General features: G+C 42.1%; 8 protein-coding genes across 23 annotated transcripts; 6 read left to right on the top strand and 2 right to left on the bottom strand.

The window, feature by feature from the left end:
• The first annotated feature begins 53,508 nt into the window (after window positions 1-53,508).
• On the top strand, window positions 53,509-105,364 carry SLC9A3 (solute carrier family 9 member A3). Of its 3 annotated transcripts, XM_057424262.1 has the most exons (17): window positions 53,509-54,591; window positions 78,850-79,152; window positions 84,023-84,183; window positions 85,106-85,184; window positions 85,966-86,143; window positions 87,019-87,239; window positions 88,328-88,530; window positions 89,336-89,425; window positions 91,352-91,422; window positions 93,662-93,791; window positions 96,093-96,208; window positions 96,855-96,984; window positions 97,492-97,668; window positions 98,239-98,314; window positions 99,535-99,645; window positions 100,967-101,210; window positions 103,793-103,933. In XM_057424262.1, exons 1-17 carry the CDS (start codon window positions 54,396-54,398, stop codon window positions 103,794-103,796), a joined length of 2,490 nt encoding a protein of 829 aa, XP_057280245.1. In that variant the 5' UTR covers window positions 53,509-54,395; the 3' UTR covers window positions 103,797-103,933. The 3 variants fall into 3 exon arrangements, with proteins under 3 accessions (XP_057280245.1, XP_057280243.1, XP_057280244.1); XM_057424260.1 differs by lacking the exon at window positions 100,967-101,210 and having other exon boundaries at window positions 103,793-105,364; XM_057424261.1 differs by lacking the exon at window positions 103,793-103,933 and having other exon boundaries at window positions 100,967-101,351.
• Window positions 105,365-119,029: 13,665 nt separating this feature from the next.
• On the top strand, window positions 119,030-122,004 carry LRRC14B (leucine rich repeat containing 14B). Its single transcript, XM_057424265.1, has 2 exons — window positions 119,030-119,934; window positions 121,362-122,004. Exons 1-2 carry the CDS (start codon window positions 119,030-119,032, stop codon window positions 122,002-122,004), a joined length of 1,548 nt encoding a protein of 515 aa, XP_057280248.1.
• A 9,667-nt stretch (window positions 122,005-131,671) lies between these two features.
• SMARCD3 (SWI/SNF related, matrix associated, actin dependent regulator of chromatin, subfamily d, member 3) lies at window positions 131,672-216,837 on the bottom strand. Of its 13 annotated transcripts, none has more exons than XM_057424272.1 (14): window positions 216,769-216,810; window positions 214,603-214,728; window positions 212,641-212,834; window positions 174,208-174,425; window positions 155,529-155,651; window positions 143,738-143,860; window positions 141,827-141,922; window positions 141,209-141,310; window positions 139,050-139,211; window positions 138,360-138,457; window positions 136,867-137,002; window positions 134,550-134,672; window positions 132,078-132,179; window positions 131,672-131,980 (listed from the first exon to the last, which is right to left on the bottom strand). In XM_057424272.1, the coding sequence occupies exons 3-14, from the start codon at window positions 212,738-212,740 to the stop codon at window positions 131,927-131,929; spliced, it is 1,437 nt and encodes a 478-aa protein (XP_057280255.1). In that variant the 5' UTR covers window positions 212,741-212,834; window positions 214,603-214,728; window positions 216,769-216,810; the 3' UTR covers window positions 131,672-131,926. The 13 variants fall into 13 exon arrangements, with proteins under 13 accessions (XP_057280255.1, XP_057280254.1, XP_057280256.1 ...); XM_057424271.1 differs by lacking the exon at window positions 216,769-216,810 and adding an exon at window positions 215,916-216,055; XM_057424273.1 differs by lacking the exon at window positions 216,769-216,810 and adding an exon at window positions 214,912-215,019.
• Window positions 216,838-225,146: 8,309 nt separating this feature from the next.
• CHPF2 (chondroitin polymerizing factor 2) lies at window positions 225,147-229,954 on the bottom strand. Its single transcript, XM_057424263.1, has 4 exons — window positions 229,475-229,954; window positions 227,517-228,081; window positions 226,879-227,061; window positions 225,147-226,593 (listed from the first exon to the last, which is right to left on the bottom strand). The coding sequence occupies exons 1-4, from the start codon at window positions 229,747-229,749 to the stop codon at window positions 225,331-225,333; spliced, it is 2,286 nt and encodes a 761-aa protein (XP_057280246.1). The 5' UTR covers window positions 229,750-229,954; the 3' UTR covers window positions 225,147-225,330.
• A 241-nt stretch (window positions 229,955-230,195) lies between these two features.
• On the top strand, window positions 230,196-240,946 carry ABCF2 (ATP binding cassette subfamily F member 2). The gene is made up of 15 exons (XM_057424264.1): window positions 230,196-230,335; window positions 230,602-230,770; window positions 232,863-233,075; window positions 233,981-234,163; window positions 234,489-234,660; window positions 234,808-234,903; window positions 235,521-235,623; window positions 235,708-235,803; window positions 235,909-236,028; window positions 236,671-236,760; window positions 236,997-237,107; window positions 237,355-237,417; window positions 237,857-237,985; window positions 238,813-239,016; window positions 240,337-240,946. Exons 2-15 carry the CDS (start codon window positions 230,617-230,619, stop codon window positions 240,472-240,474), a joined length of 1,872 nt encoding a protein of 623 aa, XP_057280247.1. The 5' UTR covers window positions 230,196-230,335; window positions 230,602-230,616; the 3' UTR covers window positions 240,475-240,946.
• A 3,858-nt stretch (window positions 240,947-244,804) lies between these two features.
• On the top strand, window positions 244,805-245,898 carry LOC130607296 (late histone H2B.L4). Its single transcript, XM_057424285.1, has 2 exons — window positions 244,805-244,935; window positions 245,627-245,898. The coding sequence occupies exons 1-2, from the start codon at window positions 244,819-244,821 to the stop codon at window positions 245,861-245,863; spliced, it is 354 nt and encodes a 117-aa protein (XP_057280268.1). The 5' UTR covers window positions 244,805-244,818; the 3' UTR covers window positions 245,864-245,898.
• Window positions 245,899-257,197: 11,299 nt separating this feature from the next.
• Window positions 257,198-265,876, top strand: ASB10 (ankyrin repeat and SOCS box containing 10). 2 transcript variants are annotated; one of them, XM_057424281.1, is made up of 5 exons: window positions 257,198-257,684; window positions 261,876-262,143; window positions 262,707-263,211; window positions 264,537-264,650; window positions 265,473-265,875. In XM_057424281.1, the coding sequence occupies exons 1-5, from the start codon at window positions 257,375-257,377 to the stop codon at window positions 265,656-265,658; spliced, it is 1,383 nt and encodes a 460-aa protein (XP_057280264.1). In that variant the 5' UTR covers window positions 257,198-257,374; the 3' UTR covers window positions 265,659-265,875. The 2 variants fall into 2 exon arrangements, with proteins under 2 accessions (XP_057280264.1, XP_057280265.1); XM_057424282.1 differs by lacking the exon at window positions 257,198-257,684 and adding an exon at window positions 260,050-260,611 and having other exon boundaries at window positions 265,473-265,876.
• A 9,878-nt stretch (window positions 265,877-275,754) lies between these two features.
• GBX1 (gastrulation brain homeobox 1) lies at window positions 275,755-282,672 on the top strand. The gene is given in 3 exon segments (XM_057424283.1): window positions 275,755-275,838; window positions 275,840-276,521; window positions 282,033-282,672. Coding segments are annotated over 3 exon segments (1,287 nt in total). The 3' UTR covers window positions 282,554-282,672.
• The last annotated feature ends 5,686 nt before the right edge of the window (window positions 282,673-288,358 follow it).

Raw genomic sequence — 288,358 nt, 5'->3', positions numbered from 1 at the left:
CTGAAAAGCAATCTAAGAAAAGAGAATCTTCATTAAAGGTCCATTTTAACATTTGAGATCTATAATACACAATAATCAGATCTTACAGATCTTTGTTCTAATGCTTACCTGTCCATCAGTTCTATTGTTTGTTCTTCACATACAGTTTCCATAGAGGCAACAAATAATTTCTGCTTAAGCATCGATATTCCAAGCATTAGATTGTTCATTATGTTTTTGCGTAGCTATGAAGTTTTTGTTTCTCAGCAGGTCAGTTTGCTTTATTGCACATTTTTCTATTGCTGAGCAATTCAGATGCTGAGAGTATGTTAGAATTCTGAGTTTGCATGTGCTGCTCTGAAGAAGTGTATAATTCATCTATTTTAATGAGTCTGGAAAAGAAAAAAAGACACTGTCATGTTAACAGAATATCCTATTATATATATTTTATATATTTTATATATGTATTTTATATATTTTATAAGAATAAAGTCTATATTGTTGGGTTTGGGATTTTTTATTATGAAAATCCACTTAGTTTTTGAAATTAGGTCTGGAGATGATAAAAATACTTTCAGACCAGTTCTCGGGTTATTTTTTTTATTTTGAAAAAAGCTTAATACTTCCAGTAAAATTTTGCTCGCTTTGGAGTACTTTATATATTCTTCACAATTGCAAACAGTTCCATCACTTTGTGTACAAGTTACTAAATGTAAGTGATTTTTGCTTAAGGAGAAATAATGCATGTATGAACTCATGGAATAATTTAGATTTACAGAAGTGAAAAGATACTAGCTAAATACAGTTGTATTCACACTTGTGCTGATTTCAGCTGGGAGAGGGTTGCATTTCTTCCTACTATGTGGAACAGTGCCGTGATTTGGCTTTAGTCTGAGAATAGTGCTGATAACACACCGATGTTTTAGTTGTTGCTAAGTAGCGCTTACCCAGATCAAGGATTCTTCAGTCTCTCACGATCTGCCAGTAACGAGGGGCACAAGAAGCTGGGATAGAGCAGAGACAGGACACCTGACCAGAGCTAGCCAAAAGGGTATTCCATATCACAGCAGATCATGCCCAGTGTAGAAATGGGGGTGCTTTACACAGAAGGGACCAATCCCTGCTCTGGTCAGACTGAGTATTGGTGGGCAGGTGGTGAGTAATTGTATCGTGCATCATTTGTGTTTTCTGAGGTTGTTGCTACTTATTGTAATCAGTATTGTTACAGCTAGTATTATTTCTATTATCATTATATTTTACTTAATTATTAAACTGCTCTTATCTCAACCTGCAGGATATATATACTTCTGATTCTTGTTCCCACCCCACATGGGGGTTTAAACCACAATACTCCTTTTTTGGCACCCAGCTTGGGACCCAGAGGGTTGAGATAACAATGGATCTGACCAAAGCGTGTTAAAACAAATTTGTTGTAAGCATTCATTGTGTTGTAATAGTCATTGGTTACAATGTTGCCTCATTCATTCTCAGAGTTCAAGCATGTGTACTCCCTGGTAATATTGTTCTTGTCCTACGTGCTCTCTGTGGTGATGTTTATCCGTGGGGCTTGGGCTAAGTTTATAATTTTGTTGTACTTTGTAGTGCTGGGCAGTGATAGGACTGAGAATCGTTCATCATGAGGCTATCTGGTATGTACACTCAGTATTGTCGTCACCTTTGTCCTTCGGGAGCCATCTGTTGGGAGCTATTAACAATTACACTTTTGGCCTTTTCTCCTTGGAGTGCCAACCGGTCATGGAAACATTTTCCTATAGCTTCCTTTTGGTTTTGTTCTGTCCTTCCTTTCCCCCTTCCTCTCTTCCAGTATCCTCCTTCTCCTCCAGGATAATTACAGTAGCATCTGCGAATTTTAAATATTTGAATATCCTTTGAATACCCATTAAACCATCCTGGTTCTTTTGCTGGGAGTGAGCATGCTGTTAAACATGGTTCAGACCTTGCTTAGGGTTAATCAGCTACCTGTGGCTCCTCCAGCCCCCAGTGATGAGCACTGTGGCTCGAAGAAGAAGGGGGACTCAAACTCTTGTGGCAGTCGCTGTAGCTACTCAAACTCTGGTGACAGGGATTTCAGACATTTCAGCCTCCACAACAAGCACTTTATGACTAACTGATGACCAACCCCAGGAGTCTGAAGACAGTATCTCCCCCTCCATCATTTCAGCTCTGGCAAAACTGTGCCAGGAGTTCCAGCAATTTAGAGAGGATATATGCTGCTCCCCACATGTACAGGCTCACATCTCAGCTATTAACAGTAAGCACATGTCATTGTGAGGGAGAATGTAGAAGGCCACAGGGTGTGGTTTTATCTGCAGGATCATGGAGAGGACTTGAGGAAGTGGGATGGAGACCTACCTTAATTCTAGAGGGATGGGTACATGAATTCCAAGGATCCCCCCTCCTGGGAATCCTCCCAGGAAAACTGCTGCTCCAAACTCTGGTGGGCAGTTCCCCAGATATTGTGGAAGAGCTGATTTTACTCCAATTCCTATGAACAGGAATTCTAATCCCTTTTTATAAGAAGTAAGTGAAGAATCTTATGATCACTATTACAGGGGCCCTGCCTCCAGTCACGTAGAGGAGAAGGACAACTGAGTTTAATGGACTGTAAGGATCAGATGGCCTGGCATATCAGTCTCACCAGATTAAAAGGCTCTAGTAGCCACTGGTGCATAGTGCATCTGATGCCATCAAGTTATCAAGGGGCTTAGCAAGGGGGAGAAAGAATATTAAGACTTAGTTTTGACTGTGTAAAATATCCTCACTGCCAAGTCTTACTGGGTTCTTTTCACATGGTTTCATGCAAACTATATTCAAGACTTCTGAATGTTCTGTTCTTCCTGACTTTTTAAATTGGTGAAAGCTAAACCTAAACTAGATTGCCACCAATGATTATTGATACCATACGTTAAAGGAAGAACTCTTAATGATGTTCATATAAAATAAGAACTCTTTATGAGCTGCTAAAACCAACTGGAAGTTAAACAGAAAGGTATGAATTAAGACGTATTGTTACTAGAGAAAGTAACTGGAGTGTGAGTTATCTGCTCAGAAACAAGAGAATACTGTGTTCCATGGACCTGTGAGAAGCTGCATCTTTGACGGGATTGTTGAAGAGTCCACTAGATGGTGCACAAGGCACAGAGGAAAAAAGAATCCGCCAAATAGACAAAAAGATTTTTCTTCTAAAGGAGAGCAGGGAGCGTGTGAACTACCAAATATCTAATGTATGCCATTGAGCTGAAACCCAAAGGTCACATCCATTTCTCCTATCACACAGGAGGAAAAAAGCACAGGGGCTTGTTCTGTGACATTTCCCCCGCAAGATGCATGTCCATTATGTCTCTGAGGATTGTGGAGTAGAAGAGATTTAGCAATCTTAACTGAACTGTGAATCAATATCTAGCAGTCTACATGACCACTTATACCTACAGATTTGTTATATGTTCTTTTATTCATGCATTCAACACAGTATTGGCTCAATATCCTTTTTCATGCAGCCCATGTGCATCTCTTCCCAACACTACCTCCAGTTATTAGCCAAATTACCCAATGTTCACCAAATCCATTACCTCCCTATGCTGCTGAAGTACTCTCCATGCACAAAACCTGCTAAGCAAGAGGCACTTTTTGGCCAGTCTATGTGCAGCTCGGGGCCAGCCACAAGTGTATGTAATGGCTAAAGACTGCAATCTATTCTTCAGTAAAGACACCAATTAGAAAGCTCAAAAAATCATTCTACGAGAACACTGAATTTGATTTCCATTTAATTACAGAGCTTAGATATCTCCTAAAGATACTGGCAATCACAGAATAATAAATGAAGCAGAAGACTACTATAAAGAGCCATAAACACATACTTCCTATATAGAAGATAGAAGAATAATCTGTACCATGGTAATCAACACCTTAAACAAAGTAAGCAAAAGAATTAAAGTGCTAAAATTAATACCTGTATGGATTGTAAAGTTAGCCTGGACAGAAATTTTATTATAAGTTTCATCTTCATGTTGAAGTTTTAGGTTTGGAATTTTTTTAGACAAATCCTTAGTCTTATGTTTCTGAAAACAGAAATTTGCTACTTCTTTTTCAGGTCCTTGTTTACTGTTGAGAAGTTTAGCTGGTGAAACGTTAGACAAATATTTATACTGTAGCAAAGGGAAAAAAACAAAGACAGGTTTGCTATCAAATAACTACAGGTAATTTAATATATGGATATAAACTAGAATAAGCAAGAGACAAGAATGCTAAATCACACAGACAATAAGCATTTTCCAAGCACAGCAAAATAAAATGTGGTATATTTTTGAACAGGACTGAAATACAGCTTTTCAGACTTGAGACACTGACCAAGTATTCCACGCTTATTAATTGTTTGGGATTATAAGAAAACTAGGTGATAACAGTGATAAATTTCTAATTTTATACTACTCTTTTTCCATTTTTCCATAGACTGTCAACACAGTGTGCTGCATTATTTTCTTACAGCATGTAGTGTTAGCACTACTGTTGTTAAAAATGCTTTTTGTTGATTCAGAGCATAAGGATACTAAACTCATGGCAAAACACGAATATAATTTTTAGCAGTTTCTACTATACTGAAATATCATACTCTAGGGCATAAGGATGCAAAATTCCAAACAAGTTCCAAATATAGGTGATTAAATAAAATGCTAATGTCTCATGCCATCTGTGGGTTTTATTTGTTAAGCACCAAGAGTTAATTCTAAGATACTACATAAATCATTCTAATCAATGGAAGTTAAAAACTTGCATTACTTAAGGAATCAAGATCCTAGTATTTACACTTGCATAGGAAAGTGTTATGAAAGGTAACCTTTTCCTAGCATTAGCTGAAATTCCTATTGCAAACACAGAGATATATCTAACAAACTGTTCAGAAACATGCTGGTTAAAATTATTCTTCTTTCTTTCCCCCCCCCCCCCCCCCCCCCATTTTTTTTTCTTCCCCCAAAGGAGAATTATTGAATTCTGAAGATGACAGCATTTTTGCAGTATTTCATCTTAGATGCCATAACTATCAGGTTGTGTTTAGTAAGCTAGACTGTATATCCTTTTGCTGATAAAGTGGTACGAAAATGCTAGGAAATTCTACAAGAAAGTTTTTTCAAGACCACAGGTCTTTTTGCTGTTTTCTTTGATATTTATCATGGACTAATAACAACCTCTAAGTGCTCTTGCAACCTCTTCTTTCAAACTTTAGCTTTGAACTGTAATTCTCCAAAGCCAGTATACAAACTTACTCATCTCTGCTCAAAGAAGCACAGACAGCAACACAGTCTCCATGCAAGTCTATCACCTCTTGCAATGAAATCCCAATCTCTCTCCTTACAGAGATATGATGACTCCAAGTATCAGGAAAAAACCCATGAGGATTGCTAAAAATTCAGGACCCAACCATCTTGAACTTACAGTTTTGCCCAGAGAAGCTGTGGCTGCCCCATCCCTGGCAGTGTTCAAGGCCAGGTTGGATGGGGCTTGGAGCAACCTGGTCTAGTGGAAGGTGTCCCTGCCCATGGCAGGGGGTTGGAACTAGATGATCTTTGAAGTCCGTACCAACCCAAACCATTCTATGTTTCTATGATTAACTGGCAAGGCAGATATATAAGAAGACCATGTTATAAGAAGACTGTGCTATGCCAACTGTGAAGCACTGTCTGCACTGGTCTCTTTTCTATGCAATTCTACTCCACTTATTAGCAACGGAAATGTCAGTCCTACTGTCTAAAATATTAAAGAAAAAGCTGGTGGTAGAAACACTGTGATCCCAAATAGTATGAAGCTGCTGACCTTCAAGCAATACAAAAAAGCCCTGAACATGTTTGACAAGTAAAAGAAAGGTTTGCCTGGAAATAAGTGTTTGAAAGAAGTGCCTAGTTTAGATTTTTAGTTCTGGCAAAGCAGGTAGTGTCAGGCTGCTCTGTTCGAATGTGTCCTAAGTTACAAGCTAAACTTACAAAAGTCATGAGATAGATGTCATCAGTTCAGCTGATCTCAGCTTTGTAAATACCCTTGTAGCTACCATTAGCAGTGGGAAAAAAACTTTATGACTCCACATCAAAAATAAGACGAAAGCATTAAGGAAACAGATAAGAAAGGTATAGACAAGGCCAAACTAATAACACAAGGCAAGATTATTCCAACAATAGCACAATGTACCTCAGCTGTAACCTGAAATGCTCCCAGTTCTGAGCAAATAGCAGGCTGACAACATTAAAAATGTGAATATTGAAGCAAGAAGTTCAGACATTTAAGATAATTTCATCCAAAAGAAAGGTCATTTCCATAAGTCTATACTTATACAGGTGCAGGGGGTTTTTATGAAATCTCTAGTTCCAAAAAGCTAATGGCAATACAAACTTACTTATACCATGTTGCTACCATACTTGAGAGGTGGGTCCAGTCTCAGACTTCTTGTTCTTTAACATTTATGCTATCAGTTTTGTAAATACTAATGAAATAACATTTGAAAATTTAAAAACATAAAAATAAATTGACTGTAAGTACCAAACATGCATGTCTTTCTTAAAATTATCTCTCAAACAACTGTATAATCAGCAGCTGCCTTCATCACTTGAAAGTCAAATCATAAAAACAACAAACTTAACACACATGTTAACCCAAATGCAGAACTTTAACATATTATTATTGTTGTTGCTGTTGTTATCATCATCATCATTATTACTATTTAAGAACTTTAAGATTTAAGGTGTCGCTGCCCATGACAGGTGGATCAGAACTAGGTCCGTTCCAATCCAAAACATTCTGTGATTCTATGATCTGCATGAATCTCAGTGTCACCAAAGCCAGAGAAATTATACTATCTTCCCCTTATCCACAGCTTTATTTACTGAGCTTTTGGGGTTTTCTTGAAGATTTCACAAAACATATATATCTAAGATTACCTAATTGTATTGCTTTGTGTTATTAGTTTGGCCTTGTTTACACCTTTTTTGTATCTTTCCTTATACATCGCTTTTATTTTTGACATGTAGTCATACAATTACGTTTCCCCTTCCTGAGTGCAAAGATCACAACAGAGCTAAATTGAAAAACTCACGGTAAGTTAACAATTGCATTATGCCTGTGTTTATATCAGCGTACATATAAAAAAAGGTACAGTTGTAAAAATAAATTTCACATAAATATATAAAGACAAAATACTAAAACTGTTATATTTGTAATTGCTATAATCTAGTCCTGTATCTTGATATTGCAAAACAGTATTACCAAAGCTGACATTCAAAACATGATATCAAATTGTCATTATTGCCAGAGGAGTGCCTAAATGTACAATACACAGTTACATAAATACAAAGAAACAACACAACAGAAATTTAAATGCAACTGAACTACACTCAAACCAAGTATTTCAAAAGAGCAAAACCAGTCTCAGTACATCAGAAATCCTTTCTTCCCTTTGCTAATCAGTGCTTACAAACAAAATGTAACCAAAATGCTTACAAACCCATGCCAGGTTTAGAAACAAGCTAGAAGGAACATAGGATGCTGGTGTTGAAAATGAATGTTTTAATGAGCTCACCAATGAAAAATAAATATCAAGAGACTACCTGAAAATATGTGATGCCAACAGAAAAGGTATCCTCCCCCAAAAGTAACACAAGAAACTGACAAGGCTTATTAGATGCATCTAAGTTCCTGCCTATGCTGTTGAGCGTACTACAAGACACATATTTTTAAATGAGACATGTAATGTCCCAGAAACGTTCTAGCCACTGAAGCATGAGTCTGTGTGTATACCAGCTCACCACACTGAGAGGCAGCAGTACCATAGTTATGTGTAATTATCTTTCAAAAATACTTGAGGTGAATTCAGTTGGTGACTGAAGTCTTGCAGATTTTCTAAGTGTTTCCAGACTTCACTGTGAATTTTTCTGACCTCACTTAACTATGCTATTCACTTTTGAATGAATCTCTAACTACTGGGACAGCATTTCAACTGTTTCATGTAATGCATTTGTACCTTTTAACATCATCTATTTAATTCAGTTGCTCAGAAAGACTTAATTTAAATGTATGCTGTCTAGTAAAATGCAGCAAAGATGCATTTCATTCACTAACAGTGCCTGGATGATCATGTAATGTTTCAAAAATTGATTACATTGTTAAGATTTTCACGAGTGTTTGAGTCAGCAGCACCACTAAATCTTTATGATTATTGAATTAAAAGACAGTTTATCAATCTAATGTGCTGTGTCAATACTGAGGTAGGTAAGAAATGTTAATGGAAAAAATAAGTGCACCCAAGATAGCATCGTACAACACAAAATCCGTACAAACATAGCAACTGTACACAAAATCTTGACAAATCTTGTAAATCAAACCATTCTATGTAGGAAAAGGGATTATTTTAATTTTTTTTAACTCAGATGTTAGGAAAAGGTTACTTCCTGACTGTCATTTTATCCGTTATATTACATCAATTGCTGAAACTCATCTCCCATTGATAGCACATGTTAGAGCTATAACAGAAGCATTAGAAACAAACTTGCAGATTTTATGTTAATGATTCTTTCCACCTAGGAATATAAAGGTGAAACTTTGGCAACAGTTAGGCATGTAGAAAACTTTGGCTGGCATTGTACAATGAGAATTTTTTGGCAATAGAATCAGCGGCTGAAAGTGATAAGTGTCAGTAGCATTGGAACTTCATCTGGAAACTGGAAAGCTTCTGAAAACTTCACTTGAGCATGATTATTCTTTAACTTAGTCTTACATCTGGAACAGTGTGATTTTATTAATACTAAGATAAACGTGCAAACTGTCTGCTATGAAACTCTTGAAATTGGGCAGGAGGGAAAAGTTGAACAAATAGCATTTACATGAAAAAAAGTACAGAAATTATTCTAAACAGTCACAGAAAACATAGGAAGGCCTCACAGTTAACATCCACTTAAAAATATACACTTGCTATAGTGTTTAGTCAGTCAGTAGTACAGTTCTACTAATAACTTCTAATAGTAGCTATCTTCACTTTCTGTGACCTTTGATATCAATGACAAAGCAATAAACGACAATGTGGATGGCAGATCAAAGTTCACAAAGCAATAATATAGCCATTTGTTTCATAGCTCCACAAAAAAGTAAAATCAGCACAGCTCCCCAGAGGAAACAGAATCTAGTTTTCTTCCCTTGTAGTACAAGATAAGCCTATTATCAAGACATTTCAAAGGAACAAATGCAAACAAAAAGGAAATAAGCTATCTTATCAAAACATTTGTGTATACAGTTAATCTGCAAATGAGTTGTGCACATACCTGTGAATTTAATCAAGTCATATCCTTATAGGATGGTAACATATAAGCTAAAGTGAAAAATATAGTATTGTTTCGTATTCTCCGAGTTTTACCTTGATCCCTACTTCAAAACAACTTTATTCTGAACTTATTTTGTATCTATCTCCAAGACACAGTTCAGACTGATAGAATTAATGGAGTCTGATGTTTTACAGAAGCCAGTTTGGTCTCCCAAAAATATGAATGGGATTTATGCCAAAGCTGAACACACTTATAATCTAGCCCTGAAAGTCTACATCCTTGCAATTTCAAGGTCATCTATTGATGGATTTTTTTGAACAATCTTGTTTTATTTAAAAGCGGTAGCAAGTACTTAAAATAATCAGATTAAGAGAGTTTGTTGCTTGCTTTCTTCAGCCTTCATTGTTTACATTTCCACTATTTAAGTAGAGGATAAAAAAGTAAGTGTTACAACTGCATTACAGAGGTTACATCATGACACGTATAAAAACTATAAAACACGTGAACAGAGTTTCTACACAAGATTTTTTAGCAAACTCTCAACCCCAAGCCCTTAAAATTGCCTGTCATAAAAGCAAAGAAATGCATTTATGCAGTAAAAATGTATTGTTTACTTTCTTACATAAATCTCTAAGGCCTGGAAGCATGAATACTATAAAAAGGCAATAGTCAGATTTTTTTTAAATACTAATTCAAATGCAGATCCAAACCTTAGAGTGCAGTAAGCTATGAAGTCTAAACACTTCTGATTGCTAGATATGAAATGCGGTTGTAAGTAAAGACTGAGTTTTTCTAAAGAAATCAGGCGCTGAATACTCACTTAATACACAGAAAACAAACCGAGTTAACATTTGGACATCACTTCAAAAAACCAGGAAGATAAAAACTGAAAGTTTCTGCTGCGTGGCATGAATCAGTAGCATCATCTTGGTAAAATGAATGCTAATATTGCCTATGTTCTGATGTACACACCGAGTTAAACCTCCTCTTACAAAACTTATAAACAAAATCTCAAATTATATAACACCTGTTAGGCTGTATTGAAAGACAGAGCCAACATGCTCAATCTTCCTTTCATACAAGGTTTAGATCTTCACATAAAACGGCTTAGGGGTAGCAGGAGGGTGTTGCTTCTTTAGGGGGTGAAGAGAGGTGTGAGAAGAGAAACAGCCATGACTGGGTATCTGTTGTCCATACAAAGATACTTGGTGAATAAAGCCTGCCTTTACATACTTACCAAACCAAGAATATTTTACTTTAGGTGAACATACAGTTGAAAGAAAAGCAAGAATGAATTATGAAATCAGTCTTCCTCTAGTATTGGCACTCGTCAGTCTGGGACTGTGGCAGCATGAGATGACCTCATCTAACAGCTCACAGTCTCTGTGACAGGGAGCTAACAATACTTTTCCTTTATTTTTCATTCCCCATGCTTGTAATGAGAAGCTGTCAATGATCATACTTTTCACCTTGCACAAACTCTTGTGTTCTCTGGATTCCTCTGTGAGCTCATGCAACATGTCAACTTGCCAGGAAACAGATCTACCAGGAAAAAGAAGACTGTCTTCTCTGCTAGGTTAATGGACTGAACTGAGTCACAGAGTTATCTCATGAGTGCCAGAGAGAAGGCAAGGGAATGGCCAGGAGCCATGGATGACGAAAGAAGGACCTGAAGTCTTAGAGGGACCAGAGAAGGAACGTACAGGAACAAAACCTCTTCCTTGCTATGGCAGCAAGCTATCCATTTCAGAAAAAAAAAAAAAAAAATAAAATTTGTGTTACCATTGCATAAAACTACTTAAATTAGAATGAAAATCAGCAAACTTTTTTTTAATTACAGAAAGATATCTAAGGGTAAAGGGTGAGAAACAGTTTTTGAAACAGCATGTGAAACCTAAGTGTTTGCTATTTCTTCTTTACCACTTCCAGTCACTCTTTCAAGTTCACACCACTTTCTGCATTAAATCTCTGCATTATACCAGGTGTTACACTGTTAGAATAAGCCAGACTCTAAAGCTGATCCAATTGAAAGTTAACCAACTGGGGTATATGTTGGTGTTGCAATATCTTTTTTATTATTATTTTTTCTTTCTTTTTTTTTTTTTTTTTTTCCAGCACTCAGACCTACAGAAGTCTCTTAATGCTTATGGTAAGGTCAGGAAGCAGTAAATACATTTATTTCAGCAACAACTGTTCAGCATCGATTCACAGACTTAACTACCATCTCACGTGAGTCAGGAAAACTTCAGAAGTAGTAATCACGGAATATATTGGTGACATTTTTCAATAAAAATACATAACTGAACTCCTAAACACAAGCAACTATTTAAGATCCCCATGGTAATCACCTGGGATTCCCATGATGCTGCTGAGAGTGCTGCGATTCGCTGTGTTTGAGTTTTTTGTGAAATCATAGTTGCTATCAAAGTTCCTCCAAGTGTTGTCAGTTTAACATGCAGAGGCATGTTCTTCTGCATACTCACCCACTAGAGCAATATAATCTTTGTGAAAGACAAACTTTAAAGTTTGAAATACTTATCCAAGCTCTACATCTACTTCATTCAAACAACCGCCAAATGTTTGCTTCCTATGGCTGCTCATTTTAAAATAAACTAAATCCAGACATGCTTTCTAAAGCATACTTTGAATAGCTACAAGAAAACATGCTTCACCTGCAGATGATCAAGTGCAGAAATAAAGTTACTACCTCAGCATGAAACCTACCATTTTTTGCCTATCTCTTAGGACACATCTCAGTGATCAGCATCTTCATTACCAATTTAATGGTATGTTGGAACTGGAATAGGCACTGAGACTCCCTCAGTTCACAAATGCTGATTTTCAGTTTTATTGGAAAAGAAACTGCCCCCTCATACTTCGCCTTTATTTTTCACAGAAAACAGAGGTGAACAAAGCATACATGTAACTATTGCAATGTTGCTCCTGATAGCTAACACTTTCTTAGCTTTGTCTTCCATATGCTTTCAAAATGCAGTGTGCGTAGGTTACATCTTTCTTAAGCTAGCTGTGAAAAAACAACCAACCAAACATACAAAGTCCTTACCTCCAAACTTACTAATGTATTGTGAAAGAGAGCTAGGAATTTCAGATAAGTAAATTTTCTCAGAGAATTTCAAAAAGTCATTTTCTCTTGATGTTTTCCAGAAATGAACAAGGAATGGACATCACCTACATCAGGCCGAAAGGGCAGGAAGGATGGGGGCATGGGTGGGAGCACACATGTAACACCTCAGCATATTTAAAAGAAAGGCAGGTAAAATTTTCCACACATTTTAGTACTTGATATGGTTAATGCAAAACACAGGATGAAGCTATTCTGAAGTATGCAGAACTAGGACAACATTTTTTAATACTAAACAAAAACAGGAAACACATGGATATCTTTTTGCTACTTACAGGGTTTTTTGTTGTTTGGGTTTGGTTTTGTTTGGGGTTTTTTTTTGGATTTTTTTTTTTTGTGATAAAACTAGTAATAATAACTATTGGGTAACCATTGCAAAAGGATGTTTGAAAGAAGCCAGCACCAGCTCAAAATCCTGCATGCGTGCTCTCCAGGAGAAAACAGCCTCTATATTTCCAGCTTTTCCTTGAAAACAAGTATTTATAACAGATGCATATTATGCAGATTAAATCACTATCATCTTGTGTACAGGGAGAACACACTTCAACTACACAGATCTGCATATCACCTTCCTTAGGAAAGAAGCTATGGAATAATAAAAACTCAGTTTCTAAATATACAAGGATTTTGACCACAAACAACCTTTTAGAACTGATGTATGAACCTGCAATAATAAACTGTTTGGGTGGTTGTTTTTTTTTTAAAAAAAAAGGTAATCTATGATAGAGAAAACAGGTTGTACATTCTCTGGTAGCATTAAGCCTATATCTGCTGAACTCTGTCATATTATTTCTGTAGGAACAATTAATGTACTTTATGCAGTGCAGGAGACATCCAGGGGAAGCTCAATCCAGGACACAAGAAACAAGGTATGTATTTCTAAATTTGGGACTCCTACTCTCTCTCCCTGTATCTGCCACTCCCTCTACTTCTCCCGTGATTTAGCTCAACATGTAATATCCTTTTTTATGAAGAATTTATAGCCTTAATGGGCTTGATTTCCATATCTAGGAATGATGTGCCCAAGTACGCTGGGGTCTTTGAGCATTGCATCCTTCTAAAAAAAAGCTTTAGGCTTTCAGGCACTGAATTATAATAAAACAAACAAACAAACAAAAATTTACTTTGCATTTCATGTTACTCAAAGTTCAAAAAACAATTATATAGAACATTTAAACAGTGAGCTAAGTCAGTAGCACATCTAAATGATGTTAACTGTTACCAGGACTAGTACTGAACAGAAGCCAAATTTCTGTTTCCTTCACATCCAAATTAAGAATGTTGGTAATTTCAAACAGCTTAAAGAAAAACAAATTGTCATGAATGAGAAAACTACATTTTTCAGATAATACACTGTCAATATCAGCTACAGCTTTTTATCCAAGAAGCGGAAAAACACTCTCCTGTCAATCATATAAGAATAAAAAGCTTAAAAACTCAGAAACCTGGGCAGACTTGTGCAGATCTACTTAACAATTTGTCTGAACCTGTCTAGATGATTCCTTGTTTAGGTCATTACATCAGATGCCCAAACCCTGCATTTTAGTTTGAGTTTACCATTACATAGTTATGCAATAGTTGGGTTAACATAGTATGGGTTAACAAGTTCTTTATCTGAAAGCACTAGGCAAGATGAACAGATATTCCTTTGTCCTTTTTTCTTTTAATCGCTGTGAATCCAAAATAGAGGAAAAGGGTTACGAATGTTAGCTCAGTCAAAACAGAAAAGATAACAGCTGTTGGTGCTTCGTTATTACCTGAGAACAGATGAAAAAGGGATGGGAAATAATGGAAATTCTTATGCAGGAATTCCAGGCCTTCTGACTTACTTAAGGGAGAAGATAAGACAATGTGAGGGTTGTTTTTTTAGGTTGTTAACCTTAGCCTAAGGTTAAGAAACCTGCAAGTCCTGCTTCTCCCACATCCACTTTACTTCCAGCCATGTCTTCCAGTTGCTTTATTCTGCATCGACTCTGGCAGTGATTTAATCAACTTTGATGGAATAATGGACATCAAAACTAGAATTACGCAATAGCTTTTTTTGGGTTAGCAAGCTGGATATGGTATACTGCATGAGCTGATAAATGCCGAAGATGGTGCAAAGTAGGAAGATACAGCATTAGAAGTGGGGAAAAGAGAAAGAAGAGCAGTGAGCAAAGATGAAAACAAAGGCAAGACATATATCAACTATCTATTAATTAATCTTAAATATATTAAGAAATCACATATTTAAGAGGCTCTCATTTGCAGAAGCTCTATGTAATACACGTATATCTGAACAATGAGCTACACATACTGATTTTGTGGAGATTTACATCCCTTGAGCATACAAATTAACTACTACTTAAAGTACAAGATGACAAGAGACTCACCCAATTAGCAAACTATAGCTATTGTAGTGTACATATCAGTTGAAAAATCAGACAGCATGTTCTTGTGGTGTGGTTGTTTTTTTTTCTCTGGACCAGCAGAACAGTATCTGCATTTTCTTCTGCTTGAGAGTTTTTTATAACTTTTTGCTAATTGTTCTTATAGGCAAAACACAGAGCAATGCTTATGAGTAAGTATGAGGAAAGAACTGTTATCTATGGTGAAAAAATTCCCCCCAAACCTGAGTTAAATACCCTTCTGACATAAGCGACTGCGAAGTATTTTTTTAATATATGAATTGTTGATCAGTGGAAAAGTGACACCAGTTAAAGTTCTTTATTACAGTAATGCTTGTCCCTCAAATTTGCAGGGAGCAAGAAACAAGGAAGTACTAAGGTAGTACAAAGTTATTTGTAACTTTCTCCCCTGTGAATGAGGATACAGGAAGTTTTCACAAAGTAGCTTCAGAAAATGCTGAGTCAGGGGTTAAAATCAGCAGTAGCGTAACACACCATGCCCACAGATTCAGTCAAGCAACAGTGATAAGGGTCTAAGCTTCATCCACAAGAGGCACAGGGGCCGCCAGCGCACGCAGGCCTCAGCGAGTGTATCCTCCTCCCAGCCAGCGGACAGAACCGTCAGCAAGGGAGGGAGAACCATCACCTCTAACAGCCTTCCCTCTCCTCGCCCCCTCCCGCAGGGCAGCAAGGCAGTTACCAAGATACGGCAAGTGGACCCCCCCCTCTTCCTCTTCTTCCTCCTCTTCTTCTCCTTCCTCCTCCTTCTCCTTCTTTCTCCTCTTTCTTCTCCCTCCTTCTTCTTTCTTCTCCCTCCTTCTCCTTCTTTCTCCTCCCCATCTTTCTTCTTGTTATTTGACATTCATGTCTTGTTTAATACTCATGTCTTGTCCTTTTTGTGGTTTTGAACAGGTGAGTAAGAAGTGTTCAGTGTTCTAAATAGTCAATGTTGTTACTAATCAAAATGGAAGCAATGGCTTTTGCTGCATGAAGAAAAACAAGAGGAAAACGCTTGGGTTCCACCCCCCACCCCCACCCCCCCCCCCCCCCCCCGCAGATTCGTACAGATCAATGACTTTAAAGCATTTCACTAATAAATACATACGTGATAAGAAGTATGGTGGCCAGACAGGAACTATCAGAATCTATCAACAACAATCACATTCTTGTGCAGTTTTCCAGCATTCGTGCTTGTGATGATAACACCTAGTAAACTACTGTAATTAATGTAAAACGTGTTTGAATTATGAGGAAGCATGAAAAATGAGTAAATCAGTTACATTAATATTCACTACTAATCTGCTTTTTACAATCTCTTCTTCAAGTAGTGGCAGCTAATATATCATCCATTTTGTATACTGGATCTGTTGGAGTTGGCTTGCCTTTAATCTCATTACAGGTACCTGGATGACGTACCATTTTATTTGTAATAATTCTTTTTATGTTGGATCATTATTATTTGTGTATTTCCAGCTTATCTCTATGATAAATTTCCCATATTTTCACATGTTTTTCATTCACAGTTAGAAGATTGACCTTTCCTTTGTTCAGAAACTCACCATTACACTTTCTTTGACACACTTAGTGACTGTCACTTCTGCTTTTCTGGGTTTTTTTAAGCTGTTGCTCCAGATTTCTCGTTCCTTGAAGCCAAATAAGGAAGCCCCTCTAATGACCTCAGTAGATTTCAGGATAAGTTTTCATTTATGAATCTCGTAAATTTAATATGAAAGTGGACCAACTTCCTAACCTTAGAGAGTTACCTAAGACGTTTATATGACAGAGAACTGCAACATTCTCATCATGTACTTGCAACAAGTAATTCTGGAAACCCTGAAAGTAACTAATTTCCAGAAGGAGGTAGTGGCTCAAGGGTAAGTCCATGCTGGAGAAGGTACACCTTAAAGTATCTGTGGCTATGGACAAGTTCATACTGCAATAGAAGAAGCCTTTACTCCAATCTTTTTGCTGAGAGAATTGAAGATTATGTTCACTGAATTAATTACTAAAGCAAACAAAAATAAAATTCAACTTATCTTCTAGAACCTCTCTAATAGACATAAAATCAAAGTTGAGTTGTATTATTTTGATACAGTCTGGGAAAGTCAGTATAGAAACTGACTTTCAAATATTTCAATTTGATTTTTTATGTACTACTTCTTACTCTTTAGAGAAAGTGCTCATAAGCAAAGTAGTTAAGCACAGATGTGGTATACTGCTGTGTATATACGTATATGCAAAAACCAGAATATGTTTTAAAACCTGTTCATGTAATATTGCATAACTTTCTGGGCTATTAAATTATTTTGTAGAGCAATTATTTTTTCCTTGAATTTACCTATTAATATTTATCATGTAATATTTCTGCCCTAAAATGATTACTTGTGAAAGAATATGCCCATTTTCAACCTTGTGAAAACATAAGAAATTACACTCCAGCTTCTTTATACTTACTAAAAAAAAGGGGGGGGAAATAATCTGCTTTTTACTATAACGTCCCTTGAACTGGCACTCATAGCAAATATAAACTGGCATTAAATGTGTAATTTGAACACTAAGAGGCATGCTGTGTTTAGTGTCCTTTGTTTTATAAATGAAATTACATGAAATAATTTCATACGATTGCATTTTACGTTATGGTGTTTCTGGGTTTTATTAGGATAATGAAGAAAGATCAGGAAGGATTGGAACTTGGGAGGAAATCTGAAAATACCCTTAAATGTTTTAGCAGGGAGTGATGGTTACTCAGTGGATGATGCTCTTTTCTTTCAGTTGGTATTCCATCAGTGCCACAACAGGACACTTATTTGTTTTTTTCTCAAACAAAACCAAAGCCCTGGTTAAACCTGATCAGAAAATGGAAAGTGCATTCTGGGAAAAAAAAAAACAAACACCTAGATTCTTATGTGTAAGGTTGACAACTGAAAACTTTCCACTCACAGCCAAAAAGAAATGGATTTATGAGTGCCATGAATCTAGTAAAAAAAGTACTTTATTTCCCTCGGATATTGTGCACTTGAGATACTGCAATATTTCAGTGTATAAGTTTACCTTATGACTGTATTTTTCCAGTTTCTGATGATAACCTTATTGATTTATAGAGAATAATGTTAAGAACCATGTGTTTGCAGTATACTCTAATTTTCATACAGGTCCTTTAATAGACATATTTGGATTAAAATTTTGAAGTAAAATCATATCCAACTTGGAAGTGTTATATGTCTGTACAGTACAGAATTAAAATCTGAAAATAAATGGAATTTAAAAACTAAGCCACTTTATACAGGTGTTTAGGTTGTAGAAGTTGATGTTTAGCGATGTAAGAAAATTTATAGTGCAAGAGATAGGTATTTTAGGGGAGGATAAGAGCACACATATTCAGTTACCATAATTTAGCTGGTGAGTGGTCACTGGCAATGATCTAGTACCTCAGCAGCTTAAAGTCACTAGTCCGTACCCTCAGCCTCTGCACTGGCAGGAAGAACAGTTTCTAAAGTTGTCTGCTGTAAATTTCTTTTTCATTGTCCCTGGGAACAAGTTTCAATTAGAACAGAACATGACAGAAAACAGAACTGTACTGTGTTAAAAGATACCTGCAATAGGTGCTGTTGCTATAAAGAGCAGTCACACGTCAAGTGGAAGAGTTGAGATGACAGGCAGCACCGTAGAAATAAGTACTGCTGTGTAGAGTGCATATGTGAAATTAGAACAGAATGATAGAATCATAGAATAATTAGTGTTGGGAAGGACCTTAAGATCATCTAGTTCCAATCCCCCTGCCATGGGCAGGGACACCTCACCCTAAACCATGTCACCCAAGGCTCTGTCCAACCTGGCCTTAAACACTGCCAGGGATGGAGCATTCATGACTTCCTTGGGCAACCCATTCCAGTGCCTCACCACCCTAACAAGAAAGAACTTCTTTATATCCAGTCTAAACTTCCCCTGTTTAAGTTTGAACCCGTTACCCCTTGTCCTATCACTACAGTCCCTAATGAAGAGTCCCTCCCCAGCATCCCTATAGGCCCCCTTCAGATACTGGAAGGCTGCTATGAGGTCTCCACGCAGCCTTCTCTTCTCCAGGCTGAACAGCCCCAACTTTCTCAGCCTATCTTCATACAAGGAGGTGCTCCAGCCCCCTGATCATCCTCGTGGCCCTCCTCTGGACTTCTTCCAACAGTTCCATGTCCTTTTTATGTTGAGGACACCAGAACTGCACACAACACTCCAGGTGAGGTCTCACAAGAGCAGAGTAGAGGGGCAGGATCCCCTCCTTCTACCTGCTGGTCATGCTCCTTTTGATGCAGCCCAGGATACGGTTGGCTTTCTGGGCTGCGAGCACACACTGAAGCCAACTCATGTTCATTTTCTCATCAACCAACACCCCCAAGTCCTTCTCCACAGGGCTGCTCTCAATCTCTTCTCTACCCAACCTGCAGCTGTGCCTGGGATTGCTCCGACCCAGGTGCAGGACCTTGCACTTGGCATGGTTAAACTTCATGAGGTTGGCATCAGCCCACCTCACAAGCGTGTCAAGGTCCCTCTGGATGGCATTCCTTCCCTCCAGTGTATCAACCGAACCACACAGCTTGGTGTCATCGGCAGACTTGCTGAGGGCACACTCAATCCCACTGTCCATGTCAGCGACAAAGATGTTGAACAAGACAGGTCCCAACACCGATCCCTGAGGGACACCACTCGTTACTGGTCTCCAGCTGGACATTGAGCCATTGACCACAACTCTTTGCATGCGGTCATCCAGCCAGTTCTTTATCCACCGAGTGTTCCATCCATCAGATTGGTGTCTCTCCAATTTAGAGACAAGGATGTCGTGTGGGACAGTGTCGAACGCTTTGCACAAGTCCAGGTAGATGACATCAACTGCTCTACCCCTGTCCATCAGTTCTGTAGCCCCATCATAGAAGGCCACCAAATTGGTCAGGCAGGATTACCCCTTAGTGAAGCCATGCTGGCTGTCACCAAGCACCTTGTTGTTGTTCATGTGCCTTACCATGACATCCAGGAGAATCTGCTCCAAGATGTTGCCAGGCACAGAGGTGAGACTGACTGGTCTGTAATTCCCCAGGTCATCCATTTTCCCCTTCTTGGAAATGGGGGTTATATTTCCCATTTTCCAGTTGGCGGGCACTTCACCTGACTGCCATGATTTTTCAAATATGATGGACAGGGGCTTAGCAACTTCATTCGCCAGTGCCTTCAGGACCCACAGATGAATTTCATCAGGCCCCATGGACGTGTGCACATTCAGGTTCTTAAGATGGCCTCAAACCAGTTCCTCTCCTACAGTGGGCCTAGGGTCTTCATTCTCACAATCCCTGCATCTGCCTTCCAAGACTTGGGAGGTGTGGTCAGAGCATTTGTCAGTGAAGACTGAGTCAAAGAAGTCGTTAAGACCCCCAGCCTTCTCCAAATCCAGTGTAGCCAGTTCTCCTGATAGCTTCCAGAGAAGACCCACGTTGTTCCTCCTCTGTCTTTTATTTGCAGTGTAATTATAGACTCCTTTCCTGTTATCTTTCACATCCCTAGCCAAGTTCAATTCTAGCTGGGCCTTAGCTTTCCTAACTTGGGTCCTACCTTCCTGGACAACATCCCTCTATTCTTCCCAGGCCACCTGTCCTTGCTTCCTCTTTTTATAAGCCTCTTTTTTCCTTCAGATTTTCCTCAGCAGCTCCTTATCCATCCAAGGAGGTCCCCTGGCCCTCCTGCTGCACTTCCTTCTAGTTGGGATGCAACACTCCTGAGCTTGTAAATTGGTTACAATTACTTGCTATCTTAGAAGCGAGATTAATGACAGTTCTGAAATGGAGCTGAAACAAATTTGTTTGGTTTATACTTCCTTACCCATTGTCTACCTATATCTAAGCTAGCGTCCCTTGATAATATTCTTATAACAGTTTTTATATGTGATAAAATATTCAGCACTGATTTCCACAAAGGGAGCTGTATTTCAGATCCCTTGCAAGCAGTATGATGTAATTTCTCTACTTCAACAGCTTTTTCCAATAGATGGCAGTAGCTGCTTATCGGTTGATAAAAACCATTCATAGTGCTTTATATAAACATAAAGCAGCAAAATACAAATATGTTCATACATAGGTGCTTAACACGCAACTGACCCATAATTATTTATGTTACAAGTGTGTCACCTGTTTTCTGTATTTGAACATGAAAACCTTTCTGAATATTTTCCTGTTGAATCTGTTGGTTTGCTCAGAATTACGTGATATCATAAAACTAATCAAAATATTACAGGGCTGCTGAAGGTTAAGGACAAATGTATCTCAGAGCATGCTTAGCTCTGAGACCATTAGGGTTTGTCTACATTTGAAATCTGTTGTGAAACATGTCATGTTGCAAGATTGTCAAAACCTGCCACTCATTTTCTACTATGTTTGCTCCTCCTAGGCTTTGTGTTCATCCCTGTTTCCTCTACAGTCTGGAAGGCATGGTAAAGAGATGGTTACTGTGCTGTTTAAACACTGATCTGAAAACTTTTACATCATCATGCTAATTCATAAGGAGCCCACAAACCTTAGCTCTTGGTGCTTCATCTGCCATATGTGATGTTGGTTGGGGTCATCTACTAAGAAGCTAGGAGTGAAAATATCTTTTTTCACCAGAACAACATGCATTACTTTAACTGATCTGCAGTTATATAAACATCCAGATGAAGGAATACATGGGTGCCTTTCCTACTACCTTGCTTGCACCCTGATTCCCATTCAGCTTTCCTGCACATTTCCCTGTTTCTGTAATTACATGAAACAAAACCAGCATCCCACTCTGTGTCCCTAATCATGATGCTTAAACTCTTCACTTCTGCCTAGTCAACTCTTAATTCCCTGAAAAGGGTGATATCCAGGTGACTGTTTTCAAGAAAGACGTTTTAAAGAAAGGATGGTGAGGATGAAAAGGTACACGTAACTCTCAGCTTTTCACTAATATACTGTCATTTGGTGGCTTTACAATATTCAAAGGAAATATTCACAAACTGCCAGTTTGTCAGTGGTCATTCATTTCTCCAAGTTGGCCAGGCAACCACTTTTTACTGTGATGCTTCATATCACACCTGGGGAGTAGCAATGCACATGAGGAAGATAACCTTTTCTACTTATAGAAGAGCCTTATAGCTCTAATGCCATGGAAAATAAATGGTGGGGAGAGGAAAGGATAGCAAATGTTGCTGCAAAGGCAGTTTTCTTGAAACACATAGCAAGGTAGTCCTTTGAATGTATATACTGCTATGAAAGCCTAAGTCAAGATTTTTGTAAGACCAGTATTAATATTTCAGTATTGCAATGTGTTGAATAAAAAAGAGTTAACTTTTTCTTCTCACTGTTTTTGGGTCATGGATCCCCCTTTTATATCATCATCATAACATATTGAAAGACTATGAAATAATATAGATCTTTAACCTCATTACAAGAACTCTGCTGCAAACTATGCACGAATGTGCAACAAAAAAATAACACTGAATGTGATAACACTTATCAAATCTGGTTACACTGGGATATCAGTTCACTGGGCCAAGAAGACATATAGCATTCCTAAGACATGTCCTATACGAAAAAAATATGTACTGATGAAAAGCTGAACTTAGTGTATGAGTACAATACATGCCTCATTTTTTGAATTTGTATCATTCCACTGAGTTCTCCTTTCTAACTTACTAAGCTTGTTTTTCTTCTGCACTCTTGTGTAAGATTCTCTCCTGGGCTTCTGCAAAACACATCAAGAAGCAATCAAAAAGAACATGTTTTCTTCCTCTGGAATCTCTTTTTTTCCTTCAGTCTTTTAGATATGTCTCTGTATTATGTCTTGTTCTTTTCTATACATCTCATTACTGCAGCTGAACTTCCCATACAAAGACCAAACATTGACATACTATGGAGAACATTTTTGTCTGTTTAAGAACCTTGGCATATAATCAAAAAAACCACAAACATATTTACAATCAATAGCCTTCTTTAATTTAGAGAATACTGGCTATGTAAAATCGGTTATAACAATCAATATAGATAAAAGATACATCTTAGGTTGTTATACTATTCTTGGATAGAGCCACATGTCTCTATTATGCTACCCCTAATGTTTGAGCTACTTATGTGCCAGTGTGGTAAAATAAACACTGTCACATGTGTTTCTGTCTTGAGGTTGTTCTCATGTATGGGAGATGACAGCACCTGCAGCTACAGGACAGACTAAACAGCAAGTTCTAAGAAAGTGGGTTTGAGATGAGACAGTTCTGCTGCTATGTCATGCGTGTCTTTTAGCCCACTAGTGAGTAGTATTTGACTGAGCCCAAAAACACTGTCTTCCTTGGCAGGTGATCCCGATTCGCAAGTTACTCTCTGTGTACATTGGCAACAAGTACCTGTGTTTACTACAATTTTCTCCAGACTGCCTGACTTCACTTTGAAAAAGAAATAAGTTTCTGAAACCAAGATGGTAATAAGCCTAACAGAAGAGAAACTTTTCTAGCAGTCTACAAAGTTTTCAGTTTTCCTCTAATATTTTTTCACATGAGGAAAAGACATGCATGTACCAGAGTGCTATAAGGCATAACCAACAAATAATTCCACCGAAAGAACAAAAGTTTATTTTACTGAAAAGAGCAAATGTTGACACAGTTGAGTGATTCACTTAGTTTGTGAAATCAAAAAGCAGCCAAGGACTTCTGCTTCATCACTAAACTAGTAATTTTAAGTCTGACATATTTACAATGCTGTAACACAGATTAGAACTATATTAAATTTTAAAGAGTCTCTCTACATCTCTGTGAGGATGTGAAATGTACAATTTTGGATTTTGTTTAATTGTAAGCAAGATAATAATTCAAAAAGCTATACAAGCTTAACAAGGCTGATCAAACCCATATCAGTTTTTGCGGGTTTTTTTTCATGAGAACTTCTGAAGTTTTGACCTTTATTTTTCCATCCTTCAACAAGAGGCAAAACCTTTTGCATATTTCACTGCATAAAATGTCTGCTTTTGAATCAGAACTGCTTGATTTTGTACTCTCTATGCAGAAGAGATCCATCAGACAAGACATCTCGCCTAGAATAATCTTGGGATCCTAATGAAAACATTTTGCCTGCAATGGGACTTGATGAAATGGAAATTTGTCAGTTGGCTGCATCTGGAAGGCATGAGATTTGGGGAAGGAGGAACTGGTAAATTAGGTATAAACCATTCTTTCATAAATAAGGTTCCTCCCTACTATGCTCTTATCAAAAAATCATGTATATCAGGAAGTTCCGATTCCTAAATAATAATAGGACTCCTGAAATATACAAATTAGTTCAATTTTAACATATGTGTTTAACTAGCTTAAAAAGTAATCCATTTTAAAACTTTCTCATGAGCTACATTTCACCATTGCCAAGGCTGCACAGACTAGCTTCTGCTGACCTACAATCTTTCCTGAGGGCTTCAATGCAAGCTGTATGAATTGTTACAGAGTACAGCCTTGAGACTATATGTCTCAAGTATCTGTTAATTAAAATATTAAATTGGTTATGTTCTTACATTCTAGTATCAGGAATATAATTTGCTGGTGACCAATAAGACCATTGGTAACACATTCAGTGATTCAGACGGTAGGTAAAACCAAGACTGTCCCTGCTGCAGTTTAATACTTACAGAAAGAAAATACATAAATACGAGCAGCAGGAAACTGCTGTTGTGCAAACACTGTTATATCCTCTGCAGTAAATTAAGAGATAGGAAATAGTTATGATTTTACTCACATGAAAGACATACAGGCACAGACATCCCCTTCTATGAGAGTTTAAACGTCCCTAGAATTCTTGCATTTTTGGCTCTATTTGATTCAGTTACAAGCTTTGAATACCCCACCTAACTTGTGGGAAATCCTTTCTCTGTGTTTACAGACACAGTGGATTTTTGTGTGTGTTTACTTCTTGCAAACTGAGAACAATGGTAGCTTGTTTTTAATGCTTTTTATCTTTTGGAATTGTTAGAGGTCCCACAGTTCTGCTGTCACTAGGTCACTCAACAGATAGTTTAGCTTTTCCCAGTTGCATGTACTGTAACAGTCTAACTCTGCTTTGATACTTAAAGTCAGGCATCAAAGGCATTTAATTTTTAAAGCTGGCTCAGTGTTTTTTTAGAAAAGGTAAAAATCAATTTTCTTTCTTAGACACAGCTTTTCATCTGGTGCAACTGTACCAAAACACCTTAGCTAGCTTTCCCAAGGTGCACAGTAGTAGCAGAGGGATCTGGTTTCAGTCCTTGCACCTGGTCACACAGTGTCCTGTCAGGTGTCCTGCATTAAGTTAAATGCAGGGATGTGCTTCTGCATTGGCAGCGCATAACTGCACAACCACAGACACACCCCTACTGCAGCCATCCCTCCTTAGGGCCTGTAGTTTGATAAGCAATGACTGGGACAGGAAGCAGGGCTGGTCCAGTCTCAGCTCAGTAGTCAGTGATTTTAGGCAATCCTATTTATCTCACTGTATCTTGATTTTCAAATTATAATAATTAAGACCTCTTTCCGGAACACATTAAAAAATTCCGCGTAAGAGCTGAATAAGAGTATTGTTCAGCTTATTTTGTCAAAACCCAGGGTCTAAGTATCTCCATTTAATCTGGCAATCACAGATGCTCTTTATCCCAGGGACTGCGCTAAATAAAATATAGGCATAGGTATAGACAGAAACATATCACTCAGACATCTAAATTGTTTATAGATCACTTTTTTTTAATCATGATTTTTAATTGGGCTGTAAATTCCAATGTATTCTAATGCGAATTCGGCTAGAAGCTGATGATGTGATGTGTACAGATGATGAATGAGGAAATGTTTCTATTCAGAAGAGCTTAACATTAATAAAAAGATGCTTACAAGTTGTGATATAACCTTGCAAGAAATAATTTGTTCGATTTTTGATTTTTAAAATATTATTGCCAGTAGTCATATGTATAGTGCTAGAACCTCTTTTGTGAAACAGACCTTTAAATTCTTTTTCATTCAGGTGTTGCTCACTAGTACTGTGCAATTTGCCTAGGAAAATGAAAGGTCATCTTAAAGACTTTCTAAACTGTTAGTTCTTCACTAGAAGGTAACTCATGTACCTTCTAGCAAAATCCAAACAAATAGCCTGACGACTAATGTGTAAGGGTGACCCACCTGTTGCTTGTAGTTCAGTTTAAATATGAGAGAAAAGCATCCTTCTGAGAGATATGTTATTTAAAGTACAATACAATATAATGAGTGTAAAAGACATTATTTTTACCACATTAAAAAAAAAAACAACAAACAACTCTGTCAGTGCTGCTAGCAGGTTTCCTAAAAGCTCACGTGTAACCTACTTTGGTTATGTCTTTGGTTGTGTGATAGTAGCTGGGGAACCTTTTCCCTTTGTTGATGGGTTTCCCATTAGACCTGATATTACAGAGGTTTAAGAATGTCTTAACTGATTTTGAATCTGGTCTCTTATTTCTGTCAGGTCATTTTTCCTTGTTTACAGCATATCAGAAGTGTGCTCAGTAGACCCAAATTCTAGGTCTTGTGTGGTTTTGCACGTACGTACTCTGCTGGCATTTCCGTTGTCTGTTCAATTCCTCATTACCAATTCTGCAGCAATGCCAAACAGTAGTGAAGAGATGTAATCCTGTACCAACCTACTTATTTCCACATGGAAATATACTGTTATCTGGTGGTTGAATCCTACAGGTCACTTTACACATCTGAACATAATGATATTGGTGGCCAAACTGGAATTCTATAGAGTTGAAAGTCCATGTTGTCGGACTGTGTTGAGTTAGCTTACTGCTCTGTGCATAAATCTTTGAATGTTCATAGTGTAAATATATCCTAATATGCAGTATGTTTAATATGCAGCAAAAAGTATATCCCTATTTTCAGCTTTCTGTGAGCTTTACATGCTGCACTTGATGCTTTTACATCATGCAGAAGGAGGCTCTCTGTGCGACAGGGATCATCAAGATTTCTCTCCAGTCGTACTCAGTTAAATATCCTTTACCAGATATTTATCGAAGGTTCTAAGTTTCTTTCAGTGAGCAATGAGACCCTTTTTCAGGTTTTCCTCAAACTTCAGTCAATTTTACTGGTAGGGAGGCTGCTTTAAAGTCCCTGTTCCTCCTTTTGTTTCTCTGTTCATCAGTTTCTTGACTAGAGTCTGTATTTCTCATATTTCCATTGGCATGTTCATGTATTTCACCAAAATCAAGTAATGTGCTGGGTTAGCAGACTGTGAGAATCCTTCTGAAATGTTATGCCCATCCACTTAACTGCTCTATCCCAGTTATGAGTAAATTGATGCTGACTGAATAACTGGATATTCCCACACATATGTGCAAGCTGACCTCCCTCACACCCAGTGAGCCCCTGATGTCTTCAAGACTGCTTTAAGGGTTATACTGCTTAAAACAGCAAGCAGACATGAACTTGCAACATGAAGCTTTCCATGCAAGCTTAACAAAAGGTTCATTACTTCAGATAGACTCGCCCAGATAATGGTACAATACAGTGGAATCTTACTTTGACCGTAATGCATATCCTTCTATCCAAAGCCTGAAACTTTGGCTATATCTCCACCGCAGACTGCAGTTTTACATAGCAAAGCTGGAGCTAGTTCTCATTAAGCTGTTGTGTCTACAGAGGGCAGCTCAGTGCCATACAGATAATAGCCATGACTCGGATAAGCTCAGACGTCTCCAATAACATACCCTACTTCCCAGTAAGAGTAATTACACAGCAAAAGAGCTCTACCCTGAAGTGACCTCAATGCTGACCTCTTAGCTTCTTAGCTCTGAATTAGCGTAAGTATCTTGATAACACTGTGCCCTGTGCTGCAATACAGATATTGCACACTACAATGCTAAAATATTGTATCATCTTGGTTTGTTGGGTTTATGTGGCAGAAGGATATGGGATAAAAAAGTAAAACTTCAAATTTCAGACTCGAATTTCAATTTTTCCTGGAATGTATCTAAAAAAACATGCTGCCTCGTTTCACTGCTGATAAATTAGTAGTTATTCTTTTTTCTCATAAACAACATTGAGTCAACTATCACAAGCCCACCTTAATTTTATTAAGGGTGCAATCTGCTATCTCCTCAGCGTTCAGCACAGGTCTGCTCTCTGCTCTTTGCCCTGAAAACAGAATGGTAGTTGTCCTCTAGTCAGGCTAGATATAGCACTTTAGAGATACCAAGGGTTGACCTTGACCTCAAGCCCTTACAGATACTTAAGCTTTAATGAGTCACCTGATGGAAGGTAACACTGGTGGTTTAGCCCATTTGCTTCTTTCTGAAAAGTTTATTATCAGTGCTTGAGGACACACACTTACTGAATATCTTCCTAATTGTTATATTTCACATGTGTTTATTTAAAAGGCCAGTGGAGACAATGAGTGCTTTGATGGTTATGTTTAACTGTGTTTCTGTAAATTGAATATTTATTTTGACAGTGATCCCCCATTAACAATAAAACCTCCTTCCCTTTGATCCTCTTCACCTAAGCTTTTTATATAATGGCCACAAATAATTGCAATTTTTTTCCCCATTTTTTTAGGAGAAAGCACCAATACAGTCCTGGACTACCTGAAGTAAATTACAAAATAAACTGCCAAAGATTGATTTGCCTGCTATAGGTATTTGTTGAAAAAAAAAAAAAAGACAAAAACCAACAGGTAAAGTTTATGCTATTTCAATTCTACGCAAGACTTTTCACTGCAAAAATTATTTAGCCAGGACGTGTGATAGTAAAATCAGTAACAATGCAGTGCCTTACTCCAGTAATAATCTTTTCCTACAATAGTAAATTCAATAATAATAAGCTTTCACCGATACTGTACGTGTGTATAAAGTGGTGTCACACTGCAGCTGACACTTCTGTTTCCCTGCTTTTAGCTGTGTAGTTCCATCTCCCCAGATTTTGGCAATACTATTTGATCACATCATAAATTGACTCAATTCACTAGCCTAGCAAACACATGTGTGTTTAGCTTGAGTAAGCTCATACTGCAGTTAGGCAAGTGCCAGAGCTAAAGAAGTTGAAGACTGTGTTTGGTTAGAAAACTTTTAACTTGCATCTTGAGAATTTATAAAATATAGTCATTTGCAGAATGGCTTACAGTCATTAAGCAGAACAGGCACAGTTTGAATGTAGCTTTTCTGGAGGAAAGTTATACGTATCTGTTGAAGTATTTTGGTTATAATCCTGTATTACCATCTACATCTAATATATGCAACATTGTAAGTATCACATTCACACAAACACCAATTGCTGGTGAAAAAGTATGAGTTTAATGACTCATTAGGCTATTTATTGCTAAACTGTGATTCTAAAGAAACTTGAAGTAAGTGCAAAAATAGTTAGATAAATTTAAGATGACAAATTCTTTGCTCTCAAGAAATTTCAGTTCAGAATTCAGTCAAGCTAGTACAGAATATGCTTGATTATGTGAAAGAGTAAGTACAGTTTGTCAGAAAAGAGGTAGAGCATCTGCTGAAGTTCCATTTCTAAATATTATCTCCAGAACTTTATTTTTTAAATGTTGCTGTTCACAAATCTGCAGGTCTGAAGTACAAAAGGAGGTAGCCAGTCTAAAATGAAAAATGGTATTTATAATTTTATAAATCTTTTTTCTCTCCATGTTCTAACCTCTTTGTAAGTCAAAACCTTTTTTATAGTGTAAGATAAGTATATATCTATATGTATACTTTCCAAAAGCACTAAATTCTGTTAATTCAAACACTCAATGTTGAATTTTACTTATTATTCAAAAGCACATACTTCAGGTATTGAAATTTAAAAAAAAAAAAAAAGAAAACCAAAAAACCCCAAAACAAACTACCCAACAAGAAAGAAAATCCACCAATTACAAAAACTCTAAAACCCAAACCCAAGTAGGGTGATTATTGTCTGACAATATGTTTTTCCTTGTACACTTCTGTAAGAGAGAAACATTAAAGCACTACAATAATAAGTTGGATTTTGAAGTCTGCTCATCTCAAGATGGCCAATTAGTAAGGGAAATGCCATCTTTATGGAGTTTAAACAGTGATCTGATGATTTGCCTAATGGAAGAATCTTGTTTTTAAGGTTACCAGACTGATCAGAGCGCTGAAGACAGCTGAGAGAGTTGGGGCTGTTCAGCCTGGAGGAGAGAAGGCTCTCAGGAGACCTCATAGCAGCCTCCCAGTACCTAAAGAGGGCTGCAAGAAGGCTCAAGAGGGACTTTTACAAGGGCATGTGTTGATGGGACAAGGGGGAATGGCTTTGAACTGAAAGAAGGCAGATTTTAGAATAGACGTAAGGGCAAAGTTCTTCCCTGTGAGGGTGATTAGGCACTGGTACAGGTTGCCCAGAGAAGCTGTGGCTGCCCCATCACTGGCAACATTTAAGGCCAGATTGGATGGGGCTTTGAGCAATCCGGTCTAGTGGAAGGTGTCCCTGCCCGTGGCAGGGGGTTGGAACTGGATGATCTTTAAGGTTCCTTCCAACCCAAACCATTCTATCATTCTGTTTTGCACATGAACAACAATGGTAATGTATTATGGAAGTTTCGGCACCGGGAGACACGGGAATAGCTCCTTCTAACGTGTGTCTCTCCCAGGCATCAACCAGGCCGTGATTATATTTTAAACATACATATGCATTAGATTACATACATTACATCATAGTTCTCAGACAATGCCTCCTGTATGCATACAAAAATGTGGTAGTGGGCTTTCAGACCCCTGGTGGTTATTTCTTCATCACTTTGGTAATTTTGCTTTCTCTACAGTTGCTAACAAAGCCTAACATCTTGAGGTTACTTATTTACAAGCCTATTCTTCAATCAACCCCGTTCTTCAATCCATCCTGTTCTTCATTCAACCCCACTCTTCAATCCCCCCTTTTTCTTGTCCTATTGCAAATTCTTTTGCAACTGAGTTATTTCATTTTTATTTAAAGTTTCCCAAAGTAGTTCCCTGTTTCTATTTGATGCTTAATTTTGTTTCTCTTCCATTCGTCATAGTTCATCATGGTTTGTTTGCAACACCAAAAGGAGCATTGGACCGTTATGCATGTAATTACAACCATTCCAATTATTACAAATACAGTAAAAAAACCCCCACTGTCTCAACCAGGAGAGATTGGGTACCTGTGATGTTAATTTTTCCCAAATTTCCTCAAATCCCCATGAGGTGTTTTCCTGAGCCACCTCATGAAATATTTTAACTTGTTTCCACATTTCCTTTAGATCAGTAGTAACTCTTCCACTTTGATCTATATAGGAACAATCTATTCCAATTTGTCTTAAAGGGGATAGGGAGGCCAATTAAAGGAATGCCCAGTCTCTCTCCTGATTTAGGTAGCTGAGTACAGATCCAACAATCACTCTTGTTTAAGACATAAGTAACATTTTGTATCAATCTCAGATATAGATTTTGATTCCATGCTTCTACACCTATTATTATACAAGTCTAAATTATGATCAATGTAGTCTCATATGTGTGGGTCCTGAAGACTCAACATGCCATACTTTTTCCCTCTTCTGATGTGTTTCTGGCTCTTGAATAATGTATCCAAGCAGGTTGTTCCTTTATCTTCACTGCTGTAAAGGTGGTCAATAATATCTGGTACGGTCCTCTCCACTTCTCCTCCAGAGGTTCTCCTGAAAAATTCTTAACGTAAACCCAGTCTCCGGATCTAAAAGGGTGAATTGGATAATCCAGTCCTCTTACTCTTGTTCCTAATATTCTCTTATTTATTTCTTCTAAGTGTTTTCCCAGATTGACGAGAAACTCTAGGAGATAACCTTCTCCCACCTCCAGAAGACTTTCTCCTTTAAACTGGGACTGATAGGGTCTTCCATATAAAATCTTACATGGGATAGTCTCTTCTTTCGACCGAGGTTTAGTTCAAATTCTTAATAGAGCCAGTGGTAAGGCTTGGTATCAATATCTTGACATATTTTACTAATCTGTTGTTTGATCAGATGGTTCATCTTTTCTACTTGCCCACTGGCCTGAGGCCTGTACGGAACATGTAGTTGCCAACCCATTTGTAATTTTTGCTAATTTCTTGTAACTATTTTGCACTAAAGGGTGAGCCTCGGTCGGAAGAAATTGCCTCTGGTACTCCGAAACAAGGTATTACACTGTTTAATAATGTTCCAGTTACTTGTCTTGCATTATTTATTCTACAAGGGAATGCTTCTGGCCACCCGGAAAAAGTATTCGTTAACACCAACAAATATTGGTCTCAGACAAATTCAGAAAAATGTGTCAGTGCTGTCCCAGGTAACTTCCTCCCCAGATTTCTATTTTTAATTTTAGGATTGTTCTTGAGACAGAGCTGACATTGTCACTAATTGAACTATGTTACATAGATTCCTTCCTTCAATTTGTTCATCTAAGTATTTATACAAAGAGTTGCTACCCCAATGAGTTTTATTCTGTTCCTCCTGAACTAGCTTCCAGAGTTGGTTATAGGGGATTACAATTCGCCCATCAGGTATCTGAACCCAATCTTCTTTGTTTTCCTCTCCTTTGAGATCTCCAATCAATTTTCTATCCTCCTTTGAATATCTAGGTTTAGATTTCCCAATTGTTAGTTTGCCGTCAGGGATTAAGGGAATGAGTTTAGATTGTTCAGCTTCTCGTCTGGCTTCAAAATCGGCCAAATTTCACCTTGTTGATGCCCTCGACAATACATAATAGCTACTTCCTCAGGTAGCTGAACAGCTTTCAGTAGCCATAGAATTTCTGCCAGATGGAACTGTGTGCATGGACCACACCAAATGCATATTTAGAATCAGTCCAAATATTTATCCTTTCGTCTTTAGCCAATTCCAGGGCTCTCATTCAGCATGTTCCAGAGGTTTCGTTCAAATCTGGTCAGCTTGAATATACAGTCTCTATAGTGGGCAAGCAGTCGTGTGTCAATAGTTCTGTCGGTTGTTCCTGCAAAAGGATGCTGGATTCACAACATTAGTTACCATGATTTCTGTATCATCGTGTTCCACAAAGGTGGCCCGGTATTTTAAAAAACATGAAGGAGATAACCAGTGGGCTTCTTTCTGTTCCAGGACTGCTGATACAACATGGGACACTAGCACAGTAACCTTTTGTCCCAAGGTAAATATGCGGGTCTCTTCAATCTTCATGACGACTGCTGCCACAGCCCTTAGGTATCTGGGCCATCCTTTGCTCGCTTCATCCAGCTGTTTTGAAAAAATACACCACTGCCCTCTTACAGGGTCCTAGTTTCTGAGCAGGGACCCCCAGAGCTATTCCTGTTCTTCATAGGAATATAGCCAAAGGATTTAGTCACATCCAGAAGTCAGAGCTGCAGCTCTCATTAGCTCTGTTTTTAAATTTCTAAAGCCCTTCTCTGCTGAATCAGTCCATTCCAAAGAGAGAGGGGTCTCTTGTAACACTTCATATAGGGGTCTTAACCAGAACACCATAATCATGCATCCAAAGTCTGCATCATCCAGTCATTCCCAGGAACGTCTGGAGCTCCTTGATGGTCGACAGTCATGGAGTTTGACAAATGGCTTCTTTTCTAGCAGCTCCAAGTTCTCTCTGTCCTGTTATTTCATATCCTAGGTAGGAACCCCGGGTTTGGATTAGTTGGGCCTTTTGTCTGGTTACCAAATAACCATTCACCCCAGAAAATTCAATAATCTCACCATTCACCAGACACATTCTTCCTTTCTTTCTGTGGCAATTAATAGGTCATCCACGTATTGTAACAGAGTCCCAGTCTGAGTGGGTGGTTTCCATGATTCTAGTTCCAGTGCTAACTGATTTTGAAAAATTGTTGGACTGTTTTAAAACCCTTGAGGTAATACTGTCCAAGTTAATCGGGTTTTCCTTACTGTGTCAGGATTTTCCCATTCAAAAGCAAATAAATTCTGGTTTTCTTTGGCCAACGGTAAGCAAAAGAGTCTTAAATCCAAGATGGCAAACAATTTCTGATTCAATTTAGTCTATAAGGTATACGGATTAGCTATTACTGGATGAATATCCTCTAAAAATTTGTTGATTCCTGAGATCTTGAACCAATCTGCAACTTTTCTTTATTGGCAAGATAGGAGTGTTATATTCCAATTCCTATTCAATTAATAATTTATATTTTAAAATTTATCAAATTTTTTTTTTAATTCCCTTTCCCGCAATTTTAGGGGATATTGTTTTATTCTAATTGGGCAGGCCCCTCCCTTTTTATTTCTATTTTAACAGGCAAAGCATTAAAATTTTGCCTTACCTGGAACTTCCATGCTCCCAGATATACCTGGATTAAGGATTTCTTCTATGTCAGGGAGGTCCTCCTGTTCGCTTTTTCTGTTGAATTAAAGATAAACTCAAAACTGCAATTAATTGATCGTTTTTAACTCTTAATTCCATTTTGATTTCTTTAAATGTTGCTTCTTGCCCTAATAAAGATTTCAAAGACTTTAGCATGCATAAAAATTTTATGCGTTCCTATTTGTTTTCCCATTTTGTACTTTAAGGGTTTCAGAAAGAATGCCTCTTGTTGCCTTTTTTGGTTTCGGGTTTTGTTTTTTTTTTTTAACGCCGAGTTTTCCTTGGTGGGCAGTAGCTCCCCCATCTGTAACAAATTCTTTCTCCTTATCAGTAACAGGGCAGATGCCAAGAGTGCTCCTCTCAGAGGTACCTGTGATACATAATCTCCCAACCTATCTTCCTGATTACTCTGGTTTTGGGGATTTTTGTTGTGGTTTTTTTTTCTTGTTTTGTTTTGTTTTTTGTTGATTTTTTTTTTTTTTACTTTAAACATCATTCCCCCAATATCATAGGCTGAACAACATCTCTCCAGCTTAGCTTTCTGTTTTTCCCTGTCCCTTTCCAGAGCCAAAATTAGGGATCTGGCAGAGCTGTATTAATTTCACATTCTGTCTGCCACTCTGGGTGGTTTCTTAAAGTGAAAAATGTATCTGCATACATCACTTCATCCCGTTGTCCCTGCCACCTCAAAACAACATTAATTGTGACAATGTATTATAATTCAGAGTTCCATTTTTGGCCATTTCTCCTGATCCCCCAGAGTATACAATGGCCAGCATTGGTTACAATATTTCACCAAAGTTTTCTTATTTACTGAGCCCCCAGGAAACCCTCCCAGTTCTTTCCAGTGTGCCAAAATGCACCCTAAAGGACTCTTTTTCAAGATCTTTCCACTCTGCTGATTTCCCATTATTAGTCTCGCATTCACACACACACACAGGATCCCACAGACACACTCCACACAGTTGAGACAGAGACGAAAATTGTATCAAACAAACAACAATTAGTAACACAGTTATCCTGTCACCAATACCAAAATCACAAGACCAAAATCGTCACTGTAACAAGCCACAGAATAGACACTCCACAGTTACAACACTTGAAAGAGAGACAACAATTAATAACGCAGTTATAACAGTCTGTCACCAATACCAGAATCACAAGACCAAAATCATAACTATAACAAGCCACAACATAAGTCAAATACCAGTAAAATCCAAAACCTTTTCCACAAGACACCCACTGCGTCTTGCAGGACCCAAACAACAAGAAGCCCCCTGCTTCTTGTGGGTGTATACCAAACAGAAGCTAGCAGCTCGGTATACGCCTTTACCCACGAGATTACCTATCTCTATTTACAGAAGGCTTCCAAACCATGCGTACGCTTATCAAACCAATTTACCAAACTGAGACACCCCCTGCATCTTACGGACAATTTAAAAGAAAAGAATACCTTTTATGAGATGGTCCTTGTCTGCTCTAGCAGTGATACGAATGAGCCAAGGGGACGGAGCCCTGTCCTCAGTGGGTCCTGCAGCCGAGCAGAGAGGGTCCCACCTAGGGTGACAAATTGATTCGGAGAAAACTCCAGGAACTCGCCAACAAAGTTTTAAGTTGACAAGCAGGTATTCTTTATTGCAGTGCTGGGAGACACGGGGGATAGCTCCTCCAAACATGTGTCTCCCAGGCATCAACCAGGCTGTGATTATATTGTCCTTAAACATACATGCTCATTAGATGACATACATTACATCATACTTCTTAGACAATGCCTCCTGTATGCATACAAAAATGATGTAGTGGGCTTTCGGACCCCTGGTGGTTATTTCTTCATCACTTCGTTTTAGGATCATTGTCATATCAGTAACCCCCAGGGGGTTCTGGCAAAGCTTATCTTAGTAATTTTGTTTTCTCTATAGTTGCTAACAAAGCCTAAGGTTCTTGAGGTTACTTATTTACAACCCTGTTCTTCAATCAACCCCATTCTTCAATCCACCCTGTTCTTCAATCAACCCCACTCTTCAGTATTCAAAAATTTCAGAAACCAGTTATGCTTTAAACATGCTCCTTAGATATAATCGGTGCTGGGGCAAATCCTAGAAGCAATGAGGATTTTGGATCACATTTTATTTGAACCAAATTTTCCTCAGGAATACATTCTGCAAGTCCATGAAGGAACTGAGATCAGAATTAGTATAGAAAGCAATTCAGGAGAATAAGTCTTAAACTAGTGGCAAATGTTGAGTGCCAACAAAACTTGCTGTAATAGGAGCAAGCCAGATAAGCTAGCTCTTTAGTTTAGTTTGACCCTGTCAATCAGCAAAAATGTGATAGAGAGGGAGCTTAAAGTCAGATTTTTCTTCAAGGAAATAGGAAATAATTGTTTACCTGTAAGGCTTATGGCCCTAAAACTTTATTCAGTTTGATTCTGGAGGACAGTACAGAAATCATAGTTCTGCTTTCACTCTTTCAAATGAATTTAATCCTTTACTTTGAAGATAGCAGTGCATGTGGACCATTCCAAATTAAAAAATACAGTGAAGGCAAAGTACTTCAAGTTTGATAGAAAAAGAAAGTGAACCCCATATACTGTCTTCTTGGTAAAACTGAAACAATTTTTTCTTCATTGAGTTCTTTGCTCAGGAGAACTTTTACTTCTTGGTTACTTTCAAAAGTGGAAACCAAGCAAGGAAGGGAACAAACAAAAAATGTAGGGAAAACAAATTTATAGGTGCTTTGTCTGAGAAAAATGGGGGGGGGGGGGGGGTAACTAAGTTAAAACAAGACTTCTGCTGGAACCTGCAACCTTTTATACTATTTCTCTGTTATTTTTCAATAATTACATTTTCCTAGGATTTTGCAAACCATTTAAACTATTTTGATATAAAATTAAAATGAAGTCCAGCATATGAAGTCTTACTTTTAAGGTTATTTGTATTAAATAATTGCAATGAGCTGAATAAATGAATATGTATGCTTTTCTTCCCCCCAACCCTATTTGCTCACTCTTTTCCATCACTAAATACTACCTTTGATTTGTTTGCCCACAACTACGTAAAAAAATAATTAGGAAGCAGCAATAAATCTAATTCATATACAAAATATGAACTAAGCATCAAAAGGAAAGTGCCAGATCTTGTGGAGGCCAGAATTTCTACATAAATTCAGTCAGAGATTCAGTTCTCCAATTACTTATCTGGACTAGGCACTTACAGGAGGAACTGTGGAAGAAAGATCCTCTTACATACACTTTCTTCACTTTCTCTGTGCAGGCTACCTATCACGTCAACATCCACAACCATCTGAGGCCATGGAGGCAGACAGAAACATGGAGGAGAAACACTCTAAGCCTTACATCAGACATGCCCCAAGATGATGGCCAACACTGCTGATTGAGTAGTAAATTATTACCCCCTTGAAGCAATGAGGAAATGATGTATAGGTTTTGCCCCTGAGGTGTGTCTCTGCAACACAGTGCCTCCCACTCCCATATTGAAGGTTAAATGCCAACCTTTGCTTAGGGCTGTGCCCAAAGGCATATTCTACCTTTCAGAAGCAGATTCAGGCTTTTATTTCTGACCTTAACTGTACACAGTCAGACAAGATAGTGACTGGGGAAGAGTGGACACCCTGTTCTCTGTTGTATTTGTGCTAGGCAAAGTCTGACCAGTATTCAGACATAAAATAAGGTTTTTGTTATTGTACTCAGTTGTGAGTGAAATGTTGAGGCTTCTGGGGCTCTGCATATTTTTGTTGCTGCTTTTGATTTCCTAGAGGTGAGCTGGGCTTTGAATCTCAATGAGGTAGATAAGCAATGCAAAATGGTAGTGTGTGAAATGAGCTGCTGAAAACTTCCCCTTTGTATGACTTATTCTCTAAGGGATTGTATATTCATTAAAGCATTCATGATTTGGACAATGGTCTTTCCATCCAGCTCTACTTCCTGCAGGTACACAGTTGTGGAGGCTAAATATATTTTTGCATCTAATCTTTTCCAATATTTTCTCATATCTAGACTTTTTCAATATTGAGTTTGAACTTGGCTGCTTATGTGCATGTAGTATATGCATGTAGTACTATATCTCAGGGCCGTTATAAAGTGCTGTTACTTACTGTATCTGTATGTGGAGAATGTTTCTAGGACTGTTTGATTAACTCTGTATGTGGCCAAATAAAGCTCTAAAATAATGTGATTGCATTCTACCAGTACTACTTGTTTTTTAGGGCATTCAGTAAATATTACTTGCTTGACATAATTTTCTACAATACTTCTGTGCTGCATTTCTATACTATCTGAATTTTACGGTGCAAAATATGTTTGCCTTTAACTAGGAAGCATGTATAGGCTTCTCACTTGCTTCAGCACTCATTTAATCGTGAAAATCCTGTATTTCAAGGCTACTGCATGGCTTAGGGCAGTTATTTGGAAGTCCTGCATCTTATTATCTGCAGTATCACTAGCAATTTGCTGGATGTCCTGAGCTGGTGTTCACTGAGAGGCATCAGTGTGAAGGCCAACACCTGATGGAATACCCTGTATTTTCAGTTTGCATATCTCCAGCAGGCTACGTTGTTAAACTCTGGGACACTGTAAATCTTTTTCTTAAGGAAGTAGGGTGGAGAGGATTTCAGATAACATCATAGGTTCTTGTATTAATAATTAAGAAACTTACGGGATACAATTAGATGTGATTTACACTGAAATGAACAGCCCAGATCTTCCTGAAAATGGTTATTAAGTTATTAATGGTTATTAGTGCTCTTTAATTCCTGTTGCAGCAGACTATGTATGGACCCCTCTTTCTTCAGTGGTAGTAATTCCTTTATCTACTTTTATGGTTCAAAATTCTGGCTTAATTATGCCCTAAGATGAGTAGGAGGGTATCAGAGTTTCAGAAGCAACAAAGCTTGCCTCAGGAAAAGCAAAAACATACTAGAACCTTTGCCTCAGGAAATGTAAGCTAATTTTAAATTGAAAAGCCACTAGAATGAAATGTACTAACGTGACTAACGTGTCTGGACTCAGTATTGTTTATTCTGTGAGACACCTTTTTGTTTAATCAATGAGTAATACAACAAATGATAATAATAATTGTATAATGTTATTTTCATTGCAATTTTCAGTTTAAAAAATTTTAATGGTCATGTAAAATTCTTCCTTTTGTTGCCTTGATCCTTTCATTATTGATGTCCTCTTCAGGAAAACAGGAATGTTCTTGTCTAAAAATGCTGTACTCATGTTATTTTTTTCTGTTCAAAAATGTCTACCTGACAAAATCAAGTTGTTTGACTGCTGTGATACTCAAGCTTGCAATTTGAAATATTCAGGGAGTGGCAGCTAAAAGAAGTTTGAACAACCAAGTCTGTTAGCGACAACTCCTCATGGCTATGACTGAACCAGCTGAGAAATCCAAAATAAAAGTAAACTCTTCATAAAATTCAAAAAGTGTGCTAATGAAGCAGTTGAATTATATTGTTTCATGAACAGCTGCTTTTAATGGATGCCTGAGCCACCCTGTATGTGCACAACAGCTGTAGAAGATTTAGTCAGCGGAGCCTAATTGCCTAATACAAACAAAAGCAATTCAATTCCAGTTTCTGACACAGATGCAAATTCGTTTTCATTGTATATCATGGGGGAAGTAGAAGTTTCGCACTGTCGCTCCAGAACTTCAGGAGGATGTAAAATAGAGGAGAAAGACAGAATAGCAGTGGTATGATAGTTGATAAGAAATCAAAGGTTGGAAAATTCAGAAAAAAAGCCATTTTCCTATAGCATGCAAGTGCGTGAAGATCCATTATCTTGAAACTAACAGAATTACAGTAAGCTGAAATTAATGTAAGAATCAAAGCTGTATGTACTGACTTTTCAAGCATTTTCTCTGCAGTTGAATACTAGTAGTAGTATACTAATTTTCCCACTAGTAGAATACCAGTGTATCTTAATGAATCTCGCCTTCATCTTAAAAAACAGGTATGATTTATTGTGTCCTAAGAGGGTTTGTTGTGATGGCACGGTTCATCAAATTTTCAGAGATACGCACTTCCACTTTTACATGCATTAGAAAGTAAAAATCCAACAAAAGAGAGAATTTTAGTTATGTCCCCCGTCAAAGTCTAATAATGTTATATGCTCCTTCAGCTGTAGGACTGTAATAACGGGACAACATCACAAATCTTACAGTAAAAGGGAAAGAACGGCAAAAAAAAAATAAAGAAAAGCTTTCTTCCTGTTGGACCCACCTCTGCTGTTAGCTTTAGCCTCTAACATTACAGAATCTACCATCACTGACCTGCTGTGAGACAAAAGTCATTCCAGATATAAGAATCGGTATAGATCTGAGAAAGAAGAGCACTGGTTTCCAGTAAGATGAAATTATGAAGAGGCGTCAAGACTTGAAGTATGTGACAGAACCATGTCCTATGCCCAGTTTACTACACACACTTCTTCTATTTCAGGGCATTTCCTTGCTGTTCTACATAAAAAATAACTCCTTCAGAGTCTCACTGTGCTCTTCTTTTGCTGTGCTCACCATGTCCCTCTTTTTCATCTCAGATGCTTCCACTCACACTGTTTATACTGTGGCTTCCCTTATTACCTAAAAAGTCTCTTGTATCTTCTCTCATTATCAGAAGTTCTGTAAATGAACATCCTATGGTTACAGCTTGACAAAGAAAACTGGGGCCATTCATTCTAAGAACTTACCCTAAAACTTGGGGAGTGAGAAAGTATGAAAATTATATTTAGTTAGTCACATATATCCTGGTTAACAAAAAACCTGAAAACCCAGCAGGACTTTAGAATGGCTCACCAGCTCTTATTATACATACTGTGTAATTATTTCATTGTTAAATAATGACATTATGATCATTTCTGCATCCATATGTCGGAGAGGTGGACCGTTCATAGGTGATGCCCTATGGTTGTTCAGTGTTCGAGGAGATGCAAACAAATAAGCTTATCCCCACTACTATCCTTAGTAGAGAGGACCATGCAGTGTTCTCTTTTCCATAGCAGCAGAAAAGCATTCTTGCATAGCATGCATTTGCTGGGATCTGTCAGGGAAATTTCACAGACATTTCTCACTTCCTGGTACATCCTCGTCACACTACAGTCAGTAAAAACCTTTCAGCAAAACAAAAATTTGACAGAAAACATTGATTTCTTGATCCAGAACATTGTTTCTTTGCCACTGAAAGTCCTGGGAGTCTAATCTCCCTCTCCACACAGGGGATCCTGAAGTATTAGCCTAGGTTCCAGGAGCTTGTGGATTCTGGGCAGCCTTGGTCTACCCCAGGACTGGAGTTGATTCTCACTCAGGTTGCTGCAGTTGCTCTGAGAAATGTCATTCCTGTCAATTTTGATTAATAATTTCTTAGAAGAATACTGACAGCTACACGAACTTTAAATTCCCCAAGCAGCTGCAGGGCACTCGGGGCACTTTTCCTTAGAATTTCAGGTTCTGAAAATACAACTGACTAAATAAAATGTCAGACCTCTTCAGACCAAATGTTAACAAGAGTAAGCAAACCCTGCTTTTCACCAAATTTGACAACTCCTTGTACTTCACACTTCCTTCAGCACAGACTACATTTCGGTAGACGTAGTCTAGACACCAATATTTTGAAATAAAGTCAGTCTCTGATACTCTAAACCTTTGCTCACTTCTTTCTTCATATGTTACCGTACCAGAATAACGAGTTGTACTTGAACAGAGATGTATTGTAAATTGGAAGAATTACTGGATGTGTGATAGGGGATTAACAGTCTGAATTAATACAGTGTAAGTTTGTTTTCCAAATATTCCTGTTCCTATTGGTCAGTGTTATTTCATTTATTGTCCTGTGTATTACAATTAATAATGGGAAAACACTGTTTCCTACTATACCCCTAGGAACAATGCTGCAACACTTCAATATTTAATGAATTATGGTTGATATATATGAATGCAGTACAGAGCAATCAGCATTAGACGAATTGGTCCCATTCCCCCAGTGTTTACAAACAAACTAGTGAAAAACGAAATGGAACCTGGGTCCCATTCAGGTATTACTTTGTATCGGAACCACCTTTAAATAGACCAGTACTGAAAAGCCAACACTCACACTCATGACAATTAAAAAAAAAAAAAAAAGAAAACAGTTGTGTTTTCAAATTCTTTTGGGGGGCAAATTATTTCATCATTAATAATAAATAAGCTCAGTAAAAACAATGATTCTTTCACATATTATGAGCATTCCTATCTTTGTTATTTATTTGTTGAACACATGAATTATATTTAAAGCAAATTCAATTATAACCATAATTCCAAGAGGACTTAACTGCTTACTAGAAAATGTTTTATTTGAAAAAAATTGGTGAGTATATAAAATATATAAAATATTAAAAAGTCTGACCTACTGATTTTGAACATTTCAGAACTGAATTATTTGTTTTGAACAGTAATTTTCATTTTACATTTGTATGCTAAAAGGTGAGGCTAAGTAACTTGGAAAATAAATTTTTAAGGGTTTTGGTTTTTGTTTTTTGTTTTTTTCCCAGATTGAACAATTGATTTATGGAAATTACTGTGGTTTTCTTTTTAAAAATTTCATATGATCTTTTATTTTATTTCACCCAAAGTAATGCTTTGTTTTTTTCATTTTTTTTCTTCAATTCTGGGGATGTAGCCACTGAATAAAAATAAATAATTTCACTGCTTAGTGATGTATACCCTATGCTAATAATGTATTTTTTTTTCTCAAATGAGAATGTTTTTACTGTAACCTCTAGCTCATATTTATAAAACAAGGTAATTTTTCTTAAAAGCTCTCTTTTTTGGCTAAGAATTTGAAGTTATTTCCTTAACTATGCTGACTCAATAGATTTCATGTAGCACCCTTGGCAATTTCAAAGAATTCTTGTAACTTACACTCATTCCTACATGTATGAATTAAAAATTTTGGATATTTCCCTTTTCAGTTGTCTTGTGTGGGGTTTTGGTTGGGGGTTTTTTGTTTTTGTTTTCTTTGGTTTGGTTTTGTGGTTTTTTTGTTTGTTTACTTGTTTATTTAGCTATTGGAGCTAAATAACTGAAAGCAAAAGCAAACCTTAATAAATGGGTTAAAATAATTCTTTTTTTCCCCATTTTCAGTTTCTTGTATGTCAGTATTACATTTGTTCTGTAGTTCTTACAGAATCTTCCCATATAAAGCTATACTTCATATTAAAGGAACGGAAGCGCAGAAAAGCCCTCTCTGTAGTGTATTCAATGCCAACCAAAAAAAAAAAAAAAAGCAAAAAAAAAAAAGCCCTAATTCATGATCCCAGGCAAAATATTACCTAATTCCCCAAGCAAAAATACTGATGCCTGCATTCCCAGAATCCCAGGTGCAGGATAACTATTTGCTTTTTTGCCATGAGCTATCAATCTGCTTTAAAAACGTATTCTCTATAGAAAGTATTTTAATGGTCATGTTGGAATGTACATATATTTTTAATACAAAATCGAGTACAATACAGCAAGTTTTCTGGCGGAAAAGGCGTAACAGTAAAGTCAAGGTTTGTAGTAGTTTTTTATTTTGAATGGAATCTTGGGGTTTCTGCTAAAATGCTTCAAGTATGCCAGAAAACAATTTGACTTTGAAATGATAACATGCAGAAGGAAAAAAACACAGCAACAACAAAAAAAAAAAACCAAAACTTCCTACAAGGAAATAGATCTTTTTGCTAAGTGTAATATCTTCAGTAGGGTATTCAGTATATTCGATTTCCTAAAGCAATACACTTCACAAAGACCCTCAAGAGGGAGAAGAATGACCAAGATTATATTAAGCTTTGTGCTTGATATATGGGAAGTTACTCCTAGCTGTGAGGAAGAACAACATGTAGAAGTGGCTTTGTTGTTGTTTCATTTGTTACATTGCCAAGATTAGAGTTTACTGAGGATTATAGTTCAGTTTGCAAGCTAAAGTAATGTCTTATTTGATCTAAAATAAGATCATACTCTGATCAGTTCAAAAGAAAATACAAGTCATTTTTATATAACTGAAATTGCAAAGAGATTTTAGCCTTTGCAAAGAGTGCTTCTGAAAGCAAGTTTCTGCTGGCACTGTTTTTTTAGCAGCAATTGACTGAAAAAATTTTGAATCATTCTCCTTAAGCAAAGTAAGTTTGTATACTATTCCTTGTTTCAAGATGCTTGAATTTTGACCGTACTTAAACTTAAATTGTAATAACTTCCAAATTAACGCACCTAAAATATGTGTATAGTTAAATATACTAGTCATGAAACTGCGAGGAACTTCAGAGGAACTGACTTAGCAATGATGAAAGTAAGTGCTGATAAAAGCAAAGTATTTGACTGGAGAGGGGGAGATATGAAATGACGCTCATAAAATTCTAAGTAAATCCTATCATCTTCAGGACAGGTTGTTTGTAAATAATTTTTGTTAACTCTAAACCAATCAACCAACAAATGAAACAACTCTGGCAAGTATATAGAAGTAATAAGAATGTTAAAAATAAAAAAATAATATATACATAAAAAAATAAAATAAAAAGAGATGCCATATGGAAAAGAAGGAGAAAATGACACAAGTTGAAATTACAGTTTTATTTAGAATTTTTATTCACTGTCTGCAACTTCAATCCATATTCTTCTCACTTAATTGCAAATATCACTGAGGTGGCTAAATTATGAAAGTAGGCCCCCTTGACTCTACAAAACATAAACAGGCACCTGCAGAAGGTAATTAATTTTTATTTTTAAATGTTCTGAGTTTCCTATGGACAGCTTGTATCTTTCCATTGAATATGAATGCTGAAGTGAATATGGTCCTAAGTTTAGTGAGGTACATAACGTAAAGTTATATTAACCTGTATCCAAATCTGAAATACCAAAGCAGTAACTCAGAATGAGCCAACTCCATGAGGAAGCTGGAAAGCATGGGGAAAAAACCTTGTACCTAAAGAACAAGTGAAAATAATTCTATGATTAAAGAGAAAAGTGAGTAAGAGGGTATATGGTAGCTGTACAAGGTAAAATAACACAGGAAATAAGGCGGAACCTTTTGTTCTTTGTATTACATAACAGGAACAAGGAACTATTCTGTGTAATTGTAGAATAATAAATTCAAAACTCATTAACAGAAAAAAAACAACCCACTAAATCCATAATTACAGTCCTAGAAATTAGAGGTGAGAACAAAACAGAGCTTTCTCAATGCTTACAGATGCCACATTATTTTGAGCAAATATTAATATCACTGAACTCTCTGTACTGTAAATCTAAATCCTGTCCTTTTACATTTTAAGAATTCTCCAGGCTTAAATGCTTACTTAATTTAAGAAAACATCTTTGCTCATATAGAGCCTAATCATTCCAAATATGTGCAACTTAACCCCTGCTGATTATTTCAGAATTTCTTTTTTAAACTGTATTGTTCACACACTACTGCATTCTATTTCAGAAACTTTCTGACCTTTCAGAAACTTTCCTTATAATGAGAAACTGACACTGTCTATCTTCTTTTTCCTTTGTTAGATAATTTTCTGCATCATGAATTTTTACATTAAATGTTACTGATGAGCACCACCGCTAGAGCTAAATACGATATGGTCATAAGAATATAAGAAAGGCCACCTTGATTCAATCACCTAGTTCCATGACAGAGGTAAATACCTGATGTCTAGTAAGGAGTTCTAGAACAGGGTAAGTATGCCCCTGGTATTTTTTTTTCTGGGAAAGAAACTGTGTATTTATTTCTGTAACTTTATTTGCATTTTGGTTTTCAATTCCTATTACAGTTTTGAGCAGCCTGCAGGTTTTGAAGGTGCCCTAGAAGTAGCTAACTGGGATTGATGACTTCTTTCTCCTTAGATTATAGTCTATAGAATAACCATTTCAGTACTTACTTCCGCTGAAATACTTTTGGGTCTCTTCTTTCTTCTCTCTCACAGCCTAAGAACCATTATAAATATACTCTCATTGATATAACTGAAAAGAAAATACAATTTTATGAATAATATATTAATAACATCAGCTAAATTATTATACACCTATTTACGTATAAAGAACAAATTTAATCTGACATAATTTATTATGAGAGAAAGAATTATCCAGCAGCTCCCAAAGATGTGATGCACCCTTGTGTGATCATGTTGAATAGTTAGCTAATAGCAGTCAAAACTTAGAAAGGTTTTCCAAATTACTTGTTTGTTGTCTGGATTCTTATGATCATATAGCAGACAAAATTAATAACCCTTCTCTGCAACTGGGGACCTTATTTTTCAATATTTCCAAAAGTATGACTTTGTAAGAAGCAGGAGTTTAAAGTAATTACTCTGACAAAATTTGTATCCACTGCATAATTTTATTTGTACAGTTTCATGACAGAAATGTTCTAATCAGTTTCTTTCTTGTTTTCACTTTAAAGTTATCATGAAGTTACTTTTTTTAATATACTATTTGCCTCTAAAGAAAGTTCCTGAAAATTCAGTAATAACAACTCTGAGAAATTTGTCAAAACCAATTGACGCAGTTAATTCTTAGATACAATAGTGCCAAATTATTTTGCACGTTTAGAAAATATCACTCTTCCTGTTTACACAGTCATTTACCAGTCTCACCTTATGGCTGCAGTTTTGTGCAATGTGGAAGTTCATGCCATGTATATGCTGCACCTCGTGGCCTTTGAAACTTCAAAGATATGAAGCAAACTAGTTCAGATTCCCTCAATTCACAGTAGAGAGCCCTTCTATTTCAAAGAATCTCTGTCACTTTTTACACTAGCAACAAAGGACCATCTTTCCCAATTCCACTAGATTTCCATTCCCATTTTACTATTGTCCAATGGACTACGAAATATGTATTGCATTCCTTTTAAATCGACATTTGAAATACCACATGCTTCTTATACTGATTATGACATCTAGCACAGTTAGTGAAAAGATCTAATAATCTAATAGGTATTTTTTAAACCAGTTTTCAATTTCTCAAGAATTGAAGTTTCAACAATCATTTTTAGGATCATAGAATCATAGAATAGTCACAATTGGAAAGGGCCTTAAGATCATCTATTTCCAACCCCCCTGCCATGAGTAGGGACACCTCACACTAAACCAGGTCATCCAAGGCTCTGTCCAACCTGGCCTAAAATTAAATCAAGACCATCTTAGTTTCTTCTAAGTCATGATTAGGGCATTCACCTGAAATATACGAGATCCAAGATTATGTCTTTGCACTGAATTAGGCAGATTACTGATACCATCATCAGCTCTGAAGTTTTTCCTTCCTCTGTGGCTTTGACCAGGAATATCATTTTGATCATGTGAAAACTTCCTAAAAAAAGATTCACAAAAATGTGTATGTTTTGGTTAAATGTGTTTTTCTTCTGTTTGTTTGAGTTTGGTTTGTTGGTTTTTTTTAATAAACTGGAATTATCCAATAAAACTCTACACTCCTCTAATGCATCATTCTTAAATACGTGCAGGTTTTAAAGTATGCATCAACAAAAAATAAGTATTGATTGTTATTTATGTCTTTTTTGCTTATCAAATTGCCATAATCAAGACATTAAGCCATAAATTGTGTTGGCAGATTTTGTTTGTATCATAATTAATTTAATTATTTGACTCTTTGTTTTGCCCGATATAAGTTCAAAGCAGTTCCTAATTAGTACATGATTACTGTTGCACATCAACCAAGGTTCACTGTTTTCTTTATCATAATTTAAATTAAAAAAGGGGGGAAAAAAAAGAAAGAATGGCAAAATTTTGCTCTCACAAAATCACAGCTGCCTTCTAAAAATATTTCAAAGGAAAGCTTCTTTATGTGCAATGACAGAGGAGAGGCTTGGATTGGGAGTTTTGACGTTAGGAGGCACCCTGAATGTGGGAGCTGCTGCTCTAAACAAGCGTAAGATCGAAGAAGCAGCCGGAAGCCTACTCCCCAAAGGTTACTGGGTGCACTCAAGGCTTAGCAGACTGAAGGGTTCCTCCCTCTGCTGGAATAAGCTTGGGATTGCAACAGGTAAGTAAATGCATTCGCATTGCTGAGCTCCCACATACTGGTTAAACCATCCACGTCCACCCCATGGCCTACCAATAGAAACAAGTGTTTAATCCATTCACGACAGTGGTTGTTGCCATCTATGCAGACTTCAGCATGTAATTTATGAAGAGCAGGGAGAACAGGAGACACTCTTGTTCACATTGTTTTCAGCTGTTCGTTTAGCTTTCCCTCTCAGGCTAAGGTACAGAAAGTTGAAATACATGGAAAAAAATGAGAGCAGTGCACTTATGTTTCCTTTTTTTTTTTTTTTTTATGTACTTGATCTCTGAAATTTGTAGTTATGGTTTCTGACACAGTCTTCCCCAAACCTTTATAACATAGAACAAAATGTCAATTAAACTAATAGTGACTTGTGTCTTGAGTCACACTATTTGTGTTGTTCAGGCTGGTGTGAATAGCTGGGCAAAGGATATGTGGTTAAAAATGAAATACCTGAATTTGAAGGGGTAGAGAGTCATGTGAGCTCAAGTACTGGAAGGAACCATCATACACAAATAGCATTTTCAGTGTTCCTTGTGTCTCAGTATTTGTGATTTATTGTGAGTATTGACAGAAGACACATATGAAAAAGAAGGAAGGTAGAGACCAGGAGAACAGAGAAATAGGATAAAAGTGGAATGCCAAAAGCATGGAAATGTGAACACTACACCCAGAGGGAAAGTCATGGAAGATGTAGGCTATCACAGATTAAAATCTCAGAGGTCATCTTTGTCTAGTAGCAAGCCCAGAGGAGTCCTAATACAGAGTAGAAGACTTTTGATTAAAATTGGAACTTAAAGAAGGAGGACTTTTCATACATATGGCATTTTACAAAAGTTCATTGTTTTCGGAACAGAATATGATAAAATGTACTAGGTATCTGGTGCTATCTAAGAACTTTCTCTGTCCCATTCCCTTTTTACTGCTCATTACATTGAGAGTTCACTGATATAATCCCATATGGAGGGGGTCATCCTCAACTGACATATTAGGTGGGGCTAATGTTTGTCACTTGTACCCTCCCACTCCTACAAGATTAGTTGCTAATCTAATATAAATGGGGGGTGTCATTTAAAATGATAGTAGAAAAAACAACAAAACAGAAAAATCTCACAACATGAAATGTCTGCGATTTTCAAAAAGATGTGAGACCAAAAATTAAAAAACCTCTCTACTTATTCTCCTTATATTCAGATACGTATTGAAATGAATAATGAAAAATACAGCTAATTTCCTCTGCCACCTACTTCCCAGCCAAATCCATTTTCACCTGCCTCTCTGATTCATTTGTCCTCACCCTGGTCTTCATTTTGTTCACTTAAACTGGTAGTAATGCGTGTGAGCTGAATAATAGAGTCATAGAATCAACTAGGTTGGAAAAGACCTTTAAGATCATTAAGTCCAACCATTACCCCAGGACTGCCAAGACCACCACTAAACCGTGTCACTGAGGGCTTCACCTACAGCTTTTCTGAACACTTGCAGGGAGCAGGACTCCACAACTTCCCTGGGCAGCCTGTTCCGATGCCTGATCCCACTCTCTGTGAAGAATTTTTTTCCTAATAGCCAATCTAAATCTCCCCTAGTGCAACTTGAGGCCATTACTTCTTGTCCTATTGCTTGTTATTTGGAAGAACAGACCGACCCTCACCTCACTACAACCTCCTTTCAGTAGCTGTAGAGAGCAATAAGGTCCTCCCTGAGCCTTTTCTTCTCCAAACTAAACAAGCCTAGTTCCCTCACCCATTCCTCATAAGACTCATTCCTCAGACCCTTCACCAGCTTTATTGCCCTTTTCTGGACCCGCTCCAGAACCTTAATGTCTTTGAAGTGAGGTGTCTTTATAATGTCTTGTAGTGAGGGTCCCAGAACTGAACACAGTATTCACGATGTGGCCTCACCAGCAACGAGTACAGGGGGATGATCACTCCCCTGGCCCTGCTGACCACACTACTTCTGTTGAAGGCCAGGATGCTGTTTGCCTTCTTGGCTGACTGAGCAAAAGCACGCTCATGTTCAGGCATCAATCAGCACCCCCAGGTCCTTTTCTGCCAAGCAACTTTCTAGCCACTCTTCCCCAAGCCTGGAGCTTTGCATGGGGTTGTTGTGGCCCAAATGCAGGACCTGGCACTTTGCCTTGTTTAACCTGAATTAATTAATTACATCAATTTAATACATTGCTTCTCAACAATTTCAGAGGTTCATATTCATCAAGCTGTAATATAATGCTCTGCTACATTACTCAGTCCATCAATATTTGCCCTACTCCTTGCATCATAAACTTTAAAAACTGCACTGATTTCACTTGTAGAAACATTGGCAAAATGTCAGCTGTTGAATCAACTCAATTAGCTATAAATTCATACGTTTCTGCATCCATCTGCATATCAAACACATTAATTTTCACCAAATCAAACAGTTATATTGGTACAATGCCTTTCACAACAATTATTGTTCTATGTAACTGTGCATAGAGTTGGAATTATGGCATGAAAATAAATGCTGAAACTATAATACTTTCAAAATCTTACCTTAACCTGCTTATGCACTTAATAGACATGAATATAAAAAGAGTGCATTTCCCGAGGACAGACAGGAATGACAATAAGTGATTCATGATGGTTTATGTTACATCAGGAGTTTTTTCACAGTACATTTGCCATTTCTTCACTACTTGGATTTATTTATTTTCTTTATGAAAGTTCTGAACTCCACAGGAATGCCCTTCTTACTTTCACCTCAGCTTGAACAGATTTCTTGTAAATGCCAATATTGAAAGTTAATTGTATTTCTACCTCTAAGTTAGTACAACTGAAGTACTGTGTGTGCTTTCCAGAGAACACTAATATAATTTTGAAGAGTTCATTTTATCTCTTAGGGTTTTTTTTAAACTGAAATTGTCTTTTATCTGAGATTTTAAAAAATTCCCAAGAAGTAATCTTTACAGGAAACAGATCATGTGAAGGGTGTGTTAGATACTACTAATTCTCTTCTCTAAACAACTATTTACACAACATTTCCAGAAATTACAATGCTTGATTTTTTTCCAGTTAAAAAAAAAAACAAAAAAAAAACAACCAACAAACAAAAAAACAAACCCATACAAAACGTAAACACTCAGGACACAAAGCATCTTCCTTGTGTGATCTTTATGAAGAGTCGGGAAATATCAGCTGTTGTGTGATATGGTATCTTTATTGCAAACTTAGAACTCAAGATAATGCTTCTGCTACTGATACAGAATGAGGTCATAGGAAACTACATAAGGAATTCCACAAAGAACCTTGAAGAAAATGGAATCTATTAATAAATATATAAACTCAAATTTATTACTGTACAACAAAATGATCTGTACATAAGTTCTCACATATTCAGCGGCCTGCTGGTTTAGCATGTATTCATGTACCTACAGGAGATTTTTGAGTTCCAGTTCCTTCCTCTGTCCTCTCTGTGTCATGCTAACACTAAAGAATTGCACAAGAATTCCCTGATATGTACTGTCATTTGATATCCAGCCTACTTTAAAAAATTCATCAGCAGTCAGAAGATAGGACAAATGTCACAGATACAGCTTGAACCATTAACTTGTTACTGTTAAACAAAAACACAGTGCTGGCATTTTAGCAACGTTGTAAGCATTTTTTTGAGAAGATTTTTTGACAAGCAAGATTATGTACTTTTGTATCAGTTTGCACCAAGGTCTTAAAAAATCCTTACAAATTCTAAAATTCTCACATTCCTTTAAGATAGGTTGCTAGTCATTATGCTTTCAACTGAGGAGCATATTTACATTATCTTTTCTGTGCTAAGATGGTACTTCCAACATTTTTTGTTTGCTAATATGGGTTTATCTCCACCACCAAATTCAGAACTGTCATGTAACTTGGTTGCTGATGTCACCATTGTCATGAGTAGAACACTACCTAAAGGTAATCAGAGGCATGATCTTGGTTGCAGATCCTTCAAGTGAAGCGTAAGCCATTGCTTATCTGAGAAAAGATCCACTGGAGAAGGCTTTCTCATTTTTCTAGCACAGCTGCATGCATTCTTGATCTAGGATATGTTTGTCTTAACAGCATGGTTCCCTTCAACACTATCAGTAGTAAGGTTTATTTCTAACCCAGTCATCATTCTGTGGAATTAGATTTGAGAAGAAACACATATATAACATGGGACACTGTAGCACCCTTTTATCAGCTGCACCTGAAATATTTAATTGTGATGTGATGGTACATGGAATAAGTTGTGAAAAAAGGTTGTGATAAGTTGTGATAAAACTAGTACTGACTGTCTCTATTAAAGCTAATTGTTCTCCTAATATCAGCAAACGGAACATTAGCAGCTAGAAGCTACTACTATCCAAAGAGCTCAGCAACAGGTTACAGAGATGATCAGCAGGTACTTACTTCCAAAAAAAAGATAAAAAGAATATAGATAGGATTTCGGTTCTTTCACTGAAATATTCTTCAAGTTTTTGTCCACAACATTTACCATATGAAATGGTACCAAAGAAAATATTTTACTATCATGCTTCCTAAAGTTTTGCAAATTCCATCTTCAAATTAGCTCCTAGTTTAAAAATTCCTGCATAATTTCTTTGCCCTTGAGTAATGAGGAAGTACGGGAAGGGAAAAAAAAATTAAAAACCTGTTTGATTGTCCAGCACAAGGCCTGAACTTGCTTTGAGGTGATGATAACTGAATCTTTAGTTCATTAACTTAAGAGAACTTTGCTCCTTGAGTTCCTTAGCTAAATAAGATTATTACGTGATAATGACAGACACCCTTTGTAACAACGATATTTCTTGTAAATTCATTGTTTTTATTAACCAGTTAATTGATTTATAGAGTGTCTGTGCAGGTCACTTAAACTTTGAAAAAGTATTGAGCTGTTCTCCCAGGTGATTGAAATAGTCAAAATCATTTCATAATTTTCCAGATGTTTTAAGGGAGAGCTTTAAAGATTTTGAACTTTTGATAGAGCTATCATGTGAGTTATATAAAAAGGTGGGATTTTTCCCCAGAAAGTCACAGAAACAGTGGACTGCACATGTGGCCAGCTGGATTGCTTCAGAGCACACAACAGAAGATAGAAGTTGCTGCTAACTGTGGTGTGTGTAAAGGTGCACTGAGGTCGGTTTACTGGGAACATGCTGCCTGCCTTTTTACAGCACCGTGATTAGCATGGGTCCACTTGCCTACAGTACACGACATAGACCATCCAGTATAACAGGTAAATGTTATTAGCACGAAAGAAGGCTTCAGGAGGAAAGTAAGAATCTTCCAAAAGCTTTCACGCTGTAAACAGTAAAAAGAAGCCCGGTAGTGTTTTTATATAGCACATCTTAACAAACAGCTGCAAGAAAATCTAAGTGGAAAGCTAAACCTTGCCTCATGGTGTCATTTCCCTGAGCACCGTGGGAAGAGGTGCTCTCTGGTGGACAGAAGAAAAAGCTGGCTTGCGAAATCTGCTATTTCTTCGGTGTACTAGATCCTAAAGTGATTTGAAGCTGAAAAGCAGAAAAGAGTGCATTTTCTTCGTGCTAACCGGCTAGGACAGTGGATCTGAGAGAAGAAGGCTGACCCACTGGGCTGCGCGTTCACAGCGCTCAAACGGAGACTTGTGGATCTGCTCATCTGGCTCCAATCTAAGCACGTACCGCCGGGTCCACCCTGGCCGTGCCCGCTGGGGCACCTCTGCTTTGGCTCTCGAGCACCGAAAGCTCAAAGCCACTTCTTTCCAACCCCCATGTGCCCGCAGCCGAGCCGACACGGTAGATACAGCCCACAGCCTGCTGTCAGCCCCTCAGCGGAACGGAGCTCCCCTGCTGATCCCGAGCGGTGCTCAGTCAGGACATCGCTGTCTTCGCGCTGCAGGCTCCGCGGGAGCGGCAGGAAAGCTCCGCCTCCGGCCGCTCGGGAACAGCCTGATAAAGGCAGGTGCGGGCAAGCAGCAGGACCCTAGCTAGAAGCATCTGCCTATGCAGAGAGACCCTGACCCGTCCTTGGCCACCCCATGCAAAGCAGCACCTGAGCCAGCCGGTGCGGCCGTGCCGACGGTGGCGGGATAGGACCCTCTCTGCCTTCCTGCACCCGTGTCCCGCGGTCCACAGTCTTCGGTCGCGTCTCTGCGAAGGAGCAAGGACCTCGCCCCCAAGGACCTCCGAAGAGGCGGGATTTCTCAGGGAAGGGGAAGCAGGATTTTGTTGTGTGGCTTGGAGATGAGGCAGCTATCTGGAGTGGGGTTCCTCCTGGGGCTGATGGCTCTCCCAGTGGCGCTGGGACAGAAAAGCTCGGGAAGCCTTATAAATAGCAACCAGTCTCAAAGCTTTGCCATCGTCTCTTTCAAATGGGATCACGTCAAGGACCCTTATGTCATTACACTCTGGATACTCGTGGCCAGCCTGGCCAAAATCGGTGAGTAGAGTTATATATTAGTGCATGATCTTTCCCTTTCCCTTCCTCCTTTCCTTTCTCCCTCCCAACGTAAATGAAGAAAGCTTATTATAAGTCCACTGACCCATTTTCAGGGGGTTCACTGTACTCTGTCCTGATTTCATAATATTGCCCTATACAGTGCTCAGCAGTGTGATCATCTTCTGTCCCAGTGGGTTACTTAGTTCGTTTTCAGTGCCCAGGACTGTGGTTGTGGCTTCCACACCTGACTCCTTGAAACCTTGCATTACTGTTGCTCCTGGGGAAAACTTCATACAGCAATGAAACAGAAATTATTGCTTATACAATGCTTATTCCAATTTATGATATACTAATGTCTTGATTATGACTGGTTGCTATATTAGCTAGCACTATCAAAAATGGACCCTGTGAACTACACATATGAACTTAGTCTTCTCCACTTGCAGCGCATTGCTGAATTACTGTAAGAGTGTGGCTTACAGAGAAAGGTGATGGGTATTATTAGACCTTCTGACGCAGCTGAAAAAATACAAGCTTTAGAGCACACAGAATTTTCTTCAGGAAATTGGAATCAGTGAAAAACAGGGACTTAGTCCAACTTCAGTGTAATGTAAATGCATTTATATGAATGCTCTAACTGTTATGTTCTGATCTGTGTAGCTTTTCTAAAATCAATTATTAATAATGCTGCTGAGCTATAAGAGTCACTGTTTAATTGGAATGTATTTATTATCTTGATGCTATAGTTTTCAGTCCATTTACATTTGGATCTAAAAACAGACCTCCAGTTTTGCTGACACTCAAACTGTCATTTTCAATTTTTAATAAATCACCTCTAAAATCAGTCTCAACTCAGAAGGTATGATCAGCTAAAAATCCTAATAATACTTTTCTGTACTTGTACCATTAATACTCATTTGGGATACCAGAATCACATTCCATGGATTTTTCCTGTCACAGAGAGAATGGAAGATCTAAAAAAGTGTGCTTAGGTATGTTCTGTCTAGAGGATAAACACAGAAAAGCTTAGGTGAAAAATGCTATCTCTAAATAAAATATTTTTTTTAAAAAGGAGGAAGTTATGTAGAAGTGATACTCTCAAGCATATTTCAGTGATACCTGCATCTTGGGTTTCACTTGCTTAACCATAGATATATAAATAAATATCTGTATCAATGTTGGACTACATCTTCAAATAGTTTGTATTCAGATGGTTGCTGCATTACCTCGATTACATAAAAACATAGTTTTGTCTCAATTGACTTCTGTTGGAGGGTTATATCAAGTAGAAAGCTGGGGAAACCACATGCAGGAAAGAACAGTGACAACACTGAGTCTCTACAAAATTGTGCTAACTAAATTAATATACAGGTGGCTTATTTGAATCTACTTCTTGAAATACTCTTCTAAATAAGTATTTGCCCTTTGTGTTATTAAGGCTTTGCTATTTTGTACATGTGCCACAGTTGTATAGAGTAACATTATTGCTGCACAATCATATCAGTGCTGTCTTAGAAACCCTGTGAAGCTATCAGGACAGTTAGATTGTCGTATACTTAAGTTTAAATGGCCTGGATTAAGATTAGCTTGGATTAAGATGAGCCAATCTACTGTGAAGTCCTCATCATAAACTCTTGATAAAACACTTATTGCCCTTGGAGTTTAGGAGCTGAATGTTGCTGGTTCTGCACTTCTTTCACAGCTGCACAGAGCGTGTCACTTACTAGTAGATAGTATCTATCAACTCCATCATTTTTCTTCCCCAAAGCTGTCAAGCTTTGTTCTTCTCTCTCTTCACATTTGTAATTGCAGTCTTATACTACTCTGGACATTGTCTCTGAAGAAGCAACGGACAACTGCTGTATTCCACTTAGAAACAATGAATGCTCCTGCTTTCCCCACTGGTCAGAAATAAAATACAGAAAAGCAGAAATATATACTCACTGTTTATCAGCTTATTAATGAAGAAAGCATGAAGGTGTTCATATAAATCAATGAGAGGGGGAAGGTGGGGGGGGGAACCCAGTTTGTCAGCTTCTATCTGCCTTGGTATGTCTGTGGTTCTGGAAAGTAGACCAGAAATCTATCAGATTTTGAATGGCAAAAATCCTGTGCCAGTTCAAGGATATTTTATACAGTAAAAAATCAGTCAGAAAAGAACTGAGGAAGAAAATCTAGAACATCTGTCATTATATCTCTTGCTTTACTACCTAAAGGAGGCCAAAGGTAGAGTCAAAATGCTGGTGTGTCTTTTGCTGGGGAGACAGTGTTCCTATCCATGAAAACTTGCTTCTCCATGGCTACAGACTGGGAGAGATATTTTACTGGTGGATGATAGGGTAATGCGTCAGCAAAGGGTGTTCTAGGAATTGCAATTGGTAGCTGGGGATGAAAGGTGTGTGAGAATATTTTGTCTTCTTCTGCATTAGAATAACTTTAGGGTTTTGTGGGGGTTTTGTTCAGGTTGGTTGGTTGGTTTGGTTTTGTTATTTGTTTCTTGTTTGGTTTGGCATCGTTTTGTCTGTTTTTTGTTGTTGTTGCTGTTGTGGGTTTTTTTTAAAGTTTCAGTTTATGATGTATATGGCTTGTAGAAACATGCATATAATAGAAGATTCTCGTGGATTTTTTGGGACTTAATATTCATGTGTAAATTCAGAATGTAAAGTGGTGATGACAAGGCATTCAGCAATATGAACTATTGTATGTAAAATCTCAGAAGCATCGCAAATACATGAAGAAGTGCCTAATGTTTTGGGGTTTGTGGGAGCAAAGCTGCTTTTTTATTTTTGTGTGTGTGAAGAATACTTGCATCTCTTGAGCAAGTCTAAGTATTGCTGCAAATCAAACTGGACGAGTCTTTGTACAGTTTGCTTTCATACACTATATGAAATAAGTTAACATGTCTGTGTCTACTATGAAACTTCCAATGCATGTTAGTATACTGTTTTACATACTATAATGGATTTGACCTTCTTCGTTTGAGATGTCCCAACTCTTCATTCTAAGGTACACAGTGTTCCACTTTGGCTAATGATCTTTATTTCCTCTATTGATAGGCTCTGTTATCACTTCAAGTGAGTATCCTTATAGGATAAGGCCAATAAACTACTTACATGTGTAAAGCTAAGCCAGAAAAACATCTTATCTAAATGAAGAAGGTACATGAGGTACAGCTGAGAACCCTCCCAGTGGGGTTCAGGAGACTACTTTCTGGCACCTCAGTTCTCCAGATGAAGAGAGCAATATCAATGAAAAAAAAAACCTCAAACAAATACACACGTGTATATATAGTTACAGACTAGGGCACTGATAAAAAATGTAACATTTTTAAACAACACACTTGCAGAATAAAGTTCTGATTGAAGATTAAAGGCACATGCACATTCTCCAGCCCTGCACATGCTTTCTATGTTCATTTTATCATGTGTTCTTCTCCTTTCTATGTCTTTAAGAGATCACATCTTGAAAATAACTTTTGAATAAACAGACATGTAGAAGACACAAACAGTAGCAGGGAAGCCTGATACAGGAAAAAAAAACAAACCAAACAACAAACCAAAACCAAAGAAGCAGGAGGGAGATCAGAAAACAACTTCGGAAACAAGTAGAAGGAAAGGAATAATCAGCTCAGGAACTAAAAATGGGCAAGAGAAGAAATAGTTTAAACTCTGAATATTGTATACTTTTTTTTTCCTGAGGATATTTCCTGAGACCATGTCAATTTAAAAAAAAAAAAAAAAAAACAAAAACCAAGTACATTTTTTAGCTAGGCTGTATGCACTGCATGCTTCTATACTTGTTCATAATTCTAGGAGTCATAGAGAGATTGTATTTCTATTTTCATTGGAGGTTATGTTGCAAAACTGGTAAAATTCCTACTTGTGGTTTAAATCCTTTTGTGGATTTCTTCCTTCTTCAGATGGACAGTTAATTTTTGTCCCAAAATAAAATTAAAAAACAAAACAAAACAAAAAAAAACCTAAAAACCTTCAAAGCAGTCTTTCTGCTTTTAACCCCCTGAAATTGCTCAGTGTGGAACAGATAAGCAACTGTAAGAAAGAGTGGCAGAGTGACTAGGAACAGGAATGAGGAATAGTACATAACCTTTTCATTATCTGCTATTCAAACTTCATGCCAGCCGTATTCGTTGGTATAGTTTATGCTGAGTCCAAGAATGCCGCAAAAGCTTTTTTTCTTTTCTATTTTTTTCTTTACATCTAAAGGCTTTTATATTAGAAATTTGAAAGTGGGAGTGAAATTTGAATCCAGGACAGCTGGTAAATCTCTCTTTTCTCTTCAGAAATGTCACAATACTTTGCAGGAGGGGGAAGAAGTGATTCAATAACAAGGAAGAAACATTTAGGAGAAGGATGGCCTAGTGATATCTCAAAGATACTGTGTCAGATGGTCTTCCATCAGCTCCTGAGACCCCAGGAGGACAAGAGAATTGGGGTGTAAAACACTCTATCTCTAAGTTTACAGAGATATGGGTTCTTGCAAATGCTCTACTTTGTGCCTGTTCAGGCCCCTTCGTACTGTCTTAGAGCACTCTGAGAAAAGAGTTCTTCAGAGAAATCTGTTAACACAATTGCTGTTGAGAATTTTAAGCATTCTAGGGATGGGCTAGGGAAGGAACTGTGAAATGCAGGTCTAGCAACCCATCCAATTTGGACTCCTGGGGCAATATTTTCTTTGAAGAAATCAATACCCCACCCTCCAAAGCAAACTGTCAAAACAAAAGCCTATTTGAATCCCAAGTTTCTCCTCCTGGCATTTTAGCACTAGTCATGTCAGTTACTTAGAGAAAGTGATTTACTGTATTGTTTTAATAAAAAGGGGGCAAAAAGTGAGAATAGATCTTCAGTAAATAACAACTTTAAGCAGAAATGTTGAAGGATGCTTAGCAGAAGTTTATTGGAAGTATTTAACTGAAAATGGAGTCAGAGACTCAAATGGTGAGGACACCACCAGGCCCTGCAAAGCTTAAACTACCAGCTTTGCCATGATTGTAGTGCTTGTTAAAAGCTGCTTTAATTAGCAGGTGATAATATGAAAAAGAACTTTGCATTGTGACTAGGAAGTCTGGACTTGGTTATCTTCCCCAAATCCTCCTAAACAAGATAACAAGGAAAAAAAATTATTTTTGTTGTGAACTTAGTAGAAGCTGGAACAGGTTGACATAGTTACAGTAGAGGCATGTGCATTTCCTTCATGAATGTAGTGTTTTATTATCTATCTTAAAAAATATATTAGGAATGCTATAAATCTGTTCTGGCAACCATGTTGTATAACTGGGGTGTCTTCATTTTAGTAAGACCCTGTATTTCCTCTTGCAAAGTGCTGTTTATAATACCTGTGAGCTAGGAATGTTTAGTACTGTAAAAATCTCTGCCTTCCTAGGAATTACCTTTTGCATGCAACATTGTAGGGAGCTGAAAAGAACTTGTCCAACATAGAATAATAGCTTTGCTTTTACAGTCCTAGGAACAACTGTATAACCCATATCTTTCTTAAATGGATGCGTATTTCCACATTTCATTGCCATTTTACTCTTGCAACCTTACTTATTCTTTTCCTGTCCTTCCTGCCCCCTTGAAACACACATTTATCTTCTTCCCCCTCCCCCTCCAGGTCTTGCAAGTCTCAAGTGTTAATTATTTAGAGTAGGGAAGAAGATATCAGGACAGTATAATTTGACAAGATTCAGATTACATCCCCTGACGAATAGCAAATGTACAATGGCAACTTGTGTGAATTACATAAGAAAACAATGGCATGTTGAGAATGGCCCTGAATTGAATACAGTTCAGGCATGCATACCTAAGAAAGGATCTCTGCCATCAATTACTTTCAGGCACCTGTGTGCAAAGTGCTTGGTGTTCCCTGTAGAACAATGGAATCCTTTTAATACTGAAGTCTTAGGACTGTTGAAACCATTGATTTACTGTCTTCAGAGCTAAAGCCACTTATTACTAAGAGTGATCTACAAACCCTCCAAGTGACTGTAAATATCCTGTGGTAATGCAGCAGACCACAGGTCTACAAGTAGTAAGTGCAAGCAGCAAATCCTTTCAGGTGTACACAGGCTCTCCAAGCGAAAGGCTTTGTGAGGTCCTCTTTGTTTTTGTGAAGCTTTGTGTGTTAGAGATGTTTAGCAGGGACACTGGTACGAGAAATTACTTTGACCTGGCAGTAAGAAAGTTGCTCTTCCAGTTGTTTTGACTCATACCTCCAGAAGTTTATCAAAAGTCAGTGAGTTTCACCACCATTTTGCTTAAACAAATGTTTTGAATTCAAATACAAAACTTCTTTTCCCCATACTTACCATGTTCTAATTGTTCTGAAGTAATGGGGTAATGGATTACTGAGGTTTACTGTACCTTCTGTATGGCTCGTTCTATTCCAAGATGATGTGTTGAGTCTGAAGGCATAGAAGAGTATTTCTAATCTTTTTGCTTTTTTCAGGGAATTCTCTCTGATTTTTCTCATCTTTCTGCATTAGTTTACTGCAGAAAAACTATGTCCTGAACAATTAGGGGCTCTAATTATTCTTCAACTTGTTAATAAGTGGCACCCATTTAAAATTATCGACCATTAAAACAGTCTCTGCAGTAAACTGCAGAGCGTGGCCTGTTGACTGTGTTCTAATATTTTGATTTCTTTTGTAAAACAGCTTACAGAGTATTTACCCCTATGGCAGGAGTTACTTGATACCCAATTGGCTGTTAAGCACTGTAAAGTCATAGATACTGAAACTACTGGCTGACAAGGAAGAGCCAACCGAGATGGAATACAAGACCTAAAGTGGAAACACTTTTAATTAAGGGACAAATATTTAATGTTTATTCATGGGAGAAGAAAATTGAAAGATATTCTGAAAGGCCTTTGCAAAAGCAGGGTTTTGAAGTAGATATGGACAGTTTTCTCCTTCCTCAGTAACTGAAAGTAGAAGTCTGAACTCATTAATGCGTGCCTAGATGAGTTTTGCTTTTATCTTTTGAAAGAAAAAATGCTTCAGCCTCTTGTCAATCCCAAATATTGAAATAGCAGTAGTTACACACCAAGAAGGAAAATTAGTAGATTGTATACCAGTTTTCAAAAACATTTAGTTATTATTATTTATTTGCTTCAACTGCAGTTCCTTGTAAGTGGAAAGTAGAAGCCTTATGGATCCATTCACTTCCAAAAGTTGGGCTTTGAGGAAAATATTAAACATTCAAAAACCTTTCTAGGTCTTCAGACAGTAAGTTTTCATAATGAAAATCTCCCAGGTGAAAAAGATTGCAAACTGATGGAGGGAGTTGTCTAAATACAAGACTGATTTTCTGTTAACTATTTTGCCATAGTTAAAACTTTATTTCTCATTTATTAAAATGAATATTTTTACATTGGTTCAGTGGTATAATAGTATTCCAGGAACTAGATGACAGTGATTGTTTACTACTGTAAGTATCAGTAGTAATAGTTGTACTGGAGGTACGTTGTTATGCGATTATATAATAAAACTAAATATAGTTGTAGTATGAAGTTCTTACAATGCCCCCACTCCAGAGAAATAGCAGTACTGATGTCTATCGGGATGTAGATTTTTCAGGCCTTGACAGCTTAGACATATATTTAACAAATTCATTTGATAAATGTTATTTAGTGGTTTAAGTGCAGTGCTCATGCCGCAGTGAATAAACAGTGTTTGAATGCTTGCTGTTCTGTTCTAATGCATAGTATAGAGCTTGAACTGCTATGGGATTTGGGTTGAATTCAGTTGCTAGATTTTTCACTGAAATAACTCTGGTCCTTGGCTATTCCACCCTACTTAATTCTGGTGATGTCTTTGGGATGGAAGTGAACTGGGAAAAGTAATCTTTCAGATTGGATCAGTCAGTGGTAAGTGGCTGTGTTTAAGGCTTAAGTCAGTGATACAGTGTTCCTGTGATATAACTGTCTCTGAAGCTGATGACTAGGGGGAAAGAACACAGGAGCACATGCATAGTGTCCTGTAACACAGGCATCAGTTTGGAATTTTGCTGGACATGAGACCTCCTATAGAGTTCACAGAATGGTTGAGATTGGAAGGGACCTCTGAAGATCATCAGGTGCTAAACCAGAGCAATCTACAGCTGGTTGCCCAGGATCATGTCCAGACAGCTTTTGAATATCTCCAAGGATGGAGACTCCACAATCCTTCGAGGCAACTTGTGCCAATGCTCTGCACCTTCACAGTGAAAAAGTGTTTCTTGATGTTCACAGAATCCCAAGGGTTGGAAGGGACCTCAAAAGACTATCTACTCCAACCGCCCTGCAAGAGCAGGGTAACCTAGAGTACATCACACAGGAACTTGTCCAGGTGGGCCTTGAATATCTCCAACGTAGGAGACTCCACAATCCCCCTGGGCAACCTGTTCCAGTGCTCTGTCACTCTCACAGTAAAGCAATTTTTCCTGATGTTCACATGGAACCTCCTGTGCTCCAGTTTACACCCATTGCCCCTTGTCCTATCACTGGACATCACTGAAAAAACCTAGCTCCATCATCCTGACACTCACCCTTTACATATTTGTAAACATTGATGAGGTCACCCCTCAGTCTCCTCTTCTCCAAGCTAAAGAGACCCAGCTCCCTCAGCCTCTCCTCATAAGGGAGATGTTCCACTCCCTTAATCATCTTTGTGGCTCTGCACTGGACTCTTTCAAGCAATTCCCTGTCCTTCTTGAACTGAGGGGCCCAGAACTGGACACAATATTCCAGATGTGGTCTCACCAAGGCAGAGTAGATAGGGAGGAGAACCTCTCTTGGCCTACTAACCACACCCTTTCTAATGCACCCTAGGATGCCATTGGCCTTCTTGGCCACAAGGGCACATTGCTGGCTCATGGTCAACCTCCTATCCACCAGGACCCCCAGGTCCCTTTCCCCTTCACTACTGTCCAGCAGGTCAGCCCCCAGCCTGTACTGGTACATGGGGTTGTTCTTCCCCAGATGCAAGACTCTACACTTGCCCTTGTTGAATTTCATCAAGTTCCTCTCCGCCCAACTCTCCAGCCTGCCCAGGTCTCGCTGAATGGCAGCACAGCCCTCTGGTGTGTCAGCCACTCCTCCCAGTTTAGTATCATCAGTGAACTTGCTGAGGGTACACTCAGTTCCCTCATCCTGGTCGTTGATGAAAATATTAAACAGCACCAGTCCCAGCACCGACCCCTGAGGGACTCCACTAGTCACAGACCGCCAGATAGATTCTGCCCCACTCACCACAACTCTGCTTTCTTCCTTTCAACCGGTTCTTGATCCACCTCACTACCTGATCATCAAGCCCACACTTCCTTAGCTTATCTATGAGGATGCTGTGGGAGACAGTATCAAATGCCTTACTGAAATCAAGAAAAAACACATCTACCACTCTACCATCATCCAGCCACCTACTTACTTCCTCATAGAAGGCTATAAGGTTGGTCAAACATGACTTCCTCTTGGTAAAACCATGTTGGCTGCTCTGAATGACCCTCTCATCCTCGATATGTCTAGAGATGGTGTCAAGAATAAGTTGTTCCATCACCTTTCCAGGAATGGAGGTAAGGCTGACCAGTCTATAATTACCCAGGTCCTCCTTCTTGCCCTTCTTATAGACTGGCATGACATTTGTCATCCTCCAATCCTCGGACACCTCTCCCGTTTCCCACAGCTTACCAAAGATGATGGAGAGCAGCCCAGCAATGATCTCTGCCAGAACTTCCTGTGTTTCAGTTTGTGGCCACTGCCTCTTGTCCTGTTACTGTTGTGCATTACAGAAAAGAACCTGGCTCTGTCACCTTTGCATATTCCCATCAGGTGTTTACATAAGTGGATGAAATCCTCTTCCCCCCCGAGCCTTCTCTTCTGCAGGTTAAACAGCCTCAGCTCTTTCAGCCTTTTCTTGTATGTGAGATGCTCCAATCCCCCAATTATTTTCCTGGACCTTTGTTGGACTCTGTCCGGTATGTCCATGTCTCTCTGGTATTGAGGAGCCCAGAACTCAATGCAGACCTTGCCAGTGCTGAATAGAGGGGAAGGAGCACCTACCTTAGCCTGCTTGGCAATACTTTGCCTATTGCAGCTCAGGATACCAGTAGCCACCTTTGCTACAAGGGCACATCACTGGCTACGTATACTGGGTGGTTACTGGGACCCCTAAGACCTTTTCTGCCAACCACCTTTCCTGCTGGGTGCCCCCCACCCCCAGCATATCCCTGGTGCATGGGGTTATTCCTTGCTAAACTCCCTGATGTTCCTGTCAGCCCATTTCCCCAACCTTTTGGGGTTCCTCTGGTTAGCAGCACAACCCTCTGGCCTATCAGCCACTCATCCCAACTTTGCACTATCAGCAAACTTGCTGAGGGTACGCTCTGCCCCATCATTCAGATAATCAGTGAAGATGCTGAACAGGCCTAGACCCAGTACTGACCTCTGGGGTAGACCACTAGTTACAAGTTTCCAATTTGATTTTGCATCACTGATCACTACCCTCAGGGACCAGCCATTCAGAGTTTTCAATCCACCTCATTGCCTACTCATCCACCCCTACAGAAACAGCCTTGTGGACTATGAAGTTCTTATGGGAAACATTGTCAAAGGCCTTACTGAAGGCTCGGCACTAGCCATTTTTCTGTCCTCATCTACCAGGCCTGTCATTTAACAGTGCAAGTTAACCAGGTGGGTCAAGCATGACTTCTCTTTGTGGAGCCATGCTGACTACTCCAGAAGAATTTCTTGTCCTTGATGTGCCTGGAAATTTTTTCCAGAATTAGTTGTTCTATCAATTAGACAGGCAGATCCTGGTGTTTGGATTAGCAGTGTTCATATGTGGGTGGACCTTTACCCAGGTCCATCCACCTGGTCAAAGAGAGCAACGTTTCTCCATACAGTTTTGATGGAATCAGTATACTTTGATTAGCTGGAGCAAAATTGCATACTAAGGTAGAGGGGAGAGGGGAATATATGGCGGCCATATGAATCCTAGAATGGTTTGGGTTGGAAGAGACCTTAAAATTCATCTAGTTCCAACCCCTGCCATGAGCAGGGACACCTTCCCACCTTCCACTGGACCAGGTTGCTCCAAGCCCCATCCAGATCTGCCTTGAACTCTTCCAGGGATGGATCATTCACAGCTTCTCTGGGCAACTTATGCCAGTGCATCACCACCCTCATACTGAAGATTTTTTCTTAATATCTAATCTCTTTCAGTTTAAAGCCATTCCCCCTTGTTCTATCACTACATGCCCTTGTAAGAAGTTCCTCTTGTACCTTGGGTTCCCTATTTCTAATTGTTTTTCTCTCAAGAACACGGCCTACTGTGATCTTAAAAAAAGAATCCCCAAACAAAACAAAAAGATAAAAACCCAAACCAACCAAGCAAAAACCCCCACTGAGTTATCATTACAGTTCTTTACTACAGGAAGCACCAAGAAATTTCTTAGACCATGATAGTTATGGCCGTGGTGGTATCCTATTGCTTCCTTATATGATTCTCATTTGTCTCCTATTTTAATTTAACTTCACAAAGATCATACAAGCTGGGTAGTACAACATTTTGACTATTGAACTGGTATTTTGTCAAGGTACATAATTGAAGTGTAAATGAAGATATTTTGAGCTCAGTTATCTGTTTAGATTAGTTGGCGTGGAAGATCATTAGTGGAGGAAAGTGCATTCTCTTTCTGAGGAGAAATATTGCATAAATACTGTGATTATTTTCATGTTTCTTTAACATTTCCTACCATAGACGTCATGTGGAAAAGAAATTATATTTTTATAGACAGTCAATGAATTAGAGTGCGCAATCTTTCTAGTGTAACAAGCTGAGTCAGTCTACATTAAAAAAAAATAAATTTCTTGTAGATCAATGCACAGATCAATAACAAAAAAAGTAGGATAGAAAGTACTGTCAGAAAGGGCAGTATAGAAGCTACAGATGAGACTGCATAAAATGATGTCATTAGATTGTGAAGGAAAAACAAAAAGAGCACAAAATATTTACATATTTTTCGTTGTGTCTGAATAAAATTATTAAATCCTTAATTTGTTGGCTTTTTATCATAAAGAAGATGAACATTTGACTAGCGTATGAGGATTTCTGTTAACATACCTTCTATTCATTGAAAGCATTTTGTCATAAAATACTGTCTGACAGGTTCTATCACTGCATCCGTTATTCAGAATCTCTTATAATGAATTAGCAAGATAAGATTTTTTAGACTTTTCTCTATAAAACTTCAAGAGGATAGCTTTTTTTCTTGGGGAATCTGTCCTCAGGAAGACTCATCCAGTGGTTCTACGTTTTGTTCTGTGGAGTACAGTGTATCCTAGAGGATGCTAACTTTTAGAGGTGTAAAAAGAACAGGCACAGAAAGGCTTAGTTTTATTTCCACTAAGGCGGCATTTCCTAGACAAGGTCAGTAATCAGCATCACTTTGTTCTCTTCGATGTTATGCTAAGTATTTCTTCAAAACAGAGAGCCACCTTTTTATCTGCTCCAAACAATCCTATACGTCTTCATTTTATCTGTACGGGATTATACCTAACAGTTTTTTTAAAAAAAGGGATAGTGCAGCTATCCACAGTTACAGAGTTTTCTGGTTTAGTACTTGCCTTCTTTTTATTTTTTTTATTTCTGTGCTCCACAATACCATGCCACAAAGTCTTAATGATTCAAGATAAGAACAAAAGATAGGTTGTAAAACAGGGAAGGTGATAGTTCAATCAGGCCAGTTATGTAAGTTGCTGTGTAGCACCCCTAACAGAGCCTGAAACGTGTTTCCTGTAGTGCTGAAAACTTACACTGCTACACAGTAAGTGTCTGGAAATAGAAGACTGGTTTATAGTTACTTTCTTCTTAGTAGTATTTAGAAAAAATGTGTGCACTCTTTCAAAATTTTTATTAGAAATAAAAAACAGAGCAAGTTGGGAAAATACACATTTTTCTTTCTTATTTCACAGTGTGATAGATATGACATTGAAGTCGGTGAAAGAGAAATGCTTTGTAATTCGCTTTCACCCTCTTCGCCTCTCAAGTTAATTCAATTTTCAGATATTCTCTGATCCGAGGATGAGGTTATTACACTTCACATGAGTCTATAAAAAGGGTTGTCACAGTTCTCACAGACTTAAAGGGAGCAGCAATTCCTTAGTACATAATATAGTCATTTTATTTCCAGTCTGATGTTCCCTAACATTTCAGTAAATGGAAGTACATCTTGTTTTCCTGTCTTGAATACTGGTCCTGAAGAAAATGGTAGTAACTGAAAAGCTAAAGCTTTTTGTTTGAGACAAAATTATTCTTTTTGAGCACTCAATAAAGCATCTTAATTCTTCAGCCTTTCCTAAGGTATAGAACATAATTTTCAAGCCATGTTCACTTGCATAATGCTGTTTGGTGTTTGAAAGTATGAGGATGTGAAAACAGCAGCAGGAAGTATGAAGTTTCCTTCTGTTTATTGTGATTTAGAAGTAAAGATTAAAACCAGTCCAAAATAAATCTGCCACTGTAGGTGGAAACTCAGCTTGTGTATAAATACTGAAGCTCTTATGTCAGGAAAGACCTACGCAAAAGTAAGGATGACTGGTCTATAGCTGTATTTCCTCTTACTGCCTGGTATAGTGTGTGATCTTTATCACACGATGGAGGATCCCAATGTGTTAGTAGTCAGTAAAATCTTGTCTGTATTGCCCTCATCTGATAAAGGCTTTATGATTAAAGTCAAGCGAAATAGTACTACAGTCAACAGAAGTGTTTGTGCTGTTGTGCCTAAAATACAATATCTGTACCTGGAGTTGAAAGAAGCCTGGTAAGGAGTCCATACTTTGGGAACAGTTTATCAGTTACAAATATGATGGAAGTAAAGATAAATAATCAAGCAGATTCAGATGCTGACAAACAAAACAGAAAAATAAATCCTGTATTTTATTTTAATATCCTAAGTATATTACTTAGATGGTAGTGAATGTGGCAGGAAGTGGAAAATCCATAATCTCTTTTTAAACTTCCTATCAGGAGTAACAGTATATTTCGGTAGAGGAGTTCAAGAGATTAATGGGAAAAAAAATAGTATTAGCAGAAAACTATTAAGTTTGGCTGTTCACAACACTTTGTTTTCAAACAACAGTGGGATTAATTTACCTGTATTTTTTACTTTATAGTTGGTATAAAGGAGTGTCAGTTCAGCTACGTCTTTCTGTGTGGTTGATGCTCTTCCATACCAGCAGTCTTTTTCCAGAACCTATCCTGGCATTTACATGTATTTGAAAACGTTACATTAATTCTTTCAGAACTAAAGCCAACACTGGACAGCCTTTACTGGACACGAGCAGGCAGTGTGTGCTCACAGCCCAGAAAGCCAACTGTATCCTGGGCTGCATCAAAAGCTTGACCGGCAGGTTGAGGGAGGTGATCGTGCCCCCATATCCTCCTCTCATGAGACCCCACTTGGAGTACTGCATTCAGATATGGGGCCCCCAACATAAGAAAGGCTGAGAGAGTTGGGGTTGTTCAGCCTGGAGAAGAGAGGGCTCTGGGAAGACCTTATTGTGGTCTTTCAATAATTAAAGGGGAATTAAAGAAAGATGGTGGCAGACTTTTTAGTAGGACCTGTTGTGATAGGAAAATGGTAATAGTTTTAAACTAAAGGAAGGTAGATTTAGGCTAGATATAAGGAAGACATTTTTTACAATGAGAGTAGGAAGGCACTGGCACAATTTGCCCAGAGAGGTGGTAGATGTCTTATCTCTGGAAATATTCAATGTCAGGTTGGACAGGGCTCTGTGCAGCCTGATCTGGTTGAATGTCCCTAGTTGCGGTGGGTGGACTAGATGACCAAAATAAGGCTCTGGCAAAATTTTGAAGCCTGGGAGGTGGAACAGTAGCATTCCCTTTCAGTAGCAGCTAGCCAGGTATGTTTTCTCAGCTTCTCTCAAATTAAGCTTGTTTTCAGTTTTAAGCAAGAGCTACTTGACTTTTGTGATTTTACTTTTTTTTGTCTGTGGGCATCACTGCTATATTTGTGTGCCTTAATACTAATTTAATTTACTGCTGCCATCAGAATATTTCCACTGTAATACCATGCTACGCCAAGTGTACTAATTAAAATCTTGCCAGGGTGGAATATAGGGAGCAGGAAGCAAGGCAGTCTACCAAGGAAAGTGCTTTCCTACCCCATGACTTGGAGCAGCCTTCATAGCTATTCCCCCTAACCCTTAGGCATTAGTTATGTCCTTCATGCCCTTCCTAACAGGCAGCAATCCTTACCATGCCCTGCAAGAAGCAGTACCAGGGAAGAACAGGAAGTCCTTATGGAATTTTTCAGAGTTTCAACCTACTGTTGGGATCATAAAATTATTTCTTACGCATCTTCTTTTTCTTCTTTGTATAGTGAACCTGAAACAAGGAGAAGAACTGTTTCTTGTTTGTGTTCAGGCTTTGGTAATTCTTTACACAATTTGTCATGACACCAGAACAACTGTTCCCATATATTACCGGTAACCCATTTCTTTGCAGTGTTTTGTCCATATGAGCAGTAGCCAAAATATTCCCAAAGGGAGACCTTTATTTTAATTCATTTATCATATTAAAATAAAGGTCAAAAGGAAAAAAAATCTAAAATTCATAGTGTAAAATGAGTTAACTCAGCTTTTTTTGTCATTTCTTTGTTTAACTCGGTTCTCCCCATGTTTAAAAATATATTAAATAAAAAAGCTTTCACTATTTGTCAATAAATTTCAGTGAATTTTTTAAGATAACTTAAAAGCTGGAGCAGATTCAATGTGTACCACTAGTAGTAAGTAAATCCTTGTGTTCATGCTCTAAAATGCCTTTTTATTTAATTTGTAAAATCAGCTGGACTTTTAGACCTCCATTTTAGTCAAAACTACCTTACTGATCAGAAAATTACAGCTAGTTCTGCTTATAGTTATTGCCAATCCTTTAACATTTAATTGGAAGAGGTTGTGACAGAAATATTGTATTTTTATTCTTTTGTATACAGAGTAGCTCTAGAATGTAAGACCCTTCAACTGTAATTCTTTATATTTCCATTCAGTATGTAATACCATGCACTGACAGCTTCTAAACACAGAAAACTCATAGTAACCCTTAATTCAGGAATTATGGAATATTAACTTGAGCAAGAAAACTGTCTTTCAAACTTAACTCTAACACATTTGCGTAGGAAATTAAGCAGTTTTATGAGACTTTTGCTGTCCTGTTTTATATCCTCTGCTATACTTCAAGGTGTTTCTAATGTGTACTTTGCTCTCATTTTGAAATATTATTTTTGACTGTTCCCGTTTTTCTTTCAGTGCCATTCAGTTCCATAAGGGCCAAATGCTACCACACTTACACTGCAGTGGGACTGCTCCTTCAAACAAGAGCTGTTTGGCATAATTATGATAAAACCTGATTGCTTATACTTCATTATGCTCTAAGTGCTTATAGAAGTAATAGTTGCTTACTCACACACTTCTTTGAATTTGGCTTGGGGCTATCTTTTTATGTTATAACCTATCAACTGGAAACCTTGACCTGTATGTTGGTTGCATTTTTAATTACTAACATATTTTGTTAATTGTTCACCTACAAAGAACAGCAACCTAAAATCTCCTGTTTAATGAGCTCATTACAATGCTGTACACTTCTTAAATGGTGGTCATTACATATGTGACAAATAAAGAAAACTTTCTTGAGCTGGAGAAAACCAAACTCAAACCAGTTCATCTAAACAAGTTACATATGAAGGACTTTGGGCTTTGCTTAGGAAAACAAATGTCCAAGATTAAGTATGAATAGTATTAACAGTCATGTTCTTATATTTTAAGACAGTATCCAAGGACCTATAAAAAAACTTCTTGTTACACAATACACTTACATTATTTCTCTGATTTTCTTCAGATATAAAATAGCTCTGAGACATAAAATATTTCTGTGTGGGTTTTGGGTTTTCTGGTGGGTTTTTTTTTTTTTTGGTTTTGGTCGTGTGTGTGTCTGTCCCCCCCGTCGTCCCCCCCCCCAGTAAATCTTTGTATTTTTGCTAGATTTGGTAAAAGCATAAGGAATTAATTAACAAAATAAGTTAAAATCTAAGTAGTAGTGTTTAGAATAAATCAGTAAAGGCTTTTTCTTTAAGGGTTTTGTACTACTTGTACATAAGCAATTCAAAATGGCAAAATTAATTCATAAGACTTGCAGAATATTGTTGTCGCAAGGTCCACAGAACAGTATCTAGAGGACCATAAAATATGCTAGCAGTCTCTTGATCAGAAAAAAAAATGGAGCACACTTTGTTGATAAAGATTAAAAAGGGAATAATGATCAGCTTTGGCCATGTTGTGTCTGCTCAAACATTTCCTGGGCAGACTAGAAAGGCAGCTCCCTTAGACTTTGAATCCTTGCTTCAACAAAACCACTCTTGGAACACAATGGACTGTTTGGGTTGGTTTTGGTTTTTTGCCCCTTGTTTTAGGCCAAAATTCATCTATTAGTCTCTAGCTATGCCCTGAAGGCTGCTGGTGTGTCTTCACATAGGCTTAGCTGGAGCAAAAATCTCCCCAGAAGAGGATCATTAAATGTGGTGGTGTGGTAATGGAGGGCCTGGCTGCACAACTAAATAGGTCTTCTAGTTCTTATGGTGATAATTAAAATTCCTAGAGCCCTATGCAGGCAACATAAGCAACTGTAATTAGTTGGAAGGTATGCCTACAGCTATGCAGGCAAGAAATGCTGTGTTTGGTAATGTAGCAAGGGTAGAAAACTAATGTAGTCAAGTCATGAAGGAGATCTTACAAAAGAGATCCGGTACGACTGAGGTCAGTGCACAGGGATGCGAAACTGGCATGTCATGAAAATAACGAGTTACAAGGATAGAACAGAAAATGAAAGACACATGAATACGGAGAAATGAAGTATAGCAAGTGCAAGAACTTTATTAGAGAACTAGTAGGTTGGTAGGACTAATGAGAAGTAAAGGGAGCCATAACAGAGCATAAGGAAAATATACGTATGGGAAACTTCATTATATAGGAAATGGTGTCAAAAATCTTCTCTTAGTAGAAGAGTGGAGTAAGTAGAAAGTGGACTTGAGAGAAGAATGTGTTCTTGAACAAATACATGAAATAGGTAGCAAGTAATACCAAATACTTAAGGACAAGTAGCAAAAACTTGGAGCAACTTGGTTGCTCCAGGCAGCATCCAGCCTGGTCTTGAACACTGCCAGGGATGGGGCAGCCACAGCTTCTCTGGGCAACCTGTGCCAGGGCCTCACCACCCTCACAAGGATGATTTTTTTTCCTAATGTCTAATCTAAACCTTCTCTCTGCCAATTTACAGCCATTCCGTTTTGTTCAGTCACTGCATGCTCTTATAAAAAGTCCCTCTCCTGATTTCTTGTATGAGTACCCCCTTTAGGAACTAGAAGACTGTTATAAGGTCTCCCGAGAGCGTTCTCTTCTCCAGGCTGATCAAACCTTGCATAAGCATAAAGAAAGTTGACCATCAAATGGAAGGCAAGGTGACTGAAGAGTGGAAGAGACCTGCCGTTCCTAAACCAATAAAATAATATGTATATACAAATAAGTTAAACACTAATGGTCATTACTGTTAAGTAATCTTCCAATCAAATGCAACAGTGAAGTTTTCTAAGGAGTTTGTAATGTCAGTTGTTTAAGGAACATTCACTATTAGTCTTGAATAGGTGATGTGCAGAATGAAACTTACATACGTTGTCTTTGTACCATGAGAGGACCACAACAAACACTAATGACAGTCAATAAAGATCAGCGAGTGATTATGAGACTGTTAGTAAACCAAGAGTGAGCAGTTATTTTAAAACAGTTCAGCTTCTTGCAACAAAAAAAAAAAAAAAAAACAGGGGAAGAAAAGGAAATACACAGTTCTCTGCCCCCACATTTACACATAGTTCCTACACCATGAATATTACAACCTCTGCCCAGGGACTTGTATAGGCTATATCAAGCATTTCTACAGCACTGCTGCTTTCTTGATATGGCAGATGCAGCTGGTTAGTCTGAGCTATATTGCGCTAACTAGCTGCAAGTAATGTGTGGAGATAGAGAGGAAGAGTGTGACCAGTGATGCATCCCTTTTAGGGATGGTGGAAGGAAAATAATCCCTTCTTGAAAATCTATGCTCCATATTATAGACAGTGTGGCCATTTCGTAGTCAGGTAGACCAACATATTAGGACTTCTCAGAGGCTTTTGGTCTGTACTCCTGCCCAGCTACTACTGAGAATAACTGCAGAAAGGATAGAACTAAACAGTTTTTGCATAGAATTCACCTTCTAAGTGCTAAGGAGAACATGAATAGGTAAATAAGAAACACAGATTTCATGTCTGCCAGTCAGAGTCCAACTGTTGGAAGATGTTTAGAAGAAAGCTTTCCTTTTGGGCAGAGTATTCTTGGAAATTAATTCCACACATCCTCTACTTAAGTAGCTGCCATGTTGTGCCATCACAGGAACCTGATTATATACTGCCTTGGAGATACTATTATTTACATCTATGTAAAAACCATGATGAAATTTGTAGCATTTTGTTCTCGCTTTAGTCAATGGCAAGGGTTCTCACCAGTTACAGAGAATCAAGTCTTGGATCTCAAATTAGAAGCACTCAAGGCTTGATTTAATATGACAACTTCATCTTTATAAGTGAAAAAACAAAGTCAAACCTGAAAAATAGACTAATAGCGTACTATTAGTGCTTATTTGACCCACTAGCAAACATCTATATGGTAGGCAGAATCAAAGTATCACAGGATCATTATGGTTGGAAGGGGCCTTTGGAGATCCTCTAGTCCAACCCCTACAGCGAAGGCAGGGACACCGAGAGCTGGTTACACAGGAACGTGTCCAGGCAGGTTTTGAGTGTCACCAGAGAGGGAGACTCCATGACCTCCCTGGGCAGCCTATTCCAGTGCTCTGCCACCCTAAATGTACAGAAGTTCTTCCTCATGTTGGGGTGAAACTTCTTGTGTTTCAGTTTAGGGCCATCACTCTGTGTGCTGTCATTGGGCACCACTGAAAAGAGTCTGGCACCATCCTCTTGGCCCCACACCTGTAGGGGAGCAGCGATAGGCAGAGCTGAGAAATGTTTGCATATTCATATCTATGCTTTCATGGGAACTGTGGAAATTGTAAGTCTGAAAAGAAGAGGTTGAAAATCTTCATCTAAATATTTTTTGTAATTCTTTGGCCTTAGAAAGCTGCCAAGTTCACTGAATGCTATAAATTCCACTAAAGTATTTAAGTTACTGCATTTTAAAGAGGTGCTAAAAAATAACTTACTTCTGAAAGTATATTTCTGTCTTGGAGTCAAAAAAAAAAAGCTGGTTCCCTCATTAAATCATAGATTGCTAATTTGTTTTGTCTTTCTCACTGGATATGTTAAATGTCACAGTCATTTTTCTTGGATCTCTAAGGAAGTGTCAAAAAATTTTACAGAAATTTTTTGCTGTTGTTTCTTAACTTTGTAGAAAGCTTCTAATTCAGGAATACTCAGCTTGAATTTAAACTCAGTTTGCCCAGTAGCCATTTCACTTTTAAGCCAGATTTCCACATACTGGATGGAAGGCATATGTTTAATCTTTTTTGCTAATACTGTGCCTAGACTTATGTAGATGAATTCTAAATGATAAATGTTAAATTTTATAGATTAAAAGATTGCCCTTTGTGCTGTTATTTCTTTTATGCAATGGGCTGCCTAAGATTTTTTTTTTTTTTTTTTTTGCTCTTTCCCTCTTCTCATTAAAATACATTCATGTATTTTTCATTATTAACAGCAGTGAAAATAGACTTGATTTCATCTCCGGGTCTCTCACAGAGTAATTTATCTGAGCAGCACTGCATGTTATCCTTCCTGATATTTGCAATTTCTTTCATAACAGAATCAAACTAAACTCCTTGACCATTATTGCTGCATTGTATTTCACTCCTTAGTTAGGTGGAATACCTTGTCATTCTAGATATTTAGATGTAATTAAAGCTTCTATTTTGTCATGGAGATATAATTCATTTTGTGGGACTATTTCAGGATTGCTCCTAAGCAAGTAAAGTCAAACTTTATGAAATGAATGTACTATCATTATTTAAGTTTGTAAGACATTTAGAGGGTATTTGGGACATAACTACAGGAGAATGAATTGTTAAAAAAAAATCAAGGAGTGAATTTAGAACTAATCTATCTCTACCAGTTTCTATAAATGTAATAATTACTCATAATGCACAGTCTTGATTGAATGTATTTTATGTATGTAGCCAGAAAAAAATATCAATGACTGTAAATACAAATATTAACTCAACAATTGATCTAAGTTTTAAATTCGTCTCAAGCTATTATATTGAATTTCATCAGCTGTGACATTTTTCTGTTACATATTTCTATGTTTATACACACTAGGATTTCACTAATCATATTGCATCCTGTCTGCCTGCAAAGTTAGCTAAGCAGTTCCTTTAAAACAAATACAGTTTAGTGTTCGGATTTTGCTTAGGCCAAATGCAAAAAAAAAAAAATACAAAAAGGGGAAGAAACTTCTTGTTACTTGTTCATGCAATAACTTTCCTGTCCACAGCTGCATTTGTAACCTAGCTGAGAAGAAGAATTTATTGCTGATAGTATTAAAATCCAGTACAGATAATCAGTTGGTTGGAGTTAGAGAGATATGGTGTAGCTGATTCATTGGGAACATGTGACTTCTAGGAGACAGTGATATAACCAAAAGCAGATTGGCTTCCTAGTACTCACTAAGAGAAACTGGTTTTGGTTGTAAAGATGAGAATTCTACAGAAGATGAATTTTTAGCTGGACATCTGAGGTTTTTTTTCCCAAATGTTTAGTTGTGAAAAGTCTTCACAGATTTATTTTCAATTCTGAACTTTAACTTCTTGTAGTCATGGCTTATCTACAAAGAGTACGTAAAATAGACTTGGGTTAGTAAGACTAGCTCAGCAACATTCATATCCATGGATAAGGAGATAATCCCTACTCTGTGAGGTGATAAATTAGTTGATAATTCACTGACTGGAAATTCTAGGAATCAAGAATGACCAGTAGGAAAGACTTTTGAGAAATTAAATGCTACAATTTATACATATGGAATAGCAGCTAGTTTGGTTTCTTTCTTTAATTTCTTGCTTTTTTGTGTTTTTGTTTTTTTTTAATGGAAGCTCAAGGGAAGAGAAGGAAACTAACTGGGAAAGACATACAATATAGAAAACTGGCATGGTTTAGCCAACTCCACTGAAAGCAGTTTGCTTTCATGTGTGATTGCTGTTGTATTAATCCCACTCTGAAGCTATGTTCTAACATGGCTTAGTGTTCAAGGTTTGTCTACAAACACGTAGGAACATCTACATTTGTGCTCACTGTTGATATAGAGCAGGTCACTATAATTTTTTCTTTTTGTGTTTTCTATTCTGATTAGGCCGTGGAGGTTATATAACTAGTGGGACCTATCTTACTGTGCATCTGCTATAGTGACAGTGATGCCTCTAACATTACTTGTGTAGATACAGCCAAAATGAAGACAGAGTTCAGGAATGGGGCCCTTAAAACACCCTAAAAGGTAACTAGTAAATATTTGACTAGGGCAAATACTTGTCTGGTAGGAAAAACAATGGTCTTTGAGTAAAGTAATCTGGTGTAAGATTGCTACGTAGTCATAGGAAAGATTCTTCCACTATACTTTAAAAAGCTAGACTTCTTAATGATGTCTTCTTGTGCAAACTAGTTTTGAGGTAACTTGCATCAACATTGTAAAAGCTTCAACACAGTTTTAGGCTGATGCTCAAACCAGGAACTCAGTGGCTTTTAGTAGAATTTTCTTCCTAAAGTGAAACTCGCATTTTCAGCACAAAGCTATATAAGTAAAATCCCAGTTATTGGGTCAATATCACAAAGTGCCAGGGCTCAGACCATCTGGGACACATCTAAATTTAAGATAAACTGAAGGAAATGGTTGCAGAAATCACAATAAAGTCAATTAGCACATCTGTGCTTCCTTATTGTCAAATGTCTTTGCCAGATCCTCCATATTCATGTTCCATCTTTCTTTGTAGTCCTGACTTCTTTCTGTTCTTCTCTCTTACTTTTTTTATTTATTTATTTTTTTTTTAAATCTGATACCTAACAGGTACACTGGAAATATATGTTGCCACACGTACTTGCAGTCTTACTTGTGTTTCTGCCATCCTGCATAGTTGATTCTTTCTCTCTTGGCCTTGCCAACTTTTCACACATTGCACTAATTTTCTCCCCCTCTAATTATTAGCTAGTTTAATAGGCTAACCACACCGTACAATTACATAGTTTTGTATAATAGGTTTCATGTATTCTTCATCTTTATTAACAGATTTGACTTACCAGATTTTATGACATTTTATACAAAAGAAAGTGGCCTGCTGCAGAGCCGTTTCCCATGAATATATCTATATATGAAGAAGGCACCACTAAAGCCCCCATTCCTTCAGAAAGCCTCTGAATTAACTGAAATCCTTACTAGAAAAATGTTGAGGAAAAGGCACAAAAGGGATATCCCATTATATCATCTCCATTCTGCTCCTTCTGCAGGCTACATTGTCATATTCTTCATAAATTTAAAAAGAGTTGTCTAGAAACTAGTTCTTCTTTCAGGATTCTTCTGTCATCCTCCAATAATGTTGGAGGATTAATACAACTTAACTGCTAATATACTGATCATTTCTAAAGACAAATGTTGGGAGTTGTCCTGGGTTCAGCAGTAGCAGTCATTTTTCAGGCTCTTTCCCCTGTTAATCTAGCTGTGTTAATCTAGCTGTGTTAATCTAGCTGTGTATTTTTTACATACAGAAATAAACTATAAAATCATCCTTCCAGCACCATATTTCCAGCGTTTCTACCATTTCTTTTCAGTCTTGCACTTACTGCATTGCACAGAACACTGCCTTTCCCTAAGCAGATCTTGAATGGGGAAGTTAATTCAATAAAGGAAATAAATGTAAGGGAATATTAGTTTCATATAAATTGAAATATGCTGGATCAAATCTGAAAATTAACCTTTGCATTTTATTTTATAAGTGTCTGGTTTCTGACACTGTCTGTATCTTATGCATTCTATGCATGCTTTTGGGTATAATAACAATGAAAGCAGGATGTTTCTGCAAAGTCAAAATTGCTAGCTAACAACAGTTGTTGCTCAAAGTGTTTCTCCGTTCCAATTCTGACAAACTGTTTTCTTCTGTCCCTACAGTTTTCCAGTTGTCCCACAAAGTCACTCGGGTGGTTCCAGAGAGTGCTCTTCTGATTGTTCTTGGTCTCTTCCTTGGTGGCATTGTATGGGCAGCAGATCACATTGCCTCCTTTGCCCTTACACCAACTGTATTTTTCTTCTATCTGCTGCCCCCCATTGTTTTGGATGCTGGATATTTTATGCCAAATAGACTGTTTTTTGGAAATCTTGGTTCTATCCTTCTGTATGCTGTCATTGGGACAGTCTGGAATGCTGCCACAACCGGTTTATCACTCTATGGCGTCTATCAGACAGGAATAATGGGTAAGTTTGATCTGCAAAGGCACAATTGCGAATGCTACTGTATGTCAGATGTTAGATGGGTGATACTTTACAACTTAACAACTCCTTTCAGCAGGAAAAAAACAAACCAAACCAAACAAACAATTGCAATGGGAGCAATCTGTAATATTTTTTTTACCAGATTTAAGAATGATCTGAGAAATCTTCTCTGAAGCAAACACAAAGGAGACATGAAACTGTGTCTCTTATATTTCCCTGCTGTAAATGTGTGCATACATTCTCAGGATAAAGTTCAGGATTCATCCCACTAATGGATATCTGGACAAAAATACACTCTGAATAGCTTGTTTGTTTCTGCTGTGACAGAAACCTTCAAAGTTACTGTGAAATGAAACTGTCATCCTTCAATCAGCTTTAATATTAAGCAAGTAATGGTTGTTGAGTGAGTCTGTATGCATGACATCTCTATTTTGTGTTCTGAGGCTGAAAATTGTAACTGAAGACTTACAGAGCCAAATAGCACACGTAAGACACATATAAGAGTATTGGGCTGCTAGAAGAGGCACAGAACAGCAATTTTTAATCTCCTCAGCAGCTGTGGCATGTACATCTGCTGTGCGCTACCACCTGAAGAACAATGATTCGCACTGTATGTGAATTGCATGTTTTGAAACAGGCATCCTACCTATGCTTTTTACTGTCTGTAGTGAAGAGCCCTTCTAGGACAAAATTCTGTTAGACTATTGAGTTCAAGAAAGTACTTACAGGGCACATCTGAGTGCTGCTGAGAGCAATATAGATTTAGTGTGCTGCTGTGCCTGTGCACTCTGCCCATCTGTTCTTGGCAACCAGTGCTGAGATCCTGGACTCTCTGTGTGGCTCCAAGACCGTGAAGGCTATGTTGTGTTGTAGTAAAAGCTCAACAGTGAGTCATGGGGCTGTTCTCTAAGCACAGTGGTTCAAAATCGACTCAAAGCAATTTACCACAGACTTCCTTTTAAGTCCAGATAACAGGAGTGCCTCAAATGTCAGAAGCTGCAGAGACATTCCTGTGATGAAGAATTAAACTATTAACCAATTATTGCAGCAGATAACATAATAGAGATTTTCAGCCTGAAAGCCGGCTCTCATTATCCAACACAGGGAAGTAGCAAAATTTTGTTGTGGAAGAACTACAAGAAGACCACAGATTTGTTCATATGAGAGTCGTTTTGTATAACTGCAGACATTTGTAATACAGACATCTATGACAGATTTAGCTTACATTTTAGATATTTATCTATAACACACAACTATAACACATTTTGTAAGCAAGTATTTTTCTTTAGAAGGTACAAAGATGACAGCTCAGATGCAGACACTATTGACTTTTATAGGTAGGTAAGACATTTTATGTGCTTGCAGCCTGTGAACGCAATATATTGCATCCGCAATTTCACAGTTAAATACAGGTTTTCAGGAACAAAAAAGATGACAAATGGATGCTACTATTGCAACACATTGGACAGGTAGGACAAGGATTTCTTTCTTCAAATATCCAAGCTGTTTGGAACAATTTAAAAAATACAACCAAAATTTTTTATTAACATCCTGTTCTGGGAAATATAATGAGTGACAACTACTTTTAAAATATGTTTATAAAAACATTAAAGGACAAGCATTGACCTCTTTATGACATGTGAAATGGGAAAGTATTTTCCCCCCAAGAAATGATTTTAAATAAAAACTCCATTTATCTCTTACTCTCCTCCCAATCCATATGCAATTCTCAACTAACTTTAAAAACTGGATTAAATGACTCCATGTTTTTCATCATTATGCAACTGTTTCAGTGTCGGTACATACTAGGGAAAACAAAAGCAAACAATAAACTGACTTGCCTGGTGAATTTAAATGTTTAGAATGAACATTAATTGATATACTGTGGGGACCTGTCTTTACCACCAAGGCATATTATAATCTGCTAGAGTTCTAATTTCAGATATGGAAAAGGCCAGACAAGCCTGTCCCTGATTCAAACTATGTCACTCTCCAGCAAAGCTAAGTAGGACTTTAAAATACCTTCTTGGCACATACTTACTAATCCACTAAATACATTGTGTTGGCTTCCAAGATACCAGCAAGTTCTGAGTACCACGCTTAGTGAAAAGCCTTCCTGTTGTTACTTACTTGCTGAAGTTAGGAGAATGCTGAGTTAATTTCTAGAAGAGTTCATAGCAGCCTCTGGTTAAAGTTCTATGGCGGATTTTTGTTTCTACCACACTTTTTCTAAGGCTGGATTGAATGCTAAATGTAGTATCGTTGAAATGAAGGAATGTATATCCACTACAAAAATTGACTAAAACCAAATTACTTCCATTGAAGTAATGGTCCACTAACCATTGAATGGGCCTGTAGCATTGTCCATCAATATGAGATTGAATGATCCAAACTGGATTACTACATAAACATGAAAGTAGCTTTGTTCATATTCAGTGTCCTTATAGATATTACAATTTGCAGAAGAAAAAGAGAGGTGATAATAACAAAGAAATCCTTTCATAAGAAATTAACTTAAAAAATCAGCACCTTAACTATACCCATACCAGAGCCATACTAGTCTCTTTTCACAGCAGCAGAAGTACGTAATCCAAAATCTTCCTGGATGATTGCATCTAAGTGTTAACCATCTGCCGAAGAACACATGCAGTGCTTATCTGTGGAATAACTGTGGTTGTGATTAATATTTAGAAAGTTTTTTTCCTGTACAATTTAGGTCACAGCAACAACACACTGAGTACGTGCGGAAGTCTTAAAATGGGCCCAGTGAATTTACCTCACTCAGGTGTCATTGCTGGCACCTAGTCAATCCAGACTCCAGACTCTCGAGCTGGAAGAAGCAGTGGTCATGTATCGCTTGGAAATGACTTGCATTATTAGTCTAAATAGAAGCCTGATTTAGAAACCCCATGCCTCTCAACACTGCTTTGTAGGAATTATTGTGGTGTCCTAACCTTTCCATAAATATTTGCTCACTAGCTTTGCAAGTCTTCAAAGAATGTACCAATGATCATAATCGGTAACATATAAAAAGGATAAGCAATCTCAGTGAGCCAGTTTATTCTAAAAGCTTACATCCTATTGTACCCTGATATCAGATAGTTATTGTCAATGGGTTTGTTTCTTCCTTAAGCATGGCAGAGAAGGACATTTGATGGAACCATTACTTAGATTCAGGTTCAAGGCTGTTCTCAGAATTTTTGGCACAGACTTCAGCTCACTGCTTCAACAGTTCTCACACTAAAATGGATAGATTCAGTTTTCATTCACAGCCTAATATGTCCAAGAGTGTAAAATATTATTACTCTTTTTGAAAATATAAAGCAGTTATGTGTCTGTGCAAACTATGAATTTTTGATTTTAGGGCCTTACCAAGGTCCCTATAAACCTGTATATATGGAAAACTGTAGACATTCTGATTGGCAGACAGCAGCTTATACAATATGTACTTCTGCAGCTGCCCCAGATTTTTGGCCATTGTTGTTTTCTACTCCTGTCTCTGGCTGGCCATGTAAGCGTCCTTCTGTAGAGTAAATATGCTCATATTGTTTGTATCAAAGCTATTTGGAATATTCAATAACCTTTCAAGCACTGAACATTCCGGATTTGAAAAATTATTTCATAAGAGTTCTTGCTGGAGAAGTGGCTATGTCGTTCTGGAAGTACCTTACAGGCAGTATTGATCCTTTTGCTATAGCTACTGACTGTCATTGTCTAACTTATGCTTCTAAATCACTAAATCAGATGGATTTCTCCCTCACCTTTAGAAATCACGCCTGATACAATTGCCTATTAACTTTGGGCATGGGCCTCTGCACTGTGTTCTAGTGAATGAACTCTCAACATATTTCTTCTTTGCTCCTCAAATACTTTTGGGCTTGAGCATCTCTTAATAACCCTCCATCCATTATCTTAATGAACACAAAAGAGATGTTCTTGTTCTCTATGCTTTAAAAAATCAGTTCCCTAGAATTGATATTGGGATAGCACTCCTGATTGCATGAAGAGGGTCAATTTAGCAAGATGTCTAGGAAGGTAAGTAAAGCAATCTTTGTGGCTCTTCCTTTTTTGTCACTTTTAAAAGAAAGTTAATGCTTGTTTCAGTCTTCACATAACTAACCAAAATAACCTTAATAACTAAAAGAAGACACACAAAAAATAAATACTCTGCTACTTTATCAACAGAGTTTTGTAGTTCCAAAACCTTTGGAATCATTGCTGAAATTTCTAAGGGGCTACAACACAAACATGTTGGGGTTCATTTACTCCTTTATCTAAAGGACTTGCAGAGAGTGGCCTCATGAATCATAATTTGGGAACAACTGGCTTAACTGCACCTGTGAATGAATGTCTCCTTGAATAAGGAGGCCACAATGGTTTTTAACTGCACTGAATGCAGTTAAGCAACACTGTACAACTCTTACCAACCAAGAGTTGAATTTGGCCTGTGGCATGAAGTATTTTGGAACATTTACTTCAGGAGTACTGATATATTCATCTTACCATCTTGTCATTTCTCAATTATCCTAAGATAATTGACTTATAGATAAACCAAATCCACACAAACACAAAGCCAGTTTGGATCTGGTAATACTTATCTCAAGTGCCTTGCCGGACAAACAGGATTGTACTGTTCTCAGAATCAACTTTGATCCACATGGGCCAGTTCTGGATCCAAAAAACCTTGTAGGAGACATGTTGCAGAACTTAAGTAGTTTCTGTGACATGCTTTCTAGTCAATGCCTTAGGATCCTTATTTTCAAGGATTTTGCATTATTTGTAATATCACAGTATGTCATTACTATAGATAGCACAGAGCTAACTCTGCTTATACTTGGCTTTGTTTTTGAAGGCCACCTGAATACTGGACTGCTGGACTTCCTTCTGTTTGGCAGCTTAATTGCCGCTGTGGATCCTGTAGCTGTTCTGGCAGTGTTTGAAGAAGTCCATGTCAATGAAGTTCTATTCATCATTGTTTTTGGAGAATCACTTCTGAATGATGCTGTAACTGTGGTAAATACATTATATATCACGAAGTCATCTGAATTCTAGAAGGTTTCTTCTGAAGTTTATTTTCACCTTAAATGAAACACCGTATCACCTGTGTGTATCTACTCATGGGCTAGTGGACAGTAGCTGATGATTTTCTCTGTCTTGCTTACAAACACCGTATTGCAAAGATTAAATGTTTGAGCATGAAAGCTAGTTGGAGCCCATAGGTCACATAAAATTACATAGTCCTGGGTTGGAAGAGCATGAAAAACATTTAAAATGAAGTTTCAGGTGTATATGTTTCATTTGGCTTTCATGACATACTGAAATTAGTTCCAGGGATTTTGAGCCTTTCTTTGCTGTTGATTTTAATGCAGATAATCTTTTCTGTGTATTTCTGTTATGTTCATAATTTGTATGCATACCTCAGATATATAAACAGAGAGGGAATACTCTCCAAAGTGCTTATGCTTGTTCCCACTCTTTTAATTCAATCAGAAGTTTATCAAACAGATATATAACAAAGAACCAATTCCAGAGAAATTATGGGACATTTTAGAAAGTTTCTGATTAAAAGAATTATTATATCTTATTATCTTATATATTTTACAAAGGTGATTGATTAAATCTGCTAAATAACTGGATTTTAGAATGAGAAGTGGCTTAGAAAACCCATCTAGATCTAACAACGCTTCTTATAGATGGAATAATATTGAATTAAGAAATGGGAAGTTGTGGGGGTTTGAAATTTGTTTCTTCTTGTATCACTGCTTTTTTTTCTATTTTGTAAAATTAAAAAAATCTCCAAAATCTTTGCTCTCCACACAGAATTTCCCTCTGTCACACATCAATTCAGAATTCAAAATGTTGGAACCCATAATGACAATATTGAAATACAGTTAATTCAGGAGCAAATATTAAGTTAGCCTACTTTTCTTTTCAGGTGCTGTACAATGTGTTCGAATCTTTTGTTACAATAGGTCCAGAGAATGTGACGGGGACTGAATGTGTGAAAGGCATAGGTGCGTAGAATTGAATTCCGTATCAAATCATTGATGTACACATGCAGCGTTTTAAACAAAATGTTATTACTGTACCATCAGTAAGTGTTATTTTTCATCCCTTTCCCTTGTCACTCATATTCCCACATTCCTGTGGCATAGGTGAATGCCCTAAGAAAATAAATGAGTATTCCTGAATATTTGGGAACTTAATTAGATATTTTTTTCTGAGGAGGCTCAAAAGATGTGGAGGTCACTTGTTAAGAACACCAAACTTGACGGCTGTACATATTTTCTTTCTATTTTATAATATGTTCTTAGTTTCAACCTATGCTCTCATTCCATGCCTAGAGAATTGAGATTGCATTTGGGCATTCTCACTCCTTATCAGTGATTGCCATCAAGTAATGTTTGCCAGTGACTATAAAATATTTGCTCACTATTTCTCATTCCAAGCATGACATGATACTACATGATCTTATGAATCAATGTTTTATCAACGACTATAGCATATTCTCTAACATGCTTTTGGAAAAGCATTTGTTTACAGAACATGGGGAAAAAAAATGTTCAAAGGAATGTAGTGAGTTTTGGATAAGCCTAAAGTGGTAAGGCTTAACAGAAAGTAACCTTGTTTTTCTTACATAATCTTTATTCACATACAAAGTGCTATAAGGCAATTCCTTTTAGAAATAATTGGTGTGTCCTCCAAAATTTTCTCTGATGTGCTAACCATAAAATAGAACTAGTTCAGACTGTTATATTTCTACCTGTTTAACCTGTGTTTGGTTTTGCCTTTCAGTGTCGTTCTTTGTGGTGAGCCTGGGTGGTACACTGGTTGGCATTTTCTTTGCATTCCTGCTCTCCTTGGTCAGTCGTTTCACCAAGCATGTGAGAATCATTGAACCTGGATTTGTGTTTATCATTTCCTACCTGTCCTACCTCACGGCAGAGATGCTTTCTCTTTCTGCTATCCTCGCGTAAGTCTCTTTTAATTACTGCTTGTGAAGGGGTTGGGAAGAGAGAATCATTTTTAAAAGCACTGAAAAGGAAGACCTAAATTATATATTGAATATGGAACTCATTAATATTATGCTGGATATTACTATCTTCACACTGCAGTAGATCGTAGTTTGTAAATATTGTCATTTAGGATTGAAAAGGAATGCAAGTTTTCCAGTATCTGCTATGCAACATGAGAGCTTCCTGTGCAAATTACAGAATAGACCCATTCCTTTTTGACATTAATAATACTTTGATAACTACAAGCTGTCCATTTGGATTTACATCTTTCCCTATAATTTGTAATTAAACCCATATTTTTCTAAAGCATTATGTGAATGTCCATTATTTGCTGCTCTCACTGTCTTGACTGGACTGTTAAGGTTTGCTTAAATCTTGCCTGGTTTAGCTTGAGTACTTCTGTGGACTTTCATCTTTTAGAATCCATTGATTCCCGGCACCTTTCTTCTCAGTTTTGCTTGTCATGTTTGTAGATGCTACAGTGAGTATACTCAAGATCAGAAAATCTTGCTGCAAAAGCAGATCATTAGTTTAAGATAATGTCCAAAGTAAACAAGGTTTAAAATTTTCCATGTAAAACTGTGGTACTCTGAAGAGAATTAAGGTCTGTTATGATGTAGTGAAATGCTGTCTTCAGACCTCCTGGCGTCACCTGAGGGTGATTGTTCGAGATACGCATTTTACCTAGATTAGTCTCAACAATGGCTCCTTAGGAATTAATGGTAGGGTTTTATCACTATGTGACAGGCAGATAGAAATACTATTGAATGTTGCAACAAATATTTTCTGAACATTTGTTTTTTGTTGTTTTGTTGTTTTTTTTTTCCCCTAGGATAACTTTCTGCGGCATCTGCTGTCAGAAGTATGTCAAGGCTAACATATCTGAACAGTCTTCTACAACTGTAAGATATACCATGAAAATGATGGCCAGTGGAGCAGAAACTATTATCTTCATGTTCCTGGGAATTTCAGCTGTAAATCCAGATATCTGGACTTGGAATACAGCTTTTATTCTGTTGACTCTAGTCTTCATCTCAGTATATCGAGTTATTGGTAAGGGGATGATCTTCTTCCTATTTTGTTGATATAATCACATATTCTTTTGTCAAGAAATGAAAAAAGAAAGGGGTTCTAGACTTTTCCTTTTGAAGTGTTCAGTTTATTGTGGTTGAATTTATGTTTGGTTTTGGGTTAGGAGGATAGATCTCTACAGTAAGCTTTATCATATGCTGAAAATACACTAGAATACACTATCCTTCATGCATGAGGATATGACTAGACCATTAGTTAACATCAATCAAGCTGTGGCGGACCATTGTTGATCCAGCACATTATCTTGGCAAAATCTTCCAGTGAAATGGACTTTGTTCTTTATTAGGCAGCTTAACAAAATATGTGAGTCTGTCAGCCATCTCTTTCCTTCAGCTCTTTCAATTTGGTAATAAAGAGATTGTTTCAAGCTAATTTTAGGGTTAACTTCAGGTTTGAGATACACAGTGATATCAGGTCATACATAATTACACCACAGATTTTTTGACTTTAGAAATAATTAAGAAACAAGAAGCTGTCTTCCTCGTGTATGGTGGGAGCTCTGGGAGACATGAATTCTAGAGCTTTAGGACTCCTACAGTAAGCAGCATCTCACCTGTAGGCCTGAAGACAGTATTACCATAACTATACAACCCTCCATATTACAATACCATCAATGTCATTTTTAGTGATTTGTAAAGAGTACTATGCTGACTCTCTAAACAAACACTGTTTCAACTCTGTTCTCCTTCTGTTAAAAGATGCTGTGCATATCAGCGACTATGGTGCTAGAAATTCTGTTCTTTCTCAACTGTGAATTTCAAAGGCTAGCACGTAACAGAATTTCACCTGTACTGCCTATGCCAGATGGCAGCACTCTCAGAAGTGTTGCTGGCCCACAGAACGAGCTTCATCTAACTCCTTTGGCTGAACATTGGTATCGAGAGGGCCTGCCGTCCTTGGCAGTGTAGCAATGCAGAGGGAGAAGTAGATGGTGTAGAGAGTCTGTTATGAAAGCAGACTGGTGATACTGGGTTTTTTTACACACAATTGGGTTATTAACATTTCATAAGGCTATTTCTGGACATGCTGGCATTTTTTTTTTTTTATAGGTGTAGTTTTACAGACCTGGATTCTTAACCACTACAGAATGGTCCAGTTGGAAATAATAGACCAGGTGGTGATGTCATATGGTGGACTACGTGGAGCAGTTGCTTTTGCTCTGGTTGTACTTCTGGATGTGGAAAAAGTGAAAGAGAAAAACCTGTTTGTCAGCACAACTATCATTGTTGTGTTTTTTACTGTCATTTTCCAGGTAATACAACTTCTTAAGTATGCTTCTTGCAAGGAGAAGGAGTCCCCCAAAAGTACTGAATGCTTAAAGCAGTTCTCAGTTGAAGGTTGCGTATTGTTTCACTGAACTGAAAGCATAATTGAATTTGTAATTTTAGTAACAAAGATCCTATTTTATGTTTTCATATGGCACCACAAGGGACAAAACACAATTTCCTCTGTGCTAAAAAATGTTCAGTCTTAGCTGCTTGGTATTAATAGTGCTCAAGTTAATATCTGATTAAACATTCACCTCATATGAATAACTATAGGGAACAGTCCTTTTTATGGGCAAATACAGTCATTAAGCTGATCTACCTGAGCCTAATTCCTTGTTTTTAAATATAACAGTATTTAAATATGAGAGTGGGACAAGAAAGTATTTTGCATCAAAACAAAACAGTACCTCCAGGCTGAAAAAAGCAACATTAATTTAAATGCAGATATGTCTGACAGGATTTTTTTTCACAAGTTTATTATAGAAAGTTTAATTGTGGTCACAAACTCCTGATACGTGTAGAAAATAACAGTCAATGGTACAGGAAACACTTTAACCCTTCCACTACCATACTTTTCTTATAGAAGATGTATTTTTCCACTGGTTGGTGTCTTTTCAAACCTTTGTAACAGGAGCTGAGGGTACTGAATTATTTTACCTTCTAAAGAGGACAGAGATCAACTGAAGAAATACCACCATATAACATACAAAAAATGCTCTATCTCTCTTTAACAACAACCAGCTGGAGGAAAATCTAAGATCATTCCTATTATTGCTTTTCAATCCTTAGGGACTGACTATCAAGCCTTTGGTACAGTGGCTGAAAGTGAAGAAAACTGAACACAGAGAGCCAAAACTGAATGAGAAACTTCATGGCAGAGTAAGACTTTTAAACAAAACTGTAGGTTCTTCTGGATTTTTATGGAGTGCCCCAAGAAAAAAAGAAAAAAAAAAGAAAAAAATTCTTTTTGGAAGGGAGGGGAGAATCAAGTTTCAAGTGCAAAATCCTTCAAACATTTCAAAATTTTTCTGTAGGTTGTAATTTGGCTTTGGGTTGGGTCCTGTGAAGAGACACTCGACTGAAGGTTCTGGTCTTTCACTTGACAATTCAATGGGGCTGACAGTACTGGCAAAACAGCATGGCTGGAATATGCTTCTTTCTCTTCATCTAAAAGAGAGCAGAGAACTTTCAATTGAAGAACTCTAGGGCAAAGCATGTGGAAGTAAGCTTATATTTCCTTCCCAAGTATTGTTTATTTATGGAAAAGGTATGAAACCAGGCTTTGTAGCTTGCATAATACATAGAATGGTAGTCTGCTGCCCGATACAGATGTTAACTATATAGTGAAATTCCAGATTAATGATAATAGTTCAGTGCGAAGTCTGGGTTTGCCCCCTTTTGTTTAACCTTTTGAAACATTTTGAAACATCATCTCTTCCAATTGACTTTCACACAATATAGCAAAGTTTTTATTCGGTAGAAGAAAAAACATCCATTTTCAATACAAATATAGGTTAAAAGATGGAAGACTATAAGACATTTTAAATAGGTTAAAAGATGGAAGACATCTTTCATGGTCTTCTTTAATTAATAATCTTTTCAGATTTACACAGCTATCCTGCATTAAGTATTTTAACATATTCTTGTATGATCTTCTAAACTTGTCTGTTTTCATGCTGGATGTCGCCTGAAGTGTATTAACAACATAGTGATGGACAGGGCTTGTTTCTGATTAATTATTTTGCAGTCTACTGAATAAATACATTGTGCTTTTGTTATCCAGCAATTCAAATTTCCATTTCCATTCAAATATCTTACTATCTGAAAATCATGATTCGTTCCCAGTCTCGCTGTATTCATGGCATATACCTTTACGTGACGCTTAGTAGTGCAGGCTAAGCAGCAATGTTAATCCTAACACTTTGCAAAGTTGTATGTACTGATTCACCACTTCCTAGAGTATCCTAGCAGATGCTGTCTCAGGAAGCACAGTGCTCCTAAAACTGTATAAACTGCAAACTTCAGAGAGAAGGAAGCACTGTCTGTTCTCAGGGAGGAGGAGGGAGACAACTTGTAATATCATCTTCTCCATTTCCCTGTCAGATATCTCCTGAGGCAATGTTTAATATTATTTTCAGGAAAAATCCATATCATCCATGTTGTGCTGAACCCAGCATGCTGTATATTCTGCAATAAGCACTCCAATATTCAGAGTGAAATGTAAACAACCATATATAGAAAAAGACTAAATTCTACCTGCAGCTGCCTTGGCTTGAATCAAGAGCTACAAACTCAGGATTTCTGTCAGCCATCTAATATACTCAGTATGGAATTTTGCCCTAGATATCTAAAGAATGGAGCTTACTTCAACTCTGACAGACGTATGGATTCCTCAAACATCTAAAAAGGAACACTAGAGACTATTTTCAACTGACTTAATCACCAACACAAACAGCGGCTGATGTACTTCATAGGGCAGAAATAGAGATGGCAAAAGGAGTTGATAAAAAGAGTTTTAAAATTCAATGTTAAAATGGGGGATCAAGTGCCTTCTGGCTGAAGGTTGTTTAATTACTCTTGTAATTAAAAAAATAGTGAATTCGTCAAGAACTGGTTAGAAAGTTCAGGACCTTTGAAGAAAAGCACACAGTAGTTGGTATTTCAGTAAATGGGAAAAAAAAATCTGCTTAGCAGCAATAAAATTATTTTGCATAGTCACCTGGTCTAACCTGACATAAATTCAGCTGTTTTCTAATTACGCCTTTTATTCCTGTAAAGATATTAATTCCACTTTCACTTTCCTAGGCCTTTGATCACATTCTTTCTGCGATAGAAGACATTTCTGGACAAATAGGACATAATTATCTGAGAGACAAGTAAGTAGTAACTAACTTGTTACGTTGAAATATTGCTAGAAAATCTTATCTGTAAATTACGACTTTTTAAGCCTCTGAGTTTAGAGACAAGAAGGATATCAAATGTAGTTGAGAAGGTTGTATGCTAAAAATGCTGGAAATATAGCAAATGTGAAAGTGGGGGGAAGGGTTGTCCCCTACAACTGGACTCTTTTCCTTTTTTCCCCCACAGTTAAGATTAGGCCTTTGCAAATGCCTCAGTTCACATCCAGGGATCAGTTACTCTCAGGATTTGAGAACTGGTAATTTGCACAAGATTTTAACTAAAATGTCAGTGTTGGGCCTTCTCTGTAGTACTCCATTTCATGAACATTATTTGTGTGTGGAGACACTAAAAAACAACAGCTAAAACTGTCCCAGTTGTTTGTTCTATTTCTACAAATAATGTGTTCAATGCTTCTGAAAGTGATGGCTGAGGGTGCTTGGAAATTACTCTAATAGTTGAAGCCTATTAGTTTGAAACCAAAATGAAAATTACAGGTCATTTCTACCTTCCTCTGTTTATAGCTGATTCCTCTTGAGATAAGCAAAATTACTCAGCTGAAAGATACAGGCACCATTTTCTTTAAATTACACTTGAAGAGTTACCACTGTGATGGGCAGACTTCCGTAACCTAGATGAACAAATGTGAAAGAAAGACATTAGTCCTGGACATCTTTAAGAGTGTTAAGGTTAGGCAATTCTCTGCCTGAAGTTTGGTCATTACATAGGTATAGACAGTCACAGTTCTGACCTGCTAATGTCCTGATGACTCAACATGTCCATTCCAATCCAAAACCCATGTGGTTCTGCAGAGCACCATGCTAGCCCTTCCTGAGAAGCCTGAATATAGCTTAGGCATTATGTCTGCACAACTATAAAACTCCTAGGCTGGATCTAGATTGTACCTGAGCTCAAGCAGAATTGCTCACCAGTTATAGGAACAATCTCCTTCCTTTCCTTTTGCTCTTTGTTCATTTATGCATCAAAGAATTTCCACGAGTTATCCCAAATAGAGCATCCCCTTTCTTTTGCTCTGGATTTTTAGTTCAATTTTTGGGAATTAATTTCAGCAGGCAGGAATACATCCCCAGATTTGAACTAATGTCATGAAGATGGAGCTAAATATTTTTTAAATGACATATTTTTTATTTTTAATATATTTTTAAAATGGCTTCTTAAATGTCAAAAAGTAATGTCCCTGAGTAACAAGAGGAGTAGCTTAATGTGGATCCGTGGTTGAGTGTGTGCTTTGATGACTAATATATTCTGAATGAGACCACCTTAAATCTGCTTCTTTTGGACTGTATGTACATGAAAGTGATGCTTCCTCAAAGAAACAACAGTCTCAAGCATCTCTAGTGATGTGCTTAGGTGTGGCAACTTGAATTAGAGATTGCTTGTCAGATATTCTCCCTAAAGAAGAGGAATAGTTATCAAATCAGTGAATAATATCTAACAACAAAAAGGTTTCAACAATCTAAATAAGAAGCTATAAACTCAAAATAGCCACTGGGCAAGGTAGATAGAATCACTGAATAGTAGTCTTAAAAGCTGCGTCATTGCCCTTTAGAGACAATCTCGAGGAAGGCCAATGAAAGTAAAGCAGCCTTTATCTTCTGGAGCCTAAAGATGAACTGGCAGATATCCTGCTATCAGACAAGCTTGGAAGTGTAAATAACAAAATACACGCCATTTCTATCCCCCAGAGTACATCAATGGCATGAATAAAGCACTTCTGGGTTGCGCTTTTTGGAAGGACAACAATTTTCTGCACTGGCTGTTCTGCAGTACAGCTGGGGAAAAGCAGATTACCTTCCAAAAGAGGAAAGAAAATTAAACTTTTAGAATGAAGCTATTAGATACAACTGCATAACCAGAGGTGGAAAAATGAGGTAGCATAATCTCCCAAAGTATAAAATGTTCTAGTGACTCTGAAATAGGATATTGTAATAATAGCACTTTTGCTGTTGTAGTAGTGTTTGGTAAGTGAAGCTATCAAAAGCTTTGTGACAGCTGCATAACTCTGTAGCAGGCTTTTCCTTAACTTTCTTTAAATGCTAATGGGAAAGACTCAAAACACAAATCCCTCATATTGCTATGTTCACCATTTAAAAAAAAAAAATGCTTAGCTCAAAAAAGTATCATTTATGTTAAACTGAAAATTATGTGAAACTAAAATTGCTTGTTGCCATTAACACAGTTCGTTTAAATCATCAGGTGGTCCAATTTTGATAGGAAATTCCTCAGTAAAGTACTGATGAGAAGGTCTGCTCAAAAATCAAGAGACCAGATCCTTAATGTTTTCCATGAGCTCAACTTGAAGGATGCAATTAGCTATGTGGCTGAGGTACTCATGAACACTTGTTGACATGTTATAGCATCATTTGGCTTTGTGTTTTTGTGGAGTTTCTTGGGTTTGTGGGGGATTTTTTTGTTTAGGATTTTTTTTTTGGGGGGGGCAGTTATTTATAATACAAAGTTGATATATTACAGGAGATGTCTAAAAGAAAACTATTTTCATTTCTGCTCTGCTTTCTATTCCTAAATGTGTTATGAGTCCCAATATCACCTGTTTCAGTGGCTGCAGTTCTCAGTATTATGCCTGATCCCCAAGAATGAGTATATCGTACTTATTATCGTACTTATGTCAGTGTAATTTTCTGTTGGGTTTTACTGATGAACTTTGTTTCTATATTTATTGCCTTTAAAAAATACTGTCATTCCAAAAGGATCAGGCAAACTACTGTCTGTCTAAATGTGTCAACAGCTTGGCTCCTGCTGAATAGTGGCTCTATGTTGTTGACAAATCTGAATTGAAGAAGCTTACTTCCAAGTGGTGTGGATATATGACCAATGTAGTGGACTGCTATAATCCCCTTCTGCCAGAACACACACCAAAAAAAGAATAGGGAAGGGTAATTTTAATTCAACAAAATCATAACACCCACAGTTCAAAAATTAGGGTTAAAGTTAAGTACTACAGATATCAAACACAATCACAAAATTGTGAAGTTAGAGAAACTAAAGGCACGTTACAGGAGACATTTTAAAAGTTACAGAACAGAAGAAAATTACTGGTCTTTGCAGGAATACTATTCCCAGACTGGAGCAATGTTAACAGGTTGTGTAAGAATTCCTAATCTTTCTCAGTGTGAAACTGACCACTTTAGTTCAAATAACCACAAATATGCAGTATTCATACAGTGTAGAGGATAGTTTTAAGCAGAGTATTTTAAACAATAATCTTTGAGGTGATCATCTACCTATGCCCATAACCTCCAACTGAACTCAGAGTCAGGTGAAATATCAGTTAACTTCTTTAATTAAAATAAACACTATCATTGTGACAGAATCTGCTACTAATACTAGTTTCTTTTTAAAAAAAAAGTTGAGCTACAGCCAGGCAGACTTCTTCTGTGAAACATGGAATTTCAAAAGTAAAATTCAGAAAATAAGATTAAATTCATAAATTATATTAGTGTGAAAAATGGGGAATAGTTCACAAGTAAATACTTCCTTTTGAGATTTTGTAAATTGCCCCTTCAGTTTTCATACCATTTGAGCTTAAGGACTAATTTTCTTTCTTGTGGTGCTTTCTGGGTCACACTTTAGAGGAAGAAAGTTAGATAATGACTTTGATGTTGATGAGCATGGGGTTTATATTCTGATTCACAGCTGAATCTGTTTAGAACCTACTTCTTAATGCCATTGACCTGATCCAACACACAATACTGTAACATGCACGTGGGCTATTACAGTAAAAGGAAACACTTTTTTTTATGTGAATGTAAACATGTAAAGGGAACACAATACAGTTAAAGTTGGAGAAATGTAGATAAACTCCCAATATTCTGCAAGGGAATTGTTTCTTCTTGGTATATTCTTCATCACAGTTTAGAATGTAGAGACCTGCTATGTGATCTCTCTCTCCTGTTACGCAAAACCATAGATGGGTTCAGCCTATGTAACCACAATGTCACTCAACAGCTGCCTTTCACCTAAACAAGGTATTATGCAAGCAGTAGGGAAAACTGTGAAAACATAAATCTGATCTTTTTCAGCAATTCAATTCTGACATACGTTTCAGAACTGAAAACAAATCTCATCTCTTCAGTATCTCATCTCCTCATTCCATAACCTCTTTCCAATAGTCTTGTAGACATCTACCTCCACTTAAACTTTGTTGCTTCCAGCCTTGTAAAGAACAGAAAACTTGGTATTGTATCTTTTAAAATGGTACTGTTAATGAAGAGATGTGTTGAGTCGTAAAAATCTGCATAGATATCCCTATGTACTTAGTTTGCAATGTGGTACGAAGTAAAAGGTCCATCCTTGAAAGAGTCTGTGAAGAGGAAAGAGACTGCAAAAGTGCAAGGATATAATCTGTAAACAGATTGAAGCCTAAGAAATCATTCACATCTTCAGAATCAATTTACAAGAGTGGAATAGCTTTTCTCTTTGCTTTGTTCATTACCACAACATCACTTAATGTAAAGCAACCATACCACCAAAAACTGGTTTGTACTCGTTAACCAAACACAGTTCCTCCCCTGCTTCTTGTGCTATTTGCATACAGCAGCCTCAAATTATGTACATTTTCTCATACATATTTTTCCCTAAGTGTTTACAGCTTTCTTTCTGTGGCCAGGGAGAACGCAGAGGTTCCTTGGCATTTATACGCTCTCCAAGTACAGACAACATGGTGAATGTGGATTTCAACACCCCACGTCCAAGTACTGTGGAAAGCTCTGTCTCTTATTTACTGTAAGTAATAAGGACCAATTGGGTGGGAAGGTTGGGGTTGGGGAGGGTGGGGGGAGGTGTGCTATAGGTGAGGAAATGGAAACAGTGTTATAAATTTTGAAAAACACATATTACAGAGGCTTCATTCACTACTTTTTTTGACCTTCAATTAATTTTTCCTCCCACATAAAATGGATATTCATGCAGTTATATTGTTGTATTTCACACAATTTTTTTTGCAGCAAAGCATGGTAAGATGTGGCAGACATCCACATTAGAGTTGTTTCATGTGCCTTTTGTTCACCAACTGCTAAAGGCAAGCCTAGATGTCATTTCTATGTCTCCTACAGAAAAAGTCAGGGGAGAGGCAAGAAACAACCCTTGCTCTTTCCTTAACTCTTTCATGATTCTGTCACCAAACAGACTATGTGTCATGTAAACTGAGAAATTAATGCTGCACCCACCCAAAAATGAAAAATTACAATCTTTTCACATTTCCCTTCATTTGCTCACTCATTTTTATTTAGCTGATTTTGACCTTTCCTTTTTTCTTCTTTTCCTTTTCATCCCCATTTCTCCCTCTCATTCCACATTTTCCTGTTTTTATTTCCTCTTCAGCAATTACTGATTTTTAAAACTGCTGTCTCTATATTGTATTTCTCTTCAGGAGAGAAAAAGCTGGACCAGTGTGCCTTGACATGCAAGCTTTAGAGCAGAGGAGAAAAAGTATCCGGGACACAGAAGACACAGTTGCTCATCACACTCTACAACAGTATCTGTATAAACCTAGGCAGGAGGTGAGAGCAGATTGGACTGTTTTCCAATCTAAAACAGGAGACATTAGGAATCAAAACTTGGGAGTGAAACTCAAAAGGAAAGAACCCATCTGTAAAATCTGCACCTTTGAGGAAGATAGGCTTTTTGTCTATATTCTTTCTCATTTATGAACATGCCTCTTGAACTGTATCCTTGATTTCACTGGGGCCAGTGGAATGCAGAACTGGATCCAACACAGGTTCTGAAGCACGATTAAATGGAGTGTATCAATTGAAGTGATTCAGGCACTTATAGGGAGAGGCTTACTTTGAATGACAGTTGCTCTTACATATTTAAAATCCTTGGATTTATACCTCTTTCATGGTAAAGAAAGAAAAATAAGTGTTTCATTAATGCTCTCAGACTAGTCTTTGGTTCATCCTTTTTATGGAGTTGTTTATATTTGCATGACACTGATTAAATGCACTAATTCAGAGCTTCCAGTTGTATTTTTAAATAAATTAATTGTCTTTCCTTCCTGGCCACAGCATAAACACCTGTACAGTCGACATGAGATCATGCACAGTGAAGATGAGAAACAAGACAAGGAGATTTTCCATAGGACAATGAGGAAGCGCTTAGAATCTTTCAAGAGTACCAAACTAGGAATAAACCATCCCAAGAAGCTCAATAAAATTCACAAGCGAGACCGAGGACAAAAAAGGGTAAAATACCTTCATAAGGACCCAGATGTAGGCATGGAATAGGAAAGGAGCACTCTGAATGGTCTTATGTCCTGCATTTATCTCTGTCCTATATAACTTCATGAACTTAAAGGGCCTAAGCAAGAAGAGATTAAACTATGAAATAACTCTAGGTGCATCTTCTCACATGCTGCTCTTCTCTGTGCTTTACAACACTTCTGGGTGAGAGATTTTGGATCATTTGAAAAACAACAGACCTTGAGCCACACTACAACACTGTGGGGAGATGTTGCAGGGTAGCAACATCTAGTACTAAGCTATAGTAGCACTATAGTATTGAGTATTTCACAAAATTTGCAGGAAAGTAAGAGGTAACATACAGCGTACAAAGAGCCAAAGTTCCTTTCTTTTCCTGTAGTGAGTACAGGTGTTGGGGAGAAACTAATGATATCCGTATTGAGTCTCAGCAAATATTACAACACATTTCAGCATTATGATGCTGAACTCATAATTTCAAAGGATTCCACATTCACATACCATTGCTATCTGATGATGGTAGCATTTTTGGTAACTTTTTTTGTTTTCTTTCAGCGAAACAGCAGTGTCATACCAAATGGAAAAATACCTTCAGAAAATCCAGTACAAGATTTTACTTTGAAGGAAAAAGGTAAAAAGACTCTTAGACCGGTTTCATTAAGTGGATTTTACCAGCTACCTTGTCAATGAAATGTCACTGAAAATTCTTATTGCGTGCAACAATGAAGCTGGCATTTAAAAGACTTCTAACCGTAACTCAGACCTAAGAGTGGGGATCTGCCCCATGCTTAAATGCAGTGTCTTGACAATATAGAAGTTGTTTTTCTAAGTAGCTTGATGACAAATCAAGTTTTAATTGGCCTTTTAACTCATATTAAAAATATCACATTTCAATTTTGAAAACAAAAATATTGCAGTAGTTATACAAATAATATGTATCACTTAAAACTGAAATGTGGTCTAAAAGCCGCTGAACTCTTACTGTGTTCTTTCTTCTGTTTCTGCATGCAACCCCTTATCTCAAAGAAAATTGAAGTAGAGAGGAATTCATCTTTTCTTAATGCTCCAAGCAAAGACATTTTTCTTTATTATGTACTTTGAATCATTTTCTGAGCATTATTTTTCTTTGACTGGCAGAGGCAGTACAGGCTGGCTGAGTAAGTGTAATAACCTAGAACCTTTTTGCATGGGAAGAGCTTTCCAAATACTTATAAGTAGGTCGTTCAACGCTGTCTTGTTAAAGAACACTGTATATAGGTTTCACCCCCTACTTAAAAAAAAAAAGCTTCATTGAAAGACAGTCTTAACAAGTTGTTTCATAGCTGTTGTAAAACTGATTCTTACTTCTACTGCAGTAGAAGTAGTACTGATATCACCAGGTTTGAAATCAGTCAGGATACTAATGCTGGCCTCTTTCAAATGATGAAAATGTAGTGACTGGTCATTGTAACAGAATGACATTTGTCAGCATCATTTAAGCATGAGCGTTTAAGACACAAAGCATAGTAGAAGTGGGGCCATGCCATAGATTGATTTGTTTCAGTCCCAGGAAAGCAGACAATTCTGTAGGCCAAAAGCTTAACCAGCATGTGAAATCTCTCTATCATAGCACCAGGTAATAACACAAGCCAGAAACCTGTGTTGAGTTTCATGGTGTAATTGGTATCCGTGTTGCAAACTCTACATATATTCACATTCCCATTTAAGTGCTATGACTGTTGATTAATCTTTACCTTTATCTAGATCCTTGTTAAGATAAATTTTTGATAACGATGCCAGCAACAAAACAGCATGATAACTATGATAACTGATACAGATCTCTAATCAAACTGGACTTTATTCTTTTTCCAGATTTGGAGTTTTCTGAATCAGAAGAAAATGATTACGAAACTTTGCATCTAGGCAAAGGAGTTGACTTCCTGGCTAATGTGACACAGCAAAATTTCACAGATGCTCCTACTGGTAAAAATATTAATTACCTACAAAGTTGGGGTTTCTTCTCTCCATTGTGAAAAAAGAAATACTAGAAATGCTGCCAATTTAGTTGTAAATGTTGTTTTGATTTGTTGTGTTCTATTAGAAAATATATTTGCTTAATGTTAACAAATAACAAGTTTTGGATATTCAGAGGTATGGAGTGCATCAAATTTGCTAGTGATAGAAGTTGTGAGCATGCCTACCTAAACCTGTCCTAAATCCACTAATTATTTCTAGCAACAGAAATGCTATTTTAGAGTTGTCTTACTTCATAAGACCAGTCAATACTAGTCTTTTGGAATGGTTTTCTACTTGCACTTTGTTGTGATAAACTTCATGCTTTTTCTTTCAGGCCGGATTTCTCCTCTTAAATTCACAACTCCTTCACTTCCTTACAGGCTCACAGAAGTCACTTGAAAAGTGCAGATTTGCGGTATTCCTGGAGCATTCATTGGACTTGATTTCCAGCCCTTAAAAGCTCCAAAATATCAGATAGTGTATTACTGTATATAACAGAAATTACATGTTTTATAAAGTTTTAAGATTTATTATTTCTCTTTAGCACTTTTGTGTTTGAATTTCCAGCATGCCACTATATACTTCATTTGTAACATGGTGCATATGGTGAAGAAAAATACTTGTGTCTGTACTTTTTTGGTAGATACAGCCTTTTCACTGTTCCACGACAAATTCTATGTTGGAGAATGTATAAAAACATCCAGAAATCAACCCAAAAATAAGTGGCTGACAAGACACAGACCTAGACTAATTTTTAAAATTTCTTTTTCTGTTCAAACACTAGCAACTTAATATCTATATTACAAGGCCCTTATAACTTACTTGTGACTGTTATGTGGCCTGCTTGAGCTCTCTCACACACATCTGAGTCCTTTTATGGAGTTGTGCAGTTTATGCTTTTGCATTTTATTTTTTTTATCCCTTTTTTTTTTTATGGCTTTGATTTGAATTTTCTGCAGATATTTTTTATTGTGCTTTATTTTCCTTAAAATTTGCAGACTGATTTCTTCTTTTATTGATTTTATTTTTTGTCTCCAGTTATCCCAAACATAACTGCATATTGGATATAATATCCAGATTTTCTCTTTAATAGAAGTCCGATATTACTAGTAATAACCAAGGTAAAAAGGGCAACCTCTGCATGTATAATGGTCTGTCACACCTATACTGGCATGTATTGATCTATTTTTTCCCCCATTACAGCTATTCTTTTACAAAGCATCTTGCTGTGTATTACCAAGAAATCATTTTCATTAACTGTATTTGTCACTCATGAATTTTTTTTTAGGAATTGATAACCCAGTATTTTCAGCTGATGATGACCAAAGCATCTACATGAAGTTCTCACCATGGTTATCTAGTGAAGACACAGTGGTACCATCACAAAGGGCCCGAGTGCAGATCCCATATTCTCCAAGCAACTTCAGACGGCTCACACCATTCCGGCTCAGCAATAAATCAATAGATTCCTTCCTGCAAGCAGATGGACCAGAGGACCGACCCAGATCTTTTCTCCCAGAATCAACACATATGTAATATTATAAAAGATATTATCACTTTTGTTTTTAATCAGCCTTCTTAGCAAACCTAATTACTGACAAGTAAACTTACTTTTCTGAATTTTCTCCCCACAGAGCACCTCTTTCCTTTCTGATTTCTTCAGACAACTAGATTTCTTCAGACAACTAAATATCTTCTATTTTCCTCCAGCCTGAATAACAAAACATCTTTCATTTTCTTTCTGCAGAAGATCTGTCAGACTATTTGGGCCTTGCTGTTTTTATAAGGGTCCTGCTCTTCGTTTTGGCTTAAATGCCAAGAAAATAGCATTCCAAATATCAGAATATTGTGCAGTCATTTTCAAGAGGTTTCAGGTTTCTGGATTAGTGAGCTCTAAATGACAAAATTTGTACCTAGATTCCCTCACAGAAATCAGGTACTCTTTAAAGGGTGATCAGTCTTTTTGAGTAACATTATCACTACTGTCTGCAAATGTCAGCAAAGTAGTCTGAAGCCCAAGAAAGGCAATACAGTTGCTGATGCCAAAGGATATGGTTTGCCCATAAGAAGTCAGATGAGTCATTTAACCATTGGACTCTATTGCATTTGGTTGTACAATAGGAGCAGCAGGGCTAGACCAGCAAGGGGCTGGGCTAAGTCTTGCATTCTTACCATTATTAGAATATCATTTTGACTCTATTGCTAAGAAGCCTAGAGGCAGTTCTGAACATTTGTCCTGGTTATTTAGCCAGTGCTCAGGAAGGCAAAATCGTCCCACTGCTACAAAACAGGTATTTCATGACAGTGCTGATGTCATCATTAGAATACATAAAAAAGAGTTTAAAAATTAAGCATGTTTACTAGAATGCGTCAGAGTTCCCTTGCACAGGTAGAGATAATGACACAACAGCCATACTGTGGGGAAGCAGAATTCTATTTTTGGTTAAAGCTTTATTGTTAAACTGTAGATTTACCTTAATCCATACCCTATTTTGAAACCAGACAAATGGTTAGCTTTCTGATGCAGTAAATAACTTATTGCTTCCAATATATTAGAGGCTTAAAATTAAATTGACTCTGAGTTTAAATGAATATCCTAGTTGCCCTTGAATTCTTGCTCTATGGCAATTTTTCGCACCATAAAAAGCAGCCTCCACTTCTGTAATCAAAACAATCAGTGCTGTAAATTAGGTGGGTCAGGCCACAGTTCAAACATCGTAATTGAATAGAACATAGGGCACTGAGGCGATTATGCAGTGAGATGCAACAGTCAGTTTCCTCATTAATTTGCTTTTGTGGAATCCATGACCACAAATGTGTAATCTAGTGTCCTTTATGCATCAACAAATAAAGGAATGTGGTAAGTTGAAACTACTTCTGTAGTTAATTGATGAAAGTTTGTTCAGACAAAGACCTCAGGATTAAGAGTGAATGTTGGTAATTTTTATTAGAGAAGAGCTTCATAACCTTTTGAAAAGAAATAGAAAAACGTTTTTCTTCTGTTCTGGCTTCTGTCCCTGCAAGAAGATGTGCTCATTCAAGTGTAATTACAAAAATCATGTTGCTTTCTTTACTGGAGGAACCTCTAAGTCTGTGGTTGCTTCTACTATTCAGTTTCTTATTAATGCATCTTTGTTTATTTTTTAAATGATGTTTTAAAATGAACACTGGATTAATTAAAGAACTATGAATTAAATTCCAACATCCTGATCAACAACTTGAACAATGACCGGCATTTCGAAAGGAAAACTTCTCCTTGACACTTACACACATTGAAATTCTCTTCACTCTTTTTCCCCACTGAGAACGTTGCCACAAAATATTGTTATATGACTTGCTGAACATTTTCTTGCTAACTTTTGTTCTTTTCCTCTATTCTAGTGCCTTATATATAATTGACTTTATTATTAGGAAACAGTATATGTAAGGTCTTGTGCAGGTATCTTTGATATATGAAAATCACTGGGGTTTGACTGCTTTGTTTCCTAAGAAGTGTTTTGGGAAGTTAGATTTCCCAAGCTAATAAGCTTAGACCTTGAATACTCTCTGAAACAGTCCTCTGAATTACCTCCTTAATAAAATTCTCCTAACAGGAGAATGACACTGCAATTCCAATTAAAAGGTTTTGAAAAACAACATAAGCTGGAAGCCAAGGGTGGAAATCTGAAGTTTCTCCACAGAAAAACGTATCATAGGTTCTGGTCAGTAAGGAACTGACTCCCTGGTGATACACTCAGCTACTTGATTGAAAGAGCATCACTTTTTAAGTTTCTGAAATATTTCCTTGCTGAGCATCAGGACCCTAATGACCAGATGATGGCTCCATGCCCCAGATGTCTGAAACAGGCAGTTGTTCATCACAAACACTGAAGTTTCGCCTGATACTTTGCAAGGATAAGAAGTTTAATAAACTCACTTCAAGTTGTCAAAGGTAGAAATTGGAACAGGGTAAAGTACCCCAAGGGGAAAAAAAAAAGGAAAAAAGAAAATAGAAATAAACCACCGACTTTCATAAGACTTTCATAAAAAAAGCCAAAAGCAAAGCAAAACTAGTCAGCATCTTAGAAATAGAAAGTGTGTATTACAAATGTTTCTATTTAATTGTGTTCTCTAGGTGATATCAACCATGATGTTGAAATGACAGAATACTCCTCTTCAGATGATCAACTAAACCAAACTGAAGGTGTTTCAGTGAATCCCCTCCACTTCTTCCCATCATGTCTTGAGATGCCTTGGACACAAAACTATTCTTCACTGGAAAACAGAGGGAATGTATCTCTTTCTACTGTCTCTGAATATATAGCTTCTTGTGACCCAAATGTACCTGATCTCTTCTGGGAATCGGGTGCAGATACGAATAACAAAGAGACAGTAAATTCAGGTTATTGTTCTGAAGTTAACTACAAATCACAGAATTCACAAGAAGATAATTCCTTACTTATATTTGAAGGGCTGGAAGACTCTTATGTGAAGGAGCCCCAAGAGAAGAAATTGTTGCTTGACACACAAGGAAACTACAGATCTGTTGCCAGACGTGTACAAAGCCGACGTTCTTTTCACAGGCCAAAACCTCTGCAACACCCTAAGCTTCAGAAGCTAGCGTCTCTTCCAGCATCTTGCCATGTCCCTCCACATTCTTTGGAACAAGAAGAAACACAGTTGTGAGACAACTTTCTCATTGAAGGGAGAAGATGAGACAGAATAACTTAAACAAGGGCTTCTATAAAAATAGAAAGCAACCTATTGGTTCATGAAGTCTGCTCTAGAACGGTTTCAGATGGAAAGGGAGTCCTATGATGTCAGAAACACTGGAGCTTTTGTGCTGCACTTACATTTTTAAGTTCTCATTCGTAATGAAGGGAAACATGCCTCCTTGTTATTTTGTTCATGTAGACTGTTACAAAAGATCAATATTATTTTTGGAAGGCTAAATCACGAATCTTTTCAAATGGTAAATCCTTGGGTTTTTACATGGAAATGGTTTCTTATGCCATTATGCCATAAATGCATTTAAAGAAATAGGCTACATTTGATGCTTCAGTAATGGAAGTAAATATTTATGATGTATGAAATCAATGTAGGAGAAGCCAATGGTTAGCCTCTTGCCTGCTTTTAAACGATGTTTTAAAGTCTACTGTGATTGAAATGGATCAGTGCCTTTTATAAGTGCAAGCTAAAGAAAAATATTTTCATGCTCTTGAACATTTGTGTCACTGAGTAATTGTGGGATAGTGACTCTGGTGGAAAATTTCCCAGGGAGAGGAAAGTCCTGGCATCTTGAAATTTAATCAAGGGCTCCAGGAAGGCTATTTCCTTCCTTCACCTTCATTTCCTCTACTCAGTAGCACTGGAATGTAAGAACGTCCAGAATTAGCTAAGACTTTTAGTTTGTGTGCTCACAGGCAACACATTTCATATTCTTAATTATGCTGCTGTGTTTTAAATAGCCTCACTCAGACAGAATGTAAATATTTGTCATTTTTACTGCTGCTTTGGAAGACACCTTCCAAATACTCTTTTGGATTTTATTGTTAATTTATGTATCATTTTCAATAACTGATCAGGATAATGGTCTCTCAGATCCTATCCTGTGTTTTGCCACATGGTTTAAGTGCCACAGTGACTCAGGATGTTGATGGTACAGAGGTAGTTTGGCTACTGTGTATATATATATATATCTATATATATATATATATCTGTTTGTGTTAGGAAATTACTTTTTGTCCCAAATTTTCTGTTAAATGATATTAATTAAAATTGCACTAGACATCTATTGTGTATAGATTTGGTCTGCATCACCTTGAAGACAGCGGAGACATCAGTGAAAGCCAACTCAGATGAAGACTAAAGAAAAGTGAAAACTAAGACATCTCATGGATGTATAATACTACATAACAGTGTATACTCCATGGGCATATCTGTATTTTGCCTTGGATAATTTCAGTCCTGAATTTTTTGGCTTGAAGTCTTCTGCGGTATTAAGTTGCAAAGATTCAGTGACATGAATACAAGATGAGTGCTTAGCTGCTTCTGTGATCCTAATGTGCACCTTATTTCTATTTGACATCAGTGTAAACCACTGGTAAATGAACTGAGTCACCTGCAGGGAATCTAAATTGCTCAAGACAGAGGCTTTATCTGGTAAATTTTACTTTATCATAGGAATTAGTGGTTGTTTCACTTTACCTACCCAGATTTTGAACAGTTTTTAAGTGATTCTGTGTCAGATTTACCCAGATACCCAGAAAGAGTGAAGCAATGTGTGAAAATTCATGCCCACATCTTTTTTCTATCTTTGTCCTCTTTGCTAAAATTGTGTGTTAGGCTAATGCAAATTGCAGATATGTGATGGAAAATGCCGTGTACAAATCTAAGTAGATACATAACATATGACTTTAGAGACTAAATTCAGAGTCCTGGTTCTTTTGCTATCAACACACAAGCAGCTGTCTGTTTGCAGGCAAATCAGTGCCAAATCAGTGTTCCTAATTGGAAAGCTTCATCGCACAGTTCTAGTCTTGTTAATGAGGGTCATAAGACATAAGGCTGTCACCAGTAGGGATGCTAATTTTGTAAATAAATAACGTAAATACAATTTTTGTGAACTGAGTACCTATGAATATACTGTTTTGGTGAAGTAGACAATATTAATGCTGTTCCAGATATTATAATTGGAACAAGTATTTCAGTCACTGGCATAGATATATAACAGGACCATGACTGATCCCACTTACTAGCACAGGTGAAGTGCAATGTGCCAAAATCTGACCTCCAGTCTCATAGCAAAATGCTGAAGCACCAACACCAAAGTTGGCAAGATGCTCATAGATATAGGCTTTGAAATAAAAGTTTAATCTCTTATTGCTGCTGTACAGAGGTCATTGCTGTGTTGCAGTTAGAAGAACCACACTGCAGACTGTGTTTTCTGCATGATTCTTGAAGCATTCCTAATCTATTCGTGTACAGGCTACCTCAAGAAAACATTTGTAAGTCATCATTATCAGCTAGGAATTTTCACCAGACAAGTGTTGTGCACACACACAAGAGTAAGCAATTTTGAAAATCACAGGATATAAGATTTTAATGTTCTTGTATGTTTTTATGCTAAACAAAAGAGGATCAATGGATAGGACAGTATTTACAAATACAGCAGTCTGTGAAAAGTCAGCAGGATTCTGTATGATTTTGAGAGGGCTTTGGACTGTAGGCGTTTCACAAAACAGAGAAACATGCCATTTTTAGCAATGCAGGAAATGGAAAGACACTATATACAAAGCGCTTAACTCTTCATTTACTTTCAAAGGCCTTAGAAATTGTATGTTATGTTACAATAGTTGAACAGATGAAGGATAAAATGGGCAATTCTGATAGCAAAGAGACCTCTCCCTGGAATAGCTTCCATCATTTCTGAGGCTTGTATGCCACTGGAAGATTTTTCCTAGTATAATTGTCTCTACAGCAAGGTTTTGTTTGGCATAGATTCTCAAACTGAAATGTAATAAAAAAAAAAGAAAAGCCTCATGTCCCCATTTTCTATATTGAGAATATACTCCTAGCTTGAATACAGGGGATTATAATTCCTTTTTTTTTTTTTTCCAAGGCAATTGCTCCCAGTGTCTACCAAGTATATACGAAAACCAGGTTATAAGAGTTCATCATGTCTCTGACCTTTTTTTTTCTATACACTTTCTATATACTTTCACATATCAGTACATGTCCTGTGAGTGCAAGTCTTTGGTTGCTTCTTTCCACTTCAATCAGTCAAGCACCACTAATTTCCATCACTGCAACACAAATTTAGATCTACTGAGGATCTGGCTGTATGTATCAGCTTCCTTTTTACCGTATGAATTAGACCAGAATGATCAGTTGGGAAATCAGTTCTCCTCTGCTGAGGCCAGTTTGGTTCTCCGCTCCCTCGCCAAAAACTGTTTCTCTAAATACTTTTGTGACATGCTCTGTCAAAGAAAGGCAAGTTGGGAATTCCTAAGTGGCTATTTATTAAAAAAGTAACTATGGTCTACCTTCTTGTAAAAAGATGAAATATTTTATATCTCTTCTATACATTTAACTCCATGGATAAGATTCGTTTTGAAATGTTTATTATGCTGCACTATGGCCTAGCAATGTTAAAAGAAAGAAGTGTTACCTGCATTCAGATGAATTCTGAACTGTCTGAGCCGTGAAGCTAGTTATTGAAATATATGAAATTATGTTTTATAAATATATGGTCTACCCAGAGATTTATGTAACAAATGTTGCAAAATAATCACGTGCCTTAAATTGTTACTCTTTGGAGTGCTGTTGTTTGCAGATTTTTGTGTGTACTTTCCAAAAGGTGTCAACTTATTGCATACATTTTTTAATAAGTCAATTTGTTCTGCTAATGTGTCTTTATAGAAATGTTTTAATAGTATATCATACTGAGAAGTTTGGCAATAAATTGTATCACTTTGGTGGAATCACACTGCTCTGGCAAGTGATTTAGAGAATCATTAATTTTTATTTAGTACATTTAGAGAAGACTCTCCATCCAAGACTTCTGAGAAGTTTGTATTTCTGCTCCCAAATCAAAGTTAAAAAAAAAAAGTGTACTGCTGATAACTTGTGTCATTTATAAAATGCAGATCATTAAAAGCAGCGACGGAAGTTGTAGAAGATCTCCTGAGTCTCTCTCTGAAAACTATAGTTCTATCCCCACTGCAGTCAGTGACAAAAGTCCTATTGACTCTATAAGCCAATAGTTCCATCCTTAAAACAGAAGGGTCCGTATTTCATCGAAGTATATAAAGAGAGGTAGTCATTATAACAACACTATAATTTAAACTTTACATATATGATGATATAATTGAGGATATGATGATCTAATTATAATATTCTTTTGATGAAAAAAAACAAGAGATCATAAAATCTTAGAATGATTAGGGTTGGAAAGGACCTCAAGATCATCCAGTTCCAACCCCCCTGCCATGGGCAGGAACACCTCACACTAGACCAGGTTTTTCAAAGCCCCATCCAACCTGGCCTTGAAAACTTCCGGGGATGGAGGAGCCACAGCTTCCTTAGGCAGCCTGTTCCAGTGCCTCACCACTCTCACAGTAAAGAATTTCCTCCTTATATCTAACCTAAATCTCGTCTGCTTGAATGTGAACCCACTATCCATAACCCTTGTCCTATTGTTACAGTCCCTAATGAAGAGTCCCTCTCTGAAAACCTTGTAAGCCCCCTTCAGATACTGCAAGCTTTCTCTTCTCCAGCCTGAACACATCCATTTTTTTCAGCCTTTGTATCGATTTTGCTTTACTGTGCTGTGTTTTTTGACGATATGGTAGTCACTAATGCCAGACAGCTTGACTTCCTACACAGAAACCAAGGAAACTTAATCCAAGCTGTTTTGTACCAGATGAATCAATTTTCCCTGAAAGCTCTGTGGTCCCAGTAAAAATTACCATTTCCCATGACATCCTCCTGCTGTCATCCTGTTTCCATACCTCGTATTGCTTTCTACAGTAGATAGGAGGCATGGGGTGAAGAAGTAAGTTCTAAAATTATTTCTAGAGTAGTGGAGTTGAATATTTATTGGAGTTAAGTAAACATTATTTTCTAAGTATGGATTTGAAAAGATTAAAATATACACAAGTGACTGAACCACATGCTAGCAAATAAGGTGCTACAATGGCAAAATTAGATAGAGCTGGTTTTCTGGTATGTCCATGCAGTAACTAATTAGCTAATACATCATTAAATCAATCAGGGAGAAGTGTCATTCCTTAACACTTTTGTTGATACACAAAACGTACAAAAGCCATGATTTTTCCAGTGGAAAAATTAAACTCTGAAATGAGCATTGAACGTTACTGGTAAGGATTCTGATAGGTCAGATTTAATGCTTCTTAGTTTAGCGAGCTAAGAGGTTCATCACACTGAAACACCCCAGCCTTTCGCAAATGATGTGCAAACACAACTGACACATAGAAGATGAGAGAATTCAGTTCTGTCCATTACTTAGAAACACAAAGTAGTGATCAGCACAGTAGACCTGTACAATGTAGAGTGAACAATCCAAGAGGTTTTAGGTAACACTCCATATGGGCTTTAATATTTTAATCTTTAAAACCAGTGAAATTATAACTAAATTTCAAATCCTAACTGCCTTTTCAATTTTCTGAAACAGCGTTGGTAGACTGAACACACCACAAAAAGCCTTTATATTCTTTCCCCTTCACATCTGTTTCAGGCTCTCCTCACATGCTCAGGGGCATCCCAAAACTTTGTACCTCTGCACTTTGTACCTCACAGATCTGGAGGTAGAGAAAGGCTCGGTGCTAGTTATTAGCAATTGCAGCAAAACCAAGATGTATGCCTATGGAATTTACAACATTCTAACTCACTCTGAAATCCTAACCACAGCTGAAGTTCAAGTTTCCTTACCTATATTATACCCCACTATGCTCAACAGTTATGCAAGAGTAGGCTTTCAGTGAATTTCATTTGATATTATTATGGATCTGAATGATCACCCCTGCCGCACAAAAAAATAAGTTTTCTGATTGGTTAGGTGTGTGATGTGCCACACAGGACCTGTACTTCCATCCACTACAGATGAGTTGGATGGCATGCAATGCCTTTGCCAAGAACAGTCCGGAACATTGCTCTTGTTAGAGCTACTGCATTCTGTTATTTGCGAAACCTGATCCTTCTCATTTGTGTACAGTTAACATTTAATTACTTGCTGTTCTGAAACACTGACGCATTCATCTTGAATCCTGAAAGTGGCAGTATTACACCCAACATGTAATTCAAAGAAAACAAATATGACTCTGTGTAACTGGGCTGTGAACTGTGGGGCTGTAGATGAGTGAACATTTTGCTGAGACTGCATAAGACAGAGAATCAAAGAAATACTGAAGAAGTTCAGTTGGAAGGGACTTCCGGAAGTCATCTAATCCAATCTCTGAGGAGCTAGCTCAGATCTAACTAACTTGGAGCTAACTGACCCAAGTCAAATCAGGCTAGAATCTGGATAGCAGAATGGCAGGATAAACTTTTCATACACACACTTTCAGCTCTCAAGGCTATTTTCTCGACTCACCAGAAGAAAAAACCTACCTTCTGGCAGAAAGCCTTCAGGGTATCCCCAAGAAAATATTCCAAGCACCTGTCATCCCTGGTGTCTAGAGGTTCATAGAGGACCCAGTACAGTAAGCTCGGGAAAGAGTGGGGTAGAATCACTTCACCTGCCGTATAAAGACTTCTGCATATACTAATCCTCATAACGGGTGTTTATAAGGGGTATTTATTATGCTGATGTGCGTGGTGCCCTTTTCCTTATGAGCATTGACTCATTTTGCTATATGAAAGACACTACTCCTCTATTCCCCAGAGGTGGTCACTACAAGTATGATCGCAATAACAGGATTAAAGATAGGCAGTCTTAATTTTCTTTCACTTTTTAAGCAGCACTGCAGGATGCTGTGCGGGTAGTGCTGATCATGTAACTGCTCTGCAACAATCTTGTATGTGGCCAAGATTCTGAATGTGATAGTGAACTCTGCTTTCCAGTAGTCTTCACCACATAAAAACAACTATCTTTTAAACTTGCAGCCCAGAAACCAACCTGGGATTTTAGCCTGTATTTTTCTCTTCTGACAAAATTTTAGTAGATGTTAAAACCTCTTGTGCTGGACTTGCAACACTTGTGCTTTTGTTTCTTTCTGACTTATGTAAGACACCAAAAAGAATAATTGCCTTGAAAGACTTCTAAGTGGTACTAATGCTTTTTGATGTTTAGGTGTAAATAAAGCTTTTCTCGTACTTGTACATTGTGATACTACAAGCAGAAGAGAACTAGAAATGAAGAAAAGCTCTCCGTTTTGAGTGTTTGTACAATTTTTGTTCCTCCTGTATCCTTGCCCCCTTTATTATCCCTTTTTTTTTTCCTGACACAAATCACATTAGGAAACAATACTCTTGAGGCTTCCCTCCCTCTTGCCCTCACCAAGGTTTAGATTAATCTAAATGGTTTGAAGAAGCCTATGGAATGAGTGCAGATAGGGCTGTGTGCCATTTCAAAATAGCCAAATATAGAAGGTCCACTTAATTTATTAAACTCCAAAGACAAAACTTGCTTGTATGGAGGCTGCTGGTTTATTCTGCAGTTCCTTTCTGTATTTGTATGCTGTTCCTATCTAGTCCCAAGCCCTGCTTTGAATAACCAAACAAGAATGGCTGATGGACTAGACAAAAAAAAAAAGACAATACTGATTAAGTTGGCCAATCAATTCAACCTGACTATAATCAGATCAATTGATATTTTTGTAGTATGTTACTGTTTCATGCTATTTTTTAGGATAAAAAAACAACTTTTAGGGGCAGCAGATACATCTTGCTTATTTATTTCTGTGTGTCATCTCTGTGATGTTGGAATATTTTGACTCTTTCTTGTTTCCAAACAAATTAAGTATGCAGACTTCAAATATGTGTGAATTGTTTAAAAATTTTCTCTCCCTTTGCTTTCCTGTCTTGCTATGAGCTTTTCTGCAGTGGTCCTGAGAATCACTGTATGATGCCATATAGATTACAAGTTGAGGAACACTGGCCTAGACTGAAATGATGGTACATTGAAACAGTCTCTCTGAGTACCATCTTTCTCCCAAATTGCAGGAAAAAAAAATAATCTTATGCTCTTAGGCAACTCACATTCAGACCTTTTGATCCAAAATTATACGTTTTAAAATGCAAACTCATATTTCATGGTCTGTCTGTAATTTTTATCTTCTGTTGACAGACATTTCCATCAAGATAGAATTAAATGGATAATTCCTGTGGGGTTTTCTTCTTCCTTTCTTCTTAATCTAAGTTAGGATTTACGCTCGTTAACAAGCCTGAGGTATTGGAAAAGAGATTTGTAGTGTGCTTGGCTCCTTTTGGAGCCTACATTAGCCTTAGTGGGACCAAAACTTGCAGTCTGTCACCCGCATGCAGTGAAACACTGTGCCATGACACAGTATGGCATGACGTTGTTCTCAGTCTATGCTGTGTTACCTGCTCTGTCTCTTAGCACTCTCAAACAAGATTTGTGTGTGGACATCCAACACCACGGACTCAGAATGCTGGATGTGCTTGAAAAACCTTTGTATCACCTACTGTATGTTTTGGAAAAGTCCATGGTTTTCTTTTTGAGGACTAATTAAAAAAAAATAAAATTGTCATCTTAATAAAATACTTGCCTCCACGATATGTCCTTCAGAATCGGACCACAGCTTCAGAAACTGGTTTACAATCCCTCCACATTAAAGATGTATTTCAAGACCCATCTCTTTCACTTCAATGTAAAGAACACTAGGAGATATAAACTTAGAGTGTGTCAAACAAACTAGTAAACTATCTTGATAAAGCATATTATCAATTGGGTTTACTTAAGATTAATTTTTCAGTAGGATGAAGCAATGAAGTCCTTGCAAATAGTTGTTAAAATCATGTGTACCTCAAATGAGAATGAAAATAATAGATACGTTAATACAGAAATAAAGGAGGAGAAGCTTTTAGCAACCTGGTCTAGTGGAACATGTCCCTGCCCTTGGCGGCGGGGGGGGTTGAAACTGGATGAGCTTTAAGGTCCCTTCCAACCCAAACTATTCTATGATTCTATGATAAATGGTATCAGGAAAGTTGTGTGCAACTGTTCAAAGTGTGTATTGTTTATCATGCAGAACAAAGCCATATCCAGGTGTTTCCTTTAAAAGCAGAATCTGGTTGAAGTGAACTTTTTTAACTTGACATCTCATTGGACTACTTCTTTGCTGACGGTGTAACATAACTGCAACCGTCCCTTTCATTCTCTTTTAGAGTGGAAATACATCTTTTTTAGGAAATTGGTGGCAAGAGCTGGTACCCATAAAAATAAACAGTGCTTTTGAACAAACCTCAAGACATGGATGATAGTCTGAATGTTTTAAAGTTGCTGGTTTTTTCTTGCAAAAGTTTTCAGCATTTGTTTTTGGACTTGCCAACAGCTCTGAACCTGGGAAACAGGAGTTTGCACAACTCATCTGCTGATTCTGTCTTTGATCACTGAAACATGAAATGAACTAAGTTTTTCTGACCAAGTTAGTTCAAGGGAATCATCCAATATAGCAGACTGTTTAACATCTCTCCCACTGCCTAGATCAGAATACACAGGTCATTTTGCAGGTTCCCAAACAAAAAAAAACAGAGGTGGGAAAACTCTGAAATTAGGAAAAAGCTGTGCTGTATGTTGTCAGTGCAGGCTGAAGTATTTATTGCCTTACACTGAGATACTGACCTTAGAACTGCAGAGCCGCAGGCAGTTTTCATTTTCTTCCTTCTTTTGCAAAAAAAAAAAAAGATGGGCTAACTTTGTGTCCTTGTGTTCAGAGACCAAAAAAAAAAAAGCCTTCTCCTGGTGGTGGAATGTGACTTTTTTTACAGAATTACTTCTCACCCTTATTCAAGGATTTGTAAACTTATTTTGGCTTACAAAAATCTTACTGTCATCAAAGCTTGCTTGGAGTAGTGTTATCTACACCATGTTACATGTAGCTGTTACCCTCTAGTGTTCGTTATGTGTTGCAACAGGACAATTACGATTGCTACCTTTTTGTTTGTTTGTTGGAAGAGAGTATTCTTTCCTTATCTGAAATGGAATTTGCCTGGTTTTGTGCCATTCCATAAGTATAGGTTATATTTTAATATTCTAATGCATAAATTAGCTCTAAAAGAGCAAGTAAGAGTTACTGAATATGTAAGTATGTATTAGATGAAGAGGTAAAAAAGATCTTTCAGATTTCCATCAAATTCTCAGTATAAAAATCTTGATTTTACATTTTGTATTTTAGTAACATACTTATTTTTGAAACTTTATACTGGATTTCTAAAGAGGCTTGCGAATCTTGGTGACTACAAATATTCAGTGTAGCTTTTCATATCACAGAATGTATGACATACATAGAAAAAAATAGACAGGATATACTCAAAGAAGAACCGCCGCATATTTTGTTGATTAATATTTTTAATATCCCTTGTGTTATTAATTGCATTTCATTGCATCCCTATGTTATGAAATGCATGTAGTGAAAGTGTTGGTTATTGATATGTTATTTCAAGAAAGGGAAAGTATTACAAAGGTGTCATTAAATGTAATATTAGTAGTGATAAATAAGATGAATCTTCAAAGACATCTGCAGTTCTTAATATGACTTTTTTTTCTTGATGTTAACTGGCATTGAAATTCAGCTGAAAAGTGCATGAAGACAATGTAATTGCTCTTCTTTTGCTCCAGTAATAGCTAAGTGTGTGAATATTACCTTAATTATTTTGAGGTGATATTCTAATTTTCAAGTTCTATGGTTTGTCAGTTTCCTGGGTTTAATTAATTGAGTTGATTTTGGTGGGATAGAAGTACTTGTTAAAAAGAATGGGTGTTTATTAGTTTAGTAACACAACAAATAATCTGAAAAATAATATACATCAAGTTGATAAACTAGGTGTTTTACTTAGCAACAGTATACAAAGCAGTTTGTGTCACTCCCTGAGAGAAATGAGTGAAAAGCATTCAACAGTTCTTCAGTGTCTATTTGGAGGAAGGAGGGAAACACTGTTCGTTTGTTTTGAGGGTTGTGTGTTTGGGGGTTTTTCTCTGTGAAAGATGGAAAAATAATAATTACTATTTGCATATGTGAATGACCTGCAAGGGTAAAGGGAGTAACTAAATGAGTTAGTGGTAGATGAGCTAAGCAATTCTACATTAAAGAAGATTGATGGCCTTTAAGCTAAGAAGCCTCAAGATCTGCAGTTAGCTGTCTAGCTTATTCGAACATGAACCTTCCTGCCTTCTTCTAGCTTTTTCCTGTTGATTTCCAATGAGGAAATTTTTAAGTGGCAGTAGTTTTTTAAATAAGAAAATAAAATGCCTAATGATGTAAGCCAAAGCATCCTCCTGATTGCATCAGTAGTTACCAGCTGTGACTGTTGCATTACCATCTTCCTGATGCTTTAAGCCCTGACAGCAAGGCCTCCTTTACTGAGTGGAAGCTATAGGACCCTTAAAGAATCCAGACATCATGCCATTAATGCTATCCATATATCTTTGTTTCCTGAGAATAACCATGTGAACTTGTTTGTCCAGCATGAGTCATACTAAGAAGTAGGGAATTCAATTGTACAGATCTGTAGGACAAGACTGTTATTCCTTAACCCAGCAAATGTGCAATATGAATAATTATTTGTTTCCTCAAATAAGGGGCTGTATTTAGCTATCTTGATACTGCCCCCTTGTAAAACGCAAGGGTATGACTTGGTGAGTGGCAGTGAGCTCATTTAACAGCTCACTGCTGCTGAAAGGAGGCTCCTGCTCTTCTATGCTCTTGTCATTTACCACGTCTAGTCCCTTACTCAATTTAACTCTCAAAGGCAGTGGAAAAGAACTCAGCAAGAAACAAACTCTTCCTTTCCCAAACTTTGGAATTTTACAGTGAGAATTAAACCAGTGCAAGCTAGGATGTTGAGCCTTGTGGCAGGAAAAAGAAGAGAGGATAAAGGGACAGGGTACAACCCTTCTCTCTTTGAATGGCATCAAGCCATTAGAGGTGTCTGTGAAATCACAGGCTGGTTCCATTCCACAGACATGGAAACTTAGAGGTAAAATGGCCTCTCCATCAAGCCAAATGTGGGACTGCAAATGGCAGACACCTCTCTGGATTTGCCTCCCAGTGTTTATCTATTCTTTATATGTGCTACTATGAATAACACATTCTAAGGGGACATTACCTGGGCAACTCATATTTTTATCAGTTTTCTAGAATTAAATGCTCTTTAAAAAAAAAAAAAACAACAAAACAACAAACAAGCAAAAACAACAACAAAAAAACACCATTTTTCTTCATTTTGTTTAAATCTTCAATCAAGAAAAAAGATTTTCTGTTACCCTTGAACTAATCTGAATCCGATATTTTTATATGCTACTAAATGAGCATACTAAATACATCTATCTACTGTGATAGATGGTATGACATATTTTATCTAGTCATAGGTTAATAAATGACGTGCCAGCCCATCACAAGCTCTATCTTTCTGGAATGCTTTGGTAGCAGGAAGATCCCGCAACAGAAAATGTGGTTTGGGAGAAGCAAGAAGAGGGAATGCGAGAAAGAGAAAGGAAAAGGCTGCCTGACCTTCCTTCTCATTACTTCTACACGCTTTTTTCTCTGTCTTGTAAATTGGAAAACAAAATGAATTGTCAGTATGCCAGAATAAATTGTCTTTCTTTTTATTTCTTCAGCAGTGGAAACATTTAATGTTTATTTCTTTAGCAGTCTAGTCAGTTGAAATGCAGCATTATTTGGACCTTTATGTAGGCAATTATCCTCTCGCTTGTAGATTTTTTTAGGGCTCCAATTTGTTAGCTTGTTTTCATGCTTTGGAATTTCCTCTAAGGTGAAATCCAAGGCTGTTAAGATTGTGCTATAGGGAATATCTGAAGTTCTGTAAACATGTTTTCTTGCAGGGCAGCACAAACTTGTATAATTAAAATTATTTTTAATATGTTTTAGCAACACAGAAGGGAAACTTCTGCCGAAGTCAGAGTGCACTGTGGTTTTGAAATCTGAGCATAGAGGGAGCCAGATGCAGATATGGCAATCCCAACATTCATGAAGAGTGATAACAGAACACAAATATGTTGTAGCCAATTATGGTGTTTACTGATTCTTTCTTTTTTTAATCTCCCAGCATCACTTGCCAGCTAATCACCAACCCCAAAAGACTTTATGTTGCAATCAACTCAAGGTCTCAGGTTCACAATTCTCTCCATCTTAAATCTAACTGATGTTGAAAGTATTTTAGTACTCTAAATATTTTAGAAATATTTAATATTAAAAAAAAATCTACATAAAGGATAAATAAATTCACTGTTTTCAAAGTGCTGTTAGGTGACCAAAGGAAATCCCATAAATTATCGATGGGGTGGGGGGAGAAGGGAGATGTGTAAACAGGTTCTGATCTCCCCTTTCTTAACTCTTATGCCAGCAGATAGAAAAGCATCTTCAGGTGGAAATATAATTTCCTGCAGTTGGGTATTCTTAAGGATAGAATTGTCAAGAGAGCAGCTTAAATCAGAATGGTAGTATAAGTTCCAAAACTCTAGGGAACAAGGACTTGGGCTTCCCCCTAGCTCTAGTACAGTCCTGACTTGTGAAGATCAGGGCTTTCAGCTTGCTGGGCATGGGGATAGTTTACAAGATTCTTCAGTGGGTCCATAGGAGACAAAACTCTCTGTTCTGGTTTTAGCAGAGAAATTTGCTTGCCATCCTATCATTCTTGAAGACTTCTCTGTTGCCCAAGGCTTCCCCAGCTTTTTCTTGTACAAATGTCACAGGATGATCACAGTTTATCAAGTTTCATTACAGTTTATTTATCAAAAAATGACCTTGGAATCATCTGTGTGATATTGTTATCATACATTTTAGTTTAAACATTGTTTTGTCTTAATTCCTCCCTGCATGTAGATACTTAGACCTTCTGCAAGTAGGCAGTAGCATTCTGGAGTTAATTCAGGGGTTTTACCTCCTAGTAGCAGATGCTAACTGATGCACTACTTCCATTTAGATAGTTGCCTATGCAATGCAAAACTGGAACCCTTAAGCAAAAACATTAGAGGAGTAAGACTAGCCCTGTAAATATTTCTGCTGCCTGCTTCAGTAAATCAGCATTTTAGGATCTTTGTAATGATTTGAGTAAAAATAAAATAATTACCACTCATGTTATAGTAATTATTTTATTCAGATAATTTTAGTGTTTTATGAGATACCTTGGAGATACAGCAGATGTGCCTTAAGGTAAGGCATTAAATTAAGACAGAATGTTTTGACTTGTTTTTAAATTTAGTTGTAACCAGTCCTTAGAAATCTATCCAATAGAAAAATCACCATGTGAATCTGTGGAATACAGATCATGTTGTGTTGAAGTTGGAATCCTGACTGTCTTTCTGTACAGCACAGAAAAGATAAATACTCATGTATATGTGCTGCCTTCATCTTACTGTTCCTGCTGGTGGTGTTCTGTACTTAGCTGAGTTAGCTTTGCTGTATGTGAGGGCTGAAATGAAGTAAATGTTCTCTGACCAAAGATCTCACAGTTAATTACTGCAGAATCACTGTGGAGCTCCAAAATAGAAAGCTGAGGATCAGCATGTGACTGTTCATTCTGCCTTCCCAGCAAGGTTTCCATTAGCAGCAAACAGCAGCTGCAGACAAAAATAGAAGGTGATAAGCAACTAGGATCTTTAGTTAACTGCAAAGTCACTCTCCATGACAGCAAGGAGTCCAGAGGAACAATGAAGTCTCTCCGATTCATTAGTGCTGAAGCATTCGTGTCAAATGCAGAGTTTGCCAGGAAGACTCTTGGTGGTGTAGCCCATAATCTTTTTCCTCTTCTTTTTAAAGCCAGCTATTTACTGGAGCAAGGGGAAGTTATTCATGACTTGGTAAAGAACTGGCCACTTGCTGACTTTAACATTGGAAAACTTTTGGGAACTACTGTGGACTACCAGGAAGATCTGAGCCATAGAACATGCTCAGTGTGCTTGGAGAGCTGTCTGACAGGCCTGAGAGACTATGTGCTGAATCATTCTTCTCCCTACATGAAAAAGTTGAAAGTGGTGGACCTCACGGGTATAAAAGATGTTGAAGTTCAGTCTTGTGAGTGTAAGAAGAGAATGGGCAGGTGGACCAGAACACAGCTGCTCTCTAAGCTTTGTTTGGAACTGCTGGTTTACCTGCAACAAACACAGTGCAACCCAGGTACCTTTGAAATCAGTATTGATGTGTTCATTGATTTGTATGTTACAGAGCGGAACTATGAGCTGGTGGTGCAGGCCCTGCTAAAGAAATGCTACTGTCCACTAAAGATCTGCTGTGTGGCATTCAGATCTGACAACCTGGCTTTGCAGAAATTCTTCTACATCATAAAGCTCACTGATCCTTCTTTGTTGCGCAAACTGGAAATAGTTCACAATGTTCGCTTGGAAATGGAACACCTGGAAATACTCTTCAACAGTATTCACTTTCCTCTATTGATGTCCTTGACCTTGCCGGCACGAACATTTAATGTGCGGAGGTTCACAGATGCAGATGAAGGGATACTTGCTAATATTGGAGAAAAGATGGGTGAAATGACACAGCTGACTGAGCTGAGTATATCCTTTTCTATACTCACAGGAAGAATACAGAAACTGCTCAGGTAATTTGGTCATCCAGCTTTTAGTCAAAGTGTAAGAATAGTCTTTCGTGCGTTTTTGGGGAGAATGGGAAGCCAGTGTTATTTAATACATTTAGAAGAACTGACTATTATTAGTTTTCCAGAACCTCTCTGACTAGAATGATGAAAATATACTTTGGCTACCACGTAAGAGAGGGGTATACCCAGACATTTTTAATTTGCCATGTTCTTGAGCTTGTATCTCAGTCAGCTTGGCTGGCTTTTGGTGCAAGACCCGAGGCCAGGTATTTTTCATATTCCAGGTATTTTTCAGGGTCTCTAGTGAATTTTTGTCCTCTAAAAACCAGGCAGTAAATTTACTGAGATTCCGCAGATACTGTATTTTTAGGTGGACAGGTGGACAGTAGACTTTGATTCAAGACTCATTTTAGTTGTATCTGTTGACCTCAAAGCAAGAGAGATCTGACGCTTTTCTGTACTGCATATTAAGCTAATATATGAATATTCATGATGAATTCCTAGGAAAAAATGGCAATTCTCAAAAAGATAACAAGTTGCCTGTGAACAGTGTTCATATTTGAACAGAAAATAAGTTAACTATTTTTTTAGATGCTCTGAAAAGCAAAGGCATTCAAAAGTTTCATTCAGACAAATCACCTTGGTTTAAAATTCCTCCTGTACAAAGTAACTTCATTTAAAAGATGTGAATGGCACACTGCTTATATTGATAGAAATAAATAACAAGTTCCTAACCTTGATCCAGCTGAGGTCTGTGGCAGAAGTCTCACTAAGATTTAGTATGTATGAAAGGGATCTCTTTATTTTCATCTGTCAGAGCTATTTTATATTCAACTAGAATATTTGCACATAATCTCAGGAACACTTCTTCCACACTTCATCATCTCAAGGTCTCTTCAAAACTCTAGAAAAAAAACAATGTGTAAACCTCTTGGGCATTTAAAAATATACTAGAAACAAAATGAGAAACAAAAACAGATGTCTTGTTAGAATACTAGTTAGCATTCATCTTGGCATGAACCCTTCCTTAATGGAAATTTTCTAAATCTCTGGAATTATAACAGCTTTTTACAAGAAGCAGCCACCAATACTTTCATGGTAGTAATGATACACTGTTAATTCAGCAAGTAATAGACACTTGCCAACATGTAACTGCTTACAAAATAGACACATAGGATGTTATCAAATTAATCCCCATTAAAACTACATAGTAGGAGACACATAAAGTAGGAGCTAATTAACGGAACTGAACTGCAGGAGGAAAATTACTTGTCATTGTTGGCATACGCTTCATTTTGTCAAAAGAGGTTAGAAAAATAACAAATATGCCAGATGACTACATTCACAATGTGAATAGTCACATGTAATGTTGTAAGTGTAGCATTTCAATGTTTTATGTCATAAAACTTTTTCTGTCTTTAATTCTGCAGTCCACTAAAAACTCCACTGAAGATGCTGGATATTTCTAACTGTTCACTAAACCATGCTGATATGGCCTATTTAGCCAACAGCTTCCATGCTAATCACTTAGAAGCCCTGGACCTGAGTGGTCACAATATACATGACCTTTACCCATCAACATTCTTTAAGCTTCTCAGCCATTCCTCTTCAGTACTCAGAAGTCTTACCTTGGAGGACTGTAATATCCAAGACACTCATCTCAACATGTTGATTTTAAGTTTAAGTCCTTGTCAGAAACTACAGGAGTTTAAGTTTATTGGAAATCCGCTGTCATCCCAAGCGCTTAAACAGCTTTTTGCATTTCTCTGTGAATTGCCAATGCTGAAAACTGTGGAGTTCCCAGTTCCAAGGGACTGCTACCCTACTGGCATCACCTACCCGATTGATGATGCCAGTCTCTGCAGATTCGATCAAAGAAAATACGAAAGTGTAGCAGAGGAACTTAACCTCATCTTACTCCAAGCAAACAGGGAGGATGTGAAAGCTTCAACTCCACTCTTTGGCAGCTATGACGCAGCTGTTGAGGAGACAAACAATGAACTGGGAGCTTATCTGATCAAGTCCTTCAAAGAGACTTTAGAAAAGTTCACTACTTCTTTAAAAATGAGTTAAAGATGCAATATGGTGATGAGCTGCTGTCAAATTAGAAGTTAGGGTTTTCTAGAACTATACCTTCATTGATCAGTCTTGAGGTTTAATTTCTCAGCTGAATTTACTTTTGATCAAATAGCCTCTGATCATCTGAGGTATTTTAACTACACTGTATCTATTGCATACACCTTACATAAGCACTAATTGCTTGCAAATGAGGACCCTTAAGACCTTATTATTTTTCACAAAAGCACTTTATTTCTCAATAAAACAATAGGTGTCTAAGCTTGGTTGATTTCCTTTGGATTCAGCAATGAGGCTTGTTATCCCTACAGAAAAGACAGGAAAGCCCTTTCCCAAGCCCAACAGTTTGTCTAAAAGATTGTGCACCAATCTTCACCTATGGCTCCCTAAATCAATTTTTGTTTTGCCCTTGGCCATCCAAATTCAGCAGTCTGTGTTTAATCCAGTACATTCCCAGTAGTGGGGGATGTATAAAAGCCTCCATGTCTCTATGCCTCTTTCTTCCACAGAGGCAAGCATGATAAAACCTCCTTTTGCATGGGGAATTTCAGAGGTCGTCAAACACATTGTGCTGGTGAGGAGTAAAGTTCCATACTGACGAGTCAGCAGACCAAATGGCTGGCTGACAGCAGGTGATTTTCCCCTACTTCCCCCAGTAATATAAAGAGGATTCTGCTGAAGCTCTTGCTAAACATTTTACAAAGGCATACCAGGACAGTGCTGCACAGCCATGCTTCTGATGTCAGCAGGTAAGTGCCTCAAACTGCTCCCTTTGTTCAGTCAGTTTCTTAGCGATAGAATGTACCCAGCTGCTTTCAGCTCTTTTAAAGAAAGTCTAAGACAGTGGCAATAATGCAGAAAAGGCTAGTTTCAAAAACACATATACAAAAATGTATCCAATGCTAATTTCAAAAAATGTGGAAACGGGATAAGGTGGGTTGCTGAGTAACTAGAAGCTCATCTGCATAAAACTCTGCCCTCTCCTGCCAGGACTGTGCATTGTTCTGCCACGGAATTATCAACCACTGCCTGGAAAACAAAATGAAAATCACATTCATTTGGCAAGCTCCAGTGCAAATGTATTTGAGTGACAGAGTAAACAGAATCTCAGACCTCCACACACAGTGTTGGAATGCTGGTAAAGGGGCCAACAGGGTGTCAGAGTGCAGCCACAGGGCCCCACAAAACAAATCTGGGGAAAGTACTGTAAGGGGGGGAGAGTACTGGGAGGGGAAGAGTACTAAAAGGGGGGGTGTACTATTTCCTACATTTAGAATCACAGAATTATAGAATCAACTGGGTTTGAAAAGACCTTTAAGATCATTGTGTCCAACTGTTACCCCAGGACTGACAAAACCACCACTAACCCATGTTACTGAGGGTCCCATCTACATGGTTTCTGAACTCTTCCAGGGATGGCGATTCTGTTTCCTTGACAGCCTATTCCAGTACCTGATTACCCTCTCTGTGAAGAAATTTTTCCTAATATCCAGTCTAAACTTCCCTGGTGTAACTTGAGGCCATTACCTCTTGTCCTATCATTAGTTACTTTGGAGACCAGCCACCTCCTTGCTCCATCCGCCTCCCAAGTGGTTGTAGAGTTCCCCCTGAGCCTTCTCTTCTCCAGACTAAACAACCCCAGCTCCCTCAGCCGCTCATCACACTTGTGCTACAGACCTTCACCGGCTTTGTTACCCTTCTCTGGACCCGCTCCAGCACCTCAGTGTCTTTGTTGCAGCTGAAAGGCCCAGAACTGAACACAAGACTCCAGGTGCGGCTCCCAGCAAACTGCCTGGGGCTGCCCTGACCCGGCTCACCTCCAGCTGACGGGCAGCTGCCACACCGGGCGGTTCGAAGCTCCTCCACCCACCACTCCCAGGAGCCAGCGGGCAAGGGACACCCGTGCATACACCGAAGAGGCTCACTCGCCTCATGGTTCTCCTCAACCTTCACCCGCACCACCGCGCCGCTCTTGCTACCGTGGGACACCGCGCATGCGCCGGCTGCCGGCAGAGAGGGAACGCCCGGCTGCAGCGCCACGCTTCGGCCACGAGGCGGCAGCACCCGCGAGCACCCGACGGTTGCTTCCCATTGCAACGCAATGCCCGTCGCCGGCGGGCGGCAGCGTGGAGCCCTCGCATCACCGACGCCGTTTGGTCGCCGAGGGCAACAGCGAGCGCGACGGCGGGGCCCTCCGTCGTGCTTGTGACGCGAAGGGTTAGCCGATATACGGGGGGGGTAGGATTAAGCCGCTTGCTTAACAATATTATTGCTTACTCGTGCTTACTCAACAAATACGTGCTCAACACTTATCGTGCTTGCAGGAACAGAGTGGGAGGACCAAGGCTATTGATAGGAGGAAGAAACAGTAACTCCTGTTCTCTAGACCCCTAAACCGACTGAAATCAGCTTTGCGGTTTTGGACAGTGACTAAATCACCAGGGAACATGCACAACGACTAGAGATGAAAAGTTCAGGGAAGACTTGTTTACTTCATCTTGAGACCCCCGCCCTTGACCACCAGGAGACCCTTTGCAAGCAAGGACCTTTTACCTCATTATAATATGAAGGGGGGGGGGGGCGTAGGTCATGAATATGTATAGGTGTGTTGTGTAACCTCATGAATATGTAATCGTTTAGAGGATAAATATGAAGAAGAACAATGCTGAGGTGCACATGTTTTTGGAGGAACGACCTCCCATGAGCCTCCGTGCTGAATAAAAGCATACCTACTTTACAACTTTAACGACTTGTGGAGTCTATCCGCATATCACTTGCACCCATGTGTCAGGGCAATTCCAGGCAAAGCTACAGGTTGGGAGGAGAAGAGATTCAGAGCAGCCCTATGGAGAAGGACTTGTGGGCATTGAGTGATGAGAAGCTCAACATGACCCGGCAGTGTGCGCTGGCAGCCTGGAAACCAACCATTTCCTGGGCTGCATCACCAAGAGGCCAAGGTAGGGGATTCTTCCCTTCTATTCCAGTCTCATGAGATCCCACTGGGAGTACTGTGTGCAGCGTCCTCAAAAAAGAAGGCCATAGATCTGTTGGAGCAAGTCCAGCTCCAACCAGGAGGCCACGAGGATGATAAAGGGGCTGGAGCACCTCACATACAAAGGCTGAGAAAATCTGGGCTGTTCAGCCTGGAGAAGGCTGTATGGAGACCTCATAGAAGTACCTGAAGGGTCTACAAGGTTGCTGGAGAGGGACTCGTTGTCAGGGAGTGTAGTGATAGGACAAGGGGCAATGCATTCAAACTGAAACAAGGCCGATTTGGGTTAGATATAAGGAAGAAAGTCGTTATGGTGAGAGTAGTGAGGGCCTGGCACAGACTGCCCAGAGAAGCTGTGGCTGCCCCATCCCTGGCAGTGTTCAAGGCCAGGTTGATTGGGGCTTGGAGCAACCTGGTCTGGTGAAGGTGTCCCTGCCCGTGGCAGGGGGTGGAACTGGATGGGCTTTAAGGTCCCTTCCAACCCAAACCACCCTATGCTGGCGGAGCTGCAGCAGAGGTATTTGGCACCGCTTACCCCCTCGCGCACGCGCGGCACGCGAGATGCGGCAGCGACGTTTGGCCGTTGGGCGCCGGTAGCGAGCGCGGTGTAACGCTGCTGGCGCATTGCGCGGGGCTCCAAGTGCTGTACCGAATGTTGGTCGCTGGGCGGCAGAAGCGACTCTGGCGTCGCCCCGCGTCCCAGGACTACAGCTCCCGGCATGCTCGGGAGGCAGCCGTCCTTCCTTTTTGGTCGTCCGGGGACACCGTCCCCTCCAGTCCTGTCAGTTCTTGTCCACCGCAGACGCATGTGGTACCCGCAGCGACTGCGACCGTACCCTCCCCAGAGTGGCTCCGGGCACAGCCCTCTCCCCCCCCCCCCCGCCCCAGCGCTGTGCCGATCTGAGCCTCTGTCACAAACCCTGCCGGCCTCGGCACCCGCCTCTCTCGGCGACAGCTCCGCTCTTCCGCTGGCTCACATCGGCCCACATAACAAGCCGCGGGAGCGAGCCTGCTGCAGGGCTCGGGACCCCCGACATTCTCCCTGCCCCAGGGGTACTTCGGAGGTCGGTTGGCTTTCGGACAGATGGGCTGAAGGGCGGAGCCCACCAAAACAAGAAGAGCAGGGCGCAGGACACAAGGAGAAACAAGCGGCAGCCAGGCGGAGAGTAGCGAGAAAGCGTGAGGCAGGGACCGGGACAGCAAGAGAAAACCATAAAAGACTGGTACAAGAGAAATGATAGGCACAGCACGACCGGAGGGTGAAGGGACCAGGACAGGGGTGGAGAAAGAAACAGGAGCGTCAGAGGAGGAGAGGCAGAAAGAGGGAGGAGGCGCAGGGCAGATAATGAAAAAGACCTCAGATGGGCAGCACAACAGAGAGGGATTTAAAAAAGAACAAGGGCAGGGAGCACGAGAGAGGTCTTCCTTTCCTTTTTCACCCTTCTCACTTTCTACTCTTCACCCACCTCACTTGTCATTCTTTCCTGCCACTGTTGGGCTAAGAAACCTTAACCCAGACACAAAATCTTCTTACTGGGCTGAACTGTAGCTTGCTCATCCTGAGAAAGGTTTCTGGTATTACTGGCTCTGTAGTACCTCTGTTGGGAGGCTGCGTGCTGTTTACGCAGCTTATTCCAGGATCCTCTGTAGTGAGAATTTGTACCAGAGCTTAGCACTAGTGACTAAAGTAAATGAAACCTTAGGCCACTTGTACTGTACTTTAACCTTTGTTTTTATCTATGGAAATGTAACTGGTAGATAAGTATAAATAAAACTTTACAGGATATTATGTAACAAAAGATAAGGAAATGTCTCAAGACACAACAAAAAGGGAGCCTGGAGGCTGTGGGAGCAAATCAGAAAAGGAGAAAAACCAGACTCAGCAAACAGGTTTTTATGCGCCTTAAGTGCCACCAAGAAATCAAGGAACCTGTAGAGATTATGAAACGCAGTAACAATCAACAGGCAGGCCCCTCTGGAGAGGCACCCAGCTCGAGTTGTAACTGCTGTATTAAACGCAGTGGAAAAGGAACTCTGATTCTTTTTATTAAAGTGGAGGTGACATCTGTGTAATTCCTACCGCAGTCTGGGTGGTGCCTGTATTATTTTCTACAACACCTCTGAGCATTCAGGCTCTAGCCCCAGCTGCAGTAATAGTGATAGTGATAAAGGTACTCCAGTGGTAACGATTTTTCCTGGAGGGGAGCCAGACCCCTCCAATAGTAAGGACTTTTCTCTGTTTCATTATGAAAATGGTTGAAGACGGAATCCAGTGAAGAAACAAATTTACATAAGAAAGATACAAACAGCAACAATTCTCACCTTGTAAAGTCCTATGAAAACCTGTGTATGTTTAACCCTGTGTATGGGTGTGCGCAGGTGCATGCAAAGCTGAATGGAAATCCAAAAATTTGAGAATAGTAGGAGCAGAAAGAAACCAACTGTACTTGTCTTTGTTCAGAAACGCAGGGTTAGTGCAAAAGATACAAAGAAACAAAGTATTTATTGTTAAAAGCTTTCCTACGAATCACTCAGCATCATACAATGAAGATATGGTGGCTATAGAGTAGAGGGAGTCTCTCTCTTCTCCCTCTCCCCCTCTTTATACACATATTTGCTCACTCTCACAAACCCACAGTTGTATTTTTCTTTTAATGGAGTTCCTTTCTTCAGTGAGATTGGAAAAGGTGTTTATCATACAGGATCTGGCAGAACAGATATATCCTATTAAACAACAGAGCAGTTACAGAAAGGAGACCTTTCTTCAGGAAAAAAGTGCTTTCTTTTCCCCCTCTTTGCCATAAAGGGTTATCAAGATACCAAAACAAAAAAAAAAAAAAAAAACAGGCCAAAAAAAAACCCCAATACCAAATTAGCATTTTGGCAAAATTAGAAACCCGAGGATATGCCCCAATATTGACATATGAACTAATATTTTCACTTGGCTTCCACAGAATAAATTCTAAACAATGTGGTTTAAAAAACTTGCCAGCTGAAACAATGTCGGCACTACAACTACTCACCCTGCTAAGCTGAACAACTGAATCCCTGTTAATAACAGTGGAAAATGTTTTGACAGTATGTCTCAAAATTACTTGCAGAACATTTGGATTTGTCCTGCCTGGCCATTTCCCAGGCTATATCCAAGTTGAGACTGGCTCTCTCCCAAATGCTCTCTACAGGTAAACATACACACGTGCACACAACATATACAGACTCACATAGACTGTGCTATTTCCAAAGTACTTTGCACATTATCCTGCACTAAGTCTTACAGACACTTCAGTGGTGCTCTGCTCCATCTTTTTATTTCATTTTCTACTGCTGTATTCTCTCTATTCCATAATCAATCATTTGTTTTCCCTTAAACTTCTAAGAACTCGTGGTCTGAATCCTGCCTCATGGCCAACAGCACAAAGGACTAAAAAAAGTGTTTCAAACCTGCCATGTCAACACTTCAGCTCCCAGACAGCTTTATCTTCTACTGGTACTCCAGAATTCTGTTTTAACCCTCTCCTAGTTTGATGCTATATTTCCTAACAGTCTATATTATCATCTATGCATTAAATACATCTACGCACAGAATGTTTTCTTGCAATATACACAGATTTGTATCGTACTGTGGCAGCAACTGAAGACTCCAAAACACAGAATCACAGAGTGGTTCAGGTTGAAGAGACACTAAAGCTCATCTAGTTCCAATCCCCTGCCATGGGCAGGGACACCTTCTATGAGACCAGGTTGCTCTAAGCCTTGTCCAGCCCGGCCTTGAACTCTTCCAGGGACAGAGCAGCCACAGCTTCTCTGGGCAACCTGTGCCAGGGTCTCACCACCCTCACAGGGAAGAACTTCTTCCTAATATCTAATGTAAATCTCCCCTATGTCAGTTTAAAGCCATTTTCCCTTGTCCTGTCACTACCTGCCCTTGTAAAAAGTCCCTCTCCAGATTTCTTGCAGGCTTTCTTTAGGTTTTGGAAGGTTGCTCTAAGTCTCCCTGGAGCTGTCTCCAGGCTGAACAAACCAAACATCTTCTTTTCCTTTTTTATACACACAAAATGACAACCATTCTGAACTTAAAATGAATTTATCATTCACAATCTGCCACAATTACATGCCTGTTCAGTACTACTACCACTGCATTTTCATTTTCATATGCCCAAGCATATGCCCAGTATTCCTCCATTATTTCTCTTCAAATATAATTTCTCTTTTTGCAAACAAGCAAGCTCCTGGCTGCACTCCTGGAACAGAGGACAGAATTTCTCTGTGTCTCTTCAGTGGAAGACCCAAACACAGGAAAAAAGCATCAAAATCTCAAATGCCAGTTTAATCAAAGGAAACACACCTGACAGCTATTCCTAAGACTCACTGTTGGTGACCATTCTTTTCACGTACAGTAGGAATATAGTCAGTGGGATGTAAGAATTTAGATTTTGGATTGACATCCTTAGCATCATCTACAGTGGCTGACTCATGCATGTGCATGCATGGACACATGCACACATACACACTTCAGTACAGCATTGGTGCTTTACATAGATCCACCCTCCAGTGATGCTGTTGTGAACACTGGGCAGCAATACCACATTAATTTCATTAGCTTGCTCTGAAACAGACTTGGAAACAGATCCATCCAATTAATTCAACAGAGAGATTCTAAAAGCAGGCTGGACTCCATTATGTTGCCAGCTGTGGCACATGACTGAAATTTCTCTGTACAAAGATTTGCCACTTCAATGGGAAAGTTCTCAAAACACAAAATTCCTTGGCAGACATCCCATAGGCATCTATCCCAGTCCCATGCCCTTCTCACATCCTTGCATATCATTCTCCGCATTTCTTATTCCTTGAGACTGAATGCATCCCCTGAATGTAGCTGCTCTGTTTACCACATACAGAAAAGAGTTTTATACACTGGACAGCATGCACACAACTGACACAGCAGCATAATAAATATGGAAGCACAGTAGCAGACGATCCCCACTGTTTTCCCTCAATGCTTGCTTGTATTCCAATTAGTGGAGTCCTAAAGAAAGTAAGATTTCAAGTCTGGCAGCCTCACAGCCCTTCACCATACCCCGTTTAAGATTGCAAGATTTCACGTTTTACTGCAAAAAGAGGTTTTAACGCAAAAAAAGTTCCAAACAAAGCCATTCCTGGTAAAAGGCCTCGGGCAAAGAGGTACAGCTATGCTTTTTCTCACACCAATGGTTCTGCGCGATGGTATTACCATCATGACTGTAATCAAATGTAAATTTTCCACGATATCTCTGAACACAATGGACAGAGTGAAGGCTATAGCACTATTTCTGTGAAAGCACAGGTATTAAATGAAGGGGTGGAAGAGAAGACTATCTCTTGTGACTGGACAGAAGAAACTTTCAGTTCGACACAGAAAGAAATTGGCAAAGATAGCAGAAGAGAGAAGGACAATACTATAGCAAAGTGCATTATTCAGAAGAGCAGTCTCCCGTACCACACGTGAATTTGATTATCTTTCCAAGAAAGTGAAAGGAGATTCAAAGGAGTAACCTAAGAGCATTTTGAGTGCCACATCATCTGGACAGTTACAATCTGGCAGCTGCTTTTTGCACTAGAAGTCATGTTGGGCCATTAATTACAGACTAATCTATGCACTACAAAAAATGAGAGTGAGAGGAGGATTAAATGAAGATGTCCCTGCATCCAATTAAATATGGTTTAAATTCCCATAGTCTGAATTTGCTGTACATTTACAAAGAACATGGTTTCAATGTGATACGTTCTCTGTGCTATTTAAGGCTGATAGTGCTTTATAACTCAACAGCATCCTATATGACCAGTATGTATCATGTATGGGGGAACCAAATCATTCATAGTAACAGGCAGTTCACCTATAATCAAAATGTGAGACCTGTTAACATCTTGAAGAGAAAACTGCCACATTATAAGAAGTTAAGCTTCTTGGATTCTGCACCAACTTAACAATCAGGGAACTTCTTTTCAGTGCAGATCCCTACTGGCACACAGAGAAACATTTAAGTGTCCTGTATTTTACATATATGCTTATTGTTAGTATCTGCTGTGTTCAAGGCAGGTATCAGCAAAGCACCATTAAGTTATTTTTATCTTCTCAGAATGCCTCATTTCTTGCTTCAACCTCAGCTTTGCTAATACCACTGACATAAAGGATGCCTAAGAAGCTCTTATCCCTCAGATAATTCTCTTCCTCTCAGTACAGCACACTGATCATACCCATCTACAGATAATGTAAATCAGTCTACCTTTCACTGCAGGGGCAAGGGAAAAAAGAAGTATTAGAATTTGCAGAAGAGATGTTCTGACTATGCTTCTTTCTTCCAGAGGGCTCTTCATTCCAGAAATGAAAATCCTCCTAGTTTCTTCTCTCCCATGGTGAGATGGCTTCTTGTACTGTTCCACCTGGAGTAAAAAATCTATTCAGGAATGTAAAGCATTCCACAGCTATAAGAAAGACAATCTTGTATAATTCCAGAGAAGTTACTATTTGAGACTCTTAGGTAAATAGTATGAGAACTGCATTTATTTCTCTAAATCTGTAGTCTCCTATAATACCTATCTCAACCTCCCCCTTCAGTGCCACCCACAATTCTATGCATAGCCCAGTAGGATTTGCTGTGTAGTGTCTGAACTTTCCACTAAAACTTAATAATGTGCGTTGATGAATGAACCTTTAATCTTCTTTAACACTGACACCTGTATGGCGCTGTCTCTGGCCTTGAATTGTTTGAGACACACCCCATGGGCAAGATTTTCAAGGGTCACTCAAAGCTGGTGTTCTGACTGGTGTGCTGATGGTACATTCTCATCCAGTCAGCAAGCAGGTCCATGTGTAACAGTGAGCTAAGTAACACTGGGAAGTCCACTGGTTTGGTGGTCATGATGCCAATGGGATCTTGTGAACAGTACTTATGTGTTGCGCACTCCCAGAGATTGTTCCAGTTCCTGCCGGCGCTGCTGGATCTGAAAGTAAAAGAGAAACTATACAGTTTAGCAGATTCAATTTTTTAGTGGCAGAAGATTCATTTATAAGCCAGCAGTATGGATAATTCCCTCATACCTTGCAGTAGAAATATCTGCTCACAGCCTCTTGAGACCATGGCTCATGATAAAATTCAGCTCTGCGTTCTTCCTCTGGGTTTCCAACTACATCAGTCATCACCTGTGACAAAAATAAAAATGTTTTTCATTATAGTTCCTCTACCGTGTAAAGAAATGTAAAGAGATTTACCTAAAGTCAAATTTTATCTGTATTACTGCATTAAAAATGTTCAGGACCATTCTTTAAGCCCAAGGCAAATGGACAATGAATGGCATGTGTGCTTAATTACCAAAACAGTATGGTCACATACAAATTGTCAGCTGTGAACAGCTCCTAACCTCTGCTTTCTCTGTGCCAAGGAATAATTCTAAACACCAGTAGTTGCCCTGGCCAAGTGCCACAATCACTAACAGTTTGACAGCATGGATAGCTTAGTTCCAGCACCCAGGAAAAGTTCCCCAGCACCATCTATTTTATTAGCCTATGTATTCAAAGAACCTCAGTAGTTACCCATACATAAGGTAACAGTTTGAAATTATTAGGGTATTCACATTAGATTGAAACACAAATCTATACTAGTGTTGCCCTTATCTCAAAGTGTATTTTACCTTGATTTCAAGTAAAGTTCTGATGGCGAAAGCGTTAAGGACAAATTATTCTACTGAAGTGTGAGGAACAGAACCCTAGTAATTCAGAAAAGTCCTGAGCTGCTTTTCCAGTCTCTACACAACTACCAAGAAAGTAGGATTTGAACAGAAAGTTGTTTAAGGAATTAGTGGATGGGACCACCTGGAAAACTGTCCTTAAGGACAAAGAAGCTGAACAGAGCTGACAGCTCTTTAAGGACATTTTTCTTAAGAGTGAAAGAGCTCTAGATCCCCATTTGTAAGAAACAGGGAAAGGAAGGCAGAGACCAGCATGACACAGCAAGGACGTCTTGGTCAAACTAAAGCATAAGAAGGAAATGAACAGGCAGTGGAACTAGGGACTTGTATCTTGGGAAGAATATGGGGATCCTGCCCAGATGTGTAGGGATCAGCTCAGGAAAGCTAAGGCCAGCTGGAGCTAGATTTGTCCCTCTACTCTGCTCTTGTGAGATCCCACCTGCAGTACTGTGTCCAGCTCTGGGATCCACAGTACAAGAAAGACATGGAGCTGTTGGAGTGGGTCCAGAGGAGGCCACGAAAATTGTGACAGGGGTGAAACACCTCTCCTATGAAGAAAAGATGAGAGAGCTGGAGTTCACCCTGGAGAACAGAAGGCTGTAGAGAGACCTTACTGTGCCATTCAATACTTAAAGGAGTTTTTAAAGAAAGGTGGGGACAGACTTTTTACCAAGGCCTGTAGTGACAAGAGGCAACGGTTTTAAGCTGAAAGAGGGTAGGTTTAAATTAGATATAAGAAAGACTTCTTTATGATGTGGCTGATGAGGCACTGGCAGAGGTTGCCACAAGAACCTGTAGCTTCCCCACCCCTGGCCAGACTGGACGGGGCTTGGAGCAACCTGGTCCAGTGGAAGGTGTCCCTGCCCATAGCAGGGGGTTGGAACTCGACGAGCTTTAAGGTTCCTTCCAACTGAAACCATCCTATGATTCTATAAAAAAATAACATTCGGATGACTAAGTCTCCACCATCACAGAATTAAGGGTAAATATAAAAATCTTTACATGTTTTGCAGAGTACTATTGTGCAATTATAATTCCAATGCAAGCAGGGCAGAACATTACAGAGAAGGCCCTTAGGGGACTGGCTGTCAGTCAGGGAGAGCACTGAACAACTGTTCTAAGTATTCAGTCAGAGAAGCTCTACAGCAACTTAGTTTTTAAGCTCTTCAAGCTTAAAAGGTGCTTTATTTAAACATTCTTTCAAATGCCTGTCCCCTTTTGAATACAGTGTAAATAATAATAATCATAATCTTAACAACAGACCTTTGGAAGACTATTGACTAAGAAACTAGACATTTCTATTTGAAAGATACAATTTTATTAAAATCATTTCATGGATTCATTAATACATCTGATTTTGAGGTGTCTTTATGAGGAACAAATTATTAATTTTTGTTGGCAAAAAAATGAACTTGTTTACGTTCCATTTCTTAGGTACCTCAAAGCTAAGCTCAAAGGCAGTTCATATTTAATGTGCTGTTTATTAAATAAGATTAAATTATGAACAAACAAAATCCTCAAATTGTGTTATCATACACAATACAGCTTTAATTTTACAGAATACACCAACACAGCCCTGCACTTCACTCTTGCTGTCTGACCACAAATTCACCCACCGTTAAGCACAGCTGTTCTGCTGAAAGTAGAATACAGCCTAAGCTGTCTTTCCTGCATACTGTCTGCTCTGGGATTGCAGTATTCCACTCAATATCCGTCTTCTACCAGTTTTCCATCCTGGATGTTTTAGCTATACACTGTATATGCACTAAGATAAAATTCTTATATTCTGGTTCCATTATTCATTCTTCTTCAAACCTTAGCTTACCTTAAGATCCCTGCTTTGGGACCGGAGAAGGTCTTGGATGTATCCTTTGGGATCTTTGGAGAAACTCAGCATGAAATCACGTTGTATTTTTAGCTGATTTATAGATTCAATTGTCTCATGAATCTGACAGAAAAAAAAACAAAGCAGATGTACTTGATTCTTCCCATGATCCAGTAACCCTGAGGTGAGCCCTATTAGCATTTCTTGTGAAGTATAAAGGTGACAGTTATGTACCTCAGACTTGCACAGGTCCCCATGGCTTTCTCCCTTCAAAGAGGGAGTTCACCGCAATCTTGCAATTACATTTTGGTTTCACCTGTACTTCTGCTACACAGGTATGTATGGGATTCTTCTTCACTTCCTACACTGAACTGCTGAATAGGATGCTATATACAATACTGAAGAGCTAAGTCATGTCGCTATACAATGTAATAATGTCCTGTGTATAATTAGTCTTTCTGACAACTCTGAGATTTTTCAGGAAAGATGCTATATAATATGTCTTTAGACAGTGCCCAATGCAAGAAAGCAGTTACTGCCCAGTTTAATCATCATCATATATTCAATACCTTGCTGTGATCCTTAAAATTTCTAGTGATTGCCTGATCACGTCCACATTAAATTAACTCACATATCAGCCACAACTTCTACATTTTTTTCTTATGAGAAAGCCCATTAAAGGTGCCAAAAAGAGTGTGAAAATGAAAACTCAGGAATATGGAAAGTTTATAGAAAATGAGTCATATCTTCAGAAATATGATGAAAAAATTGAGCATTAGCCATCAAGGAAGAATGAAGACTCCAAACAGTCCTAAAGTCAAGGTCCTATAATCATCCTGGATAACAAGATCAAATATGATCAGTGGGAGGACAGTTAATGAATCATTTGCACATACACACATAGAAAAGCGAACTTCCGCTATTCCATTCCTCTCAAATTCCAGTTTGACATTTTAAACCTGTCTTTTTTAGTTTCATGTATACATCTATTTTGTCATAACAGCTAATATGGCCAGGCACATGGGGAAAATAATCCTTCCCTGATCTCGCTGCGCCATCAAGGCCACTAGTGTATGCACAACTATATGGTATGTTAACAGAAGAGAGCTGCTGTCCACTTAAAATCATTCCTTATTTGGGAAAATGATGTAGCCACGCTGGAGAGAAATCTGTTGGCACGCACCGAGTTTCCACTAGAGGACTCTGTGACAGCACAGCAATAAATGGTACAGATGGTAACAATGCAGCAGCCTATGCCAGTTCACTTAGAAGTTACTTCAGAAACCTCACTAATCATAGCTTGCTGTCTGCTGTAGGAGGTGCTCAAAAAAAGGAGTGATGCAGACATCGGAAATCGTGGGCTGAACTGGAAATGGAATAACGCTATGCATGCTGCATGCAAGCCTATATAGGCTGGGAACCAACTGGCTGAGCAGCTGCCCTCCTGCAAAGGACCTTTCTCAAGAGCCATAAAACAAAAAATGCTGCAGTGGTTACCAGAATACACAGGACTGCTAGTGTCCAGCCCCCCTTTAAAATCATATGAAGACCAGGGTTTAACATATTTGTTTGTATTAGAGGTAAACAAACAGAAACTGGGCCTATCTGTACGTCACATAAGTCATCTCTGGTCCAGTGTCACACCTCTTCTTCCCTTGCTCTGAGAAGCCACTTTTGTTCATTCCTTACCAACCTAAACCAGCCATTTATACACATGCCAAAAGCTGGCTAACAGTCCACTACATGAACCCCTAATACAAGCCTGCAGAGCTCACCACTGCTGTAAGACAGATACTGTTATTTAAAGTACACGTGATCCTTTTTCAATAACCCTGAAAACAATTCTGCCAACTGCTCCAATTGATTTTTCTTCCATGCATTTTCCATATTTGCACCTACAGCAGAGAGCTGTTCTGCAACCAAACAGGCACAAGACACATCCGGAGTATGACATTCTCTTAGCTTTGCTTTATAGCAATTTAGCAAGATACCATGACCTCTCAATAAAAAGTTATAGTCAAACAGTTCAGATGATTATTGAATGCCAGGGGACTCATTATACCACCTATGAAACTCTGTTTCTATCACCTCGACAACTGTGTCAAGCCCTGGATCACATCCTAACCAGGAATGCCACTCACTCCTCTGTATTCCCATTCCATGTGGCTGATTCATCCCTTGAAAGCACATCCAATTAAGAAGCCTCTGTCTTATAACAGTACTGTCTTTGACATGTGACACCAAGCCCACATGAAGGTACGCAATGTCATGTGATACGCAATATATGCCATGTGATACCTTACTCCTGGGCTAGTACCTTGTTGTCCAATGCTGTAATCTCCTGTTGGTTAGCTGTTGAGAGAAGAAAACTACTCATCTGTCCCTTTAATGGGTCTTCAACTTCTACATCTATGTCATAACAAGCTGTCTTCTTCTGATCGTTTGGGTCAACACTATAGAGAGTATAACAGAAGACCATTAGAACTGCCGTAATGAATCAGAATAAATATCCATCCAGCCAAGAATACACTCTTTGATAAAGCCCACTGCAGACACTTAGGAGTTTAAGAGTTTAAGAACAGAGTTTAAGAACAAAAGTATCTTTATATATTTGTATATCCTAGTATATTGTCTCATCTTTCATCAATCAGAATTCAGAGGCTCTTTGCTGTCTCTCTGCCCCTGGAAACATAACCATCAGTTCCTTGTCATTTTTCTTCAAGACAATGACTATCCCTGAGGACCTCAGCTTTTTTTGGTCCACCAAATAGGTCACTGAGTTGTCTTCAATTACAGTTTATATATAGCTAGCAATCTACATGGTAGTCAAGCTGCTTTTTGATTACTCTGTTTTATACACTCAAATCAAAAAGCAAAATTTTGTTTTGATAGCCTATGTAATATTTAAACTTCTTATAATGTATATTAAATTTAAAATAAAGAACCTAATTTTAAGTATATTCAGAAATGTTTGTTGTCAATATTCTGTAGGAAATGAAGTCACTATGCTCAATTAACAATAATATTTAAACACCCAGAATCAGAGTTTTGACCAAGACCACAAAAGAACTTGGGAAAGACTGAAGTATCTGAACGACAGATAAAGAATCTCTTTATCTGTCCATGTCCCTCTCCCCCCCTCCAAGTTGTCACTTATATACGGAATGTGCTGGAAGTGCCCTAGATAGCTGAGAGTTGTATTTCATCTACTATGCCAGGAATACATTTGTTTTGACAAGGATGCCAGAAGCTCAGTACTCTTGATCACAATGACCTTCTCTGAATCTAGGCATTCTATACTGCGAATCTCTTGAGATCTCTGACTAGTTTACATTCTTAGAAATAAGATCAACACCCAAACAACAGCTGACCTAATCCCAACAAAGCATGCATGGACTGGCCACTGTATTTGAAACTGTAATACTGCTGTACATTTTACAGTGACTGGAATGATTGTTCATGATGTACAATATCTTACTTCATTTCCCTCTTTTTCCCTCTAAGTGGATTCAAACTCTCATTCCTCTCCCCTTAGGAAAGAAACCTGACCAACTCTTTCAGTGGTATTCTAGTAGGCATAAAAATAAGAAGTTGTTTTGTATACTCCTAGAGAATTGGTACCATTCTATTGAAAATCATTCAGAATTACATAGACCAGAATGACACAGAGAATAAACACACAAGAAAGTCCAAGGTACTAACCTGGAAGTTATAAAAACTAGATTCTGGTCCCTGCTACTGTAGCTGTTTCTGTATTTTATATAGTGAGTGTTTTGCACATGACAGTGCTGAGCTGACCCACCCACTTACCTGATTATATGGTTTATCACTATAGGGTCTGGTGGCAGCAGCAGGTTAGTGAGTCTCTGAGGAATTTCAGAAAACTTTAGCCGTGGGCAGTCAAAGATCTGGAATACAATAAAGCATGTTATCCTTGTCCAAAACATAAACTGCAATCAAATGAGAAAGTAAGAAATCAACAGTTCAAAAGTAAGGTGATTTTGAAAGCTATAATTCTGGCTTTTATGCTTCTGTAGTTACAGCCTGGGCTAGTTGACAGATGCATCAGATTACAACAATTTTAGGTATGCCACTTTTGGTTTAGTTGCCAAAGGGCAGAGGCCACTTTAACAGAACACCAGTATCAAGTGTATCGATAATGGGAGAGAAGTGAACACTTCCTCTTTCAGTAAGGGTTTGAAACAGCATATCGTAAAGAAAAAAATTTTTTTTTTTTACCAGAGGAAATATAAAAGCAGTTTGCTTTATTTTTCCCAAGATATGTTTCCTGCAATATTTCATGCTAAATAAAAATACAAGAAAACACTTTGGAATTTTAAAAACATCTGGGGTTTTGGGTGGGTTTTTTTTTCTAAGATTAAGGGGAAAATAAAAAGGCAATATGGTTTTACTTATTTTCAACCAAAACCTAAATAGCCTCTTGGAAGGGATCCACTCCAGTTTGCCCCTGAAGAGCTACTGTGTCCAAAAGGGAGCTACCTGCTGGAAGTATTTGTCACAGTTAATGTATTCTTTATCATGGGAGTCTTGCAGCTTGTTTGTTTTGATGTACTGCCAGAGAGCCTGGATGATGGCTGACCGGGTCTGTGTGTGTATGCCCAGCAAACGGGCTAGTCGTGGGTCCAGTTTAAACTGTGGAGGCTGTAACAGAAAGAGATGGAAATGGCAATAGAGAGAAAAGCAACCAGATACACAGATATGACGTTTCAGCTTCGATTCTTGTGGGACTCTGTTTCTCAGGCAAAGCACCCCATGCAATAGCAGAGATTGAAAAAAATACAAAATGCTCAAACGTGTATCACTGTCAGTGCTCTGGAAGAGCTATGTCTAGGGTTTGAAAAGAAAAAGAGGGACACTCTACATGTGCTATGCACACAGACTATCTGTATCACATGTGTTAGTTAGATAATAACAATTTGCATGCAGACTCAGAAAGGAATTTTCCTTTTCAACACTGGTGCATATCTTGACTTTAGGAAGTGGGGAAGAAAGAGGATGGACCTTCCTCTGAAGGTTAACCACAGACAGAGAGAATAAAGTCAGGATGATGTTTCAACTTTTGCTAATAAATGCTCAGCTGCCTCACAGCAACAAAATACCCAGGAACTCTGTTTTTCAGGCATGTTCACACCATTCTGCAGGGTACCAAAAAATTTAACAAACCATAGCTAGGTGATACAATATGTTTCTTCTCTTGACCTCTGCGATACAACTCTTGAACTACCGTGTTTTGCCATCTCTAGTAACATACATTCCTTGGATACTTTTGGATTTGGTGCCCCTTCTAGTGTGCTCCCATACTCAAGTATAATAATTGCCACATTATTAGGCAAGGATTACTGTTGCGTGTCCTGTCACCCAATGCTAACTTTAGAGCAAATCGAGACTTAAGCATAGGAGAACATCTTTTTTAAAGCATAAATTTATAATAATGGTGAGCATAACAAACACCATTATACTGTCTTAACAATAAAGATTTTAACTGGTTACATCAGCATTGCAGTTAGCTCATACACTCTCTTAAATTCCTAAAATTTTCTCTATGTTAACATAAAATGGAATGTCTTTTCCCTGGACAGATGCTATCTGCATGGAGGGGAAAGAGAATGGCACAGAGTAAGTAAGATCTTATACAATCAAAATGTATCTGAGACTGAACTACCATTGAGAAGGGAGATCCCATGTCCTCTCAGCAACTTCTATTAATTTCCTTAAGACAGCAACTTTTCATTCAGGGATGGTTTCAGTCAGATTAGTGAGCTCCACAACTGCAATCTCCACTGTTTGTGCCAAGAGGATGGAGACTGTGGCAGTGCACAGCCACAACTGAAATGAAAGTGGGTTTTTTTGAGCAGCTTATTCTTATGATAGCTTAAAGTAGTTTGAAATTGTGCCCAGGAACCTCTTACACATTGTATCCCAAGGCAGAATAACCTAATTTTGCCTAACTTATTCTTGTTGTTGTTGTTTCCTGTGACTGGGATCAGGGATCCAATTTCAAAGTCAGTCTTGTTAGTTTTCAAATGGATCAGTTCCCTGACTTGTTTGGGCTCAGCCCACAAATACTACTAGTACAATAGAACTAATACTGACAAAAGAAAGGAAGCAGGAATGCCTAACAAGACCTTTTACTATTAGTAAAAGCAACTCTAACCCTTTCAGGGCACTGTTGTCTTATGACAGTTTAGGGCACAATGTAATCAAAACTGAAGAACCCAGGAACACTGTGTAGTCTGCTCTGAAAAAAAAGGCTGCCACAGCTGCACAGTTCAGGTACCACTAGCAAAAGCCGCTCCTTTGAAATTCTGTACAGAACCATAACTCATGTGCAACTTATCTGGCTATTCTTTGAGAAGTGTGAGGTGGAAATACATATTCTTTCTGCAGATGGACAATAAAAATACTAATTATCATAGTGCTAAGAACAGTATTTTGCTAGGCTGTAATAGAAACTTGTTTAATATGTCCCCTTTAATTTTTAAATAATCTGTCAGTTTGGTGTCATTCTGACCTCAATGGACTATGTGACATTCTGAGTCCCAAGTATATTGGGTTTTGATATATGTGACAGGATGAATTTGCTCTGTTGCACTATGTCCCAGTGGCTGTAATTCCCATGCCAAAAGCAGTCTGCTGACCTGGTAGTCCAACATGAGGAGTAATGTGCACCGCACACTGACATCACCAGGTCTTTTCACCTGGAAGCCATCCGTTTCCTGGGTTGTAGGAGTTCTGTGCCACTGCCAAAGGAAAAAGCAAGTAATAGGGTCAGTCTTTTTCTTCAGTGATATCCATGGAGGTGCACAGTATGCCATGTAAGAATAAGACTAGTACAAGCCTTCTGGAGATCTTGCAATTAATTAAAAAACAGAAAGAAAAGGGAAAAAAAAACCCACAAAACACCCTCCCTCCCCCAATTAATCTCTCGCTCTGCCCTTACAATTCAGCTTACATGCACAAGCTGTTCTGCTGTTAACAAGCTTTACTCGTTACGAAAAATGTGCACAATATTTTCATCGTTTCGTACATTCTGTCCAAAGATGTGCACTACATCACCACCACATCTATGGTTTTAGACCATATAGATTCTGCTAGGAAAACAATTCTTAAAAAGAATGGAACTTTGAAAACTTTACACGAAGTATTCTAATGAGATAATGAATGCAAGGGAACTTAAACAAGGTAGAAAACAGGAACAAAGCTGTTTACCTGCGCTAGTGTCAGGTTTATACGCAAAGGGTGCATGACCTTCTTACCTCCACAAGATGGTTGTCAGGTCCATAAAGATCTTTGTCCAGCTCAATAACCAAACTCTTAAAAAAAGACGAAAACTTCCGTTTTTGTTTGCTGAGCTGTACAAGCAGAAGAAACAGAAATGTTTAAGGCTGCGTATATTAGCTTGTGTTCTATGCTTCCTTCTCTTTCTCTTGAATATTAATTCCCATATAGACCACAGATGTGATCAATCTAATTAAGTTTTCTCTCTGACAAATGCAGGGTAAGATGCAAATATTTCAACAGCAGTGGAACAGTGCACACTTGAGGGAAGTTTTCCCTTACTCTCTTAATGTTATTGGAAAAGACTGGCTTGTAATGTGAACAAGCACCTGTTGGAGCAGGTCCAGAAGAGACCACAAAATTAATCCAAGGGCTGGAACATCTCTCCTGTGAGGACAGGCTGAGGGAGTTGGGCTTGTTCAGCCTGGAGAAGAGAAAAGTTCTGGGGACACCTTATTGTAGCCTCTCAATACTTGAAGGGGACAAGGCCTGTAGTGACAGGACAAGGGGCAGTGCTTTTAAACTGAAAAACAATAGGTTTAGATTGGACATAAGGAAGACGTTTTTTACAATGAGGGTAGTGAGGCCCTGGCACAGGTTGCCCAGAGAAGCTGTGACTGCCCCATCCCTGGCAGTGTTCAAGGCCAGGTTGGATGGGGCTTGGAGGAGCCTGGTCTAGTGGAAGGTGTCCCTGCCCACAGCAGAGGGTTTGAGTAGATGATCTTCGAAAGCCCCTTCCAAACCAACCATTTTGTGATTCTATGGCTGCTGTATACCTTTTATTTAACAGTTTGTTTTTTTGATGAGTGTTAATTTCTTAGTCTGATTTGTCAGATAACAGTAAATTTTACAGATTAATCATACACTAAGTAAAAGTATTTCCTTTTACATTTTGCCTTTCGATTTAATTATCAGTTATTTTTTAGTAGACAGCTCATACTGTCTGAATGAAAAACTGTGAAGTTTATATACATATACATATCTATGATTTCATATCTATAATCATACTTTATATATATATAATCTGACTTTTCATAGAATACAGTCCACAGGATTTCAAGTATTTTCTTCTCATTTAATGCAGATAATATTTTAGAAATACATCCTCCTGCAATTTAAAATTGCCAGTAATTGAGAAGCTATTTTGTTCCAATAAAGACTCTCTTTGTTAAAATATGTGCTCTAATTTCTAAATTGAGTCTGTCTAACTTCAATTTCCAGATGTCGCACTTTATCACCCCTTCATCCTCCAGCAAGATTATGATTTTGATTCATGTACAGTTATCTCCAGACAGAGATATGCCTTGAAAGCCTTGTCCTCTCCATACAGACATGCTCTCCATCTGTATCTTATCAAATACTTAGCTTGCCCAGTCTATTCAAATAAATGACACCTTTTTCTAGGAAAGTCCAGCCTTCCCCAAGGAAGGCTAAATCCATTACTGAGGTTTCTGAGGACTTCAGAATGATAAAACTTTTCTTCCATCCTTGCTCTCACCTTCCATACATCATCTTGTCCTCCCTAGGAATGTAAACTCCTCACCTCCCCTTGTCATCGTACTCTTCAGAAGATGCAATGTTTGCTGCAGGCACACCTCTCATGACCTGAACCCTGCCATATCTTTTAAGGGAATTGTCTCAGCCCTATTCTCTCCACCTCTTCATACCTGTCCTGTCCTTAAGTCTGTTGCCCTCCCTGCCCCTTCCCAACATTTACATTATGGTCTTATCCCTCACTCCAGCTGGACACAGCACCTTCCCAGCAGCAATAAGCTAATGCTGCCATTCAGAGATGTCTTGTCTCAGTTGATGTCCCCAGTAAAGTCCACCACCCCACAGGACAACCTCTAGATCCTTGCCAGCCCCAGTGAAGCACAGGTAAGTCATACGTCATCCAGGAGCTTCCCCTCCACTCGCAGCTCCCATGAAGCAATGCTGCCGTCAGAGTCATCAGCATCAGATTTTGCAGGATTAAATGTGTTGGAGATGTAAAGTCTCAGTTTCCGCTTTTGCTGTTAGAGAAAAGAAAAGTACACATCCATTTTAAGTCCAAGATCTGAGGAAGCCACAGGAAAGGTGATAGTTATACATTTAGTAGAGAATCTGCAAGTTTAGTACAGTTGCACCAGAATTTAAGATTTGGTTATGTATAGGAAAATATACTGAAGAGCTGAATCTGAAACTTCCTTTCAAAAACTATTGGCTATACAAACATACTAAGATCCACTGTAAGTGGAGAAAGACAGGAAGTTGCAGGGCCAAGCTTCAGAGGTAGGGACAAGCCTCAGAAATACAACCTGTACTCCTGGATTAGATATTTGAGAAACAATTGTAAGAAAAGCATGATACAATGCCCTTCCTGTCTAGATCCTAGCTAGACTGCTAAAACTCAGCTGCAAACCTCTTGCCACATGAATGTCTTCCATAGTTGCATCAGTTCAGATTTGTAAATGGCAGTTACAAATACAACTAATGCTGCAAATTATGTGCTGGACACATCTTTGCCCATCTTCATTCTAACATTATGCAGAGCCTGGTAATAATCTTCCTATACCTCCCACACAGGCTGCCTAACCTTAGAATCATAGAATGGTTTGGGTTGGAAAAGACCATAAGATCATCTAGTTTCAAACCCCTGCCGTGGGCAGGAACACCACATCAGAACATGTCACCTAAGGCCCTGTCCAACCTTCCTCTTTAACTGCCTTTCACCCACATCAAACATGTTGCAGATCCAGCTTGCTGTGAGACCTGAGTGGAGGAAGGCATCATGCTTCACCCCTAACCCAGGTGGTCAAACCTGTGAGAGATACAATCATGCCTACCTGATGTAATTTTTACAGGGTATCTAAGGTTTCTCAGTCACTGTACTGACTTAGGGCTATGTTACTTCTCAGTGCCCTTCTCTCCTGTGCACCATACAGAAAACGTGGTGATTAACTCTGATGCATGGATTCAAGAAAAGATATTGCCAAAAATTTCACTGGGACTCAAATATCTGTTTATAATAAAATGACAAAAAGGCTACAGCTGTCAAGTTAAACAGTCACAACAACCTTCATACAAATTAAGAAAGAAATAGTCTTGTAAAGCTTTCACACTCCCACATACACACATATAGGAAAGAAGGAAGTCATATACATCAGGTCAGGAAACTAAAAATCTAATATAGCACAGAGGAATGTGGGAGGCAGAGATACATGGCTGAAGAGGAAAAAGACAGTGACAGAAAGGTTTGATGGAAATGGAGTGTCAATAGTATGCACTGATAGGAAACAGGTTTTTCAAAAGTGCCGTAAGTCCAGAAAATGACAAGCTGACACAGATAAGAACAGGCAGACAGGTAGTGAAATATTCCTGGGAATCCATACTCTTTCTCATCCTTTCTTACAGAATTTCTGTTGCTAAAGTGCTCTTTCATTATATAGATTTTTGGATTTTTATTTTAATGTCCCAGAATCTTTATTTGGTGTAGAGGACTTGTGAAGGACTTCACATTTCTAAATTCAAAACTCTTTAAATTAACTTGCACATTTTATGTTCCTAAATTTTACTCCCAACTGATTATTTGCAAAACTGCATCTATATACATATGAACTCTTATGAGTTCATTCTAAATACGCCACAGATATTTCAAGTTTATATCACAGATTCCATTTCCTCTTCTTCTGATTTCCAAAGACACTATAACCATTCTCCCTTTTACCCTGGAAACTCCTTCCCTCCTTGTATGTCCCCATATCTGGTAGAAACTATGTCTGTTTCCTCTGAAATCTGACATTTCATCACTAAGATAATCCTCTGCAATAACATCCTTATTCAAATCTGAGTATTGTAGATGTCTTTCTTTCTCCTAGCTTTCAGGCTGTAGCTGCCTGGCATAGTCCACCTGAAACCAAATTAGTAACAATGCCTAACTCCACTCCAAAATACTTCTCCTTGATACTTTCCACTGTTTGCCTTCACTAACTCCTTATAACTTTTCTTTCAAGTCATGCATAAGCCAGATGCAGCTTACATTTCAGAACTGGTCTCCTGCTGGGTTCCCTATACTTTCCCTGCTCTGCCGAACTCATGAGTCTGCATATCTTTTATTTGTTTGTCTCTTCAATGTACAGTGTTTTCTTCTAAATAACAAACTCTTAAATTTAATCATTTCCTCACTGTAACCCCTATTAATCAGCCCACTTCTTCCACACTGTCATCAGAAAGAAACTTAGAATAATTACGAACAAAAATCCTACATAATGGCTATCTCTAAAGTTATCTTTTGCCCTACTTTCTAGGTACCTTGATTTTAGATCAAAAAGCATTTACTCTTTGACTCCAGCATGTTACAGACACTACTGACAACCTGTAAGTACTGTGGAATGCTGAGTCTTTAGTCTCTGCTAATCAAAGATATTCTATCCAACAAGCAAAATGTGCAACCTGTGTCCTGCGGGCTGTCTTCAGATTTTGGTCCAAAAGGTACAGCAAATTTGCAACACTATTAAGGCAGTGATTATGTCCTAAATGCAACCACAGAAAGATCCTTGCTTCTGACTTACCAGGAATCAAACAGGGCAATTGCACAACTGCAAGAGGACTCCAATAGCAAATGGGCTTTAAATCTATTAAAAATCTTCATTAAAATAAATATTTTATATTTAATATTTTATTAAAATAAAGATTTTTAGACTGAAAAAGACTCAAAATCTTAAAAGTCTTCATTAGAATATCAAGCAGAGTAAGGGAACATAAAGGAAAACTCACTTTTGCCACACAAAATGGAATTTAAAAAAAAAAAAAAATAATCTGTAAACCATGTTTTCTCTGCTCACATGTCCTTGAAAATGGATCATTTCTTCAGGCTTGCTCTTATTCCAGCAACTCTGTGATTTCCGAGGTTGCAGAAAAGGTCATTTCTGGGAAGACACAGAAAATCCTCTCTTTTTATTACTTAAGATCCAGCTGTGGTTGTGCTATTGCCTTCTTTCAGGAGACTCCAAATTTCTGCTTTTTCTTCTGGTGTTTTACTTTAAGGAGGTAGTCCCTCATCCTTTTTGCCTCGCTGACTACACTACCCTGCACTTCAGCTGGTACAACGTCCCCTCCCTCTAGGCGCTCTACCAGGCCAAGTACACCTCAGGACATGACAAACATTAGCCTTCCTTTCTACAGCTGAGCTACCATCCTGTAACAGGAACCTACATAGTAATGCAACTGCAAACAAGTGTCAGCCATCACAGCTGTCATAACCAGTAACTCTAGACCTGACCTGCAGAGTGCAGCCAGATCTGCCAGAGACTTTCTGGTAAGCAGTCTAAAAAGCTGTGAAAGAGGCATTTGGCCCTGAACACTGCTTGAACAGCCAAACACGTCCTCCTCTGTACAGCACCATACTGACCCAGAAACAACCAAGCCTCCACAACTACCTTTCTTAAGCTGCTGACAACGTATCCACCTCCTGTTTGTCCCCTTATGAGTTGCTACTCCATCTCTACTTCTTTCTGCCTTTCCCAAAATGCCCACTACCTCTTCTTCCTTACGCGTCTAAGTGTTGCCAGCACTACTGGCTTCTCATAAAAGCTACCAGGGAGCAGCTCTGCACCAAACATTCTAGGGGGTTGACTATCTTCTTCCAGTTCCAGGAACTGGAATTGCACTTGAACTTGCCCTACATACACCTATCACCAACAGTGATAACAGATACTTTGAGCAGTGGCATTCAAAGAAAATACATCTCCAGCAAAACATCAGAACCATAGCTCTACAAATGAACATTTTCTTTCTACAGGTCGGCTCCTTCTCCTGTACCATGACTCTTCTCCTGTAAGCTGAGACACTACAATCTCACCTGATGAACCAAGATTCTGGCAGACATTGAAGAATATAGTCTGAATTCCTCCTGAAGAGATTACTCAGTGAGTAACAACTTCAGCACTCACAGCTACACGGCCATCATATGGATGATCAGCCTTGGAAGATGTCAGCTCAGAAATGATATAGTCAAGACCCAAGTTTGCTCAAGAAGACCTAAATGGCACTGGCCATATACATATATATATATAGCCATATACAGACCATAAAGTCCCTTGGTTGAAGATACACACCCAAAATCACTGCACTCAGTTCACTTATCAGTACTCCTGGCTTCCATAATAATGCCAAGTTCATATCCAGAAGGCTCTGAATGTGAGGTATTCTTCCATCTCCATCTCATCCAGGCAGGAAATGATACAACATCAGTTATGTGCAACTAGGTTATTGTGCAGCTTAAATACAGCAGTGCAATGTAGTTTAGGAAGAAGGCACTGCTCTTCAACAAATTCTGCAAATTTCTTAGCAATGCATAGATCTTAGCAATAGCACAGATCTAAAATCAATTCTCCTCTCTGTATGGTTGGCCCTCAGAGAACAGAAAAGCAAGTAACCAAAACCCGTGGCTTTGATTTTTACTGGTAGGATTCTCAGTACCTTGGAGCAAAAACTAAAGAGAAAACTTGCAGCTCTAGGTCAAGAAGAAAGCATCACATTTCATCTCTCCCAACACACTGAAACTTTACCAGCCACACAGAAAAAATTAACAAGGGGGAACTTGACAGAGACCTGATCAACACTGCGAATCAAATAACTCTTGAACAAAAATCAATAAATGCTTAATCTGCTTATTCCCCAAGTGTAAGATACACAACTTTAAGATGTATCTTTGACTTGTCTTCAACAAAATGAACCTGAAATGGCAGTCATATTAAAAAGAGATGCCTTCCCCAAAAAGCACTGTATTTCACTTAAAATTTCTTCCTGAAAAAAAGACACATATGTGACAGAAGACTGGGCATGTCAGCAATGAACTATTGCAAAGGTCTCAGCTACAACAGCAGTACAATTGTCAGGAAAGCTCATGTGGAACAAAACAGATCTGAAAAGGAGGCTGACAGGAATGCTGGAACAGCAGTACAGCTTTTTCTCTCCAAGTTCTTAAATGTTATCTTCACACAAATCAGCACAGTTTAAGTAAAGAGGTGTAATGCTGGAAATCCATCAAATTCTTCAGAAAACTACCTCTGGTTTATACTGCCTGGTTTTTGTTTGGTTTTTTTCTGGGGGGAGGGGGGGTGTCAGTTTCCATTAGCATTATATCCTTAAAATTCAAATCAGAATCCAGCCATCTGAAGATACTATGCTCTGCGTGATACCCCCAAGACAAATCTCCATTAAATGTTGAAGTTAAAGCTTCCTTCAGTGACCTCTCAGGTAGGACACAGTACTTACAGGCCACTTCCAGAGAAGCTGCGCTTGGGCTTTCAAACAAACTAAGTTATCAGAAGATGAATCAAGGAAATCTAGCTGTTGATCTTAGGAATAGTATTGTATTAACAGGTTTCTAAGCACATCTTAAGGATGGATTTCTGTGTACATCAATACAGCATAAAAAACCTCATGCATAAAGCACAGGAAAGATTAACATCTGTGTTTCTGCATTTGCACATAGAGTAACTGTTACTTTTTCTCACAATAAAAAAACCCACACTTACTAGGAAACAAAAAGAACAGAGGAAGATAAAACAGCATGGAGACTAGAAATCAGGAGACAAAACCAACAATGTATAGAAATAACAAGTGTTTAAGTCTGACCATTATAAAAGAATCAAATGTGTCCACATCAGAACTGGAATATAGAGGTATCGCTCATCCAGAGTAGCAACAATCAGGTATGTCAAAATTTGTAGAAGGCGTAAGATTAGTTAGGTAACTCATGGCAAGAAAAGATGGACAAGAACTTAAAAATGGCCAACTTGAAGCAGGAAAATCAGTGACTTGGTAGAATAAACAAGTATCATGAAGGAGCTACCCAGTATTTACCGAGTTCAAAATTGGACTAACACACGAAGAACACCTGTAGACAGTTCTAGAAAAACTTCAACTAAAAAACCCCTGCAAACCTCCAAAAAGTCAAACAAATGTTATAGAGGAATAAAATGGGGAATAGTATGAAAAATAGCCTAAAAAAATCAGTTACAGCAGCTTATCTGGCAGTTGTATACTGTACTCTTTCAGGAAGAAAAATACTAATGGGTGGTAAGAATAGGTAGGTGCACTGAATTATTCTTTCTCTACAGTGATTGGGAGTACTGAATTTTTTACGTAAGAAAAGAGAACATTAAAGAACGTGAAAGATGCACTTAAAATATAGGCTGACCTAAAGAAGGAGATACAAATTCAAACCTGATCAACGGAAGTATGTCATGTATGTTATACAAAGCATAATGAACCATAGTTAACCCATAGAACTCGCTGTCACAGAACACAGATTTAGAATTTGCAGATTTTTAAGGCAGAAGATACTTTATTGTCCAGTTTAATTTCCTGTGCAACACAGTACCTAATCATACATCAAACAGGGCAGCTCATTTTAAAGGATATCCAGTCTTGACTTAAAGACTTGACATAATGAAATATCTATTACATCTCTGATATCTTGCTCTAGTTGTCATAAATATGCACATTAATTAGTCACAATTGGTCTATTTTTGAACTACCAGTGGGCTGGACCAAAGTCAAAAGCTCTTAAAAATGAACCAAACACACCCCCCTCCCAACCACAACAAAAAACCAACAAACAAACAAAACCAACAACAACAACAAAAAAACCCTCACCAAAACAAACTCCCTCTAAACCCATTACCCAGGGAAGCCATGGGATGTCCTACCTTATAGGTGTTCAAAACCCATCTGGACAAGGTTCTGGACAACCAGCTCTAGGTAGCCCTACTTGAGCAGGGGAGTTGGACAAGATGAACTCCAGAGGTCCCTTTCAACCCCAGCCAATCCATGATCCTGTTACTGGTCACTATTAGTAAGGACACTGATCCACACGAGCTTCATAATTCCTATTGCCACTGCATGTGGAGAGGGAGGGTGATCATGCAAGATTTTATCATGTTCTCATCAAATACTTCAGCTAGTTTGTGATGGGTTAAGAATGCACACACTCTGCTTGTTTGTGTCAAGGCTGAGGAACTTTTTACCCAGTGGCTTGATTCAGTCCTAACTAGTTAAAAGCAGCATAGCATGGTAAGGTTGTGGGCACAGGCTCTGCCAATAAGTAACTATCCAGGCAGTAAGCCAGCCAGTAAATGCAGTAACACATGTTAATGTGGTCCCATTGGCAACTCAGTCCTCTCAATAATAACATGTGTAAGAAGTCCCAGATCAGTCCAGAGAAGACAACCTCGGAACTCCTAGGACCAAGTTCAGGGTACCCAGAAGGAGGTGGACTCATCTAAAGCCCACTGACTCTGAGGTGACACATGTTGAGACTAAGGACAACTCAACTCTCTGTACATATAACCACATACTAATTAAAGGATGTATCTGTTGCAGACTGATGTCCTCACACTTCAGGAAACTACAAGCTATTTGTTTTTTTTTCTTTATTTTGTAAATTTTATCGTTGATGATAAAGACAAGAAAATTCCTAATAGAATTCCCTCAATACATTGTTGCGTTTAAATTTTAATTGGCATAAATTCTGTTTTACCTTCAACATATTTCTACTTTAAATGGCTTGTGCAGACATTTACCTTGAAGAGCTTTAAAATATCTTATGAAAACCACTGTAGTGCTTGATGGGGTCTGGGGTCACTGAGCTGGCAGCAACAGTAAGTCCAGGTTACAGGTCTGTATCATTTCAGAACCAATGAAGATACAATTTCAAAAATGAAATCTCTTTTCCCTCTCCTTGGAGTCTTCTCTGACAATTACATTTATTCAGGCACCTTTTCCCTGTTTGTTCTTGTGCCAACATTGTCATTCAGCCTATCTGTTGATACTTTTCCTCCCCTCCATCTAAAAGGCAGCCACTACCAGTCCCTCCCTTTTCTTCTTTTCGTATTCACATATGAAAGCCAAGTGACATACACAAGGTGAATCTTCCTTTCTCTAGGTTGTTCCAGAAGCGCTTTTTTGTATTATCATTCTAGTTTGAACCATTCATTTTGACACTGTATTCCAGCTTTAACAAGTCAGATGTCACTAGGGACTTCTGCAGCAATACTAGGACTTTTCTATTGCTCATCACTTTTAATGATGTTTCAAATCAGTTGGCAAGTGTTTTAGAGCAGGAATTCCTCCACTTAATCCCAGCCAGCGCCAAGTCCAACATGACAACCACAGAAAAGGAAGTACACTGCCCATGTGCCACAGACGTCAAAGTACAGAGGGGACTCTACAATAGCTAAAAAGTGATAGAGCTGCCACTGCTCTCAGTCACCTAAAATTTTCCTTAGTAATCCCCAGCTCTTTTTCCATAACATCTCATGAAGAATGAATCAAATGCTTTGTTCAATTTGGAGTAAATGATACCAACTGCATTTGCTGACTGAAGTGAGTACAGGTTTGATTCCAGGAGCTCAATGCCAGTAGGGTTCAGAGTATGACACAAAAATCCCCAGATATTATTCATTCTTCTGCCCCTAAGAATATCCCTTGCAGGTACAGAATTGAGTACACAGCAAAGATGAGAGTCTCTTACAACAACAGAACTCTAGAACTCAGATACAGATCTGAGTGTGCTGTGGCTCAAGGCATACAGAGCAAAAAAAAAAATAGATCAACCAGTTTGCCTGGAGGGTAGAGGATCATGAAGAAACCTTTGTTTCAGAAAAACAAAATGCAACTTTCCTTCTGCCAGCAATCCAACAGTAATTCCTCAGTTATCTTAAAAACCTCAAAGTGGGGAAAGAATATTTAGTTTGAGGAACTCAAACTACACACAGATCTGGTCTATATCCCCCACCAGTTCGATGTGAAAGAGTGACAGCCCCTTGTTTGGGTGAGACAAAATATCATCTGTGGTGCCAGGGCTTGGAACAGGAGCCTTGCTTGTGGGATGAGTCACTAGATGCTCTGCTCTCAGCCAGGTGACCTTGATATGAAAATCATCTCAGTCTTAAAATTATGTTTATGTCCACAACTAGTTATCTCAGGCTTAGACAACGGAGGGAAACAGGTGCTTTTTAGGGCATGATTTATCTATATTCTTTTAAACATCTACTACTATTTACTGTACTGTGCCCTGAACGCCACTGCCCACACTGACTAAATCTCTTGACTATAAAGGGAGTCCAGAGTGACTAGCTTACATATAAACAAATACAATGTAGATGTCTATACTTAGCCAAATAAATCCCACTCCCAAAGTCCACCATGGCCTTAGCTGTCCAGATTTTCAGTAATGCATTCTTCTTCAATGACATCTACTTGTTTGGAGTTGAGCCATGAGGTTTCTGTTTCCTTCAGGCCATGGAGCTTGCTATATCTGTACCTCTGGCCACACTGAAGTCAAACAGCCCTGTCTGCCTGACTCCCTCTTAAAAAGTCCTTTATGGAATTCTGAGTGCATGAGTTTTCCATAAGGTCAGTGCAAGGACTTGCAATGAGTGGCATGCAGCAAATACCACTCTGCAGACAAGAATGTAGCCCAAGCCACAGGACTAACAGAAGAGAACATGCTAGTACCCAAAAGCAGAGAAAAGACAAGGCAGCATCTGGAGTGAATAAGCTGGGAGCTGAGAAGGGCTGCTAACAGTGATAAAGTGAGCTGCCAGGTGGTGAAAGCCATTTCCGCACCTTCAACCAACCTCACAAGCCCTAAGTCTCCTTGCTTTCTGAGCAACGCCACAGCTGTCATCTGTTTCAACACAGCAACTGTTCACAGAATGTCCAAGTAGGACCAAAAGGCCAAGCAAATTTTATGCACTGTCTTCAATCAAAAGTGATTGAAACATTTTCCTTAAAATTTCTCCAGAATAATTAGTCTTCACAGAAAAAAAGTCAGCAACACTAGACCATAAACCTGTGGTTGCCAAAGACTGTTTCTATCTACAACGCAATCACTGTGACCAATATGGTAAGTGCAATCACAACTGGTAATTTGGAGCAGTCTTGCATATTCCCTACATATTATCACATGCCTCAGACAAATTTAAATTTTTACCAGGATTACAATCCCAGCTTGGGAACCACTGTTTTAAGGCAAATATTTCAAAATTACAAAAGCTTTGATAGGAGGTAGAAATGTAGAGATAACTTTTATTGCTGTTACTAATGCTCCAACTATAATAAAATGAATACACTTAACATCATAACAACCTCAAATTATCTGGGCTTAGCTCTCTTTTGACAGGTCCTGAATTTCACAGCTGCTACATGCTAAGTCTAGACATGAATTTGAAAAACATCTGATTGATCATTCTTTAGATGTTAACTAGCTGAGTAACTGATATTTAAAATGTCTGCGGAGCCCTAGATGGAAATGGAATTTTCTGTCTATAGTTTCTGTAGAGTGCTGTGCCTCCTGACTCTTCCCCATTACAGGGCCCTGGACATCTCTGGATATTCAGAGCTGGAAGCTCATGTACTGGTCAACTCCCTAGTTAAAGGGTTTGCCACAGAATAAGAATCTTCCTGCAGATTTATCAATGCAAGTCTAAGTCTTCTATTACTTTCAAACATAGCCAAGTTCCTAGCTAGTTTAAAATAATGGTGTTCCACAGACATTAAGAAGCTAAGGCAAATTATTCCAAGAGTCAGTCCAATGTATTATATGCGACAGTTTTTGACTACAAACTTGTGATTTAAAGCACCCACACTTCACTTCCTACCTATAAATAGATATGTTAATGGAATTTAACTCTTTCCATTTTTTTTTCTGTTTCATATATAAGAACTGGAAAAACATCAGAGATAGAAGTCTTCCACATCTTATCACATACCTGTACAGTGACAAACAGAATGGAATCTTGATCTTAGTTGGGCTGATACCCATTACTCTGGTACAGACAAAAATGACAGCTTTACTTCACAATAGACATGCAGCTGCAAAGCTATTCATACTACAGGACTTACTATATGAATGAGTATGAGCATTCAATACAGTCACAGAAATGTAAAGAAATTCTTCACAATGAAAGTGGCCAAACACTGGAATAGGTTGCCTGAAGAGGCTGTGAAACCTCCATCCGTAGAGATTTTCAAAATTCCACAAGGCCTTGACAACCCTGTTTTGAACAGGAGGTTGAATTAGATTACTTCCAGTTTCCACCTACCTAAACTTTTCCGTGATCCAGTTGAATAGACTCAGAAAACTTAGGAAAAGACCATTTCAGTAGGGTGTTATGTATGGTGAAGTGCTGGGCTCAATCTAATAGAAATTGCAGAAAATGCCATCCATTCTTTCATTACATAAATCGTCCTTTTACAGACTATGTGAATGTGTATATTTTTGCAGGATCTTTAATAATTTTCCTGTAAATCATTCTTCCCATTATATGTTTTATTATTCCACAAGTTTAGCTTATGACCGAGTTCTAATGGGAAATTTAATACATCTCTTTAGCACACCCCTCTAATCTCTTACTTTCTTTTTAATCATTCTAATAAAAAGTTCCAAAGCCAGTGTTTATTTATCCAGAAGCTATTATTCTCCTTATTAAAGCCTTTCAGAAGACAGAGGTGGTAATATCCACAGAATTTTCCCCACCACTTTTCTATGCATGCTGCTCCCCAGCTGCTTATTCTTAAGAGCTTTGTCTGACCTGTTAACAGGACTTTTACTGGGAAGATCATTCCACCATTTAATACAAGGATTACTTTTTTTGCCCTAACTTAATGTATAAAATGTTCATTACGTACCTTCATTGGCCTCTTCAGCGCTTCCTGAATATCCACACGCTTCCGCATAATGGTCTGGTCTAGTTTGCGTTCAAAGGCCAACAGATCCATGTAGGCTTGGGACTCAGGAACCAGCTCCCGGATCTGAGAAGGAAGCAAGGAATATCCAAGCACTAGAAGCAAGAATCTACTATGTTCTAGAGAAGTAATACCGACACTTTCCCAGACCTTAGACAGATGTGCTCACAAGGAGTTACCCCTAAAGTAGTTCCCCATTAGTGGGGCAGGTCTCAGTGGCATAATAGAAGCATATGACTGTAAAGCTGGAGCACAGAACTAAAGCTAATGAATTCTGGAAGACCCAACTGAATCCACAAGGTCTGAATCATGGATCTTTGGTTGTTTTTTTTTCAAGTGAGGTTTAGCTACAGGCAGCCTGGGAGCCACTGCTCTTAGGAAGACAAAGGACAGCAAATTTGTCCTGTTTAAACTAAAAAAAGTATTGGTTCTCTCTAGACTAAAAATAAAGGGTGCATGTTCATGTTGACTTTTTAAAAACAAGTGTTATCCATCATAAGTAAAAACTGCCCTTTAGTCAACACATCTTCTTGGCTGACATGAAATCGAACTTCACATCAAAGTTTCAACATGACCAGCTATAAGGTGTCACCTTAGGATCTTTCCAACTTTTACTGATATTTCAATACACTAGTTAAACTACATTAGTTCAATTAACAAACCCCATTTCTATTTCCCCTTTTCCAAAGAAGTTAGCAGAAGAAGTGATATGAAGTAGGTTAGGTGGAAGACCTAATGATCTGAGCTTGGAAATGGAAAAGTACACCCTTACATTAAAGGGTCTGTTCTTAACTGGGAGTAAGTCATGCAGGCAAACCATAAAAGAAAGGAACTGTAACTAATTATAATAAATCTACTGGACTGCCTTGCCTATTTCTACAATATTCATTCTAGCTTTCACTTATATAACTAAAATATTTAACCTTTACAAAACTTCTATAGGAATTAAAAGGTAGTTCATATTCCTATTCTGCTTTAGAATCAGAAGTCGACAGTTTTAATCTGATGTAAGACACAAACACCTATGCGAGACACCACGCATACACCTGTTCACCCTGTTCTGCAAGGACACAAGAACTATTGCACAAGGTCATCCCAACTGTCATCTATCCTAGCATTGTGTCTCTGACAGCATTTGAAAGTTGTTGCCCTTTAGTACCTACAAAAGCCTGAGGCATAGTGTTCTAGAACCTATGTGTGAAGCAGTACCTCCTTTTGCTCATTTTCAACCTGCCATCCGTTAGCTTCATTTGATGCCACCTTCTTGCATAGTTGGAGCAGCAGTTGGAAGGCATTCCTTAGGCACCTTCTTCATCCTGCTCATACATTTCCCTTAATACTTTTCTTCTTCATCCTGAAGAGGAACAGTTCTTCTCTCCTGTATTTAGACTGATCAATACTATCAAATAAATGCTTCTTTCAACCTCATTTGTTTGTTTGTTTGAGATACTCTATTTACAGCAGGACTGACACTTTGGAGAAGCAAAAACCATGGAGCCAAAAACTCTGTTCAGCTTTAGCTAAACCTCTGTATTTTTAACTGCTTATATCCTTTCAAAAAGTCTTAGTATCAGCAAAATAATAAAAGAACATGAACATTTTTAAGACTGAAGCATAAAGAGCAAGCATTGCCCTGGAAACATCAAGGAGTTGCCAGACAGCTTGCAGAACAAAGACAGGCAATACTCCCTACCCACACAGAATACAAATCCTTGGACCCAACAAAATACCCCAATGCTTTTATCCTGTCACACACAAAAGACAAGATTCCTCAGTTCCTTCTGCATAGAGGAAATTAATCATGCTGTACTGCAGTCAATTAAAAATTCTGAACCTAAGAAAATAGCTTCAGTTCATGAACTCCTAGGCACACGATGAAGCAGGTTGCTGGCCTACACAGCCCTCAAGATTAAGCATGTACTATAGTTGTCATAGCTTTCCAGCTAGTGTGCAGGATACTGGACCCAAGATCTAATGAAATTTCTAAGAAGCTTGTAGAAACAGCAGTAATCGTCAATAAATATTTCTATTTTACACTTTGACATCTTACCACATGAAAGTGAAAGGGTATTCAAAACTATAACAGAACTGGTATTAAAAATTATAAGATGTTAAGAAAGCATACATACAACAAAGATAATACTGCATATAATTCCTTGAACTGCAAATGGCTGCAGCTTAGAAGAGTATAGAGGAGAAGAACTGCACTTGCCTGTGTTTGTATTCTTCTGTAGGTATGTGGTATGGTCACAGTGAAGACAGGATACTGGGCTATGTATGTTAAACCTTAGGTTAGAATTATATGGATAACTGGAATAGATTATTATTAACATTAGTAAGATAATGTCTTTCAAGAGGTCAGGGGTTCTTTTTTTTTCCAATTGTGAAAATGCAAATGTTTCAAAAATCTAAAAATCAAGAAGAACATATTAAATCATGCACCTTTACCCTTGATTTCCATTGATTATTCATTGACAGTGACAAAAGAATGGAAAAATTATAAGTGGGGGCAGTGAGGACAATGTGCAGGGAATAGCAGGATGGGAGACACTCTCACCATTTCCTTGTAAAAGCAGCACAATGTAGAGGCCCCACCACATGTGCCTGCAAACAAATGTGCAAGGCTTATCAAACAGAAACAGAAACCAGGGAACAGCTGCAACACTTCATTTCTGGAATATGAAAAGTATCATGGGATAATGTCTATGAATGGCACAGTATGACAGCTTGGAAGGCTGTCACACTAGGTAAGGCTTTATCCAAATGCTGAGAGTTGCACTGGAGCAGGTGACACTGCAAGGGGCATCTCCTACAACCACCTGATCAAGAAGAAGACAAAGCCCTTCCGAGATATCTGGAAGAAGCCCCACGGTTGCAGGCCCTCATGAGAAAACTTTAACCACACTGACATCCATTTTGAGGGCAGCAGCACTGGAAATGACCCATTCACTGATGTGTCTCCAAATTGACAGTGAAGGACTTTTTAATTTAAGGTAACTGATAGTCTTACTTATGCTGTAAGATTTTTAATTAAGACCTTGTTGGTAACAGATCAAACGGCTTGAAGAAATCCAACAGTATCAACACAATTTCTGTTATCAAAGAATGCTGTGATCTCCTCAGAAGAAGGTAGGCTTGCTGAACAAGATTTATTTTTTACAAAGCTGCACATGGCATCAAAGTGCTCAGATGTCTTCACTCAGGTAGGGGTACAAGGATCTTCTCAAACAATGTAAAACTTAACAGAGAGAGCAAGAGAAGCCCAGGCAGGGAACAAAAAGATCATTCCTCATCTAGAGAGCAGGAAATCATCCAGAGGGGAAGGGAGATTCCCCAACTCTGAATTTGTATTTTGCTGTCTGCCTGTCACCAAGAAGTGGAATGGCTGTGAGTGATCCATAACTGGACTTGGCAGCTGTCAGGCAGAGAAGAGAACATAAAAAAATATTGTGTAAACAACAGAACTGTATTCTCCCCTTCTCCTCTGCACCTACAGCAGTCACCTAATGCAGCAATCCTTAGCACAGAGGCAGAATGCCCAGTCCTCACTTCCCAACTCTGAAAAAAACTGTGTTCTAATTCAAAAATTTCTTCCTTCTCTTTTTACTTTGACATCCCATTAACTCCTAGTCCTATCCCTTACTTAGCCCCATCAAAACCATCATCATCCTAATAATGCAATTGTGTTGGGGAATGGTGCATTTGTAAATTTATTTAGAATGTTATCTTCATTCTGGCTGTCTCATTATCAAATAAATATTAGCAAAGAGTTTCATGAGATAAAATATTTATCTGTTTATAGTCATGGAGTTACGGGAACAAAACCAGGAAGTTGTATTTTGAACTAAAGCAAAGAAGAAATGCGGAACCAGGACAGACAAGCTTGTTATGTGCAGATAAAAGACACAAGCAAGATTTAGACAGCTTTACTCTGATTTCCTTACAATGTCTTAAGCTGAATGTCATGAACATTTCCTAGTTATGAAATACAGTCATGGACATTTAAATCTAGACTAAACTCTCTCAAGTACACCAAAGAAACAACTCTGCTTCAGTTTCCAAGGCTATAAAGAAAGATACACATAATGTCAAAACTGATCTCGTGTGTCCATTCCAAGCTAATTACTACTGTGGCTGGAAGAGTACTAAAAAGCATCATGTGAATTCCAAATTTAGTCTTCTAAATATCAAGAGACCTAGCTGTATCTCTCCTGCAAGAAAATTACGTCCCATCCATTCCTTAAAGATGCCAGAAATAATGGAAAAAGTAAAACAGATAATTTAGACTTTCAAGTGGTCCTTAGGGATACAATTCTTCACAAGAACTTTTTGAGGAATTCCCAGTGACATACAGATAAAAAGCAAACACTGGCCATGTATTGCCCAAGAAAGCTGAAAAAAGGCACAAAAGACAAAGATTCTGTCTTCATTGTGGCCAAGTGATACACAAAACCTTACATCTTTCATCTACTTTGACTTGGCATTTTTATTAAAATGATCCAGAAGTGGACAAGAGACATAAATGCATTAAAAGCTGTACAATTTTTAGTTAATCATGACCTGAAAAGACTGGAGGACACTTCAGCAAAGACTTTTTCCAAGTTTGCTGATGGAGCTGCATGCTAGCAGCTGAGCTGCAATACTGAACAACCACAAAAGAATGCACAACGAAGCAAGTAATTTCTCTGTACCGGTGGTACTAATGAGACCATGGCTACTGATGAAAGTGACTGAAACTCATTGTGGATAAGTTAATAAAGTCACCTGCATGAGCAGCAGCAAACAGACAAAGATGCAAGGTATAAAGAAGAGGAAGGGTTCTGTGACTTCTAATTTAACCTGAACATAACAAACAGAACCTACAAGTGACACAGGATAGGGAAATCAGAAATAAAGAAAAGGACAGGGATATGCATCCATACCATGGTGATCTGGGAGAAAGAAAACAATACAAATAACTGAATACAAACAAAATACAAAAAAAAACCAAAAAACAAAACACCAACCTGGAAGCAAAGGATGTAGGACACAGCTACAGCATGGGGACTTTCATGGCTTCCCAGGGAAATCTTATAAGAACTTAGGAAATGGTAGGGTAGGAAACAATAGCCCAGAACAATAGGAAATGGTAGAGAAGGAAACAATAGCTCAGAACAATAGGAAACGGTAGGAGAAGAAACAATAGCCCAGAACACCACTGTAGCCTGAAGTGGCCATTGAAGTTCTTACATAAGCAGGAAGACATGGAGCACGAGTAAGGATTTTATAATTACTGCTACGCTTGGCAGTAACATAATCACTAAAAAACCACTAGAGTCACAAGTGAAGAAATCTACTGACAAACTCAAGAAAATTCTGAGAAAAGCTATTGAGATGATTAGCAGACAGAAAAACACCCTTTATAATACAAGGTGTCATGAAGCCAGTTAATTTAGCTCAGATTAGAAATAAAGCAAAAGTTCTTAGGAATTACTGTAACCAGATATTGAAAAAATGTGACAAAGACTGCAGGGAGTATTTTGTTACTAGTGATTTTAAATTACATACACTCTTACTTATAAGAGTCATGTAAAAGTTAAACAAAAACAAACCAAAGTAGCAGTAGGTCCTCATGATAGCATCAGACTAGTTGCATGGCACTCAAAACAAATTAGTACTTTTAATCTTCTCCCAAAAGATCAAATATGTGTCCTTTCTTTTCAAAGCCTTCCATAAGAAGGCTTGCCACTCTCTAGTAAAATTAAATACACCTCTTCACACAGCTCTAAGGAGCTGATATACAAGTATGCAGACCATAAAGAACAGACAAGAATACTGATATCAAATGACAGAAAAAAAAAAATCTGTCAGTGATGGAAAACCTGAGCTTAAGCTGGAGACAGAGGTTTCCTTGAGTTTCTCTCATTGCCATTGACACAACCAGGAGCAGACACATAAACAGAAACAGATGTGACATTTCCCATTTCTGGAAAGAACAAAGCCATCTCCCATGCTATTAACACTACCGAAACAGACTACAAAACATAGATCTCCAATATTCTCATATAGCAAACATGTTAGTTCTTGATTCCTCTGTTTTGAATAATAAATGTAATCATTTCTGTGACTTCTGCCATCAGAAAACATAGGAGCTAAGAAATTCATTTTTGGCATAGAAAGTTTTCGAAAAAGGGTTGTTTGGGTTTTCATTAGCATCCCCAGTTGAAGTGTGGCCACCAGCAAACCTAAGAAATAGATCTGTGTCAGCCTCATTGACATCCAGCATGACTGTATGTGTAATCTTTCCTGCCAACAAGAGTATAACCCATTCCACCATAAACTTAACATTGTAGGATACTGAATTCTGAAAGAATTTGAGTCTCTTCAGGTGGAGCCCTTATAGGAGTACTCCTGTACAGCAGAAAAAGGTCTATATACAGTTCAGCCTTTCTTGATCTTCACAAATCCTCAGTGTCAAGGCAGTCAGCACTTCTTTGCTAGTCAAGGCGCATCAGATGCACCTACCACAGCTCTCTCCAACAAAAGACAAACACCAAAGTCACCCACATCCTAGCAACAATCCGTTTGAACTTCTGAAGTTATGTTGATGAAAGATTCACAGAGTACCCTTGACACAAAGGATTCACAGAGTACCTGGAAAAGCCATGATGTGGTGGACAACTGCTTAAGCCTTAGGAATCCAAAAATAATTTGGATCAGAAAGACCTCTGGAAGTCCTGCAAACCAGTTGTTGCGTAAACCAGGTTCAAATTGTATCAGGTTACTCAGGGCCTTGTCCAGTCAGGTTCTGAATGTCTCTAACCAAGGATGGACATCCCACAGCCTCTTTTGGCAGCCTGTTCCAATATTTTGTTGCTCATCCTACTGTTGTGCACCTCCAAGAGGAGGCTGGCTCTGCCTTTTCTCCATCATCCCACACAGCAGTGACAGTTACCAGCAGTCTCTCCCTTTCACCTTCTCTTATCAAGGCTGGACAAACTCAGCTCTTGCAGCTTCTCTTGGTAGGCATGTGCTTCAGCCCCCAGGCATCCTGGTGGTCCTCTGCGAGCCCCACACCTATCCAGCCTGACAGGATATCATGTCTCTGTGGTCCTCTGCCCACAAGTCCAGACACAGTTTCACAAGTGTGGCATAGCAAATAGCTTCTTTCCTCAACTTGATGACAACATTTGTCCTAATACAGCCCATTTTGTAGTTGGCTTTTGTCACAGCTGGCTTACCTCACAAACTCATTCTCTCTGAGGACCCTCAGATCCTCTCCTGCAAAACTACTTTACCCAGTTGATGCCCACCTGTACCACTGCATGGAGTTATTCTGATCCAGAAGCAGAAATCTCTGTTTGCCTGTGTTGAACTTTAGACATTGAACTGCCCTCCTGATTCTGCAGCCTGTCAAGGTCCCTCTGAACAGCTGTGCTCTGACCCTGACGTAGGCTCAGGCACCTGGAAGGCCTGGGGACAGGGCATACCATGAGAAACAGAGGCAAAGACAACACTGAGTGCCTTGGCCTTTTCCATGGCTTTTTGATATGAGCAGCAGAACCAGACCAAGATATGGGTTTTCCTTAGTCTTCCTTTTGCTGCTGATTCACTTGCAGAAGGCTTTCTTGTTGCCCATCGCATCCATTCCTAGGTTCAATTCCAGCTGAGCTTTGACTTCCCTAATTTCAGACTTGCACGCTTGAGCACCATTGTGCTGTTCCTGCTAGGTAAGCCAGTCCCGTTCACACCTCCATACACTCCTTTTCTGCATTTGAAGCCAATTCGGAATTCCCTGCTTGACGCTGCTGGCCTCCTGCCAGGCCTGATCAACTTTCTGCACTCTGGTCTGATCATTCCCCTTTGCTTTGAAGAGGTTGTCCTTGGAAGTTCAGCCAGCTTCTCTGAGCCCCTTTGTCCGCTATGACCTTCATATCCCCAACCAGCTCTTCCTTCTTTGTAACAGGTCCAGCAGAGCATCTCGCCTTGTTGGCTTGCTGACTGCCTGTGTCAAGAAATGGTCCCAAATCCAATCCAGGAATCTCCTGCAGTGCTTGTGCCCGGTGCTGCTGCCCTCAAAGCAGAACTCAGGGTAGTAAAAGCTTCCCCATGAGTATGAGGGCCTGCAACCATGGGGCTTCTTCCAGATATCTGAGAAAGGCTTTGTATCCTTCTTGATCAGGCAGATTGTATGTAGCAGACAGACACCATCCTGTGACCTGCATAACTTGAGTTTAAACTAAAGATAATGAAAAAAAACCACCCCCCAAAAACAACCAAACAACAACAAAAAACAGATACATAAGAGTGTGCCCTTCACATTGATGTTTATTTCCAAGTGAAAGTCAGCTTTCATTACAGGTCCCTCAAAAAAAAAACAAATGAGATCTATTTCAGGTAGGAACAATTAAATCCTTCCCTACCTGAGCAGGGACAAACAAAACAGTTTCAGCAACTAGCCTTTTTTTTTTTTTTCTCAATTAAAAACCCCAAACCATCAGACGCTAACAGACAGAGCTTTGGCTATTTCCTTAGAATTAGGCTAGCCTGTAATTTCCATCTTTGAGAGAGGTAACAGAAGACAAGGCTCTTGTTCCCCAAGCTTGACAAGCCCAATTCTTGGGCCAATTTTTTTGCTACCTACAGCAAACACACACAACCTAGATATATCAAAAAAAGTATTTCAAAGGCAGCATTTTCACAGGTGACAATGACTAAAGTCTGAATTACCAACTACTGGACAGTTTCACTGCTAAGAAACTTTAGCCTATAGCTTATTGACAAAATTCACTGTTGAGGCTTCTATGGTAGTCAAAGAAGGATAGGTAAGGGCTGACACTTCTTAGAAATTCTAACTCTGTGCCACCTTGCGAGTCTTGATCCCTAAGAGAGAGTGTTTCAGGGAAGATTTCTGACTGGCTACCACAGAGCCAATGATACAGTCCAGTAACATGACAAAAGCAATTAAAACCTGTGCCATTCTGAATTTTATGGCCACATGCAGATACCATTCAAAACCACGAAGATTCTGCAACACTACAAGCAACAGGTGAGCAAGTTATTCACCAGCCACTCTTGGTAATCAGTTATGAGCACTGACTAACATGGGCAGATAGAAGCAATACATCTAAGCACCTAAGCTCCACACTGTTTATATTTGAATGTTTAATTACATAAAAGAAGGCTATAAGTCACATCTATGAATTAGGATTATGAGGCTTCCTTACGAGTTACTCTCAGAGTTCTAGTAACAGCAATTCAGTAGCTCCTTTATGTTCAGCGGCTGGGCAGCATTTATGACCCAGCCAAACCTCTGAGGCATGCAGTCCAAAGAAACAACTGGAGATGTGACAACAAAGGCGATCATCTTGGAAAGCATCAGCTGTAGAGCAGGGAGTCAGATGGCATGTGAAAGCAACATTTCTGCAGACTTCTGCTAGAGATGCTCTATGGAACAGCAGCTGGATCACAGACACCAGCTTGAAGGGATGTTGGGAGGTCTCTAGTCCAATTTTCTGCTCAAAGCAGTGTCGACAATGAGGTTATGTTGTGGTTTGAAAGACCCCACAACCTCTCTGGGTTCCAGTGCTCGATTGTCCTCTTATGAAAAAGTTTCTCCATACATATAGCCAGCTCCTGTCCTATTTCAGCTTATACTTGATGGCTGTTATTCTCCTGCCATCCTCCACTGAAAAGCTTGCCTCCATCTTCTTGACCATCCTCTCTTAGAAGCTGGAAAGCTGCTGTTAGGAGACATCCTTCCTCCAGCTGAACAAGGACAGTTTTCTCAGTCTCTCCTTACATGCTGAACCAGCCCTCTGACCAACATGACAACCCTTCATTGCAGTCGGTCCAGTTTGCCAACGTTTTTTTAATGTTTAAAACTAAGCACAGTGCTCTAGGTGCGAGCTACCAAGTACTGAGGTAATCAAGTCCTTCAATCTCTTGGCTGTGCCCCAGGATGCTGTTAGCCATTTTTGCTGCCAGGGCACACTTCTTGTGCATGCTCAGCTCATTGTCTACCAGGGCCTCAACGGCCTTTCCAGCAGCGCTGCTCCCAGCCAGGCAGCACCAGCAAATGCTTAGTGACCCCTACTTTCCCAAGGAAGAACTATGCATTTGACCTCACTGAATTTCATAAAGTTCCATCGATTCATTCCAGCTTCCCTAAATGGTAGCCTGTCCCCAAGCATATTAGCTGGTTCCCCCCTACTCCATGATTTGATGTTATCTGCAACTTTTATAAGCAAGTACTCCCCTGCTTCCTCCATGTCAATGTCAATGTTCCTTCATTGATAAAAATGCTAAACTTAACTGCTGCCAGGAGAGTACCCCCACAGCCTGGCACTGTTTTCCCAGTAGAGCACAACACATTAGCCACCACCTAAGTCAAATCATCCAGCCAAATGGCTGTCCATGCATCCAGACCAAGTTGGCTTGGATACAAGACTATTATGGGAGACAGTGTTGAAAACTTTGCTAAAGCCAAGGTAAATTATATCTACTGCTACCTCTTGCTCACAGACCCAGTCATTTTATCAGAGGATGCAGTCAGGTTCATCAAGCATGATTCACCCTCAGTAAATCCATGCTCATTGTTCCCTATTACCTTTTTCTCCTTTACGTGTTCAGAAATGTGTTTCAAAGAGCAGTTGCTCTGTGATTTTCCCAGAGACCAAAGTGAGGGCCAACTGGCTGCAGTTCCTGGAATTGATCTTTCGGCCTTTTGCAAAGATAGGTGCAGTGACTGCCTTTTTCTAGTCACTGGGAGACCTCTTCTCCAGTAATCCCTGGCTCAATCCCTGTCCATTGCTGGCTGTTCCTCTTGAACATGTTCAAGGATCACAGAGGTATGGAAGACATTGTTAGCGCAGACTGAGACAAAGGCAACTTTGAGTACTTCAAACTTAATATGTCTCTGTTGTCACTGTATCACCCAGACCACTCAGTGTCAGGCACACATTTTCCATGGTCTGCCTTTTATTACAAGTGTAACAAAAGAAGCTTTTCGTGGTGCCTTTGACATCCCTTGGAAATCTCAACTCCAGCTGAGCTTTGACTTTCCTGATACTGTATGTCCAGGTAAAATTTTTAAATTCCTCTTTTGCAGCCTATCCCTGCTTCCACCTCTTATATACTGCCTTTTGATGTTGGGACCTCCACCATGATCTCCCTGCTTAGTTAAGCTGGGTTCCTCATAAATCTGCTCATTTTCCTGCATATCAAGACAGACTGCTCTTGTGCTTGGAGGGTCCTTAAAGACCTGTAAGCTTTTATAAGCCACTGTGCCCTCTGGAGCTGCTTCCCATGGAATCATACTTACCAGTTCCCCAAATAAGCCAAACTCTGCTTGTCTGAAGTCCAGAGTCTGTATTTCACTCACCTCCTCCCTCATTCCCTTCAAGATCTTGAACTTGTTGCTATATTACCACATTCCTAACTATTTTTTTCTTATGAGTGAATAGCAAATCCAGGTGTTCCTCACCTCTAATTGGGCCAGATGGAGAAAGAGGTGGGCAACAGCCATGTAGTGACCAAAAACCAACAGGACAGCTAATATAGTATGGGATCTGTGCAGAGAATCTCATATGGTAGTCTGTGAATGGCAGCAGGAGCTGACTGAGTATTTGTGTAAAGGAGAATGAAGTAGAGAGGATGAAAAGGAGAGGACAGCTGTACAAAAACCTGTCAGCACAGCTAGCCAAAAAGTCCTCATAGGAATCTGGGGCCCAGTAAGAAGAATAGTAGCCAATATTAAGTGACAAGCACGCTATTTAAGGAGAAGCAGCTTGCTGCTTCAAAGTTGCACTCCACTCAGCAAGTTAAATGAGGAAAAGCAGAAACACAGCTATGAAGTCAGAAGGATTTTCAGCTGAGATTCTTGCATCAGAATGGGTAGGCAAGGAAGCTGAAGAAACAGAACAGTGAAAAAATGTAATGACTCAGAACTAAAAGAAAATAAGACACTGACCAGAAGTAATGAGGAAACAAAGCCTGGAGAAAAAGGAGGCTAAGTCTGAAACGCAGTCGTGGTTCTCTACAGACAGTTTGTGGCCTGAGGTCGACTTGAGGCACAATTGCTAGACTTGGGTCACACAGGCCACATCAGCTCCAGAGATCTAGGTCCTCAGTTATGAATGAAGATGCCTATGAACTTTTCCAAAACTGAATGAGCATTTCAGTGACCTGAGAACAAGGGAAGGATCCACAGATAAGGAAAATGGGGTTAAGTATAGCCTGCTGCATAGAACTGGAGTTCATATTAAATACCCTATAAAAAATGCTGCTTTGTTACATTACGGTATGTCAGCCTGGACTTAACCAAGCCTTTCTTTTAATTAAAATTGCATTTTAGACAAAAGATACACAGTAGATCAAATCAACTTGCACTTAAGTAAAGCATTTGACATGCAGTCATGAAGAACCAGTACTTAAGACCAAAAAATAGGGAACAGAACAAGAACAATCTGTGATAAAGAACTGGCATAGAAAAAAGTATTAAGCAGGAAGGACTTCATGCACCATTTTTGAAACTAATTTTATTTAGATATATTCATTAATAGCTCCAGCACAAGAAGGAGAAGTATGCTAGCAAAACTTATAATGACAAATTTGGGTGGCACTGTCAGTACAAGGCAGAGGATAGTACAGAGAACATAAGGAAACTGAGAACTGCATAATAGAAACAGGATGAAATACAGCATCACAAAGCACATGTTCCTCAGAGTCTATACCCATAATTCCTGCTGTAATATAGGAATTCATCAGTTGCAAATAATAGAAAGCAGAAATACTTGTGAGTATTAGTCAATCACAGAATGACCATATGCTATATCAATGTGGCAAGGCCATAAAAATAAAAGCAATCCCAATCTGCATTACTAGCTATTTCTAGTAGAAATAAAAATGCATTAGTGGCATTCAAGCACTGGTGATACTGGCAATCTGTACTACTGCATATGGTCCCGGCATCCTGAGAGGTAGATTTAAAGAGGCTCGAAAGAGGTGAATTTAACCTGGAATAGATATAATGAAGGACTGCAAGGATTAGAATTATTAGGAGCCCCTCTTACCTGGTAAACTAAAAGCACTTGCCTTTAGCATAGCAAGAAAGACAAAAAAACAAAACAACCAAACAACAAAAACCTGACAGATCTAAAGTATCTGAGAAGTAAGGAACCTAAGTAAGTTGAGGCAACAACTGTGTCACAGCTTCCATGACAAAGGGAACCAGACTGTATGTATGAGGAGGTCCCATGCAATCCCATAATCCTTTGTTCCTACATGCAATAGTTTGCTAAGTTGAACTTTCTCATATTATTATATCCATCAAAATTAAATCCTTGTCAAATAGCTGATCTGTAGCTGCTGAATAACCCTACCCAACTAGGAATACGTTCCACTGCTATAGGACAGGCTTGATCAGAGAGCCTGGAAGTCCAGCAGCAGGTTATCTGTGCCAACTGCCTGACTCACTATCACCGCAAGTAACACTAAGAACCCACCTCCTTTTCCACTATTACATAAGATGGTTTGCAAGATTAAAATTTATTTATTATCTTCTCCTCTCCCCTTCACAGTTCCCAGAAAACATAAAGCAAGAGCCTGCAAAAGGTCTGTAGGTAACAGACGATGACTGGCTGGAAAATACACCAGAAGTAGCTCTGGAAAGTTGGAAGTTTTACCCTGTGTTCCACGCGCATTCCACAGCCCCCAGTGCAAATCTTCCACTTGACAGGAGACACCGATACAGACATCATTTTCCCATCCCATGAATGGTGAGCCTAAGGAGGTTCTGATACACTGACTGCAGACTAATGGAGTACCTTAATCCAAACACAGTGTCACACCATCAATACCAACACTCCAGCTGCACTGATAAAAACTCCCTTCCAGACAGAACTCTACCAATTAGTGTTGCCTTATCGCTCCATCAGTTAAAATTATTAACTGACAGCAACAAAGATACTGAAAGGCAAGAAGACTTGGTAACAGCATGATCCTGAAAGGTGCTAGCATCTGTATAGGTTTTTGACATATTTGAATAAGGCTCTATCTATTAAAGAATTATTATGAATCTGATAAACAGAGGCCCAAGTCTTCTGCTGCCAGAAAACTTTGGTTACCCCTGCTGTGAGAGAGACCTTTTTATCTCAGAAAGGCACCACACAGAGTGGGGAAAAAAAAAAAAGGAGAGCCTTGAAATGGACATAGATTTAGAGCAACAGCCTCACCATAGAGGACATATAGTGTTCTGTGGAAACAGTATGTGTGGGACAGACAGAACTGACAGCATAAGAAATGTAGTTTTCATTCTAAGAAAGTAGAGACTCCAAGCAAGATACAGAAATGCAGGAATGGCTTCAATACAAATACCATGGAGGCTGCAAGTAGTTCAAAACTTCTGGATTTAATTGTAGCTTAGTCCTTTCAAGACAGCAGCATGAGAGAACTAATGGCTACGCTGCGAGAGGCTGTGCTTTCAAAGGGTGGCTGGAATTACAAGAAATGAAGTGATGATATGACACAAGGGAATACCAAAGTGGGCTCACCTCCTCAGAAAGCTGGCACTAGGTACCTGCGGAATGTCACAGAAGAGAATGTGGAGGTTGCTGGCAAGTTTGGGTTTACACTAGCAGTGGAGAGGTAGACTTGGAAAAGACATGGAGATCTACACACCTGTCAAAGTGATCAAAGTGATTTTTATTCCAGAAGCTAAAGAAACTGGGTCTAGGATGTGACAAGGCTGTGCTTTTTGAAGACTAAGGAAGCTTGAATTTTGGGACCAAGTAGGTTTGAGGAGAACTGTATGGAAGAGGACACAGGAAAGGAAACATCTGGGAATAATGAAAGAGAAGAGGAGCAGAGAGAAATTCTGATGTTTACAAAGGAAGTAGAAGATTTAAGCACTGAGGATCAAGCACAGGCAGACACTAAAAGCTAGACATATCCCCAGGGATAAGAGAATTAGTAACTCTCTAGACAATGCAGGCCCCTTGAACTCTGTTGTTTACATGGGTTCACTGGAGTCCTACTAGGATACAACCACAGAGATTAGAACCTGACAGTTCTACTGGGCCAGAGAGACCTGAGAACGAGCCCATCTCCTACAGGCACAGCTGTGCCCTGAACTAGCTTTTGGCCAGCTTCAAAATTTGATCAAAAACATCCTTAAGACCCAGAGGGCCCCAGCGTCAAGTCTATAGTTCACGGACCAGCACCACTGTCCATCCAGCAAGTGGCAGTGCTGGCTCGGCTAACCCAGGGCACGAGGCCGGCACAGGCTGGCTGTGCTCCACACTCCCAGCCCCCAGCTCCAGCCCCAGCCTAGCTCTTGAGACTTTTACCCACTGCCTACTTACTTTTTAATTAGATTTTTAAACAAAAAGTGAAAGTATTTTCTAAAACCCCTCTAATTACACTAAGATCCTGAACTGATTGTGAAGGGAATAGGAAATGAAAGCGACTCACCCTCTGAGGGAGAATTTTGTCAGCCATCTTCCTCCTCTTGGCACTGTACATTTTTTAAAGAAAAAAACACGTTACCATGGTGACAGATCTAGGAGTAACGAGGCCACCTGCTAAATTATCCTGACATCTCCACATGCTGGTGCACAGCTGTGCATGCATCAGCAAAAGGGTCTCACCCATGCCCAGGACCTAGGACCCCTTCTCTCAGCAGCCTGGGGAGGTAGTTAGCTAAGAACAAATCAGGGCTGTCTGTTATGCATCTTGGAAAGAAGTGTGCAAGTTCTTTGATCACAGCATCTTCTATGGTGCCGGGCAGTAATGTATGCAAGTGCATGTGCACATGCTGTCTGTGGATGCAGAAAAAGCATGTAGGAGGACAGTGTGCATGTGTGAAAACGGCACAGATACACCTATGCATATGCACATGTAAGTGGTTGAGTGCCTGTAAACAGAATGTGAACTTGTTCAAACAGATGATGTGCATTCATTCATTCATGCCCGAAACTGAGTGCTGATGAAAACACGTATGTGTATTCCATATGATGTATGAAAACACATATACACACCCTTCCCTACATGTACACATTTGTTTTATTATAATGTATTTGCACGAGTGATATGCAAAGGTGATGATATGCAAAAGGGCTTACGTTTCCACATTTTTCATCTTTATGAACATACAAGTGGAAAGATATGAGTGCCTGCTGTGTATATACATAATGTGTCCATACCCGTATGTAAGCACATTTACAAATCTATGCTTTTAAAAACATCCTTGTATTCGTGAACATAGACACAAATGTATATGTGCCTAAGAAATGGTTCTGTCAGGGTGATTGCCAAATACATTGTCTTTTGAACTCTTCAGATTCTAAAACCTGTTTGTGCCCACCAAACCTGTCATCTAGCTCTCTCTAACAAGGCCAAGAAGGAATTCAGGCCTTGTTCTTCACCTCTATAATTTGTAAGGCCTTTATCTTAAGCAGGAAATGAATCATTCCATCTGTGACAGACAACTGGGAGAAAACAACTGTCTGCTACCACTCTGCCATGTCACACGGATGCCCCTCCTTACTGTTTTTATACAGGAAGTCTGTCATCAGCTATGTCCACGTAAAAATCGTTTCCATGCACATTGCTGTGGCATACTCCCTTCCTACATTTGCTAATAAGAAGCCTGGCCTGAAATACCACATCCTTAGATTCTCTTCCATGCCCATGGAAGCCAAGCCTGAGGAACTCTTTGTGCCCAGAGGTGCAAACTACATCCTTCCTCAGGGGCAGAAAATTCATCCACACAGTCACACCCAACCTTGTAGGTGAAAAATGTCCCTTTTTAAAAGTGTATGAATGTTATATGGTGTGAACCTCCAACGCCTTCCACAGCTCACAAAATCAAATCTGCAACACTTCACAGAATATGGAAGTAATGCATGAACAAACTCCACCTTCCCAAAGGGAAATGGGATATGCACACATATGCAACAACCCCAAAGGCTTGCAATTAAAAAGCAAATATCAAGCAAACCGAAAAAGCCCCAACAACTTGGGTCTCAACCAGTTCTCCTAGAGTCTATTACAGAAATGAGATTTTGGTCTCCACCAAACCTGCCAAGAAAGGGTGACTACATCTTTTTGGCCTGTTTGTGCCATACAACACAGGAGTCTATTACTCCCAGAATTGCACCTAAGGTGTCAGGAAAATTTGCCTGAAAAAAAAAAAAAAACAAACCAGAAAAATTTCAATGGGAAACAACAGGGAGGCATAAATGAACAAGAGGGAAATATTCAACACATTATCTGGGGGGAAGACATGGCAGAAGAAACAGAGAAACATTCCTGGGTACCCAGGAAGCACTAGCGTGAGCTGGACTCACTACATGAGAGATCACTGTTGGGTTCCAAATGAGAAGCGCAGAAGTTGAAAACTGGGGAGGGGGAACACTTCTTCTGTGAGTTACGACATCTATTTTTAGAAAATACTTTTCTTTAATGATCCCTGGAAACTAGTAAATGACTAAAGTTTACCTTAATTAAACAGCAGTGGCAATTTTTTAGGTTATATCTACCCTGTATATTTGAGGGCTAGGCATTATTTTGTGCAGTTTCCAGGAGTACCTCCTGGGAGGTGCTGTGGAACATGCATTTTGCCTAGTGCTGGGCAAGGCCTCCAACATGCACATGCATTTCCTGTGCTCATGTGCTGCACTCATACACATTCCTTCTGTATTCAATCTTATTCAATCATAATATATCAATACTCTCAGGATTGGTGTCCTTTCCAGATGCATCCCAGATACAAGCATTCCCAAGTCTGGCTTGCTGATCCAAGGCAAATAACTCAGAAAGAGCAGGGTTTCTAAAGCACTGAGCTAAGAGAACCATGTTTTACCTACAATTGGATATGACGACACCACCAGAACGTTGTCTTAATCTATATATAGACCTATACTGATTTTGCAAAAGGCAGATCACCTAGATGTCTGCTGTATTTATCAGGAACTGGCTCACACTAGGAACCCAAGACTGCTGAGGTTAATAAGCTGCAGAAAGAAATTAGCTGTTATTTAAGAGAGAATGCATTCAGCACTGTACAAAGTGGCATATTTTAAAAAGAAAGTTCCTGTAAAAAAAAAAACAACTCAATGATATGAAATTATTTTCTATGCATATCTCTTTACTTTATATGCAGGAATGCCTGTGACAATTGCAAGTTTTACAACCGCTCTCCTGAGTAACTATAGTACAAGAATTCACATGATGAATGAAAATTTTTTTCTGTCTTGTTTACAAACCATTTTCTTAGCCAGTCAGAAAGTAGAGAAACTATACACACCAGATAACAAATAATGCAGTAATTGTACTATATTAGAAGAGATCTGTTCATAAACTTTAAAGGCTAAATATAACAGCCAGGTTTATAGCCCGATAAACCTGTGAGGTAAAAGCACTGTAACTGCAAAGCCAGACATTAGTAAAGGTCAGTTTGCTCAAGATCATTCACAAAGTAGAGAGTAAAATTTACCAATGTTTTTCCTGCTTTAAGAAACAGACAATATCTAAACCTTCTATCCTGTCTTGTTTGATCTTAAAGGTGCTACCTATTGCTAAAAAGGTATCGTTTTTTTCTTCCTCAAATTGTCCTCCCATATTTTCTTCCTGGAACACTCACCTCCTGGTTCGGTTCTGAGTGGCTTGCTGCTGCTGTTGCACTTGCTGCTGCACCTGCTGCTGCTGGACCTGCTGTGGTGCAGTGCGTTTTCTTGTTGTTTCCATCACGGTCTGGGGCATCCCAGGTCGCACTGAGGGGCTTCCAACGTATGGAGGACCTGGGGGACCCATGGGAGCCCCCTGATGGGGCATTCGAGCTCCTGATGGCATCCCAGGTCGCTAGAGAGGAACCGAAACAGAAAGAAGAGCCAGTTTGGTCCCTGTTTCTTCAGCTTCTAAGACATTTGTACTTAATCAAACACTAGCTCCAGCACATTCCCCATTTTAACCATCCTGTAAACACTAAGCAGCAACACGGAGCACATGAGCTCTGCACTGGTATTTCCTGGATATAGTAAAGAGGCATTCAGTGATAAAGTAGACAGGAAAGAAGGATGAAAAATACTAGGCTTGGGAAAACACTCAGTGGTCAGTAACAGGTCCAGACCAGCTTACAGAAGAAAGCTCTACCTTCGGATCGAAGGAAAAGCTCCATGGCAGCTACACGCAGCCCGGATTGGTGCAGTTCACATGCTAATCAAGCCACAAGCAAGCTCACATCTACACCGCTTCAGATTCTGCACTGACTAGCAGGCTGCTTTGATCAGAAGGGAGACTGTAACAAGCAAAGGTGAACCCTGAAACACTATGGTAAAACATTTTCCATTAAGAGCCCTCTCCTTCACCTACACTGGAGAGCAGTGTAAGTTCATAAAGTGACAAGCATCTTTTAAGAAAAGGTGATGCCTCTATCAAGCCTCTAAAATAAAAATAAATAAAAAAAAAAAAAAAAAGGAATGTGGTAGTTTGTCAGCAGCCCCTATAGGCATTCTAAGTCCTGACATTTATGTTGACTTCAGCGTGCTATGGAGAGACATTCAGGGTCAAATCACAAGCTTAATGTTGATCAAGACACAGTAAACTCGGTTCTAAATCCTAGAAGTTTGTAGTCATCATGGAAAAACACCAGTAAAATAATTACCACCTGTAAAATACAATTTAAAACAGAACGAAGAGTTTAGTTTCATTCTAATTATCAAGATGCTTATTATCTGTCTACATATATATGAAAATACAGAGAAATGCACATATAGCCTATAGGCATCTGAACTAGTATATGAATAAAGATAATTACATACACACACACAAAAAAAAAAAAAGTATTTTGAAAGTAAAGTCCCTCTACAAAGTCTTTTAAGGGAACCAAGAGGCAGTAGCATCCATTATGGATAAATGAGGTAAAGTAATTGTTTCTGAAAAGGAAGGCACATGCAGTGTGTTGCTGGGACTCACGCTTTTCAGCATATTCATAAGCAACCTAGGAGGGGAAGAAGGGAGGGACTGAAAAAAAAGGAAAAAATAAGAGAGAAAAACAAAGGCAAGGAAGTGAAAAAGTTTGTTGATAATGTTAAGTTATTCAAGCTGGCAAGGATGAAGGCCAGGTTCAAAGAACTGCAGAAGGACTTTTATGAGACAGAATGAACGTTAAAAAGGAAGATGAAAATGGATTTCAATACATATTGAAGTGAATAACATGGGGGAAAACCAATCCAGTCATCATATACAAAACAATGGGCTCTGAGCTGACTGTAGCCCAACAGAAGCATGATGTTAAACAGCTATGTCCAGGAAAAAAAAAAAAAAAAAAATACAGCAGTTCACTGCTTACTAGAGGTCAAAAAAAAAGCCATTAAACAAAAGAAATTACAAGGAAGGGAACAGAAAACATCACTGTGCCCCTGTCCATAGTTTGCCCACACGATGAATGCTGCATGTAGCTCTGGTTCCTGCAGGTACCAGTAGAGTAAAACTGAAGAACAACAAAGAATGGCACAGAAATGATTAAGATACGGAACTGCATCCAAGTAACTGAAAATAAATACACTATGATTTTCCATCACAAAAGAGGTAATCTGAGGGGGGCATTTACTAGAGCTCTGCAAAATCATGAGTGGCCTGGAGATGGCAGTTGGGGATTGACTGTTCAGTGCCCCGAGAATAATGAAGTTCAGTCATCAGAGTTGGTTAGGTGTCAGGCTCTCAGACAGCCAAAAGGTATAGTCTGCCTCGCAGTGGGTAGTCAGCCTGTGAAACCCCTTTCCAAAGAGGTGCTAATGACATGGAAAACATATTTGGCTCAGAAACGTCACTGTTATCGACAGTTAAAGCCAAGATAAAGTACTGGGGAGAAGTACACTAGTGGTCTCCAAAGGGAGGTGCTTGCACCACGGAGGGTATGCAGGACAGTCCATTGGGAGATGGGAAGAAAAAGGTCTTTGCACCACTAATAAATAAAATAAAAATTTAAAAAATAGTTTAATCTTTATATCACCCTTTTATAATTTGTAAATATGTAATTATAATATATAATTACATATTATTCTAAACATAATTTGGACCTGCATCTCCAAATTAAGCACTCAAATGCACTGCAGTCCCCAAAGCCCCAGCTCAGTGCCCTCCCTGATCATCACAAGTCTTCAACATTCCTTGCATTCATATGCATGAAGAAGGGGAATGATCAGCAAAGAACTAACGGTTACAATCGGTATGGAGAGAGGAAGAAGGCTGAGGTAGGAGACAGACCAACAGCAGATGAATTCAGCAAGTATTCATGTATGAAACTGGTTGTGGGTCTGGCCACTGAGCAGAGAAGCAGAAGGAAGCAGCAAAAAGGCAAAGCCGAGGCTCTGTGCAGAGCTGGAAACATCTCCCATAAACACAGAGCTATGAAAACTGCTGGAACAGAGCAGCTCTCTCCGTTCCCACGTACTCACACCCACCCTCTGACCCAGGCAGAGTCAGCAGGAACAAATGGCCCAGAAAATGCTTCTCACTTAAGCTTGTACTTAACATCTCTCTGTTGTCTGTCAACCTACACCTCCTGGCCTTCTTCCAGCAAAGAGCAGACCACTGGGCCTGCTGTTGCCTGTCAATCAGCTGGGGACATTTGACAGTCATTCGAGAGAGACAAGATCCCGAGCACTCCCATCTCATGTTCATCCCTCATGGAGACTGTCTGGCCACAAGGATCAGACTGCAAGCCCGCTTTCCTGCTACTATGAAGGACACCTTAAGGCCTGGAGAACAAGGTCAGCAAGCCAGGCCTACTCTCAGTCTAAGTCTGAGGTCTTTGAACTTCCTTCAGTTTTCTTTGTTACACATCAAAATAGGAAAAACACAGAGAAATGACAAAACTGAGACTGCTCTAGTAAAAGCATATTCAATTTCCCTTGTCATGTTCCCATCTCTAATATCACCCACAGAAGAAATGTAACACTGCACAATTGCCATCTCCCTGGTGCAAGCCCACCAGACTTCCAAGATACAAAAATGTTTTCTCTATGTAAACTTGTAAAAGGAGAACACACAAGCAGTAGCTTACATATTTAAAAGCTTATTTTGCTCTGTAACACACGTGCAAGATAAGGCAGTGACAGATAATACACTGAATTTTTCACAATATTGACATTAAAAAGTCTTCATACGAAAGAGTACTTCACTACCATTATGTCTTTTGAAAGAAGGTGCACCTATCTAGGGGTCAGGATCTGTCTTCCCTCTTCTCAGAGGGATACAATCTGTCCTGAACAGGTATCTTCCATGGTAAATGCTGCAGTACAAAACAGCACTGACACATCCTCCTTCCTAGGAAATCGTTTACCCTAGACACCTCTACCTGACCCAACTGTTCTTACCCACATACCTAACCACTTTTTTTCCTGCATTGACTCCATATACATATACTCTGCAGTACGTCAAACACTTTAATGGACAGAGGGCAAAACCACTGTGGGCCATAGGAAATGAGGATCACGGCATGTCCCCTGCTGAAGGGACCACTCTCACAGTCCTGAGAAGATGAAGAGTAGCGCAGAGCTGCCTGGAGAGCAAGGACAAAGAGTACAGCACTTAGAGAGCAAGGGAGTTGGAACTAGATGATCTTCAAGGTCCCTTTCAACCCTAACAATTCTGTGGTTCTGTGAAAGGCACACAACCAGTATTTCATGGTTGCACACTGGTCCCTAAGAGTTCTGCTGACTGCCTGCACTACTGTACACAGTCTACCACTGCCCGACTGCACCCTTCCAAAACTAAGCACACTGTCAGTGCCACAAGCATACCACCTCCCTCCCCAACAACTGCTGCCAAGTCCCTGTCGCTACCGTCCACTGCCCAGTTTCCAAAGCCACACATCTGGCTTTTCTACTTTCTTCCCTGCCTGAACCTTCTATCAGATCAGATGACAGTTTCTTTCCACTTTGCCATTCTTCAAGTGAACTTCTCCTCCCTGGTGGCAGAAATGAGACAGAACTGGAGTGGTGCTTTTCTATGTATTTCTGCTGCAGTCTTTTCTCCAGGGACATCACCATCATAGTGACCAAAATGCTGAAGCAGAAAAAAGGATTCCTGTCTGGACATACCAGATAGAGGAAAATAACCTGGAGAACTGACAGGTAAAAATGTCAAGAAAAGAAGAGCAAAACCACCTACAAGATCCTCAGAAAGAGACTGAACAGAGAGCAGGAAGTCACTGCAATGCCATGTAGCATTGAGCTGCACCTACAGCAATTTCTTCTGAAAGACTCAGACTTTATCCATGTTTGTACCACACAGAAGGACTCTGATAGCATGCAGTGAACAGCCATGGGCTTCTTGTTAACGGAGCAACTGGCAGATTTTGAGAACAACAATAATTACCAAGTATACAAACAGCGTATTTTTTTACCTAAAAATAGAAGCTACCTTGGCCAGACAATATATCCTGCTAAGGCATTACAGTAGCTACTGATTTCTATAGGGCATAAGCAAAAGCAAGGGGAGATGCCAGATGCTGTCTGGAGGTACAAATGGGTCACTAGAAGTATCTGAAACAACTAAGAAATTCAGACTAGACTGATGCTTCCTGATGGCAACAGGTTTCTGACTGCACAAATGGTTTCCCAGGCAGCTTCTCTCCTCTTCCTATAACTGCAGATGTTACTTCATATGAATTCCCTTTTAAAAATCTATGAATCTTTTAGAGATTTAGTAAGGAGAAACATCAGTATTGCAATTCTTTTAGGTTGTCTGCCATATTCACCTTCCTCCATTTCCCAAAATCTTTCACATCCTGGAATAAAGGTCCAAGTGTTCCAGGTTCCACTCAACTTTAAATAATGTTCACAAAAATCCAAAAATCTTTAACTTAAAACCCATCACATTTACAGAAATTGCAACTTGAGAAGAAGTTTCTATTTCATATATGTCCATTCATGGCTCAGAATAATCAGACATCAAACTGCAAATGAAGCATTTGTATGCATCCAAGAAAGAAAAACAAAACTATCTTTGGAACTGAAAGTAACAAGTCCTATATACCATTGAGTTCCATCAGCTTGCTCATTTTAATAGATCTGATTACATCCACTACTGTGATGATACAATGAATGAAAAGGATTTTGTGTGAAGAACCATCAGAACACACCTTTTCACTCTGTAAAAAGGAATGTTTGACAAGGGAGAAGTAACAGAGCTCTCCAACAGCATAAGTATCATGGAAAGAGAGGAGACTGATCAAGAGCTCACTGTCTCTTCCCTGACAAGAATTAGCAGTTGGCAGGACCAACAACTTCCTTATGCAAGATAAGCTGCAAAAATTCCTGACACAAAACCCTGTGAATGCTAAAAGTTTATATGGGTTCAGGAAGACATCCACAGACTAACCTACACGGATAAAATCCATGCAGAGATACCATGCATAGAGGGCAGCTCTGGGTCAGAAAGCTCTAGAGCTACAAAATGCTAAGTATTGAGATCAAGCATCACTACGTTTTTGCCTTGTTCCTGTACTTCCATGCAGTCTTCTGCAACTGAGTACCCTGGGCTAAATGATCCAGTGTGACTGTTTTCATATTCCTACAGTATTTCTTAAAAAAAAACCAAACAACTAACCAAACTAAGAAAATAAAAAAGGGAAAAAACACCACCAAAACCAACAAAAACGGAAGAGCAATTCAAACCTTTCACAGATTGATTAGATCGATTACATCTATGGACTTATATTCATCAGCAAATCCAAGATTTCTCAATGAGCAACTCAAATTTATTTAACAAGCCAATACTGCACAAAATCACACTGATCTCTACTGAAGCCCTAGCTATAACTAATATAATCAATACAATTTTCTTTTCTTACTTGTGTGTGAACTTTTCTGTATTTGCTAGCCTGCAGTTAGTCCAGGGCTAGGAAAGGACAAACCTGCCATTTCTGTTCGTACCTTACTTACATGGCTGAACACTGTATGGTGTTTTCACCCTCCCAGTCTTCTGCAAATACCCACCAAACCAAGTTTCTTCACTGTGGTAAGGTCCCTTGATTTCTCCAAGCTGTCCTACACTTACCAACATCTCCTTGTTTAACAAACCAGGGAAATGCATATGCAACAAACCAGTGATTCCGTTCCAGGACCTGTGCCCTGACAATGTCCCAGCACAGAGAACCATGCAGATAGCCCTGTATTAGGGAAGTGGAACAAACTTTCCAAAAATGACAGTTCATGAGGCTCTTTTCTAGCCTTTCTAGTGTTAGCTGATTTATGCTCTGACAAGATAGTATTTATATCCACGGTAATATAAAAATAAGTGGGATATTTTTCATTAGTAAAGTTCTACTTTTTTCATACCTAGTATTCTCCTCACCTCACTACTTCTACTAGTGATCTCTACAAGCTGATGACTGGCTGGAAGAAACAGTCACTTTTATCCACTTGAAACAGATGGCCATTCTAATAAAACAAATATAATTCTTATAACACAGTGAAATGTAAGTCCATAAGATCATACAGTCCTTCCTCGTCTCAAGTAAGTACCACCAGTACCTCCGTTTACTTCTTTAACCAATGCCTAAGAGCCTCCAGTGACAGAGATTTTACAATTTTCGTGATCAATCTCCATCCTTAGATATTATAAATAGAAAAAAATAAAAAACTCTCTTATTCCTGAAGTCTTCACAGGCCTCCCACTACTATTGTCCTCTGAGTTACCCCTCTTCTTCCTTGTTAGTTATGCAGACAACCAAGATCAGAAAAATATTCTTGTAAGTATATGCCACGGATTTACAATTGCTTCTGTATTATTCTCTGCCCTATCTCTTAATAAGACTAACAGTTTACTTGCTTTCTTAGGAGCAGTGGCTACACACTAGGCAGTTCACAGGGACATCCAAGTCTTGCTCCTGAATGGTCATAGTTCATTTAAAACCCGGCAATGCATGAGGAGATTCAGAATTTGCTCATCCCCTTTTCCAAGTTGCTGATAAATCTATTAGATACTCTGTACATCTTTGGGGCACCACACCTGTCTCTTTGTCTTTTTTAACATTGGCAACAAGTTATTTATCACTCAATTAAATATTTATTTACATGATGGTATGCTTTGAGACCTTTCTTTCACTGTACTTGAAATTATAACACCATTTCTGTACTTGTCATAAAATTCTATTACTGGATTTGAGAGGTAGGTAACCAGACAATAAGAAGACTGAGGATAAGCAAGAGAGTCACATAAGTGATACACAGGTTTGTATAAATTAGCAGTCTTGATGCGTAACTAATAGTAAACTGTAGAGATTGGCAGGAACTATCAAAAAAAACCCTTACATATTAGCAGAAAATAAATATGGATGAGGACTTGTATTAACAAGAAGAGCTTCCTAAGCAAAGCGCAGAGGACAAAGAACAGATCGCTATGGGAAAAAGAAGGTGATCTGAACTGACAGGTATATTGTAAATACAGATATGACTTGATAGTTAAGAAAGGGACACAGACTTTTACAGGCGTATCTTTTGTATAAAAGGCAAGAAGATTGGTTTTGGAAGGAAGCTAAAGTGGGGACAGAAAAAGGACACAAAAGCAGATTTAAAAGGTCAGAACAGGACAAGAAAACGAACCTCTCAGCAGCTTCTTGTGTGAAGATGACACAGGCAAGGTCGACAGCACAAGGCACCAAAGAGAAGGCTGCTGCAAGTGAGTCACAAAGGACAAATGTCTGGACAAGAGCTTTAGCACAATCTGCACCATAGACCTTCTCAAGGCTATATGGGAAGGTACCTGTTTGACTAAGAAAATTAAGAAAAGGAAAAGAAAAAAGGGGGAGGGGGGAGGAGGTAGAAGAAGACAAAGGTAACATCCATTAAAGGGATACAGCCAGCAGAGAGGCCTGTGTCAGGGTCTAGAGGATAGAAGAAACCAAGAAAAAGAACAGCCTGCAGGAAGATTAAAAACTTGGTCTGGGTCAACAAAATTTAAGGCAACAGCTGGACACCTACAGGAAGATGTCATAAAGACAGCCTGGAATGTACTAGTGGACAGTAGAAAACGCATCAGTAAGGAGATGAATCAACATAAGTGTGGTGATTAAAGCCATATTAATCCACAAAAGTGCTAGAAACAGAGAAGAGAGGAACAACGACAACAGCAACAAAAAAAGAGGACAAAGTGAGCGATGAGGCCTTTGGGGAAAAAGAAAAAATAAAAATTACCTCTTCCCACAAAACAAATGTGCAAGATCCTGATCAAATAGACGTAAAAGAATTAGAAAAACAAATAACTGAAAAAACTCTTTTTAAAAGAAGAACTGCTAACCGGCGGCGTACCAAACTATGAAGAACTCCAGCAGAATGAGAATGAAGTATTGCACTTGAGATTTTTAACCACTAAGAGATTTCACCTTTTCAAAGGTTATCTTACTTGACTGGGACAAAAAGGGAAGAAGACATCTTCTAAGCTACCCATATGGTAAAGAACAAAGGCAAGATCAGGTGCACAAGAGCAAAGGGCGAAGTGACCTTAGCAAAGGAACGTATGTTTCCAAAAAGATCAAGTGAATCCAAAAGCTAACTGCCCTTGGGAAATACTGCAAAATTATCCTGTTCATTAAAGTGTTCACATAGCAAAAAACTTTCTCACAACTTTCTACCTCTATTTACCTCTCCCCTTTTTTCTGGGGGGAGGGGGCAGGGGGGACAGGAGAAGCCTGCAATAACCAACTCAAATAATGTTATCATAGATAAAATTAAAAAAAAAAATATGTAATTTTAAGAGGAGATCTTCCCCTGGAATTAGAGCAGAAACTGACTCCAAGGAATTCCAGTAAAGTTCACTATGTAACTTGATTTTTCAAGGTATTAATTCAGATGCTGATACACTGCGGTTGATAATAAAACTCAACAGCCAGCAATATGTAGACTCAAGGTAATGGCTGTGATGGCACATGGTCTTATTTGGTAGGATATGGGCCTGAAGACATAAAATGAAGCCATATTTTTTTTTACCTTTTCTAAGTAATGGAAGACTGACTATCCCCACCTGTGTTTTGATCAAAATGAACCTGAGATGAGGAGGAAACTAAAGGAAAGAACAAACAAGGAAGCAAAAAAGGAGATTATCATGGAAGAAAGGAGTGGGTCATTTAGAAGGTGTTCAGGCAACAGAATAACAGACAAGAAGCTCCAGCCTCACTGACAAGTAGAGGGAAGATGACAAACAAATGCAGATATTCCAGGCAAATGCAGATATTCAAATAAGATGCCACTAGTGGCAAAACTCCCAGGGCAGAAAAGACAGACTATTCAGCATCCAAATAAGCAATGGAAATGAGTTCTGCTATATTCATTCTGGTATAAATTAAAAATTCCCATGCTGAAGAGGCTAGCATCCTGCTTTCACATGAAGTCCATCTAGGCACATTCACATAACTTTTTGCCACTTTTTGATCCTAAAGGAAGACAACTGGTGTGCAAATGCCAACAGAAACCTTGGAAAAGGCAAAAGCATCCCATTTGCCCACCCCTCCCACCTCGCAGAGCTACAGCCATCCTTAGCCAGGCTACCTTAATGAACCTTAATACTCACAACAAAACCACTGCTACAGACCTGCACACTTGATCCTCAGTCATCCTTGTACATCTGCCAACCTCACATCAGACCGCTCCTGTACAGTGGCACCACATCACCTGTTCACTGCTCTCACAAACACAGAATGCCACCTAAAGTCCTTAGCCTCGCAAGTCCCACCATATTCAGGATCTGCAGGACACATGCTAGCTCCTACACACCTGGAATAAAGTCAAATTATGGAGACAATCCAGGAGCCTGCTATGAGCTCCACAGATTTCTATGATCTCTGCAAAAGAACCCCCACCTGACGTCTTCAAAAAGGTGTCACAGGAGGTGGCAGAATCTTCAAGAATGGCAGAATCTTCAAGAGAGAAAGCACTTAGGATACTATCAGCATCCAAACATCTGCATCCCTTGGGGCTCTTTAACAGTCTTATTTTTGTTAAATGTGTATCAATATAAGAAATCCATATGTTATAAACGGTGACTGCCCTCAATCACTAGAGTCATTTAAAGAACATCATTTCCAATGGCAGCAAAATAGTGTTAGCATTTCCCCTTAAATGGAGATGGAAGACCTGATTCTTAAACAAAAGCTGGAAAAATTTTAAAGACCTTAAGGATTGCTTTAATTAAGCATGGTACCCTGAAATTCTCTCGTGGGTGAGTTCTTGTACTGTTACAGATCTGCAGAGCTAATCTCTCCAAGCCCCTGAAAGTCACCTGTTAAGTAGCCAGAGGATACATAAGAGCCAAGACTGGAGACAAGACCGAGAGGCGGTACCACAAGACTTCATCAGGCTTTCATCAGAATTGCTTCTCAAAACACAAGTTTGATTACAGAACAAAGTGTCCTACAAGCCCATTTGGGTCAGATCCAGTGCAGATTCTGCACCATGATCAGACTGAAAAGCACGCTATTCACCATTCATGGAGAATCAAAGCAAAAATCACAGCACACATCCCCCCCAGACACAAGCCTATATTATCAATGAATCCGTGCATATTCTGGGGGCTTTAGAGACCCCAGTGCTCTCCTGGCAAGGCAGTTAGCAGCGCCCCAGGAGCACACTGCAGGAGCCGATCCAGCCCAGCACAGAGCCTCCAGTTTCCACTCATCCCTCTATTCAGAGCCAGCCAGCTCACTAACTTTCCCGACTCACCACCCCATGGACCAGAAACTCAAAAAGTTTGCTTTTCGTAGCTTTGCGAGCCCCTCCTGTAACTTCGTCTGTAGCCATCAGGGTCTGCTCAGCCTCTCTCACTCTCTCTCTTCCTCTTTCTTTCCCTTTTCTGCCTTTTTCTCCAACTCTCCCCTCTGAGTCCTGCTGGGCTCTCACACTTCTAATAGCACGGAGTGGGGAGGGGGCCCCTTCAGGGCCTTCCTGACGGCCCACTCGAGCTAAGCCTCAGCTGCTGCATTCCTCCACTGATAAGCCAGAAATAGTTTGTGCTGCCGGGTTCTGTGTGTTTACTCTGCAGGGACACAAAATCCAGCTTTTTAAACCTCTCTGTCCAAACAGCAGAGATAAGCAGGCGGCAAACTGAAAACATGCCTCAGCTTTTCCGTAGCAGTGCTGCAGCCTCTCCTCCTCTGCACCAGAGGATGGTAAATTCTGGGGCAAGGGGGAAGGGGGAGGGGGCAACTTCAGCAATGACATAGAAGTCAGTACCTCACAGGGAGTGTTTTCCCATTAGAAAATGCAAGCAGGCGAGCACTGAGAAACAATGGTTTTCCCTTGCTCCCACTGCTCCTCCTGCGCTGCATTTCCAGGCCTTTTCCCTAGGGACCTGGCAGGCAGCACACAGAAACATTCACTGGCAGCATTTCCAGCATGTGAGGCTGAGAACTAACCCCTTTGGACAAGAGAGAGAAACAGCAGGAGGCTGAAAGCTGGGAACAGGGAGAGACAGTGTGTGAGAGCCAGGGGAAAGAAAGAGTGTGCGAGCAGCGGGAGGAAGGGGGCGGGGGGCAGCATGGCGACCACAGCGCCTGACTTGCATCCATGCTCCCAGCCATCCACAGCCTCCCCCAGGGGTGATCGGGCTCAGGGTGCAATGCGAGGGTTCCATTAGAGACCCCAGGTGACTGACAGGGGCAGAGGAGTGATTAACACCGCAGCTGCTGTGAGGCATCACAGCTTGCTGCTTATCACACAAAGCCCTGCACAACACGTGTTGTCCCAGGATGCTGGAAATGGGGAGCACACCTGCCACCCCGGGAAAGGGGACAGAAAGCAGCAGACTGTTCCCTCTGCACTCGCCTGCTGCTACAGCGACCCTGGAAGGACATGGGCCAGTGCAGCTGCCGGGCGCTGGCAGCACAGCGGCCATTCTGCAAGCAGCAGTACTGGCTCCTCCATCATGGCAGAGCAGGCAACGGTGGCCTGGGGCACCGAACTGCGACAGCTCCTTGTGGGTCTGCGGCATGCGAGGGGCTGATGTTTCTCTGTCTGCCTAACACAGCAATAGCTGAGATGTTGCCAGGTTACGAGAAGGGTTTATTCTATTCCTCTGCTTGAAATCTTGTCTACGGGCTGTGAATTTTCTGGCAAGGCTGCCAACAGAAGAGAATCAGATCTGAAACAAGTAAATTTCTGCCCTCAACCAATAACAAAAACAAGCACAGAACAGGTATTGCCTCAGCCATGAGGCAGTGAAGAGCAAGCCATGGAGATCACATGGCCATTTGCACATGGGGGTGAAGGAAACAACCTCCACTGATTTTTAGGGTGACTCCAATCAAAATGCTACAGTGTGGCAACAGCCATAGGAATCACGGAGGTTCTGGGAGGGGGAGACAGTCTTACCAGTTCCCATTCTCCCCCTCAGCCCTTCAGAAGGAATATGCCAAGCAAAGTGGTATGGCCTTATTCAGTGCCTAAACTACTCCTGAGGTTCTAGCTGACTGGAACTAAACGTACATGTAATCTGGAATTAAACTGCTACACATCTCGTGGATTTGGTAGTATTAACAGTTAATCTTAAAAACGATTCTATCTGTCAGGATGCCTGACAAGGTGGCAGTGGGCCGGTATCTGCAATATTTTACAGATCCCAGAAGCACTCAGAAACGTTGTCTCCCATCTTGTGAACCCTTTCCCCTACTCCCAGCAAGACGACGTGCCTTTACTTTAGCGACGGCAGACGGCTGCCTCCTGCACTTGCCAGAGAAGCTCCAGCTCTCCCTGCAGTGGAACTGCTGACACAGGCCCGTGCAGGTGTTGCTATTCCCGTTCATTAAGGGCAGCCACCCGCAGTCCATTTAACGGCACAAACGCGGAACTAGCAGAACGCCAGGGCACACCGCGGCTGCCTGCAGAAGCGAACAGTCCCACGTCCTCTGCCCGCCAGCGCGGCCCCGTCTTCGGGGCGCCCGCAACTCGGGTCCTAAGCGCACGGGAGGGCCGCCCCCCGGCGCCGCGGAGTGGGAAGGGGCCGAAGCGGCGGGGCGCGGCTGCAGGCTGCGGCGCGGCGCGCAGTCCCCCCTCGCGTCCCCCCGCGCTCCTCCGCCAGCACCATCGGCACCGAATGGCAACGGCGCGCCCGGCACGGGCAGGGCGTGCGCCACCGTGGTCCCAGGCGCGCCGCTGGCAGGCGGGCGGGCGGAGGGAAGGCCGAGCCGCACGCCCCGGGCCGGGCCGGGTCAGGCCAGGCCAAGCCGAACCGAAGCGGGCCGCCCGCAGGTCCCCGCGGGCCCCGATCACGGCGGCGCGCATGCCCGGCGCGGCTGCCGTGAAGGTCAGCCGTGGCCTAGCGGGGGACGCGCGGGCGGGGACGGCCGGACGCGCGGGAGGGAGCGGCCTTAACCCCTTCGGCGCCGCGTCCGGGGAGAAGGGGGGCGGGGGGACACATCACTGCTGAGCCGCTGTCCCGGGGACCGCGGCTGACCCCGCCCGTCTGCAGGGGAAAGTGCGGGCGGCGCGGCTCGGAGTAGGGTGGCCGAGCCAGTGTCGCGCTAGGGGCGTGAGCGGCTCCGGCTGTCCGCGCTCTCGCCGGGACCGGAGCTCGGTAACGCAGGTGTCGGCCGGGCTGGGCCGCAGGACTTCCCGAGAGGGAGACAAAGCAGAACCGGGCACCCGGCAGGGGTTATGCGGCTCCAGTGACAGCGGCAGCCAGACATCAGGGGAGGGCACCCGGCCGGCGCTAGCCACACGCCCGCCCTGCGGCCCATCCGTCGCTGCGGTCGGTACCGCCCCGCCGACACGGTGAGGGCACGGCGGCGGGGCTGAGGCTGGGGTTCATTGTTCTGAGCGGTTACGGATGAAGTAAAAGGCCTCAGCTGCTCCCATCAACAGCCGCTGCATTACTACGTTCTGGAGAAGGGAGGACAGAGCACGGAGCGTTGCTGAATTTCCATTTAGTGCCATACAATATGTATTGCATTCCATCTGGATGCTCTAACAGGCTTAATATAAAGAGATTTCCTCAAAAGAGCATCAAATTACAAGGTCCAACACTTGAAAATTAAAGAATGGCAGACACACTGTAGCCATAGACAAGAGTAAAAAAAAAAATAAAAACATGTAACTTTAAAACTCAGTTCTTACTTAGTATGATTGTAGGTCTCTAGGTACTCAAGAAATCAGGAGAAGTAGCTCTTTTGTTTTGCAAATGAAAAATAAGGTACAAGTGGATGGAAGTGACTTGAAGCATCACCTAGTTGAGTCCTGTGTCCTGTGATTCTCCACTTGCCACAACACTGTTCAAGGAAAATGTGCAACATGTTTACACAAAAGGATGAAGGTTACAGTGAAAGAATGTCTTCTCCCAAATTAAGAGAAAAATCATGTATTTTATTTTGCTTCTATTTTCCCTATATGTTTTTTCTACATTTAAGACAACAAAGCTGGTGAAGAGCCTTAAGCCCAAGTCTTGTGAGGAACAGCTGAGGGAACTGGGGTTGTTTAGGAGTAGAGAAGGCTCAGGGGGACCTTACTGCTCTCTACAACTACCTGAAAGGAGTGAGGAGGTGGCTGGTCTCTTCTCCCAAGGATGGAACAAGAGGAAACAGCTGTGCCAGGGGAGGTTTAGACTGGATATTTGGAAAAATATCTTCACTGAACAGGTAGTTAAGCATTGGACAGGCTGACCAGGGAAGTGGTGGAGTCACTGCCTCTGGAAGTGCTCAACACGTAGATAAGCCCCTCAGCGACATGGTTTAGTGGTGGACTTGGCAGTCCTGGGGTAATGTTTGGACTCAATGATCTTAAAGGTCTTTTCCAACCCAATAGGTTCTATATTTCTATGTTTTTTTTCATAAAGCTTAGAAAGTAAGTGTCTGTGCCTGGCTCAACCCTAGTCTTCCACAATTGCTACAAGCATCCTGGCAGCTCCCAGCCATTCTGGTCAGATGTCAGTGCCACAAGGCGTTCAGTAATGCATGTGCGCCTCTACTAGGCCCCAGAGGCTGGCACACTCTGGGAGGCCTCCATTCATACCCCCACAATTCCCTTCATGCTCACTCCAGGTTATTCCTAGCCTGTTTTGTTTCAAGGGAAGGCCTACATTGTGCCTCCTTACATCTTCAGACCACCTCTTCTCACACAAGTTTGTGTGTTTTGTGTTTACTTCTGGGCTATTTTTTGCACTTTTAAGATGGTTAAACTAAGATGGTCAAGTTAGAGAAGATAAGAACCAAGTTGTTGGGGGAGATATATTGGCAGCTGCTTTCAGGTTTTTCAGCTGCAGGTAATTCAAGAAATACAGGAAGGTGAGGGTTGCCTTAAAGAGGCATGGTTTCTGTCATCCAGTTTTCAATGAAGTCAGGAGTGCTCTGTTCACTGACACTCAAACTATTCTCAACAGTTTTGGAAGTGATGCAATACGGCAGAGAAAACATACTAAAAAACCAGACAGAAAATATCCCAAGATTGAGGTTCTGTTTATTCTACAGAAATGCCCACTTGTTTCTGAGTTCAGACTGATTTGATATTAACAATACTTATAATGAGCTAGAAAACATGCTTATTAAATTTCCTAGCAACATATGGTTTGGAATGTTTACAGGTATGCTAGGAGAGATGATTTAAATCCTAAGAAGCTGGAGATACGGTTGAAAAACAGAACATAATTCAATTAGAAATAGTGCAAGCTTCCACATCAAGATAGAAATCAACTATAAACAGAAGATTGAGAACTGGCTGAAGAGTTGGTGGGGTTTAGGTTGGGTTTTTTGTTTGCTTTTAGAGAAAATGTTTGGGTATGCAATTGATCATAAGCTGAATGCGAGTTAACAGTGCTACACTGACACAAAATAAGCAGTAAAAAAAGAACCCAGAAGAGCAGTAACTGAATGCTGCCCCACTTCTCTCATCCCCTTGGTGGCAGCAGAAGCAGTGGCAATGATACTCTAGATTCTTTTTTTCTTCCTTATTTTGTCTCTGCTTCTTCCCCATCCCTTGTCCTCTCCAGGACACAAGCAGTCCCAACTCGCCATTTCCCCAAGGCTGCAAAACTTAATTTTCAGTATTGCTGAAGAACCCTTCCAAAGTAATTCTTCTATTGTGGTATGAACTGTTAATGCTTCAACCGGACTGTCCTTTGCAGTTTGGGTCTCTGTGCGTCAGAGAAAGTATTTGTGGGAGAATTCGAGATGGTTGTGGGGAGAACAGTAAGTGTGACAAGAACTGTAAAGCTCCAAAAGAGAAAATAACAGTCCAAATACCCAAAAAAGGCTGCCGCAAATACAGTGAAGAGCTGCTTCCCATACACACAGTACAAGAAATAATAGATTTACATTTCTCCCAGGAAGATTTACATTAGATATTAGGGAAGAGTACAGCAGTAAAAATAAGGATGTTCTGGGATAGTTTGTCCAGCAGGGATGGGAATCTCCATCACTGAAGGTCTTTACAAGAACAAGTTAGACAAGCATCTGTCCAGAGCAACATAGGCAGTATAGATTCCAACTTGGGGCAGTACAAGGGACTGGCTGATTCCCAGGGATTCCTTCTGCCTTATTTCTGAAGACAAAGATAAACCTTTTTTCTATCCCGGGTGGTTTCCCCTGACAGATTCCGCAGATCTGATGCAAACAAGTTCAAGCCAATCAGAAACAGTCCGTTATATTTTTTTTCATTTTGGAAAAAAATCCAGATCTGATTGCTTCAACAGTGTAACAATAAGGAGTCTGCATATGCAGATTGCTGCCATTTATCCTTTGTGACTTCCAAAGTATATATAGTCTCATATATATCTATATGTATCACATATATGGAGTCATATATGTCTCATAGACCTGCCTTTTTGTTAGGCCTTCCTACTAACTGTTATTAAAAATCTATCTTCAATGAAGAATTACCATAAGCAATTCATAGCACACATAAAGAAAGAAGACTTGAAATAAAATCAAAAAAAGAATAAATGAAGGCAAAGAAAAGCATTTGTCTCTGTCTCCAGAGGTTCCAAACATTATACTGCAAAGGTAGAGAGATAATTACAAACTTACCTCCTGGTTATTTTAAAATTAAAGGCAACAGCAGGAATGAAAAGATAGAGAAAAAGATATTAAATACTATAGGATGCAAAATGAGGCATCACTATTATCATGGTATCAATCATACTTGCATTTTACAAACGCTGCACAATTCTGTGTGACCTCATAGTAAGCTGTCTAGCCTTACTTATGATTTCTCCACCATCCCATCCTCACCAAACCCACTTTCCACACCTTCTGCAGCGACATCTGTGCATGGCTTCTCACATCTTCTTAGCAAAGAAGCAGAGGGCTACAGGTAGCAGTCCACAAAACTCATTTTCTAGCCAAGGGCCAAAGCAGAGCTGCAAATTGTGAGAAGTTAGTAGGAGGATTTTGGTCCTGGAAGTAGAATAGAGAAAATATGATACTGTGTTTGGAGTAGGGACTTCTGTTTCTCAAAAGCGAAGGAAATAGAGGAATTCTTGGTGCTGAATTATGGGGAAACAGAGAAAAAGATAACTACCCTCAAACCTACTACCCCCTAGTCCAAAAAGTTTAAGTATCCTCATGATGCTTGGTGGTTAGAATGATGGCTTTGGGGTGTGTTTGGTAAGAGCATCATAAAGATCATAAAGAGCTATCACTAACTGACAGAACACAGATGGGGAACTGCTGGGTCAGTAAGTCCACTGTTGTATAATCAATAGCAACCATATCATATGTAAGCCTTTTAGACATAAATTTATTGCGTAGCACTTTAAACTTTGGTATTCCTATGGGGTAGCTGCTAAAACCCTGAGTTCTTTGAATGGCTGAGTGTGTTCTTTTAGTATATCTGGCTATTCCCACTCGTTCTTTTACCACCATTTCCCTCAATGGTTCTTCTTTATGTCTCAAGTTTACGTTTTGAAGCATTTAGGTATAGCAGTCATACCCACTCTCTCTCTCCTTTTGGCAGACTAAACAAGTGAAACTTAATTTGCACTCTTAAAATTGAGTGCCCGTTTCTCATGATTTATCAGTCTTTCCCTATCAGTCCCAGCTAACCTATCTAGAACAAGAGGAAACAGAACTGTCTAGACAGTCTCCAGAAGGCCATGTACTCATGTGACATTAATACTTCTCTTTTCAGCAGAAATCTCTACCAATCTTTGCTGGGTTCATAACTGCCTACCCCAATATTATGGGAGTGATACCCCCTATTTTCCTGCAAGCGTACTAATGTACTGGGCTGATTCTCCTTAATCACTACCATTAGATAAACCTCCGGCTTACAGTCCTAATTCCTGTTACAAGCCCCTAAGTGCATGACCATGCACTAAATTGTTATCAGATATCATCTACTTTCTATTTGTGTAGTCTTCAGAATCATCCAGTTCTTTCCATACAACTTGTTCTCTTCTGCTTTAATGGACCTGTTCTGCATCATTAACAAATTTAATAACTACGTTTCCTATTTTTGTGCCATGCTCATGTTCTTTCCTCTTTCAAAAATCATTCTTATACCTTGCATGGACTTAGGATCCGACTAGTGCAACTGCCTAGAATATTCTTGCCCTTCTGTATTCTAAGAAAATCAACAGGATTTCCTATTTTTTTTAATCAGGAAATACATTTTTAAGCCCATTTTGATTAATATTAATAATGCTAGGAATTATATCCTGTTCTCACTGAAAATAATTAGAAAAGTATCTGTAGTTTAACCAAATCAATAACAAGTAAATACTGACTGAAGGATGTATTAATATACAAAGCTACGTAAGAACAGCGAAACAGTCTTAGAAAGAACTAAGAGACTGGAAAAAGCATATAACCAAAGAAGGAAAATTGCAATCTTAGCACAGACTACTAAATCCACCTCCCATTTCAACTAAACTAGTAGCACAATTAATAGGTGAATACAACCACATCAGACTTGGAGCGCAATTTCACTGGTGAGCGTGAAAAAACTGCATTGCCAGACAAGCCCAAGTGTCTTTTAAAATTGTTTTATTTGGCAGAATACTTACAAAAATTACAGATTACCTCCCAAAAAAGTCAAAGTTAATCTCAAATAGTACATAATTATAGCAAACATCAATGACTTTGGAAGATGGTAGCCAGTGGGAAATGGCAAATATAACTCATATGCAATGTAGTAAAACATCTTTATGTATCTGAAATTCTTAACACGAAGATAATTTTTATGTAAGTGCCAGGAAAAATCAAAACTACTTAAAGGTTATAAACAAAGATAGAAACAAGTGAAGGGAAGGGGCTACTAAGGACTCCATGTATGGTTTTTATATCTAGATTGTTTTACCATCTTCAAAGATCTAAGAGGGAAGTGAAAGACACGTAGATCAAAAATCCTCAAATGAGAGGCTTTTGGAGCAGTTTCCCAGCCAGTCAGGACAGAGGATAAAAACACAAATCAAATGGGCCATTAGGCAGAAGATTTAGGCTGGAAAACTCAAGCAGGTGGTGGAAGACAAACCGAGGTGAAAGATCTGTGCTATGTCTGTAACAGCAGGTAAGATGGTTTTCTAATGTCTTCAGTGTTCCATTTACCTAGTACATTATTATATATATATAAAATCACAGGAATACAGAAACACCAGGCACAGCAGCTCATGACACAGAGACACGATTACAGTACTCAGGCTTCAGCTGGACAATAGGCTTTAAATTGAGGCTCTTTTTGAGCAAGTGTTGCAAAAGTGGAAGACGTGTGGCTCCAGCACAGTACAGTGGTTTGTCTCCTCAATTCTCACCAGGGCACAGGCACAGCAGGCTGGCAGATTACAGCTTAGAGCAATAAACTGCACTTGGCAGTGTAGTCATGAAGTTGTAAAGTGTGCACAGTAACACACTGCATATGCTCCCAGAATGGAAGCCTGTCCAAATGACAAGGCACATAAAAGGTGGCACAAGTCACTTATTAAATGGGCTTCAAAACATGTAGAAAAAACATAGGCAGAAGAAATATGAGTTGAATCATTACGGCATACAGCACTTTGCAAAATAAACAGAATTTACAATGGTAAAACTCAAAACAGCAGAAGGGTGTGTTTGTGTGTGAACTGTGAGAGGGTGAAGAGTTACATGTTGTAACTTAGGTCATATTATGTGTCACATTTCTTCCCATTCTTGGTACTGGGTTGTTCCTAGGGCCTCAGAGTACAAGAGGTACCGATAAAATACAATGTAGTCTCTGGCCTTTACAGTTTACAAATTAAGTTAACAGATGGAAATAGAGTGCAAGAGAACAGAGAGCACTAGTCATCCTGACAGGCAGTGGACTTGGCACACCAGCTGTCTAGCTACGCTTATTTTGAATAGCCACCAAATCCTACTCTGTACACCCCATCCCTGGCACCTGTTTTCTGATCAAGTTATACCCAGACTGCAACTTGAAACCATAGAAACAACATACTTGTGGAGGATTTTGACTAGTCTGTTCTCTCTTGAGAAACAAGTATGCTTCATTCTTCAAAGAGTCCCTAGCGCTTAGATGCTACAATCAAGCCAGTACATGTACATATGATACAATTAAGTATGCTTAAGTTGCTGTAAGTATGATGCCAAATAATAAGACATAAGTCTCTACTAAGGTTATAGAGAAAAAGGCTAAGTTGTTAGTTATAACGCTGAGATACCAAGAAAATTAGAAAATTATTTCTTTAAATTCCTTTAGTTAAGATCCTGGATATTAATCTGGAGTAGGGTACTCACCTGGTCTCAGCAAGCATAAAACAAACTTAAATTAGTGAAAAGTTTATGAATTATGGGGAGCAGAATAATCGGAAAAAAAAAAATCCAACACAAAAAAAGCTTGTCATATATCTACTCTTTCTTTTGTCTACAACATAACTGATTCATTTTCTACTGCATCTGATCTATATCAGCTCTTCTATTTAGCTGACTTTGTCTTAACAGCTACTTCTTTTTTTTCCTCCAGTTTTTCACCTCCTTCTGCTATTTGAGTCAATCCTTCCTTTCCCCAGTCAAACTCCTGCCATTGCTCTCACCACTGCAATTGTCTTTTCTGATCTTGGCAAATACATTTTTTTTTTTCTTTTTTAGTCTACTTGGAATGCTGCTGGCAAAATTTTGCTCTGAAACTGTCTAAAATTCCAAATACAGGAGTAAGGAAGTGTCCACTTTTTCTGCATCCCTCTGTCTTAACCATTTGCTGATTTTACCCCACCCTATGACAGCTTTGCCATACATTTATGCATCTGTGAGGGTGGTGAGGCACAGGTTGCCCAGAGAAGCTGTGGCTGCCCCATCCCTGGCAGTGTTCAAGGTCAGATAGTCTGGGGCTTGGAGCAACCTGGTCTAGTGGAAGGTGTCCCTGCCCACGGCAGGGGGTTGGAACTGAATGAGTTTTAAGGTCCCTTCCAACCCAAACCAGTCTGGCATTCTAGGATTTATCATGCCACGTAACTCCAGGATGTCTTGCCTCTTCCACACTGCTGCAAGAAGTCAACAGTCACAGCTCCTCATGAGAAATCATTTAATCAAGAATCAGTTGCAGGCATACACCTTTCTCCTCATTGTGGCCTCATTTTAAGGCTTAGCACTTTCTTCCCTATTTTCCCCTTTATATGTTAACTTCGCTCATCTATCAAAGGACCAATTTTGTGAATCCTCTTGCCTGCTTACAGGACACAGTTCTCTGACATTTCAAACCAGACAAAGCCGTGAAGAATACATTCAGAAAATAACTGTTCTGTCTGGCAGCTGGTTAAGAATGGACCACATATAACTAAAATAATTAGTAGTCTTTCAGCTTCTGATTCTGTTGCAGTATCCCAAAATAAAAATGGGCTTCCTGCAGCAAAGCATCCGAGAGAGCAGGCATCAGTCAAATGCTCTTTCAGTCATTTGCTTTTGGCTAGAGGACAGAAGACACACTCTTTAAGACTTTACAAAGATGTGACGTAGTCTCTTGATTCCTATAGCAACAGTGCAGTATCTGCCCCTAGACTTATAGGCCACCTCTTTCTCCTCACAGAAAGCTGCTCCATCATCTACACATTGCAAGTGCTGCTCTCTGTTTCCTTTCCCATCCCAAACATATACAGAATTCTAAGGTAGTTGACAACTTGCACACCTGGAGTGCTGTGATGGATGGATGCAAGCTCTTTAGGAAGGGTGGGGTTGGGAGGCGAGGAGGGGAGCTGCACTTTAGCTGAGAGTGCAGCTGGAATGCAGGGAGCTCCACCTTGGGATGGACAGTGAATCAGCTGAGAACTTATGGGTCAGAATTAGCAGGCAGACCAACATGGGTAGCATTGTGGTGGGTGTCTGCTACAGACCACCTGCTGAGGAAGAGGTAGATGAGACCTCAGATAGGAGGAAAGAATCCTCATGCTTGCAAGCTGTGGTCCTCATAGGAAGCTTTAACCACCCCAATATCTACTACAGGGGTAACAGTGCAGGGCACAAGCAATCCAGGAGGCTTCTGGGGCATACTGAAGATGAATTCCTAACACAGGTATCTGTGGAGCAGAAAAGTAGAAGTGCTCTGCTGAACCTGATTCTTACTAATAAGGAAGAAATGGGCAGAAACGTGAAGGGCAGGGCAGCCTTGGCTGGATCACAAGATGGAGAATTTCAGGAACATGGGAGGATGGAGCAGGGCAGAAAACAGGATCACAGCCCTAGACTTCAGAAGAGCAGACACAGGGATCCACTTGGAAGAGTCTCACAAGTTACGGCCTTGTAAAGAAGAGGGTTTTAGGATAGCTGGTTGATTTTCGAAGATCACTTCCTCCAGATTCAAGACTGGTTCAACAGGCAGGAAATCAAACAAAAGCAAGAGGAGGCCCACACACATGAACAAGGAGCTCCCGGCTGAGCTCAAGCATTACAAGAAAGCATACAGTAGCAGAAGCAGGGACAGATGACAAGGAGGAATACAGAGACAGTGTCCAAGCATGCAGGAATGTGATTAGGATAACAAAAGTCCACCTGGAGTTGAATCTGGTGAGGAACATGAAGGGCAGACAGAAAAAGACATACAAAATGTAGGCTTACTGCTGAATGGGGAAGGGGACTTGCTGAGAAAGAACATAAAAAAGGCTGAAGTACTGAATGCTTTCTTTGTCTCCTTTACCAGTAAGATTCGTTGTCAGGAATCCCAGGCTCCTGAGACCAGTAAGGAAGTCTGGAGCAAGGAAGACTTGACCTTGGTGGAGGAAGACAAGGTCAGAGAGCATTTAAATAAGCTGGACATACAGTAGTCCACGGGGCCCGGCAGGATATATCCACAAGTGCTATGGGAGCTAGCCAATGTCACTGTGAGACACCTCTCAATTATCTGTGAAAACTCATGGAGATTGGGAGAGTTCTGGAAGACTGCAAAAAAGCAAACGTCACTTCTGTCTCCAAGAAGAGGAAAAACAGGGAACTGGGAAAACCCAGGTTGTTCAACCTCACCTCAATGACAGAGATGGTAATGAAGCATACCTTCCTGGAAACCATTTCTAACAAATGAAGCACAAAAAGGTGACTGAGATTAATCAGCATGAATATGTGAAGGAGAAATTGTACCCATGTACCAGGACAGGCCTGGGGGTGACTGGCTGGAAATCAGCTTTGCAGAAAAAGACCAGGGATCCTGGTGAGCAATAAACTGAAGATGAGCCAGCAATGTTCTGTTACAGCACAGGCCAGCAACATCCTGAGCTGAATTAGGAGAACAATACCAGCAGGTCAAGAGAGGTGATCCTTCTCTACTTGCCACAGATAAGATCACATCTAGAGTGCTGTGTCCGGGCTGCCCAGTACAAGAAATACATGGACATACCAGAGTGAGTGCTCACAAGATGGTTAAGGGATTGGAGCATCTATCTCGAGGCAAGGCCAAGAGAGCCGAGATTTTTTTTTAGCATGGAGATGAGAAGGCTCAGGAGGTATCTTATCGATATGCATAAATACCTCACTACAGGTTTTAAAGAAGGCAGAGCCAGACTATTCTCTACGGCACCCTGTGACAGGACCAGAGGCAAACAGCACAAAACAAAATAGAGGAAATTTCATTTACACACAAGAAAAGCTTTTTTACTGTGACAAGGTGAACAGGTTTTTTTATTTAGAACAGGTTGCCCAGAGAACAACTTAACTCCATTCCTGAAGATACTCAAAGTTTCACTGAACTTGGCAGTCAGTGACCCAACTTCGAGGAGGGAAGCTGGGAAACTTGATCTCCAGAGGTCCCTTTCAACCTCAACCATTCTATGATTTTATGATTCTACACAGGAAAGACTTAAGCATTACAAGTAACTCAAATACATGCCGAATCAACAGATTCACATGGAGAATAGAGAATGAAGAATGGAATGGGGACTGACAGCAGAAACGAGGCAATAACAAAACACCTGAAATGCTCTTACCTGCAAACATATGCAAACCTAGCTGCTTTCTCTTTGCAAGCACAGCAAAATTACAGAGTACAGAGATGAGTGTAAGAATCATGGTTTAGTGAGGCCAATTCAGGAGTAGTGATTGAAAATGCTAGTTTTTTTTTACCTTAGAAAGCAGGTATTATGGGACAAAATAGTAGGATAATGAATGTAAATAATGCACTTCTATTTACTATCCCTTAATGCAGGACTGGGAAGAAGCTACTGGAATGAAAAGAAGGGTATTGATGAAAAAAATGTAAAGGAAAAGAACAAGTACACTACTGAGTAATACCTATACATAATACATACAACTACATACATAATGCTGCTTCTAAAATCATTTTCCCAGTCCATCACTTTGAAATTATCACTGTTCTGCTAGTGCTTCTGCATCCCTCACCTCATATTAAAAAAAACCACAAAACAACAAAAAAACAAACCAACACCCCCACCCCCCATCCCCCCCCCCAAAAAAAAAAAGAAAATAAAAAAGATCCAACCATGCTTTCATACTACTTCTGGTCCCCACTAAATATGTTTGCTCCCTTAGAAGAGCATTACATGGGTTTAGAAGAAGTGGTGCCTATTATATATAGTTTATTTACTGAGTTTCTTGGTGGGTCTAGTGCAGTAGACCTGTCAGTGTTCCTACATAGTCTTTTCACCTTTGAGACAGCAGAAAGGACTGCTGAGATGCAGACTCCCTGCATATCCTTTGTTTCCTGTTTTTCAGATTTGCCTGTCCACTCCTTTGAAAGAATTAGTATCAGAAACTCTCTGATGCTTCATTGGCTAGCAAGAATCCTGCTTTCCTTACGAAAAGCTGCAAAGTCATCTTCAATGCTGTCAATTAGTGACTGAGGATGTAACTCCTAAGACAGGAACAGCAGTGCACAATTAATCTGTTTTATACAGGGAGGCAGGAACAGCTCCACACTATTTGCAGTTCACTCCTTGTCAGCTGCAGGATGAGAGCACCTGAATGCGCCGGCAGCCTCTCCTTCAGGTAGGAGCAACAAAGAGCTTGGAGCCTGCGCTGCTGAGCTCTGAACAGAATCTTCTCTGTGAAGCTTTCACAGCACATTTCCATGGGAACAGACACATGCCTTTCTTGTTGCCGAGGAGACAGTCACTGCTTTTTGCGATTGGTGAACATTGTGCCCAAAGCATTTCAGCATCTTTAAGATCACAAGGATCTTTATACACACATAATCACCTTCCCCACCCCAAGTTTAACATGTCAATCATTCTCCCCATTCCTATTTTCCAGAACCTGTTTAAAGCATTTCGATATAATTATGTCAGATTATTCCTCAAATCTAGGTTTGATATCAACATTCAAAATGACACTGTCAACCGGAACACCTCTGTATGCATAGAAATCTTATCTACCATTGTTCTGTAACTCTTTATTCACTCTCACTGACCTAACTTGCAGTAAAACAAATTCTTTCTGCTGCATGGGTCTCCCGTGGTGCAGATCTGCACTCAGAGAAAAGCTGGTTTGCAAAGCTAGTGTTCATCTTCCCTCCGGCTTATCTCATTCCCACTGTTTCAAAACTGGGAAATGCTTTTGTACAATCAAAGGGCTCAGTACAGCCGAGGCCTCAGGGCGGCAGCAGCGTGGCCGGCAGCACACGCATAAAGGAGGAGCCGAGCTCCTACCCCGTGTGCGCGCTTCGCTGTCAAGCGAGGGAGCAGCTCGGTGAAGCTGCGGCCAGCACCGACACCGTGCCCCGAGCGGCTTCTTGCTGCCCCTCTGTGGCAGCTGCCGCCAGTCCCCTGCGGAGAGGTCCTGAGCTGCGGGCGTCCTCCACGCAGGAGCAGCCCTGCGAGCCTGGCAGAACGTTCCTCAAGCTGCCGCAGAGGAACAAATGCAGCTCCCTGGGCTGCAGGAAGCGGTGGCCACCGGACTGCTGGTGCCACCGAGTTCTCTTTTCCCATTATCTCCTCCCTCAGCCAACTTTTTGCTCATCCCTTCTGAGAAAAAAAAATGCACTAGTAGTTGAGATTTGTAATTTGGGGAGGGAGCATCAACTGTGTCAGATGGAAAGGAGAGACAGCTAAGAGACTATGAAAAAAGGAGCAATAGATGGAGTCTCCCATAATGGGGGAGGCTGGAAGCCTGGCATTCCTGGCAGCAGAAGGGCCCCTTCTCCACCCTTATATCAGCATTTACACAACCAGTGCAGCACACATTTAAATTTTTGTACTTCAGAACTCCCAAAGATACTAATTATCCGAAGGGAATGCTTACACAGACTCTCAGGCCAGAGGGCCTATTACAACAATTGGACCTTGTCTACAATGGCACCATTTCAATGCTATACCTCTCACTCATTCTAAGTGAGTATTCAGGGCCAAGTACCATCATATTCCTCTCAATTTTGTACTCCTCCTTAGAGTTACTCACAGCCACTATCAAGATACTGTGTTACACCCAAGACATGATGCAGGATAGCTGCTCCCACAACCCCAACCCCTCCCTCACTCAGCAGATTCTCCACAGAGTTAACTCAAAAACTATAAAGATGCTGTAAAGTCATGCAATCTAGATTGTTAAATTTCTTTAAATCAGGATTTACTGTGTCCTGATGTCTGATCTTTCACTGTTTAATTGTCCTCCTTGTAAAACTATGCCTTACTTCATGTCGGAGTTTCATTACTTATAGCTCACAGACCTGCCTTTTATACCCTACCAAGACTTCCTGGGCTGTGTGGGGCCACATACTTTAACTAATGGTAGTAGCAGAAATAATTCCCAAATTCACATAGAGTAAGAGGCAATGCTCATCTGCCTTTTGCATATCAGACTAGAAGTCCATGCCTTAATACAAAAAGGCCTTGTGAACTATCTTCCCCATTTAGATTCTTTAAGATCAGAACAAAATCCCCCTCTCAGCCTCTCCTGAATGAACAAAATACAGTGAGTCCTTGTGCCTGCTCACTATAAAACAGTAGTAACTATATCTTTCATCCCCTTATACATCTCTTCTCAGCACTTCTCCATATTCCATCAGCATTCGTGAAGTACAGATACTTGAAATGGAACCTGTATTATGGCACTATGCAGTAATGTCCCTAGAATGGCATCATTTTAGGACCCTGTTTTTACTTCATTACTAGCACAATCCCAAAGCCTATTGATTTCTATACAAATTCATCTGTTTTTTCTCAACATATGATCCTTATATATTACCCAACGAAAACACTGGGAGTGTTAAAAGGAACCTAACATATAAATGAACAAAAAAAAAAATGTATAAAGGAGTCCAAATTGGTTGGCATATATAACCTTCCACAGTATTCATCACTGCACTAATTCCATCATCTCCTTCCATGTATTCCCCCTGCATCCAAGGATTCAGATTATTCTGCAACCTCAGTGACAGCACAGCTCCACTGCTGACCAAGTGATATAGCCTGTCACAGGAGCTTGAACTGCAAGAAATACTGGCCAGCTCTGCATTACATGGCCTCTTAAGGTCTTCAGTGACTGTACATCAACATCAGCTTGCCTCAAAGAGAGCTTTGAGTCCCAGAAGAACCTGAGTCTACGGTATCTAAGAGATCTTACCACTGCCAAGTTGTGTTAGATGGTACCAATGCTCTGTGATGGGTGAGAGGATATACAGTCAGACTCTCATATGGCCTCTGCCATGTACCATGCAAGTTTTCAATGAGCTGTTTCACTGCTGACTGGCAGAATACAATAGAGAAACTGGGGGGGCAGCAACAACCACTCAGGGAAGACATGTCCACACAAATGTTGTCCACACAGGCTCAGCATTCAAACAAGAAGCCACTGAAGATGTTTGAACAGGAGAAAGAAGAGACAAATGAAAATATAGTCCAGGCATGGTCCCTTAAGCGTGCTGCTCAAGACCCAGCTTTGTCAGCATGACCAAGTAGCTACTGCTGATTTTGCGGGATAATCACCACCCCTTCCATTAATATCCAAAAAGTTGGAAAAATTAGGCAATACCCTACAGGTACTTGAAAAAGCTAGACTGAAAGTCTGTAAATAAGAAGTGACCTGAAGCACTTACAGAGACAATAAGCAAGCACTTCATAACCATAACTAAGATTATTACCCACCTTACTACTTTTACCCACCCAATATTTTTCGTGACTGATTAAATGTCCTTTGTAAAGACAGTGTATAATATTAATGTGTGTTCTAATTTACTTAATAGTATTTCTTTCCACAATTGCAAGTTCTTGTACCATGACCATAAAGAAAGCAAGGGTCTCCAAAAGGCGAGGCTCAGGACAAGTCAGGCTCCTCCCATCATATACAGCTCCATTCCTGAAGACAGAAAGTTTTTGCCAAACAAACTGAAACCCCTTCCCACCATTTCCTTCTCCTACTTTGTTTTGGGGGTTTTCTTGGGTTTTGGTTTTGTTTCTCCTCCCCAAACAGGAGCATGAGTAGGTGGCAGGCAGGCAAAAGAGGCTAAATTGTCCTGGATAAAGATCTCCATATTTACAGCTCTTTTCCCCAGCAGTTTTTTTACATGCTCTGCAGCTGGCTGTTTTTCATTTCCTAATCTGCATTTAATTTCAAAACAACCCCCAAGACCACCTCCCAAATTCTGGTCATTTATCAGAGCTCCCTACCCCTTCCTCTACCATTTATCCTTTTCCTCATTTTCCTACTATTTTCAAGGCACTGTTTCCTAGCCCACCACTGCTCTTCTGCCTTTTGACGATGCTGAAGGCTTCAATATGCACTCAGATGTCTTTAGTGATGCAAAGTAGTGTTTATATCTGGCAAGTATTTAGTTCTGGACAAGTATTTAGCACAGGAACAATATTCTGTGCAGTAGAAACAGAGCACAGGAGAGTCCAAATGTGATGTGTGGAATAGGCCTCCACAGAGCAGTTCAAGAAGGGTAAGCAAAGGAAAGAAAAGACAAGTCCTAGGTAACAGGGCAATCTAAACACCAAGTAAGCCATCAGAGTAACATTAAGTGCAGATAAATATATCTTGCTAAACCTTGCTAAAATATTTGAGAATTTCCACTCTTTTCATCTGAATTGAGCAATAGATCTCAGAGGGTTTCATTTTAATTCTCTCGTAAGTAGTGTTTTTTGTTTGATACTTGCTAGGTTTGGTTTTCAAATTAAAAGGAAGGGACTCTGCTATGCACAACACTCATCACACAGCAGCATAACTCTTCTATTAAAAGGTTTTTCTCAATTCTGTAAATCCAGAATGGAAACGCTCCCATCCTGTATCACCAAAGCCTACTGGATGGTATAATCCAAGACATATGCGTTCTGCTTCTCTCCAAGGCACCTTCATTCTTGCATGAAACTCGGAGAAAACCCTAAACTTACCACCTTCTTCCAGGAACCTATCTACACCATGCAGAACACCCACTACATGACTTACCAAGAAAAACGTGATTTGGCTTGTGAAGTTTTACTGCCTTTTAGTGAAACTGATTTTCAAACAAAAGTTTTCCTATCTTCATTTTTCTTCCCTTCCGAAGTACAGTCTATAAACAGGAACAAAGTATTTTTATATTCAATTTTGAGTCAGTACAAAAGACTTGGATAGGTATGGGAAGCCCACACTTCAGAGGTCTAATACATGAAGGAAATAAAGTCAAAGATGAGGAAGAGAGTTTCAGCTAAATTATTTAACTTCGCTATTCTTTTTTCCTCTTTAAAGTTGCTTAACAAGAATGTCTGATATCTGGAATAAAAGAAGCCTTTATCATTTACTATCCTCTCCTCAGACTTTTACAAAGACTGTGGTAAAAAATCAATTTCTGACACCATCAGATCTCAGCCCAAAGCTCCACACAGCCAACTGGACCAGATGCTCAAAGGAAGGTACAAGAAATACAATTTAAAAAATATCCTGCAGTTGGGTTTTTCAACTGTTGGGGGCTTTTGTTTTTCTTTGGTGGCTTGGGGTTGGTTTTGGGGTGGTTTTTTTTTTTTTACAACTACAGAGGGCATTCTAATAAACTGCTCTTCTACATCTGACCATTAAAACTTTTTTGTTTTTTTTTACTATATGGATTGAGCCTCATAGCTATAACACTATTATTGCAAAAAACAAAATATATGTATATTCCCCTTGTACGACCTTCCTGTTTCTAACAGACATGGTTTACTAACAACCTGAGCCTGGACTGCCATGTTTAAGAGCCAGCAGTCTAATACCTTCATTTGAACCCATCTATACTGTAGACAGCTGAAACATCTTTTAGAAATAAATGCTACAATCAAATTTGACAGGAGCTAAAACAAAACCAAAAACTTGGTGTTTGTTTTAAGCCTGTTGCCTGATATCAATAGGTTCTATAAATCATGTCCGAATGTTCTATAAATAGTAACTCCTTTCCTCTGTGATGCCTGAAGATCTCTAGCACAGTTACCTTTGTCTATCATTTTTCTAAAGGATTCTCACACACCTCCTCTAATGGAAACCTTTCCACTTCTCACTATCCTCATCGCTTTCTCTAGAATTCTTCTAGTTCTACTAGTCACCACATCTTAAAGGATATAGAACTGCATTCACTCTGCAGGACATAAGTGAAACATGAATTTATACATTATGATATCATTACCTTCAGTTTTGGTAATTCTTTTTCTGGAATATCTAGTATAGACTTTTCCATTTTTATTGCTACTGTTAAGCTCATATTGCAAAGAACTGTCTATAAAGATGCCAAGAACTCATTCCTCAACCAAAAGAGATAATTTTGACAACAATGTGGCTACATTGGTAGGCTTATTTTCTCTACACACTTTACATATGAATTCATCAACCTTAAATTTATTTTGCTGTATTATCATCAGTTTTTAAACATTCTTCCTCAATCTTAAGAGACAGACTTAGGTTCTATTGCACTGAATAATGTCATGTTATTGGCTAATTTTGTTGCTTCATTATTTACCTCTTTTGAAATGATTTATCATACACTGAACGCCAATGGGGAACTAAAAAGGCACTCTTTCCATTACAGAAACTGAACATTTATTCATGCTGCTGCAGCCACCACCTCCAGCAGCTCCAAGACCTGGGGATTCCTCTAGTTCAGATTTGTCCTCTCCAAAGCTATACCTGTAGTTTCATCAATTAGTGAAAATATACCTTGGTCTTTGCCTCCATTATCCCTCAACTAGCAAGTTTGTGTCTCTGTGTGTCACCCTCCTAAAGCAGAAGACTGTCTTGAAAAGTAGAAAATCTGAAAAGGGGATCACAGTGGAAAACTCAAACTGAATTATCTGTGCCACACTGTGGCAAAGAGAGCCAAAGGGACCCTTTAATTTATGAGGAGAAGGAAGCAGGGGTAGTAGGATGATTTTCTCCATATACTTCAATCACTAGAGATGTCCGTGTTGGAACACTGAATAAAGTAGTACCAAGTACAGTCCAGAAGTCTGAAAAATGTCCATGAAAGATTCATGTAATGCTACATGTTTAATGAACTAAACACAAAGTTGAGAGATGAACATGATGATGTTTAAGTACATTCTATGTAAGTACAAACATTCACAAAATCCCAAGTGATAAGAGGGCTTTTAAATTAAATATGAAAAAAAACAAACAAACAAACAAGACAAAACAAAACCCAACCTTAAAAAAGGCAGAACACAAGCCAATGGACAAAAGGTGGCATGAGACAAACTACACCACAAATCACTACCACAGAGCACGTGTCAGTCAGGAGCAAGGCAGGGTGGGGGATCACACTCCTAACAGTTACAATGACACTCTGCTCTACTTATGTCCAGCTGACACTGGTGTAACCTTCATCCCTTGCCTTCAGAACAGTCTAGCCACCAGAAACAAAGTTATTTACAGAATCAAAGGGGCTAGCATGGCCATTAGAAGATCTTCAAATCCTTCCTTGCGACAAGTCAGTACTGACCTGCCCAAACCCTTAACAGATATCTAAGCTCTTAAACCCTCGACTCACAGAGGTTCTACAGCCGGTATATTCCATTATATTTTCAATCTTTAATAGCTTGCCAAACTGCAGCTTGTCTTTCTGGAAGGAATAAAAGCCTCACGGTAAGGACAAACAGAAGTTGATTAGCGCTCAGTAAAATACAGGTGTCAGGTGATCCAAAAGCCTCTTTAGCCGTAAGATCCATTAATCTGCAAGCAACCATGATCATGCAGATCAACACCTGACTTCATGGATGGTGTTGACTGACACCAGGGCTTTGGCTTCTTTGATCACAGGATGTTCTTTGATTAATACAAATTACTGGGGAGAGACAGGATTTACCATCAGCCAGTTCCCTCAGGACTCTGGCGTGCATTTCGCCAGGCCTCACGGACTTGTGTATGTCCAGGTTCCCCAGACAGTCTAGAACCTGATCTTTTCCTACAGTCCACATGCAAGCCCAGCAAGTCAACCATATAGTGGGCTGCATTAAAAGGACTGACCGGCAAGTCAGGGGAGGGGATTCTCATCCTCTGCTCTGGTGAGATCCCCCCAACACTGCTGCATCCAGCTCTGAGGCCTGGCCTCAGAGGAGGACACGGAGGACACGGAGGTGCTGGAATGAGTCCAGAGGAGGCCATGAAGATGCTCCAAGGGCTGGAGACAGACTGAGAGAGCTGGGCTTGTTCAGTATGGAGAAGAGAAAGTTCCAGGGAGACCTTAGAGCAGCTTCCAGTGTCTAAAGGGGCTGACAAGGAAGCTGTAGGGAGGTTTTTTTGGCTTTAGAGGGGAGATAATGAGGGTGGTGAGACCCTGGCACAGGTAGCCCAGAGAAGCTGTGGCTGCCCCATCCCTGGCAGTGTTCAAGGCCAGGTTGGACAAGGCTTTGAGCAACCCGGTCTAGTGGAAGGTGTCCCCGCCTGTGGCTTTAAGATCCCTTTCAACCTAAACCATTCAAGGATTCTATGATGGGTGGGACTTCATTCCCAACATTCAGAGACTAAAGAGAATTACAAATGAAAACCAAGAGGAGGGGGAAAAGTTGTTGAGTATGTCAGCCTTCTCCATGTCCATTGTCACCAGATTCCCGGTCTCATTTACTGAGGAGTACAGTTTCCTTTATCTCCCTTCTCTGACTAGCATACCTGTAGAAGCCCTTCTTATTATTCTTCACATCCCTTGCCAAATTTAGCTCCAGCTGTGCCTTAGCTTTCCCAATCCCACCCCTACAGACTTGGGCAGTATCCCTGTATTCTTCCCAGGATGTGTCTTCCTGCTGCCACTGCTTATACATTTCCATCTTGTGTTTCAGTTTGACCAGGATGTTCTTGCTCAGATACTGGTTTCCCACCTTCCTTGCCTAATTTTTTAAATGCAGGAAGTGATAGTTCTTGTGCTCTAAGAAAAGTGCCTTTAAATAGCTGCCAGCTCAATGTCCAGAGATCACTGTCAAGGGATGTCCCTCAGGGGTCTATATTGGAACTAATGCTAATACCATAGATAGTGGGATTGAGGTCACCCTCAGCATGTTTGTAGATGAGATCAAGCCAAGTGGTGCAGTTGACAGAGTAGAAGGAAGGGATGGTATTCAGAGGGACCCCAACAGGCTGAGGGAGTGAGCTTATGTGAACCTCATGAAGTTCAACAAGATCAAGTACAAGGTCCTGCACCCGAGTCAGAGCACTCACCAGTATCAGTACGGGCTGGGGGATGAAGTGATTGAGAGCAGCTCTGTGGAGAAAGACTTGGGGATATTGGCAGATGAAATATTAAACATGAGCCATCAGTGTGTGCTTGCAGCCCAAAAAGGCAGCTGTTTTCTGGCCTGCGTCAAAAGCAGCATGGCCAGCAGGTCAAGGGAGGAGATTCTTCCTCTCTACTGTGCTATCCTGAGACCCCACACCTGGATCCAGCTCTGTGGTCCACAGTACAAGAAAGACATGGACCTGTTAGATCAGGTCCAGAGGAGAGCCATGAAAATTACCAGGAGGTTTTAACACCTCTCCTATGAAGAACAGGTGAGAGAATTGGGGTTATTTAGCCTGGAGAAGAAAAGGCTCCAGGGAGATATTATTGCAGCCTTTCAATACTTAAAGGAAGCTATAAGAAAGACACAGAGAGAATTTTTACCAAGGCCTATACTGACAGGACAAGGGGCAACGGTTTTAAACTGCAAGAGGATAGGTTTAGACTGGACATAGCAAGACTTTTTTTTTGTGATGAGGGTGGTGAGATACTGGAAGAGGACGAGATGATCTTTGAAGATCCCTTCCAACCCAAACCATTCTGTTATTCCATAAACCACACACTGAATGAGCTTTGTGTTTTCTCCTACAACTAATTCCTATTGGCCACTGTCCACATTCAGCCTGATCAGCATACCAGCCAGCTCAGTTATCAGTGGTTATTCCTATGATCTCAAAGAAGAAAAAAATAAAACTAAAATCTTGAGTAACCTTGCCATATGTCCTTTCTCTGCCATGGAAACAGAAAGCTTTTAAAAATTATCTATAAGTAACATTTAAAAAAATCATCCCTCACTGACCTAACAGCTGAAAACACAGCTCTTGCTCTCCATCTAGACATCACCTTTTAACTATAAATTCTGCAGTTGCCATGAATCATACATATTTTGCCAGGAAAAAATGACTGGTTTAAATCTTTAAAAATCATGAATTCATAAATGTTGAATGTTGTGCCTTGTTAGGCCTTGCAATTTCACCAAATGAAATCAAATTTCTTTCACATCATCAAAAGCACATTTGCAAATCAAAGGCCACATGCTTCTCAAAAGTTAAGTTTATATGATTTCCCACTTCAGTGCAATCGCTGTGCCCATAAATTCAGAAATATATGACTGGTAAATTGTGTTTTTATCTCTGCAGTTTAGGATCTTGAAAGGAGCTGAACTGCCTTTAAGCAAATTATTATTAAAATTCTTTCACAACAGAGAATAAGTGTGCTGAATTTTGGGGTAAAAACTGAAAGATACAATGTTGATTAGACTGAAACTGACATTCCTGAAGCAGAGAAATTCTTCATTCAAGATAAAGGCTTTCATTTAAGACATGGTGATAATTATGTTCAAAGACAAATGCTTCTATCCCTAGCTTTGGACAACTACCATAGCCAAACACAGACCTCATAATTACAGTTAAGAGTACAAAATAGTAAAGACCATTGGACTATCAAAGGCCATAAAGGAAAGTTTGTATTTCAAACACTAGAACCAATTAATAGAGGTTGTTTTAAGAAATAGAAAGAAAATCAAAACATCTTTCTATAAAAATGCATGGGACTCCTGTGCAGCACTGAGGCCCCAGTGCTATCAATACATCCAGGTACAAGAATGACCATAGCACTGTCATTTTCATATTTACTCAGTGAGTATCAGAAACATCTGACAAGGGCATCTCCAACTGTCAATTCATGAAAATCAGACATACCTCACTTGATGATCTCTGAGTAACATTTCCTGAACAAGACCTACTAGCCACTGTCTACATCATGAAAGTGTCATGAAGAACACAGCAATAAGTGTGTGAGCTAGAAGAAAAATCATGCAAGTTGTAGTTATTTGCTTGTTTCTAGGCACTTAGGACACTTCTGTATAAACTAAAAACCTGGATAACTCCCATGGTATGATACTAGAACTTCTAATCCTTCACATTTTAAATTAAGCACCATTCAGTCACTCCAACCACAACTTTCCAGAAAAGCTGAATTCCTAGAATGCTGTTCAATTTAAAGGAAGACCAGCAAATTCCAGGCATTAGCCCAAGCACTCTGTTTGAAAACCACTCGTGGCAATACTGCACTGGAAGAGGAGTGCACTCGAAGTTATAAGTATTGAAGGTTGAACCTAACACCTTGCCTTTCATCAAAAACCTAAAGGAGTTTTAATACATAAATTCTTCTGATTTCAGGAAGAGTTGTGCATTCTCTTCAGGAATATACATTAGCAGGTTTATTCTGCATTAACTTTAACATCAAAGGTGTCTTAACAAGTTAGTCAGCACAGAGAACATGGATGGCATATGGTATTTACAGGAACAGAAAAAAATGGAGTTGGGTGCCAGAAGTGAAAAAGAAAGAAACTTTCCTAGACATCAACTAAAAAAACCTTTTTGCCACATATGTTGCCTGGCATTCAGTGGTCACCTTGAACCCAACACCATCCATAAGTGCAAACACAAGTAAAAAAAAATCACAAAAGCACTTCCTGCTGAGCAAGTTATTATTCTCCTTTTAATTTCTTTTGCCAAGCATCTGCAGTCACGCCCTTTTTGTCCAGTCTCTCCCTATGCCAACTACCTCTCATCCATACCAGAGTCTTCTGTCATTTGGAACCTAAATGAGAACTACCAAACTACCTTTCTAAAAGACACACCCTTACTCAGCAACAGCTGCGAGCTGGATACAGGTACCCACTACCATTAAGAACATGCCACAGTGAATGGCCCTATAGTTCTCCCTGCACTCAGAGTCCAAGAGAACTTTCAACTGAACAGAAAAGGACATAACAGTAACAGAAAACATAATCACAGAAAAGTCAATCACAGAAAACTGAAACAACTCCTTCCAATGAAGATAACATTGAAACAGCAGACCTACAAGTTTGGGGAATTTTCTAAAATTGTTTACTCCAAACAAATTATGCTGAATCCATAATTAGATGACTGCAAAAACTTGAAAGGTATGTGAAAGAAATAAAAGACTATTCAGCATTTGCCTCACCTTCCTATTCCTTTTTCACATACCCGTTACCTGTCAGAGACAGGATACTTTGGTCTGTCTCAGCATAACACAGTTCTTAAATTCATATAAATTATGATTGGATGACTAGTAACATACTTTCCCTATCTCACAGAATCAAAAAGGCAGAGGTAGTAGGTATTGGGCAAAGCTCCTAACTGTACTGCAGCAGCCTAGGCAATATGGTTGTTAAAAAGCCAAATCAGATGACAATAACAAGCCTAACGTGTCTTAAAATAAATAAAATTTAAAAATTTAAAAAAAAGCTAGGCTATTTATTCCCAATGCAAAATATAACACATTTTTCTACCAGACAATTTGCGCTACCAGTGAAGTGACCTGGGCAGGATGTGAAAGATTAAGAGGAACTGATCCAGTTGTGGGAGAAACAAAGTCCCTTACAGGCATACCGTGTTTTGACTTGGGAAAAAGACAGAGGGATACAAGTGGATATTCACCAGCGGAAGCAACAAGAGGAATGGTAGGAAATAAAGATACAAGTGGCAGATTTGAGTACTTTATCATGGAGATGACCAATACATACCCAGCAACAGCAGGTACTGCAGAAGTCTGACAGCTGGGAAGAGCTAACCATGCTAATTTAAACCTGCTGAGAGAGGAATGGTAGCCCTACAAATCAATAACCATCTGACAAGAACTAATCACATTTACTCGTAGCTAATGGAGTAATGAATTACCACAAAGAATACCTGTTACCACCACTACTCTTCATTCTTTCCTCTATTAGGCCTGCTTTTAGCAACTGCATTCTCTAACATTATGTGCTCTGAGTCAGTCTACTCTGGCTAATCAGCACCCTCCCTGTCAGCACTAGCAGAAACTATCACAGAAGCAGCTGGCTAGTAAAAGGACCAGCTTAGGTCAATAGCAGCAAGTGGGCAATTCAGGATTTATTTCACAAAATAACATTTCCCATATATCCAAAGCCAAACATTTTCTAGTCCCAACACAAAGCACAGACGCATTCTTCCCACCTAGAACAGGTCATTTTTCAAAGGGCTAAAACCTACCTGTACCAGACTGGGTAGCTGATGAACACCTGGAGTCACATGTGTATAGACCAAGAGGAAGCAGAAAATTTATCCAACAGGATGGGGCAGGAGACCACATATTATGTCATGATGAATTAGCAGCAGATAGTCTCATTGACCTGAAGCAGGAACAGCTTTAAGACAGCAGGCCGAGGATGCACTGGGACCCAGCTCTGAAAAGAGAAAGTACATACTGAGTGAGAGGGAAGTAACATACAGTATAAATAAAATTTCCTAGAACAGCATCAACCTATGGGACACTTCATAAGCAGCACAACTGAAGGAAAAAGAGAGAAGAGGGAAAATGCAGGCAAGAAAAGATGCAACTGACAGTGATTAGGGACTCCTCTGCAAACAACTGCACACAGATGCATGTCACACACACAGTATGCTAGAGATTGGAAGGGACCTCAAAAGATCATCTAGTCCAATCCCCCTGCTGGAGCAGGAACACCTAGATAATGTTACACAGGAATGTCTCCAGGGAAGGAGACTCCACAACCTCCCTGGGCAGCCTGTTCCAGTGTTCCGTCACCCTCACTGAGAAGAAGTTTCTTCTCAAGTTTAAGTGGAACCTCTTGTGTTCCAGTTTGTACCCATTACCCCTTGTCCTATCATTGTTTGCCACTGAGTAGAGCCTGGCTCCATCCTCGTGACACTCCCCATTTATAGATTTATATACACTAATAAGGTCACCCCTCAGTCTCCTCTTCTCTAAACTATAGAGACCCAGCTCCCTCAGTCTTTCCTCATAAGGGAGATGCTCCACTCCCTTAATCATCTTAGTTGCCCTGCGCTGGACTCTCTCCAGCAGGTCCCTGTCCTTCTTGAACTGAGGGGCCCAGAACTGGACACAATATTCCAGATGTGGTCTCACCAGGGCAGAGTACTTTTGCCAAGGCATTAGGCCATCCTTACAGATGGGAGCCAGCTTGTATTTGTAGAGATTAAAAAAAACATGAAGAAAGTACACCACTTGCCTACAACCTGTCAACATGTTAAGGCATGCTCTAATAAGAGCCATAGGGTAGTTAAGATTGGAAGGGCTCCCTGGAATTTGCCTGTCTTAACCAAGACACCAGGCTACCTTCTTACACAGATGTTCTCAGTTATGTTTTTGCCATCAGACATCTGGTAATCCTTGGAAAAGCAGGCCAGTTCAGGAACTTTAACTGAATCAGCTTGCTTTCATTCTTCAAAAATCAAATCCTTAAAGGCTATCAGAATACTCCAGCATTTCAGGAGGCATTATTAGATGCCCTGGTAGGATGGTGAGAGTGTTGCAAACTGGAAGAACTAATGATCCCCCAGATTTAGGGTATAGGCAGGCAGCTTTAGTGTCTGCATATACATGACAGGTCCCATAGAAGATGAGCCAAGGTAAGAAGGAAAAGGGAGCTGCTCCTTGCGAACAGCTGAGCCAGCTGCACCTGTATACAAAGCACTGCTTCTTCTGACAGCTCTGTACTGCAGTTGAAGAAAAAAAGAAGCATTACAGCAGAAGTGAACACCAGCACTCACAGCATTCACAGGTATAAGCTCATACCTACTCATGCAGTTAGAAGCAACTGCTGAAAGAATGGATAGGCAAGAAAGCATCACAGTACTAGCCTAGGCAGTGCCGGTGACTGGCACTTTGAAGAATGAGAGCAAATAGCAGACAACTCCATTAGGAATAGTAACAAGGCTCTAGGTCCAGCAGGGTCAAAACAAGGGAAGAACAAAGGGCATAAAGAAGATCATGGTGAATTGTGCTAAAATAGAGCTGAAGTCAAGGAAGGATAGGTTCTAGAAAAGCAGTGGCTGAGGCAGAACACAGCAGTGGAAGCACTACAAGTGAGAAGGAGTGGTCCAGGAGAGTGCACAAGGTACAGAAAGGCACATCACTGCAGCACTGCAGAAAAGGAGGCAACCAGAGGCTGACAATGTTGGGAATCTCACCCTGCTGTAGGGGCAAGGCCAGGCTGCAGGCTTCTTCCTCACAGAGGGCAGGAGATTCTGCCAGGAAAGATGGGCTGGTTCTTCATGATGGTGTGTCCATGGTAAACAGCAGGTTACCAATTGCTCCTGAGGCAGCAACAAGGAACTAGCTATTTTCAGAAGCTGCAGGACTCCCCTGGATGGGCAGCAGTATGAAGCCAGTCTCTCCAAGAAAGGCAGTGCTGACAGCGCTAGACAAGGATACTGCACAAACACACCCCCAGATCATGTCGAACTTGCTTTCTTTGCAGTTCCCCGTTTAATTTCTACCTCAGGCTTTCCCAGCAGCAACTTGCACAGAGGGTCCCTCCACAGGCCATGCTGATAGACAAAACGGAGGAGTTTCAGGCCTCAGGGAACAGCAGTCAGCAACAGCAAGCTCCTGCTGCCAAAGTGAAAAGGCTTGTCTGTGGGGGAAGTCAAGATCTTCTGGAAGACCGTTAATGTCCTACAGACACAGATCACTTTGCCCTGAGAGAGTTTCTGGGACTACGTATCTCCCTCTGAAAACAGAGCTGAGAGCAGCTTAGAGGCAGCAAGAAAAATGCTCTCTCTCAAAAGGTGTTATCTCCTGCATGAAGGCTGGTTGTTCTGGAGCACTGGAGACAGCTGTCAGTCGCAGAACAAGACTGGGTATTAAGAAGAGAACCCTCCTCTCCAGAGGACCATGCAAGAGCCAGCTTGGCAATTCCAGGCGAGTGCTGATGTCTCCCATGGGAAAGTCAGTCCCTGCTGAGGGAAAGCCTCCCGCAGGGACTTGCAGCCCGCATTTGGGAGTGGTAAATGGGTATTGGGCTTCCCATCTCTGCCTGCCTCTCCAAGCCAGGTGGGTCCCTGCGAGGTACCAAAGCCACCACAGCTTCGCCAAGGATGCGGGGGCATGCGCTGGGACAACTGGCGGGACCCAGGTGGGCGGCCACACCGGCGCAACGCCGAACGCTAAGGGAAGCACAGAGAGAGCGGCGAGGGTATTCCAGCCCCCGGCTCCGCGGCGGAGCCGTGCGGAACAGCGGAAGCGCAGGGTCCGCTGCCCGGACTCTGAGTCTTCCGGCCAGACGTGCCCTGTGGGCAGCGCCGGTTCGGGAGCACCGCCAGCGGCCGGTGTCCGTGCCCGACGCGAGGATGCCGCTGGCTGGGCGCAATGCGCGGGCGGAGGTGTCCCGCTGCCAGAGCTCCCGCAGGTGCCCAGGGCGGAGCCATGGCAAGTGCCGCCGCTGGGTCGAACCGCACGGCAGCCCAGGGCGCGGGGCGGCGGGACCGGGGGCAAAGCTCACCATCCCGTCCATGCTCCTCCCCGCCGCTCCGCTCTCCCGCTCGCACCGGGTCCGCCGTCCCAGCACCCGGCGCGGGGCGCCTGCGCGTCTCTGCAGAGAGCTGCGCAGGGACCGTCTGCAAAGTGCGCGTCGCTCGCCACCCGCGCAGCAGCGGCAGAGGCGCGGGACTGGGACGGGAGGGCCACAGCGCCCTCACCACCGCAGGGAGGGGGTCCCGGTGCGAGAGCGACCGCTCCTCCGGCTGTGCTGCGCTTTACCGCCGCTTCGGGGACAGGTGGACTGCGTAGCCGCGGACCCTGCAGCCGCTTCCCAGCCCTGCGGGGGCGGCACGAAGCGGAGCTCCTCCCGCGGACGGGCGGGGGCAGCGCCCGGACCTTTGCAGCCCCACGGCTCGCCCCAGCTCTGCTGCCGCTGGGGAGCTCGCTCCCGCCGCTGGCGGTTTCCACGGCACCGTCGGGAGAGCGTTGGACGGGCTGCGATCCGCTGCCACAGCTCCGCCGCCGCAGTCCGTTCCCGCCGCTACGGCCCCCAGCTCCCTGCCGCTACCGAGCCCCGGCGCCAAAGCCCCCCTCGGCAGCCAGAGAGCCGCCCCTCACCGCCACAGCCCCCTTACCAGAGCGACCCTCGCCCGCCGCAGCCCCTAGCTTTCCAGAGCGCCTCTCACCAGTATAGCTCCCCTCACTCACCACAGCCCCAGCGCCCCTCTCCCGCCGCTAGAGCACTCCTCCGCTATCACAGCTCCGCAGCCCGCCGCCACAGCCGCACGCCCCCAGAGCGCCCCTCACCCTCAAACTCTCCCCCGCTACAGCCCCCCCCCCTCACCACCGCCCCCTGCCGCCACAGCTCCCCTCACCCGGCGCCGTAGCCCCCTCCACTACCACAGCCTCCGCGCGCACCACAGCGCCTCCGTCCGCCGCCACCCGTCCCGGCAGCGGCCCCGGCCTCGCTCTATCCAGCCCTGCGGGTCGGGCTCCGCCACAGAGCCCACGCCCAGGCTGCCGGTGGGCCGGAGCGACAGCCCGCAGCCCGCCCCGCGGCCCCACCTGACAGGTGCCGGCGGAGCCCCGGGCAGCGCCCTGGCTGGCGGTACACACAACTCGAGGGCGTGCCGGGGAGAGCGGAGCTCTGCGGCCGGGGTTTACCAAGAGTCCATGAGAGTTTCGGTGGTGCTGTGAGCCGCAATGCACGTGTCGCGGGAGTGAACGGGGGCTGGGGGGAGCTCTGAAGCATGTGTGACATTTCAAATCCAAACCTGGCCTCTACCCAGAGTTACTACCCTGTATTTGCATGTTCTTTTGAACACCTTTCTCTTAAGGAGATAGAACCTCCTGGGAGGACGAGGATGCAGGGGTCGGCAGACGGTGGGTTTGTTGTGCTGTGACCGTTGTAATGAGAAATGTATTTCATGAATATCCAATGGAAGATATTTATGAAGTACACTTTCAAATAATAACTTGAAGAAGCACTGAAGAGAGTCTGACCTAAGTTGAAGGAGCATTGAAAACAATGACAGACGAGGATGGGGGGTTGTAGAGGATGAGGGCTGAAAGCGAGTAACTGTGAGTGATGCTCCAAGGAGTTGTGAGAAAGCGATGAAAGAAAACAACTCAGTTGAAAAGGAGTATCAGATAAGCACAAGTCTTATAAGAAGCAGCTGAGAGAATTGGGGTTGTTTAGTCTGGAGAAGGCTCAGGGGAACCTTACTGCTCTCTACAACTACCTGAAAGGAGGGTGTAGCGAGGTGGTGGCTGATCCCCCCAGGAACAAGTGATAGGCAAGAGGAAACAGCATCAAGCTGCTCCAAAGGAGGTTTAGACTCGATATTATGGAAAATTTCTTCCCTGAAAGGGTAGTCAGGCATTATAATAGGCTGCCCAGGGAAGTGGTGGAACCATCATCCCTAGAAGTGTTCAAAAACTGACTAAGTGTTCAAAAACTGATTAAGTCCTTAGTGACATGGTTTAGTGCTGGACTTAGCAATAGTGGGGCAACGGTTGATGATCTTGAATGTCTTTTCCAACCTAGTTGATTCTGTGATTCTGTGAGCAGAAGCCAAGCAATTCTGCTAATTCCCAAGTGTTCCAAAAGGGTGTAAATCTAACAGCTGAAGTAAAATCTTGTGAAGAATATGAGGTAGATAGATTTATGTCTCACTGGGTATTTTTAAGTGGGGGCTACATGTTTACGTTATTTCAGCTTTTTCAGCCTGCATTTTTCATATGTGTTGCATTTGCAAGCTTTTTTTCACATCTACTTGCACTAGAAAAACACTATTGTAAATGGAAAATGAGTATTTGTGTTACCTGTAATCTGGAAACTGCCACCCTTGAGCATCCTGGAAGAAATGCTTTACCATGTATGTTTAGCAAATAATGTGCTAGGAAAGACAATCTGAAAGAGGAATGGAAGAGAGGGTGACTGTCTTGGCTAAGATGACTTGTGAGGGACAAGCCCTGAGATAGTGTTGCCAGAAAGCATCTGTAGCAGCTGAGGCTAGGACTCGTAACAGGAAATGAAGGTATTAGTCTGCACCCTACCCGTACTGCAGGACTGTAACATATGCTTTGTGATGGATGTGTGACAAGGAAATGCTTAAGACCAGGTAGAAGAGACCAAGTTTCTCAGAAGTCTTCACACTGGAGTTAAAAATGGAGGAGTCTGCTGAGCAAGAATCTCTCTCTTTTCCTGGGGAAATGTGAACCTGTTGATGAGATTATATCTTACACTGTATCTGGTCATCTGATCTGCCAACCAGCAAATCCAAAACTTCTCTGTGGAACAGACTAGAGCATCTGCAAGGGATTGTCTTGTGCTCTCTGAAGTGCTTAGCAGTTGGCTGTGAACCACTTTGGAGGGAGAAAACTCAGTTTCCTGTCAGCTGTGGCTGAGTCAAGCGCAGCCATCCTAGGGACTACACAGATACAACCAAGCTGCTTAGCACTGCCAAGTGAGGAGGAGGAAACCACCCCATGCAGGTTGCCCAGATGAGATAGGCTGCACACCCCCCTCACACAGGAGAGTCACATCACTTATATTCCAGCCTTGGAGAAGACCGGTGGATACCATGATCAGATACAATGTCTGAGTTTACAACATCTGCATTTTGTTTGGGGTTTTGTGTTTGTTTAATTTTTTTAAGTATACCTTTTAATTAGGGATAGAGTGGCAGCTCCTTTGTAGGTGAGAAGATGGTGAGTCTGTTTCTTTAAGTTAAAAATGCATCTGGGACAAAAGCTTTCTCTGCTTGTAATACATTCTGTACATGTTTCTCTGGGATCTGCAAAGATTATTCCAACAGGATAAGTAACTTGTCTAGGACATCCAATGGAGCAAGCTACCCATCCCACATACCCGTACTACAACTGAAGACAAAAAAAGAAACATACCCAGGGATGTGGAGCCCAAAGAAAGTGAAGTACACACAAAAGTACACTCACCTGGAGCATGACAGGGTACGTACATTTGAAGGCACAACCGAGGACAGCTGGAGGCACAAAAGACACCTACTGAGGGTATGCATTTCCCAGTTCTACAAGGTCAAAGATGACAATTGTGGTAATTTGTCTTCCTAGCCAATCCATGACCCCACTGTAGTCCATGAACCCCATGGTCCTCATATAGTTTATCATTTCTGGCTGAACTAAAGCATATCCTTGAAAAAGATCTGGTCCTTTTTTGCAGATAATGCCACAATAATGATGGTACAGAGCAAAATCCTAAATACACCTGACTCATTTACCTGACAGTGGCCAACAGTGAATGCATAGAAAAGATCATACAAAAAGGGTAAACATACAGTGATACCTCCCTGGATGCTTTCCTAGCTCACAGTGATTTGTGATTCAGACACAGTGACAGAGGTGTTGGCTTTGTGTTTAACAGCCTTTGACAGATTTCTCTTTTGCAACTTTCATCTACTATATATTCACACTCATGACATTTAAGGCCATGAAGGACCATTAATTCTGCTCGCTTACATATGACAAGTAACTTCACACTGGCCTCCAATGAAATCTGTTGCACAAGCTGAGTAAATTGTAACATACTGGAAAAGCTACCACTCTGTAATTTCACTTGCTAATAATTTTCATCACTAAAAGCATATGCCTACTTTCACGTGGAATTATCTGTTGCAGTTTAAAGCTGTTAGCTTTGGTGGTGGTGTTATTGTGCCTTACCCCTAGACAATCAAAACCCTTTTTAGTATCCAGCATTTTTACTCAGTCAATGTACTATATCAATACTCTAATCAGATCACTTCACAACGTTCTTAGTAATTAGAGTTCATAGAATCCTACAACCATAGAAAGGTTTGGGTTGGAGAGGACCTTTAAAGATCATCTAGTCCAAATACCCTACAATGAGCAGGGGTATCTTCAACTAGATCAGGTTTCCCAGAGTCCCACTCAGCCTCACCTTGAACGTTTCCAGGGATGGGGCATCTACCACCTCTCTGAGCAACCTGTTCAAGGGTGTCACCACCTTTATTGTAAAAAATGGCTTCCTTATATCTAGTCTGAATTTACCTGCTTTTAGTTTAAAGCCATTACCCTTTGTCTTATCACTACAGAAGTTCTGCATCTCTCATTGCAAAATATTTCTTCCAATCTTCAGATAAATTTTGTGAACTTGTTCTATATTCTCTTTTTTTTTTATCTGCTCCCTTCAAGCCTTTAAAAAAAAAAAAAGGGGCTATGCCACCAGTGGCATTATTACCGTCTCACATGAACAGCATCTGTTTCCCCCAAACTGTCCACCTGTATAGGTCTGTTCTCAGGTCTGGAACTGCAAACTTGACATGGTTGGGCTAGGTCTGTATTTTAGTGTCTAAAGCAGTGGTTCCTAAACAAATTAAGCTGTTTGCACATTAATACAGTCAATTTCTTTCCAGATTTAATGGTTTGGGGTTTGGTTTTGGTTTTTTTTTGGTACAGTCCTCTTTGGAGGAGTTACATGCCTTCATTTTCCTCAAGAATGTAAGTTTGCCCTTGACTGCTTTAAGAAAATCTACTCGAATAGCCTTACAGTGTTTTCTCCATTTTTATCCTATCTTTACGACTGTTTTTCGCAGTACTCATTTTTTACATCATCTGCAGATTTTATCAATAGAGACCTTACATTTGTTTCCAAATCATCAAGTCTCAAAAAACACTGACTGGAGAACTGTCCCCTTAGGACTTTAGTAGAAGTGCCCAAATCCAACAATTGCCTCTTATTTGAGTTCTTAACTCACATGACTTGTTTGCTGTTGCATAACTTCCTATTTAATAGTTAAAGCATTGCATTAAATTAAATGGATTTTCAAGTCTGTAATGGCTGTCTGATCACCTTTAACTCAAGATGTAACTTCAAAGGCTTAAGTCTTACTTGCTGTACAACCATCTTGACAAGTATGAGTTATGCAGTAATGCCAACTACACTAAATTTCTTGTCCATTAGCATTTCCAGTTTCAGTCATTTACAGCGTAATGTTAGGTATCTATAAAAAGAGATTAACATTTTTCTTGTTTGGTGTTGCACTAGATCAGTTAATTCAACAGCACTTGCCTTATTGCATTTCTAATTTACTATCCCCAGACTATTCCAACTAGAGCATAACTGTGACAAGTAACCTGTCTGCCTGTAAGACACAATTGTTCCTGTTGTATATCCTAATCTCACCTTGGAATGCAGAGTTCTGATCAGAACCTAACATGACTCTTTAGTTTATGGACTCAGTAGTTTGCTGGCACTATTTCCTGCCCTTCCTGTCCCTCAGAGATGGATTTAAAATAAAAAATAAGTTTAAAAAACAGTTTCCAGCTTCCCTCAGTTTTCTCACATGATACTAGTTGCCCTTAAGAGTTTCAGGTTCTGTGCAGTATTGCATTGTCCCATACATACCGGCAAGGGCAGTGATTTACCAAACAATGATACATTCCAATTTTTTGGTTTACATCTTTGTTTAAATGACAGTAAATCAAATCTCACTATCCTGTTTCCCATTATTCTCTTTCTTCTCTAATAAGGACTCACAAATAATTCTAGCTTTCCCTTGTAATTTTAAGACCTTCTTTGTAGCAGCTTACTTTACAGATATCCCCAACTGCTACATCCCCCTACAGCTGTTTCATCACCAGAGAGCTCCTGACAGTTAACTTACTGCACCTTTTCCAAGACTTATTCTTTTGCATGAGAACTGTTTTACCCCCATGCATCATATCAGACTGCTTGCTTTGCTTATATAGTTCCCTACAGCATCCAGTGACTATCTGTAGTCCTTCCAAGCGTGTGGACAATAATTCAGGGAATTCTCCTTGGATACTACACCATACTGAAACTTACATTCACAAGCTATGCATCCCCTCTGGCACCATAAGGCATTTCATGCACCAGAATCTCTTTTGTGTTCAGGAAGACATACCATCAAGGCAACCAGCAGTGGGGTTTTTTAGACTGTCCATCTCTGCTATCGTAGTGATACTGGAAAACAGCCACAGTACATTAGGGAGTTGATGACCCACATCACAGTGCACCTGAGTGTGCACAGGCTTGGGCTGTGCTACTCGCACAGTGTGACATTGCAGCCTGTGTTTGCCACATAAATTCTTTTTCTGTAGGACAACCTCTGCCACCTTGTTGAAACAGAAGCACCCACAGGCAGCTCTCTCAGTCCATACTGGCAATTACCCCACCTGTGTGGCTTTGCCTTTGTCTAAAATTGAGACAAGAAATTATCACACAGACACCCTTTCTGTCTGACAGTAGAAATGACGAATAGTTGTTTTCTTCTAATCCTGTAATAACTCTAGTAGCCAAAATGGGAGAATCTACTCTGCGGACAGTTTTCATGGTGTGCTCTGTGTGTGGACCAGAGGCCCATTCAGTGCTACACCACTTGGGGTTCTCTGCATCTGAAGGATGCAAGATTACTATTCTCTCTTTATAGTGTTAACTCTAATACATCATATTTTAAATAATACCTTACACAATCTGAGGGCCTTTCACTACTGGGATCATAATAGATCAGCACTTCCTCATGCAAAACAACCACTCATAACAAGAAAAAGCTTCTCTTGTTCTCACTCTTTGAAGGTTCGCATAGCAACAAGCATGCATCTCAGTAAGATGTTCTGCAGAGACCTGACTTCTTCCTATGTAAATGTAACCAAGACAGTATTTTTCTAATAAACCAATCTGAGTTTTCTACTCATTTTTAAGCAACAATTCAGATTTTGAATACTTCTTTTGAAGCTTTTTTAATCTTGTAGATTCTCTTTTGATCCTGACACCAGACCGACACTTCATACTCTTCATGAGTATAGCAAATACAATCTCTTTCCTTAAACAGTGCTTATGCAGCCATGAATGGGGTTAGTCACACTTGCTGGCTCATCACACTGAAATTCACAAGTTCACATCAGGGTTTTGACCTTTGATTTCTGCAATACCAGCTGCAAAGAAGCAGCTGGAAAGCTGGAAGTCTGGCAGCAGATATGGGTGGGTCCTGATGGTAACAAGTTAAACATAAGCCAGCAGCATTCCCTAGGAGTAAGGCGGACAGCAACCTGGGCTGCATTAGAAGGAGTGTTGCCAGCAGGTCAAGGGCAGTAATCCATCTCTGCTCAGTCCTGGTGAGACACGCCTGGAGTGCTGTGTCCAGTTCTGGGCTCCCCAGTACAAGACAGACACAGACATATTGAAGCAAGTCCAGTGAAGAGGTGTGAAGATGGCTAAGCAATTGGAATGTCTGTCCTAATAGGCCAGGCTATGAGAGCTGGGATTGTTCAGCCTACAGAAGAACGGGCTCAGTGTGATTCTTATCCATATATATATATATAAATCATCAATGGGAGAGATAAGAAAGACAGAAGATGCTTATCAGTGGTATCCAGTGACATAGGGTAATAGGCACAAACTGAAACACAAGAAATTCCAGTTAAACATAAGACAGAACTTTTTGGCTCTAAAAGTTACTACACGCTGGAACAGATTGCCAGGAGAGCAAGATACTTAAAATGCAACCAGACACAGGCCTGAGCAACCTGCTCTAGTTGACCCTTTGTGCAGGGGTGGGATTGAATTATGTGAACTCCAGAGTTCCCTTCTCTGTGATACAGAACAGAGAAATCTAAACCATGCCCTGTTTGCTTAATTGCCAGATAAATGATTTTGCAGTTACCTGTTTTATGAATAAGTACATCTTATGTCCAAATAATTCTGTATAACAGACCTGTCCTCATTTTCTCACACCTGGTTAACATTTGTTATCTACAAACTTTTACCAAGCTTTCCCTCAAATAATCAAATATAACAAGTGACATTTGGCTAAGAACCTGTTTCTGTAGAAGCATACTGAAAACCCATACCTGTTCATTAAAAGAGAGCTTTTCACTCATTTAATAACTACATTAATGAAAACACAGATGTGAATTTGGAATAACAGCCCTTAAGAATAAGCAAACAGTTGCCTGCTTCTGCTAAGATGCATGTGGCAAGCAGGTGTTTGTACCCAAAGGAAACCACCAGCTCCCAAAAGTGTGTATTGAAGACATGTAGAGCCATGACCTCAAAAAAGATACGGCATCACCAGATTTTTCTGTCCCTTAGAACAGTTGCACAGGCTCACCACTTTAATAGGTGCAGGACTTAGCAGGTCAAACTGAAGCGGAACTACTAAATCTGCTAGCCATGGCACCTGTGATAGGAAGCAATATATCTGTTATTTTCAGGGATAATATTTTGCTCTATCTGCAGAACTTCAGACAGTTCCTGGTTGTCTTCTAGAGTACACTGCAACCACAATGCTCCAACTGAGTCAAGCTTAGTGCACAAAGAGAATTTTCTGTTCCTTCACCTTTCCAGACGATGCAACAAAATGAATGTTTTGCAGTTGTGAAAAAGCCAAACAGCAAAGTGAAAGTGCATTGAATAGCTTTGTCCAGCAGTAAACTAGACAAGTTATATTTATGCCTCCCTGAAAAATGAAAACATGAAGATACAAACACACATGAGCATACCACAAACAGCACTGAAAGCAGCATAGCAGTGGTAACTTTGTTCCAGTACATAGCTCATATTCACCGTCTCTGCACTGCTCAGCAGAATTGTGTGGTTTAAAGTAAGGTCAACGCTACAGCTTGTTTTACTCCCTCATCCCAGACACTATAAAGGTTATAAATAACCACATGAGTCTGCCTGGAAAGAAACTTATTTATTCCAAACCCAGGAAAAAAAACAACAAAAAAACAACACAAAACCCCCAGGGAAACAGCCTCTCTCTGCAGCCCAGGCCTGTGTCTCAGAGAAGGGCTGGGAAAGTCCTCCTCCTTCTCCTCCCTGGACATCACATGCCCTTCACCCATGGCAAGGCTGGGAAGGGAATAGAAAGTGCCAAGTGTTAAGGTGCTGAGAAGTTCTTGATGTTTCTAGCCTCTCAAGTGCTGTTGGCCTGCTCCTGCTCAAAGAGGGCCATGGCTAAATGTGAGCGGGATGCAAGTCCTTCCAAGTTACTAAGCACACAGCGGTGGTATAGCTCCTCACTAAGCCGGGGATTGCAGCTCCTCAGTGCATATTTCTGCACTAACCCTGGCTCCACAGCCCTGAATAGGTGCAGACCAGAATAGTGCAGGAAGACATCAAACACCTCCATGCTTTCCAGCACCTCATCTCGGTCTAAGATATCAGCTGCTAGCTTTGTACGTGCTGTCATGTAGTCAGAATTATAAAAACAGGCCTCAACAAAGGAATGTCTGTCAAAATGTCCATCCCTCAGGAAGTCAGTGGTGGAGGAAGCAGTCTGCTCACCACGGTACACCAATGCAGGGTTGAACTCTTGGAAGTGCACTGGGAAAAAGACCTGCCAATTACTGATAGTATTCATGCGGCAGCGGTTCAGGAACTCCATGTTGATTTCTGTCCAGACACTGGCCAAGAAGAACAGTGTATCCACAGGGTGCTTCTTTGAGACTATATCCATGAGTTTCACTTGCGATGGCACCTCAGTTTTAACACTAATCCAGGGGATTTTAACTTCTGCATAGCGTTTCTCCAGCTCTCCTACCATGGCTTTGACTCCAGCAAAAACATCCACCTGACTGACACGCTGGGCATCATACGGATGGTAGATGAAAAGCAAAGTCAGCAAGGCATTATCATGTGTGTCCAGTGTGTTCATAGCAAACATATCCAGGAAGTTTGCCACAAAATCCAGGTCCTGCACTGTCAAGGGAAGCACCAGTTGCACTCGTGTGGCCTCTGTCACATATGGCATGGGAATTATTTCCACCTTACTCAACGGTCGCACCAAGCTCACTCGTTTGGCCAGAACATGACTGTGGCCCTTCTGGGTTACTGCCTCCAGCAGTAGGTCCAGAGTATATTCCATGCCCCGCGTAGGGTCAAAACGCCGATAACCATTCAGCAACTGCCGCTTGCTGAAGCGGAGCAGAGGCTGGTAGCGACTGTTAAGTTGTTCGAGTGCAGACTCGATGATTTCACTGACATCTGCTTTGCTGGCTCCCAAGAGCTCACACTTGGGGGAGCCATCAGGACAGGAGAAGAGGTGCTGTTCAGTGAAGTAGTCCCAGCTGATTACCTCAAAACGTGACTTTGGAAGAAATGGAGCATTAATGCCCACAGGCCAAGTCAAGCCCACCTCACCTGCAGGGGTCAATGATGTCAGGTTCCTGATCTGCATCTGTGCAGAGAGAGAATGAATACTGATCCCTAACCACTCTCAAAGAGGTCCATTCCATCTCCCACCCAGGCCTGCCTCACCACCTAGAACGGTATCTTGGTAGTATCACACCAGTAGTTTTGGATAACATGGTGTCAGAAGTGCTATTTCTGAGACACAGGACTATATCCGGGGGGGGGCTGACAAATCACACCTGCAACCAGAAGAGACACTCTTCCTTCACGGTATTGAAAGAAAAGGAGACCTGTTTGGTCAAGGAGTCTGCAGATATCCCTCACCACTTACCTGGAGGTCCTGGATCTCCTGGTAGGCTCTGTCAAGCTGGATCCTGCTGAAGTGCTTGTGCAGCCGGTACATCAAGGTCATGTCAGAAACAGGGTGCACAGCAAGAGCTGTTTGGAACTCCTCTTCTTCCTCCTTCTCTGGCTCAGTATTTTTGGCCAGTTCATAGGTGTGATAATTCTGGCCCTGAAGTGGACAAGAGCCAGAAAAGACTGGCATGGAACTCAAGTTCACAGAGAAGCATTCCCTCACCCCAGACATGCATCTGCCCCTCTTATCAATGCTGACTGCAGCACCCAGAGACAAAAATGTAAGAGTTGTCATCTCCCCTCACCGCCCCCCACTCCCCCCCCATATGCCCCCTTCCTTCTTGGTACCAATGTGCCCTTTATCTGACCTCCAAAAAACCTGGGGAGCATCTGCTACTAGGCTGAAAATAACCGTATGTGCTCTCTCTCCCACAACATCTCAGCTTTGATTACAGGTTTCTCCCCAGTGTTGCCCTACCACACAGTCCTTTCTTCCCCTAACTCATATCAGAGGCTTAACGAAAGGCCCCTTTGCTATGCAGGGGGGAACTAGTAAGAGCATGGGTTCTGGCAGGCTTAGCTAACACAAAGCCCCAAGAAGGGAGGTAGTACCTGGAGCTGGGAAACACAGGTGATGCCAAGGAAATCAATGATGCACCGTCCCAGCCACTCATCTGGCCGCACACTAAGGATCTCATTGCGACAGCTGTCCAAGTGCGGACGAAGCTTAAGCAGCAGGCTGCGGGAGATCAGGTAGCCAAAGCCACCATGACAATAGCGGGCCTGCTCATCACCCCCGATAAACTCCTCTGCTCGTCCCAGGTAGACATCTTGGTTAATACTTAGGTGTGTTACCAGAGCCTTGACCTGGTCAGCCTGGGCATAGGTGTCATCCTGCATGATGTAGAACCAGTCATAGTCAGAACCAAAATGCTGATGGATATAGTTCATGGTCTCATACATGAGCCAAATGGGACGCTCATCCCCATGGGCCACCAGCACCATGCCATGAGGCACCTTGGCACTGCGCAACCCTGTGAAGTACAGCAGGCGAGAGAAGTGATGAGCTACTGTCTTGTTCACTGCCACTGCCAATGTATTCAGGGTAGCCTTGGATGTCAGCACAGCCACAAACAGTCTTTCATGGAATCCCAATTCTGTCTGGATGTAGCGAGTTCTGTAATGGAAGGACACACCTACATGGCAAACAGCTGCATGACAAAAATCAAAGACTTATAGAATCAGATAATGGTTTAGAAAGGACCTTAAGATCATCTAGTTCCAGTACCCCTGCAATAGGCAGGGATGCCTCCCACTAGAACAGGCTGCCCCAAGCCTTGTCCAACCTGGCCTTGAACAATTCCAGGGATGGAGCATTCACAACTTCCTTGGGCATCCTTTTTCAATGCCTCACCACTCTCACAGTAAATAATTTCTCTCTTATATCTAACTTAAATCTGCTATGCTTCAGTTTAAGCGCATTACTCCTTGTCCTATCACTACAGTTCCTTATGAACTGTCCCTCTCCAGCAACCTTATAGGCCCCGTTCAGATACTGGAAGGCTGCTATGAGGACTCCACGCAGCCTTCTCTTCTCCAGGCTGAACACCCCAAATTTTCTCAGCCCGTCTTTGTAGAGGAGGTACTCCAGCACCATTATCATCCTTGCAGCCTCCTCTGGACTTGCCCCAACAGCTCCATGTCCTTATGTTGAGGACAGCAGAACTGTACATCATACTCCAAGTGGGGCCTCATGAGAGCAGAGGGGCAGGATCAACCTTCAACCTGCTGGTCACACTTCTTTTCATGTGGCCCAGGACACAGTTGGTTTCTGGGCTGTAAGTGCACATTAATGGGTCATGGTTAACTTATCGCTGACCAACACCCCCAAGTGCTTCTCTGCAGGGCTGCTCTGAATTACTTCTCCACCCAACCTGTAGCTGTGCCCGGGTTTGCCCTGACTCAGGTGCAGGACCTTGCAATTTATTTGTTGAACTTCATGATGTTTGCAAAATTTAGGCTAAGTCTTTATGCTGAAGTCTATCAGTGATGAAACAATTAAGCCTAGAAGTAGAGCTTTAAGAGACAATGCACTAGTAAAAAACACATTTTGTAAAAACACTTGCTTCCTTCAAGAAAAACACATTCTCACATCATTTATCCAAATTAGGAAATTGCTAGTGCAATTAAAACAAAGTACAGAGCTAACTATTTGCAAGTTACATGTTATCATTAATTGCTCAACATTCTCCTAATTAATAGGCTGGTTTAAAAAGTTTTGGAGAATAATTTAACATGTTCTATTAGACATGACCAATGAAAAAAGAAATATTCTCAGTCGTCTTGGGTGCACTTATTACTTTAACAGCTTTTTAAAGCCTTCTCTTGCACCTCTCAGGAAACCATCTCAGCTGTTGCCTTGTTGTATAAAGCTATTACTACATATGGTACTTCAAATAGCATGTTCCACCTTGAACCTGTTAACTCACTGGAAGGTTTAGAACCCTCAGTACCACCCATATGTGATTGCTCTCTCTGCAGGAAAGCCTGGCCAGAAGAACATACTTTACCTGAGCACTTTTTTATAAGGCTTGTTGGGGTCTCTGTAGTACGGAACAATCCTAGGCCTGAAGTCCTCATGGCCCGGACCCAGCCTTCCATCTGCAACCTCCGGAAGGGCTCCGCCAGCGAGGGGCCCGGGACGGCCGACACCCCCCAGGCACTGGTCCTCACCACCGCTCTGGCTCCACGAAGCGCGCAGAAGGCTCAGGCTGCAGCCAAGGGAGAGGCCCAGGACGAGCGGCAGCACGGGCCGCAACGCGGCCAGCAGCGCAGCCAGGCGCATGGCGGCGTTCAGCCGCGGAGCGACTCGATCCGGGCGATGGCGGTCGCAGGCCCACTACGGCCTGCGCGGGCTCACGGTGCCGCTCCAGCGCTCGGGAACCGGGCGGCCGCACGACATCTCCGCCGAGAGGCGTTCGGGCAGCACGAGTCAGCGGCGCCGAGGCTCCCTCACCTGCAGGCCGGCGGTGGCCGGTGTCTCCGTGCCGGGGTCGCAGGCTAAAGCGGCGGGTCCCGCCCGACCGCTCTCCCACCGCTGCCACCTCAGCCGCCTCATCGCAACCCGCACGCACTTCCGCTTCCCCTTTACGCTCTCCGTAGTGCCCTCGCCTCTATGGTACCACGAGACCCCTCCCCGCGTGGATACGTCACCCGCCGGCGGGCGCGGGGCGCGCCGGGAGGCGCAGTGCGCGGGGGCCTGCTGCGCGCTGTGCTCCTGCTCGACGGACTCCGCTTCCCAGAGCAGCCGCGGAGCGCCCGGCGCGAGTGACGCTTCGCGCTCCGATTGGTGGCTGTTCCGGGGGTGGGCGGGGCGTGCGCACGCGGTAGCAGCTGTCCTGTTGCGACAGAAGGAAGGCACGGACCAGCCGGTGCGGGCCGGGGCGCGCGGCGCGGCGATTGGAGTCGCGGGGTGGGAAGGAGGAGTGGGTCTGGCCGGGCCAGGTTATGTTATGTTGGGTTGAGTTGGGCTGGGCTGGGCAGCGTGGCACGGCGAGGGCAGCCCAGCGGCCGGGCCGGCAGCCAGCGGTCAGGCCCGGCAGCGCCGCGTGCTCCGAGCCGGGGCGGGGAACGGGGGCGGGGCGATTTCGGTGCGGGCCGGCGCGGCCTAACGGCGCCTGTCGCACCTCCTCCGCAGCCCCTCCGCCGCGCCATGCCCTCGGACCTGGCCAAGAAGAAGGCGGCCAAGAAGAAGGAGGCGGCCAAGGCCCGACAGCGGCCGCGCCGCGCCGCAGAGGAGAACGGCGATGCTGGGACGGAGCCGCAGGAGGTCCGGCCCCCGGAGGCCAACGGAACGTCGCTGCCAGGTGAGAGGCGGCCCCTCCGTAACGACAGTCCCACTGCTCCGGGTGCTCCCCACGGCCCCCCCGCCCCCGGTGGGGTCAGCCCGGCAGCATCTGGCCGGACGCATGCGGTTGTGCCCAGGGCTCAGTGTATTGGGGTATCGGCTCCCTTCCAGACGAAATACCCCACGGGCGCGGGCTGCTGCCTGTGCTGGGGCAGCGGCGGCGTCCGACGTCTTGGCCGCTCTCTCCTTGAGCCGGCGGGACACCTCCGGCAGTTGCTGGTGGCTGTCCATGAGCTGCGCAGTGAAGGGTTTACCGGCCCTTGCTTGAGGCTGGCAAGGTAAAGGTAGAGGGTGCTGATGGTGTCTCTTTCTTCTCTCTCACGGAGACACTGTCCCGATTTCTCGTACTTGATGCCCAGACCTGTTTGGCTTTGATTTTGTGGGGTTTGTTAGTTTAGTTTGGAGAGATGTGGTTTGGGGTGTTTTGTTTGGGTGGAATTTTTTGTTGTTTTTTTTTTGGGGGGTGTTGTTTGGCTTTGGGGCTTTTTTGTTGTTGTTGTTGTTTTTAATTGTGGCAGGAACCATTGTAGTGCCTGAATTCTCACTGTTCTTGCTGATACTGCTGTGAGCCTTTCTATTCATCCCTTTCTCTGGGACATACCTGGTTTGCAGAAACTAAGAGCCTGACAACCTTAATGAAAGAGACTTTGTCAACAAAGAGATACTGACCTCCGTAAAGGAAACAGCCGAGGGAAAGCTTACACTGAGTTTATTTTCTGGCCGTACTTAGCCCACGCGGTAACCGGCAGGCTGTTGGGCGCACGGGCTTTTCTCGGGCTCAGCTCACGGTCCGTTGTTTCAGGAGGCATGGCGTGCGACACAGACCCAGGGCACTCCCGAGGGCCCCTTTCCTTGCCGAGCGCCCTCGTGGTCCCCAGGCACGCTCCAGAGCACCGGTGTTGGCGGGACCGGGTCACGGGCCAGACCCAGCCGATGGCTGGCGCGACTGCGGCCCGATCCCGCGCCGCCAGCTGCGGGCGGAGACTCGGGCCCGCCCGGACCGAGCCGGCCAATACCGGCGGCTGCCTCGGCGCATCTGCATACTGCCTTCCTATTGGTGGGGCTGGGGAGCAGCGGCCTGGCCCTCCCGTCCACCGTCCCGGTGAGAGGATACGGCCGGCGGCACCGGTCAGGGCAAGCGGGGCAGGAGCTGGTGGGTCTGGCTGCTGAAGAGCAGAGGTCGGCGGTCAAGGATTGTAGTGTGCTTATCTGGTTTGCTTCTTACGGTCTGCCTGCACTGCCCGTGCTTTCAGAGAAGGTCCTGCATCAGTGCGGCTAACAGTTCTACTCCCTCTTGGTTAAGGCACTTGATAATAGCGATTTTGCTGAGTGAGTGGTTCTGCCAGAAGTGCTGGATGCTAACAGCCAGGGTGCTCTTCTTCACTGGCTTCAACACAAACTGTCTGGACCCCAGGCCTCATCTCTGGGCAGGTGGAGTATTTCTGAGATCATCAGTGCCCTTCTTCAAAATGGCAGTGTCTCACCGAGGAATGGAAATCAGTCTGTAACTCAGGGCAGCAACTGATGAAAAGGAAAGATTCATATAATGTAGGAGGAAATGAAGAGGGGGACATGCATATGGACATACTAGCTTCTAAAAAAAAAAATTGGTAGGACCTGTTCCAGTACTGCTGCTTTTTTTGTCCTCTCAACTTTCCCTTCATTTATTTCCTATCCAAGTTTTCTTTTGGCCAGCTCTTTCCTTAAGCTTGCAAAGCAATACTTTGTAAGTTCTTTTCCCACCCCAGTCCTTCCAGCGATGGGGTTTAGTCCCAGTCCTGTTATTTGGATAACAGGCTGGCTGTTCTGGCTGCTCATTTAGTTCTATTGGTCATATTTTATTTGGAGAGCAGGTGGAAGTTCCTGTTATATCCTGTATATCCATCTGCTGAGCTGAAAAAATGAGTGTCATTGCATCTGAGCCTCCTCAACATTTCTGTAGAAAGGGGGGCATGAGAATTCTTTTCTTGATCCTGGGCCTATTGATACAGAGGCTTGTGGCTTCCCTTGTGCTGGTAAATCAATAACACTTCTTGTTTGTCTGCATATAGAGGTGGATGCTCTTACAAAGGAACTGGAGGATTTTGAATTAAAGAAAGCCGCTGCCCGTGCTGTGACAGGAGTGCTGGCCTCCCATCCCAACAGTACTGATGTGCACATCATTAACCTCTCGCTGACCTTCCACGGCCAGGAGTTGCTCAGTGATACAAAACTCGAGCTGAACTCCGGAAGGCGCTATGGCCTTATTGGACTCAATGGGATTGGTAAGCTGTGGGGCACAGTGCCATGGGCTTTTTGGAGCTTGGGGAAGATGCCATACTGCTGAAAAGCTGGTCATAAATGCTGGGAACAAGAAAGCAGGCAGTTAGGCAGTCATGGCTGGGACATGGTAGTTTCCATTCTCCCATCTCCCCACCCAGGAAGAGGAATTGCTAGGATGCTGGTGGAAGTATGAGGTTACATTCTGGCTTTGGACTGTGCATTTGAACTTGTTTCTGTGGGGAGTTGGGTGAGATGTCTGGGCTTCGTGAATCTACCTGATTCCTGTGTGCAGGATTTGTTTGGTAGTGTCAGTAAACCCAATGCTGATGTTATTGGTCAAAGAACTTGCACAGTATGAGTGTATGATTTGGTCTTAATGGGAAAACAGCTGTACTATCCCCTGAGAAAGCAATGCTCTACATAGAAAGATGCAGAATATAGGAGTAATTGAAGAAGAGCTAGTAAGAGTGACCAGCTGGTTTAACTTCAGAAAAGCTCCTAGGCTCTGCAGTGATGAGTACATTATTTTCCTCTATGTTAGAGGTCTTAAGATTCTGGGGTCCTAGTAATGGATGTCAGGCCTAGCTAGACAGCAGGAAAAATACAGCAGACATAAAGTTCCTTAAATCCAGGCAGGGGCTGAACTGCAGTGGTTTCCAAAGAGCTTCTTCATGTCTCAGTCCTGTCCTTGGGGTGGTGAGCTTTTGCTGGGAGGGCAGCTGTCGCAGCAAGGCAGTAAGCTCTAGTGTGTCTCCAGTTCTGGCCTCTTGGGCAAGAAATTCCCAAGGGTTTTTTTGGAGTTGGAAAGGAAGGCAGTCAATGGGATCTGACTGCATCTCGTTTATTTCTCTGTGACATTATAACTCAGTGACTCCAACAATTAATTGCTGAGTATCTTTGCACACAGGGAAATCCATGCTTTTGTCAGCTATTGGAAAACGGGAAGTGCCCATCCCAGAGCATATTGACATCTATCACCTGACCCGAGAGATGCCTCCCAGTGACAAGACCCCTCTACAGTGTGTGATGGAGGTGGATACAGAGAGGGCCATGTTAGAACGAGAAGCGGAACGTCTGGCTCATGAAGATGGTAAAGCTTCTTTGAGTCCCAAGGGACGTCTCCTTCATTTCCCTCCCCACCGAAGAAGAGGTTTTATTTGGGTTCCTTGGCAGAGTTTTTATATGTTATGATACCTCTTTCCCCCAGCTGCCCTGTACTAGTTGAAAAGTCCTGTGGGGTTGCACTTCTTTGAATGAAATTAATCTGTGCAGCTTCTTAAGAAGTGTCTCAGGCTTAGGAATGGAGGGGGCTGAATAGCAGTAAAGCAGATGGACTAGGAGCTTTCCTAGCTGTATAGAGGTGCAGCTGAGAGCCCTTTATTGGTAGAAGTGCTGACAGGCAGGCTCTCTTTCAGCGGAGTGTGAGAAACTCTTGGAGTTATATGAACGTCTGGAGGAGCTGGATGCTGACAAGGCAGAAGCACGAGCCTCACGTATCCTTCATGGTTTGGGGTTCAGCCCAGCCATGCAGCGGAAGAAGCTGAAGGACTTTAGTGGTGGCTGGCGAATGAGGGTGGCTCTTGCTAGGTGAGTGTTATACTGCCTGCTGCCTCCTGGGAGATTGCCTGCCTGCTCCTGGCTCTGCAGAGCCACATACACAGTTCTCAGAACTCGGAGCTGAGAGGCTTTGGGTTACCTGCATTTACCCTACACACATCTCCCCTCTCTTTTCAGAGCCCTTTTCATTCGGCCTTTCATGCTGCTGCTAGATGAGCCCACAAACCACCTTGATCTGGATGCCTGTGTGTGGTTGGAGGAAGAGCTGAAAACGTAAGCATGAAGGAGTTTGCTGCTTCATGTTGTGCTTTTCCGCTGGAACGTCTTGTCTGCCCATGAGCAAGCGCTACCGTAATAACTATCTATGGTTCTTGTGGCTACGTAATTATTGCAATACCAGAGACACCTTTCTATGCTTGTTGCTACATTTATCTGTGGAAGGGTTCTTGATACAGATTTTACAGATTTGGAGCAGAGCAAGTCATAGTGTGCCTGATAGATGATAGTCTGTACCAAGGTGGAAATAAGCAGCAGAGGTTGAAACTTCTTAGAGGTGTGATGCCAGTGGTGTCAGTTGCATCAGTAGCACTAGTCATCTACCAGATGGGTGGCCAGCTCTTGTCTCTGTGAACATGTGCGAGGGCTTTCTTATGGTGAGCAGTGTTTTAACACAGTGGAGAATGTTTGTAGTATTTGCATGCTGCAGCTGGTTGTAGCTGCTTTACTCCAGATTTCCCAGAGCATCTCCAAGGCTGTTATCTTTTTATTCTAAATCCGATTGTAGGCAAGAGAGATCTGGTGCATGTAAATCCTTTGTCACCATCAAGGCCAACAAGCAAGAATTATTTTCCTGCCTTAATCTCAAATTAATAAGTTACATGGTGCCCTAGGTTCAAGCGGATCCTTGTGCTGATATCCCACTCCCAGGACTTCTTGAATGGTGTCTGCACCAACATAATCCACATGCACAACCGCAAACTGAAGTACTACACGGTGAGTAAACGGTGCCCTGTGCAACCGGCAAAAACAGAGGAGCTGTTTTCTGGATGTGTATTACTTTCCATGGTCTCTTTCTAGGGAAATTATGATCAGTACGTAAAGACGCGCTTGGAACTAGAAGAAAATCAAATGAAGCGATTCCACTGGGAGCAAGATCAGATTGCCCATATGAAGGTATCTGCCTAGCTGCATGAACATCTTTATACCCATGCAGGTGGGCATTCCTGCACCTCCTCAACCTTGTTACTATGGCTTTCAGCTAACTGTGTTTTGTTGCAGAATTACATTGCACGATTTGGTCATGGTAGTGCGAAGCTGGCCAGGCAGGCTCAGAGCAAGGAGAAGACCCTTCAAAAAATGATGGCTGCTGGCTTGACAGAGAGAGTTGTGAATGATAAGGTAGGATGAGACATGGAATTGCATCTGGAGATCAGTATTGGAAACATGGGCTAGATAAGTAGAGTGATCTTTAGCTGAGGCCAAGTTGGATGGGGCTTCGAGCAACCTAGTCTAGTGGAAGGTGTCCCTGCCTGGGGCAGAAGAGTTGGAACTAGATGAACATTAAGACCCCTTCCAGCCCAAACCATTCTATGATTCTGTGAGAGCGGGAATGGCTGGCATAACTGGGAGCAAGAATGATATACCCTTCCTGATGTGAAGGATGACTGTACTGAAGATAGTGTAATGCTGAAGAGGAGGAGTAATTTTCTAGGGAGAAAAGGGGATTTGTCATATCAATAAAGCTATTTTGCAGACACAGAAATCAGGAATGAATGTCTGAGGGTTGGAGAAGATGGGGAAGAATGCTTAGATCAATTTGTACTTGTTTGAAGAGAACAAGCCCAAATTTGCTTCAAGTGGAAAAAAATAGGGACTCTCATATCCAGTAAGTGAGCTTGCAGGCAACTAATCAGAATAAATCTGGGTTGCTAGAGGGGCTTGGTGGCTTTGTCTGCAGGTGATGTCTGTAGTGACATACCAGAATAACTGGGTTGTCTCATGCTCCAGGGTCTCTAACAAGTGGATATTCTGTGTTAACAGACTTTGTCATTCTATTTCCCATCCTGTGGGAAAATCCCTCCTCCTGTCATCATGGTGCAGAATGTCAGCTTCAAATACACCAAGGATGGGGTGAGTATGGGGAACGTGCATGTGTTGTATGGAGATTTCTCGTGTACCTGCCTTGTTTGGGAGTATAAGGCTTTTGGCTAAGCTTTCTGATCGGGCTGCAGCATGAATGACTAGTGGATCAAACTTCTTGGCAGTGTTAATGCTAAGTCTTCTGAGGACAGAGTATTACAGGTGGAACATGGAGGTTCTGGGTAGTAGTGGAAAAGCATATGTGTCATGATTTTTGTGGTTCGCAGCCATGGATCTATAACAACCTGGAGTTTGGGATTGACCTGGATACCCGTGTAGCTCTTGTTGGACCCAATGGAGCTGGAAAGTCAACACTGCTGAAACTGCTCACAGGAGAGGTATGCTCCCTACATTGTTTACTCTGTTCTGGACCTTGATTCTTGGGGTGGTCTTCAGTGAAGCTGCATTTATTTGCCAGAGCACCGCAGTCAGGCCTTGGAAGTTCTAAGATCATGCTGCAGTATCTCACATTATCTGTGCAGGCTGCCTCCTCTGTGCCACAGGAGAGATATCTGGATTCTGTATTTCTGGCCTACAGCCAAAGGAGGGATTTTGTGGTGAAATGCTTCTATCTTCCTTTTCTAGCTGCTGCCCACAGATGGGATGATCCGCAAGCACTCACATGTGAAGATCGGTCGATACCACCAGGTATTTCCTACAGCAGCCACCAGGGACATGAACTGCTGAGGAAAAAGCTGTCAGGAATGAGGAATCTTGCCCCTCTGTTTCTGAGGCTTCTCCCACTGCTGCTTTTCTGTGCCTGGAGATGGGGGAAGGAACTGTTCCATTCCGTGAATGGGCTCTAGAGGCTTGCTGTGGTCCTTTCTGTTTAGCCTCTAGACTTTTACGGGAGAGATGGTTGCCTTGTGCTTGGTTGTGTACAAGCCTGCTATTCTGAAGCAGGACCCCTGCTCCTGAAATGGAGATTCCTTTCGTAATAGTTTGCACAGTGGCTATGCTGTGAGGGGGTTTATTGGCTCATGTGTTCTGCTCAGCAGGTACAGAGGGCTTATAAGGGAGGGAAATACTTTTGGCCATGAAGTGGATGGCCTGCATAGTCTGAAGCTGACTTTTCTTCTTCTGTCAGCACTTGCAAGAGCAGTTGGATTTAGACCTCTCACCCCTGGAGTACATGCTGAAATGCTACCCAGAGATCAAAGAGAAGGAGGAGATGAGGAAAATCATTGGCAGATATGGTCTGACAGGGAAACAGCAGGTGAGTACAAGTGGTTGAGGTTTGCTTTTTTGCTCATGAGGGAAGTAAAGCTGTTGCATTTTCTGTTGCTCAATTGATGTCTGACAGTGTGATGCAGTATGCAGTATAGCACACGACAGCATCAAAATGTTTTTTCAATCTCAGCTTTTGAAACTGGAGGAAAAAATAACTCATGGCTCATAGGAACTTTCTTCGCATTGCAGCTCTATGTGGGTTGGAGTGGGTGACCTCAGAATCTGGGTGAAAGGAAGACAAATTGTGGCATAGACCTAGACTCGCATATTTTAATTGTAACTTGAAGTAGTTTGTTTCTTATTACTGAGATGAATAGCAGGCAGAAATGCTAGAACACATTTTCAACTGGGAGTGGGTACCACTTTGCTCAAACAGGGTAGGATCACCAGTGGTGCTCTAAGTCTAAACATGACATGTTCCTGTATATCAACATCACATGTATGTATGACAGGAGTTGTCCTCATCACTGCAATTCAGCGTTGTTTTTTACGTTGTTCTCCATTTGTCACTCCAGAACTTGAGAGTAGTTTTATGGTTGTGTCAGTATGCACTGAACACTCGTCAGTTCTCAGTTAACTGCCCTTTGGAACCTTTACCGCAAGCTGGGTTTTGTGATGGACTCTTCTCAGAAGTCCCTGGAATTCCCTTGTTCTGCTGGTGAGAGAAGCTTAGTCTAGGTGTAAGACTGACTAGACTTTGTCCTCTTGTGTCATGTAGCTGCTAGAAACACAGTGAGATCTGAGTATCTTGTGGTCAGGGTGGAAGTGTGTAAGCTTCCCTGCAGAGCTGCAAACAGTGTCTGTGTTTGTCAGGTGAGCCCCATTAGGAACCTCTCTGATGGGCAGAAGTGTCGCGTGTGCTTTGCGTGGCTGGCCTGGCAGAATCCTCACATGCTTTTCCTGGATGAGCCCACCAACCACTTGGACATAGAAACAATAGATGCTCTGGCAGATGCTATTAATGACTTTGAAGGAGGAATGATGCTTGTCAGCCATGACTTCAGACTCATCCAGCAGGTAAGAAAAGTAGTGAATTTTGTCAGAGCACCTTTCTAACATTCTAAGTAATTAAACTGGGTGTTTTCAACCGACTCATCCCAAGATGATGTGTGAATGAAAGGAATCTCTGGACATGATTCCTTTGCCATGTTCATGTGAAATAGTTGCTGAGGTAGCCTAGAAACACATTAGGTACTGGAAAAAAAAAAACAAACCAACAAAACCCTAGAAGTAAAGAATAATTTAAATGGCAGTGACACTATAGAGGCCTTAACTAGGTGTTCTTAAATGATACTGGAGTAGTTCTAGCACAGTAGTTTATTGCTCAGTCTGCACAGGCAAAGGAAATTGCACCATGTACACACAAATATCAAGCGCTGATTTATCAGCTATAGCTTTATCTGCAAGTTCAGGTGTAATTTTATTTTTCAGTGTGTTACATGCAAGTAGTTCACTTCAAGAACTACTTTTTTTTTTTTTCCCTTCAATGCCCAGTTGAGCAGGAAAGGCTTTCCTCCTGTTGTGGTTTAAGCCCAGTCAGCCACACAGCCGCTTGCTCACTCCCCCACCTTCCTCCCCTCCCAACTCCTGGAGGGATGGGGAGGAAAATCGAAAGAATGTAACTCCCACGGGTTGGGATAAGAACAGTCCAGTAACTAAGGTATAACACAAACCACTACTGCTACCACCAATAATAATAATGGTAAAGGAAATAACAAGCAAAGAGAATACAACCGCTCACTACCCTCTGACCAATACCCAGCCCGACCAAGCAGTGCTCTAACTCTTCTGGGTAACTGGCCCCAGTTTCTATACTGGGCATGCTGTGCTGTGGTATGGAATATCTCTTTGGCTAGTTCGGGTCAGGTGTCCTCTCTCTGCTTCCTCCTGGCTTCCCCTCCTCCCTGGCAGAGCATGAGAATCAGAAAGTCCTTGGTCAGAGTAAACATTACTGAGCAGCAACTGAAAACATCAGTGTTATCAGCGCTGTTCCCAGGCTGAAAGTCAAAAACACAGCACTGTACCAGCTACTAAGGAGAAAAATGACTGCTACTGCTGCTGAACCTAGGACACCTCCTTAGTCCATGAACAAAAAAAAATTGTTGAGGAATCAAGGATTTTTAGTTCTAGAATCTTGTAGAAATATGCAGAAAACACCAGGTAAGATATTTCACTACAGGTATTTTTCTTTGGTAGTTGAAGTGTGAAGTGTGAAACCCTAGCCCTAACCCTAACTCTTTTCTTACCATACTTCAGACAGTGGATTTTGGATAATTTTATAACTTTGGTAAAATTATTAAATGCTGCACTGTAAACCTCTCCTGTGCTTGCTTTCAGGTTGCACAGGAGATCTGGGTCTGTGAGAAGCAGACAATCACAAAGTGGCAAGGCGACATCCTCTCCTACAAGGAACATCTCAAGTCAAAGCTGGTGGGTGAGGATCCGCAGCTCACCAAAAAGACCCACAACATGTGAGCTCTAGAGCAGTCGGTCAGATGCTCACTGTGGAGACTGACAGTGGCCAATGTGACTCGCCCATCTGCCGACTGGAATGGGACTCTGCTGCTATCTCTGGCTGTGTTCTAGGATTGCTGCAATACTGCTTCCCCTTGACTTGCCTTGCACCTCTGTATCTGGACAGATCTCTCCTGATCTGGCTACGTTTGGGCAACCGTTTCCATATTTAGATGATGTCCTATCTGAGCCGGGCCTTGGAATCTAATGATCTCGGATCACGGCAGTGGCAGTTAGGTTGTCTGAGCTGCAGTGATACAGAAGTGGAGACCCCAGCCCAGCTTCTCCCACCTCTTCCTTCCCAATTTCTGCTTCAGTTTAGATACTTCACGTCAAACTCCTCTGGCCTTGGTTTGTTTTTAACTATTATTTAACAGTGTAATTAACAAATCTGCCTGAGAATCCACCAGTCAATAAAGAGGGAAGAACGCTCTTGTCTTGTGAGCCATAGTAGTTATTGGGGCATGCTGGGGCAGATCAGCTTGTGCTGAGTTTTAAGTGAGGATGCAGAGCTGTGTCTTCTGGGGTGAAGTTACTACCAAAGTTATGACCAGAACTCATGGGATCTATGAAGTGGTTAGTACTGAGCTCTGGAAGTACAGAGCAGTGAGCATGATCCTTACACCTAGGATACCTCTGATGATCCAGTGAACACTGTATTTTCCAGTTTGTGACAGAAGGGGGAGCAAGCCACACATGCTTTCTGGACAGACAAAACTTCGAAGGATTCTGAAGATTGGCTGTTAGAAACAGAATTTAGATCTATAAAATACCAGTGTGTTTGTTGTCTGCAGCAGAATGGCTTAGGCATGTGCTTTTTCCTTCACCTTGAATTGCATGGGTTGAATAATAAGACTCAATAATTTAGCATTTTTTGCACTATGAAGTTATTTGTTCCCTGCAGGTATAACTAAACAAGACTAATTGACTAAAGTTGGTTTATTTTTGTTCTTAATGGCAAATTTTTAGGAAAGTTTCAGACCTCACCCTCTGCCATAGAAGCTTGAATAAAATACAGTTTTCATTTCTTTTAACAAAACATACTAAAGAAAAAGATAACAATCCAAATCCTATAAAATTCCTAGGATTTCGAGCTGTCATTTTAATTACTTCTGACACGTGACAGTGGCTGTACTGCTTATGTGAGAGGCTCGTGTAGCCTGGTAACCTGTTCCATCAGTACATGTCAGCAGGCAAATTGAAGAATAGGACAAATATGGAGTAATTGTGCTCACTCTCTTGCAGTTACTTTCTCAGATGCCAACTATCTGTGGATCTTACTTTTTGAGTAAAGCATTTCCTTGGTTTTTTTTTTCCAACTAAACCATACAAGTTGTGACTGCTGCTATAGAAGTGCTGCAGATCATCCACAGGATGAATGTCACAATGGGATCTGCCTCCAGTATACAGTGCAGAACATCAGGTTTTTCAGTGGGTTTAGCAATGATCTGAGGGGTGAAGTATTATTTTTGAGGAAATAATGCAGGTTAGTATAAATGCTGTTCAAGTTCTGCAGAAAAGGCTAGATTGCATTGAAAAGTTTCAGAGTGTAGTACTCAGAAGTTAACAGACAGTGAAGAGTAAAAGCAGCCCACACATAAGTAATTACTGTAAAGGCTGATTGGTGTCACAAAAGTTGAAACAAGAATGGATGAATGCATGTCTTTGTTCTGCTCTCTAGGTTTTAGAAAGATGTTGGTGACTTGGAAAGGGTTGCAAAGTAGCTATGAGAATGGTGAGGTCACAAAGGCCTACCTGAGGTTAGAGCTGTTCATTCTGCTCTTCCTGATTCTTGGCAAACATTTGGCAACAACTCTAATCTCTCCATTTCAGATTAGTAATTGAGAGCCATGGTGGCAATAATAAATCTAGGATAAAACCTTACACTGAGTTCTTTGAGAATACTAAATCCTGAGAAGTGCATGGGAACATTGACAGCCAGCATGATGGACAGTAGTTTGAGAATTTTTCTAGCTGTGTTAGCTGTCTGCTGCTGCAAAACACGAGGAATTTCTCAGTTGCAGACAGGTCTCTGAGTTAGCAAACAAGGACCAGCGGTACATACATGTTCAAGGCAAAAGTAGCTGTAACTGCACTAGAGGTCACAATAGGCTAAAACTTGTAAAATGAAGTATATATTCATACATGCCATATCAGTCTGTTATTTCAGACTTGGTTTAAACCTGTTCTATGCAGACAGTTTGTAAGACTGCACTGAAGCAGCTGTGGCAGGTATATGGCCTGTAGTACTGATGTCTGCGAGACAGACAGCCACTAGCTGGGCAGTGGCATTTTGAACTGTTTGAGCTAGGCTTTTTCTGGTCGTGCAGAAAAGCAAAACTGTATCTAGCTGCTAGGATGGTCATTTCTGTGAAAGAAGTGGCCTCGAGCCTCTACAGCGTTACTCTTGCTTCAAGTCTAAAAGTGACACAGCCACAGCCAGAAGTGGCAGGTATTACATCAAGTGCAAGGTTGTGGGATTCCCTTGTCTTTGTGTTGTGACTCGATCCATAAACTACAAAAACATCGCAAGGATGAGTCAAGATGAGCACACAGCTTCCACACTGAACAGCCTCTAGCACATGCAGTCTAGGGAAGCGGTGGTAATTCCCCAGTCTGGGAGTACAGATTTGACCATACTGATCACTAGATGAGCCTCTGCCCTTGCTATTTAATGGCTCCTTGTGCTTAGTGCTGAGTGACCAGTCACTGCTCCTTCTCCACAAAGGGCTTTCTTCTAACTAAAGATTTTGTCAAAAAAACAAGCTGTGTGCATGTAACTGCTGGTGCCAGATGCAGCAGGAGCTGTGGAGAGGTACAAGGGCTAACAGCTCCTTTAGCATGAAAGAGCTTTTGTTTGCTGTGACCGGGAGAAAAGGTAAAACAGCTTCAGCCGCAGTGAACAATCTTCCTCAACACAAAGATCTCAGCTATTTACCGGTCTGTAAACTGGTGTGTGGAATGTACATCAGGAGAGAAGCCCTGTACTGGTCCTTGTCAATGCATGGCCTCATAGAAAACACAGGTAGTGATTTTGCCTGCTCTTTGCTCTCAGTATATACTGAGTCACTACTGTTCCCAGAAGGATCCCACTACCTCATATCTTCAATGCCCAAGCCTATTCTCTGTCATGAATGCACTGATATGACCATTCTAGCATGTTCCACCTGGTTACTAATATTTCAGTTCTTGCATGCAAGAAGCCCTTCTGTGATATTTAGACCCTGCTTGTCACTGTGATTTTTATTTGCACTAAGGGTGGGTGGCCAGATGCCTTCCCATGAAGACAGGCCTAGAATGAACCTAAATTCAGTGAAACGCTATTGTCTGCACAAGCACTGGCACAGTGACTGATGAGCAAGTCTCCCAAACTCACTCCTTGGAAGACATGATTTGCTAAGAACATGCCAGTATAATGGAGGCCCTGAGCAGGGGACAGTGTGGATGGCAGCACAGAGGTGCCAGTGCCTCCTCCCTCAAAAGTACATTACGTATCTCAAAGGTACATGAAGTAATACCTCAAAGGTATCACCCTTTTATGAAACACCTGATGTGATGCCTGCTCAGAGAAAGGCTTCCTTTTCCATCTCAAGGACAGGAAACTTCCTGTTTTGTTCTCTTCTGTACTGTGTTTGCTGTACATGGTTTTTTTCCTGGCTTAATTCCTGCATCATAGTTATCAGCACTGGTGTGATCACTGATTTCCAAGATCAAATACATATTCAGGATGTTCACCCTCCCACTGCCTCCCTTCCATCCTTCAAGGCCCTGTTATGTATAGCAGGCAGGACTCCCAGGAGCAGGCTATCTGAGATAGTGGGACGAATACTGGCTATTGGGATGTTTATAGTTCAGTTCACTAGACTGATAGTCCCTTCAATGACTGAGTCTGCACTGATTGCATTATCTGTTGCATAGCACAGAAGAGGTTCCACCCATTTGATTCTGAAGGCAGTACTCCGGTTTATACACTCTACCAAAGCAGGAAGGCACCTTTCACCAAAACCTTGGAATAGCTTTCCTCTGACACTTCTGCCCCATATGAATGAGATGCTATTGCTCTTGCCCACCTCTTTGCCCATGTTACTCTCAGAGCTTTTCTCAGGTCTGAAAATTTAATTGGGTCAGTAACTTCCAAGGTCCTCCCATGCTAGCTGCCCTTCAGTTAGTGCAAAGTGGAATCATCAGTTACAGGTGTGTGTTTGTTCTGCTCTTTGGGAGTGCACTTGGGGCAGGTGAGGTGCTGCTGCCTTTAGTATATAACCAGCCCCATGGCACCTACTCATTGCTCTGTTAGAGATTGAGATGAGTGCAAGTGAGAGAAAGTGTGGTCATGCTTCCCCCTCTGGGGAGAAGAAGTCCAAGAAGAAGCCTAAGAGGAAGGAAACCTATTCAATCTATATCTACAAAGTACTGAAGCAGGTGAGCAAATGTTTCTTTTCAGCTAGAAGCAGCTTCATATGTAAAGTCACTTCTGCCCATTGCATGTTAACTGCCTAAAGAAAAGGAAGGAAACTCTGCTTATTAGGGAGATGGAAAACAGAATAAGTGGGTACAAGGCTGCTGCAGCTGAATCTCAAAAGTACATGTTGAGGGGGATTCTGAGCAAGAGGCAAGGCAAGAAATGGGCTTCAATCAGAAAGGGTTTCTTAGTGAGAATAAGCTTTAGTACATAGCTTTGCCTAAAGACATGATTGAGTAAAAGGCAATAGGGCTGGTGCTGGCCCTCTGTGCAAGAATTTAAATCTTTCTGGTAATTCCTGTTGGGGAGATGAGCAAAAGACCTTTTCAGAGGTAACCATGAGTTGTCTGGGCCTCAGTTGCCTGCATGATCCTGTAGGCAAGACTTGGAGCTCATGTTCTACCTCCACTTCTCACAGGCTGGTTTTCCATAAGGGATTGTGTAGAGGCTCTTGCCAGTGCAATCCCAAAGCCTCTCTTCAGTCTAATGTAAGTGGCACAGGACTTGAGACCCTTAGGGTGGAAAATGAGGGTCCCTGTCTGGGGGACACTGTCCCACTCTGGTTTGAGTGCCCTGTCTGAAGGGGGGGAAGTGTGGCCCCCACTTCAGGATGATGGGTTTGTGAGACAGTGCTTGATTACCATCTGGCAGGTGCACCCGGACACTGGCATCTCCTCTAAGGCCATGAGCATCATGAACTCCTTCGTCAATGACCTCTTTGAACGTCTGGCCTCGGAGGCCTCTCGCCTGGCCCATTACAATCACCGCTCCACCATCACCAGCCGGGAGGTGCAGACGGCCGTGCGGCTCCTGCTGCCTGGTGAGCTGGCCAAGCATGCTGTCTCTGAGGGCACCAAGGCTGTCACCAAATACACCAGCAGCAAGTGACTGGCCAGACCCCAATAAAGTCCCATTGCACTGAGTGTGCCTCTCCTGTCATGGTGCTGCTGGGGGGAAAGGCTGGGAGGAGAAGGCAGTGAGTGTTCATCCTCACCATGGATAGGGCTGGCAGATGTTGGAGGGGGCCCAAGGAGCTGGGTCAGAGCTTTCAGTGGGATGGGAGGTTGGAGGTGATCCTGCTCTGGTCCTGCCTATCGCCCTTTCCCACTGCTGATTTGGTATGGAGCAGCTGTTGCCTTCAACACGTGATAGTGGTTGGGGGTCGTGGCTGGTGCTGTAGGCAATAGGAGAAGAGGAGGGACGGTTCCACTTGCTGTGGTGGTTATCTGTGCTGGTCCAGCATGGGTAAGAAGCAAGAAGTGCTGGGAGCTCTCACTGGTGAGAAGCTCAGCTGCAAGTTCTTCAGGTGCTGGTTGGGTATTTCCTAAGGGGAGAGTGAGCAGAATGCTAATCCAAATTTAGGAGGAAGAAGGATGCGAGTGTTGGAAAAGGTGAAGGATTCTCTTGGCATGCTGCTGATGACTGCAAGGACTTTTAGCCTGGGATCTAGCCTATCTGAAGAATTGTAGGATTGGTTTAACTATCAATCCAGAAAGAGGATTGAGCACAAACCTGTCCTAGTTTATCACAGGCTAAATTCCCTTCCACATGCTCCTCTCTAAACAAGTTAGTGTGGGGAGCGCATGTTGGAAGCTTGATACAAGCTGGTAAAGTTGCTGTGGCATCTGAATGTTCTGCATTTTCCCATTATAACCTCTTGCAGCTCGACCGAGTTACGTGTAGCCTCACTCCTTTACAATGAATAAAGGTGGTCTAGCCACCGGCTTTTGACGTCAGCTGCTACTAAGGTCTTGTCTTCATCATAAGCATGGTGAGCAGATGGAGACCTCATGTCAATAATGTTATCCTTCAGAGGAGGAAAGCTGTTAGTAAAGTTTTCTGTCAAATTGGTTTCAAGAAGGTGGCGGCAAAATTAAGTGAGTTTTCTGAAACCTTTTCAGATGTTTATGGAATTGGGTCCTGGTGATGGAGGGAGCTGAAAGTTGAACTGCAAACCAAACCTGGCTCAGAGAAAGCTGCAACTGGGGTGCTGGAGGGTGGCATAACAAAGATGTAGCTTAGATAAGTGGAAAATACCTGTTGGCTATAGGCTTTATGCCTCCTTTATGGAGGTTAAAAGTATTGGTAATAGAGAAGTTAAGACAAACTTCTACACATAAAAAAAACAACAACAAAAATCCTGGCATGAAGAAGCATGCAGTAAGTACAGCAATACCATCTGTTTCTAATAAAGTATTTTGTGTTTGATTAATAAAGTATTATTAAACCAAAAAAGATACTACCTTGTTCATTCGTGGGTAAGAAAAAGTTGTTAAATAGCAGCTAGCTGGGACAGCTGCTTCAAGGTCGGTGTGTCCATAACTTTTACCCGGGTTTTGAAGAAATAGGTTGGAGTTCTCTGGTCTGCTGGCATTTATTTAAAAGTAAGTGACTAAACAACACCCACCCACCCCTCACACACAAACAAAACCCCCAAAAAGCCAAAACGAAACCTGGAGTAGCAGGAAAGGCTCAGAGAGGGAGCCTTGTGTTTCACTTTTGGAAAGGAGGATAGCATTATTAAATGTGGGCCACTTAGTCTATAATTAATTCCAGGTAAAATAAAGGAAACCCTTCTCTAAGACTTGCTTGGTAATAAATTAAGGGGTTAGAGCATAAGGCACTGAAGTGGTTTATGTACAGTGTATCTTATTTTATCAAATCATGGACTTGATCGATAGCATCACAGACTTGTCATTTATGAGTTTTAGGAAGAGTCACTTAAGTTTTATTTAGCTCCATATGTCAACTATGGAGCACCCAACAGCAGGTTGATTTCTCTGAGCTGTCCAGTTCTCAGCAAGTTGTTAATGGAGATCATAAATGGAGACTTTCTGTCTTATGGAGTCCTGTAGAAATTGGTATTCAAACTTAATGCAACTAAAAAAGCTAAACCTCCCGTTGGCTGCTTGCAGATAAATGTATAAAAACACGGATCATGTCTTTAATCTTTGCATTACAAACTATAAGGCAGTTTGAACTGTGGACATCTAGGTTGTTTGGTAGGACGGGATGACAGCTGCTGTTTGAAAACAGCAAAATACAACAAAGAGCAGAGATTACAGGGGATACCTGTGGAAAGCTAGGGTTGTTATGGAAAGCTGGATGGGTTCTTCCACAGTTCTCCAATCTCCTTATTTCAGGTTTCAGGTTTCTGATTGCTAAAGGCTTATGTTGTCTTTGAGCTTCCTGCTGTTCTTCCTCAAGTGCTTCCTTCCTGTGCTGGGCCTCTTTGCACCAGCCCAGGTTATCACCATGCTGGTTATTCAGTTTGTAACAGTCAGAGCTGAGACTAAATCCCTCTGTGTCAGTGGGGTGTAGTTAGCAGTGGGTAAATTGTTTTCAAAGGTATTTTGTTTTTCCTGATGGGTTCTGAAGGTTTTTCTTGGTTCTTTTGTTTGTGTTTTTTACCTCCTGGTGAAAGATTTCTCCCTTTCAGGTAGGGGAAGAAGAAACAGTGTAAAAGGAGCTGGACTGGCAGAAGAAACAAAGGGTATTTTCTTTCTAGGACTTGTGGCCATCATCTGTTCTTGATTCCAGTGGGTTTGAAGAGAGAACTTTGTCCTCCAGGGCTATAAACTGGTTTAGGATTGAGCATCTTGTGTTTTGCCTTGGGCCATCATATTAATGACTGGTCCTGCCTGTTTTTCCTCAGGCTGACTGGGAGCTTCTAAGTGCTCCCTACATGAATGAGCCAGGGCCCTGACAGAAGCATTAGCAGATTCTGTCTGTCCATATGGAGCCTGTGTAGCCCACAAGGCTGAGTGAGTGCTGTGTCCAGAGTGATGGTGGAGGGCATGATCTCCTGTGCTGTAAGGGGACAGCCCAACTGTCCCACGAGTGCAGCACCTTCTCAGGGTGTGCACGGCTGTCCCTGGGTTCCTGCATGGAGATGCCGCCTCAGCATCTGTGGTGGCATAAAGGAAAGACGTGCACTATGTTCTGGGTGGAGATGTGGTGGAGGTCCTTTGCCAGTTTCAGGCTGGGAGTGGATGCCTAGTTCTAAGGTCTTCCAGTGTAGGCAAAAGTTGGGGTTGGAGTGTCAGGAGGAACCAGAGCTGTGGTTGGTGACAGTATGTGGGGTAGTGGTGGACTTCACAAGGTGTGTGAGGTGATGCTGAGTTTCATGATCTATGGAACTGTGACAAATGCTTGTTTCTGTCTAATTGGTGTGAGTTTAGCTCAGTAGCATGGACCAGATGAGATGCACATGCTGCTCCTAAAGTACAGGAGGCAGCAGAACTGGGACTGTGCATATCACCTTCAGTCTCAGCCATGCTGCTGCGGTATGGTGCCTGCTGGGGGAGGGTGGAAAGAGCTTGTACTGGTACTCCATTCCTTCTGGCTGTAGAACAGCACAGAAGAGTGCTCTTTTCTTTATAGTGCCCTGCCTGCAAGTCAGAACTGGTCCTGAGCAGTGTTGGGAGCTGCATCTTGCTCAGCAGGGCTGTATTTCTATTTCCTTTAGCCCTTGTGGCCAGTTGTGCTGTGGGGAGAGGCTGTGCGGCTGGTGAAGGTGGCAGAGTGGCTGTGTCAGGGCTGCCTGTTGGCCAGGTTCTTAGTGTAGACTCATCTGGATGCAGCATCAGAGGCAGGAAAGTCCAGGAATGGGACTGTGAGCAGGCTGCTGTTTGCATCCAGAAGGTGAGCAGTCCATCTCCTTACCCAGTCTATTCTATTGCTCCCTAGGCCACATTGTCTGAGTTTTCTTCCCCTTTCCAGCAGCCCTCACATTTTCCTGGCTGTAGGATGTGCAGTTACGCTTTTTGTGGGACGGAGAGTGCTCGTGGAACAGCTTGGAACTGCAGTTCTGCTTCTGCCCTAGAGGTGGCTCTCTCGGACTACCTGATGCCCAGCATATTTCTGCTGCACACGCAGGATCCCGGTGCTGTCCAGCTTGAAGCAGGCTGCCTGTGGACCATGCAACTTCCCTGCGTGGTACCCTGTCTCTCTTAGCAGGTAATTGGCTGGCATCTGTGTGGATAAGGTGCTGATTTATGGCTAGATGAGCGGCTCACTCCTGGAAGCATCTGGTATTGTATCTAGCACTGGATGAGCGCAAAAGGAGTAAGGCTTTAGTGGTGCAGGTGCTTGATTCTCCAGTACTGTAATTTGTGCATCCTGCTTCATGTCCACCCGCCTCGTTTTTATTTTTCTCCCCTAAATTCTGGAAAAATAGAATTGATGACTGTCCTAGTATTCCTCTTACTAGATCCCTGTGTTTCCTCACAGACCTGGAAGGGCAGCCAGCTGCGCAGATGCACCTAGCTTGGGAGGCAGAAGGAGATTGTTGCTCTTGGAATGGTGAGTTCTGCCCTGAACCTGCCCAGATTGTCTCTTTTTTGCATTTCCCGTATGAGGCTGGATTCATCTGTCACTGTGCGGGGGTCGTGCTCGTTGTTTCCCCACAGTACGTACCCATAGAGCTGCCCTGATACAGGATGTCATAAACAGTTTTCTTTCCTGAGGGATCACTCTGCATGCTTAGCACAGATTAGAAGTTTTGAGCATTACTTCACAGCTCAGCTTCTTCCAGACTGGGCTTGTGGCCCTGTTAGTGCCATGATACCTTCATGGATCAGGTGAGTTCTGAATGAAGTTGCTCTGGGAGGAGGGGGTAGACTCTGCCAACCAGCAGGGATTCACAACAAATTGGTCACTGCAAAATGACCCAGACCTTTTACCTTTTGTGGTAAAAAGCAGACCTTAACTACGAGCCCATGCAGGCACTCTTTTGAAGTGTTTTGGGGCTGCCTTGGTCTGTGAGTTTGTCTTTTTCCAGGTCTTCCTTTGCAAGTCTCTCACTGAGCTCTTAATGCTACAACACTGCAGCACTGTCATGTTGCGAGTCCCTGACCACACGTCTACATTAATCTGATTTGTTCTTATCAAGTTATACATGTCCATGGGCTAAAAGTAACCTCTGTTGGGTTTTGGGTTTTTTTGCCTTGGTCCATTCTTCAACCCCCTTGAAAGAACATTATAGTGTGACAAACTGAATCGAAGTGTTCATAAAAATATCAGTAATGCCTGTGCTCCCTGTTTTCATTTTTGTAAGTGAACAATGAGATAAGAGTTATCTGCTCTTTTCTCCCATAGGGTGGGGACCAAAAGGCAAAGCATCTCTGAGGCCTATGATGAGTAGGGCAGGTTTGAGGGGCAGGAGCTTTTTAGACAACGGGGCTGGCACCAGTGTGCAGACCTGCATGCATTTCTCTTCCCATGTTGTTGCATCCCTTGGCAGCAGTGCTGCCAGGTGGCTGCTCTGGTGCATCATTAGACACTGTTCCAAATAGCATAGGCAGGAATGAGGAAGAGGAAAATGAGCTGGTGATGGATAGCTCTGGTGATGCCAAAGCTGTTAAAATATGAACCTCTGAAGTGCAGCCAGGGTTCCAGCAAGGGGCTTTCATCCTTTCTGTGTTCAGCTGCTGGTGTGTGGGGACAGGGCTGGTCTATGTCCCTTCGCTTTTCTGGTTTGGTCTGAGGTAGGCTGTTGTCACTGAGTAATGGTAACTCTGAGTCTGTAACCCATGGTGGCCCAGAATCCCTGCTGGAGAATGGGAGGTGAGTGATGATCAAAGGTCAGAGAGATGCTCCCCCGTGAACACACACATTGCTATTTGAGGCTCTGTTATCCCTGATGCTGCCGGTACTGTAATGGGACTGAGGGTCTGTGGCATCCTTGGAGCTGTGTCTCCATCTAAGTTCTCCCTAACAAGGATTGCTGCAAATAGTTTGTTTCACTGGGTTTTGTTTGTGGGGGTTGTTTTGTTTTGTTTTTTATTTTTCCTCTCTCTTTCTTCATATTCTTTTCACTCTGGAGTCTCGGATGCAGCCAGCAGTAATGCTGCTCCATCTTCCCTGCTTGGTATTGTGCAGTGGAGGTGGGGGATGTATTCAGAAGTTAATTATGTGAAAAAGTCTTATTTGATATCCATAATTTCCAGGGCCATGTAACAATGGGAGTCGGAAGGCATCCTTCTTCTAATGTCCTCTTCTTTTATAACTGTGTATTACCTGCTGCCAAACATGGCGGGGGGGGTGGACGGGATGACAGGACTGAAAGACCTGCTGTCTGGTAAGGTGCTTTCTGATATGGAGCTGCATCCAGCAATTGTTAGAGCCCCAGTGACTGCCTTGCTGTGCCACCAGTGCTGAGAAGCTTGGAACAGGGCAGAGTGCTTCTCTGGGGCCTGAGGACAAGAAGCGTGTTCTCACATAAGCAATGTGTATTGGGCTGGGCTCAGGACAGTTACCTAGTGGTACCCTGCGTGGTCTCCAAGCGGGAGGAGGTTGTTTCCATGTAGCCCCATGCAGGGTGTGGGACTGGAGAATAGGATGACACGGGCAGAGTGGCCCCATGAGGAATGGCTGCTGCAGGCCACACGCGGTTTTCCCATTAGCGAGTGTTTAGTTCAGCGTTTTAAATAATTGTGTCCTCGGAATGATATTTAAAATCCATTTGGGAGGCAATGAGGCGGGAAAGTGCCTATGCCATTGTGATGACGCTGCGCAGGCCGCGCCGCACATGCATATTACAAACTCGTTACAGGCTCGTTTACACGCACGCTGCTCACTCCCCACACAACCTCTTTCTGATGCTCCTAATGTTTCTTCCCCACCATGGCTGCTTCTGCTCAGCACTAGGGAGAAATTTACTTGATGTCAGGCCTGGTGTCATCTGCAGCAAGAGGAGCAAGGGGCATGGTCATGGCAGTTGGGTGCTGGCCTTTGAAATGGGATGTGTGGAGCATGCGTCATGATGGGACTGTCTCTCAGGTGTGCTGCCCGTGTGCTCCGTGCTCAGTGCAGAGCTGTGTTTACTTTCTGACAAGCGCTTGAACTTGTGTTATTGCAGGCTCCAGACCCTGCAGCCCTAATGCTTTCAGCTGCTGTGCTCTGGGTGCAGCTGGGAGAAGAGCTGCAGCACCCATGCCAGCCTGACTATGAGGCTCAGCGGCATGTGCTCTTGAGTGTCCATGGGAAGCTACGTGAGCTGGAAGGACCAGGCAGGAGGGAACAGATGGAGCAGCATCTTGAGCGTCAGTTTCTTGAGTTCTGGCTAGTGGCTGAATGGGAGGGTGGCCTTGCTGTCTGTCCCTCTGTCCCCAGTTCCTCTCTGACTGCTGCATGGGCATCCTCCTCTGCCCTCCCAACCTCTGTAAAACAGAAATCTTATGTGGCAGTACAGGGCTCCTGGTACCACTTTATCCTGTTGGCCTCAGTGGCATGAGCAGTGTTCGGTCTTCTCCTTTTGTCCTCTCTTGATTGCGTTCAGGCTCTCTTAGCCATGGTCATAGCTGTGGTTTTGCTTGGTGCCACCTTGTAACCAAATGTGTGAGGTGAGGATCAAGCCTGCAGGTATACTTAAGGGCATGGTGGGTTCTGACATCTACGTCCCTTGCACAGTGACCTTGCTGGCTGCTTTCTGGAATAAGAAAAGATGCTCTTAACATAATTTTCTCAAAGACTGCTGAGCAGGTATGAAGGCAGAAGCAAAGCTGGAGTAGGGGCAAAGGTTGTCAAATCAGAGAAGGAAGGCCAGGGTATAAAACATGGGTACTATCTGTGATTGAGGCAGCAAATGTTCTCAGGAGGTGGAATTTACCCCTATCCCACCCCAGGGCTGAATTTCCAATGTGTTTGGGAAACATGTGTTGGGATGGTCTTGGGATGGAAGGGTTGGGTCCCACAGCCTTATGCTGAAGGGGTGCTAAGTGATATAATCTGAGGCAAGGAAATGCTCATGTGATGCCTTCATCCATTATTTCTGCCAGCAATGAATGGAGCATTCACAATGCTCCAAGTAAGGGAGCTGCATGCCATGGTTAAGAGTGGACTGGAGCTGCTCTAAATGCAACACAGATCAAGAAACCAGAGGCTGATACTTAAGGGCTGAAACTTTGCACAGTTTATGTGCAGGAGTTTGTGGATGGTAACATGTGGGGTATTGCCTTCATTTGTTCCCTCCCTGTGTATGTGCCTGTGAGTAGTAAGGCTCCAGCTGAAACCTTCACCTTGCTTTCAAAGAGTCTGTCTGGGGTGGGTTTATTCTTCAGGACACTTCATTTTGTCTTCTGTGCATAGGGCTTTGGGTATCTGCTCTGAACTTGCCACTTCTTGTGGCCATAGCTGTGGTGCAAGATGCACGAGTCCATCTTGGTTTTCCAGGTGCTTGCTTATTAGCACATCTTGGTGTGGATGGTGGGCAATGCCAAATGCAGGCATTTGGACTTGCATGTGTATGGGATGCTTGGCTTTCCCTGCTGAGACCCTGAGCGTTGTGTGTTGGTGGGGAGAACCTGGCTGTTTTGTCTGCCAAGCTTCATTTTTCATGTGCATGGTGGCCCAGCTCATCCAAGGCAGGCTGTGTTACATGCCTGTCAGCTGCCTGTGCAACTATCCTTCCAAGGGAGATGGGTCAGAGGTGCTGTAGGGAACAGGGTGGGCTCTGCTATGGGGAAGGCAGCAGTTCTTCACTGATGGTGGCAGTGGGCTGAAACACAAGTGGGAAGGGTATAACGTGACAATGAACTGGGTGTGATGAGGTGTTCTCTTAATGGATGTGGTGTGGCGATAGGGAAGTGTCAGGTAAAAGGCTGAGTGACTTTGGGAAGCAGGGGAAAATGGAGTTGAAAGAGTGAGTCTGGTGAAGTTCAGCTGCCCCATCTTTGCAGACAGAGTCCATGGCCTGAAGCTGATCAAGACATAAAAGAGAAGAGGTTGGAAAAGACATCTTCCTGCGGTGCGGATAAGCCCTGTGGACCTTCCTACTTGGCAACTGTTTTACTTGGAGATGTTGAAGGGAGATGGAAAGGCTTCTGAGATTGATGGAGTTCAAGAGCAGAGCTCTCAGGCTCAGGAAGGTATTCATGACTCTTTCTTCCTGGAGAAAGCTTAACTTAACCAGTGCTTTGTGCAACCTGTGACCACGTGCAGGAAGCGGTTAGGCTGGGAATGGCTAATATGTGATGCGGCCTCTAGGGACAGTGCTCCTGGTCCAGTGTTAGTGAGGTGTTAGAGGTGAACCAGGAATCAAGCAGGTGCTATGTTGAGGTTGTCTTCTCTCCAGGCTGATGATGAGCTCTTGGAAGAGGAACCACAGATCCTGAATGTGGCACTAGACCAGGAAGATGAGAAGCCGCACAAAGCAAAGGCGACTGCAGTAAGGTCAGGAAGACAGCCCAGTGTTTCAGGCACAATGGGTAGGAATGCATGGCCAGCAAACTGAACAAGGCTGTGAGTGGATGTGCGGCTGGCTCACCTGAAATTGGCTGTTTGGGCTATGCCTCTGCCGATGTTCCCCGCTTCAGACCCCTGTACTCCTGACTCCAGGCTTCTGACACCACAGCTAGCGAAGTTGCTGCAGCTGTCAGTAGTCTGGTTTGGAAATAATGAGCATTAGTTTTGTAAAAGGCCTTCCATGAGGAAGCAGGTGAGATCCAGAGAGAGAGATTGATGGGCTGTCAGCTTCTATATTCAAACTTGCCTTCCAGCTGGGTTAGGTTTTTTTAATAACACAGTTCACAATCCCTGCCACGTGCTGTCCTTAGCAGGCCCTCTTTCCTGAGAAGCTGGCTTGCTTGTGTCAGAAGTGAGCCTGGAAAGCTCTTCTGAATGACTTATTGCCATAGCAAGTTGCTCCTGAGCACTACAGAAGTGTTACTAAGATTGGTTACCACTCCAACCCATGTGCTGCTGTGTAAGAACAGCCCTGAAGAATGTTTGAGGGACAACTTTACTCACATGAGAGTCTCTAATCCAGTCCCCGTGTCTCATGGCCTACTTGTAAATGAGGGCTTCAGTTCAGTAATGTTGTCTTGAGGATCACACACGTTCTGCTTATTCTTTCCTTAGAGCCTGGTCTGAAGGTCCATGACATCTCTCTCTGCTACCTTTGCTTACAGGAGGGACTCTTTGTGCTTGCTGGAGTAAAGGCTTTCCCAAAACAGTAGCTGCTGGCTCCACTTGCATTGCCCTTTTGCAGACTAGCAGGATCTAGCTGCTTGTTCTCCCTTATAATCAGGATGCAAGTTCTTTCAGCAACCTCTTTCCTTTCATTTACTGTATTGAAGAGGTGTGTACTTTGCTTTTGACTTCAATCTAGCACAGCAGCTTCTGTATACCCATCAGGTTTAACAGTAAAGCAAAACCAGGGTTTATTAATGCTTAAGGTAGAAAATGAGGAGCTAATAGTTTAAGACTTGAAAACAAAGCGCAAGTATGGGCTCCAGTAGCTTACTATGTGTCATCGGGACCTTCTGAAAGTGGCAGCATTTAATACATCCAGGTTAGTGTATATGACTAGCTAATATCTGCATTAAATCATGGTTTACTGGGTAGTCTCTGACCTGATAGGCCTGGCCATATACTACATCTGTAGGCTTGTAGTTTACACAGATGACTTTGTTAGTAACAAGGTATGTGAGCTCCTACAGCTGCTGAGCAAGGTGGATCCCATCTACAGGGAAAGGAGCCTGGTGGAGTCTGTAGGTAATTCATCCTGTCTCCTCTGCTTTTTCCTGTCCCTCTCCAGTTGGTTTCAGCCTGATTGTCCCATTTCCTTTGTGCTTTGGAGAAGTGGCCAGTTGTTTCTCCTGCCCTAAACCCATTTCTATCTTCTGGGCTGTGACCCTCCTTTGCAGCTTTTTTTTACCCCCTGCAAACTTGCTCTCTCTACAGAACTGGTAAATGAAGCAAGCCCTGGGTAAAAGGTGGCTCTGGGCAGTGTAAGAGATGGCAGAAGTGAAGGAAGTAAAAGGGAGAGATGAGAAAGGGGAAATTAAAAATAAGTTAATGGATAGTTCTGATGAGCTCTGTACGTGTTGTTTTGGGACAGAACAGCTCTTTGTCAGTTTTGGCCACTTTGTGCAGAAGAGCACAAACCACCGAGTGGGGAGAGGTTTTGGGAGGACTTTGTGTGCCAAAGAGAAAGGCCACTGGGGATGTGTGTATGGATATACCTATGGTGGGATGAGCATGGCGAAGACCACCACATGTGAGTGAGGCTGGAGAGGTCTCCATAGTTGTGCTTGGACTGTGGCCTTGCTCTGTTTCATTCCAAGTGGGAGAATAGTGCAGAGCAGAGACTTTGCAGAGCAAACAAGCAAGCACATAGAGTGTTTCAAGGCTGCCTGCTACCCTTCTCCTGTACCTAATGTGTGCTGGTGATTGCATCCAGCAGCTGAAAATAATCTCTTGGAAGGAGGTGATGAACGGGAGCTGCCAACCATGACTATTTATAATGGGTGAGTCAGGCCATTCCTGAATCCAGCCAGACACTGGGAAGCTGGAACCCAGGAGTAACCTGCAAAGGACACAGCCTTGGATAAGAGGCTGTTGCCTGCAGCAGCTTGTTTATTGTATAGTTCAGACTTGCCCTGTTTACCCCCTGTGATGGACTGCATCTTTCCCTTCAGCTCTACCACACGCTTCCTGCAAATGGATGGGGGGCAGCAGGATGAGTGGAAATACTCTCGGCATGTAATGTGCCGGTACTCCCACAGTAAGCACAGCCTGAGCCCAGCTAGCCAGAGGTGCCAGAACAGCCGTTTGGAGCCACTGGAGTGCCGGGATCTGCTGGTTCAGAATGCGCTTTTCACTGGGGACTTGGAGATGATGCAGAAGTACTTCACCAAGGATGCAGCCATCAACCTCATCATTGAGACCAAGGGTGGTGAGCTACGCTGGACTAGCAAGAAATTTGGTGGGTGTGCAGGGCTGGGACATGGGAGGATGTAAAGCGCCCAGGCTGGGGACCAGAGAAAGAGTGCTGATGCCTGAGAAAAGTGTTGAGAGGAATCCCCAATGGTGGAAGCAGGGTGGTGGAAGTGGGACTGAGGAAGAATGGCTCTTGGTTGAGGAAGGAGGATTCCAGTGCCTTTGAACAAATGGTAGCGGTCTTGTTGAAGGTGGCCAAACTGCTGGTGAGGATAGGGCCCTTGAAAGTGCTGCTGGAGAGGAACAACGTCAGGGCTGTACTCTTAGAAATTGTTGGGACAGATGTGAAATATGAGTGAGATGGAGGCAGTGCTTGGGTGAGAATGCATCAGGTGGCATAAGGATGCTTTTCTTGCCATGTATCTTAAGTTGGGTCTGTTACTCCAGCTCATTAGAAACTGGAGGCTGTGACATGCTTTGAGAACAGCAGAGAAGTGGTAGTAGACAGATTAGTAGTCTGAAAGTGCAGTTGTCCTTGCCACTGTCTGTTAGCCGTGTGGTGCAGGCAGACATCCAGAATTTAAGACAGAGACTGTCAGGTGTAGGGGGGCCATAAATGCACCATTCTTTTCCATAGAAGGTTAGTGACAAAAACCCCTCTGTGCCAGAATGGAAGACCTGTTGATAAAGGCCACTTTCCCAGAGGTGTGTGCTCTTTTTAAGTGTCCTGCCACAAAGCTATGGAGCACATTGATAAAGCTTGACCATGGCCAAGTGTTTTGTGTGGGGATCCACGCTGCCAAGAGACAAACAGATAGTGCAAGCTTGCACGTGCAAGTGCGGCTGCTTGTGAGTGGTGAAGATTATTTACTGACTTACAAGATTTGTACAACCCACGTTTTGAAATGTTACAGTCTTTTTAGAAATAAAAATACAAAAGGTATTGATTGCCCTTTGTGTAACTGAAACCACTTGTCAATAAAATACTAATTGCACATTTTAACTCCTGTCTTATACTGGGCTGGCAGACACCTGAACAGCAAGTCAGTCTGCTTGTAAACATTGGTGTCCCAAGGCTATCAGAGCAGTTGATGTAAAACAACTTTAGACAGAAATTGTTCTTACCACCAAGGTTTCAAGATGTAAAAAATCAACCAAAATTATTCATCAAGCTAAACAGACCAAAAATGTACTGCCAAATTTGTCAGATAAGGATATGGAACAACAACCAAAGAAACCTTCATGATTTGGTTCTGTATCTCACTGGCCTATAGGGACAGTTTCTTAAAACTTAGCCAGCCAGTGACCTTAAAGTAGACACTAGTGACCTGGTGTTTCCCAAGTCATCCCTACTGATATTTTAAGAAGCCCAGAGGAAGTGTACATTGTATGTGTTACTGACGCTAACTCACACAGCCTTTTGCCTCCCTGGTGATGTGTATGTGATTGGGAACCTTAGACTCTTCATGGGACACCAGCTTATATCTTTGGAGAAACAGTGAGAAAGTCTGCCTGGTGCTTCCCTCCTTATTTTTTCATCCACTACATTTTAGCTAGACAAGATGGTGAAGTCAGCACAGACAGAGAATGCTGGAGACTGTCAGTACAGAACTTGCTCATTTATTTTCATTACTGAGAAGGATAAAGTTCCCTATCTCACACTCTTCTCTGGTCCTCCAGGTAATTGTTGCTTGGTGATCTATTGGGGTCACTTGTTTTTAGCTGTATGATCTGAATAGTTCCACACCACAGAATTGAACTAAACACTACTAGCCTTCCATGCAGTTTGGTGTGTTCCTTAAAACATATGGTCTGAACAAAACACACACACACAATGCTGACAAACGCTGAGCAAAGCGTGCTGTTCTGTAACAAAAGTAGGGGCAGGGTGGGTTTATACAACCCAGTAGGGACAGGAGAAAATGCCATTTCAGGTGAAGGACAGCAGTTAAGAACCCTGAGTGAGGCAAGTGTCAAAGGATTGGAAAAGGAGTACTAAAACAATGCAGGAGCTCTGTAAAGCTGAATTTCAAGGAAAAGTAGGAAGGGGTCTAAAGGACAATTACCTTCTGTGTTTTTACTTCACTGTTTCCCATCCTTGTACATATTTCTGCCTTTGTCTTCAAAGTCCTTTGTCTTTAAGCTTTGATTAAGATGAACTTTCCTTTAGCTTGTTTAAAAACCTGTCTAGTGCCAAGGGCTAAGGTGGAACTAGCAAACCAGTGTGTGTTTGGGGCTGGAGATGTGCAAGGAGCCACGGGCTGGACAGAGCTGTGCTGCTGGTTTATGGCAGCAGCTGTGCTTTGTGTTCTGAGCAACAGCTGGGTGACAGAAGACTAGCGGGACATGAGACCACTTTCCTCTCTTTTCTTAGTGATGTCATGCCTCTGTTTCTACCCTTCATGCTACCCTTCTACCCTGCCCTGCCTAAGAGTTTTCCCTTCACAACCAGTGACTGTAGGGATACTGCTGCCTGAGAGGATTGTCCTTCTCAGCCTCTTGGCCCAAACATTCTGTCACAAGCTTTCCCAGAATAGAAGAGCTGAGACCTGAGCTGTACCCACCCTGGGCCAAACAGTGCTGTGGCATGTCTGACCTCCTTGTATAGTGCCCCAGGGCAGGCAGGCAGGCAGCCCATCAACTGGGGCACGGCACACTAGTGGGGCTGCACCCACAGGCTCAGACCCTGGCCGGGGAGGCAGCAGCAGCACGTCCTGCCCTGGTGTCTGGGAGGGTCTGCGTACTGCATCATGAGCAGCATCAGAGGCAGAGGAGGCAAGAGCCAGGAGCCCATTTGTATACAGAAGGTGGATGGCCCTGCCCAGACTTACTGGCAGGCCCTGCTTACTGGAGATCAGGAGGTTGTGGCCGAGATCCTCAGGAACTCTCAGAACAACCTGAGTCCCAGTGCAGTGTTTGACACCAGTGACCTGGAAGAGTGGAAGAACTACCGCTTCAACATCCGCTGGCTGAGTATGCAGGGGGCAGCAGGCAGGCAGCGTGTACCACACCTCAACAGGGGTTCAGAGCCTTTTGCTTATGCTGCAGGGCATTCCTGTTGCTGGGATTGTGTGTTATGGGTGCTTATTGGATTATGGAGGAATGAGGGTGGGAGTGAGAGCACTAGGATGTAGTTGGGCTCCCCTGTGCTGCTTACGGGAGAGTGTTTATGTGTTCAGGAGTGTGATCCAGGATACCTGCCTCTTCTAGCAGGGGTTGTGCAAGTGCTTGGAAGCTGCTTGGGTTCCCCCACTTGGCAGAGGAAATTCAAGCTCCAGGTGGTGCTCCTTCTGTGACCAGCCCTGTAACCAGGTTCTGTATGCCTATTCTGTCTGTGTGCAGCCTCTGCTGCTCGTCTCTCTGTGGGCTGTGCTGACCAAGGAGTTGTCACAACCCTGCATTAGGTCCTCGAGGTAGTTCATTTTGAACCTGGCCCTGGGAAACACAGTTGATTGCATACTGCTTCTGCGAGAAAGAGGTGAGAGCGATGTAGTGTTGAACATATGAAGTGTGGGACTTGGTTCTCCACCCTAGCCTGGTTGGGCAGCAAGAAACATGATTTAAGGAGACCTTTTTCTGTAACAGCTGCAGGCCGTTTGCCAGCAGACTGCACCAGCTCAGCAATGGTTCCAGCATCTTTGCTGAGTTTGCATGTTTCAGCCCTTTGCTCTCTCCTAAGCCCTAGATGTCCATCTCTGCTGAAGCTTTCTTGTCTGCACCATGCTCACAGCTTGTCGAAATCTCCTCTGTGTGTGTCAGCCTGCTTGTTTTACTGTCTGGTTCCTTGTGTTTGCGGTGCTTCACACCTGGTGCTCTTCCCAGCCACCTTGCTGCTTTCAGCCCTGCCTGTGCCCCAGGCGCTTTATCTGCTTTACTCCTGTCAACACAACCCCTGTCCTGCATGACTGAGTCGCAGGTGAGAAGCATACTTCCTGGGAACAGCCTCTGCCCAAGGCACAGCTGCTCCTTTGAGCTCCCCATCAGCACGGCTGTGCAGTCAGTGTAAGGCGCTATCCCCAGATCTTTGCCTTTGGCAGGCTAGTCAAAAGGCAGGGACCTTGCAGAGAAGAGACTGTCACAAAGAGGCAGTCCCTTAAGGGGAAACCCGAGTCTCTCGGGGGGGGGGGGATGGGGGGGTGGGTGTATATGAGGTACCCTGGGGGAAAGGGCAGGTCTGGACCCAGTGCTTTTGTGCAGTGTGGCTGGACGCAGCCCCCTGACGTCTCTTTCCCTGCAGGACTGTGGTCTCTGAGCTATGAGCAGGAGCTCACCACACCGCTGCACATCACAGCCAGCCGGGGCTACACAGACTGCCTGCGGCTCCTGTTAATCAGGGGTGCCGCCGTCAACTTCGCACCAGGGGGTAAAACCGCCCTGCATGAGGCTTGTGCAGCGGCCAGCACAGACTGCGTGCGCCTGCTACTCAGCTTTGGTGCTGACCCTGAGGCTGTCTCCGAGGATGGCTACAAGCCCCTGCATCTCTGCAAGAGCCCAGACTCCATCGAGTGAGTTCTGCTGAGGGGGCACAGTGGATCTCCCCACCTCAAGCCTTATCCTTTGTAGAAGTGTACTCTGCTTATCCCTGCAGGTGGGGTGGTGGTTACAGCAACAGCTGCTGAATGGGATGGCCTTACTGCCTATTCCAGGACCAGCATCACCTCTGAAGTCCAATAGATCAGTGCAAGCTGTACTCTTCAGCTGATGCAGCTGAGTTTGGTGCTGCTGTTCTGCTACCCACCAGCAGTACAGAGCTGATGGTTCACATTGAAGCTCAGGGCACGCACTATGCATGCAGGCTGATGTGGGTGTGTGGGAGCAGACTCTGGGTGTAACAACACTGCATTACACATCTGTGAAGACTTAACTAGAATTAGGATGATGGTATCTCCACTCACCAGTCATCTGCTTAAAACTGCTCCAGGGCATGAGGAGCAGGAATTTTTGGGCTTCTGGGAAAAGTAAAAGCCCTAGGATGGTACAGACATGGGGAGGGAAGGGGTGGGGAGGGGATGGGAGGTAGTATAGCTGGACAGGAGAGCCTGTCACTGAGTCATCTTGGCCCACATAGGTGCGTGCAGCAGCTGCTGCAGCATGGAGCCAGTGTGAAGAGTCGGACAGAGGAGGAAGACGACACAGCACTGCATATAGCAGCACGGCATGGCCTAACAGACCATGTCCAGCTGCTTCTGCGCCATGGGGCAGACCTGGAGGCAAGGAATGAGGAGGGGCAGACACCACTGAATGCTGCCTGTGCTCAGCCCCATCAGCCCCAGGACATGGACCGCTACTACCAAGTCTGCCAGCTGCTGGTGGAGAGTGGCGCTAGCATCAATGCTGCAGATAGGGACCGTCAGCACCCACTTCATCTGGCCTGCAAGAATGCCAATGCTCAAATAGCAGAGTTACTGCTGGCCCGGGGTGCAAACGTCAACGTCATGAACTACAGCGGCAACACGGCACTGCACAATATCCTGCAAGCAGCTGCCTACAAGCTAGACCACCACCCAGAGCTTGTGGTGCAAGCCCTGCTTAACTACGGTGCCATCCGCATCTGGCCTGGTGCTCTTCTCAAGGTGAGGGGCTCACAGCCATGCAGGAGCATGGTGGGAAAGGGAGAATGTGAACATTAGCGCTCCAGTGAGAGCAAGGGTGTTTCTGTCGCAGAAGGGCTTGTTCTCTGCCAGCCTGCTTGCTTGTCTCTTCCCACAGGCTGTGGGAGGGGAAATTGACATTAATGGGAAGGGGTTTTCTGAAGTTTTCTTCTGGGGTATGTTCTCCTGTAGGACTCTCCCACTTCCGTCTGCTAAGCTGTGTGGACAGTACTTACTAGTTTCCTTAATCACTTGCCCAGGAAGATGTTCAGTCTCTTGGGCATGTTTCTTCTTTGGGCCATACCCTCCAGCTCATGCTGCCTCTGCAAAACACCAGTAAACAGAGGGTTAATTTTCTGTCTTAATTCCTGAGCAGTGCAATAATTACTCAGCCCGGAGATCAGCAGATTGCTCTCCCCTTTGGGAAAATACAGGAAAATCAACAATTAACACTAATTAATCTCCTATTAACGCCAGATAATGAGGATCACTCGTACAGCCAGAATAGACTCTGACAGCTACTGCTGGCCTGGGCCATGGGGAGTGGGAGCCAAGAGCCGGGGGAGATCTGCCTCTGTACAGCTATGCATGGGTGGGGTGTGCTCCAAAGGCCACATGGGTGGTGTAAGGTACAGAGCACCAGCATGCTGCTTGTGTTTACACAGACACAGTACACACCAGAGACGTGTTACACAAGATGTGTGATGTCTTCCTGGGGCTCTGTGTCACAGCTAACATGAGCACATTATTTCCTAGAACATTCATTACACACAGCACAGATCCTGGATGTCTCTGTAGCTCCACGCTAAACAGGCATAATACATCCCTGAGACCCCCGTGTAGCCCTCAACAGAGGCATAGTATGCCTTAGTCTTGCTGCCCACAAGATCAGTGTCAGTCCTTGCCCCAGAATGGCTTGTGCTCTAACTAGAAAAATGTGAGGGAAAGAGCCTGGTGTGAAGCAGATTGTTGGCTGCTTGCAAGCTACTTGCAGCAGTGAGACAAAGTTCTGCATCCCCGCCATGTATGTTAACCCCTGCATCCAAGAAGAGGCTGTAGGCACCCAGTTGTGCTGAATGCAATCATGCTGCTCATGTTGGGGGTTGGCTCAGTTACACTCAGTCACGGGAGTGGTGCTCTGGCATTTTCCACCATCGTTGTGGGTTTGATCTCGTGGGGCAACACAAGGGAAGGACATTAGTTCCTGAGATTTGCCAAGGCTATTTTTGAGCAGCTTTTGGAAGGTGAAGGTAAGACTTGAGGACCTTGCCCAAAGGCAGCGTTCACCTGCTCTCTCCCTGGCACAGGTGCTGCGGTACTGCCATACCTGCCCGCGTGTCATCGAGGCCCTGATGAACAGCTATGACCATGTGCGTGTCTCTGAGGACTGGGTGGAGGCAGTTCCAGCAGAGGTTGTACAGGTGAGGGAATGCATCCTGCCATTGAGTTACTGTGACAGGGTGCCAGAGGAGCCTTGGGGCTGTGGGAAGTTTGGGACAGGGCTGCGGCTGGGTGGAGATTTGCAGGGCACAGGGGTGGTGCTGTTGGGGGATAGGGAGGAAGCATCACAGAATCATAGAATCAATTAGGTTGGAAAAGATCTTCAAGATCATCAAGTCCAACCGTTACCCCAGGACTACCACTAAACCATGTCTCTGAGGGCCTCACCTGCACGGTTTTTGAACACTTCCAGGAACAGTGATTCTATCACTTCCCTGGGCAGCCTGTTCCAATGTCTGACCACCCTTTTGGTGAAGAAATGTTTCCTAATATCCAATCTAAACCTCCCCTAGGAGTAGCCTGAGGCCATGACCTCTTGTCCTGTCACTAGTTACTGTAGAGAAGAGACCAGCAACCTCCTTGCTCCATCCTCCTCTCAGGCAGTTGTAGAGAGCAATAAGGTTCCCACTGAACCTTCTGTTCTCCAGACTAAACAACCCCAGTTCCCTCAGCAGCTCCTGATAAGCCTTATTCTCCAGATACTTCACCAGCTTTGTTGCCCTTCTCTGGACATGCTCCAGCACCTCAGTATCTCTCTTGTGAGGAGGGGCCCAGAACTGAGCACAGTATTTGAGGTGTGGCCTCACCAGTGCTGAGAACAGGGGGATTATTACTTCCTAAATCCTGCTGACAACACTACTTCACCATAGTGACTAAGGTAGAGGGATATCTGGTTCAACTTCTGCTGCCAGGGTGGTATCTTTAGCTTTATCTGTGTGTTGTCCTCTCTTCTCTTTCTGCAGAAATACCCACGTTTCTACCAGTCACTCTTTTCCCTGGAGCGAAGACCTCGCTCCTTGCAGCATCTGGCTCGCTGCACACTCAGGACCTTCCTGGAGGGCCGGTTGCTTCCAGTTCTGTCCCAGCTGCACCTGCCAAGTGCCTTGCACCGTTTCCTGCTGCTCAGCTTCGAGGATGTTCTCTATTGAGGACTGTGGTTCCAGTCCTACTTTGCCTTTCTGTGCAGATGTTCCATCCCTGCGGTGCCAACTGTGCCTTCCCTGCTAACTCCTTCCACTCGCACACACCTCCTGCCAGGCCATGTCAGCCCCCCAAGCCAAGCCTGTTGCTATGTCCCTCTCACAGGCAGACTTGTGTTCTGCCTCATGCGCCTGTTTTGGAGCACTCTGTTTACCCGCACTAATCAGGACAAACTCCAGACTCAGTAGGAAAAGCAAAATATGGGGATTAGGGTGTTTTGAGGGACAAGGAGCAAATACACTGCATTGATCACAGTTTTAGTCATAGCATATTGGCCTCCCTGTCTCAAGTCTACAATCCCTAACCTGAATGATGCAGCTCTATTCCCTGGGCATTTATTAAGATCCTGTCTTTAGTCAAGTTGTTTACGGTTTGTACCCGAAGTTGTTTGGAATAAACCCTAGTCTTGCTCTATACCTACCAGAGTATGATTTCTGCCTTGCTTTGAAGGCTGTCCTGACAGAGCTTAACCATGTGATGTGCCACACGTAGTGGCATGTGCGCTCTCAGACCCACACATCCACCTGCTTCTCAGGAGACAGAGAGAAATGTGTGGTGAGTGTGGGGCTGAGGCCTCCCACCCAGACGCTTCTCATGCAGGTTCAATGTCTGGGTTTGCCTGGCTTTGCAGCTCAGGGCAGGACAGCAGTGTTTGTGCTGGCACTGGGGACTTTGATGTGGGGCGAGGAGGAAGCATGTCCTGACAGTGCTGGTCTCCTGGGCCCAGTGCAGTCAGCATCTACCAGAGTACAGTGCAAGTCCACACACTGCTGCCTGGGCTCCACCACACTCTAGACAAGGTAAAGGGTAGTGTTTGTTCCTACCATTTAAAGAAGCAGTTGTAAAGAAACCAAAGCACTAACCAGCCTTTAAAGATTTGCTGTAAGACAACTCTGCTCCTGCTCCTGACTCCAGATGTGCCTGACTAGTTGGCAGAAGGTACGTGAAGACAGCACTACACGTTGTTTCTCTGTTCACATGTCTGTGAGTGGAGGAGGAGCAAAAAAACAGGAGGGTCTGTCCCTTTTGGTGGCAGCATGGTCTGGGACTGCTTTAGCCTCAATGGGTATCTGGTAGGAAGGCAGTCTATGGAGCAGTACATGTGGGGCTGGTTTACCATTCTTCCTTACTTCCAGCACTGTCCGTGTGCCTACAATAACTTACGTTTAGTAATGGGTACTCAGCCATTAAGATAATATCACCTTAAGGACAGGGAAGGATTTAATTTAATCGTTTGCTTTATTTTGTAATTGCTTCTTGCAGCTGGTAGACTTAGAGCCATGCCTCAGGTCCTGCTGATTACTTTTGTTAGCTCTGAAGCCTGTTCTGCAATTGGATGCTGAGGGTAGCTCAGGTTGGAAGAGGTGAATCTCCCGTGTTTAGTTTCTGCAAACACGGGGGCACGCAATGACACTGCATATGTGGGCAGGCCAGCTCCTGGCACTGCCAGTTCCTCTCTGGACAAAGGTCTTAGCATAGATGGACATCTGTTTCAGTGAAGCTCCTGTGCTGGGACTGCAGGTGAGTTTCCATGGTTCCTTTCAGAGCTACCAGCTTTGCAGGCAGGGGATCCCAGCATCAGTGGGAAGGCTGAGGTCAGGCAGGTGGCTGAGAGGGCAAGCCATCCCTGGGCACACATCTTCATAGATCAGATTTCATCTGTATGCCCACTGAACTTACAAGGGTGTGATTTCATTGATGCAAGGATACCGCTGAGGAACCATTTTCAAGGAATGTGAGGCTAGTAGGAAAAGGGGAATACCTTTTACAGACTGATTGATTTGACTGGGGGACAAAGAACCAAAGAAAGAAAAAACTCATCAGAAAAGTTTTTGGGCACTTAAGCCCTTTTTCAGAACTGAAACAATCAGAAAAGTTAAAGCTAAGTGCAGACTGAGAACAGATGCTCTGAGTTTAACTCAGTTATGCTAATCGATTGGCAATTGATTTTGAAAGCATCCCTTGGCTGCTTGTCTGCGACTGCTTGGGATGTTTGTTGAACTGACTGCTCTGTAGTTTCCCCCATATCTGTGTGAACACACACAGATACCGACAAGAACTGGATTTTTTTTTCCCTGAGTTATCTCAAGTTCCCCAGTGTGCCACGATTTGTTATAAAGAAAAAAAATCAATGGTTCAGTGAACTCATTAGCCAAATAAATCCTCTTGGCTGTAAGTTATTCTCCTGCAGATTATAATAATTATTATTTAAACAGTTTTTCTTTAACATCTTTCTTAATTACTGATGGAATAGTATTTTGTTACCACAGTAAAATACGAGTATTTTATCCATTATCCACTGTTGTTTCAAATACAGAGAAGAAATACCTATTGAGTTCTTGGGTTTCATTCTGCAGAACATACATTTACTCACAGAAACCTGGGCAGGTGCCCAGCAAGTGCAGTTCTTTGGATTCTCTGCTGCTGGAGCAGCCATGGTTGGACACACCAGGGTTGATCTTTGGAGTCCTGCATGCAGTTGTAGGCACCTGTTCTTCAGTCCCGGTTTTACAGGGCAGGAAGGATTGGCAGCATTCTTCCATGAAGCACCGTGGGCATGTGAGCTAAACACATGCTCCACAGCCATGCTGACCTCCACGGCTGGTACTCAGCTGTGCCTCCCCAAGCTTTCTGAGGGGCCAGCTGCAGGGTTTGGTCAGCGCTGCCAGTTCTTCTGAGTGGCACTTAGAGGTAAAACTAGATCCAGTGGCTGGAAATTGAAACTGCAAAAATACGTATTAGAAATGAGACACATTTTTAATAGAAAGGGTAATTAATCTACTAGTTAATTGCATCTTAGAATAGCTTATCATGGTGGATGTAGATTTCTTATCTCTGGCTTTTTTAAAAATCACTGGAAGATCTGCCCTAGCCCAGACCAGAATTTATCCTGCATGGTGCTCAGCCCAAGTCCCAGGGAAATCAGTCTGCTTAATTACAGATCTATGATCCATAGTCCTGTCACTCTTCCACACTGGTCTAACACTGGCCTCTGTCACAGCTGGGACTGTGTTTGGCCTCAGGGTAATGAAACAGTTTCATGTTTCCCTTGACAGTGCTGCCCGCTTCACTGGTACTTCATGGATATCTGTGACTTCCCCTTAGTTCCCTTCATTTTGTAACTACTGGTTTGTACTGGCTCTATCAGCTTCCTGGCTCTGAATTTGCTGCCTGCACTGGTTTCTGAAATAGACATTATGAAATAAACAGCGATGCTAATTTATAATTTTATTTAAATATTTTCTCTTATTCAGTTCCTCTCACAAGCTTTAGCTTTGAGATTTCAGCCATTTAGAAGCACTGAGCAATTTCACCCTGTAGGACTGGGCAGCGTTTGTGCATTGCCAAGTGCACAAATGCAGCCCTCAGGGCTGGATGTGACACACAAAGGCAAACTCCTTTCACCAGTCCACCAGCACATGAGGACAATCCACCTGATGAGGGTCTCTGACTCACAGCAGTCTTTGAGTAGCCCCATGCAAAGCTCTGCTGGACTGACTCCAGGGGCTGGTTTGGCCCTAGAGCAGTTCTCCTGGTGCGGAGTGCTTCTGGTATCTCACCATTAGGAGCATGACTCCAAATGCTTCCTGCATGTCTGTTTTCATCTAGACATTCTGCGGCAGATGCAGATGCTCCTGGGGTACCATCCTCTGCAGGTGAAATGTGGGGGAGCACACCCCTGTTGTATAAAGATGCTCTCTGGGGCCTGCCAGCCCTGCTCTGTTCCTCCAGCTCATCACCAGATGTCAGCAACGCTGCTCACATCCACTCTGTCCCATCTACCTCATTGCTCCTGGCTGCAAGGCTGTCCTTTGGGCTTCTGGGCCACCTGGGCTTGCGCCAAATGCAAACACATGTTTGATAGTAGCCTGTGACTTCTTAAATTTGCTCCTATGCCTGGACAACCTTAGTTTGATTCCTGAAAAATACTACAGCAAGTAACTGAACAGTTTGCAGCTGCCTGAATACATGCAGAGTTGGTAAGACCAATTCTATGTCCTTCATTATCAGGTCAAAGGGCCTGAGGAAATGAACAGAAAGAGCAGATGTTCTGTGTCTTAAGTATCTTAATTTCATGCTCTTTCACATTAGACTCTCAAAACGAATTTAAGAAAAGACAATATAGAGTGAACTGCTGTTAAGTGAGAGCAGAACTAGTCAGAAAACCTTACTTGAAGTCAGTTACCAGCAGTCATACTGCAGTGATACAAAGAGGGTGTTACCTGGAAGTCTGTCCTGCACTTTTCTAGAGTTCTTAAAGACTTCCATAGAGGTGTAGACAGGCTTATTTTATCTGCAGCTGTGCTGGTTGAGTTACAGACCCAGCTGCTGCTAAGGCAAGCAGGACAAATACCAAGTTTTCCCCTAGAACCAGCAAAGCCCAGCCGGAAAAGCCTTAGTAAAGCCTGACCTGCCAGAGATGGTGCAAGCTGAGATGTGCAGGAACAATCATGCCACGTACTGCCCATGACCAGCTGCACAGAAAAGGCACAGCTGTTGTGGCATGCACAGATCAGAGTCTGATATGTAAAGAAGTACCACTCTGGTCTGCTCTTCCAGAGGTGTGGTGTCCATAGCATAGACGGCAGGCTGTGGTGGGAGCAGAGGACATCAAGAGTGGGAAGAAGACAAGGAAATGGCCAACCAAAAGCACCTCGGGGATTTGGAGCTGTATATTCTGAAGAAGAGAAAACTGAGTGGTGACAAAATAACTATATCTAAACATGGGAAAATTGCATGAGCATCTGTCCTGTGAGGAAAAGCTGAGAGAGCTAGGACTGTTCAGCCTGGAGAGATGAAGAGACTCGGGGATCTCGGTGCAGATGAATACCTGAAGGGAGGCCACAAAGAAGGGGAAGCCAGGCTGTTTTCAGTGGTGCCCAGTGGCAGGACCAGAGGTAATGGGCGCTAAATGAAACACAGAAACCTCTGTCTGAACAGCAGGACACATATTTTCACTGTGAGGGAGATTGAACACTGGCACATGCTGCCCAGAGAGTTTGCTGAATCTCGCTCCATGGAGATATTCAAAAGCCATCTGAACAAGGTGCTGAGCAACTGGCTGTAGATGGCCCTGCTTCAGCGAGGGGCAGGAATGGACAAAATGACCTCCAGAAGTTTCTGTCCACCATTCTTGTATAGTCCAATAGTAAGGTCTGTGCCTGATACGAGCCTTGCTTCTGTCAAAACAGCATCACAGCCAGCACATTATCTAGATTTTCTGAACTTCGAGTAGATAATTTTGCAACATTACCTTTGCTTTTAATATGTTTAGTAGCTATACTGCAGGAATGCCTAGAGGCCGTGACTAGATTTAGTCCTGTTGTGCCAGATTCTGCGTACAGATCGTAAGTGGAGCAGGTAAAGGCATAAAGTTAAGGCTGCATAGCAGTTTCCATTAGAAAGACCTGCTTTCATTTGCCAGTGAGTTATTAAACTTTAACTGTTGCCGTTGTGGTTTGCCATGCTGTGTGCCTGTCACAGACTGAACTTTTCCCATTACAACTACAGCAAAAATTAATTGGCCTGTACTTAGCCAACAGCCTGTGTACCAGGAATATGCTCTAGACTCCCCACCTTGGAGGAACAGCTTACAGAGCAGGAAGGAGAGCTGGCTCAGGTGCTCCTTCTTCTCCCTAGTAGTATGGGATCAACTTTTCCAAAATTACCAGCCTCTGAGGATCCCATTTTGCAAAGACATTTTTGGATGCGGATACTTTTCTCCCAGGAAGCCTCTGCCTATGCTGAGCAGTTTGAAGTTATGCCAGATCCTCCGTTCTAACCAGGCAGGTCATGTACCGTCTTCAGCATAGATGCTGCGTCCAAAGTGCCAAGTGTTGCGTAGGAAACTTCACAGTCTTGCCTATTGACTTTTCCATGCTCACATTTCCAGCAAGGATCAGAGGAGGAAGAGGATGAAGATTCAGGAGTTCTAATGTAGAAAATAGACAAGAGGGCTGGGAAGCAAAGGCGGCTGAGGAAGGAGGGCCAGCTCAGGCAGTGATGTGGTGGAGGACATGGGACAGACTGGTCTGTAATTACTTAAAGGCACTGCTTGCAGAGACTGGACTTGAATTCAGTGCTTGGGGCCCTGCCTGCTGAGACTCAGGACCAAGTGTTGAGGTGTTGAGGCTCATAAACACTGAGCTATGTCCCAGCAACCCCAAAACAGAAGGGAGAGAGCAGATCTCCTCCCGAGACTCTTTTCTACCTGAGTGTCTCATAATGCATCCAGTAAGGTCCTGAGAGGTCCCTCCTTGTCAACAGCTGAGAATGCAGTGAGACCAGGGGCTTTACCAATTGCACATGCAATTGATATTTCTCTCGTACCTGGTGTGTTGGATGGTGTATCTTCAGGCACGTTAAGGGAACATACCAACTACTTGTAAGTGGGGAATGGAGCCTGATAAAATGGCACAGAGTGGCTCCCGCAGAGAAGGCGTGTGGAGAAAGAGAAACGCCCAGGGAGCTTACTGAACAGCGGAGGTCTGAGCCTCAAGTGGAAGCCATGGAAACTGCATTTCCACTAGACTGAAAAACTGTGGAAGATTGGATACAGAATACAGAAACTGGGAAAGCCCCTGGAGGCTTAAGGGGTATTAGAGTTATCATGTACAACCTAGACCCTCACCCTTCCAGTCTGGCTCATCCTGCAAGGATGGTGGATGTCGAGCTCTCAGTCTGTGTCATGTTTAATGTACGTACTACAGTATAATATTTGCTTTATTCTGCCTAGAACACTCCTCCTCCTCCCGCCCCCATTCCTTCAACCTTTTCTTCTCTGGATCTTTGCTGTACAATTTGGCAAATGAATTTCTACCTTTCTTTAATGCATAGTCTCATGAGATAAAGTAAACCCGAGCAGAATAAGTTAGCAGGACCCTGAGTACATTCTTCTTCTGGGGGGGGGTTTGGCTCTCCAGGGTCAGGACCAACTTAGGTGATGTCTGTCTTTGGGGAGCCTCAGCAAGAGCATGCCCCTCTTTGGCTGAGGAGCTGCTTTTAAGCTCAGGCTCTGACCCTCAGTCTCTGCCTGAACTAAGCTGGAAGCACACCTGATCTTGTACCTCCCTCATGCTGACAATGGTCCCAACCCACTGATTTGACTCTCTGGCTTAGCCTTGGACCTGCCTTACCACTTGGAGACTTGCTGGGTGATCACTAACTATTGGTGACCCTGGTTACCACCACCAGATCTGTTCTACTCACCTCTCTTGAGTCTTGTGGGACTGTACCCTTGTCAGTGAAGACACTGCCCCACCTGCCTTGCTGCAACTCTTGCTTCCTGGCACCCCTTCCCTGTCGGAGCAGCATGCTCTTGCTTCTCCCAGCATTTAACTGAGATTCAATGTTTGAAGAGAGACAGGAGCTGCGGCAATGCAAGTGTATGTCCAAGTAATGAGAACCTTAATCTTGGACATATACATAGGTATTTGCAGGGTACAAGCTATGGATTTGCAGAGGCCAGTATGGAAACTTGTGTTACTGGCTTCAGGAAGGACCTGCTGCTTTGGACACAGGCAGTGATCCTTCCCTGTGGGAGCCATAGTTCATTCCCCAGCTTTCTCAGCTTCCCCAGCAAGGTCACTGAAGATTGCACTTTCTTGTTGCTCTCAGATATCTTGCTGACTTGTATAGGGTGCAAGGTGTGGGTTAAAGGTTCACCGAACAAGCTATCAAATGACAATTGCTCAGGAGTTCGCAAGTTGCTTGCATAGCCTTGCTTTGGACCCTTTTGAGTACGGGTCTTGAGATCTAGTGACTTACACCTGGCTACACTTTTTCTCCATGGCCTAGCATAGCAATGGAATGAACCCAAGGTGTGTGCCTGATGTTGAGGCCAACCTGAAGGTTCCTTTCCCACAGAGACATTTGGCAGATGAGACTGAAGAGCTGGGCCAAGGACAGATAGACACGGATGTTGACCTGTAGACCTTGAGTGTGTCCCTCATCAAGTCACAAGTGACTCCTAGGGTGGGATTCATCCAACTGCTAGTCACTGCCAGCTGCTTTCCCAGCCTGAAAACTGTGTCTTCATCCTAGAGTAGGGTCCAAATGGTCTACACCCTGTAAACACCCCCATCTCTTCCTTAGTGATCTAAGGGCCATCAGTTAGTGGGAGGTGTCTGCATGACAGTGGTGAGAGGGATCCCTCTTGCCAGGCCTGAGTTTTTTGATTCATTATCTGTGACTGGATGATTATTTTAACATTGACTTCTCCACACATCTGTTTCTCTGGCTGAGGGTAGGGCAGGTTTTGCCACAGAGGGTTATTTCTTCAAGACTGCAAGGATGTGCCATAGAGATTGGCATAAAAGACACGAAAGAAAGAGGAGGCTCTGTGCAGGCCCTTCATACTGATATCACAGCTGGGGATTCAGATTGTGCCTGTTTGGTGGGGGAAGGCTGAGTACCACACTGTCAGCCTGGTGGGCCCATTGGCCTCATTTACATGCTCCACACAGGATTCCAGTGCCCAACCCCATGGCTGGACTGTCATGTCTCCCACAAAACACTTGATTAAGGCTGCAACAAAGTGGTGTTCAGAGTTCCTTGGAGAAAGAGTAGAAGGTGGTGGTGTTGAAATCTGCATGTTCAGACAACCTGCATAGCTAAGCAACCAGGAGTACTGCATCCCTAGTCAAAGGATGAGTGCAGGCAGGGGTTCTGAGAAGAGGACTATCCCTAGGTGAGAGCTGAAGGTCTGATATGTAGCTGGGTCACTGAAAATGCAGCTGAAGTGAGTTTAGACACAACTTCAGCTTCGGCATTTCTCAGCTTCCAAGTGCTTTACATGGTAATCCAGATGCTGATTCTCTTCCGAGGCAGGGCTTTAGTTTGCTCGATGTTCAGCATGTTACAAGCCCAGTAAGCATCTCATTGTGGTCATGAGCGTAACGTAAGCGCTCCATTTTAGCCAGGCCGTGCACCACAGGACACGCAGCAGAGCAGGGCAGAGCTGTGGAGCTCTCGCCGCAGTTCAGGAGCAGTCGGCTTGCGCTGGTCTCACTCGCTCTGCAGATGGAGTGATGTGCATCGGCAGCCAGTCGGGGTACGCGTCTGTCACTCGAGCAGGGCGCCGGTGGGAGGGCAGAGCCCAGGGGCTTTGTGCAGCTGCAGCGCAGCGCGGGCAGGTTCGGAAACCCCGGCCCCGGCTGTCTGGGGCCGCCCCAGTGGTGGACAGGTCCGGGCAGGCTGAGCCGCCTGGGCGGGAGCTCCCCGGTGCCCCGGGCTGCGGCCCCGCTCAGCCGGGTCTTAGCACCGCCTGCCCGGTCCTGTCCCGACGGAGCCGAGCACCGGGAGCTCCCCGTGATGCGCGGCACCGAGGAAGCAGCAAGGGGGTGAAGGCAGGAGAGCCTCAATCACCGCTCGGGTTTCAGCCACCCTCTCCCGCTCCGGCTCGAGTGCGTCTCTGGACGACCCGACAGCCTCCCTCTTCCCGCAGCACCCTCGCCCGCCGGTCTCACAGAGACCCCGCTCCGAACCCGCCACAGAGGCTCCGGGAAACGGGGTCCGGAGCCTGGAAAGAGACAAGCCAGATCCTGCCCGACGCACACTCGCGGAGCCCCGGCCGGAGACGGGCGGTATTCCGGCACAGCGCGGTAGCCCCGAAGTGGCGGGGCCGCGCCCGGCTGCCGGGCCCGGCTACTGCCCGGCAAGGAGAGGTCCGTAGGAGCTTTCGATCCCGCCCTGCACCCCGGCCCCCGGCCGCTCCCTGTCAGGAGCGCCGGCCCCGGCCGGCTCCGAGAGCCGGTGTGGCTTGCTGCGGAATGGGCCCGGCTTATCCCGTCCCGTATGTTGTCCCGGGTCCGGGAACGGCCCGAGGATGGATGTGCAGAGAGATGTAGCCCGGCCCTGTCCCGTCCCCACAAAAGCGCCCTTGTGCTGGCCCCGTAATTGCTAATCATCAATCACCATTAATAACAGCTGATGAGGCGGGAGGGGGAGGTGCCTTCCCAGGGGCTGGCCGCGCCGGGGATAGCGGGGAGTCTTGCCCCGCCGGAGCGGGTGCTGAAGGAGGAACTCGACCGTGATGTGCGGAAGATGGATGAGAGCAGAGGGCGACACCCCCGCCCGCCTTCCCTCCCCTCCCCTCCGCGGCCCGGCCCGGCCCCCCCGCGGCGGGGCGGGCGGGCGGGCGGCTCCGAGCGCGCCTCCACTCCGCCGCGCCGAGCCAGCGAACGGGCGGGAGGGCGGCAGCTCTCGCCGGGCGCCGGAGCCCACGGGAGGCGGCGGGAGCGGGCCGGGGCCAGGGCCGCGGCAGCGGCGGGGCCCGGCGGCGCGGCGAGTTGGCGGCGGCCCGAGCTCGCCGGAAAGTTGGTGCCGGCTGAGCCGGCGGCGCCCGTTCGCCATGCAGAGACCCAGCGGCCAGGGGACCGCCTTCTCCATCGACTCGCTCATCGGGACGCCGCCGCCGCGGTCCGGGCACCTGCTCTATACCGGGTACCCTATGTTCATGCCGTACCGGCCGCTGGTGCTGCCGCAGGCGCTGTCCCACGCGCCCCTGCAGTCGGGGCTGCCGCCGCTGGCGCCGCTGGCCTCCTTTGCCGGCCGCCTCACCAACACCTTCTGCGCCAGCCTGGGCCAGGCTGTGCCCTCCATGGTGGCTCTCACCACGGCTCTGCCCAGCTTCTCCGAGCCCCCCGACGGCTTCTACCCGCCGCAGGAGCTGCCTCCACCACGTGCCAACCCCGACGCCGGCTGCCGGAGGGGCGCCGAGGGTCTAGAGGCGGAGGAGCTGCCCCCGGGGCGCGACAAGGGACCGCCCGAGCCGCCGCTGCACTTCCCGGACCCCTTCCCTGGCCTGGCAGGTAAGAGCGACGCGGGCCAGCCCTGGCCGGTGGAGAGCAGCTCGTCTGAGGCGAGAGCCGGCCCGCCTCGCCCCGCACTTACACAGCCCCGAGGGGCACCGCGGCGGGCAACACCGCCCGCCCGGCCGCTGCCCAGGCTCTATCCGTCTCCCCACTGGAGGCTGCCGGTGGGCGGCACCGTGCTCGTCAGGACAACAGCCGTGGAGCCCGCCGCTCGGGGGACCGGTGTTCGGCGGGGCCGCGATGGGCCGGGGCCGCGGAACCTGCCCGCGGCTGCGTTCCCGGTGTGTCCATTTGGGCCGAGCCGGGAGGACGGCGTCGGCTCCTCTCCGTTCCGGGCCGGCTCTGCAGCGCCCGCAACTTTCGCGGGTGTGAGACAAACTCTGCTCGCCTTTTCTGGGCCCGGGCGGCGGGAGAGCCACCAGAGCCGCCGGTCGAGGCGGCCGCCACGGCGGGGCACGGATCATGCGGTGGGACCGGAGCGGTGCGGGGTCCCGGAGCTGGGGCCGGTCCGGCGGCCCGGAGCTCTCCGAGGTCCTGGCAGCTGGCCCTGAGCGAGCGAAGACTGCGCGCAGCCCTTCCAGCCTGTCCCGGCATCGTTCGCCGCAGCTATGGTGCGGGACTGCTCCTTGTCCCCGGCACGATGCAGTGTCCCGGGCGGACCGCGGGGCTGGGGGATCCCTCGCTATCCCGCAGACCGCCCCGCCCGGGCGCCGTCGTGCTACGGCTGTCAGCGCTCCGCGCCCCTCACAGCCGCCCAGAGCCCCTTTCCCCTTCCGCTTGGTCCACCGCCCCGCGCTGCTCTGCCCGCTGCCTCCGCATCGGCTTTTCCCGACGGCGCGGGCAGGCGGCGGCTCTGGTCCCGCGACCTCCCTCGGTGCTGGCCGGGAGCGGCTCCCACTGCCGTCGCGGGGTCCTCATCTTTGTGAGGCAGGCATCAAGCTCTGTTACTTGTTGCTCTGTATTTCTCAGCCAGCTCCAGCTCTTGCTCTCTTCCACGTCCGCTCCTGCAGCAAGGGGCTTGAGGTGTCCTTTCTGCCATGAGACTGAGACAAGCCAACATCTGAGTCTTTCTAATGTGGCCTGTCCTGAAAACTGTCTCCCCTGGTCATCCCCCTGAGATCCACCTTTGTCTCACAGATTTCCTGGCATTGATGCATGCCAAGAAGTCTCTGCTGCTTCTTTCAGTGCTTGGCTGTTTGTTCTCCATCTCCATTTAGTCTCTCCTGGATAAGCCTGGGTCTTTTCCTTGCGCTACCTTCTCTCAGAAGACTGTTTCCCTCACTCAGGCACCTCTTGAACCTTTTCCCTTAGCAGGACAGCTGGGGCGTTTTGCCTCCCCATTACCTGTGTGGGTTATCAGGCTTCGGTGCCCTTCCGGTGCTCCCAGGCCTCCGTCCTGAGTCAAAAACCCAGTGCGATCTCACTTTTGTTGTGAAAGTGTCCTCAGGGACAGAACTGCCCTGAGCAAAACCTGTATGCAGCCTGTATGACCACATCTTCCCAGTCTATGGGGAAATGAACTGCATTGTGCTTGATTTCCCTCTGTGGCTCCTCCATAGCTAAGCCAAACATGTTCTCTTTTCCCGAGGGACTCGGATGAACTGTTCAAGCCATTTCTGGTATCGAGAAATAGTGTCTCTAATACTTGCCCTGTTGTGCCTGGCTCATGTAATGGAAGGAAGTATGTCTTGCTGCTCCTTTTCTTTTGCTGCTGTTTATGAGCACTCGCTTGCTTTGAAGCCAGGAAGGATTCCTGTCCTTCTGCACACGCATGTGTCCATGTGTACCTGACTGTGGCTTGCTCTGCACAGGTCCAAGAGGATTTGTCAGGCCAGGTGTGCCCACCTTCTCCTTTACCTAATGTTTCTCCTGACTGAACCAACTGAGGCCCTTAGAGATTGGCAATACGGTTTGTTTTACCAGTCATCTCTGATGAAAGTGAGGCTGGTTGCTGTAGGCTCTCTTCACAATTAAGGAAGAGAAAGATGGAGGCACCAAAAACTATAATGCAGTTTGCATTACCTGTGTCCCTGTCCAAAAGCAGTTCTTCAGGGAAGAGCAAGAGAGCACAACCTTTGCAATACTTCTTGAAATTACACGTAAAATTGCCTACCATCCAACCACGTGCAGTTCAGGAGCTTTCTGAGCCAGGTGTTGTTTCTGTGCATTTAGTAACCTTTGGCCAATTCCTCTTCTGCGACCTTATCTAGTCTCCCCTGGAGTCCACCAGAAAGGAGAGATAAACTTGGCATCAGCCACATCCTGGGGCAAGGTGTTCCACAGATCTCTTATCTGTAGAAGAGCCATGTGAAGAAGAAATGCCTCCTTTTGTCTGTTTTGCTGACATCAAGTGAGTTATACCCTAAAGTGACTATTTCTGTCCCTGGGCTCCATTAGTATCTCCATCGTGCAGGTGTCTATGGAGACAAGATCAGTTGCTTGCTGGATCAGCCAGAAGAGTCAATGCTCTATTTTAGGGCCTCTCTCTGCATCTACTATGTCTCAAACTTGCTAACTTGCTTCCAGCTGTTGTTACGCTTCTTGAGGGGGGAGAAGCATGTGGGGAAACTGGTGGCAAGAAGCAGCAAGGCTTTGAGGCTGGTTTGTTGCAGCTGTAGTAACAAAGAATACAACTCCCAGGATAAAGGTACTCAACACCCCCAGCTCTCCACACCTCTCCTGAGAGCATGTTTGTTCCTGAGCTGTACCTGTCCCCACCAAGATCCAGGCAGCAGCTTGAAGACCCTCTCTTGGGTTGATGTAGTAACAGCACATTCAATCAGAGACAGGGTGAAGTTTCATGTTGTTTCCTGTGATCATGACATACAGCTCGTGTGTGCATACCAACACAGGGTTCTTCTGGCTGTCACAACACACATTCTTGAACTAGGACCCTCGGATCCTGCTTGAATAATTTTGTCACCTGTGACACCCAACTCTCCTCACCATGCTTACCATGTCCAGAATCACAGAATAGTTTCAATTGGAAGGGACCTTTAAGTTCATCTAGTTTGACTACCCTGGAATGAGCAGGGGTAGCTTCAACTAGACCAGGTTGCTCCAAGCCCTCTCCAACCTGACCTTGAGTGTTCCCAGGGATGGGGCACCTATCACCTCTCTGGGCAACCTATGCCAGTGTCTCACCACCCTCACTGTAAAATATGTCTTATTTCTATCTAGTCTGATTCTGCCCTCTTTTATCATTTTTGTGGCCTCCTCTAGACTCACTCCAGCAGGTCTCTATGTTTTTCCTAAGATCAGTGAACTGGGACTTTGTGAAGAACAAAGCAATGGGTCAATCCCATTCTTCATCTCCTGCCTTCTTGCTGTTTCTTTTTTTTTAAAGTCACAATGCTTCGATTCATGACAGCTTCACTTCCTGTTCAAAGGCCTTTAAAGTCTCAGTAAACCCTCCCACCAAATGGGTGGGTTCCCCTGCCTCCATTACTTCCTCAGAGGGACATACTAGATGACTAACAGACTGATATACCAATTTTCTTTGTGAAAACCTCTGGTTTAGATGCTGTCATCCTATAGTTCTGAGTTCCTTACTACAAACTGTGCCCTTTTGTAAGACACAAATGTGAGATGTGTTAGTCTGCTAGAGACTATCTAAAATGTGGGGTCTGGTTAAGAAGAATGTATCCAGAGAGAGTACCTGTTTTACAAGCGACATGTTGCAGCTGGTAGCTCAGCCTTCTTCCAGTCTCTCTTGGGGCAGTTGGCTCTTGTAGGAGTGGTTGATAGTGTGGCTGCTGGGATGCTGCCCTCCACCAGTGGGGAAAGACAGCTACGAGTAACTCCTGGTGAAGACACTGATATCCTCGTTAAGAGCTCTCTTATCAGGCCTCATGCTCCAATGGACAGGTGGTACACAGAAATGAAAGTTCTCCTTTTCTTTGTCAAAGTGCTTGCATAAGACTGTGCTCTGTCAGCCAAAGTGTTCCATGCCACCTGCAGCTAATCCTCACCCCCACAAGTACCGATTTTCTGGGTCTTTACTATACTCCCTACATCTGTGGGAGATTTCTTCTCCGGCCCCTGGCCCTCAAGAAGAAAGAGGTTACTATCTATTCTTCTGCAGCAGAATAGAGATTAAGGTGTTTCTTTCCCCCTTCATGAAGAAGGAGGAGCAGAGAGATGATTCCAGATCTCCAAAGCCTCCCACTCATTCTCAGGAAGTCACAGACTTGCTGCAGAACCAGCAAAGGATGTGGGAGCTCCACAGCAACCAGACTCCTAAGAATGTCTCCTGGGCTCAAGCAGTTTCTTGCAGTAGCTGCTTGTGCAGCTTCAGGCGTCTGAGGGCTGTTCTGCCTTTCTTACCGAGGTGAGGTGTCCAGAGACCCAGTGGCCAAGGTGCACATACCTGGACACTGCTTAGAAGCTTGTAGAGCTGCTGCTTCTTCTGCATGTAGGATTATATTGAGAGTGGCATTGCTTCAGAACCACCTCATTTCAGCAGCTATTCCTGCTGTTGGGTCAGACTTGGACCATTTGCTGGTCTCTTCTAGTCTCAGCATGATAAAATAGCTTCATCTGCTTGTGCATAACTGTGGATCCTCTACCACTCCATGACCCCTAGCTATGCCTGGGAGCATCTTCTCACTTGATCTTCTATGGCACCTTTGTTTGAGCCCTTCTACCGAGGAAGTGACTGGCTTCCAGGCCTCTTTCCACTCTCCCACCTATGTTCTCCCTTGCTCCATGGCTGTTTAATCATTCAGGCAGCAATCTGGGACACAAGAAGCTTGCAAGAAGGAGATTCATACCACTATACCTGACCAGTATCCCTGAAGGCAATGCAGCAGAATTACCTGCACTGGTCCAAGCACTGCCTCCTTGAGTGGCCCTGGTTAAGGTCCCGTGTGTTGAATACTGTTGGAGGTCTCTGTCCTTCCCTCTGCACATACCGCATGGGGAGGTGAGCCCTGAGCATCAGCTGCCTAAGCACTTTGTTCCCTTGTCTGTGCAGCTCTGCTGTAGAGTACTGTGAGGTTAGGGAGAGAGTGTTGGTGGTAGGACACCCCACGTCCTGTAGAACCCCTCAGGTAGGTTTGCTGGGCTGGTGCCTGCTCTGACTGCTGTTTCCAGGACGGTCCTTCAGCTCTTCTTGGCTGGCTTTGTGCCGGGTTAACAGCATTGATGCAGTACGATAGGACAGAGCTGAACTGAGGGACAAGGTACAGACTTTCTTTCCGGATGCGGAGGTCTGGACAAGCCCTGGAAGCGAGGCTGGGCTGTGGAATAGGGATGGCGGCAGCGGCTGTCGTGGCTCAGACCCCAGCGCCGGGCAGGCTGCGGGCAGCGCGATGCAGCCCGCGCTGCCCGCAGCTTGGCAGAGAGCGCGGCTGGGGCAGGGACCGTCGCTCCTCTTGCGGGCGTGCGAGGGGCTGCGGGACCGGGGCTGCGAGACTGGGCGAGGGAGGGGGAGCCTCGGTCGGGGCGGGGGGGGCGGGCGGGCGGGCCGAGCCGAGCCGGCGGGCGCTGATGCTGTGTGCCCCGCAGACGGGAAGGCGTACAGCTCGGACGAGGAGAAGCTGGAGGTGAAGTCGGCGGCGACGCCGTGCAGCGAGCGGGAGGAGGAGAGCTCGGCGGGCGACAGCGAGGAGGAGCCCTTCCTGGACGGGACGGCCGCAGCCGCGCTGGGAGCCAAGAGCAAAGGCAAGGGCGGCCCCGCGGCCGAGCAGACCCCGCCGGGCTCCGGGGCCGGGAAAAGCCGCCGGCGGCGCACGGCCTTCACCAGCGAGCAGCTGCTGGAGCTGGAGAAGGAGTTCCACTGCAAGAAGTACCTGAGCCTGACAGAGCGCTCGCAGATCGCGCACGCCCTGAAGCTGAGCGAGGTGCAGGTGAAGATCTGGTTCCAGAACCGCCGCGCCAAGTGGAAACGCATCAAGGCGGGCAACGTGAGCAACCGCTCGGGCGAGCCCGTCCGCAACCCCAAGATCGTGGTGCCCATCCCGGTGCACGTCAACCGCTTCGCCGTGCGCAGCCAGCACCAGCAGATCGAACAGGGCGCCCGGCCCTGAGCGCCGTTGGGGCTCTCGGACCCTGGGGGGGGCTGGCCGCCGGCAGCGGAGGGGCCCGGCGCGGCAGGGGCGAGGCCAGGGAGCCTGCTCGCACTCCTCTGTACATGTCCCTTATTTATTCCGTGTAAACTCTGTACATACGGCAGCGTGTCCGTCTGTCCGTGCCGCGGAGAGCGCGGGCCGTCTGGCCCCCGCGGGTGCCGGCCGCCAGCCGCGCCGGGCCGGGGCCAGGACCACGCTGCCCGCGGGCGCCCGCCCATGTATAGCTGTGATTTCAATAAATTATTTTCTATGGAACGAGGCGACGTTCTTCCGCGGGGCTGCCCACCCGGCTGCGCTGCACGGATGGACGGGCGGCCGCGGCCAGCAGCGCTTCCCGGCCCGGCAGCGACAGGGACAAGGGAAGGGGCAGAGGCTGCGGGCGGTGGCGCAGACCCTAAGGGGTGGCCGGGCACGGCTGGGGACAGCGGGGGGGTCCGGGGCTCGCCCGCCCCTCGGCCCGTGCTGGTACCGGCGGCTGTGCGGGGAGCAGCGGTGACCTTGCGGGCTCCACCGGCCCCGGTCCGGTACGGGTGCTGAGACACGGGAAGGGACAAAGAAGGGGAGTGGCTGGGAAGCTCCCGCGAGCATCCGCGGGGATCTATAGCCAGGGCCGTCCGTCGCTGTATCCCGCAGCCCCTGCTGCCACAGCCTGCCCGAGGCCAGAAGCGCACCCTGGGGTCAAAGGGACGTGTGCGCTGCCCCCCAGCTCCTGACACGGCTGTGTCCCCTGCCTTGCCCCGGGACAGCCGGCATCCCTGGTCCCCCATGCCCTGGGACAGCAACCTTCCCACCCTACTCCCCTCGAGATTTGCTCTGCAGACTGTCACCTCCCTAAAGTCAAAGCCCTGCCCATCTCATGGGTCTCATGCCAGGACCTGGCCTTTGCTGGCCGTGGGCTAAGGCGAGGTCTGTGCCCTGGCTCTTGATCGATGAAGGCAGGATGCTTGCCTTCAGTCCCCATGCTGCCCTGGTGCGCTGTGCCAACTCTAAGCACGCTCAGCTCCATGTACCAGCAGCACCTCTGAGGTCCAGTGATGCAACGCCCTCCACCTCTTCAGGGCTGGAATTCCAGCTGGAAGAGACCTGCCTCGAAGACTTTCCCTGCCTCCTTAGCCCATGGGGAATGAACGGAGAAATCCTCCTGCAGCTCAGGTGCTTTACTGCCACTGAATCCTGAGGGGAAGGTAAGGGTTTTGCCCTTCCTTGTAAACCTCAGCGTGTCTCACCAGTACTAGTTCCTGCTTCTCTTACCACACTGCTGAAGCTCCACAGCCATGAGCAGGGCTAGGATGGATGGGCACTAGTGGCACCAACAGTGTTTCCTCGCCCCAGCCTGGAGCAGCTGCTGAGTCTCACTGCACTGATGAAGGAGAGTGGTTATAGGCTTCCTGAGCAGGGGATCTCGTATCTAGGCCAGCCAGAGTGGAACAGTCTGCTCTTGAGAGCTACTGCATGAGATCTGCTTCTGAAGCCACTCTTCTCAGATGGTTGAGACCAACCCCTGATGAAGCTCCAGGTTTGCACAGCACACAGCTGCATGCACAGTCCTGAGTCAACAGTGCAAGGACCATGTGATTTCATTGCTAACTGGGTGTCCAGCCATGAAAACCTCTGTCACTGGTTTGACAAACACCAGTCAGCCTAGCCCATGAGGCAAGGGAGCTCTCACACATCTGTACTGTAGTAGCAACACCCTTCGCAACCCCACCAGAGGCTCGTGGACAGGGAGAGTGTGTTCTCCAAGGGTGTAGGACATGGTGCTGCTTGGATGCTGATTGCTCCAAGGTTTGATATGGAGTTTGAGTGACTGTTAGGTCAGTCAGGTGCTGGCACCCTTCCCTGGGAGACAGGGCAACTTCCCTGACAGCCGGAGCTGACTTCACCTCCCTAGGTGCCCTCCCTAATGATGCCACAGCAAGGGCTGCATATCTCCATGCTGCCTGGGGTGAAGTGCTCCCTCCCTATGGCCCTTCCCTTTTAGGCAGGTGAAATCTGTTACTCTGGAGCGTGGACCCCATGCTCGGCTGGCAAAAGTGAGTCCTCCTGCAGAGCCCTGTACCCTCAGAGTGGGTGGCTCTCCCTGCCCATCAGCTGCTGGCTCTAGCTGGCCCGAGTTGCGACAGCCACAGCTGAGAGCAGAGCAACCGTCAGGACAAAGCTGTGCTCCTGGATGTGCTAGGTGGGTGCTTCTTTCCACAGAGATGTTTGTTGCAGGTCCAGAAACAGTGCTGCAGGACCCTTTCGTGACTTGTCTTTCTGTGCGCCTGCTGGGGCAGCAGAGCACATCTGCTTCCTGCAGCTACAGCAGGACAGCTTCTGCCTCTGTCCACTGTACCACCGACCTGGAAAGAAGAAAGGCTCCTCAGGAACTGCCTGGCCTGGTGCTGTTCACAGCATACCCAATGTGGGCTTGGCCTGCTCAGGTATCAGCATCTGCTGGCATTCACTCTGGATATGGGAAGGTAAATGTCCTCTGGCAGCTGACCCCAGGTGCCCAGTGCTCAGAGGAGCTGACTGTTCCCGTCAGCATGCAGGCAGTAGAGCTGCCTGCATCTGAGGACTACAGCTCAGGTATTCCCTGCTTCTCTCTCTTTGGATATGGGTTGTTCAGAGGCAGAGACTGCCAACTTACCTACACACAGCTGCTAAAGGGGGTAATGTACCATTTGCAGCAACTGCAATAGCTCCTGCACATGAGCTGATGCACACACATCTGGGCCAGCTCTGGGGAGGGTGTGAGGAGGGCAAGAGGAGGCAGGATGAAGCAATTGTGCAGCTATAAGCAGTGCTCTGTCACTATAAATGTGTCCACATGAGGGGTCTGTGCCACTGCAGCCTAGCACAGCACAGCAGTACAAGATGAAGCACAGCACTCTGAAAGATGTCCAGAGCTCCAGGGCTGGGGCAGGGATGGTGGGAGGAGTTAGATTTTATTTTAGGGTCGGAAAACCCCCTTGTTCTTATTTGGCGTTTCCAGCTGACCCTGTGGTTTGGTAATGCCCTGCTCCAGTGGCAGTTTATTGCGTTCTTAACCCATCACACCACCATCCCCAGCCATGCACGCCATTGCCAACTTGAACCCTGTGTGCGCATTTGTCCATGGACTGCTGTGAGAATGGATTGGAGAACTGGAACTTTCAGCTTATTAGAAGTTATCTGGGGCTTAGCTATTTTTTTGTTGCTGAGTTAGGTCAGTCCCAGAGCCAGTGCACAATGCAACCCTACAGTCGTGTTAATGCAACTGCAGCTGCTGCAGCTCAGCTGATGCTGAGGAGGTGACAGACTCACTGCTGTCACCAGGGTTGTTGGAGAGCGCTGCACAACAGCAGCGTGCTCCTTGCGCTGTGCAGAGCAGAGCTCCCCTGCGGACCTTGTGCATTGCAATGAGCCTGATGCCTCCTGCACGGCACAAAGTGCTGCAACGCACCGGTGAGTGCAGTGAATGCCACTGCCCAGGCTGCAGAAGGAGCTGCAGGACATCCCCAGATACAGGATCTGCTGGGGTAGAGGGGCAGCATGCCCCATGAGCTAGAGCTATAGGTGCTGCATCAGTTAGACTGGGGAGGGTGGGAGGAGGAGAGCAATAATGAAAAACCGGGCAGTCAAGACAGAGCCTGGCTTGACAGAGCCATGTGGATGGGAAGGGACCTCAGGAGGTCTTTGGTCCAACACCTGCTCAAAGCTGGTCCTGTTAGATCAGAATGCTGAGGAACATGGGCAGCTGACTTCAAGTATCTCCAAGGATGGTGATCCCACCTCTTCAGGCCTCTGTTCCAGTATCAGACCACCTTACTTGTATTTTTTCCCTTGTATCTATTTGGAACTTCCCATGTACCACCTTCTGTCTGAGGTCCCAGTTCTGGAGTAGGAACTCGTGCAGGGAAGGAACTCATGTAGAATCCCAAATGCACACACTTCTGCACATAGAAAATCAGAATCACAGAATGGTTTGGGTTGGAAGGGACATTCAAAGTTCATCCAGTTCCAACCCCCTGCCACAGGCAGGGACACCTTCCACCAGACCAGGTTGCTCCAAGCCCCATCCAACCTGGCCTTGAACACTGCCAGGGATGGGGCAGCCACAGCTTCTCTGGGCAGCCTGTACACATGTGTATGCACACACACAAAGTAAAATGTAGATATGGATGTAGACACACAAAGATGTGTACGTATATTTATTTATATGTTGAGTTTATAAATATATTTTTATACATATATATACACGCATACATATGAACAAGACTTATTTTGCCCTCATGAAGACAGTTTCATCACTTACAAGGGAATCCTCTCTACTCAGATCTGCACACTCACTTACCTGGACAATGGTTCTTAAAGAACTTGAGAAGGAATGGTGAATGCATCCCATGGGATATTTATTCACTCAGGGGTCCCCTCTCAGGAAAAGCTTTCAGTGCAACAAAGGTGGCTCATGGTGTTCTCTAACAATGGGATCATATGAAGACTTGGTGGGCCACCACATGGTGCTGGTGTTCCTGTTGCTCATAAGTCAGCCTCTCCAGAGCTTGCCCAGCTGCTTTGCTGCTCTGCTGGTGGCTCACAGAGCAGTTCCACAGGAGGCCTTTTTCCCAAAGCAGGTGTGCAGTAGGGGCCCTCTGACCCTGGTAGAGCAGACTTGAGGCAGGGCAGAGGAACATCACTGTGTGCTGCAGGGGAACCCGTGCTGCTGGGGGTTGCCTTTAGGGAGCAGCTCACCATGTGCTCAGCCTCAGTCAGAAATACCATGCTGGTGTCGTCACTGCAGGAATCCGGCAGTGCAATGAACCTGTACCCTGGTGAGAAGTTGGCTCTGAGGGCATGTGAGTAGAAGAGACACAATCTCCCTTCCCACCCAGGAAAGGTTATGAGCTTCCCCCACACTCCAATTCCTTTACAGCCAGCTCCACAGCAGCACACAGAACTTAGGGTGCAGGTACAGGGGGGATTCAGTAGCTACTCTGGTCATGATGGCTTCGGCAGCAGAGTTCAAAATCCTGATGGGTCCATCTTTGGTGCCAAAGGAAAATGACCCGAGACCTGAAAGAGGTTGTCAAGGCCAGGCTGGATCTGGGGCTTGAGAGGAGAGAGGGACTGTAGCCACACTCTGTTGTGCTGCTGCTTGCTCAGGTGCTGGGTGTGTTATGAAGCACTTCACAAGACTGCAGTGCTTGATTCCTTCCTATCCAGGACTTCTGAAACCCTTCCCAAGCAGTGGGGTCCCACTTGCCTGCCTATGCTGGACCTTGCACAGTTTACCTGTTTGTGCCAGTGCCCTCAGCTGCCAGGCTGAGGTCTCCTCAGAGGGCTTCGGGAGGACCTGTGCTGTGGACTTCCGTAGGCCAGATACCGAGATGTGAATGGGCACAGGGTGAAGGTGCTGTAGGGTAGCATACTGGTGCCGTATCTTGGTAAGCACAGGCCAGGGGAGCTGGGACATTGTGTCACACCTCCATCCTCTCTTTCAAACAGGCAGGGCTGATTGGAAATATAAAAGTGCAGACCAGTAGTGTGATCCCTGCTCTGGCCATCTCCTGTCAAAACACCTCTGCATGTACCCACTGCGTGCTCCCCTCTGCCTCCCAGCTGGGTAGTACTGCCCCATGCCATGGCTGCTGCCCCCAGGAGCCTGTGTAAGCTCAGCTAGGGCTGTGAGAGGGCTCATGGCGCTTGTCCTGGCCAGGGTCTGCTGTGCCCAGGCTCTCTGGGAAGTGTTGTAGACCTGTGGCATGGCTGGTTTCCAGCCTGGGGCTGCACACCCTGGGT

The sequence above is a fragment of the Pezoporus wallicus genome, unplaced genomic scaffold (assembly GCF_028554395.1).
Source record: "Pezoporus wallicus isolate ANWC-B61680 ecotype Strahan unplaced genomic scaffold, APGP_CSIRO_Pwel_v1 contig_5485, whole genome shotgun sequence".
Classification (NCBI taxonomy): domain Eukaryota; kingdom Metazoa; phylum Chordata; class Aves; order Psittaciformes; family Psittacidae; genus Pezoporus; species Pezoporus wallicus.
The sequence above is the reverse complement of the archived record's forward strand: the minus strand, read 5'-3'. Positions and strand labels throughout refer to the sequence as shown.

Coding starts and splice junctions, on each gene's coding strand:
- LRRC14B (XM_057424265.1), top strand. CDS start 119,030: ATGAAGTCTCTCCGATTCATTAGTGCTGAAGCATTCGTGTCAAATGCA. Junction 119,935..121,361: donor AGAATACAGAAACTGCTCAG/GTAATTTGGTCA, acceptor TTAATTCTGCAG/TCCACTAAAAACTCCACTGA.
- ASB10 (XM_057424281.1), top strand. CDS start 257,375: ATGGACTGCATCTTTCCCTTCAGCTCTACCACACGCTTCCTGCAAATG. Junction 262,144..262,706: donor AAGAGCCCAGACTCCATCGA/GTGAGTTCTGCT, acceptor TGGCCCACATAG/GTGCGTGCAGCAGCTGCTGC. Junction 264,651..265,472: donor TTCCAGCAGAGGTTGTACAG/GTGAGGGAATGC, acceptor CTCTTTCTGCAG/AAATACCCACGTTTCTACCA.
- SMARCD3 (XM_057424266.1), bottom strand. CDS start 182,306: ATGGTGCAGATTGTGCTAAAGCTCTTGTCCAGACATTTGTCCTTTGTG. Junction 143,861..155,528: donor CGCTGAAGAGGCCAATGAAG/GTACGTAATGAA, acceptor TTTCTCTAACAG/CAAAAGCGGAAACTGAGACT. Junction 138,458..139,049: donor GTGACAAATACTTCCAGCAG/GTAGCTCCCTTT, acceptor ATTGTATTCCAG/ATCTTTGACTGCCCACGGCT.
- ABCF2 (XM_057424264.1), top strand. CDS start 230,617: ATGCCCTCGGACCTGGCCAAGAAGAAGGCGGCCAAGAAGAAGGAGGCG. Junction 234,164..234,488: donor ACGTCTGGCTCATGAAGATG/GTAAAGCTTCTT, acceptor GCTCTCTTTCAG/CGGAGTGTGAGAAACTCTTG. Junction 235,624..235,707: donor GCAAACTGAAGTACTACACG/GTGAGTAAACGG, acceptor GTCTCTTTCTAG/GGAAATTATGATCAGTACGT.
- LOC130607296 (XM_057424285.1), top strand. CDS start 244,819: ATGAGTGCAAGTGAGAGAAAGTGTGGTCATGCTTCCCCCTCTGGGGAG. Junction 244,936..245,626: donor TCTACAAAGTACTGAAGCAG/GTGAGCAAATGT, acceptor ACCATCTGGCAG/GTGCACCCGGACACTGGCAT.
- CHPF2 (XM_057424263.1), bottom strand. CDS start 229,749: ATGCGCCTGGCTGCGCTGCTGGCCGCGTTGCGGCCCGTGCTGCCGCTC. Junction 228,082..229,474: donor CCTTATAAAAAAGTGCTCAG/GTAAAGTATGTT, acceptor CTTCCATTACAG/AACTCGCTACATCCAGACAG. Junction 226,594..226,878: donor AGGAGATCCAGGACCTCCAG/GTAAGTGGTGAG, acceptor CTCTCTGCACAG/ATGCAGATCAGGAACCTGAC.
- SLC9A3 (XM_057424260.1), top strand. CDS start 54,396: ATGAGGCAGCTATCTGGAGTGGGGTTCCTCCTGGGGCTGATGGCTCTC. Junction 89,426..91,351: donor ATGAGAAACTTCATGGCAGA/GTAAGACTTTTA, acceptor TCACTTTCCTAG/GCCTTTGATCACATTCTTTC. Junction 96,209..96,854: donor AGCTCTGTCTCTTATTTACT/GTAAGTAATAAG, acceptor ATTTCTCTTCAG/GAGAGAAAAAGCTGGACCAG.